This window comes from Schistocerca americana, chromosome 2, assembly GCF_021461395.2.
Source record: "Schistocerca americana isolate TAMUIC-IGC-003095 chromosome 2, iqSchAmer2.1, whole genome shotgun sequence".
Lineage (NCBI taxonomy): Eukaryota > Metazoa > Arthropoda > Insecta > Orthoptera > Acrididae > Schistocerca > Schistocerca americana.
The window spans coordinates 204,559,639-204,818,039 of NC_060120.1; the positions used below are offsets into that span (position 1 = coordinate 204,559,639).

Below are 258,401 nucleotides of genomic sequence, written 5' to 3' on the forward strand. Positions count from 1 at the left end.
TAAGTGTAGATAGAATTGTATTCATGTATTTCTTCTTTGCTGGCACACAGGAAGAACGTCACATTGTTGAATTGGGTTGTGTTAAGTTGTGACTCAACTCCAGTAACCAAAAGGCTATGTAGAAGACGAGGAAACGGGTTCAGATATTGAATATAGGACTATGGATGATATTTTGGGGTAGAATCAAGTCTTATGATCAGATGTTAATGCGTTGTCAGGCTCGGAAAATTTGCGACAGCAACGCGTAGTGGAATGCTCAGAAATGACAGAAAATAATCGATTAAGACAAAGAGAAGTCATGGCAGATCTTGATAAGATCGAGATGGACACGCAACAGGTAGATCAGCGTGAACAACACGAGATAGAACAAGTAGAATTAACGAATGAGACCGAAAATGCAACACATGATGTTCACCATGGTCCAAAGAATGGACATGAGAACGGCGTGGTTAATGAATCAGACATTGAGTCTGTAGATAGTGATTTTCAGTATATTGAACCAAACGTAAGCATACTGAATCAGTCGGGCTAGAAATTACATGAAATAATGCGTGTTAGTGCTAGTACAATATGTGAATGAAAGAGTTCACAAAAAACGAGATAGGGAATGGTTGCATCGGATGGCAACTGGCGAGAATGGTGTAGATGAAAACGCCAACATATTTGGAACGTTGCAGCGTTTATTACAACAATCTCAGGAATCGGAAAAGTGTATAGAGGGGCGCATAACACATCAAACAGTACAGTTTCAAGAATCAGAAAAGTGTATAGAAGAACGCATAACACTGGGGCTGAAAGACATTAACAAGGAAATACAAAAAACGCACGGTAATTCAAGGCCACTTAGATCAAATGCGAATTGAAGTTAAGGAAGCGCAAATCACGCTTCAAATGCTCGTTACAAGCCACAGACAATTGAGAACAGACATTGACACTGTCCAAAGAGACATGGTTACACTGCGTGAAGATACGCCACAAATTGTCAAAAAGGTTAAACAACAGGTCAAAGCTTTTGCCATCAAAGCAACGACGAAGGCGAAACATGTTATTGCTGAGACGACGTCTCACAAAAGAACGACAAAAGCAACATCAAAGAAATTCGATGCTCGTATTTTAAAAATACTGGAGAAAACCGAGCACCAGTTTCAACGGCTGAGATCGGAAGTTTAACGTCCGATGCAAAATCAGCAGTTGCCGATAATACGACAGAAAGGGTACGTGAAATTACGTGTGACCTACGACTGAAAGACACATGTGGATGTCAGTCCGAAACCGCAAACCGCGAACAGGAAATTAGTCCAAACCAGCGTATGCCAGAACATCACGGTAACCGTAGGGAACAGTTTGGACTGACCACTTGTTCAAGAAAGAATAACAGGTCAATCTGGAATATAAAAGCGTGTTTTGCAGCAAGGTTCAGTACGTCAAGCACGAAGCGTAACATACGCTGATCAAACCATAGTGACGCATTACGCAACGCCACAACCTGTAGGACGAATACCCACGGGTTACAGTACGGTTTCTAACGAGCCAGAACTGCTTACATGTCAAGATACAGAGCCGGCAGCGGGCGTTATGCACACATATTGCGCAGTGAGACCTGCAATTGATTCTACTGCGCAAATGTCACAGAATGGACCTAGTTACACACGTTTGCGTAGATTTGACGCAAACCAAGGACAGAATTCCTGTCTTCAAAACCCAGCAGGTACCTCACAGAGAGAAGTGAGAGGCTTTCATGATAACCACTTTCTTACTGTGCGGAAATAAATGTTAATTTAAAAAGGAAAGTACTTCTCCCCAAACTCTCGATGAAGACCATCAAATGTTAATAGAAAATGACGCAACTATGGATGTCCATAAACATCCAGTTGTGACAGAACAGACACTCATACATCGGTCAAATTACGAAGTAATTGAGGACATATTAATGGAGGAAGACGAAGACGAGAGTACTTCAGAGATAAGTCAGATACTTTGTGTAACAGTCAAGGATATTGTCGTTAACGCAATAGCCGATAGTAGGAGTGAGTTAACGCCGATATCAGAGCCGTTATTCAATCGTTGCAAGTGTGAAAATGACTTATTAGTGTTAAAAACACGAAAGGTCAAAGTACACGGACCAATTATGGGATGTTCGTCGAACTGAACAAGGCAGACAAGACTTGCAATTGACTGCCAGGGTCATGTAATAGAAACGAATTTTGTGATAGTACCAAAGATGTCAGTCGATATGATTATCGGAGCTGACTTCCTCACTCAACACAAAGATGTGTTGGATATGGGCAGAGAAAGTGTCACTTTAGGAGAAATCACCTTGAAATTCGAGGAAAACCTGAGACATGAAGACATGTGTGGAAATTATACACAGCTACAAATGCAAGTAGATGGAGATATTGCTTGTCAGAATAATCCGCGATATCTATGGACGAATGAATTAGTGCCTATGAATATGGGAATACTTGAAGGCATTTAGACAGAGATCGAAAAAAATACGAAGCCTAGAGGGGTTAACAGATCAGCAAAGGTTGGAATGAGACGGAATAATACGCTAGAATGCGATTGTATTTGAAACGAAACCTGGAGCAATTAAAGATCTACAATACAGATTCGAGGTTAAGGACCACAAGCCTTTTAGAGTAGCTTCATATAACTTCCCATTGACTTACCGACGCGCTGTATTCTTGGAGTTAAATAAGATGGAACGAGATTGAGTCACTGAACAGATGCCATCAACTTATAACAGCCCGGTGCCCGTTACGTGTTGTGGAAAAAAAGGATGTAACGATACGTTTGGTGTTAGATTCCAGACAAATTAACACAATCCTAGTTCCAGAAACAGATCAAACTATATATATATATATATATATATATATATATATATATAATCAAACATGTATATATATATATATATATATATATATATAATGATAAAACGACATCATTTAGCATAAGACAGACAAGTAACTGGACAATGATTAAATTACTTGAAACCATAATTTTACACTACAGTGAGCATAGCCTCAACCATTGATCACGGCAGCACAAAATTAATTCAGGAAGGACGGCATGTGAAGGCATCCAGATTTTGACGGACTTCACATGAACTTTATCCGTAATGACAGTATGATACAGTATGAGATCCTCAGAAGATAATAATTACTTTATATCAACAAAAGGTAATTGCAGTTACTCTCATATACCCAAAAATTAACAAAACAATCTCTACCAATATATGGACAGTGGCATGAAATGAACAAGTTAATGCAAAACGTATTTGGGAGACGAACCGAGTATGTATCTAATGATACCATAAAACTCCCATTAGCAAGAGAAAGGTGAGCGTCAGTGCGGAAAGGTATAAAGCTATAACAATACATTGTTCCTTTTAGCGTAAAAAAAGGCTGGGATCAAGGGTAAGTGGCTGCACATCATCAACAGCGCTAGGCCGCAACCCAGGAAGAAAAATAAAAATGTTTATTCCCCTCTAGTGAGGCAGTTATTGGCTGAAGCCATACTTCGCGATGCAGATGTGACACTGTGGGGAGATCCTCATTATACGAGTATAAAAGCATTTTAAGACCCAAAATGCGTCTCTCTCTCTCATCTCATAGTGGACCACACAAGTGTGTGGAAATAAGCGAAGGTGTTGAGAATTTGCTTTCTGCGAAGTGAGGACGATATGCTTCACGTATCGTGGCGACAGATAGCAAAGCGGTAGTTAAATATTCCTGAGGAAATTTATGTGGGCAAAGATATTGTGCACATCGCTCCAACCCATAGCGAGTGTGCAAAAGCCATTGTTTGAGCTAGGGAAAGATTAACGTTCTACGGAACGCAGGAAAGTTGCGACTGAGTGAATTCAGGCAAGGACAGAGTAAGGAATTAGCATTTCAGATCCAGCATGGAGACAATGCCGTTGCAGATGCCACTTGGTAAAGTTCCATTGTGTCTTAGGCCACAGTAAATGTTGAGTCTAGATATTCCTCACTCCAACTTGCATACACTTTGAGCATTGAATATCAAATGCTAGGATACTAACCTACCCTCACATTGAATACACAAGAGTTTTTCATTGGTTCAAAAAATAAATTTATTCTCCACCAACTCAGTGCATTGATCAGCTATGATAATGCAGATTTAAATGAGCTGATGAGGATTTTTAATATTCATTCTTTCTTGATATAAAATATTTTCATGTGTAGAGATAATGATTTTAATAAGCATCATTTCAATACATGCAAAATTCGTTATTGATTATCAAATGTAATTGAACATGATTGTTGTTTATCACCTGACCCCAGAAACAAACAGTTCATAAATTATATGTAGAATAAAAAATTGAATAGCTGTTTTGTCTTTGTAGAATAGACCCCAAACTTTCACTTTTATTAATTCATGCATTCTAGGCACTTGCCAGAAATATTGACCCTTAGACCATGTGTCTAATAGTATATTTTAAATATGTCAGTCTGCTATCTTGGGCACTGTATAACGTTAAAACACTTGACAATGGCAACTTAAAGCCAAAATCATGATCATGTAAATGTAACACTGCAAATAAAAAACAATCTAATGGCAGTACTGATTTTAAAAAGAGCATTTATTGTTTTCGGAGGCCACAGATTTTTGGTCTCCAGAAATGTCATAATACATGAGCATGGAACATGTTCCAAAATCCTACAACAGGGATGTAGGCCAATAGCTTTAGGCATCTGTATTCACTTACAATTTTTTTGTCATCCGCTTTTTCCAGCAACTTTTTTTTTTCTTTTGAGTCGTGAGTCTCCTGACTGGTTTGATGCGACCCTCCATGAATTCCTCTCCTGTGCCAACCTCTTCATCTCAGTGTGGCACTTACAACCTACGTCCTCCATTATTGACTAGAGATATTCCAATCTCTGCCTTTCTCTGCAGTTTCTGCCCTCTACAGCTCCGTCTGTTACCCTGGAAGTAATTCCATGATGTCTTAACAGATGTCCTGTCATCCAGTCCCTTCACCTTGTCACTGTTTTCTATTTTCCTTTCCTCTCAGATCCTGTGTAGAACCTCCTCTTTCCTTACCTTATCAGTCCACCTAATTTTCAACATTCGTCTGTAGCACCAACATCTTAAATGCTTCGATTCCTTTCTGTTCCGGTTTTCCCACAGTCGATTTTTTACTGGCGTACAAAGCTGTGGTCTAAACAGACATACTCAGAAATTTCTTCCTCAAATTAAGGCCAATGTTTGATACTAGTAGACTTCTCTTGGCTAGAAATGCCTTTTTTGCCAATGCTAGTGTGATTTTGATGTCCTCCTTGCTCCGTCCATCATCAGTTATTTTGCTGCGTAGGTAGCAGAATTCCTTAACTCCATTTACTTCGTGATCATCAGTCCTGATGATAAGTTTCTCACTGTTCTCAATTCTGCTACTTCTCGTTACTTTCGTCTTTCTTCTATTCACTCTCAATCCATATTCTGTACTCATGAAACTGTTCATCCCATTCAGGGGATCATGTAATTCTTCCTCACTTTCACTCAGGATAGCAATGTCATCAGCGAATCATATCATTGATATCCTTGCACCTGAATTTTAATACCACTCCTGAACTTTTCTTTTATTTCGATCATTACTTCTTCGATGTACAGATTGAACACTAGGGGCGAAAGACTACATCGCTGCCTTACACCCTTTTTAATCCGGGCACTTCGTCCTTTTTCGTCGACTCTTATTATTCCCTCTTGGCTTTTGTACGTACTGTATATTACACATCTCTCCCTATAGCTTACCCCTACGTTTCTCAAAATTTCGAAGATCTTGCACCATTTGACATTGTCGAACGCTTTTACCAGGTCGACAAATCCTATGAACATGTCTCTATTTTTATTTAGTCTTGCTTTCATTATCAACCGCAACGTCAGAATTGCCTCTCTGGTACCTTTACTTTTCCTAAAACCAAACTGATCGTTATCTAACACATCCTCAGTTTTCTTTTCCATTCTTCTGTATATTATTCTTGTAAGTGAGATAATTCTCGCACTTGTCAGCTATTGCAGTCTTCGGAATTGTGTAGATATTTTCCGTAAGTCAGACGGTATGTCGCCACACTAATACATTCTAGACACCACCGTGAATAGTCGTTTTGTTACGACTTTTAGAATTTCTGATGGAATGTTATGTATCCCTTCTACTTTATATGATCTTAAGTCCTCCAAAGTTCTCTTAAATTCTGATTCTAATACTGGATCCCCTGTCTCTTTTATATCGACTGCTGTTTCTTCTTCTGTCACACCAGACACATCTTCCCCCTCACAGTCCTTCATTGTATTCTTTCCATCTAGCCGCTCTGCATTTAACACTGGCATTCCCGTTTCACTCTTAATGTTTGCTTTTAATTTCACCAAAGGTTGTTTTGACATTCCTATATGCTGAGTCAGTCCTTCAGACAATAATTTCTTTTTCCACTTCTTCCCATTTTTCATGTAGCCATTTCGTCTTAGCTTCCCTGCACTTCCTATTTATTTCATTCCTCAGCGACTTGTATTTCTGTATTCCTGCATTTCCCTGAACATCTTCAACTTTTGTAGTTCTGTCGTCCTCAGTTACCTGCAGTATTACGATGTGTTGATAATTTTTATTTTTGGACCGTCTAACAACAACTGAATGAAACAACTTTTATACCATACGCGTTTTGGCTTTATTCTGTGCAAAGCATCTTCAGTGGCCTGGTATGTGTACATATTTTTTACTATTTAGTTTACTTTTTGGGACCATGTGAATATAACTTATAAACAGTTCTAGTGGTTGACTTTTCTATGGCGTAGTAATATTTTAAATTCTAATTACAGTTTCCATCGATGAAGTTGTACATATTTTGTGTGTTTTTTTGTTTGACGTTGTTCTTCATCTTATAATTGCCATTTGGGTTTTTGTTTTCCAAACTTCGCAGCACTAGAAACTGAACTATTGTTTTGATGCTATGTTTTGATTTGCGTTGCTGACTGTCGGATGTTATTGCCAACTTTCGATTGCATGTTTTGGGATATCTGTGATCTGTATATATATATATAGGGTGAGTCACCTAACGTTACCGCTGGATATATTTCGTAAACCACATCAAATACTGACGAACCGATTCCACAGACCGAACGTGAGGAGAGGGGCTACTGTAATTGTTTAATATAAACCATACAAAAATGCACGGAATTACGAAATTTAACACAAACCTACGTTTTTTTAAATGGAACCACGTTAGTTTTGTTAGCACATCTGAACATATAAACAAATACGTAATCAGTGCCGTTTGTTGCATTGTAAAATGTTAATTACATCCGGAGATATTGTAACCTAAAGTTGACGCTTGAAACCTCCGACGTTCAGTTGGGTGTTGTAACAAACACGGGCCACGGTCGGCGAGCAGCATCTGCAGGAACATGTTTACGATGACGACCGTGTTTACGAGTGTAAAGCTTGCTGCTATTGTTATTCTGCATTCGTCTCCGCACGCAGACCAACTGTAGTACATCGTGTTACCAGACGTCTGTGATAGTGTAGTGTTGTAGGAACTGTGACCATGGTGTATTTGAACTCTGAAAAGGCGGAGATGATACTCATCTATGGCGAGTGTTGACGAAATGCAGCTGAAGCCTGCAGGGCGTATGCAGAACGGTACCCGGCCAGAGAGCATCCAACGTGCCGCACATTGCAAAAATCTACCGCCAACTGTATGCAACAGGTATGGTCGTAGCACGCAAACGGGTCCGTAACTGGCCCGTCACAGGAGAAGCGGGTGCATTTGGTATGTTAGCTGCTGTTGCCATGAACCCACACATGAGTACACGGACATTGCGAGAGCCGGTGGACTGAGTCAAAGTAGTGTCATGCGCATACTGCATCGTCACCGCTTTCACCCGTTTCATGTGTCGCTACATCAGCAATTACATGGTGATGACTTTAATCATCGAGTGCAATTCTGTCAATGGGCATTAAGAGAGAATGCGTTGCAGTTCTACCTGTTTACCGATGAAGCGGGTTTCACAAACCACGGGGCAGTGAATCTACGGAACATGCATTACTGGTCCGTGGACAATCCTCGCTGGCTCAGACAGGTAGAGCGACAGCGACCGTGGACTGCAAATGTATGGTGCGGAATCATTGGCGACCACCTCATTGGTCCTCACTTCATTGCAGGGGCCCAAACAGCTGCAACATACATCGCGTTTCTACAGAATGATCTGCCAACGTTGCTCGAAAATGTCCCACTGGAAACGCGTCGACGTATGTGGTATCAGCATGATGGTGCACCTGCACATTCCGCAATTAACACTAGGCTGACCCTTGAGAGGATGTTCGACGGGCGTTTCATAGGCCGTGGAGGACGCATAAATTGGCCAGCCCGTTCTCCTGATCTTACACCTCTGGACTTCTTTCTGTGTGGGGTACGTTAAAGGAGAATGTGTACCGTGATGTGCCTACAACCCCAGAGGATATCAAACAACGTATTGCGGCAGCCTGCGGCGACATTACACCAGATGTACTGCGGCGTGTACGACATTCATTACGCCAGAGATTGCAATTGTGTGCAGCAAATGATGGCCATCACATTGAACATCTATTGGCCTGACATGTCGGGACACACTCTATTCCACTCTGTAATTGAAAACGGAAACCACGTGTGTACGTGTACCTCACCCCTCATGGTAATGTACATGTGCGTCAGTGAAAAAGACCAATAAAAAGGTGTTAGCATGTGGACGTAATGTGCTGTTCCAGTCTCTTCTGTACCTAAGGTCCATCACCGTTCCCTTTGGATCCCTACGTAATTCGGTGCTCTCCGATACACACGATCGAACAGCGGAGGAGTGGTACTCAAGCGTCAACTTTAAGTTACAATATCTCCGGATGTAATTAACATTTTACAATGCAACAAACGGCACTGATTACGTATTTGTTTATATGTTCAGATGTGCTAACAAAACTAACGGGGTTCCATTTAAAAAAAACGTAGGTTTGTGTTAAAAACATACTTCCGTGCATTTTTTTATGGTTTGTATTAATCAATTACACTAGCCCCTCTCCTCACGTTCGGTCTGTGGAATCGATTCGTCAGTACTTGATGTGGTTTACGAAATATATCCAGCGGTAATGTTAGGTGACTCACCCTGTATATATATGTGTGTGTGTGTGTGTGTGTGTGTGTGTGTGTGTGTGTGTGTGTCTGTGTGATCAGAGCGCAGGAAGAGAGAGAGAGAGAGAGAGAGAGAGAGAGAGAGAGAGAGAGGAAGATAGGTATTTGTTTTAATCTCGCTGCATGGGGATGAGGGATGATTTTTTTATCACTTCTTTTATTAAGTGTCATAGGGTCCTCTACTGACTTGTGTTTGATTATTTCTCATATGTTTGCTTTCAGCAATGGCTTTCTGGATGTGAAAGTTTTCTTGCATTTCTATAAGGTATTTGTCATGGAGGTTATTCTGATTACCTTCATATCTTGTTCCATGTTTGTGGGATGGTAGTTAGGGTGTTGTAACGCTCTGCAAATGTGGAATGTTTCGTTTCCTGCTTCCAACACCTAACGTGTTCTTTGTACCGCGTTTTAAAATTCCTACATGTCATGCCTGTGAATATTGCATCACAACTTTGACATTCAGGTTTTACACTATTGGCTATTAAAATTGCTACACCACGAAGATGACGTGCTACACACGCGAAATTTAGCCCACTGTGATATGCAAATGATTAGCTTTTCAGAGCATTCACACAAGGTTGGCGCCGGTGGCGACTCCTACAACGTCCTGACATGAGGGATGATTCCAACCGATTTCTCATACATAAACAGCAGTTGACCAGCGTAGCCTGGCGAAACGTTGTTGTGATGCCTCGAGTAAGGAGGAGAAAATGGTACCGTCAGGTTTCCGACTTTGATAAAGGTTTTGGTACTAAAAAGGTTCGCGAGGGCGACATTCTGTTCTGCGGAGACTATGGTCCTCATTTTTCTTCACAGCCCTCTTCAACAACCCTCTTCAACAACCAGTCAACAAATACACTACTGGCCATTAAAATTGCTGCACCAAGAAGAAATGAAGATGATAAACGGGTATTCATTGGACAAATATATTATACTAGAACTGACATGTGATTACATTTTCACACAATTTGGGTGCATAGATCCTGAGAAACCAGTACCCAGAATAACCACCTCTGGCCCTAACAACTGCCTTGATACGCCTGGGCAATGAGTCAAACTGAGCTTGGATGGCGTGCACAGGTACAGCTGCCCATGCAGCTTCAACACGATACCACAGTTCATCAAGAGTAGTGACTGGCGTATTGTGACGAGCCAGTTGCTCAGCCACCATTGACCAGACGTTTTCAATTAGTGACAGATCTGGAGAATGTGCTGGCCAGAGCAGCAATCGAACATTTTCTGTATCCAGAGAGGCCTGTACAGGACCTGCAACATGCGGTCGTGCATTATCCTGCTGAAATGTAGGGTTTCGCAGGGATCGAATGAAGGGTAGAGCCACGGGTGGTAACACATCTGAAATGTAACGTGCACTGTTCAAAGTGCCGTCAATGCGAACAAGAGGTGACCGAGACGTGTAATCAATGGCACCCCATACCATCACGCCAGGTGATACGCCAGTATGGCGATGACGAATACACGCTTCCAATGTTCGTTCACCGCGATGTCGCCAAACACGGATACGACCATCATGATGCTGGATTCATCCGAAAAAATGACGTTCTGCCATTCGTGCACCCAGGTTCGTTGTTGAGTACACCATCGCAGGCGCTCCTGTCTGTGACACAGCGTCAAGGGTAACCACAGCCATGGTCTCCGAGCTGATGGTCCGTGGTGCTGCAAACGTCGTCGAACTGTTCGTGCAGATGGTTGTTATCTTGCAAACGTCCCCATCTGTTGACTCAGGGATCGAGACGTGGCTGTACGATCCGTTGCAACCATGCGGATAGCATCTCGACTGCTAGTGATACGAGGCCTTTGGGACACAGCAAGGCGTTCAGTATTACCCTCCTGAACCTACCGATTCCATATTCTGCTAACAGTCATTGGATCTCGACCAACGCGAGCAGGAATGTCGCGATACTATAAAGCGCAATAGGCTACAATCCGACCTTTATCACAGTCGTGATGGTACGCATTTCTCCTCCTTACACGAGGCATAACAACGTTTCACCAGGCAACGCCGGTCAATTGCTATTTGTCTATGAGAAATCGGTTGGAAACTTTCCGGATGTCAGCACGTTGTAGGTGTCGCCACCGTCGCCAACCTTGTGTGAATGTTCTGAAAAGCTGATCATTTGCATATCACAGCATCTTCTTCCTGTCGGTTGAATTTCACGTCTGTAGCATGTGATCTTCGTGGTGTAGCAATTTTAATGGCCAGTAGCGTACGTACTGAGAGGCCAATGTCAAAATACCCAGACTCGTGAACAGAGGTCGACAAGAGGTTCGTGAACTCACACCACTTATTGCCCGAACCGCCCGTTTCTGAGCCAGATATATCCTTTTAGAATGGGAAGAGTTATCCCAAAATATAACACCATACGACATAAGCGAATGAAAATAAGCAAAGTAGACTAAATTTCTTGTCGAACGATCACTCACTTCTGATACCGTTCGAATAGTAGAAATGGCAGTATTTAGTCTTTGAAAAGATCCTGAACGTGGGCTTTCCGCGACAGCTTACTATCTATCTGAACGCCTAGGAATGTGAACTGTTTAGTTTCGCTAATCATACGCCCGTTCTGTGAAACTAAAACGTCAGGTTTTGTTGAATTGTATGTTAAAAACTGAGTCTTACTGTGGCTTAGCGTTAGTTTATTTTCTACAAGCCATGAACTCAGGTCATGTACTGCACTATTTGAAACCTAGCTAATGCTGCACACATCCTTTACTACCAAGCTGGTGTCATCAGCCAAGAGAAATAATTTAGAGTTACCCTTAATACTGGAGGGCATATCATTTATATAAGTAAGGAAGGCGTCAAAGAAGTCGGGATACCGGAGAGTGACTCACTAAACTTCCATAAACTGTTTCTTCTCATCCCCGGCTCTCACAGCTTCCGACTTCCATCTGCTTGGGCCAGTCAAGGATGCACTCCACAGGAAACTGTACGTGGATGATGGGGAGGTTACTGATGCAGCAGGACGTTGTTAGCTCCGGCGCCAACCAGTGGAGTGGTACCATGGTTGCATACAGGCACCCGCATCAAAGTGACGTAAGGCTGTCTCATCTAACGGAAATTATGATGAAAAAAGTGGGAGTAATTTGTTGTATTGGAATCCTGAAGAAAACCAACCTGCTTTCGGAAAAAAGGTGTTGCATTACTTACTGGACGTCCCTAGTGTGTTGCATTTTTGGTTGTTCCGTATTCTTGTCCACCTCCTGTATATTGAGTGAACTATAACCAAAAAAAGTGCAGGGACGGGTTCCCGACTGGAAATGGAGGAGAAAAGGTCCTATGAACACTGTGCGGAAGTGCATCGTGGCCACGGAAAACAGCGCTGACGAGAGGACAGTTCGTCTGAGCACGTGCCGTGTGTTCCTTGTGTGTTGCAAGCTGTGTGATTGGCGCAGCAGAATGATCCGGAATTCATGTAGGGAACAAGCCGAAATCGTGTTTGTGTCCAGCCAAGCAGATGGAAACGGTAAAGAAGCTCTATCAAAAAAATGGCCCTGAGCACTATGGGACTTAACTTCTGAGGTCATCAGTTCCCTAGAACTTAGAACTACTTAAACCTAACTAACCTAAGGGCATCACACACATCCATGCCCGAGGCAGGATTCGAACCTGCGACCGTAGCGGTCGCGCGGTTCCGGACTGTAGCGCCTAGAACCGCTCGGCCACACTGGCCGGCGCTCTACCAAAGCAAGTACTCTTGAGACACCAACCACATCACACAACATTTCAAGCCCTTTTTCGGTGTTTGTGAGATCATGGGCCCTTTCAGACAAAACAACGTGCAGGGAGGCTGCAGACCGTGCGCGCACCATATCTGGAGAACCGGGTGCTACAGGATATTGAGACAACCCTAGTACAAGAACCAGGCAAGTGCCCCGCCAGCATGGTGTAAGCCAAAGTATGATCATGTGTATTCTGCATGACAAACGCTACTACTCCTGTCACTTGCAATCCGATGGAGGTCACTTTAAACATCTGTTGTCACGTGGATGCGATGCAGCTCAGCACTGTGCTCTGGGACTGTTTGTTCTCGTTGCATGCACTCCGTTCATTTCTGGACACATACTCATAGGACCTTCTTTCCCTAGTTCCAGTTAGAAATCCCTCCCTGCAGTTTATCTGTTTTATTAATGTTCATCCTGCATATTACGGAAGAGAAAATCCGGCAGCAATAACGGCATTTCTAGAATCGGTACTGGTGTGTTTACGTTATCAACAAGAAGCAGTATTGGGAAATGAGTTTACGAAATCAGTATCAGGATAAGAAGACAATAGAAGCTTTTAAAATGTGGTGCTACAGAAGATTGCTGAGAATTAGATAGGAAGAACACGTAAGTAATGAGGAGGTACTGAACGGAATTGGGGAGAAGAGGGATTTGTGACACGACTAAAAGAAGTGATCGGTCGGTAGGACAAGTTTTGAGGTATCAAGGGATCACCAATTTAGTACTGGAGGGAAGCGTGGGGGGGTAAAAATCGTACAGGGACACCAAGAGATGAATACAGTAAGCATATCCAGAAGGGTGTAGGTTGTAATAGTTAGTCGGAGATGAAGAGGCTTGCACAGGATAGGGAAGGATGGAGAGGTCCATCATACCAGTCTTTGAACTGAAGACAACAAGCCGGCCGCTGTGGCCGAGCGGTTGTAGGCGCTTCAGTCCGGAACCGCGCTGCTGCTACGGATGTCCCGAGGTTAGTTAGGTTTAAGTAGTTCTAAGTCTACGGGAGTGACAGATGTTAAGACCCATAGTGCTCAGAGCCATTTGAACCATTTTTGAAGACAGCAACAAAACAACATCGGAAGCCCTACGTAAAGCCAGTGTGTGTCACAATTGCACAGTGCGAGGAAACCTCGGGACGTGGCAGCGAGCCGCACCGGAGGTCGGGACACGTGGTGAAGCGTGGGGCAGCGGTGAGTCGCGGCGTTCTCCGTAAAGCCGGCAGCGTGCGCGTGACGCAACAACAGGCAAGCGCTGAGTCAACGCAGCGAGACCCAGCGTGGCACAACCGCCGCTATCGGGAAGCCGGCGTCGACGGAGGGAGTGCCCCGACCACAACGCGCCGGTGCAGACGCACTGAGCTGGGGGGCGGCGCCTGCCGGGGCAGAAGGCGGCCAGCCGGTGCGTGCGCACCCAGGAAAGCCGCCGAGGACGCGTCCTTGCCGTCACGCGTGTGGTGAGGAGGGCGCGCCACGCCGTTGCGGGACTGCCAGATAAGCTGCAAGAAAACGAGTCATTCAGCGTCCAAGACGAAAGGGTCCGTGGTACCATCTACTCGTCGTGGCACTAACTCTAGCACCCACTAATAATGTAAAACGAGCACGTAAACACTACTCACAGATTAGACCCTACGCCTCTTCAGACGGAGCTACTGCTGCCTACAAGGCAGTACGAGTTGTGATCTACGACAGTGATGTTGAAAGTGGCTTATTTGTTTTTGTTGTATGGTAATCTGTAGGTATATTTACTGGTATTTTGTCTGTGTGGTAATGTTAAGTTGAACTCATGATTAGACGAACAGTTAAGTTCGTATTTAAGTCCGCAAGTAATCTCGCAATTAACGAGTTTGTTTGCGTGGCCATCCTCCACAGCAAGCACAGAAATATTTGTTTTGTAAATAAAAAAATCGACGGATGCGTCCTCTCTCTCTCTCTCTCTCTCTCTCTCTCTCTCCCTCTCACACACACACACACATACACACACACACACACACACACACACACACACACATACACAGATACATTGAAGAGCAAAAGAAACTGGTACACCTAGCTAATATCTTGTAGGGCTCCCGCGAGCACGCAGAAGTGCCGCAAAATGATGTGGCATGGACTCAGCTAATATATGAAGGAGTGGTGGAACGAACTGACACCATGAATCCTGCTCATAAATCCGTAAGAGTAGGGAGAGAGAGAGAGAGAGAGAGAGAGAGAGAGAGAGAGAGAGACAGAGACAGATGTTCTGAACAGCACGTTCCAAGGCATTCCAGATATACTCAATAATGTTCACGTCTTGGGAATTTGGTGGTCAGTGTGTTCCTGTGGGTTGTCGCGTTGTCCAGCTGGAATTGACCAAGTCCGGCGGAATGCACAGTGGATCTGAATGGATCCAGGTGATCAGACATGATAGTTACGTACGTGTCACCTGTCAAAATCGTTTCTACACGTATCGGGGGCCCCATATCATCCAAATGCACACGCTTCACACCATTATAGAGCTTCAAAATGGTTCAAATGGCTCTGAGTACTACGGGACTTAACATCTGAGGTCATTAGTCCCCTAGAACTTAGAACTACTTAAACCTAAGTAACCTAAGGACGTCACACACATCGATGCCCGAGGCAGGATTCGAACCTGCGACCGTAGCAGTCACGCGGTTCCGGACTGAAGTTCCTAGAACCGCTCGGTCACAGCGGCCGGCCCATTATAAAGCCTCCACTAGCTAGAACAGTCTCCTGCCGACATGCAGGGTCCATGGATTCATGAGGTTGTCTCCATACCCATACACTTCCATCCGCTTAATACAATCTGAAACGAGACTAATCCGATCAGGCAATATGTTTCCAGTCATCGACAATCCAATGTCGGTGTTGACGGCCCCAGGCGAGGCATAAAGCTTTGTGTCGTGCACTCATTAAGGGTACATGAGTGGGCCTTCGGCTCCGAAAGCCCATATCAATGATGTTTCGTTGAATGGTTCGCACACTGACACTTGTCGATGGCCCAGCATTGCAATCTGCAGTAATTTGCGGAAGGGTTGCACTTCTGTCACTTTGAACGATTCTCTTCAGTCGTCGTTAGTCTTGTTCTTGTAGGACTTTTTCCGGCCGCAACGATGTCAGAGATTTAATGGTTCACCAGATTGCTGATATGCACGGTACACTCGTGAAATGGTCGTACGGTAAAATCTTCACTTCATTGCTACCTCGGAGATGCCGTGTCCCATCGCTCGTGCGCCGACTATAACACCACATGCCGGCCGGATTGACCGTGCGGTTCTAGGTGCTTCAGTCTGGAACCGCGTGGCCGCTACGGTCGCAGGTTCGAATCCTGCCTCGGGCATGGATGTGTGTGATGTCTTTAGGTTAGTTAGGTTTAAGTAGTTCTAAGTTCTAGGGGACTGATGACCACAGAAGTTCAGTCCCATAGTGCTCTGAGCCATTTTTTTATAACACCACATTCATACTCACTTAAATCCTGATGAACTGCCATTGTAGCAGCACTAACCGATCTAACAACTGCGCCAGAAACTTGTTGTCTTAGATAGGCGTTGCCGATCGCAGCGCCGTATTCTGCCTCTTTACATATCTCTGTATTACAATACGCATGCGTATACCAGTTTCTTTGGCGCTTCAGTGTGTAAACATAACAGAAGTGAATAGATGTTAGCTTTCAGCAATACTTCGTTAGGTTGGCAACATGTATGTATATGTAAACAAGGTGAGATACTCGAAGTAGGTATGTCGATATTAGTATTATGTCTATAGCAGTGAACAGTTTCTCTGACCACTGTCGTGTGTCGCTTATGTGTTACAAGCTGTGTGATTGACGCAGCGTGCGTACCGTAAGCAGCAGAATGAGCCGACATTCATGTTGGGAACAAGCCGAGATGGTGTCTGTGTACGGCCATGCACATGTCAAACAAAATGAAAAGAGGGAAGAAAAAAGTTCGAAATAGAAAAACATGGCTATGCTTCGTAAATACAGCGGTAGTGCGACCTCCATGTGACCAGATGAGAGGGAACACCGATGCCAACTAAAAACATCAAGATCTGTAAGTAATCACTTATTTACATAAAACGCGAGAAGTGAACTATTTTGCAATCCACAAATAATACATATTAGAACAAAAGTGTATCATAACTGTATCATTATAGAGCCCACTGATGATGCCTTAAAGTGAAAAAAAGCGAAAAGAGTCTGAGAAAAATAAAACACTTTGCAGCAAGAGAGGGCGTTTTTAATTTACATAACAAATAAATTTCATAAGTCTTGAAGAGTGATCAGCAATGCAAAAGTTAATCAGAAATGCAACATTAAACTGTGTACTGCAACGCTCTTGGTAAGAGTACAGTCTGTTCTGTTAAATTTAAGAAAACTGTCCTGTTAGCAATGATATAAGCAGTCTGACTGCGAAAAAATGTGAATTATAAATCATCAAAAATGTCCTGCCTGAAAAGTACATCACTGTTCAAATGTTAATTGTATCCCACATAATTTATAAATGGCCTACCTGTTTGCACAATGAATAAATGCTGTAATGCTGCCGTTTCTGAACTACTGCGGCTGCTGCTCCACGCTAGTTATGTGTGTGAAATCTTACGGGACTTAACTGCGAAGGTCATCGGTCCCTAAGCTTACACACAACTTAACCTAAATTATCCTAAGGACAAACACACACACCCATGCCCGAGGGAGGACTCGAACCTCCGCAGGGACCAGCCGCACAGTCCATGACTGCAGCGCCTAGACCGCTCGGCTAATCCCGCACGGCATGCTGGTTAAAAAATAAAATTTCAAACTACTAGCAACGTGATGTACAATGCGCGCTTTAAACTGCAGAGACATCTAAAAACACTTTTGTGTCAATAAATCTCGTAACTGTTAGTCTGAACATTGTCAATAGAAGTTCTATTACCGACAAACACGGGAAAGCAAAATTATATATGTGAAATTTGAAATATAGAGACAAATGATGATTGACAGGAAAACAATAAAGTAAGTGTATTAACAAAACTTTACACCACTAACATAAAATATTTTAACACTTCAAATATTAAAAATTCACTTTACATTAATACTGGGAAAACCTGAACAAATTCTCTATACTTTCTTACAAACACGTATGCTATCCATCTCTGAAGATAAATCAGTAGATCACACATTGTTGTCATAAAAATCTCCAATTCTATCCCTGACCAAATTAATTACTACACTTGAATGTCTCGGAAAATGTGCTATTACAGTACGTTTTGAAGTCTTCTGAATGAATTAAAAAAATATCTAAGCCATAAATGAAAAATAATGTAAGAAAATTATTGCCAGCATATAGCACAGCCTAAATACATCTTTCTCCATTACAAGATGCAACTCGACACCTCTCTCCAAGACTCATTCTACCCCCAAACAAAGATTCCAACAGTGTCTCCCAGCAACCTCTTTTGTATAAAACAAAACCCTTACAATGTGACCAACACGTCACCAACCTCTCCCGCCATCAGAACGAATATCAACTCCACAGCTCCTGAGGATATACTTATCTTTCACACGTAAGTTTGATGTGTAGCTTTGTAAATAATAAATAGAAACATCGAGTAAATTCTGCGTGTTATTGTTCTGTTCATAAGTGGACTTACCCCATGTTGCCTGCACCGAAACCGAGTTTATTGTGTGATGTCCGTCTTTGTCATTCTAGGAAAGAGAATCGGTGCACTTAAAGATTAGTGCCAGTTCCTTTACTAGATCTCTTTCTTTCTTTCACTGGTTCCTTCTCCCGCAGTTGCGCAGGGTTGGCACGGTTAGGAACGGATTTGGCAAGGTTAGTGATAAGGGGTGGCCGGACCGCTACGGTCGCAGGTTCGAATCCTGCCTCGGGCATGGATGTGTGTGATGTCCTTAGGTTAGTTAGGTTTAAGTAGTTCTAAGTTCTAGGGGACTGATGAACTCAGATGTTAAGTGCCACAGTGCTCAGAGCCATTTTGAAGTACTCCAAAAGAGGACGGACAAGAGTAGTGTAGGTGGTCTCTTTAGTAGATCTGTTGCAGTTCCTCTGTGTTCTACCTGTAAAACAGAGTGTTTGGTTTGTTTTTTTCTCATCTTCTGTTTTAGTTCCAATTTTACTTGTTCGTAATTGTACTTCGTAGGTATTTTTTTCAATTTAGAGCCTTTATATTTGATTGATTTGGCGTGTAATCAAAGTTTAATGTATTCCTGTTAGCTCTCACGTGGATGACCTCACATTTTAAATAAAAACATAGAAAGGAGAACTGATCCATCAGATTGGAAGCAGATGTTCAGGAAATGTAGGTGGAACAGTGGAAACCTTATATTTCTGCGGCTGGTAAAGACAAGTTTAAATAAATTGCATCACAAGCGGTACGTGCAAGAACGTTGTATATCATTATAACGCAAAAAATCGTACCCTAGAATAATTTGTTTGGTCTGGCGGTTGGTTTTGGCATAACAACAACGGGACAATGATACTCTTTTACAACAGTACAGCGTAAGTTTATTATTTCGGGGCCTTGAGACCATATTTTTGCGTCAATCGGGAATAAAAGAAGAGTAATGGCTGCCATGGTTACCTATGAATGGAAGTGTGTAATGTCTGAAGTCTCCATTATAAAGGAAGTGAGGTAGAATGAGATTGTTGCTGTCAGTGTTCTTGAAAGAGTTGTGAAGCCTGACAAACTCAAACATTCCTCGTTGCATATCGGAACATCAGCGCAGATGATACAAACAGACTACATCTTAACTTAGTCATGATGTCAGTCAACCCTGGGTACGTCATTCCCTACTAAAAACTGAAAATAAAAGAGAAACGTTCCTATACCTGTTTTAAGGTTTCCTTGGTTGTACAAACAGCTTCTTCCTCTATCGGCAGAGAAAATGAGAAACTTGTTGGATATGTATAAATATCTTGCTGTACAATACGTGTGAGTGAAAAGGTCGCTTTATTTTTCCTCTGTTTAATTTTTCTTCCCTATCTTTTTTGTCCAATATAGAATTACTTGTTTTGAGTTTGGAGGTTAATTAAATACATTTTTCTCAGATAATATGCACTGTGGATAACTCCTACTATTTTTGCCATTTTAACAGAAACTAATTCTTGGCCGCACAAGCAGTCTTGTTCAAGAAACTGGTTGCGAGGGGCTACCCCCTAACTCCGAGTGCAGCTGCTTTAGTTCAATGTTTCGATAGACGTAAGTGTTATTTGCTCGCGAACTATTTAAAATATGCCGCTCTCCACCATTGACTTATAGGTTGTGTAGATCTTGTCTTCCCATGGCATCAGACCGGTTCGAAAACTGGGACGTTTATTTGTGTTTTACTTTGTATTAAGAACTTATCTTCGTAAGCGACGCCGTTGTAGTTAGAAGTTCGGTAGAAGAGATGAGTTTCACAGTATCGAAGATGCTCTGAAGGTATGAGTTTTAATGTTCATTTTTGCTATACGTATTTTCTTGTTTTGATCCATATTATCACCTATGACAGTTGCCTGCCTTAGCATCTTAGCAACAACAGTACCAGTACATGTGTTCCGCTGTCAGAGATATCACAACGATTTTCGGTTATAACTTTCGACTCGGTCGTTTCCGCATCGCGGTCTCTGCTCTCAGATTGATACTTTTACTCTCCTCCATCATCCCTGAAAGTTTGTAAAGTCGTCACGGAACAATCCTGTATACTGCTAATTTTACTGTCCCCTGGTACACTTTTTACGAATGGGTAAAGCTGGTGTCAGATGACCTATCACATGAATTTATTGCCTTTATAGTTAAATACTTCGATAGTCAGAAAATGTTAGAAAACCAGCCGTCCAGCTGCCCCAACCAGGGTGACTCGGGTGTGTCTCAGAAGAGTTCAATCTCGTGCAATTACCTCCCCGTATCACATAGGCAGCACTTACTGTTATCTTGCTCTAAGCCCATCGTGTGCAGATATTCCCTGAAGCTCCCATGGCCAGTCATTACATCTACCTTAAGTTTAATCTGTCTCCAGTTCAAGTCCAGGATAGCCAAACTTCTCTTAAAATATGGCTTCGGTACAACGAGCGTGGCAACAACATGAGATCGTTATACTGAACTGCAGACGTATCTTACTGTGTCAGTTACTGCCTCAGTGTTAGCAACTTCACCCTATGCAAATACAGTACCTACGCACGTATGTCGTGATCTAAAACGCCTATCAAGAATCTCACCCAAACAGCCGTCTCAGAAGTGCCGCTGCAAAACAGACACCCCTTCAGCCGAGGCTGCTGGTTTTCTTCCACTGGCTAGTGACGTCATTCCCATGATCTGAATTACGACGTGTCTTACGACACAAATGAAGAATCATGAAAATTTTAGATTACGTTTCCAGAATGATAATGATGATGGCTACTAATACACATAGCCCAGTGCATCCAAAAGTGACTGGGAATCCATCACAAATTGGCGCTTCTGGTTACATGCAAATTGAGATCACAATGTTTTGATTCAACCGGGCTCGAAATCGTCATTGAGGACTACGATCATACAAAAACTGAAATCACTAAAAAATGAGAAAATACAAATGTAACAGAATGTTGTCGTGATGCACATCAAACGAATCTGTTTTATCACAGTATTACAAAACTGTAATTAGAATTACAAAAGTTCTGATATGTCTTTACCAATGCCTCAGTAACTAAACATCGTCTTTTAAGTGATGCTAGTTGCCAAAAGCGAGGTATTTTGGCCTCCTGCCTCGATTAAAATACGTAAGTTGATGGAAATGGCTTTTCTAAAGAAATGTCAAAATTACGATGAGCAGTGCTCTCATATTAGGCTATGCAGGATTAGTTGATAGAAGATCGCCCACAAAATGCATCACGACGCTGCGAGTAAAAGACGGTTCTGACTTCTAAAACAAGTTACCCCACGTCGGCGGACAATTAGGGATAACTCTTTGTTGTACATTGCTTTAAAATAAAATAAAATTTAAATACGGTTCTCGGGCGAGTAGATGTCTGTCAATTGCGTCGACGAAATATTGTGGAGTGTTCATAACGACATCAGACGTCTCACCCGAGAACCGTATCTACAACTAGTTCGTCGGGAAAGCCTCAAGCTACACATAAAATAAAATGCATCATAACAAAAGATTGAATTCTGAAATTTCGTGTTTTTACTTTAATTGTGCATGTTTAGTCATTTGATAGTGCATGAATGCATGCGTATTTTAAGATTTAATTGTGCATGGAATTGATTCAGCTATTATAGTATTACAAGAGCATAAACAGATTTTGGACGGAATGAGGAGGGAGACACGCAGGGTGCCATCGGTCCGAACGAATTCAAGCAACCTACTGAAAAAATCTTTTAGAAAAGAACGAATTATAGAATATGCTGTCATCACATATCCCTTCCGCTATCCACAAACCCCTCGTCCCTATCGTTTCGTATCAGAAATACTTCTTATAATTGACTATCGCCCGTGTGAGCAGACTGGTTGATGTTTTGCCATATGGACTACTAATGATAGAATCGTGAGCAAATTTTTTACAGAAATGCAACCACCGCCATTTGGGCGATTTTTTGTTAATCAACGCTATTTTTGGGCGACACAAAGAAATTCATGTATATTTTAATGCACTGATTTTAATTTCATCTTATTTGTTATAATATTTACCGCTCTGCTGCCTCGTGAAATACTGAAATATTGCAACCCCAAAGTTCTACCAGCCGCCAAATAACAACTCCAGTGCTAACTTTCAGCTGCTACAGACAGGTAATCAGGCTATTATAGTAATGTGTACATATGTTTAACTTACCATAACGCTAGCGGACGAATGAAAAACGGATTTCCTCTTCTTTCTTGTAACAAACTTTTCCATAATTACGAACTATCACAGCAAAAAGCAGCACAAAAACAATAAACTGTAGCAGTTCCGTTAAATTCAATTGAAAGTATGAACTAAACTGATTTCCGAAACAACAAATGAGCTCAAGCAAAGCCGTCCACAGGGGTGTTGCCTAAAACAGGGGTGGGCAATATCCGATATTGCTGTGGATGTATAGATAGTTTAAATTTATAGTTGGCCTTGCTGACTCTCGATAGTGCATATGAAGACATGCGCGGAGAAACGTGGTAACCCTCAAAAGTAAAAGCTTAGAGATACGTGTTGCCATCTGCAGCTGGGTACGGGAACTATAAAAATTAACATTGGTCTTACCCCTAAGTGGTATTTAGAGGTGAGACCCTTTTTCGTCCTGTCACTGAAAATCAAAAATATTTCAGTTACAGCCTGGGAACTAGGCTGTGTGTAATTTTAGATGATAGGTGGGGTCCGGACAACTAAACACACACAGCGTTTTGTGGTATTTGAATTCTTATTCGTTATAGGCCCTACAGCAATCATAGCTGGTCTTACAGAACGCATATGCAGTTATGCAATACAGACACAAGAATCAGACAACAATAATATACTCTCACTGATAGTGTATCTGGCCGCTGTTACTCATTGTGGTATGTGACGTCAGAGTGTGTCAATTTTTGTTCACCCTGGGTATTTCTACATGACAAAGTTCTGTCGCTTCTCGTTCAGCTATGCCCGTTGACCTAAAATTTTATTAGAGGAAGCAGCAAAGGACACAAATGAAAAATTTGGAAAGGGAAATAAAGTTCAGAGCGAAGGAATAAAAATTTTGATATTAGCCGCTCACATTGTAATTATGACAGATATAACAAATGACTTGAAAGATTAATTCAACAGAATGAGGTGTCTTGGAAAGAGATTATAAGATGATTACCAAAAAGTTACACGGATAATGCAATCAAATCAGGCGTTGCTAAGAGAATTAGATTAAGAAATGAGACGGAGAAAGGTATAAATTGGTTGTTCTCGCAGGAAAATTGCTGACGATGGACGAAGTTGAGAGGATCTAAAATCCAGTGTGGCTGTAGCAAGAAAGTGCTTCCACGAAAGACAAATCTGCTAACACTGAACGTAAATATCAAGCGTAAGGAAATCAATTCTGAAGGTATTTCTCTGGAGTGTTTCCTTCCACTGAAATGAAATATTTCACACAAAAAGGGAATAGAAGCTATCGAAACACGGTCCTAGAGAAGAATACTGTATAGTAGGTAAGTGTTATGAACAGCTAATAAAATACAGAATCAAACTGTGAAGAAAAGAAATTTATGGCTCAACTTGGCTGAAGGAAAGTATTGGTTGATAGCACACATGCTGAACCATCCAGTGCTATTCACTCAGCTAGTGAAGGGAAGTGTAGGAACGAAAATTGCAGAGGCAGATCAAACTTGACTGTACTAAGCAGGTTGAGATAGAAGTAGGTTGCAGTTTTCAAGTACCCATGCAGAGATGAAGAGCTTCCACGTTATATAATAGCGTGGAGAGTAGCATCAAATCAGTCTTCGGAATGAAGACGATAACAACCACATAAAAATGGTGAAATATGGTCTGCTTGCGACTAATCCGAAGTGTCCTTTAGAAGTCATCACCTGCAAGCCGCAAATTCGGACTGGTCAAGCACTGCCTCGCAAACATGCTTGTCGTACATCTCTCTCTCTATGACTGAACTGCTTGACTTAGAAGTCTCGCTTTGCTCAGTGTGTCTTAGTCATGTTTTGATCGTAAGGCAGTGGTATTTGTCCTGTCCATTCATTTCGTCACTAGTTCAGTGTGACATACCTTTTTCACCTTTTCGATATCTGATGAATTATCCTGCTAGTTTAGCAGCAAGAATTTCACTTGACCTGAACCTTCGACTGAACTTCACTGCTTCTGTACGTGGCCTCAGTTCCGAGTACATCAGTACCCGGGTGCAAACACACCGCAGTGTGTACAGGGCTGACTGTTGAACTGAAGCAAGGCGCCTTATCTGCAACTGCGAACGCTGATAAGGCACTCACCCGGAAACGTTGGGCGCTCTAGGGCATCCTACTTTCCGCTGCTGTATCCTTGACCCCAGACTGATGGTGGAATACAATTGGCCAGCTAACAGGTAAACTTTAACACATTCGCCCATTAGCAACAGAAATGTAAACTGGTATAAAATTAGAAGTACTAATGTTAATCCTGAAAGCCAATTTTTATTTGGATATGTATTACGTTTAATTATAGAGGAAGCTATATTTTATTTACGTTTTAGTAGCAGGCTTCAGCAGTAAGCCAGGTTGTGAATTGAGTATTTACGGTCCGCTGTAAGTAGTTGAGTGGATTAGATTCTTGAGCAAGTCGAATATTATACCCATTGTAATGGAACTGTTGATAGTGGACTGGTATGGAATAATGATATATTTGGTTGTACTTACAACAGTTTACTTAAAGAAGATTCCACTACGTTGAGTAGTATCTAAACGTATTTTGTATGGTTTTTACTACTTGTTACTTTCATTCCTTATAAAATTTTACGTTTCCCTAGTGACCGCTTGTAAATACAAGATGCGTGTTGTTTCAGTAGCGTTTGAAAAAGATTTAGGAACAATGTAAAAAGATATTTAAAAATTCGTATCAGCAGAAATCGACAGGGTGACGTATAATCCTTGTAAAAATGTTAGTGCCAACTTTGGAACTGGATTTATGCGTAAGCTATCAGTACGAAAAAGGCATTGGCAAATTAACAAATCTTTATGAAATACATTTCGATATTTACAAAAGTTGTGCTTTCGAACATTAAGATTGTAATTAGGTCACGTAAAAGCACTGTGCAAAATTTGTAACACTAGATTCAGTTGTATTTTCATGTGTTAACAAAGCTGTATGGTTTCATACTATTAGAAGCTTTATACATAGCCCACACGCATGTAATGTTGGCGGAGTGCTTTGTCGGTATCAGCGCAGTGTTCCTTTGTGTAGTTCAGTGGCTGCTGCTATGAAGACCAGTTGTAATAAAAGTTTGAAATCGTAAGAAGCAGAAACGTTTTCGTTTGCATCTTTTTTCATGCACCAATATCGCAAGACGGAACAATCATCCACTAACTGAGCTGAGGTAAGGACACAGCAGTTGCTTTGTGTTTATAATATGCCACTCTGCAAATAATTGTACAGAACTGCTCTAGCAGTAAAACGTGCTGAGATTTTAAAATTATTATTCTACAATATGTGCTTAGGGCAACATTATACCTTGCAGCCGCAAACGTTCCTTTTTTTCTTTTAACATCACTTTATTAGGTCAATTCCTAGCGTGTCTGTCTATCTGTTCAGTACAATATTAAATGTAGCTCAGAACTGGATGAAAATGCAATATTAGCTTGTTTCCTTGTCGTTCTATTTGGTGGGGTGGTGGTAGTGGTGGTGGTGGTGGTGGTGGTGGTGGTGGTGGGGTGGCGGGGGGGGGGGGGGGGGTGGCAGTGAAAGATGTTGGTAATGCCTGACATCCCAGCTGGCCTGGAGGACTGGAATGTTGTGTGGGTAGTATTCAGTTGCATTCTAAGTGGTATGCCAGTGGATGGGTACAGCTGAGCAGATAGAGGTGGGAAGAGAAGATGGACAGGGAGAGCGGAAGGAAGAAATGTGTGGAATATATGTGACATATGCATACATGAGCGAATCTCAGGTAAAAAGCCAATATATATACAAATAATTACTAAAAAAAAAATAATCTTATGAAAATTTTTAAAATCCATTGAGAAATTTCACAGACGCAGGACTAAAAAGCAGAAAGTAATTATTTAAATAAAAATAAATTATTAATTTATCACATTTGCAGCAAGATTAAAAACCATTAAATACTTACATATTACTAACCCCATACAGGTAGTTCCGAAAATTTGTGCTTTTCAATAGTTAAGACAATGCTCATAAGATCTACAAAAAAAGACGTGGGGCTCATGCAACAGAAAATAGTTAAGAGGTGAACTATTCATGCATCAATTATATATTGCATCTGCTCCACGTTTCTCGTTATAAATATTACAGTATTGTCGCTACAACATACAGCAGCCTTAAGAAGGAAGCAATGGATCGCAGAAAATGGAGAGGCAAAGGACCTGCTAATATAGCAGATAACTGATGGTGATGATGATTGTCATAGATCTCAAAAATTCGTGAACACAAGTTTTCAGGACTATCTGCATGCCGTGAGGAATCTGTATGGGTCGAAAAGAAATTATTCAATACTTTTCACCGACTGAAAAACTCGTTTTATTAAAAAATTATTTGCATTTAAATAACTATATATAATTCAGGGCGTATCGCAATTTTCGGTGTAAGTGAACATTGTCTAATTGATTTCACTCACACTGGTGACGTTTATGACAGTTCAAAGAACACGAGGATGCATGTGGGGGCCACCGTTTCCACTGTCGAACCTATTTTCTTAAATTACTTCATCACTCTGTTTACGGCGGTTTACTGATTAAAACAGTTGGACCAGTTTGAAACTGCCTTTCTGTTACAGTGCCCTTATTTATTCAATACAGTCATACCAATCAGTTGTATAGAGCTCCACGATCACTAACACTATGTACAAGACCCTGGTTCACGAATAGGTGTGTTTTAAGAATTACTCACATGAAGGTTAACCATGGTTGTTCGGGACACGTACAGAACTGATAGAAAAGACAACCCCTGTTGTGAATGCGAAGACGTGGAGGTCATTAATCATGACACTATGTCTTTTGTTCGTTTGAAACTCTTCAATACAGTAACGCAGTTGCTCTGATATTCCATACGCTCCAATTTTTTCATTAAGCCTCGGTTCGGAACTATATCGAATGCCTTTCGGAAGTCAAGAAACACGGTATCTATCCGGGCGCCTGTATGTACTCCAGTCAACTTGTGTTCAAAACCTGTTCCATCGTGAAGTGCGTACTATTTTTACCAGTGTTCGTTTGGATGTTGGTGTCCCAGGGTACTACGAAGTCCAGATGAAGGGTCTTGAGCTATGGGAGGTCCAGGCAAAGCGTCAGTAACTGTGAATGTCTTCTGTGGACAGTGAATTGTTGCTGTTCTTCAACTGAAAAAATTGTAATTGAATGATTAATTTTACGATAGAGAAAAAATTATTAGTAAAGATGCACAATGCTGAAAAATATTATTTGAATAATACCTTTTGTCGCTTATGGCGCTTCAGAGGTGGTACTGCACAGGGCCTGTCCAGGCGATCTTCAAATGGCTCTGAGCACTATGGGACTTAACTTCTGAGGTCATCAGTCCCCTAGAACTTAGAACTACTTAAACCTAACTAAAGACATCACACACATCCATGTCCGAGGCAGGATTCGAACCTGCGACCGTAGCAGTCGCGCGGTCCCGGACTGAAGCGCCTAGACCCGCTCGGACACCGTGGCCGGCAAGCGATCTTCGTTTTCTGTATCAAACTGTGACGTTGGATGATAAAAGTGCGACAGCAGTGTTCGATGGGTACTCGCACTGGCAGAAGACTGCGAAGTCCAAGGAGTGCTTGAAAAGGCAGACCAAACACAGTCCATAGACTTACAATTTAGCAGCAGCAACATAACGCTAACAGTTTCATAAGCAAATTTCCTATCTGATGCGAAAATGGTAAAACGAAATGAAAGTGGAATCGCCGCCTAGTAGGCAGCTGATGATGCAGACACACTGATAGTGCGGATGACAGAATCTCAAAGTTTCCCTCACAAGTTTGTCGCAAATGTGCGGGAATATGCTGTTGTTCTGGTTATAATGATTGCTCTCCAAAATCCCTCTTATGTATATTTTCTCAAGCCAGGCATAGGTACAGCCCCTCATCTCCTCTACCATCCGCAAAGGTCAGTGTAGAAGAGTTCTGCCAACCACTTGCTCTTCGTCCACGCAAGGAGTGGTTGGACTCTACGTCGGCGTCATTCAACCAACGTAAGGTTAAATTTCTCAACACCCTCTCCAAAAATCACTGATTCTTAAGCCCATACAAAGGAAATAACACCTGCTGGTGAGGAATTACTGATTGACCTTTATGTTGGTAACCATCCAACCATGAGATATAAGCTGTACTTTACATCAGAACAAGGCTTTAGCAAACACAGCTTCCATACCTCTTATAAGCTGCAGCGCCACAATACACCTGCACAGTTTTCCATCAGATGCAGCAGGGGATCGGAAACTATTTTTATCCAGAGCAGTGGAGGTGGAAGTTGACAAAAAATGGTTTGTCTCCCATTACTTCATTGAAACCCCTCGCTTCAATAGGATTCTTTAACTTATTCCTTGGAAAACCAAGACAGATTGCCAAAGTCGGTGTGGATACGAATGAGCAGCACTGTTCTGCACGAAACTGTGCCAGAAATGTCAAGGGCCGCGCACCAACATCGATGACAATTTCGATATAGAAGACGAAGACGACCGTACAAGCCCCATCCAATACCACTTACGACACAGCTGAAGTGATAGACGATATTATTCATGCCAAATTTTGCAGCATTATGCATCTTTATAATCAATTTTTCTCTACCATAACACTAATCATTCAACTGAATTTTTTTCAGTTGAAGAATAGCAATAAGTCACTGGTCACAGTATATATTTCACAGCCACTGATCCTTTGCCTGGACCTTCCATAGCCCAAGACCCTTCACATGGACCTTCTAGTGCCCAAGAAACATTTCCCAGGCCTCCATTATCCAACATGACATTGGTACAGGTTCTGCTTGATACATTTATAGTTCGCTAAACGAATTATCTGTCAATGTATCCATATTATATTACTAAATGCCTTCTTTATTTTCCAGATGGAGAATCACTTCGCAGTGATGACCCAGTCCTGGGCTCGACATTGACTCATTTCATTGTACGTGTACATTACTACATATAGATTTCATATTCATCTTTCTGTTCAGAGCTGAACTGTATATGTTGTGAACAAGATTTTTTAATATTTTAATCAAACATGCTTTCCCACCAATTGTTTCAAAACTACATGTTATATATCTTATAAGCGTAATACACCGAATGTATGGCGTGGATGGGAGATAGACAGCAGGGGGGGGGGGAGGTAATCGTTTTGCTGTAGGGCATAGAAGGCAATTTTCGTAATTTTCGTTCTGCTTATAGGAGAATTGAATGTTACACTCGTATCTTTTAGGAAACGTAATATATTGTCAGGAAGTGTTGGAGTCTTGTTGATAACACATATATTTTGAGTTGTAGCAGGAGGGGGTGAGTGTTTTTTTACGTTTCTGCAAAACTGACAAAAAATCGCTGCATTTCAGCATGCTCTAACACCGATACTGCTCGTCAGAAAATAAAAACTGCCAGGCGATTTTTGTGGAAAATTTTTCTCTATTTTAATTTTGTATAGAGTGGTTATCTTCGGAAACCGCATAGTTTTCGCGGTATGACCGAATAGTTTTCGAGGTATAAGCGAAAAGCTGAAAAAAGTGTGAAAATTTAGAATTTCTTTGCGTGTTTTCATTGTGTAGCCGACCTCCTACAAGGCAGCACACTTGAAATTTGGAGTCAACATGCCAAAAACCATATCAAACCGTTGAGAAAAGACTTCCACAATTTAGTTGCGGGATAACCACTGATGGGGTTAATGGACGAACAGACGAGCTGGGTTTCACACGGTCGTTGTTTTCGGAACCTATTTTGGTTCCTACAGACGAGATTTTCGGTCTCCAGAAATGTCATCCTGCCGTATTGAAAATATCTGTTTTATACACGTAAACGACTTCTCACTGCAGAATAATACCATGTTATTCTCCGCTCTTATTCACAGGTGAAGTGTGGGAAGCGAAACTGCCTGTAACTTGGGGCATGAATATTCATTATTGTAACCCTATTGATCGCTGGATCTATCGGTGAGAGAAATTCAGCCAGGATGGGATGTTCGTATATTTCTAATTGGCAACTTCCTCTATAAATTTCGAAAAGACAAACTACAGAATTTCCCCATGTAGTTACAGTGTGCAGAATCAGTTTAATGGCGGGTCGCCACACAGCGTCTTCAGCTGGCAGAGACCGCAGTCAGATGCTGCTGTGCGAATGGACATTACTTGTAAGTGGAGGACAAAGTGCGCCTGGTTGCGGCAACTCTGCGCCTGCTTCTGAAAGGTCCGACCTTGAGTGCCGCTCTGGCTATTGAAGAACTGAGACACTGGCGTGGAACGCTACGCGTTACCTCCAAGGAAGTGTGTAAGTGAAACTCCCATTTAAAACGTTATGGGCGATCGTAACTCCAGTTTCTCAAACCTGAGCAAGAAAACATCTCATAGAATGTCCGCACTCTTACTCGCACGCCTCTTCCCGCGAACGACGGGACCAGTAACATTATTTCTCTTTTATGCTCCAGTATCAAGTGCACTAGGCGAAAAACGTATGTCTTCCTACTCACCTGTCTTTCACACCGCTACTTCTAGACTTTAAGTGGAGAACTGTTGTAAACAACTGTAGTGCTTCACAGCCTAACTCGACTGGACTTATCTGAAAGTACGACAGTCATTTTTCTCGCGAAGAATATCGTCCTACTTTCAGCTTATTGCATAGTAGGCCCTGATTACATATAATTTGTTGGCAGACTCGCAGTTTGGCCTCAAGAAAGGATTATCCGTAGAAAATGCTTTTTATTATTTTACACAAGGCACTAGCAGGGTTAAACAGTAGGCTGACGACAGTAGACATTTTCTTTGACTTAACAAAAGCAGTTTGTTGTGTGGATCGTACAATACTTTTATTTAAGCTGGAATACTATGGGATAAAAACCTCAGCTGCGGTACATTTCATATCCGGAAACTAGAAAGCAGGATGTTGTCCTCAAGCATCAATAAACAGCGAAGTGGTTTGAGTCTGATTGGGGGTTATGTATAGTGAGGATGTGCCACAAGCTTCGGTTCTGGGTCCACTGCTGTTCTCGATGTATGCCAATGAGCTGCCACCAAACACTACAGATGTTTCAAAATTTTTCCCTTTGCAGATGAAACAAGTGTTACTGTGAAAGACGTGGAACGTAATATAAATGATGTAGCTAATAGGCTTGTCTGTGACATCAGCACGTCGATTTCAGAGAACAGATTAATGCTCAATGCATGCAGTATCTGACACAGAACTCTTGGTAAAACGAAATTTTGCTGTCCTTAGGTGATCAAACAGCCAGGGGAAAGATAGATGCTGCCTATAGGGAAAATAAAGAGGCATTTGGAGAAAAAAGAGAAGCAGTTGTAGCAAAGAGAGGAAACCCTAAAGATGGAAGGAATGTGTAGGAAACGGTTACAGAAACGCAAGAGGAAGTAAATGAAGATGATACGGGACATACGATACTGCATACGAATCAGACTGAGCACTGAAAGACCTACGTCGAATCAGCGCCCTTGCAGTAGACTACAGGCCCCCAGAATTATCTACACTCGTGCTCATAAATTAGGGATAATGCTGATACACGGTGAAACAACACTCTGGTGGGCGGTTTGCGGGTTTAAATCACATCGGGGTATGACCATGCGGTGCATTTGACCTGCGGTCGTCGCACGGTGGCGCTGGCAGCAGTCCACGCAGAGGTGTGTTGGTGCATGTCAGAGTACAGTGCAGCGAGTAAGTGTGCAGACGTTTTCAGACGTGCTGATGGTCATTGCGTGTTGAAAATGCCTCAAAGAACACATATTGATGATGTTATGAGGGGTAGAATACTAGGGCGACTGGAGGCTGGTCAAACACAGCATATCGTAGCACGGGCCCTCCGTGGTCCACAAAGTGTGATCTCAAGATTATGGCAACGATTACAGCAGATAGGAAACGTGTCCAGGCGCTACAGTGCGGGACGTCCACAGTGCACAACATCACAAGAAGACCGATATCTCACCATCAGTGCCCGCAGACGGCCACGGAATACTGCAGGTAGCCTTTCTCGGGACCTTACCGCAGCCACTGGAACAGTTGCCTCCAGACACACAGTCTACAGACGACTGAACAGATATGGTTTATTCGCCCGAAGACCTGCAAAGTGCATTCCACTGACCCTTGGTCACAGGAGAGCCCGTAAAGCCTGGTGTCAATAACACAGTACATGGTCATTGGAACAGTGGTCTCAGGTTATGTTCACGGACGAGTCCAGGTACAGTCTGAACAGTGATTCTCGCCAGGTTTTCATCTGGCGTGAACCAGGAACCAGGTACCGAACCCTTAATGTCCTTGAAAGGGACCTGTATGGAGGTCGTGGATTGAGGGTGTGGGATGGGATTATGATTAGTGCACTTACACCCTTACATGTCTTTGACAGAGGAACTGTAGCAGGTCAGGTGTGCCGGGACGTCATTTTGTACTAGTATTTCCACCTTTTCAGGGGTTCAGTGGGTCCCACCTTTCTCCTGATGGATGATAACGCACGGCCCCACCGAGCTGCCATCGTGGAGGAATACCTTGAAACAGAAGATATCAGGCGAATGGAGTGACCTGCCTGTTCTCCAGACCTAAACCCCATCGAGCAAGTCTGGGATGCTCTCGGTCGACGTATCGCTGCACGTCTTCAAACCCCTAGGACACTTCAGGAGCTCCGACAGGCACTGGTGCAACAATGGGAGGCTATACCCCAGCACCTGCTCGACCATCTGATCCAGAGTATGCCAACCCGTTGTGCGGCCTAAGTACGTGTGAATTGTGATCATATCCCATATTGATGTCGGGGTAAATGCGCAGGAAACAGTGGCGTTTTGTAGCACATGCGTTTGAGGACGGTTTTCTAAACTTATCACCGATACCGTGGACTTAAAGATCTGTGTCGTGTGTGTTCCCTATGTACCTATGCTATTAGCGCAGTTTTGTGTAGTGCCACGTTGTGTTTAAGAAATTATTGTTGTCGCTGTCTACGGCATATTTTCTGTGCTTTTTCTGTTGCCTTTTTTCTCGGCATACATCATGTCATCTGAAACTGTGTGAGCGGCTGTTAGTAAACATGTACTAAAACGTCAACCTACGTACGTCAGCGTTATACAATTGGGATTGTGATAGTGTTATGGATACAGTTTTCGTGTGTACTATGCTATTACTTAGTTTGCCGTGTACTCACGTTCGCTGGACAGCTTGCAGCTAATTTTATACACAGAAAAGCAAAACTTTCGTACTTTGTTTAAGATCCAAAACATTACGCCAGGTTCACGTTTTAGTATTTGTTTACTAACAGCCGCTCAAACAGTTTCAGATGACATGTTGTATGCCGAGAAAAACGGCAACAGAAAAAGCACAGAAAATATGTCGCAAACAGCGACAACAATTCTTAGAAATATGCTATAGCTTACAATAAATAAGGTAGTATGAAAGTATCCACAGAAAACTATATTCAAACAGCAAACAGCACAAATGTAATAAATTGTTACAGTGTTTGTATAACTATGCTATTTTCTGCTTGTTTTTGAAGATTTGAAGAACCCACTGATGACTGCGATATTTGTCGCTGAAACTAGTGTCGGGAATATGTAAAGGCATAAATAACAAAAAGTGTTCTGAATTGAGGCGGACTCACAATTCCCATATTGTTGTTTCTCTATGCAAACACGGACCAAATGGAAGAGTTCGAAGATAAAGTTACAAATTTAAATAGTTGTTGGATTGCCATTTCCCACCAGTGATTTTAGAAATTCCAAGTGAATGTTATCAACGCTTTTAGTCTGATCTGATCGCGAGTGTTTCAGAGCTGTGTTAAACTCTAACACTAATACTGGACGCCCAATTTCTTCCTCATCGACTCACATTTCTTCTTCCGCTACGTCATCAGACCATTTCCTCCCCTCGAAGACGTCTCTGTGTATTGTTTTCACACATCCGCTCCGACATGTGCATTTTACAGTGGGATTGCCATCGCACTTCTAACGTTGACCCCTTTGCTTTTTCGTCGAAGGTTGCGTAGACTTTCTTATATACTGACTCAGTCCAGCCGACGACCATTTCTTTTTCCATTTCCTTGCATTTACCCCCCCAGCCATATCGCCTTGACTTCAATGTATTTCCTTTTGATATTTTTCCTAAGTGATTGATATTGCTGTTTTCCTGTTTTTCTCTGAATATTGTTGTGCTTCCCTCTTTCGTCGATCGATTGAAGTATTGCTGTTAGCCAAGGTTTCTTCACAGCTACCTTTGTTTTATCTATGTTTGTTCAGCTCGTATCATTCCCCTTTTTACATATGTGCATTCGACATCAACGTATGTGGTATTAATCATCGCAGTATCTACAGCGATAGAGATGTTCAAACGCACCTAATCTTCCTTAGTGCTTCAGTATCCCATTTCTTTCCACATTGATTCTACTGGGCGTTTCTCTTGAGCTACAGTCTGCTCTTCATCATTACCCAGTTGTAATCGGGGTCTATATCTGATTTTGAGTACGCCTGACAGTCCCATATCTGATGTTCCTAGTAGTTCGAGAGTATTTTACTCGAACAAAAATTATTCCAAAACGCCACCCTTCATATCCTATGCCTTGTTATCGTACGTGATTTGTATGTGCACACATTTCCCAACTCGTGATGACTGGGTGTTGTGTAATGTCCTTAGGTTAGTTAGGTTTAAGTAGTTCTAAGTTCTAAGGGACTGATGACCATAGATGTTAAGTCCCATAGTGCTCAGAGCCATTTGAACCATTTGAACATTTCCCAACTAATCTGTCATCATTCATGCAAAGATGTACCCAAGAGAGGGCAGATGCCCTCCCTCTAGAAACGCCATCCCGACTTAGTGCGTACTGGTATCCATCCGCCCGTGCAGATAGGAATACGTAGTTAACGATTTTTGTGCTTTCGCTGTAATCGTGTCTGTTTTAAGAATAGAAATGCGTTTATTTTTAGAATGATTAATATACAGGATGTCCCGGGAGGAGTGCTCAATATTCAGGGATATGATAGGGAATATCATTCGAAGCAAAAAGTCTAGTGACATGAGCTCTAAAATGCGTAGCTTATGAGCTATGAGCACTTCCCCATCTTCGATACTGTGAAGCAAGCCTCTTTTCTACTTCAAGCTCTCTGTTTTCCGTGTTTTGAGAGATAGTGGCATGGATCAAAACAAGTAAAAGATGTTCAGTTAACATCGACTCTCAAGTGCATAACTTCAGTGTTAGTACCATTTGCTCCTTACAGTAAAACACATGTCTTCTGCTGAACAGATGTTCATGGCTCTTAAGGCAACCATTTAAGAGAACATCTTCACCAGACAATTTTTTCTTGTTTTGAACCACACTGCCTCCTCATAAAAGCTGGAAAGCAAAGAACTTGCAGTAGAAGAGTTTTGTTTCACAATATTAAAGGTGAAGGAGATATACACTACTGGCCATTAAAATTGCTACACCAAGAAGAAATGCAGATGATAAACGGGTATTCATTGGACAAATATATTGTACTAGAACTGACATGTGATTACATTTTTACGCAATTTGGGTGCATAGATCCTAAGAAATCAGTACCCAGAACAACCACCTCTGGCCGTAATAACGGCCCTGATACGCCTGGGCGTTGAGTCAAACAGAGCTTGGATGGCGTGTACAGGTACAGCTGCCCATGCAGCTTCAACACGATACCACAGTTCATCAAGAGTAGTGACTGGCGTATTTTGACGAGCCAGTTGCTCGTCCACCATTGACCAGACGTTTTCAATTCGTGAGAGATCTGGAGAATGTGCTGGCCAGGGCAGCAGTCGAACATTTTCTGTATCCAGAAAGGCCTGCACAGGACCTGCAACATGCGGTCTTGCATTATCCTGCTGAAATGTAGGGTTTCGCGGGGATCGAATTAAGGATAGAGCCACGGGTCGTAACACATCTTAAATGTAACGTCCACTGTTCAAAGTGCCGTCAATGCGAACAAGAGGTGACCGAGACGTGTAACCAATGGCACCCCATATCATCACGCTGGGTGATACGCCAGTACGGCGATGACGAATACACGCTTCCAATGTGCGCGCGATGTCGCCAAACACGGATGCGACCATCATGATGCTGTAAACAGAACCTGGATTCATCCAAAAAAATGACGTTTTGCCATTCGTGCACCCAGGTTCGTCGTCGAGTACACCATCGCAGGCGCTCCTGTCTCTGATGCAGCGTCAAAGGTAACCGCAGCGATGGTCTCCGAGCTGACAGTCCATGCTGCTGCAAACGTCGAACTGTTCGTGCAGATGGTTGTTGTCTTGCAAACGTCCCCATCTGTTGACTCAGGGATCGAGACGTGGCTGCACGATCCGTTACAGCCATGCGGATAAGATGCCTGTCATCTCGACTGCTAGTGATACGAGGCCGTTGGGATGCAGCACGGCGTTCCTTATTACCCTCCTGAACCCACCGATTCCATATTCTGCTGACAGTCATTGGATCTCGACGACCTTTATCAAAGTCGGAAACGTGATTTTAAGCATTTCTCCTCCTTACATGAGGCATCAAAACAACGTTTCACCGGGCAACGCCGGTCAACTGCTGTTTGTGTATGAGAAATCGGTTGGAAACTTTCCTAATGTCAGGACGCTGTAGGTGTCGCCACCGGCGCCAACCTTGTGTGAATGCTCTGGAAATCTATTCATTTGCATATCACAGCATCTGCTTCCTGTCGGTTAAATTTCGCGTCTGTAGCACGTCATCTTCGTGGTGTAGCAATTTTAATGGCCAGTAGTGTAGGTGTTCGTTCTTTTCGCGCCCTATACGAGATTGGAATAATAGAGAATCGTGAACGTGGTTCGATGACCCATCTGCCAGGCACTTAAATGTGATATGCAGAGCATCCATGTAGATGAAGATGTAGATGTAGAAGTTACTAGACTTTTTGTTTCAAATCATCGTCCCTGCCATGTCCCTGAATACTGTCCATTCCTCCTGGGACATTCTGTATGACAGATTGTTGTAGATGGATAAATTACAATAAAAGCTTAAGAAGATGGCGGCATTTTATACTTAACTGTGTACTTTTACCCGAAGTAAATATTTAATATATTAATGTAATTACATTCTCTAAAGTTATTCTGTTCATATGCCAACAATGTTAAGCTGACTCTAGGTATTAAGACTCTGAAACTGGAGAAAAAATGAGAAATTTGTGTTGACTATAAAAAAAAAGGAAATATCTGGCAGAGTTACTGTTGATCAACATTCCTCAGAGTGGAGACACATGAAATAAAGAAAAATTTCGTTTGGACAACTGTCACAATTTTGACATACAACACATTTTGTGTATACCCTTCAAATTTAATGTTGGGGTCACGAAACTTCTTCAGAACCACTGATACATTAACAATAATGATGGGAGTCTTAGAAACTTGCCGCCTCTTGAATAAATTTCTGCAGACATTCTTTCTGAGTCATAGCTCGTTCGATGTTTACCTCCGCCAGCAGCGAGTGGAAGTCACAATATTGCACCACTTCCTCGCAAAGAGGAACGGAAGTTCGAAGAGACGGCGACGTCAGCTACCGCCGGTGCAGTTCGTCACAATCACGGGAGCCGCCACCGCTGGCGTTCGTGTGACATATTATTGGGTGGCGCGAAGCGGCGACGCGTCACGAGCTACCTCGCAGCGGCGCGAGAGGCGCTGTCGGCGGTGATAAGCGGTGTGGCAGAGGTCGCGCCGGCGGGTCGGACGGGCTTCATTGACCAGTCGGCTCGCAGATAGGGCCAGGGACGCTACGTCAAGGGGGAGTGCGCGCAGCGGAGCTCTACTGTCCAGTGTTGGCGTGTAGCCGCGAGTGACTGGTCCAGCCGGTAGCTGACCATGGAGGCTGAAGCGTCTCAGACCAGTGTTAGGGAAGTGACCGGCGATACCGTGTCAACGCCTCCAGGTAAGTCTGAAACACCGCTCCATCAACTGTCAATTATTTCCATCCCCACTGCACCCCCTTTCAGTATTATTGTCATCCACATTGGCGTTACTTCTACCTTGTAAACTCGGTGTGTGTAGCTGGCAAGAAGTAAACAGCTGACGTCTGATTGTTGCTCTGCTTTGCATAAGAACTGTTTGCCAATACAGCACTGGTATTCCTCTGATTGTCGCTGTTATGTGTTGCATCTTCTACATTCTATTTTTTCGTCCATATCTATTACTAACATTCCATTTGATGTTACTTCCAGATTCTAATCTCTTTTCGTCGCTCTCTTTACTGTCATTGAGAAACAACAACGATTTGGAAGTGTGGAACTTAATAAATAATAAATGTGGAACTTAATAAATAATAAATGTGGAACTTAATAAATAATAAATGTGGAACTTAATAAATAACCACGTTCAGTCAGCTTTGATCATCCTGCCATTTCCGATTTTGGCACAGAACTATCAGTTTGTATAGTTTTGGATCCGTTCACTAACAACTACAACGTACTCCGCAAGCCACCTAATGATGTGTGGCGGAGGGTACTTTCGGTACTATTATCTGATCCCTCCAACCCTGTTGTACTCGCGCATGGTGCGTGGGAAGAATGCTTGTCGGTAAGCCCCTGTATTGGCTCTAATGTCTCGAATTTTCTCGTCATGGTCAGTACGCTGGATGTATGTCAGGGGGAGGGGGGGAAGTAATATGTTGTCCGACTTCTCCTGAAAAGGGCTGTCCCGAAATTTCAATAGTAAAACTCTTCGTGATGCACAACGCCTATCTTGTAACGTCTGCCAGGGGAGTTTGTTTACCATATTCGTAACGCTAAACGTGACGAAACGCGCCGCTCTTCGTTGGATCTTCCCTATCTCCTCTGTTAGTCCTACCTGATAGGGATTCCAGATAGATTAACAGTACTCGAGAATCGGGCGAACAAGCGCCGGATAAGCTATTTCTTTCGTGGATAAGTTACATTTCCTTAAGATTCTTCCGATGAATCTGAGTCTGGTATCTGCTTTTCCCACTATCTGTTTTATGTGGTCATTCCGCTTAACGTCGCTCTGGATAGTTACGCCTGGATATTTTACGGCAGACGCTGTCTCCAGTTGTTTGTCATCAATAGTGCAGCTGTACAGTAGTAGATATCTTTTTCTATACATGCGCAATATGTTACATTTATTTACGTTCAGGGTCAGCTGCCAGAGAATGCACCATTCATCAATTCTCTGCAGGTCGTTCTGCAAATTCTTACTATTTTCTGTCATTGCTACTTTGGTATAGACAACTGCCTCATCTGGGAATAGCCTTAAAGAGCATCCGACGCTTTCTACTAGATCATTTATGTGTATTGTAAAGAGCAACGGTCCTATCACAGTTTCCTGTGGTACTCCGGATATTGCCTTTACATCTGTCGAATTTGTCCCGTTAAGAGCGATGTGTTGAGTTCTGTCTGAAGGAGAGTCTTGAATGCAATCGCAAATCTGCTACGATACTCCGTAAGCTGACGGTGTCAAATGCGCTACTGAAATCAAGGAACACACCATCAACATGAGTGCGTCTATGGCCCTTAAGTTCTGAGTAGACATTCTGTCGCCAAACTCGTGTGGTAAGAAAGATGTATAATGTCTACGATCATCTTACAGGGTCTGGACGAAAATATGGAAACACCGCAAGAAACGCACGCTTTAACCTAAATGCAGATACCAGCAGGTTCTGCTGTTGTATTTGACCACGAACGGCACCTGTGCAGTGTGCCCAATGCGTTGCAACTGTCAGTCGCGGTCAGAACAGTGTTCCGTGTAGTTGCGAGTCCGCTATGTGGGAGCTAAGTGAATGCGAACCTGGGGAAGTCTTTGGCGTTCCTGTGGTGGGTGCTGCCGTAACCAAGATAGCGGAAGTGTTTGGTGTTTTAAGAGGCACCGTATCGAAAATTTACACTGCATACAGGAAAAGTGGAGCAACAGCTTCCGTTAACTCACAGCTCAGACTAAAGTGTGTGTGTTCACTGATCGTGACAGTCTGTCGTCTAAGAGGATAGTGACGAAAAATAATTGGATAAAGGCTGCAAAAGTTACTGCGCGACTGGATGTCACCCTCCCGAACCACATCAGCACGAAAACAGTACGAAGGGAGCTCCATAAGAAGTGTATTGCAGGGTGAGCTGGACTTCTAAAACCACTCAACAGTGATGCAAATGCAGATAATGGAAAAGAGTGGCGCCGAAGCCATAAAACTCGGACAACGGAGCACTGTAAAAAAAAACCAAAAAAAAGTCGGATGAGTGTTGTTGCACACTGTTTCCAACTTGTGGCCGAGTTTACGGCCCAAGAGTGATACATGGAGGGGGTTCGGTGATTTGGGGAGCTCCATTGGTATCCCATCGGCCCCATGACCACTTTGCAAGATCGCGTAACTGCCAAGTATTACTTGAAAAAAGAGACAGCATTGGTCGTATATTTTTTACTATTGCAAAATCAATTTTCTGTCACTGAGTGACCATCTTCAGTGCTATATTGTATAACTTAAATTGGGATGCACTTTTGTCACTAAGCTTACGGCAATCTGTGCACAAGACAACATGGAGTCGCCAATCAATGCCAAGTATTACTTAATCATTTTGGCTGATCGACCATTCAGTGGTACAATGTTTCTTCCCGAGTGGTGATACGGTGTTCTAAAACGACAGGGCCCCTATTGACACAGATCACAACGCCCAGTACTGTTTTTTTTAATTTGTTGTAATAGGCCTTCAGCAGTATAACACTATTTGCCTATGGACAGGTGCAAGAACTATGATACAAGTCTATCTTCTGCACAGCAATTTAGTCAACACACACTTTCGAAAATACGCTTCACTTGTAATCAGTTCTACAGGAGAAATGGTAATAACACTGTTTTTATATATTGTCGGTCAAATTTTCATTCGATTCCTTAAAAATGAATCTTGCGAGACATCGAAACATCACACGGTTTGCTTTTTAGTAGGCTAACAATACATACAACAAAAAAAGTTTTACATCACCTCGGTTCCGAGAGTTCCGGAACCTGTACAAAAAATTGGAACAGAGATCAAAATAAACATCACTTCGCCCCTTTTTATTGCTCATGAAAACCACACATTGCATGTTGCACCACCATACAGCGAGACCTTCAGAGGTAGTGGTCCAGATTGCTTTACACACCGGTACATCTAATACCCAGTAGCACGTCCTGTTGCATTGATCCGTGCCTGTATTCGTCGCAGCATACTATCCACAGGTTCGTGAAGCCAATGTTGGTCCAGATTGTCCCAGTCCTCAATGGCGATTCGGCGTAGATCCCTCAGAGTGGTTCCATGTCTGGAGAACATGCTGGTCACTGTGGTCGAGCGATGTCGTTATCCTGAAGGAAGACATTCACAAGATGTGCACGATTGGGGCGCGAATTGTCGTCCATGAAGACGAATGTCTCGGCAATATGCTGCCGATATGGTTAAAATATCGATCGGAGGAAAGCACTCACGTATCGTACAGTCGTTACGGCGCCATCCATGACCACCAGCGCCGTACATCGGCCCCACATAATGCCATCCCAAAACAGCTGCACTCGCTGGACAGTGTGTCTAAGGCGTTAAGCCTGACCAGGTTGCCTCCAATCACGTGTCCGGCGGTTGTCTGGTTGAAGGCATACGCGACACTCATCGGTGAAGAGAACGTGATGCCAATCCTGAGCGGTCCATTCGGCATGTTGTTGGGCCCATCTGCACCGTGCTGCATGGTGTCGTGGTTGCAAACACGGACCTTGACATGGACGTCGGGATTGAAGTTTCGCATCATACAGCCCATTGCGCACAGTTTTAGTCCTAACAGGACGTCCTGTGGCTGTGCGAAAAGCATTATTCAACATGATGGCGTTGCTGTCAGGGTTCCTCCGAGCCATAATCCGTAGGTAGCGGTCATCCACAGCGGTAGTAGCCCTTGGGCGGCCTGAGCGAGGGATGTCACCGACAGTTCCTGTCTCTCTGTATCTCCTCCATGTCCGAAAACATCGCTTTGGTTCACTCAGAGACGTTCGGACACTTCCCTTGTTGAAAGACCTTCCTGGCACGAAGTAACAGTGCGGACGCTCTCGAACCGCAGTATTGACCGTCTAGGCATGGTTGAGCGACAGACGACACGAGCCGTGTAAGTGTTTCCTGGTGGAATGACTGGAACTGATCGGGTGTCGGACCCCGTCCGTCTAATAGGCGCTGCTCATGCATAGTTGTTTACATCTTTGGGCGGGTTTAGTGACATCTCTGAACAGTCAGAGGAACTGTGTCTGTGATACAATATCCACAGACATCTATCTTCAGGAGTTCTGGGAACCGGGCTGATGAAAAAATTCTTTTGATGTGTGTATTTAAAGGGAGTGGAATCCCAAAATGCCCCAGCTACAGAGAGGAATGTTTCTCTATGTTGGTCATCAGATGATTAACGTCCCCATATCTGAGTCCTTGTCCGAAGTCGTAAGACGAAGGCGAAATAAATGAGCAGGAAAGCTTCCATGATTGAATCTCATTCTTGTAATTGTAGAGATGGCTCTTCTGTGTACAGGCATATTGTGAACCCAAGGTAATCTTGGTAAGTGTGGTTGTTTCCATTTATAATATTTGCCTTCATGTGCAGGTGCTTGCCATTCCCCTTCACACTCGATTAAGATCCACATTTTTATGTGATGCAGTAGGTCTGAACAAGGTAGCTGAATAATTAAGAAGGTTCCAGAGATTTCAGCTTCCTTGGCCAGCTGTTCCACAGATTCACTGTATAAAATACCTTTACGAGCTTTCATCTGCAGGAGAAAAATATACTAGTTACGTCGAGAGCATACCGTTATTTCTCGGGCTATGTCTATGACCAGTTTACTTCTGTGCTTGTCCCAATTTTCCGCTCTCTGTGGCACCAAGAATGCTCTTTGCGTCCGAGATAATTAGCCCCCTTTTGCAATTCTGGGTTACCGGAACTTAATGGCCTCCTTGATTACTACCGCTTCCGCTGTATAAGAAACTGACGGGGAAGCTTGTCAGGACTGGTTTCCTGAGCACGAGGTTGAATTATCGCATCTCCCCTGGTCACCACAGTCGGCAGATCTGAATATTATTGAGTATTTGTGGTCTAATTTCGAGAGAATGGTGCGTGATCTAGTTCAACCATCTTCATCGTTACCTGAACTTGCCACTGTCTTGCAGGAAGAGTGGTGTAGGTTTCCCTTCAAAACCATACAAGACCAGTATTTCTGTTCCGAGACGACTGCAAATTGTCTCGAAGTCCAACGGTTTCCTACACCGTATTAGGCATGATAATGTGTTGTGGTTTTGACGGTTCCATATTTTGTTCGCCCCCCCCCCCCCCTGACAACTTACTTCGTGCCCGATAACGTACGCGTATGTGGTGCCGCTCAACTTGGGGGGTAAGTGGGTTCGAATCCTAATGGGTTAGAATTTTTCCCACCAGTATTTGGCCGACAAGGGGAAGAGAGTTGATGGCGTAAAGGTCATGACCATCAGTCTTTGCTCGATTGTCCTTCATTAAACTCCAAACCTCTGAGCAGTGTAGCATGAAGTGAGAGCATGTGATGCACTTCTCCACGGGATGGAGAAGTTAAGCCCGTCTGCCCCCTTGGTGCTATTCGCGAGGAGTATACTGTGTGTTGGCACCGGATTTCACCCTCTCCCTTCTCTCTCATTCACAACATAAACCCAACACTACAATGTACAAGCACTCACTAGTCATCCAAAGGACACACACACCTGGCGCTTCAGAACAGGTCTCAAGATAAAAAAGCTCAGAAATGTTTAGACTGTAATCAAATGCACAAATTAATTTTCGGTGTGGATGTAAAATAACGCGTGCAACATCATTACGATCTATCGTGCAAAATTATACATGGAACATAAAACTAACCAACCACCTGCCCTAGGAGCTTGCCTAGAACGATGATGTAGCATCCTGCATCTGTACTCCTATGCTTATTCCCTTAGGATGGGACTACTTTGACTTTGAAAATCATCTTAAAAGTGCTTTTTAAACAGTAGACAAACTATCTGCACCTTCGTAACACACTTATTGTCCCGAAATTATCTTACGAGTAACAAATCCAACTTTAAAAATATAGTAATGTCCATAAATTCAATCTTAGCTGTCATGAACGCAATCGTTAGCTATTAAAGATATTTGAAACCAGTTTTTGCAACTACTAAAAACAATTCGTAGGTTATGTATTATACTATAAACATTGTGCTCTGTTCGTTTAAAATATCGTCAGTTTTAGCATATTTGAATGATTTCAGCTTCCATCCAGAAGTGTCTTCTTGCGCACTTTTCAGGTTTTCCTGAGTTTGGTGTTGATGTTTTTATCCTGCTTTCACGTGTGTGCATGGGACTAGATATTTCTTGACGTAAAATTCTAGTGGTGAAATATTTTTGCGTTTTTTACCTCAAGTGATGTGAAATTAGGATAAAAATATTAGTGCTAAGCTCAGGAAAATCTAGAAAATGGGCAAGCAGACGACACTTCCCCATGTAAGCGGAAAATGGACGAAAATTGATAAGATTCGAAGATCCGAATGACCAGTTTCGGAGATTATTGCTCCATTATCAGGAAGGATCTACATATAATACGATTTTCCTTTGTCTGACAGTTCCGGCACATCTTAATGTCACATATACGAGAGCTGTGCGTAATGCCCGTCTCACGCCAATGGCTTTATGACGTGAGGCACCCGATGATGGAGCACTAGTCTTCGAAACCAGTCGAGCTAATAAAATATCATTTACAACTGAAGGTGATTTCTAGATCTTATCTATGTGATCCTTAGTTGCTTCTGAACACCAAATAAGACTTCGTGGCTCAGATAAAAATGTTAACTCTGACAATGTTTTAAATGGATAAAACGAAACATTTATGGCAAAATAAACACGCATATGGTAAACTACTTACGTATGTGTAGTAACTGCAAATAAGTGTAAAGTAACTACTGGCACAGTGGCCACATAAACTGCCGCCAGTCTTCACGAAAACTAACTTAAGGTTCAAAACGCTCTTTTTTCTTTTTTTTTTTTTTCTTTTGCACGGTCGCTCTTGGTCGCTTACCCATGAAATAGTGGTACTAACTTGCTGCAAGGATATCATCCTTTTATTTACTAACTTAAAAGCAGTCGTAGGTTGCAGAACGTTCCTTAGTGACTTAAGAATGACGCATTTCGCCCGGATAGGGCATCGTCAGGTCATGTTAAAAATGTTAAAATATCAGAAATTTTCTGCCAAAAAACATCCGTCAAGTAGGCGTGATATCGCATTAAACGTACTAAAAGGCAACCTCACGGAGGCGGCGGCAGGCGTACCAGCACAGAACAGGACCACGCGCGAAAAGTGTGAACAAAAGTCACAATTCGTGCTAATAGACGGAAAGTCATAGAGTAAAACGGATGTGATTTCTGGCTTTCCCGAAGGTAATGTTATAAGCCCTTTGCTGTTCCTTATGCATGTGAACGATTTAGGGCACAAACTGAGCAGCAGTCTTAGGTTGTTAGCAGATGATACTGTCGTTTATCGTCTAGTAAAGTCAACAGAAGATAAAGATATCTCTATGGTGCAAAAATTGTCAATTGACCATGAATAACGAAAACTGGAGGTCATCCACATCAGTATTAAAAAGAACCCGTTAAACGTCGGTTACACGATAAAGGCATCAAATGTAATGGCCGTAAATTCTACTAAACACCTAGGAATTACAATTACCAACAACTTAAACTGGAAGGAACACATAAAATATGTTGTGGGGAAGGCTAACGAAACACTGCGTTTTATTACCACCACACTTAGAAAATGTAACAGATCTACTAAAGAGACCGCCTACACTACCCCTGTCAATCCTCTTCTAGAATACTACTGCGCGGTGGAGGTTCCTTATCAGATAGGATTGACGGAATACATTGAGAAAGTTAAAAGAAGGGCAGCACATTTTGTATTATCACGAAATAGGGGAGAGTGTGACACTGAAATGATACAGGACATCATTAAAACAAAGCCGTTTTTTGTTGCGACAGAATCTTCTCCTGAAATTTCGATCACGAACTTCCTACGAATGCGAAAATATTTTGTTGTCACAAACTTACATGGGAAGAAACGAACATCATAATAAAATAAGGGAATTCAGAGCTCGTACGGAAATATATAGGCGTTCGTTTTTCCACGCGCTGTTCGAGATTGGAATAATCTACATCTACATCTACGTGATTACTCTGCCATTCACAATAAAGTGTCTGGCAGAGACCACCTTCAAGCTGTCTCTCTACCGTTCCACTCTCGAACGGCGGGCATGAAAAACGAGCCCTGATTTCTCTTATTTTGTCGTGATGATCATTTCTCACTATGTAGGTGGGTGCCAACAGAATGTTTTCGCAATCGGAGAAGAAAACTGGTGATTGAAACTTCATGAGAAGATCCCGTCGCAACGAAAAACGCCTTTGTTTTAATTATTGCCACTCCTATTCACGTACTATATCTGTGGCACTATCTACTCTACTTCGCGATAATACAAAACGAGCCGCCCTTCTGTGTACTTTTTCGATGTCATCTGTCAGTCCCATCTGATGCGGGAGTCCACACCGCACAGCAATACTCCAGAATAGGGCGGACAAGCGTGGTGTAAGCAGTCTCTTTAGTAGACCTGTTGCACTCTAAGTGTTCTGCCAGTGAATCGCAGTCTTTGGCTGGCTCTACACACAACATTATCTATGTGATCGTTCCAATTTAGTATATTTGTAATTGTAATCCCTAAGTATTTAGTCGAATTTACAGCCTTCAGATTTGTGTGACTTATCGCGTAATCGAAATTTAGCAGATTTCTTTTAGTACTCCTGTAAATAACTTCACACTTTTCTTTATTCAGGGTCAATTGCCACTTCTCACACCATACAGATATCTTATCTAAATCATTTTGCAGTTCGTTTTCGTCATCTGATGACTTAACAAGACGGTAAATGACAGCAACATGTGCAAACAATCTAAGACGGTTACTGATTTTGTCTCCTATGTCGTTATTACAGATAAGGAACGACAGAGAGCCTATAACATTTCTTTGGGGAACGCCGGATATTATTCCTGTTTTAGTCGATGACTTTCCGTCTATTACTACGAACTGTGACCTTTCTGACAGGAAATCACGAATCCAGCCGCACAACTGAGGCGATACTCCGTAGGCACGCAGTTTGGTTAGAAGACGCTTGTGAGGAACGGTGTCTAAAGCCTTCTGGAAATCTAAAAATACGGAATCAATTTGACATCCCCTGTCGATAGCAGTCATTACTTCGTGAGTATAAAGAGCTAGTTGTGTTCCGGAAACACGATATTTGCTGAATCCGTGTCAATAAATCGTCTTCTTCGAGGTACTTCATAATGTTCGAATACAGTATATGTTCCAAAATCCTACTGCAAATCGACGTGAGTGATATGGGCCTCCTACTTCCCTTTTTGGGTTTTGGTGTGACTTGAGCGATTTTCCGGTCTTTAGGTACGGATCTTTCTGTGAGCGAGCGGTTGTATATAATTGCTAAATATGGAGCTATTTTATCAGCATACTCTGAGACGAACCTGGCTGGTATACAATCTGGACCGGAAGCCTTGCCTTTATTAAGTGATTTAAGCTGCTTTGCGACACCGAGGATATCTTCTTCTATGTTTCTCAAATTTTATATGGTTCAAATGGCCCTGAGCACTATGGGACTTAACTTCTGAGGTCATCAGTCCCCTAGAACTTAGAACTACTTAAACGTAACTAACCTAAGAACATCACACACATCCATGCCCGAAGCAGGATTCGAACCTGCGACCGTAGCGGTCGCGCGGTTCGAGACTGAAGCGCCTAGAACCGCTCGGCCACTCCGGCCGGCTATGTTTCTCATCTTGGCAGTTGTTCTTGAATGGAATTCAGGAATATTTGCTTCGTCTTCTTTGGTGAAGGAGTTTCGGAAAATCGTGTTTAACAACTCTGTTTTAGTGGCACTTTCATCAATGATTTCACCGTTGTTATCGCACAGTGAAGGTATTGATTGCGTCTTGCCACTGGTGTGCTTTATGTATAACCAGAATATCTTAGGTTTTTCTGCCATATTTCAAGACGGAGTTTCCTTGTGGAAATTATTGAATGCGTCTCGCATTGAAGTACGTGCTATATTTCGAATTTCTGCAAAACATTGCCAGTCTAGGGGATTTTGCGTTCTTTTAAATTTGGCATGCTTTTTCCGCTGCTTCTGCAACAGCGATCTGACCCGTTTTTGTGTACCACGGGGGATCAGTACCATCACTTATTAATTTATGTGGTATATATCTCTCAACTGCTGTCGAGACTATTTCTTTGAAATCATTTCACAACTTTTCTACGCTTACATGATCAGATCGGAAGGAGTGCTGAATGTTTCTTAAAAAGGCGTTAAGAGCATTTTTATCAGCTTTTTTTTTTTTTAAATAGATATACTTTGCGTTTCTTTTTGATGGTTGTAGGAGTTATGGTATTCAGCCTATCAGCTACTGCCTTGTGGTCGCTAATCCCTGTATTCGTCACGATACTGACTATTTGTCCAGGATTATTTGTTGCTAAGAGGTCAGCCATTTACGCTTTGAGTAGGCTCATGAACTAATTGTTCAAAATAATTTTCTGAAAAAGCATTCAGTACTATTTCGGATGACGATTTATGCCTGCCGCCGGCTTTAAACGTATAATTATTCCAACACATCGAGGTTAGATTGAAGTCACGACTTACTATAATTGTATGAGCGAGGTACGTCTTTGAAGTGAGACTCAAGTTTTCTTTGAACTGTTCAGCAGCTATGTCTTCTGAGTCGGGGTCGGTAAAACGATCCAATTAATAGTTTAGTCTGATTGTCAAGTATAACCTCTACAAATACTATTTCGCAGGAACTACCTACTTCAATTTCACTACAAGGCAAACTACTACTGACATCAATAAATACTCTACCACCAGTTATATTTAATCTGTCAATTCTGAACACTGTTAGACCGTTAGAAAATATTTCTGCTGAGCTAATTTCCAGCTTTAGCCAGCTTTCTGTACCTATATCTATTTGAGCTTCAGTGCTTTCTATTAGGGATTGGAGGTCTGGTTCTTTCCCAGCACAGCTACGACAATTTACAACTACAATACCGATCGTTTCTACAACTAACTTACTGTGTTTTACTTGCCCCGTTTTAGACGGACGCCCTTTCTGTGGTTCCCTGAGGCCGTCTAACCTAAAAAGAATTACTGTGAAGGTGGTTCGATGAGCACTCTGCCAGACACTTAAAAGTGATTTGCAGAGTATCCCTGTAGATTTAGATGAAGCCGTACTCTACAAAGGTCCCAGAGGCCCGTCCGTATTCATATAAGAGGATACGTATGAATCAAATGTATTGTTTGAATGTCTGCCTGTTCGTGATGGTTTTCCTTTCTTTTCCAGATGAGAAGAAAAAGCCGCGACCTAATGTGCTCGAACTGAAGGAGCGAATACAGGTAAGGCACTGCTTATTTTCATTTTCCTCTTACACTACTACTTTCAACGTCTTTTAGCTGGCGTGTTAGCTATAGGAACAACGTTATTTACCCCATAAAGGGCTGTTGTAACCTTAAATTATCAGTTTCTTTATAAACGATCACATCGTGTGTGACAAATAATCTGAACAGTTGTTTCTCACATTTAGATACATGCGATGTGTTTCGAATAACATAGACGTCGCTGTCAGAAATTCTCTGGTGATAGTTTACGAATAACTATCGTTAGTGATGGTGTGCTGTACACTACTTAGGATAAATGACAGAAATGAACATCTTACAAACTTAGCAAGAGGTACTTTGTTTAGAAAGTAGTTGGTGACTGTAAAGGTGGATGCTACTTAACAGTTCCATGTGTACTGCCGCCTGCTTAACACTTGCATGAGTAAATTGATAACTGACAGACAAGTTCTTTACCTAATGTAAAGATGGAAGTTATTAATAAGGAACATAGTTACATGTAATGTTAAAATTGGAGATCTCCAGTAACTGAATAGGAATACTTAGGTACTTCATGGAAAACGTGGGTAATAATTGATGCTTCGTAGTGAATTTTAATTAGCTTAATTTGTCTGTAGGCGCTTTAAAAGGATTTTTTTTACTGAAAAGTGGAGCTCCACCCTGAATGCTAAACAAGGATACTAAACCTAATCTGAAATTCTTTCTGTACTGGAATGCATTTCACCTACAGCCGAATTTTGTTGTTAGCAACAAATGCCGCGAGAGAGTAAGTACAGAGCGAAATACAAAAAAAATCGTGGGTCATTACGGAGACACACGAAGGATTACATACCTTATTTTATGCAGTACTCACATCATAAACATTTTCAAGATAAATGTTCATTGATTTAGGATGTATTACAGCAACAGGTAATACCATAAGGCGCATTTACGTGTAAGTGTGTAGTATTTCTGCCAGTTTACAACAAAATGTCTCTGGCCCCGATCACCTCCCGACGTGATTATGGTTGCCAAGTTTACGGCTAAGCAGCACGATCAGCTCTGAAACTGTTAGAACCAGTCCATCACTGTGAAGTAAGACTAGATACTACACCTTACAGACAAGTCCTATAGACAGTCTCCTCCACCATCCGAGAATTTCCTAATTGTTCAAGTTAACAAATTACTTCTGCAGGGGAGATCGACTCCCTGATACTTGCCCTCGGTTGGGACTACCAGTTGTAATTGCCTGAAGACCCATCTTGTGTCCCGGCAGAGGTCCTGTCACCGGCTTAGAACAAAGGTGTGACCTGGACAGCGCAATCATGACGTAAACGACGATGTGGACTGAGGTCTGCCAAGTTACCTTTAACGGTGTGTGAGGGACAAAGTTTTCCAGGATGTTTACCACAGGTGATTCTGGAATGGATAGGAGAAATTATTAGCTTCGTGCGAAGCGAATAAGATTGTAAGAACTTCAGGATTCAATTTAGGAGCAATGTATGTACTTCCTGATAGTTCAAATTTATTCGAAAAGGTGCCTTAAAGTGGCTTGATATCTTTGCACATCAACGATTGCACCCTATCATTCTATATGTTAGCCCTTTCCAGCAACTTCCGATTCCGGTATTCTACCTTTTGTTTCGAAGACAAGTGCAAACTCATTACGATAGTACAAAGTCAGATATTTTAAAGAAGATTGGAGACAAGCTCGGGACAGTACTTGTTCCTTCCTACATTCTGACACCCAGAAAGTATAGAATTACTTGTCGCGACTATAAGCAATCACTCACGATGGGAAACAAGTGCAAGACAATGGTGTAAATGTGAAAGCCTGCGTGGCTCCTTCCTCAGCAACCCACATTCTTCACCCTACTAGCAGCCGCTGTGCGAAGTGACGTCAAACTGACGTGTCAGTCGATGCGACATACGCCACATTGACTTCATCTCGTTTTGCTATTTTGTATTATCACTTGCTGTATGCCGATTCAAGGCAACGGTCCATTGAAGATTTATCACAAACATGGCACCCTCTGTGCGAAATATTATAATTAAATGTCAATTAATGACCCATTTGGGGTAAAAGTTTCAAGAGATCGTAAGATCAATAATGAGTCGGTTATTGCGTGGATTCATCTTGGCCGAGTGGTTAGAACCCGAAGGAAGTATGTTTAAATCCAGCTGTATGCTACAATTTTTTTGTTTTTCCTCTTCGCCTTTTGTAACAGATTCTTGGATAAACAATTACATTTCAATTCGTCCAGTGTGAAGCTAACATGCCGTATATGTTTGTTTCCGTATTTACACCAGCTTATTACGAAAATACGCAGTTTTAGTGATACACTGCAGTAAAGATCTCTCCAAACTGCATCATTTTTACTGACGTTTGTTCTGCTAAAGTGTCCAGAAATGTATGTAAATCTGAAACGTGTGGAGTTAGAGCACTTAGCACTAAATTGCAGTTCCAGCTTAGCACTGATCATACGTAGGTTGACATTATTTGCTGGTTGTCATTGCAACTGAGGAGGAAATTTAAAACCAGAACATGAATTAGTGACGACCAACATATCCTGAAGAACGACTAGCACTAACACTCTTATTAATTATTAGTTTAACTGGAGACTTTTCCATTCGTGATGATTTTGGATTTCATTAGTTACTATATATACAAGGCAATCCCTGATGTCTGCCATAACATATGTGAAGCACTTCAAGGATTTCATTAAAATACATGTAAGGAAGATGTCAATAAAATATGATTAACCTTCAGGGTTTCACTTCAAAATGACACATATGATACCTGTACAATGTTTGGTTCTTATTGCACAAGAACCAAACAATCTACAGATATCATACATACGTCATTTTGAAGAGGAATACTGAAAGTTTTTTTTTTCATGTATACCGACACAGCATAGTTTGTTAACTTGCGAATAGTCAGCGCTAGTAGCAAATATGGCGAGTTCAGCTGCGGAGCGAGCTTTCTGTGTGTTAGAGTTCGACAAACACAAGTGTGCTATAGCTGTTCAACGGGTGTTTAGAGCCAAGTACGGTAAGAAGCCACCAACAAGGAAGGCCACTTACCACTGGCACAACAAATTCGTTACGATGGGTTGCTTGTGACTGGCAAAGAGAAGCACACGTCCCAGTGTGAATGAAGTGAATGTGGAGCGCGTACGAAAGACATTCATAAAGGAGTCCAAAGAAATCGGTGCGTCGTGCATCCCATAACTCGAAATGGCTGCAGTGACAGTGTGGAAAGTCCTGCGACAGAAGCTGACCGAGGGAGGTGGCGCAGTGGTTAGCACACTGGACTCGCATTCGGGAGGACGACGGTTCAATCCCGCGTCCGGCCATCCTGATTTAGGTTTTCCGTGATTTCCCTAAATCGCTCCAGGCAAATGCCGGGATGGTTCCTTTGAAAGGGCACGGCCGACTTCCTTCCCCGTCCTTCCCTAATCCGATGAGACCGATGACCTCGCTGTTTGGTCTCTTCCCCCAAACAACCCAACCCCAACAGAAGCTGTGTACGAAACCATTCAAATTGGAGCTAGTGCAAAAGCTCAATGACGACGACAAAATATGCGTTTTGAGTTTTGTTGCAACAATTGAATGAGGAGTAATTTTTAGTGACGAGGCCACTTTTTACACTTATGGGAAAGCAAACAGGCATAATTGTCCAATCTGGCGTACAAAGCATCCACAGTAATGCACTGAATTTGATCGTGATTCCCCAAAGATAAATGTTTTTTTGTGCCTTGTCACGTCGAAAATTGTACGGGCCATTCTTCTTCGCCGGGAGCATTGTCACTGGATATTCCTACTTGGACATGCTGCAGCAATGGCTGATGCCTCAAATGAAATCACTCTCCGTTCATGTCTCAGCAGGATGGGGCTCCACCCCATTTTCATCGTGACATTCATGGGTACCTGAACACGGAGCTGCCACATAGATGGATCGGCCGTGCTACAGAAGGGGACAGCTGTTTCATGAAAAGGCCTCCCCGATCACCAGATCTCACTCCGTGTGACTTTTTTCTGTGGGGATACATTAAAGATCTGGTGTATGCACCGCCTCTACCACATGATGTAACAGAGCTCCGGGAGAGAATACGGAAAGCAATTGCCACAGTCGACGATGCCATGCTGGGACAGGTATGGCAAGAATTCGATTCCTGTACTAACGTCTTCTGGGTCACTCATAGTTCGCATATCGAATATCTGAAAAAAATAACACCTTTAAGAGTTTCTCTTTGAAATGCAATATGTATGACATCTGTACAATCTTTAGTCCTTCTGCAATGAATAATTGAAATTGTTTCCGGAGTGTATGTACACCCTGTATATACACAACCTGTCACACATATCACTTGATAAAATCTGCTATATACTTTATTAGAGGGCAGATAGTGTGATCCTAGGAAGCCCATTTTTATTTATCATTAAAAATCTCTAACATCAGCGATGTAATTACGGATTGCACGAACATAAGCATCGAGAATGATAGGGGCTTTCGTATAATTTTAATCATCAGCGTAATAGGTATATAATCGTACTTGTTTACATTCTCAGAAACTTATCGTGCAGGGGACTGATGACCTCAGATGTTAAGTCCCATAATGCTCAGAGCCACTTATCGTGCATTTCAAATGGTTCAAATGGCTCTGAGCACTATGGGACTTAACATCTGAGGTCATAAGTCCCCTAGAACGTAGAACTACTTAAACCTAGCTAACCTAAGGACATCACACATATCCATGCCCGAGGCAGGATTCGAGCCTGCGACCATAGTGGTCGCGCGGTTTCAGACTGAAGCGCCTAGAACGGCTCGGCCACTCCGGCAGGCTTTATCGTGCATTTCCTGTGTCATGTAAGCATGTACATTTATACTCCGTTTCCACGGTGCAAGATTCTATAACGAAATTTATCGTCTTTCTCACGTCCCCAATTGGACCAAATTTCTGCGAGTGAAATACAGGGTTATTACAAACGATTGAAGCGATTTCACAGCTCTACAATAACTTTATTATTTGAGATATTTTCACAATGCTTTGCACACACATACATAAACTCAAAAAGTTTTTTTAGGCATTCACAAATGTTCGATATGCGCCCCTTTAGTGATTCGGCAGACATCAAGCCGATAATCAAGTTCCTCCCACACTCGGCGCAGCATGTCCCCATCAATGAGTTCGAAAGCATCGTTGATGCGAGCTCGCAGTTCTGGCACGTTTCTTGGTAGAAGAGGTTTAAACACTGAATCTTTCACATAATCCCACAGAAAGAAATCGCATGGGGTTAAGTCGGGAGAGCGTGGAGGCCATGACATGAATTGCTGATCATGATCTCCACCGCGCCGAAAATTCAAAGCGTTTGACTTTGTCATCGGGTGTCAGGGCTTGTAGCAATTGTAAACGGTAAGGCTTCTGCTTTAGCCTTTTCCGCAAGATTTTCCAAACCGTCGGCTGTGGTACGTTTAGCTCCCTGCTTGCTTTATTCGTCGACTTCCGCGGGCTACGCGTGAAACTTGCCCGCACGCGTTCAACCGTTTCTTCGCTCACTGCAGGCCGACCCGTTGATTTCCCCTTACAGAGGCATCCAGAAGCTTTAAACTGCGCATACCATCGCCGAATGGAGTTAGCAGTTGGTGGATCTTTGTTGAACTTCGTCCTGAAGTGTCGTTGCACTGTTATGACTGACTGATGTGAGTGCATTTCAAGCACGACATACGCTTTCTCGGCTCCTGTCGCCATTTTGTCTCACTGCGCTCTCGAGCGCTCTGGCAGCAGAAACCTGAAGTGCGGCTTCAGCCGAACAAAACTTTATGAGTTTTTCTACGTATCTGTAGTGCGTCGTGACCATATGCCAATGAATGGAGCTACAGTGAATTTATGAAATCGCTTCAATCATTTGTAATAGCCCTGTAGTTAGTCCTCAGTTTCAGGGGTACCTCTCACCCACGGGGCATAGTGGTGTCAGTATCACGCTCAGTTTACTCGAAATGTACTGCTGGACACGCACACGTCATTTTGACGTAAGATCCGAGTCTACTCTCCAGAACTGCGCGGGCTTTAAGCTCATGTAGACGATGTTTGTTCCCCTTTGTATTACAAACACACAGAAAATGCTAACTATTAACCGTTGCTAGTGCTAGGACAGACTCTACAGAGCTTGTTCCGCATTAACAAGCAGGAAAGAGCTGTCGCTTGACACTTACCGAAAATTCAATTGTCCTTCAGATTTGCGAAGATCCAGCAGCATCAAACTTCTCCCAGCTGCTTCCTGGTAATCACTATTTCAGCACCTGCACTGGCCGTTTATACACAGGTTTTTTAGGGACTTCCGTGCAAGTTTTTCCCATAGTGGTGTTTTTCAAACGAAGGTTTTCCTAAAGATGCTTCAAGAACCTTTCTGAAGGTTGTCGAACATGCTGGCCGTATACCAGCGTCTGCTGGTCCCGTTAGTGCCAGAGGGTGTTGTCCTCGCCTAGGCATTACAGCACCGCCGCTTCCTCAGCAGGTTTTTAACATATCTGACTTCTTCATACGGAACGCTGGCCCACATTCTGATGTCCGCCCGTGACACCAAGCTTTGTGCATCGTTTACGCTGAAGTGATAGTCAAGGGACAGCGATATGCACGAATACAGGCACCAGCAGTATTCATGTACACAAGGTATAAAATGGCAGTACATTGCCGGAGCTGTCATTTGTACTCAGGTGAGTCATGTGACAAGATTTCTGATTATAGCCGCATGATGGGGATTAAGACTTTGAATGCGGAATGGTAGTTGGAGCTAGATGCATGGGACATTCCATTTCGGAACTTGTTACGGAATTCAATATTCCGAGAGCCATAATGTCAAGAGTGTGCCGAGAATGCCAAACTTCAGACATTACCTCTCACAACGGACAACGCAGTAGCCGACGGCCTTCACTAAACGGCAGAGAGCAGTGGTGGTTGCGTAGAGTTGCCAGTGCTAACAGACAAGCAACATTGCGTAAAGTAACGGCAGAAATCAATGTGGGACGTACGACGAACGTATCCATTAGGACAGTGCTGCGAATTTAGCATTAATGGGCTATGGCACCGGGCGAGTGCCTTTGCTAAGGTCACAAAGTTGCCTGCAACGCCTCTCCTGGGCATGTGGCCATATTGTTTGGAACATAGACGACTGAAAATCCGTGGCCCGGTCAGACGAGTCCAGATTTCAGTTGGTAAGAGCTGATGGTAGGGTTAGTGTGGTGCAGGCCCCAAGAAGCCATGGACCCAATCTGCCAACAAGGCATTGTTCAAGCTCGTGGTGGCTCCACAGTGGTGTGGGCTGTGTTTACAAGTAATGAATTGGGTCTTCTCATCCAACTGAACCGATCTTTGACTGAAAATGGTTACGTTCGGCTACTCTGAAACCGTTTGCAGCCATTCATGAACTTTGTTTTCAAACAGTGATGGAATTTTTGTGCATGACAGTGTGCCATGTCAGCGGGCCACAGTTGTTAGTGAATGGTTTGAAGAACGCTCTGGACAACTCGAGCGAATGGTTTGGCCTTCCAGGTCGAACATCGAACATTTATGGGAGATAATCGAGAGGTCAGTTCGCTCACAAAATCCTGCAACGGCAACACTTTCGCAATTATGGATGGCTGTAGAGATAGCGCAGTTCAGTGTTTCTGCATGGGACTCCCAACGACTTTGAGTGCATGCCACGTAAGGCTGCTGCACTACACCGGCAAAAAGTTGGTCCGACACGATATTACGAGGTATCCCACGACTTTTGTCACCTCAGTGTAATGTATTACTCTTTATATAGTTTCTCATCTCCTGGCAGTTATGCCACTTTCTACACCTAAGGTTTCAGACACACCCATGAGTTTTCGGCGACTGTTCCTATCGGTACTTCAGGAGTCTGTGCGCTGACATCATATTAATTGATGGTACTAAAATCATGGATACGACCGGATATGTAACTCTGCAAGATTTTGGTGGCCGATGTCCTTCAAGGTAAAATCGTCTAGTTTAAGCCGCAACTGTTTCAGCTTCTACACGATCGGCGTTTCAACCCCTTAACTGGTATCGTCTTCAGGATCTACTGCAGAGCGTCAGGAGCAGCGTGCGTATCACTCATAAAAAGGAGGTTTTCCCCTTATGAGGATAAGTGCGGTTATTGGGTAACATTCCTCGCTGAACGATCGGCGTTTCACCCCTCGACTGGTATCGTCTTCAGGATCTACTGCAGAGTGTCAAGGACCAGTGCGCGTCTCACTCATAAAAAGGAGGTTTTCCCCTTATGCCGAATAAGTGGGATTATCGGGTAAAATTCCTCGCGGCTGCTATAGGTGCGCCACCGTGATTTGATACAAACCTAAGCAGGCAGAGCAGGAGACGGGAGAAGTTTGTCAAAATAATAGGTAGGTGCATAAGTTTGTGACGTTTTTGTTTTGCATGTTGGTATACCGGTTTCCGTAGGTTTATTTATTGACTGTCTTTTTTTATTTGTAGTTCACTGTTGCTGTTTGAGTTTACATAATATCATATTGTCATTTTGTCATTTGGAGATGGTGAGTGGAGCTGTGGACGCTAGAAAACGGAATGCCAAGTGGAGAAATCGGAACGTTTCCGACTTACTTTTCTATTTGAGTTCAATAGAAGGGTTGCAGCAGCAGAAGCAGCCAGAAAGATTTGCGCCCTGTATAGGTATAATGCCATTGGATAGAGAACGGAAAAAAAAAATCTCGTTTTAAGGAGGATCGTTATGACATTACTGACTCTCCGCGTATAGGAAGAAATTCGGGGTTTGATGGAGACCGTTTAAATACATTAACCCACCGTGATCCACGACAGTGTACCCGAGAACTTCGTTTAGTCCACCATCGTGCGACGCTTGCACGCAATGGGGAAGGTTCAAAAATCGGGTGTATGGGTATTGTATGTTCCAAGTCTAAATCAGCGGGTGGAATCTCTCAACTGATGACGAGAAACGGTTTCTTCATGCTAACGTAGAACAGCTACTCCCTGTACAAAGACCTGCAGGCATTCACAAAAGATAATGTTATGCATCTGGTGGGACAGCGACGGTGTGGTGTACTACGAATTGCTTGCCGTAGGGGTAGCCATCACTGCTGACATTATTGTCAATAACTGAAAAGTGCTGCATAGGCAGTGCAAGAACGACGACCATCAAGACTGCGTGAAGCGATGCTATTCCACGATAACGCCCGCACGCGTACTGCTAGACTGACAGAAGACTGTACTGGAGTTGGTTTGGGGAGTCATTCAACCCACCTTATTCACCTGATCGAGCGCCCTCAGATTTTCACCTTTTCCATTCTCTGTCGAAAAGCCTTTGGGGAACTTTCTTTCCGGATGACAACGCACTCCGAACATGGCTTGACGACTTCTTCGCCTCAAAACCGCGTGATTTCTACAGTCGCAGAATCGAAGAGTTACCCTGGCGTTGGCAGATTGTTGTAAATAATGAAGCAGAATATATGGATGCTGACAAAGTCTCTGTTATGGGTATCTGTCTAGTTTAATAAACTCACGGAAAAACGCTACGAACTTTGGCATCAACGCAATACTGTGTGTCGTGGTCGTTGTTCGTATTCCTCCAGCACAGTAGGTGCCTATTTACTTCCTTGAAGGCGGGGAAGCCACGAAGATCGCAGTCTATAATAGTATTATCTATTGAAGTTAAGTTTGTTCTTGGAAATATCAATCACTTCCCTGACTTTCCTACTGTATATATTGGTTTCCTTGGCCAGCACACGTGCGTTGTTGAAATCACTGTTTGCTGCAGTTCTTCTGATGTTCCGCTACGGCAGATTTCATGCTTTGTTTTAATCGCGTGTGACTTTTTTACCATCCTTCGCACTCCGCCTATTCACGCTGTCACCGCCACACGTCACTTCATAGACTTCCGCAGTGTGGAAGTAATCAGGTGCGATCGTTTTGCGTCTGTAATGGTCTTTTAGTTTGTTCTGATTGGAAAATGTGGTTTGTATACCATTTCTACGTAGAATTCTGACACTGTCAGTAACTCAAGAAACTAATGGTGATCTAACAGAGTGAGAAGGCAGTTCCTCTTCCCTGTCATTAGGATAATCATTACTATTTCGTTTGAACGCCATGGTCATGGCCTTCATTGTCTTCTTTAAGAAACCCAACTCAGATTTCCAGCTGTTATTGCCATTTGTGCGGAAGGCACGTGAAGACAATGTTGAGCACTACTTGCTTTCGGTGTGGGTGGTGGTCCGAGGTGACACCTAAGTACCTTCACATGACGAGCAAGTCATGGACTTTATGCATCGTGTTTGACTGGTACAAGCACAAACGAAACGGACGACTAGAGGGGAATGAAAGAAGCAAATAATCCTATCAGGAAGCTAATGATTTTCCTGATACAACTTATTACACGAACACCTTACAACATTTTCTGAGGATCCACACTGCAGAAACACACTTGAGGACACACACATTACAAAAAAATGCTCCCTATGGGCACCGTTCGCGTGAACGCAGGCTCCAGCACGTCTCCTCATTGAGGGTCGTACACGGTCGAAAATCCCAGGCGTTTTCCGAATGCATTGGAAACCATCCACAATGGGTTCCCAGAGTTAGACACTATCGACAGGGTTGGAATGTAGTAACGCTTTTAAATATCCACACACAAAAAATTCGAACTGGTTGAAGTCGGGGACCTGGGAGGCATGATGCTGGCGAACAACCGATAGAGTTGTTGTCGATGAGTGGTGCTACAACTACATGAAAGTCTACCAGTGCACTATCACGCATGTACCACATACGCATTCTTTCACCATAATGAAATCTCATCCGGAACGTAGTGTGACATTAACATGTTGTAACACTCTCATGATTGCTCTTACGTATACATCGCGTCAGTCGTTGGAGGCGACCTGAAAGTTATATTATTCTTGAAGAATCAGGTGTGCCAAGATCGCTGCTAGTAATTTCTTTTAGTACTTTTATCGGTTTCGACAGATCTATGCTGTCATTATAGGATATTGAAACATTATTACGTGTATATGCTTTTTACAACACTAAAAGTCGCATAGCGATGTGTCACATTGTAATAAAATGTGGCGAGGGGCATCAGCATGTCACAACTAAAATACCATACAATTAAAATATAAAACTTGTTGAGCTGCTGTCCCAGCATACACTAATCACTAAGTAAAACTATTACGGAAACTGAATCTGTAATAACAATAAGCAAGACTCAAGGTCAGAGGGAGGGGGAAGAAGAGATGGACAGAAGGAGGGGGCAGGAGGAGATGAACAGACGGAAGGGGGATGGGATTCCGATGTACATCGTATACATATTTAGCAATTGAAAATCATTGCCGGTTTTGCTAGTAATATATATTTTGCATCTTCTGCAGAGTTTCCTTCTATTTTCCTAAAAAGTCATAACTTTTGCATCATTTACCACGTCGAGTGCTTTTGCAAGGTCGACAAATCCTATGTGCATGTTTTGGTTTTTCTTGTCCTGCTTCCATTATCAATCGCAACGTTAGAACTGTCTCTCTGACGCCCTTAACTTTTCCGAAAAGTTCCCAGTTTTCTTTTCTACCTTCTGTATAGTGGAAATACTTCACACATCGCTTCAAGAGCTCTGCAGCAACCCAGCTTTCCTCGACTACAACCAACCGTGATTTACACTTGTTTGGGGGAGGGGTGTGTGAGCATCGCAGAATCACAGTCAATTTAGTCGACATGCTAGCTCTACAAAGTAAAGCGTTGCACGAAAGACCGATACCTCTTACCTGTATACGGGGTTAATCAAAATGATCTAAACACTTTCAATATGATTACATGCATGGAAACAGCAACTCAAGGGTTTTTGTGCGATGTTCAGTGTGTGCTCAGCGTGTGAATCGTTAGTCACACGGTACACGTACAGTCTGTGGTCAAATTCGGCAAACACTCGTCCTAAAGTGCCCGCGCCGATCTCAGCCACAACTACCCTGATTTGTACTCGTAAGTCCGCGATGTTGTGAGGAGGTGGTGTGAAAAAGTGCTTTAATATAACTCGGTGTCAGATCTGGAGAAAATAACGGGCAAGTGGAGAGGGGGGAGGGAGGGAAGGCTGGAGATTTCCAGTTGATGGACAACCGATCCATCGTCGTAGCAGCTCAGGATCCAGAGCTCGCGAACGTCGTTGCGGAAGTGTAGCGGAGCACCAATCTGTTGACACTATCCTCTTGCAATCGTAACACGAACTACAGAATGCCTTCTCCGTGGATCTGGCAGTCATTTAGCTGGCTACCAGAGTATCAGAAGAAAACTTCTTGAGGAAACAATACATAGAGTGCGAGTCAAGAAGGGCTTTACAACTTTGGAATTATAAAAATATTTGAGATAAGTTCAGAATCGGTAGATATAGCAAACAACCTTGTCCAAGTCAAATAGTGCACTAGTACCCCATTCTGACACCAGGAGCGTCAGCGTAGTGCAAAGACAAAATGGCTGCTTTCACTGGTACAGAGAGTGCGTGTTGTGTTTTGGTTTCATGAAACGAACTCTGCAACAACTGTTCGTATGTTCCTCCCCTGCCAAACAATTTAACCGTCCTGAAAAATAGAATCTTTGCTGCCGTTACACAAGCTGCGCCTGATTTGCTGCAACGAGCGTGGGAAGAAATTGATTACCAGTGGGATGTTTGCCGCATCACAAATGGTAGTCACATCGAAGACACTTGACACTTTTATGTGCACCTTGGGGTTGGTTGCTACGAAATGACACACATACAAATTCCGTAAGTTATCTCAATAAATTTCTATAGCATTCCAAAGTTGAAAAGTCCTTTTTGATTCATCCTATATAATCATATAATACCTTACAACGAAACAAACATGTTTTATAACCACTTGAAAGTGTATAGATCATTCTGAATAACTCTGTTATTATGATAGTATTTTCGTTCTGGCTTGGGTAGACCATGACATACTTTTTATACGAACATCAACATGTACACATTATAAGCCTCCGTACGGTTCGTGGCGGAGGGTGCTTGCTACCAATCTTGGCGAATTTCCGGCCAAAATGATTCGCGTGTTGAGCGAGGGAAAAATGGCTCTCTATAATCCATAGTACAGGCCATATCTCTCTCTTTTTACTCTCACTATCTCTACTGCACTTACACAAGACACAACTGGGCCATTTGTCCATCGAATGCTGGTTCTCTAAATTTACCCAACAGGGTTTCTCGAATTCAAATCTTTTTTCTTCAAAAAATTGCCTCTTAAACTCCCTGAGCATATGTTACACTTCCGTATCGGCTATATCGTCCTGCTCATACTGCCAACGGGTCTCAGAGTTCGATCGACGTCCGCTGTCACGTTTGCTTGATAAGGGCTGCAAACCCTGGAGCAGTACTCACACTGGCGTATTCTGTTAGATTTACTTCGCAGATGCATAGCACTTTCCCAGGGCCCTTCCAGCAAGTCCACAAGTTCTATTCAAACTCCTTACGACACACTGTGCGTGTTGGATCTCATGTGGTTTCCTAGTGTTACTGCGAAGAAACTTTCGATAACTGAAGAAATACTTTATTTCATCGACGAAAGTACTAGTACAAAACTGTTCCCGGAGGAGTAAAGGAATATTTCACTTAGAAATGCAATAAATAGGAACTGGAGGGAAGCTAAGGTGAAATGGCCACAGGAAAAATGCGAAGAAATCGAAAAAGAAATGGTCGTCTGAAGTGCTGACTTAGCGCTCAGAAAAGTCGAAGCAACTGTTAGGTAAATTTAAAGTAGGGGCGTCAGCATTGAGTGCAACTGGAATTCTACTGTAAAGGGCAGAGGAAAGAGCTGACACGTGGAAAGAGTACATCGAAGGCCTCTACGAGATGGAGGACTTCTCTGGTGACCTGAAAATGGTAGTCGGTATAGAAGATGTAGGGGATTCAGTAACAGAGTTTAATAGAGCTTTGGAAGATTTGTGGTCGAATAAGGCAGAGCCGATAGATAGTATTACTTCATAATTTCTGATATTATTGGGGAACGTGGCAACGAACCTACTATTAAAGTTGATGGGTAGGATCTGTGTATCTCGAAACGTACAATTAGATTTTCGATTGTCATCCACGTAATTCTGAAGATAACGCCAAGTAATTGTGAGAGCTATCGCACAATCAGCTTAACAGCTTCCTGTACGTCCAAACTGCTCAGAAGAATAATAGACAGAACAATGGATATGAAATTTGACCATCTCCTAGATGACAATCAGTTCGGCTTTCAGCAAGATAAAGGCATCAGGGAGGCATTTCTGACTTGCAAGACGCAAGAAAATTATTATTAATCGTGTGGCAGTTAGACATAACTTTAAACAAACTAGTTCATTGATCCCTAGACAGACGTGATGTCGTAGCACAACACATCAATATGGCTCGCTCGCGTGTGTGCGAGTGCGTGCATGTGTGTTTAGGGCATTAAATAGGTTTCCAATTCATGAAGCATACACCCAGTTAGTTGCTGATTTTTATTAATTTTTTAAATTTGAGCCAGATTTCAGTGCAGCTAAGAACATATTCTTCTGAAGAACGAGGAGTTACCTCCAAGAACCTTGCTCCAAATTATCGATTTAAAATTATTTCAATTTCTAAATGGAAAATAAAACTAAACTCCTGGAAATGGAAAAAAGAACGCATTGACACCGGTGTGTCAGACCCACCATACTTGCTCCGGACACTGCGAGAGGGCTGTACAAGCAATGATCACACGCACGGCACAGCGGACACACCAGGAACCGCGGTGTTGGCCGTCGAATGGCGCTAGCTGCGCAGCATTTGTGCACCGCCGCCGTCAGTGTCAGCCAGTTTGCCGTGGCATACGGAGCTCCATCGCAGTCTTTAACACTGGTAGCGTGCCGCGACAGCGTGGACGTGAACCGTATGTGCAGTTGACGGACTTTGAGCGAGGGCGTATAGTGGGCATGCGGGAGGCCGGGTGGACGTACCGCCGAATTGCTCAACACGTGGGGCGTGAGGTCTCCACAGTACATCGATGTTGTCGCCAGTGGTCGGCGGAAGGTGCACGTGCCCGTCGACCTGGGACCGGACCGCAGCGACGCACGGATGCACGCCAAGACCGTAGGATCCTACGCAGTGCCGTAGGGGACCGCACCGCCACTTCCCAGCAAATTTGGGACACTGTCGCTCCTGGGGTATCGGCGAGGACCATTCGCAACCGTCTCCATGAAGCTGGGCTACGGTCCCGCACACCGTTAGGCCGTCTTCCGCTCACGCCCCAACATCGTGCAGCCCGCCTCCAGTGATGTCGCGACAGGCGTGAATGGAGGGACGAATGGAGACGTGTCGTCTTCAGCGATGAGAGTCGCTTCTGCCTTGGTGCCAATGATGGTCGTATGCGTGTTTGGCGCCGTGCAGGTGAGCGCCACAATCAGGACTGCATACGACCGAGGCACACAGGGCCAACACCCGGCATCATGGTGTGGGGAGCGATCTCCCACACTGGCCGTACACCACTGGTGATCGTCGAGGGGACACTGAATAGTGCACGGTACATCCAAACCGGCATCGAACCCATCGTTCTACCATTCCTAGATCGGCAAGGGAACTTGCTGTTCCAACAGGACAATGCACGTCCGCATGTATCCCGTGCCACCCAACGTGCTCTAGAAGGTGTAAGTCAACTACCCTGGCCAGCAAGATCTCCGGATCTGTCCCCCATTGAGCATGTTTGGGACTGGATGAAGCGTCGTCTCACGCGGTCTGCACGTCCAGCACGAACGCTGGTCCAACTGAGGCGCCAGGTGGAAATGGCATGGCAAGCCGTTCCACAGGACTACATCCAGCATCTCTACGATCGTCTCCATGGGAGAATAGCAGCCTGCATTGCTGCGAAAGGTGGATATACACTGTACTAGTGCCGACATTGTGCATGCTCTGTTGCCTGTGTCTATGTGCCTGTGGTTCTGTCAGTGTGATCATGTGATGGATCTGACCCCAGGAATGTGTCAATAAAGTTTCCCCTTCCTGGGACAATGAATTCACGGTGTTCTTATTTCAATTTCCAGGAGTGTATTATTTGTATTACGTTGTGTAAAACATGTTACATCGATCACGAGCTTTGGTGTTAGTCTCATACAGACATGATGGAAATCCATTAAATCTAAGATTAATAACAGGTACGGCTATCGATCAGACGAACGCCAAACTAAGCACGTAGCGACTGGCTGCAGCGCTTATGTAGTCTAGCATAGAGCGCACCACATGTACCGGCTGATGCTGTAATTTACACTCAGCGACATACCACCGTAACATACAAATTAGTAATCTAAATTGCTACCAAAATCAGTGCAACAATGGAATGAAATCAGATAAAAGTAACAAAATCCATAATCTCAAATTGGACAATCTCCCGCACATTTTCACAGTATAAAACAAGAAGGAAAAACTGTATAACATGAAGGCACAAGTAGCCTATTTCTCTAGTGAAAAATATACAAATTTTTAAGCTTTCAAAATGGCGTTGCAGAAAGTAATTCCCTGTCCACTTGTGATAAAGTAGCTCATCAAAGACGCAAGGCCATCTCGTGAAAATAAAAGAAAGTAATAAGAGACGTACGTGAGGAAAACAGTTCCGAAGAGAAAATGATGTTCATAAACAAAGTACCTCGACAAAATGTTATATGGTCGAGAGCAGCGGCTTGAGACAGTTAAGAAAAGCATCTATTTCTCGATTGCAGCCGTTCAAGAGGATGCCATCATCCTTACCGCGTGTCTAAAAATCTCTCATTGTTAGAATATATCCAGCTATCACCCTTCCTTCGTGTGGAATCTCGATTTCCTCTAGTCCTTACCGCGTGTCTAAAAATCTCTCATTCTTAGAATATATCCAGCTATCACCCTTCCTTCGTGTAGAATCTCGATTTCCTCTAGTCCTTGCGGATTATGACCTCACGTTAACGAGTGTTCGGTGAACGTAGAATTCTGGATATTGATGCATTTTGTACCCAACAGGTGTTCTTCATATCTAACACTGAAAGCCCTCCCCGTTTGTCGGATATGAAGTATTGAACATACTTCTCATGTAATTAGTAGACAACTGAACTTCATAAGGAACCGTTCGTGGTTTTAATATCATGGATTAAGTTTATCTGTAGACTGTCGTTAGTAGAGAATGCTACTTTGCAGGCATATTTTTAACCAGCAAACGTCTAATTCTGTATGACATATCGTCTATGAACGGTACTAAAATATACCTTTCAATTTCTTCCGTTTTTACAGTAGCCTAAAGTAATAAATTTATTTCTTGATTTCTTCTCAAAGATTTTTTGTTCTGCAGATGGCCGTATCCATTATTGCAAGTCGCAGTTTTAAATATATTTATCTCCTTAATTTTTTTCCGGAAATAAAGATATCTCGACTTCAGGCTCAGTGAAAGACGTCTTGTGGTATAATTTGATCCGTACTAAATGGTTTGTGAAAAATATCGAAACCAATTCTGTCACCAGTAAGCGCGGATGAGATCTAAAAAATTTAGTTCGCGATTTTCATTTTGCAACTCACAAGCGAATTTAATTTTTTCATGAAGGTACTGAACATTCCAAAGAGCTGATCAGTTTCATCTTCCGCCCCAATATATGCCATTAAAATACAATCACCATAGCTCGAATAACCCTTGATCTCCCAGTAAGTTACGAAACAGCACACACACTGCTGCGGAGTGCAAGATTCGTTCCGGACAAGGTTATTTTGCTAAATGGGGACAAACAGGAGGAAACTATGCCTGACAGGACAAGGAGCTCAAATGGTTCAAATGGCTGTGAGCACTATGGGACTTAACATCTGAGGTCATCAGTCCCCTGGAACTCAGAACCACTTAAACCTAACTAACCTAAGGACATCACACACATCCATGCCCGAGGCAGGATTCGAACCTGCGACCGTAGCGGTCGCGCGGTTCCAGACTGAAGCGCTCAGAACCGCTCGGCCACACTGGCCGGCGAACAAGGAGCAAAACAGGTCGTATAGACATATGCCGGAAGTGCATGATGTCTGTGCTATAGGATATTTAAATCGTTCAAGTCCCCCACCCCCCAGGCCCCCCCTCCAATCCCACCACGCCCTGCAGTTTACGCTATTGTGAGAGATCGGTCGAACTCTTCTTCAGTACTTCTGAACTGTCACCAATCCCTTTCCCACCGTTTTGGTATTTAGCTAGTTGTTATGATTCTCTCTGCTGTAAAATTCTGTAACATCCTTATACGAAAGGTAAGTGGGGAACATTCAGTGAGATACGAAGTATGAGTGGGATAATGTGATCGGGTACGTGGATTTTCAAGACGGATGGAGGGAGGCGGGGAGGGAGGGAGGGACGGACGGACTGATCGATTTAAACGCTCGTCGATGACGAGATCATTAGAGACGGAGTGCATCTTTGATTGGTGAAAGAAATCAGCCGTGCCATTTCAAAGAAATCATACCTGTAATGTCCACAGTAGTTTAAGGGAAATGACAGAAAATTCAGATGGCCGGATGTGGATTTGAACCGCACTTCGCTTGAATGAAAGTCTAGTGCCTTACAACTACACCACGTTGCTCGGTAGCAACAGTGGACACATAGCCGCGAACATCAGCATTATGATGCACGTGTACTTAATTGGTGTTCGTGCGACAGCATGTGTACCTAATATGTTCCAAAATGTCGGGCATAATAACGAGATTTTCTGGTTCTATTGACGATAAAATGGTAGGGTCAAGTGTTTTGGATAGCCCTTGGGCTAGACCATATGTGTAACCAACAGCAGTTTCATCTTAGTGTCACTATCCTAAAGTACACGGTCAAAGTATGTTACACTCTTTCTCCTGCTTAGGCAAATGGAGAAAATCGATTGATCGTTCTCCATTTGTCGTGGTCTACAATGAGCTTGATGAAACTTATGGAGGCATAATTAGTTCGTAGAAAGTTCATCGGAAATTACAAAGAAAGGGTTTTTTTACTGTATTTTTACTGTCATCAGCGGACCACACCAGCCGAGGATTTAGACGGCTATGCACAGCAAATGGCTGAAATTTTTACGACGTATTTCTAAGATCACATTCACGATCAGCTTTGAAAATTATCTTCATATCATTATCCGTTTCCGAGATACAGAGGTTCACGTAAAATACGCACGTAATATCTGGTGGAGGGTGGAAACGTAGTTAATGAAGTGACATAGCACGGATAAATGTGCTGTAAAGTGTATCTGTCATCATATGGGAACCCCATGTCGTAGCACTGAAACACATTCAAAACGTTTTTGGTCATAAAATCCGGCCTGAAGTGTAAACTTAGTTTTGCGTTATTTCAATTTCACGTAAGTATCTAGACTGTACTGGCCAATACATTTCTTTTCATGTGACTTACATGTTATGACACAGCAGGGAAACCAAGGGAACCAGTGGAAAAAATGCAGATATTTTGATATTTATTCAAAAGGCCATGAAAAGTGGGATACCAGCTGCCACTGTTCCAGCTTCTCAGCACCTTTAAGAATTTGCCAAAAATTTACGCATGCGAATATATATTCTCTTTTTTATGCTGAGACTGGATAATACAATGGCAGTGGCAAAGAGACAGAAAGTAGTGCGTACTGGCAGTGTTTGTGTTGTAGAAAGAGCAAGGGAGACAATGGCAGTGCGAGGGAGAGGGACACAGTGGAACATAGTTGACAGTGACGGAACAGTGCTAGGAAAAGAGTGAAGGAGTCAGTGCCAGGGGAGGGGATAAAGAGAAAGTGGAAGTGGGTGACAGCCAGCAATAACGAGACAGAGTATACCCAATGACAACAAAGGACACGGAGATAGTGTCAGTTAGAAGAGACAGTAGCAGCGACAGCAGCAGCAGCAGCAGCAATAGGAAGGAAGGAAGGAAGGAAGAAAGGAAAGAAGGAATGAGATTACCAGTAAGAGAGAGTGACAGGACACTGTAGTAGTGGGACAGAACGAAGGTGACTGTGGCAGTCACACAGGAGACACTGACAGAGAATCACAAAAAGATGACAATGAGTTGGACTGAAGGAGTGAGTGAGAAAAGAGCAACTGGAAGTGGAAGTAGTGGAACAAAGCAGGAGCAGCCCCACTCTCTATTGTTGCCAACTTTATTCAAGATGGCGGCGATGACATCATCCAAGATGGCGACATGTAGACTTGGCAACTGTGCATGGCGTCCTTCAAGATGGCGGCCGTGACGTTAGCTGATGACGCAAGTACCATTATCCAAGATGACGAGTTTTGGCGGGAAAGTGCCGCCCCCCTGGCAGGAAGTTTGAATTTTGTCGGGAAATTGAACCATGTGCTTCTATGGGTCATCCGGCAGTCCCCACCCCCCTTTCTGACTTTTTGCATGATGGCACGTCATTCTCTTGGAAAATGGGTGGGAAAATTTGAATTTTGGAAGGAATTTTGCTCTAAGATCTTACTCCTGCAGCTGAGGGAAGTTATTATGGTGTTGCCCCCACTAGAGACTGCTCATGAAGTCATTCAGTTCGAATATAATTTGTTTAAATTTGTATACATTTGTTTTGTATTTGTATAAATTTGTTTAAATTTGTTATCTACCTACAGCAGTAGCAGCTTTGAGTGGTGTTACCAACATGAGAGGCTGAGATATCAGTGCTTGGTGAGCTGTTGGTGTGGAAGGAGCATGTATTCAATTAGCGAGATGTTGGTGCCAGGAGGACTTTTAATAGTAATATTACATGCACTCATTCAGCTGAGGAGTGCATCCACAGCTCACTACATGAAGAATGGAAGCGAACATTAATGCCTGAACATATGAAGAGGAAGAATACCGACCTGCAAATAAATGCTTTGCATCGAGATGCATTAAAGATGCATTACACAATGCATAGAAGCATCTGTCTGCTGGAACTGTGTTTCGTTTCTAAAATCTACATATAAGTTCCCACTCCACAAGAGACAACTGCCTCCGATCCAGCAGGCCAAAGAACTGAGATAGTTCGTCATTCCACCACCGGAGGGCGCCGCGATAGGTCGCGTGATCGTGCAGTTCAGTCAATAGGAGGGGAGCATAGCATCATGATGGCAACAAGGGTTTTTCTCAGCTGCATGTGTGCCCCAGCCTCCTCATCTCCCCCAGGGGTCTGTAGGGGAAAAATGGCGGGAAAAGGACTCAGCCTCTTCTGTGCTGTTGGAGAGAGGAAGGAGTGTACTTTATTTATTTTTGGAACATTTTATTTAGGGACAGATTTCTTGTAGTTTATTTATTACACTGATACAAAACACTCACCCTGACATGCTTGGGGTGACAAAATACAGTTTACAGACCTGTAAACTACTCTTAAATAATGCAGTATACTGATGTGCAGAAACGCAAACAACTCGTAAATTACGGAAATAATCCAGTACACAGCATACAGACGTGCAAACTACTCGTAGATCACCGAAATAATGCATGTGTAACACTATCCAAACACACTCACAACGCTTAAACACCCGAAAATAATGCAGAGCACAAACACTCGGTGCATGTAAAAAACGCAATGTATCAGCGCCTCAAAGCCTGATTCTACTGGATGGAAAGCCTGAGTGCACCCCCTAACCAATGGATGGTTCAAATGGCTCTGAGTACTATGGGACTTAACAGCCATGGTCATCAGTCCCCTAGAACTTAGAACTACTTAAACCTAACTAACCTAAGGACAGCACACAACACCCAGTAACCAATGGAAACTGTCCAGATGTGGGAGAGGAAGGTTGGGTTAGTGTACTTTATTCATTTTGGCCCGGAAACCGACGCAAATATCGATCCTAATTACTTAATTAATCACAAAGATCGGCCTAATTACACAACTATATGCATAGCGCTGCACAAGGAAGGCACAAAATCGCAATATAGTGCAAAAACTGACGATACCATACAACTGGTGTAATCCTGCTGGGAAAAAATGCGTGCGTTCACCTCCATGTACAATCACAAACTGCCGAAAATCGAGGGCCTCTCTCCACCTACGGGATGGAAGGACTGAGGGAGCTATTCCACCAGCAGCCTCGCGAAATGTGCTGGCCACTGTCCGTCTTGATATACTGGTCCTTCGCCAACACAGAAGCAAGTATAGTTAACTGTACAATAGGAGATAAAAGGACGGCTTTCCCAAATGCATCTTGGTCGTCCAAAGTATGGTGATGCAGCCGTTCCTAATGGTTAGGGGGCGCAGCTGTGGCGACGAGCTGTCACAGACTAGACAGGTTCTCAACGCCTCCAATAGGCCTCTCGTTCTGGGATGGAAAACACTTTCGATTAATGTCACATAGGACGCTCCAGCTGGGACCCGCGGTCTCGTAGAGAAGTCCCCCACCGTTCTGCGCCGGATTATTTAACATCAATTCGACTCCTATAATAAAGCAACTATTAAAAGAAACGAAAAAAACATTTGCGACGATAGTAAATGTCCTATTTCCACGAAAATAGACCAAGTCTATTTTCATTTAGTTTTATGAGCAAAATCGGTATAGCTTTTAATGTTCGACTGCACATTTTATGAGCAAAATCGGTATAGCTTTTTATGTTCGACTGCACTCGCATCTCGTTATTTTGTGGCGTCCAGCGAAGTGTACCACCACCGATCACAAATGATCAGCAAAGACATACCCACCCTGCGTAAAATCAGGAAAAAAACCATCGACTATTTTGATGCGAAAACTACCGATCACCACAGAATGTCCTCGTTATTTCGAAATTAAATTGATCAAGAGAGTCATTTTGCATGGCGAGTAACCTTTGTTTATTCTGTAGTCGGATTACATTGACCAGGTGGGTCAAATGGGAATCCATGGAGGGAACTCGATGTTCCTTTCGGCGAATACTATTGAGAAATGACATCTAAAGCTGACCACAGAGGGATTCTACAGCCCACAAGATACATTTTGCTCAAGGACCATGCTACTAAAAACACGATCGTCGCAACTACATTACCGTCATAATGCATAAAAAGTGGTCATGAGTCTACAGGTACACACATGAACCGCTGATAGTGTTACACTTACTGGTAGAAAGAATTTGGAATCAAGTCTATCCATTCAACCGCTTACTTGCATTGGACCCTCTAGACACATCTTTTAATGATTACAGCCACTGGTGAATCATATTCGTGGCACACTTATACTAAAAATGAGTCACATGTTTTGAACCTATCTCCTAAGGATCGCATACGACAGAAACTTCGGCGCTGTTTTTTTAGACAGCCCCTCTGCATCTTGTAACTGCTCCTAGTCTCTGCCCACGACCGCAGGTCAAATGCACCACATGGTCATACCCCGAGGTGATTTAAACCCGCAAACCGCCCACCAGAGCGTTGTTTCACCATGTATCTGCATTATCCTTGATTCACGAGCTTGAGTGTATATTAACGGCATAGAAGACAATCTGAGTAGCACTCTTAGATTATTTGCAGATGATGATTTCATTTACCATCTTCTAAAGTCATCAGATAACCAAAACAAATTGGATTTAGATAAGACATCTGTGTGGTGCGAAAAGTGGCAATTGACCCTTAATAAAGAAAAGTGTGAAGTTATTCACATGAGTACAAAAGAAATCCGCTGAATTTCGATTACGCGATAAGTCACACAAATCTGAACGCTGTAAATTCAACTCAATACTAAGGGATTACAATTACAAATAACCTAAATTGGAACGATCACATAATTAATGTTGTGTGTAGAGAAAACCAAAGACTGCGATTCATTGGCAGAACACTTAGAAAGTGCAACAGATCTACTAAAGAGACTGCTTACACTACACTTGTCCGCCATATTCTGGAGTATTGCTGTGCGGTGTGGGATCCGCATCAGGTGGGACTGACGGATGATATTGAAAAAGTTCAAAGGAGGGTGCTCGTTTTGTACTATCACGAAGTAGGGCAGATAGTGCCACAGACATGATACGTGAAGTGAAGTGGCAATCATTAAAACAAAGGCGTTTTTCGTTGCGACGGAACCTTCTCATGAAATTTCAATCACCAGTTTTCTCCTCCGATTGTGAAAACATTCTGTTGGCACCCACCTACATAGGGAGAAATGATCATCACGATAAAAAAAGCAGTTTAGGGCGGGTCATGGCCATCGAACATAGGCCAGTGTGAGGTGGAGCGTACACTATTAAGTAGTGGTTTTGACTTTGTACATATGTACTGTTTGTGTTTTCCTTTTTCGTTTATAAATGTATAACTATGGTGTTCTTTTAATCATTGACCAAAGGTCTTCTTAGGCACTTGTGGGTTTTATTCTTCTGAAGAAGGTGTAGTTATCTACGCCGAAACCTGGGTTAACGCTAAGTGCTTTTTTCGCAATCGAGGCGGGTTTTTAGTTTTTTAATATATTAACCAACGATTGCTGACGCGCTGCGATGTTGAAGGTTCTCAACGAGTAGTCACTGAATTCTTGACGGCAGGAGGTGTCACCCCAAAGGAGATTCATCAGAGAATGAAAGCAGTTTATGGTGATTGTGTTGATGTGGGTACTGTGCGTCTCGTAACGCGAGAGGAGTTCCTGGCAAATTTCAAGTCTGTGCGCTTTCATTTCAGTAGTCAGCATTCAGGGTACCCATGGTACACAGATCTTCTGATAGCCAAGCAAAGCATTAATGTGACCCACACGTTCTTGTGAAATGCCAATTGTGCTTGCAATTTCTCTCTGTGATACGACGATCGCCCTGAATCAGTCAACATTTTGCTTGTGAAACTCGGTGGTTGCTGTCACAGGACGTCCAACCCTTTGTTTGTCACACAGCTCAGATGTTTCCACCTCAACATCTTTAAACTTAATCGCCCAACGACGCACAGTACTCACATCAACACAATCACCATAAACTGCTTTCATTCTTGGATGAATCTCCTTTGGGGTGACACATTCTGCTGTCAAGAATTCAGTGACTGCACGTTGTTTAAATTGCGTTGACCGACCGTCTGCGTAGGGTTCCATACTAAACAAAGGTGAAATCACGAGTGGGCGAAATATGTTGGACGCCCAGGCGCTATGAGAAAAATATAATTACATAAGGCAACAAAATAAAAACTATATGAGATATAGTGAAGACAGAGACAGGTGGGGACAAAAAGGAAGAGGAACAGATAGCTCAAAATTAAATGAGGCTTTGGTAATAAGTGCATGTAGTGTTGCAAACCTCTGAAACAAGTACTTCATTTCTGTTACTCACAGCTTGGGGTTATCAGGTTTAGTGAACTGTGCAATGGAGTATCTGAGACCAGTCTTTAAAAATAACTTTAGTAAAATGGAAATGACAGTCACATCTCCCAAAGAAGTAGCACCCATTATAAAATCCTTAAAATCTAAGTATTCTACTGGGTATGATAACATATCAACGAAGTTAATCAAAGAGTGCTCATGCGAGGTGAGTTCTATCTTAAGTTATTTATGTAATCAATCTCTAATCAGCGGAACATTTCCAGATTGGCTAAATGTTAATCAAAGAGTGCTCATGCGAGTTGAGTTCTATCTTAAGTTATTTTGTAATCAATCTCTTATCAGCGGAACATTTCCAGACTGGTTAAAATGTGCTGAAGTTAAGCCTCTTTACAAGAAGAGGGATAAAGAGAAACCATCAAACTATCGAGCAATTTCACTTTTGCCAGCTTTCTCAAAAATATTTGAAAAGATTGTGTTCAAGCGTCTCCTTAAGCTTCTGACGGCAAATAATATATTGTCCAAGTCACAATTTGGATTTCTTAATGGTTCTGATACAGAGGAAGCTATTTACACTTACAGTGAGAATGTACTTAATTCATTAGATAATAAACTAGAGGCTACTGGCATTTTCTGTGACCTGTCAAAAGCCTTTGACTGTGTGAACCACAGCATTCTCTAAAGTAAATTAGAATATTATGGCGTCACTGGCAATGCTGCGAAATGGTGTGAGTCTTATCTAACAGGAAGCAAAGGGTGTCGTTGCGAAATACCTGTGCAGTAAGCAGTCAGTCTTCATCTGACTGGGAATTAATTACAAGTGGTGTTCCTTACGGTTCTATCTTGCGTCCATTGTTTTTTCTTGTGTACATTAATGACCTCTCATCTGTTACATTGCCAGATGTCAAGTTTGTTTTGTTTGCCAATGATACAAACATTGCAATAAGCAGTAAGTCAAGTACAGATTTAGAAATAGCTGCTACTTAAGTTTTCACTGACATTAATAAGTGGTTTAAAGCTAATTCGCTGTCATTAAACGCCGGCTGCTGTGACCGAGCGCTTCTAGGCGCTTCAGTCGGGAACCGTGCTGCTGCTACGGTCGCAGGTTCGAATCCTGCATCGGGCATGGCTGTGTGTGATGTCCTTAGGTTAGTTAGGTTTAAGTAGTTCTAGGTCTAGGGGTCTGATGACCTCAGATGTTGAGTCCCATAGTGCTTAGAGCCATTTGGACAATTTTTTTGTCATTAAACTTTGAGAAGACCCACTATAAGCGGTTCAGAAACTGTAAGAGATTTCCTTCCAGCATGTGCATAACATATGAAGACTTGCAGATCGAAGAGGTTGACAGTGTTAAATTTTTTGTTGTTGTGGTCTTCAGTCCTGAGACTGGTTTGATGCAGCTCTCCATGCTGCATGGGATTACAATTCGATAGTAAATTCAGTTGGGAAGGGCATACCACAGAATTGCTTAAGTGCCTAAACAAGTCTGTATTTGCAGTGAGAATGTCAGATGTAGAAGATATAAATATAAAAAAAACTTGCATACTTTGCTTACTTTCATTTTGTCATATGGGATTATATTCTGGGGCATCTCATCAAACCGAGCAAAAGTTTTTATGGTGCAAAAGCGTGTGATAAGAATCATTTGTGGTGTAAATTCAAGAACATCAAGCAGAAACCTGTTCAAGGAACTTTGTATTCTAACCACTGCTTCTCAGTATATTTATTCCTTAATGAAATCTGTTGCAAGTAATACCTCTCTAATTTCAACCAATAGCTCAATACACAGTATCAATACTAGGAATAAGAATGATCTACATAAAGACCTAAAATCACTTACCTTGGTCCAGAAAGGGGTCCAATATATTCAGGAACACATATTTTCAACAAATTGCCAGCAAGCATTAAATACTTGGTTTCAGATCAAACACAGTTTCAACAGAGTTTGAAAGACTTTTTGATAGGCAACTCCTTCTACTCTACAGATGAATATCTTAACAGAGACTGTTAAGCCAGCTTAAGTGAAAATGTCTGTTAGATTTCAGTTTTGTCAGCACTTGGTCACAACAGTAAAGATTAGGTATTTTGTGTATGATAATTAATTACAAGTGCATGACAATGTTTCATCCTAACAGCGCGTTAATTCTGTAAATATTAGCTGTTCCAATTTACCGCGTTGTACTCACCTATTTCACCAATCTCCTGAAAAATGATCAGGGGAGTAAGTATTATATTCAAATGTTTCTTGTTACTTAAGGTCGATGGCCGTTTCCAGATACAGTGTCGTCTAGGCGAACGGCTGCTCATAATATGACCCACGCCACGGACACCAACCGGTAGAGGCAGTTTTATGCTATAGGGGTTATTCACATGGTCTTCCATGGCACCTGTGATGATCAAATTAGATTGGGAACACACATCGTGCCCCCTCCCGCCGGAGTTTCGAGTCCTCCCTCGGGCATGGGTGTGAGTATTGTCCTTAGCGTTAAGTTAGTTTAAGTAGCGTGTAAGTCTACGGACCGATGACCTCAGCAGTTTGGTCCCTTAGGAATTCACACAAATTTGAACATTTGCACACATCGTGCCTGATGTCTTCCCCGACGCCGATGACATCTTCCAGCAGGATAACTGGCGTGTAAAAATGGTTCAAATGGCTCTGAGCACTATGGGACTCAACTTCTGAGGTCATCAGACCCCTAGAACTTAGAACTACTTAAACCTAACTAACCTAGGGACATCACATACATCCATGCCCGAGGCAGGATTCGAACCTGCGACCGCAGCGGTCTCGCGGTTCCAGACTGTAGCGCCTAGAACCGCTCGGCCACTCCGGCCGGCGCAACTGGCGTGTAGACATGTGGTGCCACATACCTGAGAAACCCAGCAAGGACTTCTCGAAACCCTGTCACGCGAAACTACTGTCGTATTGTGTTCCTGAAGTGGATCAACAAACGACTAAGCAGGCCGTCGTAACGTTTTGTTTCGTCAGTTTATAGCCGAGGACGTTCCATGGGTAACCACCTGTCGCCAGACGTTCACAATTCACATTGTCATCTCTAGTAATTACTTCAGCTGGACTCCTCGACATCATTTTTTTTCCTTACTTCAACCCAACTTTCTCCTTTTAAGATACACTACTGGCCATCAAAATTGCTACAACCCGAAGATGACGTGCTACAGACGCGAAATTCAAGCGAAAGGAAGACGATGCTGTGCTAGGCGTTTCCAACCGATTTCTCATACACAAACAGCAGCTGACCGGCGTTGCCTGGTGAAACGTTGTTGTGATGTCTCGTGTAAGGAGGACAAATGCGTACCGTCACGTTTCCCACTTTGATAAAGGTCGGATTATAGCCTATCGCGATTGCGGTTTATCGTATCGCGACATTGCTCCTCGCGTTGGTCGAGAGCCAATAACTGTTAGCAGAATATGGAATCGGTGGGTTCAGGAAGGTAATACGGAACGCCGTGCTCGATCCCAACGGTCTCGTATCACTAGTAGTCGAGATGACAGGCATCTTATCGGCATGGCTGTAACGGATCGTGCAACGACGTCTCGATCCCTGAGTCAACAGATGGGGACGTTTTCAAGACAACAACCATCTGCACGAACAGTTCGACGAAGTTTCCAGCAGCATGGGCTATCAAAAGATCATGGCTGACGTTACCCTTGACGCTGCATCACAGACTGGAGCGCCTGCGATGATGTGCTCAACGACGAACCTGGGTGCACGAATGGCAAAACGTCATTTTTTCGGATGAATCCAGGTTCTGTTTACAGCATCATGATGATCGCATCCGTGTTTGGCGACATCGCGGTGAACGCACATTGGAAAAGTGTATTCGTCATCGCATACTGGCGTATCACCTGGCGTGATGGTATGGGGTGCCATTGGTTACACGTCTCGGTCACCTCTTGTTCGCGTTGACGGCACTTTGAACAGTGGACGTTACTTTTCAGATGAGTTACGATCCGTGGCTCTACCCTTCATTCGATCCCTGCGAAACCCTACATTTCAGTAGGATAATGCACGACCGCATGTTGCAGATCCTGTACAGGCCTTTCTGGATACAGAAAATGTTCGACTGCTGCCCTGGCCAGCACATTCTCCACATCTCTCACCAATTGAAGACGTATGGTCAATGGTGGCCGAGCAACCGGCTCGTCACAATACGCCAGTCACTACTCTCGATGAACTGTGGTACCGTGTTGAAGCTGGATGGGCAGCTGTACCCGTACACGCCATCCAAGCTCTGTTTGACTCAATGCCCAGGCGTATCAAGGCCGTTATTACGGCCAGAGGTGGATGTTCTGGGTACTGATTTCTCAGGATCTATGCACCCAAACTGCGTGAAAATGTAATCACAAGTCAGTTCTAGTATAATATATTTGTCCAATGAATACCCGTTTATCTTCTGCATTTCTTCTTGGTGTAGCAATTTTAATGGTCAGTAGAGTATTACAGTACAGTAGAGAGGTGTTATGTGAAATCGCACAGAATATTGTCTCGGCCGCACACACATGAATAATTAGGATTTTAACTTCCGCTTATGTCCATATAGAAGCAATTGATAATTTCTCATAATTTCCTAAGTCCATGTTATATTCCTTGATAACAGCTGGCGTCGTGGTTGCGTATTATTAGTAAACAGCCACGTCAAGAAACGTCATCTCATTTTTAAAAGCGTTGACAAAAGTTCATGGTCAGTACAGATTTTCCTTCACCTTTGACCATGACGTTCCGTTATCAGCCAGACAAGGCGTGCTTAACTGCATCGACCGTGGGACATTGACGTAATCAAAACAGTTGCTCCCGCTGTAAAGAAGTCTTCTTTTTCTTCTGATGCGGCCAGATGCATCTGCGAAACGTTTCCGTCTAGAGGCGAAGTTAAACGTTACAATAAGAAATTCTGAAATTTGTCGTCTAACGCTGGATTGAAAGGGAAATGAACAGGACGTCAAACAGAAGCGTTTTTGTGTTCGTAGTAGATCATACTAGATAGATCGTAAACACGTAACTTTTGTTACACCAGTACCATACAGAGAAAGTAAGGTTGTGAGATGCCATCCGTTATGAAAAAAGCCGGAATATGTTTTCGAAATCTCCCCCTGCGATTTCGGGGGTTAGAATAGATACGTAAGCCCTTCCCTGCCTGTCGTGAGGCGACTAATAGGAGTCTCCTAATTGGGTCAACCTTTTTTACCTTTGCCTTGACTGTTAACGGCGGGATGGATAAGTCTCTCACTATCCATTAAACAATCATTCCACCTACCTGGATAAGCTTCAGGTTGTCTGCCACTTCACCCTGCGATGGTAGATAGCTGACAACAGCAACGTTGACAAAAATTCGACTAAATACCTACCACACAAGGCCACAAAACGCCAGTCCAGGGGCAGTAGCTGAATGCTAGTTAAACTATCGAGTGTTCGGGATTCTAGCACCATTCGTCTGATAAAACTGTCAAAAATTTCCTTTAAGTTGGTTTATTGTCTTTAAAACAAGGAAGACGGCTATAAATCACAAATCCCCGTATTACAGAACTACTTTCTCACACTTACATTTACATACTTTTAATAAAATATCACATTCTAGTTTTACGCATGTCCCCCATTCACACTCTCTTTCCAAAACACTCACACAAACAAAACATAGTGAAATAATAATTTTCCAATATACTATTAATTACGTCAGAAATCTGTGGGAATGAAACTAATGAAAAATCCAGAAAATTAGATTTTATGAACCTATCGTCTTGGTTCTAGTTTATATTGATACTAGAGAGGAATACTGTACAGTCCCAAATTCGATTACACAATGCCAGCACGGTTATTGCGTGTTTTAGGAAAAAATTCGTATCTCCGAAAGTAGTGAAGTTGCTGATTTGAAATTTCAGCAGTGTGGTGGTGGTATGCATAGAATTTGGTACTCTAAGTATGAAAAAGATCGATTAACACTTAACAGTACCTCTTCAGATTCATACAGAGTATGTTGCAATGTATTGCATGCAGCGTTAAGCAAGTACAAATGCTCGCTCGGCACAGCACCCGGAATCAGTTGTGCGAGCGTGAGAACCAAAATCCACTCTGCTCCCGGCTCCGCAGCAAGCTAAGTTCTCAATGAAAGGGGACAACTCCTAATAATTTGCTACGTTACATGTTCTTCGGACTTTTGAAGGTTTTCGCTCTTTTCACTTTTTAACGTATTTTGGCCTCCCAATTCTAGTCCCCTTTTCGGGTTTGACCTCCACTTTCCAAATTTTACCGAACTGCGGGCCGTTAGGGGAAGGGCGCCTTACTGTCGTGCACTACCTCTCCACAGTGCAGTGTTACTTTCGCATCTTCCAATCAAGTGGATCTACCTCTGCACCCGAAGTCCAGTGCGGTAGCCAGCCTGTCATGATGGGGTTGTCATGTACCCTCTCTTTGGTAGCACCCTGACAGTAGAGATCCCACTGCCGATGCCTGAGCTATAACTTCCCCATGTCAGCTAAGGAGTAGGTGCCTGTCCACTTCGGGGTAACGGGACTCCGGGCAACGGCTACTGTGCCAGGTGGGCTTTGCCTTGGTGGGGTGGCGGTCATGGGGAGAGCCTCTGATCGGAGAGGCATCGGGACTGATGATCCGCAGCGAAAAGGATCAAAATTAATGGTGGTTGTCTCACCAGTCAGGAACTGTGGTATTAATCCTACGGAATTTCCATCATTGACCGTGCCTCAAGGCGAGAGCCAGGCAAGAAGAAATGGAAGTGGACAGTTTGCCGAGTTCTTGGTTTGTTCCTGCATTGGCGGCTGCCCTTTCGCTACAACGAAGCCAATGTTTTTCGTTGAAAATGTTGCTCGATTTGGGAAGGTTGCGCCGATAGAGGAGATATGAAATGGATCTTTGCCGATCAAAACATTGCACGCCAGCCAAACACAGGCACTTCAGATCTGTGTAAAGATACAAGATATACCAGCCACCATTTCTCCTAGTAACAAGCTCAACAGAATTCAAGGTGTTACCTTCCATCATGACCTAAAGCTACAAACTGATGAGGAGCTGCGTACTTATCTGGCGTGGCGTGGAGTCCATTTTGTTTGCCATGTCCAGAAGCGACCCAAGGATAACAGTGGACACTGGAGCTTTTATCCTAGCCTTCGACAGCAACATTTTGCCTGAGAAGAACCGAGCGAGGTGGCGCAGTGGTTAGCACACTGGACTCGCGTTTGGGAGGACGATTGTTCACACCATGTCCGACCTCGCTGTTTGGTCCTCTCCCCCAAATCAACAAACAAACAAACAAACAAACCAGCCAACCAACCAACCAATCAACCAACCTAAGAAGGTTGAGATCATGGCTTACAGGTGCAATGCCAGGCCTTACTTTACTCCTCCGATAAGATGTTTCAAGTGCCAAAGGTTTGGACGCATATCCTCCTGCTGTTCTAATGTGGCTTCTGCAGAAGATGCGGACAGGCTTCCAGCGATAGCAGCCCTCATGACCAGCCCCCCCCCCCCCCACCAAATATGTCAAATGTCTGGATCCGCACCCTCCTCGTTCACAGCAATGCTCAGCGTTCAAAAGGGAGAAGAAAATTCAACAGTATAAGACGCTTGATCGCCTGTCTTATCAAGATGCAAGGAAAAAAGTTTCAAAGACTTCATTGGACTAACATGATCTCCAATTTAGCGACTGTCATGCCACAGTCCTCACCTCATACAATGACAGTCTTGCACAACGGCCTGTCCTTCATTAGGGGGGCGTGGGGGAGAGCGTCAACTTCTTTATCCCCTACGCCTATAGCACCGGTGGTCCCACACCATCGGTACAGCCAGAGATCCCTAGTCATCCTCTGGCATCAGGGATGAGGACACTTGTCAAGCCCACCCACCATCCCCCCACCACTCCCTCTCAAGATGAGGACCAGCAGCCAATGGCTGTGGGCTGAAGAAAAGTATGGGCCTCTTTGCTCCCAGAAAATAGGGAAATCTTAACAAAAATCTAAGCCTCAAAAGGATAAGGATAAGCAGAAAAGTAAACTGCTTTCTGAGGCTTCGGACTTTCTGCTCCCCGGCCCTGCAGCAGTCGAGCCTATGCACACTGACAATGATCACGCAATCAGGTAGACCACGACCTCCAATGTGGCCCAAAGACCGCTTTTCGCTGTTGATCCCGCAGTTTTCAGCCCGAGCATCTTACCCTGATTTAGTGGCGCGTCCATAGCGAACTTTGTGACGGCGGCCATTTTCCTGTTGTTTCTCCCTCTCCAGTGACAGACATCTAGTACATGCTCCATGTTGGTCGCTTCAGAAAGCTGATTGGCAGGTTTTCTCCTCTACATCCGCTATTGCGGCCAGTCGTGTGACATATCGACAAACTGGTATAGGATACTATTGATGCTGTTACTCATGGTGCAGCAACGACGATACTCTACTCCGCCGGCTCATTCGATGACCGCCGGTGCCATGGTGATCTGAAGATACAGCCACAGCAATCGGGGAGCGCTGCAGGGCACTTCAACGGTACAAGCTCCATTCCTCTGTGCATAATTTAGTAGCATTCAAGAGATTCCGGGTGAAAGCGCAGGTCTTAATAACAAAAGGAAACAGGAGTATTGGGAGTAATATGTCTCAACTGTGCGATCCTACACCCCATCGTCCCGAGTATGGAGTAAATTCCACCTCATTCGCCGCCATCCACTATCCACCGCGTCTCCTGACATACTTGTTATTGCTAACATCTGCACTGATCTCGTGGTACCTGCCGACTGTTTTGCGGCACACGTCGCTGAAGTGTCCGCTTGCAGTAATTCTCATTTCCTGACCCGGAAACACCTTACTGAGCGCCGCCCGCTATCTTTCCATAGACGGCTATCACAGAATGTCCCATTTAATGAATGGGACCTTCGCAGCGTGTCGAGATACGGCTCCTGGACCTGACAAAATCCACAAACAAATGCTCAAACATATTCGTCTCGGCAGCATAAAATACACTTCTGGAAATGGAAAAAAGAACACATTGACACCGGTGTGTCAGACCCACCGTACTTGCTCCGGACACTGCGAGAGGGCTGTACAAGCAATGATCACACGCACGGCACAGCGGACACACCAGGAACCGCGGTGTTGGCCGTCGAATGGCGCTAGCTGCGCAGCATTTGTGCACCGCCGCCGTCAGTGTCAGCCAGTTTTCCGTGGCATACGGAGCTCCATCGCAGTCTTTAGCACTGGTAGCATGCCGCGACAGCGTGGACGTGAACCGTATGTGCAGTTGACGGACTTTGAGCGAGGGCGTATAGTGGGCATGCGGGAGGCCGGGTGGACGTACCGCCGAATTGCTCAACACGTGGGGCGTGAGGTCTCCACAGTACATCGATGTTGTCGCCAGTGGTCGGCGGAAGGTGCACGTGCCCGTCGACCTGGGACCGGACCGCAGCGACGCACGGATGCACGCCAAGACCGTAGGATCCTACGCAGTGCCGTAGGGGACCGCACCGCCACTTCCCAGCAAATTAGGGACACTGTTGCTCCTGGGGTATCGGCGAGGACCATTCGCAACCGTCTCCATGAAGCTGGGCTACGGTCCCGCACACCGTTAGGCCGTCTTCCGCTCACGCCCCAACATCGTGCAGCCCGCCTCCAGTGGAGTCGCGACAGGCGTGAATGGAGGGACGAATGGAGACGTGTCGTCTTCAGCGATGAGAGTCGCTTCTGCCTTGGTGCCAATGATGGTCGTATGCGTGTTTGGCGCCGTGCAGGCGAGCGCCACAATCAGGACTGCATACGACCGAGGCACACAGGGCCAACACCCGGCATCATGGTGTGGGGAGCGATCTCCTACACTGGTCGTACACCACTGGTGATCATCGAGGGGACACTGAATAGTGCACGGTACATCCAAACCGTCATCGAACCCATCGTTCTACCATTCCTAGACCGGCAAGGGAACTTGCTGTTCCAACAGGACAATGCACGTCCGCATGTATCCCGTGCCACCCAACGTGCTCTAGAAGGTGTAAGTCAACTACCCTGGCCAGCAAGATCTCCGGATCTGTCCCCCATTGAGCATGTTTGGGACTGGATGAAGCGTCGTCTCACGCGGTCTGCACGTCCAGCACGAACGCTGGTCCAACTGAGGCGCCAGGTGGAAATGGCATGGCAAGCCGTTCCACAGGACTACATCCAGCATCTCTACGATCGTCTCCATGGGAGAATAGCAGCCTGCATTGCTGCGAAAGGTGGATATACACTGTACTAGTGCCGACATTGTGCATGCTCTGTTGCCTGTGTCTATGTGCCTGTGGTTCTGTCAGTGTGATCATGTGATGTATCTGACCCCAGGAATGCGTCAATAGAGTTTCCCCTTCCTGGGACAATGAATTCTTGGTGTTCTTATTTCAATTTCCAGGAGTGTATATCCTCGGGCTTTTTAATCACATTTGGCGGGAGGGAGTATTTTCCTCCCAGTGGCGGGAAGGTGGTATTATTCCTATCCTGAAACTGGGACAGGACCCACATATTTTAACTAACTACCTGCCAACCTGTCTGACGAATGGGCTGTGTAAGCTAGTCGAACGAATGGTCGAGCACCACCTTTCTTAGTGCCTTGAAGCAGGAGGGCATATATCACGATTTCATAGCTGCTTTCAGGCTTTCCAGTCCACCATAGATCGCCAGCATCCATTTGCTGTGATCTTTGACCTACAGAAGGCGTACGACACCACCTGGCGACATCACATCCTATTTATACTGCATGAGTCGGGTTTCCGGAGCAGTTTCCCCTTTTTTATCCAGGATTTCCTATCTCTCGGACTTTTCGCGTCTGGATAGGCTCGACTCTCAGCAACCGGTATGTACAGGAAACTGGAGCACTTCGGGGATCGGATGAGAGCGTAACGCTGTTTGCTATGACCATCAATGGTATCGTAAATGTAGTGGATCCCACAGTGTTAGCGTATGTGGACGATCCTTGCCTGTACTGTGCCTCTGCAATACTGCACACCGCTGTGCACCAGCTTCAGAAGGCTGTCTGAAGAGTCCATGACTGGGCTCTGAACCACAACTATCAATTTCCCCCTGCAAAATCACGGGTTGTGTATTTTTATCGACTCCGGCCTGTGAACCCACACCCAGAAATTTGTCTTCGTGGTTAATTATTTAATGTCGTTCAAACTTTTCAATTCTTAGGTATTTTGACAACAAGCTGCTGCATGTCTGCCAGTTCAAGGCATCTTGCATGAAGAAGCTGAATGCTCTCCGTTTTCTTAGTCACATCTCGTGGGGTGTGGATCACACAGTTCTCAGATTTTACAAAGTGCTGATTTTATCCCACATGGACTGTGGAAGTTTTGCCTATGGGTCGGCAACACCGTCCGTACTGTGCTTGCTGGACCCTGTTCACCACACTGGCGTGTGGTTGGCAACAGGGGACTACCGTACGAGCATGTTGACTGCTTCCAGTGGAAGATGGTGTGCCACAGACGACAGCAGCTTCTGGCGCGTTACGCAGTCACAGTCTGTCAGATACCTACCCACCTATGTCACACAACTCTGTTCCCAACGAGCAGGTCAGGCTGATTCCGCATTTCACAAATCTGGGAAGACTAGATGGGAAGGACCTCCAACAGCCTCTGTTAGTCTGTGTTCCTAGAGCTCCCCCTAGACATCCCCCATGCTCTGTGGCCTGTCCTGTGGTATGGATGGACTTCTTTCTTGGCCCCAAGGAGGATACTGATCCTACACTCCTGTTTCGTTAGGTCCTCCACGATTGTTCTAGCTCGGTATGCATCTACAGAGACGGATGGAAAGTCAATGATAGGGTCGGTTACTTTGCTGCACGTGCAAGGGGACACGAGAAACACACACTGCCGAGTGCTTGCAGTGTATACACTGTAGAGTTGGTTGCCATATCTCAGTCTCTGCAGTACATCAAATCCCAGGCCATGGAAAACTTTCATCTGTAGCTATTCCATGAATTGTTTAATAGACATCGCCCTGTGCTATCCCCTTGCTTTTGGTCGGCAACATCCAGGACCTATTAGTTGACCTCTACAGCTCTGGAAAGACAGTGATCTCATCTGGACTACGAGCCACATAGTCATTCCAGGAAATGCGCTCGCCCTTCTGTCTAGCTGAAGACGCGAATACAGGAGATCAACTTGACGCCAGGTCCAGACTTAAGATTACAACTTTGACACATTATTTTGAGCCTCTTGGAATTGGAATGGCAGAGCGATTGAAGGGTCCATTAAAGAGTAGAATACATCTTTCTAGGCCTCTCGAAAATATGCCAATGTGTTGTGCCGACTACACATCGGCCGCACGAGACTCACCAACGAACTCCTTCTGCGTCTGTTGGATCCCCCTCACTGCAGTTGCGGCAGTCTACTGATGATAGCGCATGTTCCTGTTGAGTGCGCCCTGCTGGCCGATCTGCAGAACGCTCTCAGCTTGCCTGCCTCACTACTTCTGGTGCTTGCAGATGACGCGACAGCCACTACCGAAGTGTTGGATTTCCCGAGGGAGAGCGGATTTTACGGTTAAGTATAATACTCCTCCACTTCCAGTGTAAGGGATGGTTGTGGGAGGGGGGGGGCAAGGGGAGGGAGGTGGGCTGGGCGGCAGGGCCTTCCTCTGCAGCGAGTACCTCCCTATGTGACCGCAGGTTACTTTCTTTCCCGCTCATCTTGTTGTGCGCTTAGACCCTCTTGTGCAAGCTGGTGCCTGGGTTCTCTATTTTCTTTTGCCTAACGTGTTAAAACTACTGTCACGTCTTTTTAAACTGACTCATACAGTTCGGCCAGCCAAGTCTTCTTTTTTCGCTTTTTACCTTTTTACGTGTTTCTCTCATAAGGAGAGACTGATGACCCAGTAGTTTAGTTTTCAGAATTAAGGAACTAGCTGTTATACAAAGTGACTCGGTTGCCCCTACCATTGTGATTTTATGCAACCCACATTTTTATACCTCGCCTTCAAAATCCATGACAGAGATTCTCGCTCGCTACATGCAGTCTATTAGTCCTACAGAAATACTGAACAGGACCTTTTTGTAGGGAATGTAATTTAGTTAAATGTTTTGCTGGAGGACGCGGTTCGGGCTATTCAAGAAAAACGTACAAAAGCAGCCTTCAAATGCATATCCACCCCCACACTCATTCCTCACCAGTCATGATATCTAGAATGTTGCTCTTGGCACACTGTTCTACTGTACAAAAATTTCCGATTACACAAACCATTCCTAATACTCGCTCTCTATACATTGGGTTGTTACGCCACTAGAACAACTGGTTATGTCGTTAAAATAATTAAGTGCCAATTAGGGTAATGAAAAAACAGCATTTCGTAAATATTACACTAAAACTTACTACGTTGACAGTTCGACCCAAATTGAACCCTTACAAACATACTTCTGTAGATTTAATTGTTTATTTGATGCTGTTAAAATTCTCAAAATTGTTAGGTGAAATGCACACAAACGTCAATTTTACAGTTTATAACTGGTTGACTGAACTGGTGGCATAATAAGATCAGTCAATGAATACCAAAAAAGGCGAATATGGGGAGTAATTCGTGCAGTCGTAAAGTCTTTACAGTATTAGGAAGGAGTGCCACAAACATACTAGAAATTGAGAAGTGGGGGCTGGGTGTGGGAGTGCGTTTGAAGGACGCTTTTGTACGTTTTCCTTGAACAACTTGAAAACTGCGGCCCCCTGCGAATACGTATCCCAGTACAAAATGTAACTAAATTAAATTTCAAGCGAAAAAGCCTTGTTAATTTTTTTTCTGTAGGACCATCAGTTTGCGCGCAGCTTGCGGGACAATACGAAAAATCTAGCGCATGGTTTTTGAAGGCCAGAGACAACATTGCGGGTTGCACAAAACGACTTCGGTAGGGCAGCTGAATCGCCCTGTAGAATCTATCACTGGTGAAATTAAAATTCCTTACGATTGCTCTTGACTAAATTCTGTGATTGGTTAGTTCTATGTTCTACAGATCATTTGTACAGTTAATAAAATGTAAATGTCTTGTGGATTATTTGCTGGGAAACTCTACAGGGTGGCTTTTAGAGGCATGTCGGAAAGGGCGTACTTCCTGTGCATACAGTGGCCCCTCCGTTGCGGGTATGCGAGAGTTCTCGTATGTGCTCCTGTAGAGTGTAGTTGACTGCAATGGGTGCGTGTACAGTGTGGTGCTATGTTTGTCTTGTACATGATGAGAAAAGGGAGAATGTAGAGTTCAGTTCCGTAACGTAACCTACTCCTCTCTCATAGCACAAAGGGAGTCGTCGAACTCAACATTCCCATCCGAAGGACAGACAGTGTCACACGCCCTTACTTCATGACAGTGCGAAATTTAATCCCGGACATTGGCGCAGAGGTTGGTCATCAGGAGCCTTAGACCACCACCTTCCCTCCTCTTGTAGGCCAAAGTACTGGCAATGAAAATTTCATCCACCACCAGGATTCGCACCGGCTTACCTCCGAGGCGAGCACCACCGCACAGAAGTGCGTTAGCGACCTCAGCTATAGAGGGGACGGAGCTACATGCTAGGTGGGACAGAAAAGTAACGAGACTGATTTTTCATCTAACAAAGATTTCATTTTTTTCAAATATTGTTGTCCCTTCAAAGTAGTTGGCTTCGGCAGCTATACGCCGGCGGAGTCGTCTTCCGTCTTGTCAGCAGCGATGAAAGGCTTCAACTATTAGGTCCTTTAACATGTCGGCGACATCCTTTTGAATGCTCTTTAGAGTATCGGGAAAAGAAAAAGCTCACAAGGACTCAGCTCAGGTGAATACGGGACCTATGGAACAAAAGAATGCCTTGTGAGGTCAAAAATTCCTTGACGGAAGTGACCATCTGATGGGGCGCTGTCATGACGCAGCCTACACTTGTCTTCAATGTTCGGTCTGCTCAATTCACCTTCTCCCTGAGCCTTTCAAGGACACCTTTGTAAAACACATGATTGACAGTCCTGGAAGAGCGAGTTCTTTATCCAGGCATGCATTCGATATTTTCTTTGGTCTTTGAAGATCTCCCTGAGTGGGGTTCATCTTCAACATGTTCTCGACCTTCCAAAACTGATTTGTGCTATCAAAAAAGTTGTGTTCTTGGTAAGGAATGTCCCCCGTAGGCCTTATGAACTTTCTGATGGTCACACTCACGGATTAACACACAACTTGATTGCTGTATATTTCGCTGTTCCATTTTATTGACAAATACCTACAAAAACACAACATCACTGATGGCGCTCTCAAAAGTCACATGATGGCTGTACGGAGCTGAAACTTGGACTGAACATCTGGGAGGGAAGAACACACCGGTCTACCCAAGTAGAGCAACAAAGTGTTTCCAGATCGTTCGCAGGGTTGTCAGTCTCATCATTTTTCTCACACACCTCGTAAATAGAAATTCTTTTATGAATACAGCGAGGTGCCAAGCAGAAATATTCTCAGTTGTTTTCAAATTTAACTTTGCTGTGGTATTTTATACCATCTGGTAAGTAATTAAATATTTTGGTGGCATCATTGTGTACACGTTTTTGTGCTAAAGTGTAATGAAACAGGGAGATGGTGGGGCTGGACTGAGCTGTGAGTGAATATTGTTCTTAGAAGTATTTCATTCCACACACATATTCCATTTATCAAAAAAGGAACAGCAATGATTTTATGATTTTGTACTGAACTTTTATACGCGAAAAATCTTTTAAACTATGATTTAATGTGTATATCCACACCAATTTAAGTAAACATTTCTAATCCCAAGTCATAGTTGACTGATATTTAATACAACAGGATAACGCTGTATTAATTTGACAAATCAGTGAGAACATGACTTGGAGTCAACAACAATGAAAATTACAGTTGTACAATAATGTAATCAATAAAGTTGTTACTCACTTACTCAAATAAGACTCCACCAGCCACAGTTTTAACACACAAATTAAAATATCATTGGAGAGGCAAGTTAAAACGTTGCCAAAACTACAAATTTCGAATGACAAAAATCGTAATCGAATAAAGTAATTGCATGCAACGATCTTTGGGTTAACCAACAGAGTTCATTTTTATTGGGTCGTTTATGAAAAACACAGACCATATAAGGCCTGCGGATAATAGTGTAATCCGAAGAAACAAGTGATCAGCCCCATTTAGGCCATCGTCATGTGTGTCCTTTGAACTATCGTCCTCATACAGGTGCAGCTTGACAATCCATCCAACAACTAGGCGCGGATCCAAAGAGCTCGTTTCCAGAGCACAACCCCCAGAGGCGCCGCCATGCGATGAAACTTAGCGACGTACTTTACTGTTGCCGGCTGCACGTCGAATTGGCATGGCAGCCCTTGCAGCACCGCTTCTCTTTCTGTACTGCTTGTCTCCTCTTCTCCTGTCCTTTTCCCCTCTCTTAGGGATATGTCTCTTGCCTCCATGGGCTCTTGAAGCTCATTTGCGTTGATTTGCTTGTAGGAATGATCGCTCTTGTACTGCCCTCTCCTTGTACTGCTTTTTCCCTGTACTGCTCTTTCCTCGATCTGCTCTTTCCTCGTTCTGCTCTTTCCTCGTTCTGCTCTTTCCTTGTTCTGCTCTTTCCTTGTTGTGCTCTCTTTTTCCTCTGCTGTGGCATTTGAGGCCATTCTTTCTATCTTCCTTTCATTTTTATTTTTTCTTCTCCTCCCTGTGTGTGCCTAACGGCCACCCACGCGTTTGACACGTAGGAGTCTGGGTAACAGGAAATTCCCAGCCCCGGGTTGGCATGTAGGGCCTGCACGTACCCCCTGGTACAGGCCAGGCCCAGGAAGGGGTGATTACCTGATCTGTTACCTTCCTCCTCTGCCGATTGGTCCCTCCATCTGTCGTTCGGGAGGTGTTGACCTAAGGTGAGGACAATCACCGAATGTGGGGGGGGGGGGGGGGGGCTCCCCTTTGGAAGGCGCCTGGCTGGAAGGAGCACGCCATCGGAGACACTGGCAATCATGGGGGACTTCGTCTCAATGACTGATTTTCCCTCTATTTCTCCGAGTGTTTCACATAAAAGAAAGTGGAATGAGGCTCCTGCCTCAATGTCTTTTCCTGATGCGCCTCGATATGTAGTAGTCTCACGCTTAGACGACAACCAGACTTTTGATACTGTTGACCCCTTTGTTATACAGAAAGGTATGGATGGCATTGCCGGCCCCATGAAGTCATGCTCTCGTCTCCGCGATGGAACTCTGCTTTTGGGAATTGATAGTGCTCTCCAGGCCCAGAAACTACTCAAGGCCCAAATCTTCCACGAATATCCTATAAAAGTGGAGGCTCACAGGACACTTAATTCACCCCACGGTGTTATCTACACCCGGTTGTTGGATGGTTTGATGGAGGGCGAAATAACTAATTATCTATCGGATCAGGGCTTTACTGCTGTTCATGGAGTTATGAAGGAGGAGGCTGCCAATTTGGTGCCCACTTGCACGTTGCCCCTGACCTTCGATCGGTTAACGCTTCCTACCAAGATAAAAGTAGGCTATGAAGTCATGTCCATGTGCCCTAACATTCCCAATCCGTTGAGGTGTTATAAATGCCACCAGCTCAGTCATACCAGCACGTCATGTATAAACGCAGCCAAATGTGTCACCTCCTTCTCCCCTCTGCGTCAATTGTAATGTAGAACATGCTGCTTCTTCTCGTTCTTGTTCCGTCTATCAGGACGAGCGGGCTGTTCAGGAGATAAGGTTGAAGGAAAAGGTACCTTTTCCTGTTGCCCGGAAACTGTTGGCGAGCTGTAAACCAAATGTCCCTTCATCTGGAAGCTACAGCACCATGTTAGCCTCTCCCCATCCCACAAAAACATGGCTACAAGAACTTGTGACTTACAGTTCAGTTCGATGGTGGCAAAGTCGCCTCACCTAAAGCTGACACTCCGTCTCCCGCTCCCCAGGCTGTAGATTCTGCTACCTGCTCTTCGCCCTCACCAGCGAAGACGGTTGCAACGCAGCCAGTGAACCGTCAATTCAAAAAGGATTATTCCCGGGAAGCTTTCTTGCATACCTCGAGTTTGCAGCTGTCTGGCTGGCTCTCTGACTCGTCGACCCTCTTCGACTCGTCGGTCCTTTTCAACTGACCAACACCGGGGAAGCTCCGTTGATGGACGAAGATCCTCCACCTGTGGATTACAGTCGCCATCCCCCCTCGACAGCTCGCCCTACGCGGCTGTCGACGTGAGTGTTTCTTCTACGTTCTCCAGTGTTCCTAAATGTTATGGCCCTTAAACAATGGAATATCCATGGCCTTTGGTCTAACAGGGTGGACCTCCAGCTGCTCCTGCGATCGCAATGTCTCTTGTAGTCTGTCTCCAAGAAACCAAGCTACGTCCTCAAGACCATTTTGCTCTTTCTCATTTTACTTCGCTATGTATGGACCTTCCCCTTACGGTGGGGATTCCTGCTCATGGTGGGGTCATGCTGCTTCTATGAGATGATGATTGTCATCGTCCTATCCCCTTGCACACCCACCTGAAAGCAGTTGATGCCCATGTTTTCCTTCCCGAATTTACCTTTTCCATATGCACCATTTATATCAGTTCATCTTTTGCTGTCACCTGATGCAGCTTGTTGCTCAGCTTCCTCCACCCTTTCTGCTCCTCTGTGTCACCAATGCCCATCTTCCTCTTTGGGGCTCGCCTATCGCCTGCCTGAGAGGTTCTCTTTTGGTGGATCTTCTGAATCACCTTAATCTTGTGTGCGTTAACACCAGCGAAGACACGTTTCCCTCTGATTCCACACACACTTATTCCCACATAGACCTCTCGATCTGCTCTGCCCAGCTCGCTCGACGTCTCGAGTGGAGTGCTCTTTCCGATACTTACCTGAGTGACCACTTCCCTTATGTGACACGCCTGTACAGTCATACCCCGCCCCGCAGCCCACTCATTGGAAATTCTCTCTTACTGACTGGAGACTCTATTGCTCCTTGGTAGTCTTTGACGAATGGCCGTTTCCCAGCTGTGATGATCAGGTCGAGCACCTCGTGGACGTTATTCTCTCGGCTGCCGAATCCTCTATCCCTCGTACTACTACTTCTCCCCGTCGGGTCCCGGTCCCTTGGTGGACTATCGAGTGCGGCAAGGCAATTCGTGCCCGACGACATGCGCTTTGTGTCTTTCATTGTCATCCTACATTAACGAACTGCATCCACTACAAGCAACTACGTGTGCAATGCCGTCGCGCTATCAAGGAAAGCAAGAAATCATGCTGGGTTTCCTTCACCAGTCGTTCAACAGTTTTACTCCGTGGGGTGGCCTGCGCCAGCTTTCCGGGACTACCGCCCACTCCCCGATCCCTGGTCTGACTATGGCGGGAAACGTCATAGTCGATCCTGTAGATGTTTCCAACGCTTTGGGCCGGTACCTTGCGGAGGTTTCAAGCTTCACCCACTACCATCCTGCCTTCCTTCCTCGGAAACAGGCAGAGGAGGCTCGTGCAATCTCTTCCTGATACAAACCACGGCCTCATGCTGCAGAATCTTCCTCCTGCGGGAAAACGCTTTCTCCTCGATACCTACAACCGTACTTGGACTGACGGTGTATTTCACACGCTTTGGCGTGAAGCCACTGTTGTTCCCCTACCTAAGCCTGGTAAAGATAAATTTCTTCCTTCCAGCTATCGCCAAATTTCCCTTACCAGCAGCGTTTGTGAGGTGATGGAATGCATGATCAGTGGGCGATTAGTGTGGTGGTTGGAGTCACACCATCTTCTCACTAATGCTCAGTGTGGGTTCCGAAATCGCCGCTCAGCAGTTGATTATTTCGTCACCGTGTCACGTTCATCATGAATAACTTTCTGCAGAAGTGTCAAACAGTGACCGTTTTCTTTGATTTGGAGAAAGCCTATGATACCTGTTGGTGGACAGACATTCTACGTACTATGCACACATGGGGCCTTCGCGGTCGTCTTCCCACTTTGATCCAGGAATTTTTAACAGACCGACTTTTCCAGGTACGTGTGGGTTCCTCCTTATCCCACACCTTTTCACAGGAGAATGGGGTGCCTCAGGGCTCCGTACTGAGTGTCATCCTCTTCGCCATAACCATCAACCCAATTATGGACTGCCTTCCAGCTGGCACTTCCAGCTCTCTTTTCGTTGACGACTTCGCTATTTATTGCAGCTCCCAGCGGACGTGTCTCCCGTAATGCTGTCTTCAACGTTGTCTGGACCGTCTCTATTCGTGGAGTGTCACAAATGGTTTCCGCTTTTCTGCTACCAAATCCATTTGCGTCAACTTTTGGCAGTACAAGGCGTTTCTTCCGCCGTTCTTACGACTGAACCAAAATGCTCTCCCGTTCGTGGATACAACGAAGTTCTTAGGGCTTACGTTCGATAGTAAACTCAATTGGTCTCCCCACGTGTCCCACCTGGCTGCACGCTGCACCCGGTTCCTCACCGTCCTTCGTGTATTGAGTGGTACCTCTTGGGGAGCTGACCAGACTGTCCTCCTCTACCTCTATCGATCTCTTGCGTGCGCCAAGTTGGATTATGGATGCTTTGTCTACTCCTCTGCACGGCCGTCTATCTTATGCCATCTAAATACAGTACACAATTTGGGGATCCGTCTAACTACTGGTGCCTTCCGTACTCCCCAGTTGAGAGTCTGTACGCGGAAGCTGGTGAACTACCACTGTCATACCGGCGCGACATCCTACTCAGTAGGTATGCGTGTCGGCTTTCTTCCATGCCAGGCCACCAACCTTTGACCCTTTTTTATGACATTCTTGACCGCCAATACGAGATGTACGTTTCTTCTCTGCGGTCTCCTAGCGTCTGCCTTCACCACCTTGGCTTCAGGCACAGGTTTGTGTTCATTTTGACCTCAGCTCGCTCCCAAAGGATTCAACTCCAGAGCTGACCAATCACTGCAAATTTCTCGAACTTTGCTCACAACTTGCCGATAGCATATTTTTGTTCACCGATGGTTCCAAGTCAGTCCACGGTGTTGGCTGTGCTTTTGTCGTCGGAGATGATAAGTTTCAATACCGCCTTCTCGACCAGTGAAGATGTAATGTTAGCTCTTTTGCAAATAGGGCACTGCCTCTATAGTCACCGCCACTTGTTGAGTGGCGACCCTGCACCCTGCTGTCCTTTATGTAGCCAGCCATTAACAGTCCGACATTTCCTGATCCTCTGCCCCAATTTTCGCCACTTACGTCTCAGGGTCGGGCTGCCGCCCGCGTTGCCGGACATTTTAGCGGATGACGTGCGAACTGTGGCTCGCGTTTTAAGTTTTTTAAAAAGCAGTAATATGACAAAAGGGATTTGATTTCTACCTGATGACTCCGCTGTCTTGTTGACGTCTTTTAGATACTCTTCCGTAACGTCTTGACGTTCTAGGTTTGTTTTTTTCTTCCTTTCTGTATTCCGGTGTCTTGTCGACATCTTTTAGATACTCTTCCGTAAAGTCTTGACGTTTCAGGTTTTTTTTTTTCCTTTCTGTACTGGACCTCGAAACGATTTTTACCCTCGCGGTCCTAGCATTCTATGGTTCTATACTGGGCGCTTATGACCTTAGATGTTTTGCGCCCTAACTCTAACCTACGTTGAACTAAATCCTTGATGCTGAACTGCTTCAGGAGAAAGAGCTTATACCTTGCCTGCTCCAATTTCTCGTGATTGCTGTGGACAGCCACTTGTCCAATTGTTAATGGTTGTCTCCTAAATGCTTATGTCAGCTTTGCTAAAACTAAGTAGTGATCAGACCCACCGTTGGCTCCCGGCATGACTCTACATTCTTGAACTACCATTTTTGGCCGTTTCTTGGTAATAATGTAATCAATTATTTCTGCCGTAATGATGGTCCCTCCCATATACATCTGTGGATATCTTTATGTGAATAGCGTGTGTTCGGATTTTTCAAGTCATACTGGTTACAGAATTCTATAAGATTTTTTCTAGAACTATTGAAGAAATTTTCTCCGTATCTTCCTACTACTGCATCATTTATTTGTGAGCCAAACCTCGCATTAAAATCTCCTGCTACTATTACTTTTGGTGCTTTTTGACTTAGTTGAGTAGAGGGTCTATTTTCCGGTAGAAATGGCCTTTGGTTTGTTGTGCCGCATCGTCGTTTGGTGGATACACCCCTATGATAACTGTTTCAGTGTCATATAACTTGATGGTAATAGTGACAATTCTTTTCCATATAAATGCATAGTCTTGATGTAAGAGTTCAGAGCTTTGTTAATTAGAATGGAAAGGCCTGCTTCTGCTCGTTTATGTTTATCAACTCCAGACCAAAAATGGATGAAATTACCAAATTTCTCATTCCCTTGTCCCTTCCTTTTTGTTTCTAACAGAATAATTATGTCCACCTTCAGTCGACTAATTTCATTCTTTATTTCGGTGTGTTTATTTGTCATGCTTTGAACGTTCCATGTACCAACTCGGAATGTCCTTTTTCTTGCCAATAATTGTCGTAAAGATTTTACAGCCGATTTCCGAGGCTCCTCTCTCGATTCTCGAGCTTGTAGAAGTTTTAGGGTTTACTCCCCTGGGAGGGTTGGCTTCACCACGCCTATAGAGACTCCCCTTCCCTAGGTGGGACACATTTCGTCTGGCTCCTCCGTTGAGGCTACCGCGGGCATAACCTTCAACTTCGCTGGAGCACGCAAACCCTCCCGCCCGGCACTGAAGGTACCTTCGATAAGGCAGTGTCCCCTGGGAGGGATTCAAATATTAATGGTAATATTAAAATAGTGATACGTATCACACAAAATATTCGTTTTGCTTAAACGAAAATTCCCTTCAAAACATTATTATCCAGGTCATGCTATTTACTGTTCCGACTGTACTGTAATAATTAGTTTCACTAGAAATGCAGTAATTCAAAAGTTAATGTGATTATAAAATTTTGTACAGCCAGCTATCCATAAAAACACTGTGAGCTAGTGTGTTAACTCTAAACCTCTATTAACTATAGAAATTAATTTATCGTGATTTCAGTGCTGTAATTATATTTTCCAAAACTTATTTTATCAGAAAAGTTAAAGATTTCAACTAGCCCAAACTTTCGGAACGGATTATGACCGAAGTACTGTAATATTCCAGCATTTAGTCACATACTTCCGTTAACCTGAAGTTTCTGCATCCAGTGATACCCGTATTATGTCAGAACCTTCACTAATAAAGAATTACGTAACTTTCGATAGCTAAATTTCATCATTCAGTATGGATAGCACACTTATACATAATTCAGTGAATGCCAATGCCAATGCGTATGCGTAATTTGGTTCTGTACATTTTAATAGCTACTGCTCATACCCCGCATCAGTTAAATCGAATTTGATAGTAGTTTCAACTACCAGTTAGGACGAACATTTTAACGTGAGGGATTTTCAGATTATAACATAATAACAAAAGCTACTCAATATTCTAGCGCGAGTGTTTATAAAGTGGACGATCGCGCCATTTCAGTTATTCTACGTTCAGTCTTAGCTCTGACTTCACTTCGATGAGTATGTGTTGAGACTCAGCTATGCTATCACAATTCTTAGCATTGCATCGATCGGGTCATTGGATTATGTTTGTTATTCTTTCGGCAATGTATCTCGTACTTGTGTTTACGTCTGCCTCGGAAAGCTTTGTATTGCAATATAATGTTGCATAAACAGTTCCGTGCGAACTCGTCTGCATGTTGTGAGCAGTATCAGTTAGAATGCGAATAGAGGTCTTTGAATATATGTACAGTTATTGCTTCTGTATGTTATGAGGAGATTATTAACATTTCGTGTATCTATAATACAATTAAGAACTACTTAGATCATTATTAATGAACCGCTATTGCCACTATTAGTAAGGATTTTTGATAGTTAATTGCGTAAAGACTAGCAGAGAACATGACATTCAACGTTATTTTGCGTGATTCGAAAATGTTCGTTTCCCTTACGTGTTAGAAACATATATCTTGTGGAAGATCTGGTCATCATCTATAGGATCAGTAACATAATTACAAACAGGAAAAGTTTTCTGTGTGGAACTATATAGCAACTGTTTGACTTTTCATTTAGTTCGACATAGAATTCTATCAGATGTTTTCAGATGGTGAACGAGCGTGCGTGCCCAGCTACCGATTGGAGACACTTCTACTGGTTCATGACAAAACGAGATAGCGAGACTGTAACTAAGCAGAAACATCGTTAACGAGTCAGTTCTCAGTCCTCGGGTAACCGTCGTAATTGTCGTTCTTCTTAATTACAGTGAAGACAATTTTGTGCTGGTATAGCAACCACGGCTTATTACACATGGTCGTGTAAACATTATACGACTGACGGTTCTAAATTCATCCAGTGGAAAGTTCAACTGCATATCCAATAATACACGAATTTTTTTCTTTCTTTGAAGCTGGTTGCTACGGCAGGAATATAATAAATCATAAATTTGTACAGATGGAGGCAAACTCGCATTTCTTCAAGTACCTGACGGATGTATCGAGTCACTTCACTGCACTGCGTTACCAGAGAGCACAGGTCACTTACATCAAAACACTCAGTATTCCTGAATGACCTCGACAATTTTTTCAGTGGAGTTTCGGTTCCATCATGTATACGTGCCAGAAAGAGGCAAAATGTGGTCAACTCAGCGGAAAAATTGATGATCAGTGAAGCCTTGGCAACGGTGAAAGCAATAGCGTATCACTGATGGCCTTACCTATCACTGTTCATCAAAAAGAAAAATGCACTACGCTGCAGCGAGTGTGTCGTTGTCGAACTTTCTGACAAATTAAAACTGTGCGCCACAGCAAGAGTCTAGCTCGGACTTGGACCCTTGAGGAGTGCCAAGAAAAGAGCGTTTGGTGGCTAGAAAATTTCTCTCGATTGTTTTCCAGTTCTAATCGCATAAGGTTGTAATCTAAAAGGACGTTCTTTTAGTTTTCCAAAAACACGAGTAGTTCATAAAATGACAGCTGAATGCGAGACTTCTTTAGGCTTTTCTGAACTATGAGCAACTAAATACTTAAGTCGTTATTGAGAGAATTTTCTCTTTTCTCAGTCAATCCACCACAGTCCAATTACCGAATTCATAAAAGCAGACGAAACTTCGATTATTTCAGGAGTATCGCGAGGAATTACGTCCGAAAGAGCAGCTTCATTAATAGATGGGCCCACATCCTTCAAGTAAAATTTTATTTATTGCAACAGCAATTTTGAGCATTACTGCTCATTTTTCAGGCAGATGTCTCAAATACAAGCATCCACACAGGGATAAATACAGCCGGCAGTCCAAATAGCGAGTTCGAATATTATAAAGCCTTAGACACACGAAAAATCACAAAACCCAATAAATACTATTAGTCACACTTGTCTTATCTTTGTACATGCCAGGCTGACAGTTCGTTAACAAATGTGTCGGTAAATTAGGCACGACAAGACAACGAACGAATTTAGAGGGACGCTACTAGGATCGTTAATGATCGGCATAGTCCACAATAAGGAGTAATAAATTTGGTAAGGGAACTTGAATGGGGTTCTTGGATGGGGGACTTGGAAAATGGTTCAAATGGTTCTGAGCACTACGGGACTTAACATCTGAGGTCATCAGTCCCCTAGAACTTAGAACTACTTAAACCTAACTAACCTAAGGACATCACACACATCTATGCCCGGGGCAGAATTCGAACCTGCGACCGTAGCGGTTGCGCAGTTCCAGACTGAAGCGCCTAGAACCGCTCGGCCACACCGGCGATGTATTCGGTTCAGGTCACCACTCTGGGCACACCAGTCCATTTCAGGAATGTTATTCTCCACAAAGCATTGCCTCACAGCGTATGGTTTATGAAAGGGTGCGTTTTCATGCTGATGCAAGCAACCATCATCACAGAACTGTTCCTCTACTGCACGCAGTACACAATACTGTGAAATTTGTTCATAACCCTCTGCATTTAGCGGTTTCTTAGGCACAACAAGGGGACCACACTCTAACCACGAAAAACGCCCCAATACTCTGATACCACGTCCTCCGTTCTTCACTATTGTCACTAGATACGACGGCAGAGAACTTTCTCCAGGCATTCGCCAAACATAAACCCTTTTCTCGGATACCATAGGGTATGCCATGATACATCACTCCAAATCGCTCTTTTCCAGTCATCCACTGTCCAGTGCTGTTTACGCCATCTCAAGCATCGCTTAGCATTGACTGCAGAAATGTGCGGCTAATGAGGAGATGCTCGACCTTGTACCCAATTCCGTTTAACCCCGTGCACACATTTATTGTGTTAGCTCGAAGGATGGTAGCACTCTGGAACTCAAGAGTCATTCCTCCCGCTAATTTCACGCTATTATTCTACAGCCACCCTCTGAAATGCTGGATGGTCGTTGTCCGTCAGTACGTGAGGTATGCCTGGTCTTCCTTTAGCTGTATTTGTTCCTTTAAGTTCGATTCAAAGTATCAACACCAACAGTCGACTTGGGCAGCCTTAAAAAGAGTTGAAATGTCCCTGGTATAATGACTAGTCCAGGTTCTAAGTCAGAGGTCTCCTGAACAACCCATTATGCTCTTACTGCTTCTCTACTGACAATACCTTCCGCCTCCTTCTACATTGATGTGTTGCAGTACTCCCGTTACGGAAGGTGACTACACAATACCTTTCTTGTATTCTCATATGTTTGTCCAATTTCTGTTGGTGGCCTTTTAAGAGACGTCGAAACCTCTTCATCTGAACTGCTGAGTGTGGCATTCACTATCGCAGTTGTCCCGTGTTCGATTCCCGCCGGTTGGGGGGTTTTTCTGTCCGGGGACTGCGTGTTTGTGTTTTCCTCATCGTTTCATCATTCGTGATAGTCGCTAGATTCGACTGTGTAAAAAATTGGAGTGACAAAATTGGGACTTCATACGGGCGCTGATGAGCGTGCAGTTGACCGCCCCACAAACCAATCCTCATCGTCATCACTATCGCAGTCCTTCATCATTTCTCATTACTTCACCGTCGCCGGCCGCGGTGGCCAGCGGTTCTAGGCGCTTCAGTCCGGAACCGCGCGACTGTTACGGTCGCAGGTTCGAATCCTGCCTCGGGTATGGCTGTGTGTGATGTCCTTAGGTTAGTTATGTTGCAGTAGTTCTAAGTTCTAGGGGACTGATGACCTCAGAAGTTAAGTCCCATAGTGCTCAGAGCCATTTGAACCATTTGAACTTCACCGGCCCCCTTCTTTCCACTTTGATTCTTCCCGGCGGTTCTCTTAAACTTCAGAGGACTCTTATTGCTATATTACGATCAGTGTATATTGGCTTCACAATTTGTCTTACTATACAATACCTGATCTCGGAATCTCTGTCGAACAGCGAAGTAATTCTGTAGATATCTCATCGTCTCTTCAGGCTTTTTCCAAGTGTACCTCTATCTCTCATGACATCTAGCGGTCAATTATGCATTCGAACAGCGTATTCACAAGTACTACTTGAAATTCATTATGGAGCTCATTTGGTCTTTCTCTGCTATCATTCCTTCTACAAAGCACATATTACACTACTGGCCATTAAAATTGGTACACCACGAAGATGACGTGCTACTGACAAAATTTAACCGACAGGAAGAACATGCTGTGATATGCAAATGATTAGCTTTTCAGAGCATTCACACAAGGTTGGCGCCGGTGGTGACATCTATAACGTGCTGACATCAGGAAAGTTTCCAACCAATTTCTCACATAAACAGCAGTTGACCGCCGTTGCCTGGTGAAACGTTGTTGTGATGCATCGTGTAAGGAGGAGAAATGCGTACCATCACGGTTCCGACTTTGATAAAGGTCGGATTGTAGCCGATGGTGATTGCGGTTTATCGTATCGTGACATTGCTGCTCGCGTTGGTCGAGACCCAATCACTGTTAGCAGAATATGAGATCGGTGGGTTCAGGAGGGTAATACGGAAGGCCGTGCTGGATCCCAACGGCCTCGTATCACTAGCAGTCGAGATGACAGGCATCTTATACGCATGGCTGTAACGGATCGTGCAGCCACGTCTCCCTGAGTCAACAGATGGGGACGTTTGCAAGACAACAACCATCTGCACGAACAGTTCGACGACGTTTGCAGCAGCATGGACTATCAGCTCGGAGACCATGGCAGCGGTTACCCTTGACGCTGCATCACAGACAGGAGCGCCTGCGATGGTGTACTCAACGACGAACCCTGGGTGCAGGAATGGCAAAACGTCATTTTTTCGGATGAATCCAGGTTCTGTTTATATCATCATCAACGGTCGCATCCGCGTTTGGCGACATCGCGGTGAACGCACATTGGAAGCGTGTATTCGTCATCGCCATACTGGCGTATCACCGGGAGTGATGGTATGGGATGCCATTGGTTACACGTCTCGGTCACCTCTTGTTAGCGTTGACGGCACTTTGGACAGTGAACGTTACATTTCAGATGTGTTACGGCCCGTGGCTCTACCCTTCATTCGATAACGGCGAAACCCCCTCATTTCAGCAGGATAATGCACGACCGTATGTTGCAGGTCCTGTACGGGCCTTTCTGGATACAGAAAATGTTCGACTGCTGCCCTGCCCAGCACATTCTCCAGATCTCTCACCAATTGAAAACGTCTGGTCAATGGTGGCCGAGCAACTGGCTCGTCACAATACGCCAGTCACTACTCTTGATGAACTGTGGTATCGTGTTGAAGCTGCATGGACAGCTGCACCTGTACACGCCATCCAAGCTCTGTTTGACTCAATGCCCAGGCGTATCAAGGCGGTTATTACGCCCAGAAGTGGTTGTTCTGGGTACTGATTTCTCAAGAACTATGCACCCAAATTGCTTGAAAATGTAATCACATGTCAGTTCTAGTATAATATATTTGTCCAATGAATACCCGTTTATCATCTGCATTTCTTCTTGGTGTAGCAATTTTAATGGCCAGTAGTGTAGTATTTACTGTAGTTTGTGTTGTAGTTTTGTAGTTGAGAGAGTAAGCCTTTGCTCGTGTTTGTGTTCTGGGAAGCGCAGCAGCTGCAGACGGAGGCGGTGGAGCAGCTGGAGCAGAAGCTGCAGCAGCTGGTGGAGGAGGCGCTGCGAGTGGCAGAGGCGCCGGCCACGCCGCCCTCGCCGTCCCACCACCTGCTCTACGACGACGCCAAGTATCGCAACAGGACGTGAGTGCAGACGGCTGCGCCGCTGCCCCCGCTCCTCTTCATTTATGGATTGCTCTAAGTAAAGCTATCCGCAACCTCAAAGTTGCTCTGAACACGAGAGTGTTTTACTGAGAATGGTTATTTGCTTGTGGTATGCCTTGACTCCCTCCGACCTTCGAATAAACGTGCCAAGTCGGCTGTAGGGAGAAATTGAGATATATCTGGCCTTCCTTTCTGGCCCTATCAGTTGTTTGTCAAACCCTCAACTCCCATGAATATAATTACAGGAGTTGGATAAAAATATGACACCGCGAGAAATGCATGCCTGACATAAAATGCAGTCTCTAGCCAAGCTTGCAGGTTGCGGTTCTGTATTTAACCATGAACGACCACCTATGGAATGTCCGCAATACGTTTAAAGTGTCAGTGGTGATTAGAACACTGTTCTGCCTTGTTGCCACTGCGTATGTCGGGGATAAGTAAATTCTAACGTAGGAAAATTGATGGTGCCCGTATGGTGGGAGCTTCCGTAGCAAAGAGAGCCGAATTGTCTAGTGTTTCTCAATGGGCACCATATCGAAGATTTACTCCGCATACAGGGAAAGCGGATAAACGTCGTCCACCGTGGCACAATAGGAACGAAAGTGTGTGTTTAGCGAGAGTTAAAACGGTAATCGAGGAGGACTGAGAGAAAAATAAGACGACGACAAGTGCAAGAGACGCTGCAGAGCTGAATGTCGCACTCTGGTAACCTGTCTGGACCAAACCAACACGAAGGGTGCTCCATAAACAGGGAACTGGAGGGCCAGCTGAAATTGCAAAATCGGCACATCAGTGATGCAAATGCGGTTAACAAGAGAACGTGCTGCCGAAGTCATAAAATCTGGACATGGAGCATAGGAAGACACTCATATGATCGGATAAGTCTTGTTCCACACCGTTTCCACCTTCCGCTTCAGTCCGCATGCCAAGAGTGAAACACGGCGGGGGTTCGGTGATGTTCAAGGAAGTCAAATCATGGTATTCCATGGTTACTCTGCCAGGTCTCATTATTGTCAAGGATTATGTTTGTAATTTGGCTGATCATATCCATCACATGCTACTACGTATGTTTGTTCAAAATGGTTCAAATGGCTCTGAGCACTATGGGACTTAACTTCTGAGGTCATCAGTCACCTAGAACTTAGAACTACTTAAACCTAACTAACCTAAGGACATTACACACATCCATGCCCGAGGCATAATTTGAACCTGCGACCGTAGCGGTCGCACGGTTCCAGACTGTAGCGCCTAGAACCGCTCGGCCACTCCGGCCGGCTACTATGTTTGTTCCCCAATGGCGATCATGTGTATAAACACGACACGACGTCCGTCCCCGGTAGCTGAATGTCAGCGAGAGGGATTGCCAATTCTCTGGGCCCGGGTTCGATCTCCGGCTGGGTCGAGGAATTATCCCCGCCCATGGACTGGGTGTTGTGCTGTCATCATCATTCTATCATCCTCATCGATTGCAGGTCGCCGAAGTGGCGTCAAATTGAAAGACCAGCACCCGGTGAACGGTCTGCCCGACGGGAAGCCCTACCCATGCGATAAATAAAATAAACACGACACGGCCCTCTTTTACACAGCTCGCATCGCCACGATTGGTGTTGTGAGCGTGAGGATGAAGTGCCGTATCTCCCATGGCACCACCACCAGTCACCACATATCAGTAACATTGAGCCTTAGTGATCTGGTTTGGAGAGAAGGGTGCGTGACCCCTATACACTTCCACCTTCGTTACCTAAACGTGCCAGTACTTGGCGGGAAAGGTAGTATAAGAGACCCTTGAAAACCATATAGAATCTGTATTTATCCATTCCGAGATGACTGGAACTGTTTTGAATGCTAACCTTTTTCCTGCCCCTATTAGGCATGGTAAAGAGTTGTTTTTGATGTTTACATATTTTTGACGATTACTGTATGTTAGTGTCGTAGTTTTGTCCAGTGTTTTAGGTCAGAGCCCTCATCACGTGATGGCCAGAAAGGATTAAAAATAAGAGAATGGTAAGCATGTTGTGCTGATAGATGTGCAGCAGACCCAGTTTTCGAAACCCATTAGTATATACATACTGATGGTATCCCACTGTTCAGGTTAGTCCTTGCTCTATATATGATATCAAAGTTAGTGGACTCGTAGGTCAGAGCGGAAGGGAGGCGACAACGGTAGCGGCAGTGATTCACCTGTGGAAGCCCACCCCAATGTAAGGCAGGTGAAGACTACACAGAACCGCATACTTCACATAACTTGTATGGTACAGCTAGCAAGTCTGCAAATCGTCGCATCAACAGATTTTGTGAGAAGCAATAATTCGACAAATATAGACTTTCATAGTTTCACACTAGTGTAGCCTACTGAAAACAAATTGTCGTGTAAACAAAGGATCAAGAAAGCCGAGAGAGTCCCAACCACGTGCTGCCAGAAGAAAATCACATAAAACAAAAATGGTGTAAATATAGCGTAGCAGACAAGGTCTCTTACTGTGATGCTGACAATGTAAAACACATATCGCGTGAAAATTGTGTGTTAGTCACTAGATAATCTGTTCAGCAATCCCAAATTTTTTTTTCTCCTTCCCCAGGCATATGTTGAAGTAGTGAGGCTTCGAGAAGTAGTGGTAGCTACTTATTTCATCTCTTCGTTTACTACTCGTATTGTGCGATAAGAAAAAACGGAGGAGTTCCTACAAAACCCTCAAGCAGACATTTTATCGAGATTTTTGCTTCGTTGGCCTCTGCCGACATAAATTTAATGTCACTGCACGCGATCACAGACTGCACTTAGACTGCATTGTACTGCTTTGGAGTAAAGGCGTAGCAATAGATTGCAAAGAGGGAGCTGTGATTGCTAAGGTGCCACACCACAAAAAAGTATTTCATCTAGAAAAGATAAACCGATTTTAGTCACAGTTGTGCAAACTGTTGTAACTATTTTTTTTTACGCAAATCCAAGAAAACAGCGATAAACATTTGGTACTTCAAATTTGAGCAATGTTAATTAGTGTGTCCGAATTATGGCCCTATGTAGAGCTTGAACTCAGGTGTTCCGTCTCAAAATAAATTCAGTAAAGTACATTGCGAATTCAGGTGCTAATAGAACACAGACAAAAATTTCAACTAACGAAAGTTCTAAAATATTTGACTGGTAGTGTTTTCAGTTAGGAATGGTACTTGGCACCCAGTGAGTTTTAATTTGTTAAGACATGGTAAAAGCATTTGAGATGTCTCTGGCTATAATTATACTCAATAAACGTGTGGGAGCAAATACAAATTTTTGTATAAACTGTCGCTGGTACGGACAATAACCCACCGTTCTCATCATTTTTGAATAAATAACAATAAAAGGAGAAATGATTGAATATTAACGTTCTTATTTATGAAAACCTTTATCGTGAACTGTGAAATTTAGAGGTTGAAATGCCAATAGTTAGTGCACTTTAATATATTGTCAGAATGGAATGTTACAAACAGTAAACTAGTCAGTAATTACTACTGTTTCTACAATTGAATGTTATATCTCTCATACTTAGTCGTTTTCAAGCTTGGTAGGCCTACTAGCTTTTAGATTACGCAAGCACTGATGCCTACCAAATGTAGGATATTACAAAAAGTATGAACAGGCTATCTTCTTGCTCCAGCTTTCACTGAGAACTCTTTCGTCACCTGAACATCATCTGCTCCATACCTATTTTCATTGTAACATGTCACAATGTCAAGCTTTGACTTGTGTCATTTCCAATTTGCGAGGAACTGTGAATTATTACGTTCTTTCTACGCTTTACTTGACACTCTGAGGATCGTATCGCCATTTTTGAAAACTTAAGTCTTGTATTGGTCGTCGCGAGCTTCCTTCATGCAGTTAGGCACTTCCTTTCTAATTTTGTTTTTTTGTAGCAAGCAAGCTTGTTCGGTTTGTTTTCAAATGCCGTGCTAGTGAAAGTGAGGTGAAGAATCTGTCACACGTAACATTCCTTCCGTTATCTAGGTCTAACCTACAACTTTTTTCACTACAAAGTCACTAACCCGTTCACATCTAGGATGAGTTTATATTTTTAGAATCTTTATCGACAGCCATTAATTATTTCTGCCCATATTTGTCAGATTTAGAAGCCACGAATTAACTGAACCGACAGCTAGCACTAGACAGGCTCAACTACTCATCGACACAAATATATGGACCAAGAATATAAATTATTTGACAGTTTGCTATGAATCCATCCCATGCGTCAGACAAGAGAGCAAACTTGCCATCTTCTTAGTCGCTCCGATAGTGTCGAATTTTCAACTGAACAAATTCATGGTTTACTCTTTACGTGATATCCATAGCTGTTAAATTGTTTCATGATGAATCCATCAGTTGTAGTTGACAAAATCTTTATTTGGATAAAATTGTACACACAACTTAGGTTTTGATTATGTAAATCCCGTCTTCAGGCGCTAAAAAAAAAAGAGAGCGAGAGGAAAACTAAGAGATTCATTATAAAATTAATAAACGTTAAAAGGGCCCATACAAATGTAGACATGAGGTCATCCATTGATTGTGTACGAGAAAGTCGTACCAGTCTTCTAAAAAATTCAGCAAATTTATCTAATTGCACGCGAGATGCTGTGCAGGTGAGACGTGAAAAGTTTCTGAGTCAACCAGTACCACACCAGGTAAAAGGGACCTAACCAAAAAATCTTGACTGTAACAGCAAATAAGCACACATTGTACCTAAATGCGAACGAGCAGTCATGTGGCATGGGCTTAATAAATTAAAATGAAGGCATGAAAGCGATAAAATGCCAATTTGTGAACCTGAAAAGTTGCTTATCATGTAAGTCACCAGCCCACTGCACGTACCGGTACGTCAGTGTGTGGCCGCCACCGAAGCTATTACGTGGAGCGGCAGCGCAACCGAAGGAATCATAGCGAACAAGACGTTTCCTCCCAAATATCAGCCGTCACTAATAGCACTAAAAAGTCCTTATTTATGCGTGGAATTAGTTACACTGTCCGTCCCCGGTAGCTGAGTGTTCAGCGCGACAGAATGTCAATCCTAAGGGCCCAGGTTCGATTCCTGGCTGGGTCGGAGATTTTCTCCGCTCAGGGACTGGGTTTTGTGTTGTCCTTATCATCATCATTACATCCCCATCAACGCGCAAGTCGCCGAAGTGGCGTCAAATTGAAAGACTTGCACCCGCTGAACGATCTACCCGACGGGAGGCCCTAGTCACACGACATTTTTATTAGCTACGATAAGCCTGCTGTATAGCAAACAACAAAAGCAAGCCATGCAACACACAACGCAATTGTCAAGAAATAAAATTAGTAAAACCATAGCACAAATATAAAATAAATAAAACCACAACATAGAATGTAAAAGGGGCCAAACCGACAGACCACAAATTAAATACAATAGTGGAAGATACTTTAATATACAGAGTACGTCATATTAAGAATGCAAGGCTAAGAATGCAGATAGCGCAATACAACGTATAGGGTAACCTAAATAACAATGGTGCGTAAAATCTTCAGTAACGGAGAAGCCAGCGTGACTAGTAAACTACAAAAAATACTAAAGGTTCTAACTTGAGGAACAATATACACTACTGGCCATTAAAATTGCTACACCACGAAGATGACGTGCTACAGACGCGAAATGCAAATGATAAGCTTTTCAGAGCATTCACACAAGATTGGCGCCAGTGGTGACACCTACAACGTGCTGACATGAGGAAAGTTTCCAACCGATCAACCGATTTCCCATACACAAACAGCAGTTTACCGGCGTTGCCTGGTGAAACGTTGTTGTGATGCCTCGTGTAAGGAGGAGAAATGCGTACCATCACGTTTCCGAATTTGATAAAGGTCGGATTGTAGCCTATCGCGACATTGCTGCTCGCGTTCGTCGAGATCCAATGACTGTTAGCAGCATATGGAGACGGTGGGTTCAGGAGGGTAATACGGAACGCCGTGCTCGATCCCAACGGCCTCGTATCACTAGCAGTCGAGATGACAGGCATCTTATCTGCATGGCTGTAACGGATCGTGCAGCCATCCCTGAGTCAACAGATGGGGACCTTTGCAAGACAACAACCATCTACCAACTGAAAACGTCTGGTCAATGGTGGTCGAGCAACTGGCTAGTCAGAATACGCCAGTCACTACTCTTGATGAAATGTCGTATCGTGTTGAAGCTGCATGGGCAGCTGTACCTGTACACGCCATCCAAGCTCTGTTTGACTCAATGCCCGGCGTATCAAGGCCGTTATTACGGCCACAGGTGGTTGTTCTGGGTACTGATTTCTCAGGATCTATGCACCCAAACTGTGTGAAAATGTAATCACATGCCACTTCTAGTATAATATATTTGTCCAATGAATACCCGTTTATCATCTGCATTTCTTCTTGGTGTAGCAATTTTAATGGCCAGTAGTGTATTACGTAAACCCAGTAAAAGTAAAACTTAACTAGTTATGAAAAGATTATACGGCACCTCACAGTTGACATGACACGCAGCCTCTAAGATCATGGGACGAGACGTTATAGACACAACTTACGCGAAGATAAGCAAATACGACAACCTGTTGTAATGGAGACCGCTGTAGACACTACAAACATTGCAAATAGTTGCTGAGCATCCCTTTATGTTTCAGGAGTTTGAGATCTGTGCGTGCTATCGGCGCCCTTGTACTTATCGTCCGTACAGTAAAGATGGTATTTACGGTGTGAAATGCCCACAGTGTGATTGTACATGTATCGGGCAGACGCGGAGAAGTTTTCAAACTAGGCTTAGAGAACATGCTGCCACTGGTAATCGCAAGTCAGGTTTAGCGTGGTATTAAGCATGCAATATTTACAGCTTGCATCAACGATCTGGTCCGTAACATTTTGGAACAGTTATAAGTCATGAAGTATACCGGGTGCAAGTCTTTAGACTTGACGCCTCTTCGGCGACTTGTGCGTCTATGGTGATGAAATGATGATGATTAGGACAACAGCCAGTCCCTGAGCGGAGAACATCTCCGACCCGGGAATCGAACTCCTACCCTTAGGATTGACATCCTGTCACGCTGACCACCTAGCTACCGGAGGCGGACAGGGCCACGTTTGCGTAGTGGGAGAGTGATTGACTCAGAGACCCTTTTCGTGCCTTAACTGCACGACATCTCGCATGCTGTTTGATAAATTTGCTGGATTTTTTACCGACTTGGTACTACTTACTCATATGCAATCAAGGTATCATCTGATTTTCACATTTGTACGGACCCTTTGAATGTTAATTTTATGAAGGATCTCTCTTAGTTTCCCTTGTTTCTTGTAACGCCTGAAGATCTCATTTACATCCTGAAGCCCAGGTTGTGTGTACTATTTGTACTTTACGTGTTTGTTGGCAAGCTAATCGGCCACATAGAACTGGCACAAGAGGAGCTGAATTTGTTGCATGGCTGAACGCTAGCATGCTCAGGTCTCAGGGCTACTAATAGGTTGTAGTTTCCCCTCGCTTTCAGTCGTTGGCAGTAGTACCAGAGCAAGGCCATGTTGCCCCATATTACAAAGCTACAAAGTCATCCAGACTGTCGCCCCAGCAACTACTGAAAGGCCTGCTGACTCTTTCCAGGAACCAAACGTTTGTCTGGCTTCACAACTGACATCCCTCCGTTGTCGCTGGCCTACGGAACGGCTATCTGTATCGTCGCGGAACGCAAGCATCCCCACCAACGGCAAAGTCCATGGTTCATGGTGGGGTAGTAAGGCCTTCTAATATCATAGTGCTGGTTATCTAGTAGTTCTTATTGTTGCAGTACATGCAATCGTAGTCGTAATTGTAATAGCGCTAATAATTAATACAAGGTGATAGAGATAATAGTCAAATAATAAGAGACTGAACAGAACGTAAAACCTGTGAGAGGAAAAAAAAAACCCGATTTAGGGTGAAAAGACATTCCAGAGGAAAACTGCATGGTACAGGGTGACAATTACTGAACTATATGAAAAAATATAAATTAGTTTTAAACTATGGGGTGTACACTTTTGTTCGCCATGTAAACGACACTACAGATATTCGGATTTAGGTTATGACAAGTTCGATGTATCTGCCATCATTGGCGGTGATCTGACGCAGACGAATAGTGAAATTCTGCATGACCCGCTGAAGTGTCGGAATATCGATGCTGTTGACGACCTCCTGAATGGCTTTTTTTCAGCTGAGCGATGGTTTTGAATTACTGCTGTATACCTTGTCTTTAATGTAGCCTTACAAAAAGGAGTCGCATGTGCTCAGGTCCGGAGAACATGGCGGCCAATCGAGGCCCATGGCAGTGGCCTCTGGATACCCCAGAGCCAGAATGCGGTCCCCAAAGTGCTCCTCCAGGACATCAAACACGCTCCTGCTTCTATGGGGTAGAGCCCCGTCTTTCATGAACATGTTCTTGACGAAATCAGGGTCATTTTGAACAACAGGGATGGAATCATGAAATCATGTACCGTTAAATAGTCACCGTGACATCAAGGACTATTGCATGACTGGACACTGCACACCACACACTCACCCGTTGGGGATGAAGGAGAATTCTCGATCGTGAAATGCAGAGTCCCAGTCGCCCAAATGCGCCAGTTTTGCTTATTGACGAACCCATCCAAATGAAAGTGGGCCTCGTCGCTAAACTAAGCCATACACCGTACGCTAATTCCCATCATGTCCCACGGCCAACCGTGGAGTTTGGACGTCCTAACGCAAACCGTCAGAAGTTGTGACGATTTTATTTCATGTAGTTCAATAATTGTCACCCTGTAGATTGACCTACAGGTAGTGATAATAATAGCAGAAATAAAGTCGCAAAGAAATCGTAATATGATACTGTTAACTTAGTTCAAGATTTAGTACAGTGAAAGAAAGAATCTGCAGCGGTTATCATGGTTTTTATATAAAAGTATCCAAAATGTTCACCCTGTAGCAGAGTCCACACTGAATTGAAACTTGCTGGCAGTTTAAAACCGTGTACCATTTCGGGACTCGAACCCCGGACCTTTGCCTTTAGCAGGCAAGTGCTCCACTGACTGAGCTTTCCAAGTGCGACTCACAGGTCTACGAGGTTTGTTCAGAAAGTAAGTTCCGATTGGTCTCGAAATGGAAACCACAGCGGAAATCACAAATGTTTCTTCAGCTGCTTCTCTGCACGGACGCTGTCCGACCTAGACCTCTGTCGTATCGTTGTACTAATTCTCCAATACCCTCGTCATACAAGGCAACCACATGAGTTTTTTGCCAATTCTAAGCTGGTCTGCAGCTCATTGTTTGTGTCAAAATGTCGTCTTCATAGCCAGCGGTTCATGTGGGCAGACATAAAAAATCAGAGGGAGCAAAATGGCTCTGAGCACTATAGGACTTAACATCTGAGGTCATCAGTCCCCTAGAACTTAGAACTACTTAAACCTAACTAACCTAAGGACATCACACGCATCCATGCCCGAGGCAGGATTCGAACCTGCGACCGTAGCAGTCGCACGGTTCCGGACTGTAGCGCCTAGAACCGCTCGGCCACCGCGGCCGGTTCAGAGGGAGCCAAGTCCAGGCTATATGGTGGATGATCAATCACTTCCCATCGGAAACTCTGCAGTAGCGTCTTCATTGCCCCAGCATTATGCTGCCACGTATTGCCATGAATAAGTAAATGCATGGCAGGTACGTTATGTGGGGTTGCGGGAAACAGTTTTCTAGGCATCTTTACGTACTCACTGTACGCTCACAATTGCAAAGAGCAACGTGACGCGAGAGACACTGTCCAACGCATCTGTGCAAAGCTTCATCGGATTTTCACTGTGATTTCCATTTCGCGATAGATTGGAAATTATTTTCTGCATACCCCTCGTGTTTCTCTCTCCTCCCTTTCAAACTAGTGGAAGTGAAGCTGTGAGGGCCAGGGAAGGGGAGAAATTAGTCGCCCATGGATAGCTCAGAAAGTAAGAGCATTGCCCGCGAAACAAAAGGTCGCGGGTTCGCGTACCGGCCCGGTATTCATCTACTTGCAGATTTTATATTACATAATTTGACCTCTATGGTTCATTGCAGTTATCATGATAGTGGATTAGGATGAATGAATCAGTGAGTCCTTGGACAGGGTTTTGAAGTGCTGAATTTGTCCGCAGGCACCAGCCCAGCTCGGGAGCCCTGCCGGAGAAGCAGTTCCTGGCGAGGGAGTCGCTGTTGACGGACCTGATGAAGATCAAGCACTTCCACACCGTCTACAACATCTTCGTGGCCATGTTGCTCATCCTGTTCCTGCACACCGCCGTCTACGACCTAGTCGCTGACGGGCAGTAAGTTCCGTATTGTTACTGCATCAGTAATAACAATGATAGCATGACGACGACGAATCGAATTAAAAACAGTAAATGCTGTAGTTCTCGATACACAACAAAATATATTCTTCTGAATATGTCATTAACATCAGATATAACTGCACGCAAGTAGTTCGCTGCTATACACATATGTTCTTTTTTTTTTCGAAAAGCTCGTTATTCCCCATGTGAAAAGGATTTTGAGAGACAGGGGAGTGAGACAGGGTTGTAGCCTATCCCCAATGTTATTCAATCTGTATATTGAGCAAGCAGTAAAGCACACAAAAGAAAACTTAGGAGGAGGAATTAAAATTCATGGTGAAGAAATAAAAACTTTGAGGTTTGTCGATGACGTAATTCTTTCAGAGACAGCAAGGGACCTGGAAGAGCAGTTGAGCGGATTGAGCAGTGTCTTGAAGGGAGGATATAATATGAACACCAACAAAAGCAAAACGAGGTTAATGGGATGTAGTCGAATTAAGTCGGGTGATGCTGAGGGAATTAGATAAGGAAATGAGACAGTAGTAGTTTTGCTGTTTGGGGAACAAAATAACTGATAATGGTCGAAGTAGAGAGGATGTCAAATGTGGACTGGCAATGGCAAGGAAAGCGTTTCTGAAGAAGATAAATTTGTTAACATAGAGTATAGATCTTTCTTACTATTCCACTACCAATGTACAGTTTTGTTACATCACCGAGAGTGTTGTTGCTAAACTCCATGTTTTACTTGGCTCACATTTAAGTAGCTTACATTATTGACCAATTTCACTCGTCACTTTATAGCGGTGGGTCTCTGGCAGATTTAACGTTTCCTTTTTACTCTGTGGATGTACAATCTTCGTAGTTTAGAGTGTTACGTGAAATGTCATTCACATAAATCAGAAACAGAAGAGGGCCCAATACCGAATCCCGTGGCACACCGTATTTAGTATTCGTAATTTTATGCTTGTGAACACCAATCGCAGTTCTAAGCAGTACATACTGCTTTCGGTTCCTCAGGTAGAAATTCAATAGCTCGTAAGCAATACCTCTTATGGTAATGTTACATGTACTGTACTATGTCATAGGTGAGTGACAATCAATGTGGACACTGCTTCACTGTTGAAAACAGAAATACCTAAATAAAATTTCCGAAAAGGATTTCTACTGAAACGGAATATTATTTTTCTATATGGTTATCACTAGCAACCATTCTCCACCGTGAGACTGAAGTAACCCCTCTAGGCTACAACTGAACAAAGCTCCGGGGCCCGATGAAATCCCCCATCAGATTATATACCTAATTTGCTGTTGCGTTATCATCTCTTTTAAACTTAATCAACCGTAGATACCTCAAGCAAAAAAACTATGCTAAATAGTTGGAAGGAATCACAGGCCACACTCATCTACAAGAAGGGTGGTAGAAGTGATCATCAGAACTCCATCCAGTATCCTACACTTCCATTTGTTATTGAGTCTTAGTACACCTTTTGAGTTCAAGGGTAATGAGGTATCTCGAAAATAACGACTCAATTCCAGTCAGTATGGATTCCGAAAAAATCGATCATGTGAAACACATGTCGTATTTTCCTCATATGACAGCCTGAGAACCATGAATCAAGGCAATCAAGTACTTGATTCAGTACCACACCTATCTCTCCTATCAAAAGTAGGTACGGTCGTATAGGGTATCAGCGGAATTAGTTAATGGGTTGAGGGTTACTTGGTAGGGAGGACGAAGCAATGTTATTTTGGATGGAGAGTCGCTGACGTAATTAATTCCAAGTGTACTCTAGGCAAGTGTTAATCACCTTGCAGACAATATTAATAGTAATCTTAGAATTTTCGTAGATGATGTAGCGATGTATTATAAAGTACCATCTGAAAACAGCTAAACAGATATTCAGTCGGATCTTCATAAGATTTGGAAATGATATAAAGATTGGCAACTTGATTTAAGTATTCAGAAATGTAAAGTTGTGCACTTCACAGAACGAGGAAACATAGTATCCTAAGATGACAGTATCAGTGAGTCACAACTGGGTTCTTCCAACTCATACAAATACCTCGGAGTAAGACTTCGTAACGACGTAAAATGAAACGACCACATAGGGTCAGTCGTAGATGAAGCAGGTGGCGGACTGCATTACATTGATACAACAGTTAGGAAATACAATGAGTATACAAAGGTGATTGCTTACAAATTAGCTGTGCAATCCATCGTAGAATATTGCTCAAGTGAGTGAGATATGGACTAAATTGTACTAACAATGGATATTGAACGTATACAGAGACGGGCAGCAGAAATGGTCACAGGTTTGACCCGTGAGAGAATAGCGGTGTTGCTAAAGCAACTGAACTAGCACACTCTTGAAGATAGTTTGCGTTTCTCTCTAGAAAGCCTGCTTACGAAGTTTCAAGAACCATCTGTAAAAGGCGAATATAGGAGTATACTAAATGTGCTTATGTATCGCTCCCTTAAAATAGTGAGGGCAATATTAGATTCATTACTGCGCAGGAGGAGGTATTTAATCCATCTCTCTTCACGCTCTCCAAATGTGAATGGAAAGGGAAGAAGTCTTGTAATTTGTACAATGGGACATACCTTCTTCCGTGCAATTCAGTGGTTGGAAATGGATGAAGACGTAGACGTAGATTTCTGAAGGGAAAGACATACTTCATTTATAAACATTTTAGTTGAGTATCTCTTACAGGTTAGGATTATTTCTTTCAGTAATACGTCCATCTGCAGCAACGGTATTTTGTTAACCTGTATTAGTCCAACTCAAAACAAGGCTGCAGCTCGGAAACAGGTTAATAAAATGTTGTGATTGACAATGGTGTATAACCAACAAAAATATTCCGAAGGTGTACTTTCTTTTAACGGCATTAAAGTGCTCTTGAAAGATAAGAACAACAGAATAAAGCTTGTATGGGTTTGTAGTTAAATCTCCCACACAAGTACACTAAATATGAGACCTAAGCCTGCCGACAGACAACATTTACAACACAGCTGAGTGAAGTTTGCATCGCGATGAAAGTGGAAATGCACTTTGGTATTTTTTTTTAACTTTAAGTACATCGCTCGGTCAAATCTTTCTTCCAGACATAAGACTTTACATATACATACTTACATACGTACTCTCCCTTTTATATTTAAGGCCGTTAAAAAAGTTAGTTTTGCTGGTAAATTGAACAGAAGTTTGCTGCCTGCATGGGAGCGTAAACGGCAGTTTTGGTTACGTCAACTTGTCGGCTGAGTGGGTTGAACTTTAATGGTTCTTGTAGACATTTCAGAGCATGTTTACGGAGGGGATACCGATGAGAGTTCAGTAATATCTTTCGGAGGCTGATTGTACAGACCATCTCTAACAGATGTCTGAGAATCGATTGCATTGTAAACTGAACAATACAAAAAAAAGAATTTTTATGAAACAATATATACTGCAATAGTCCCTTGTCACTAATATTTTAACCACACAACGCGTTTCGGCAGCATGCTGCCATAATCAGGTGCATTTACAATTACTTTGACTGTGTAATTAGTACGAAGTGACGTTTGTTTCCTATGATTTGTGTGCAAGTGAGGTTGTGTGTCGAAGAAGACGCCTGTTATACTGTGTTAATTCAGTGATAGGTATGATTAACTCATTTTGTTAATACTTTTACTTAAATTTTTGTTGATTATTTCGTTGTCTGGCACACACAGACAGTAAAAAGTACACCACAACTTAACACATTCACAATCATTTGTTTACATCAATCCAAAGAGTCGTAAAAGCTAAGATAAACTCGTTTATATTGCTAAAACTTTAATATACTGTGAAGAGCAAACATTTACACCTAGATGTATTTACGTCATGGAAAATATTAGGTGAGGGGTTTGTAAAAACAATTTTTTCAATGAAATAGGCATTCGACGTTTGAGAAGTTTTTTAAAGAACTTAATATTTATTTTCAAGTTTATAATTCAGTAACATGTCTCCATGTACTATGCCATTAATGAATAATTCCAATTCTTCCTATAAGTCCTTTTGGTGGCCCTTCTCCATTTCACTAATACAGCCTTCACAGCACACAACAGCAACAGACACTAGGACACAATGTTAACACACATACAGATAAACACTCACAGTAAGGCATTTATAAAATAGTATGTAGTACCTGCAAAGCCCTCTATGTATGCCAAACTGGGCGAGACTTGAAAAAAGATAGAATGAACATAGAAATGCCTACTACACTAACAACTACAAAAAACCAGCAATAGTCTCCCACATACAAAGTACAGACCATTTATTCCATGAGTTTGGACATAATTTTCAAAATGGCTCTGAGCACTATGGGACTTAACATCTGTGGTCATTAGTCCCCTAGAACTTAGAACTACTTAAACCTAACTAACCTAAGGACGTCACACACATCCATGCCCGAGGCAGGATTCGAACCTGCGGCCGGAGCGGTCACGCGGTTCCAGACTGGAGCGCCTAGAGCGCACGGCCACACCGGCCGGCCATGATTTTCATTCGACATGAAACGGACAAGGGACGCCAAGTAACACGAGCAATTGGAAATCTCACTCATGGCGCAGTAAATGGAGATGTTACTAAACGATAAAGTTGAAAGTAATATTTCTAAGTTCTTTAAAAACTTCTCCAATGTTGAATTCTTATTTCATTGAAAAAATTGTGTTTACAAACAGTAACCTAATATTTGCCATGAGATAAATACATCTAGATATAAATGTTTGCTCTTCACAGTATATTACACTTTTAGCAACAGGAACTAGAGTATCTCAGCTTCTAAGACTCTTTGGATTGATGTAAGGAAATTATTATGAAAGTGTTAAATTGCGGCTCACTTGAATGAAATTTTTCACTCTACAGCGGAGTGTGCGCTGATATGAAACTTCTTGGCAGATTAAAACTGTGTCCCGGACCGAGACTCGAACTCAGGACCTTTGCCTTTCGCGGTCAAGTGCTCTCCAACTGAGCTACCCAAGCACGACTCACGCCCCGTCCTCACAGCTTTAATTCCGCCAATACCTCGTTTGCTACCTTCCAAACTTCACATAAGCTCTCCTGCGAACCTTGCAGAACTAGCACTCCTGGAAGAAAGGATATTGCGCAGACATGGCTTAGCCACAGCCTGGGGGATGTTTCTAGAATGAAATTTTTCACTCTACAGAGGAGTGTGCGCTGATATGAAGCTAGAAACATCCCCAGGCTGTGGCTAAGCCATGTCTCCGCAATATCCTTTCTTCCAGGAGTGTTAGTTCTGCAATGTTCGCAGGAGAGCTTCTGCGAAGTTTGGAAGATAGGAGACGAGGTAATGGCGGAATTAAAGCTGTGAGGACGGGGTGCGAGTCGTGTTTGGGTAGCTCAGTTGGTAGAGCACTTGCCCGCGAAAGGCAAAGGTCCCGAGTTCGAGTCTCGGTCCGGCACACAGGTTTAATCTGCCAGGAAGTTTCATGTGGCTTGCTTGTTACTGTGCTCAGTATGCCAGACAACGATATTACCAACAAAGATGTAAGAAATACACTAACGAAATGATCTAACCATGCATTTCACTTAATGGACACACTATAACATATGTCTCTCTGAACAGGCGTCGTTTTGGACACAACCTCGCTGGCACAAAAAGCAAAGGAATTTAACGTCACTTCAAGTTAAATACAATGTAAAAGTAACTATAAAAACACCAGACGATGGCAGCATGCAGTCAAACGCGTCTTGCTAATAAAATATTAGTGACTGTTACACTATGTATTACTTCATAAAAGTGTCACAATATAGTCGCAGCCCTCAAATACCAGTCATAAAAAGTGGATAAATTTAATAACAAAGAATATAGCTGAAAGAAAAGTCTAATTGAAACAGGAAGATCAGCTTCAGCTGGTAAGATCCTAGCGTTGCAGACAGAAAAGTAAAGGTCCAAAGGACCGTTGATGCTGATCGACCGCCGTGTCATCCTTTGCCAGACGGCGTCATCTGGATGCGTTATAGAAAATGCTCAGTGTCATGTATTTTAGAAATGGTTCAAGATATTAAAGGTGATTTGCTGCAATATATAGGGCGAACCAGAACTCCACCACCATTCCTTTCAGCTGCAATAGTAAGAACCAAAACAAGAAAAAAGTCTAACTTTGTCTCTAAAATACGTAAGGAATTACGAGCAATTCAGATACTCACAGGTACTTGTAGAATTTCTACAGAGACCTGGCAGTGAACAAAAGCACGGTGAGTCGTTGGGCGAGGTGTCTGTCATCGCAACAAGGTCGCGCAATCCTGTCCGACCTTTCTCCACGTCACTATTTTCAGCTGTCTTCTCTTCCGTCGATTGGGACTGACTTGTAGTCGTTTTTAACTCCCCTCTTTGTCTTCGTATTTTACAGTTTTGACATCGGCTCGTACGACAGTAGTTGTTTTTGCGACCTAAAACAAAAAACAACAAATAAAATCATATTATATCTCCCGCATGCCAGCCGACCGCACACGGCTGTGACTGATCCGACAATCTTTTGTCTGACATCGCTACGGGCAATGAAACTCGGACTCATCATTTCGAACAAGACAGAAAACAGCAATCCATGGACTGCGTCACACTATCTCTCCTGCGAAGAAAAAGTTCACAGCTGTACAGTCAGCCGGTAAAGTCATGGCGACGTCCTCCTTCATGGTGGAACAATCTACTCTGAAGCGTATTCTGCTACCCTAAGGAAATTGAAGAAACAATTTCAGCGTGTTCGTCACAAAAAACAAAAAAAATGCAAACGAACTTCTCCATGAGGACGCAAGGCCTCACACGAGTCTGCCGATCAAAGAGGACCTCACAAAACTTCGTTGGAATCTTCCTCATCCACACGGCAGCCCGGATCTCGCACTCTCCTCAGTTTGGCCCAATGAAACACGCATTGCGCGAGAAGCAGTACATGGATGATGGGGAGGCGACTGGCGCAGCAAAACCTGGTCTCCGACAGTGGAGTGGTACATGCGGGCATATAGACCAGTAATCTGATTTAAGTTCGTCGCACGAAAAGGAGGTTCTGTTGAGAAATTGCTTTGTATCCAATCGAATGGAGAATAATATGGTGTGCTGGAATCATGAATAAAACCAATCTGCCTTCAGGAAAAAATGTGTTGCATTACTTACTGAACGCCCTACATTCATTCATGTAGAAGAGGTACTCTTGTAAAACCAGATGACTGTCTACGCAACACATCTTATTATGGGTATTTAGCGTAGAGAGGGAACTCATAAAAGTGCACTGGTAGACATAACTTACGGCAATGAAAAAACTACTCCATGATGTGTCACTGACAATTAAAATATGATCCATGAAACTTGGACCATATATAGAAAGGACTCCTACAGTGTAAAACGAGAGGTATGTGAATGAGATACCCACCCTGAGACAGAAATGACACTTCCATTCGAAGACAATAAGTACACCAAAGTCATTTATGATGGTCCCCTGGACATTACAAAAAGCATGTTAGAGTCCAGCGTGCTCCATTCCTGGCCACAAGGCTGATAAAGAGTTCTTGTGGAAGGTGGGTGACAAATGCTGTACGGTCGTTGGTGGTTGCAGACGTGCTGCAATACGTCATCCCTACGTATCTCACACGTGTTCGGTGGGATTTAAGTCAGGGGAACGGGCAGGGCAGTTTATTCACCGTATGTCTTCTCGCTTCAAGAGTGCTGTACGATACGGTTGCCCATTTCCGTACATAGGAGTGAAGTCAGGGTTGAATACACCCCTGAAAAGACGCACATGGGGAAGGTGTACAGTGCCACCATAGCATTGAGCGGTGAGAGTACAGTGTGCAAAGATTTGGGGGTCAGTACTCCCATGAAAGATCAAGCCCCTCACACCATAACACCTGCATCACCAAAACGATGACGTTGGACAGTGTTCCTCAGCGCAGTACCGGTTCCAATCTCTCGACATATGACGATACATAAGGCATCCCTGGAACATTTTAGAACATGGTGATCCAGGTGTTGCTGTGTCAGGCATAATTTTGCATGGGCGTACTCACTTTCAAATCTTTGAACACTTTACACTCACCGCTCAACGCTACTGTGACAATGTACTGCCGGCCGCGGTGGTCTAGCGGTTCTGGCGCTGCAGTCCGGAACCGCGGGACTGCTAGGGTCGCAGGTTCGAATCCTGCCTCGGGCATGGGTGTGTGTGCTGTCCTTAGGTTAGTTAGGTTTAAGTAGTTCTAAGTTCTAGGGGACTTATGACCTAAGATGTTGAGTCCCATAGTGCTCAGAGCCATTTGAGCCATTTGACAATGTACTTCTTCACCATGTGCATCTTTTCAGGGCTGAATACAGCCCTGACTTCATTTTTATGGATGAGTATGGGCGACTGCATCAAATAGCACTGTTGGAGAAGCTCTTGGAACGAGAGGATAATCGGCGAATGGACGGATCTGTCCGTTACTCCAACTGAAATCCTATCCAAGACGTGCGGGTTGCGTTGGAGAGACGTATTACAGCATGTTCAACTGCACCAATGACCATCCAGCAGTTGCAAACTCGTTGACAGAGGAATGCAATTCGCTATCCCTAGAACTCCTTACTCAAATTGCGGCCAGCATGGAACCACCCTGCAGAGCATGCACTGCCGTCTGTGGGGATAACACAATCTATTTAGAAGCATGTCGCGCCATTTGTAATATCTAGGAGACCATCGTGAATCGCGGAGACTTCATGTTTTTATGGCCATTGGAACAAAAGTATCTTTTTTGTTCGTTTCACAGCGTATTTATTAAGTTACCTTCTATGCTACATTGCACCAGTTCTTTCTGTGTATGGTCAGTTTCAGCTACGTTACTTGGCAGTGACTAATCATGTGAAAGTTACTTCCAACATTGTATTTTGCACACCAGTGTATGTCGCGCACCAGTGTACACTCCTGGAAATGGAAAAAAGAACACATTGACACCGGTGTGTCAGACCCATCATACTTGCTCCGGACACTGCGAGAGGGCTGTACAAGCAATGATCACACGCACGGCACAGCGGACACACCAGGAACCGCAGTGTTGGCCGTCGAATGGCGCTAGCTGCGCAGCATTTGTGCACCGCCGCCGTCAGTGTCAGCCAGTTTGCCGTGGCATACGGAGCTCCATCGCAGTCTTTAACACTGGTAGCATGCCGCGACAGCGTGGACGTGAACCGTATGTGCAGTTGACGGACTTTGAGCGAGGGCGTATAGTGGGCATGCGGGAGGCCGGGTGGACGTACCGCCGAATTGCTCAACACGTGGGGCGTGAGGTCTCCACAGTACATCGATGTTGTCGCCAGTGGTCGGCGGAAGGTGCACGTGCCCGTCGACCTGGGACCGGACCGCAGCGACGCACGGATGCACGCCAAGACCGTAGGATCCTATGCAGTGCCGTAGGGGACCGCACCGCCACTTCCCAGCAAATTAGGGACACTGTTGCTCCTGGGGTATCGGCGAGGACCATTCGCAACCGTCTCCATGAAGCTGGGCTACGGTCCCGCACACGTTAGGCCGTCTTCCGCTCACGCCCCAACATCGTGCAGCCCGCCTCCAGTGGTGTAGCGACAGGCGTGAATGGAGGGACGAATGGAGACGTGTCGTCTTCAGCGATGAGAGTCGCTTCTGCCTTGGTGCCAATGATGGTCGTATGCGTGTTTGGCGCCGTGCAGGTGAGCGCCACAATCAGGACTGCATACGACCGAGGCACACAGGGCCAACACCCGGCATCATGGTGTGGGGAGCGATCTCCTACACTGGCCGTACACCACTGGTGATCGTCGAAGGGACACTGAATAGTGCACAGTACATCCAAACCGTCATCGAACCCATCGTTCTACCATTCCTAGACCGGCAAGGGAACTTGCTGTTCCAACAGGACAATGCACGTCCGCATGTATCCCGTGCCACCCAACGTGCTCTAGAAGGTGTAACTCAACTACCCTGGCTAGCAAGATCTCCGGATCTGTCCCCCATTGAGCATGTTTGGGACTGGATGAAGCGTCGTCTCACGCGGTCTGCACGTCCAGCACGAACGCTGGTCCAACTGAGGCGCCAGGTGGAAATGGCATGGCAAGCCGTTCCACAGGACTACATCCAGCATCTCTACGATCGTCTCCATGGGAGAATAGCAGCCTGCATTGCTGCGAAAGGTGGATATACACTGTACTAGTGCCGACACTGTGCATGCTCTGTTGCCTGTGTCTATGTGCCTGTGGTTCTGTCAGTGTGATCATGTGATGTATCTGACCCCAGGAATGTGTCAATAAAGTTTCCCCTTCCTGGGACAATGAATTCACGGTGTTCTTATTTCAATTTCCAGGAGTGTATGTCGCGCACCAGCGTATGTCGCGCACCAGCGTACACCAGCGTATGTCTCGCACACCAGCGTATGTCTCGCACACCAGTGTATCTTCCACAGCAGTGTATCTTCCACACCAGTGTATTTTGCACAGTCTGTGGAACACAATACCAAAATAAGAGATAAATTAACATATTATTTTAAAAAACTACAGAAAACAAAGATTTTTGTGCTATCAGAAGATCCATTCCGACTTTTACTACTCAATGAAACTGTATTTTTTCTGGAATCGCTCCATCGCCCCAGAACTGGAACGGCTGTATCATCTTTGCAGCGCTTCGTTATTTATGTTTATTGTACTGTCTCGACATCAAGTGGGTAGATGGCATGCTGGAGCGTTTGCTTTTAACATTACTTGCTTAAAATTTCAGCTCATCATCTAAGGCAGTAGTAAAACCTCGTTTATCCAGAATAGGTTGGACCTGGTGGCCATTCGAACTATCGAAAACCCGGAAAAAATCAGCAATTCCAAGAACAGTTAATACTTTGAGTCAAATACAATAATCACACATTGAAAATTTATTTTCTCATATACCTTGAATTATGTACAATATTCACGTAATTTTTGACGAGATACTAGAAAGAAAACGCAGTGATTTTTGTGCTGTGAAATAATAAATATGTTTCTTTTGAGCAGATTGGTACGCCGTTTAGTGCATCACTCAACATTAGTTCAGCCATAGTGGTTTCTGTCTAGCATTCCAAATATTAAGGGATTTCGGTAAATAATAATTTTTTTCTGAAAGCAGTCTGGGTTTATTCAAGATTCCAATACACTGTTATTCCCCATTCGTTGAACTACGAAAGCCTTTTTTAAACAACCTTCGCTCAATGTGATGGCCTTACGCCCCCTCACTATGAAGGCTTGTATGCCCGCTTGGTACCACTGCATTGTCCACGTCGGAGACAGTCTTGCTGCCTCAACAACCTCCTCATCATCCGCGCAATGCTTCGCGAGGAGTGCATCCTTCCATGGAGCAAGTAGATGTAAGCCGGAAGGTGCGACATCCGGGCCGTGGGATGCTTGAGGAAGAACAGTCCAATGAAGTTTTGTGAGCTGCTCTCTGGTGCGCAGACTTACTTGTGGCCTTGCGTTGTAATGAAGTGCGTTTGCATTTTTGTTGTGACGAAAACATTGAAATTGTTTCTTCAGTTTCGTGAGGATAGCACAATGCAGTTGAGTTCACCGTTACACCATGAAGGATGGCATCAAACAGAACAACAGCTTCAGCGTCCCAGAAGACCCTCGCCATGGCCTTAGCAGCTGAGGTTGCGGCTTTGAACTTTTTCTTCGGAGGAACGGTGGTGTGGCTCCACTCCATGGATTGCCGTTTTGTTTCCGGTTTGAAGTGATGAACCCGTGTTTTATCGCTAGTGATGATGAAAAAATTGTTACGATCAATCTCCTAACGCGCAAGCAACTCCGCACAGGTGGCCCGTGATTGCTCTTTATGGTATTCTGTTAGGTGGCGAGGAACCCGGTGGTTCAAAATGGTTCAAATGGCTCTGAGCACTATGGGACTTAACATCTGAGGTCATCGGGCCCCTAGAACTTAGAACTACTTAAACCTAACTAACCTAAGGACATCACACACATCCATGCCCGAGGCAGGATTCGAACCTGCGACCGTAGCAGTCGCGCGGTTCCGGACTGAAGCGCCGAGAACCGCTCGGCCACCGCGGCGGGTGAACCTGGTGGTCACACACCTTTTGAGTACCAAAACTGGTACAAAAGTGTGTCAACACTACGAACAGAGACGTTCAGTTGTGCAACGAGGTGTTTGTTTGTGAACCGTCGATCACGTTGAGTGAGTGTCCTCAAGTTCCAACATTGCAGGAGTCAGAGCTTTGTGCGGCCGGCCGGCATATGAAAGACTGGACAGGTTTGCCAGACCTTGTTGCGACGTGACAAATGCTCCGCCCAACGACTGACCGTGCTTTCGTTCACTGCTAGCTCTCCGTAGAGATTCTGCAAACACCTATAAATATCTTCAATGCTCTGGTTTTCAGCCAAAAGGATCTCAATGACGGGTCTCTGCTTTCAAGTCATCTCCGCTAGAGCTGCCATTTTGAAGGATACGTATAATGCCGCCACCAAACGGAACCTCAAGAAACTGTAGGGGCTGAAGCGGGACTATTCCTCGATGTCTCACAACAAAATCCGCATTTTTGTCTTTATTTTTTGTCATCAGTCTTCTTACTGGTTTGATGCGGCCCTCTACGAATTCCTTTCCTGTGCTGACATCTTCATCTCAGAATAGCACTTGCGACTTACGTCCTCAATTATTTGCTGGATGTATTCCAATCTCTGTCTTCCTCTACAGTTTTTGCCCTCTGCAGCTCCCTCTAGTACCATGTACGTCATTCCCTCATGTCTTAACAGATGTTCTATCATCCTGTCCCTCCTCCTTATCAATGTTTTGGACATATTCCTTTCCTCTCCGATTCTTCGCAGAACCTCCTCATGCCTTACCTTATCAGTCCACCTAATTTTCAACATGTAAATGCTTCGATTCTCTTCTGTTCCGGTTTTCCCACAGTCCATGTTTCACAACCATACAATGCTGTGCTCCAAACGTATATTCTCAGAAATGTCTTCCTCAAATTAAGACCTGTGTTTGCTACTAGTAGACTTCTCCTGGCCAGGAATGCCCTTCTTACCATTGCTAGTCTGCTTTTGATGTCCTCCTTGCTCCGTCCGTCATTGGGTATTTTATTATCTAGATAGCAGAATGCCTTAACCTCATCTACTTCGTGACCACCAATCCTGATGTTAAGTTTCGCTCTGTTCTCATTTCTACTGCTTCTCATTACCTTCGTCTTTCTTCGATTTTATCAACCGAAATTGGCCGAGAAAAATGTGTTGCACTACTTATCAAACGCCCCCAGTAAATCATTTTCTCCAGCTGGATTATTGCCACTGTATGTGTTATAGTGCCTTCAGATTGAGTGCCAACTTCATCAGGTAATCGATCGCTAACATCATTGTCCGTAGGAGAAGAAACGGTGATAATTTCGTCACCTGGTGTCACGATTTTTGAAGCAAAACTCCTCCTTGGTTTTTCTTCCGCTATGATCCGTACGAGTCCCGAAGCATTTATTTTTCCAGCAATTCTCGTTTATTTATTCTATGTACTGTATCTAACTTCTTGCCTATAAACATACCACATTCTTTCTATTTGATGTTATTTTCCAATCGCAATAAACCGGGGAATACAATACTGTAAAACTCAATCTTAATTTGTCAAATGACACTGCCAAGAGCTATGTATGACGATTGGCTGATTTAAATTTAATGATAGTCGTCGTAGACTGTTACCGCTATTACTTCCGGAGTGTCATCTGCTGTACAGTTACTGCACGTGAAAAGGAGATCCATAATAATGAGGGACGGATACGGAAAGTTCCACTGCACAGTCAAACTGAAAAGCCGGGTCAGTAAACTATCACTCACCGGTATCCGAGGGTATTACCGAATTCGCGTTGCGAGAAGGTACATTAAACAGATTTGTGAAAGAGATTTTGCTCCCGAATGTGTCATCCGCCTGCACTGTAAATTCTGAAGGTCGTTCTGCAGACACTGACTTATCAACTCGATATTTCACAGGAAAGAGGGGGAACCAATCAAGGACTGCATTTGTAACGAGTTGCCGACGTTCTGTGCAAGATGCACTAGCGTTCAGTATGAATAACGTTGATGCAGTGTTCGAGCAAACGGGTGTGCCACAACTCACAGCGTCTAGTGTCATTGTGAAGGCCGTAAGCTGCTAGTCACAAAGTAACATATCGCACGCCACTGCTGTGTTCCAGAATGCGGTTTAACTTCCGAATGGGAAGCGCTAGAGGAATATAGACGAGGTGGTCTAGTAGCGGGCACTGGCAGACGCTCAATACCTGTTGCTGACAGGTATGCATCTCAACTGCAGCGAACTCGGCAGGCACAAGCATGGTACAGTAGGCCGCTGTACAATTCTCGCATCGTGTACGTAGACCCACAATATACACTACTAGCCATTAAAATTGCTACACCACGAAAATGACGTGCTACAGACGCGAAATTTAACCGACAGGAAGAAGATGCTGTGATATGCAAATGATTAGCTTTTCAGAGCATTCGCACAAGGTTGGCGCCGGTGGCGACACCTACAACGTGCTGACATGAGGAAAGTTTCCAACCGATTTCTCATACACAAACAGCAGTTGACCGGCGTTGCCTGGTGAAACGTTGTTGTGATACCTCGTGTAAGGAGAAAAAATGCATACCATCACGTTTCCGACGTTGATAAAGGTCGGATTGCGGTTGCGATTGCGGTTTATCGTATCGCGACATTGCAGCTCGCGTTGGTTGAGATCCAATGACTGTTTGCAGAATATGGGTTCAGGAGGGTAACACGGAATGCCGTGCTGGATCCCAACGGCCTCGTATCACTAGCAGTCGAGATGACAGGCATCTTATCCGCACGGCTGTAACGGATCGTGCAGCCACGTCTCGATCCCTGAGTCAACAGATGGGGACGTTTGCAAGACAACAACCATCTGCACGACCAGTTCGACGACGTTTGCAGCAGCATGGACTATCAGCTCGGAGACCGTGACTGCGGTTAGCCTTCACGCTGCATCACAGACAGGAGCGCTTGCGAAGGTGACTCAACGACGAACCTGAGTGCACGAATGGCAAAACGTCATTTTTTCGGATGAATCCAGGTTCTGTTGACAGCATCATGATGGTCGCATGCATGTTTGGCAACATGGCGGTGAACGCACATTGGAAGCGTGTATTAGTCATCGCCATACTGGCGTATCATCCGGCGTGATGGTATGGGGTGCCGTTGGTTACACTTCTCGATCACCTCTTGTTTGCATTGACGGCACTTTGAGCAGTGGACGTTACATTTCCGATGTGTTATGACCTGTATGGCTCTATCCTTCATTCGATCCCTGCGAAAGCCTACATTTCAGTAGGGTAATACACGACTGAATGTTGCAGGTCCTGTACGTGCCTTTCTGGACACAGAAAATGTTAGACTGCTGCCCTGGTCATCACATTCTCCAGATCTCTCACCAACTGAAAACGTCTGGTCAATGGTGGCCGAGCAACGAGCTCGTCAGAATACGCCAGTCACTACTCTTGATGAACTGTGGTATCGTGTTGAAGCTGCATGGGTAGCTGTACCTGTACACGCCATCCAAGCTCTGTTAGACTCGATGCCCAGGCGTATCAAGGCCGTTATTACGGCCAGAGGTGGTTGTTCTGGGTACTGATTTCTCAGGATCTATGCACCCAAATTGCGTGAAAATGTAATAACGTGTCAGTTCTAGTATAATATGTTTGTCCAATGAATACCAGTTTATCATCTGCATTTCTTCTTGGTGTAACAATTTTAATGGCCAGTAGTGTACTACAACTTTTTCTCGGTCAATTTCGGTTGAAAAAAAAAAAAAAAGGAATTTGTTGTGGGATATCGTAGAATGTTCCCGCTTCAGCCTCTAGTTTTAGGAAGTTCCGATAGATAACGGCGCTACACTTACCCTTCAAAATGCGTATGTAATGCAGATGCGTTCCAATTAGAGAGCGGTCGTCGAGTTTCTTTCGGAGGAAAACCAGATCATCCCAGATACCCATTGGCACTTGCAGAATGGCTGCGGTGACCTAGCAGCGAACAAAAACACGATGAGTCGTTGGGCGAGACGTCTATCATCATCACAACAAGGTCGCACTTACCTGTCCGACCTCCCGCACACAGCTCTCTCCTGCAATGTTGGAACGTGCGGACACTCTCATTCGAGGCGATCGACGAAACACACCCACACACCTCGCGGCACAGCTGGACGACTAAGTTGGCAGCTCTCGTCCAGCAGTTGGAGTACTCAAAGGTTTGTACCCGTTGGGTTCCTCGCCTCCTAACAGACGAACGTAAAGAGCAACGAAGAGCTGTCTGTGTGGCATTGCTTGCGAGTTACGATGTTGTTCGTGACGACTTTTCGTCGAACATCGTCGCAGACGATGAAACACGGGTTCATCACTTCGAACTGGAAAGAAAAAGGCAATCGATGGAATGGAGCTATATCACCTCTCCTGTGAAGAAAGCGTTCAAAGCCGCACGCGCAGCCAGTAAGGTCATGCAAGGGTCTTCGGGGACTCTAAAGTGGTTATGTCGTTTGATGTCCTCTCTTGGGGCAACGATCAGCTCTGAAATATATTGCGCTACCCTCAGGAAACTGAAGAAACGACTTCAGCCTGTTGGTCGCCACAACAAAGCAAACGAACTTCTCCATGACAACGCAAGACTTACACGAGTCCCCGCACTCCCGAGAAGGTAAGAAAACTTCGTTGAACTGTTCTTCCTGATCCACCCTACAGCCCGGATCTCACATCTCACATCTCACAACTTCCACCTGTTTGACCCAATGAAGGGTGCGCTCCGAGGGAAGCAGTATGTGTATGACGGAGGTTATTTGTACAGCAAATCGTTGGTTCTAACGTAGACCAGTAGAGTGGTACTATGGGGGCATATAAGCCATCCCAGTAAGGCGGTGTAATGTCGTCGCATTGAAGATCATGTCGAAAAATAGCATTCTGTAGCCAAAAATGGGAAATACAATGGTGTATTTGAATCCTGAATAATAATACATTTGTTTCAGAAAAAGTATTGCATTGCTTATTGAACGCCCCTCGTACTTTGTTGACCATCCTGACCCACGACTTAATGTGAGTCGTCTTTCTTCCCTGTTTTTAATTTCTATTGCCTTTCTAGTCATTTTCGTATTGTGGTCATGCGTACATCCAAACAAGATAGCTTCTCTCTGACGTTATGTCACGTCGAGCCGTCCTACTGAGCTGATTCCATACAAGCGATTGGCACATACACACCACGCCACTTCACTGCCATGACTTGGACCAGGGCGGCTGAGGGTCACATGACTGCCTCTTGTATCATTTATAGCGGTCCGAAGCGGCCAGAGTGACCTATTAAGGTGGCGAATTATACTTTGTCCGGCGAGCTTATCTGCACAACGAGATCACGTGCTGACAGCCCGAATAAAATTACTTGATAGTTGACACATCACGCACCGGAGCTGGTTTCCTCCAACTAGAGTGCTCAAAGTTACGCTCCAGCCGTTCTCCGTTGCAAAACTGCTTCAACAATTGGTCAGTTCACTTACAATTCCCTGCCTGGCATTCTTTCTTCATGTGTTCGGGTCCTGAACCATGAGTCTGGCGCACGTACACACACACACACACACACACACACACACACACACACACACACACACACAAACTATGCTAATAAAATACGCACGTTTCATACACAGGACTTACCAAAACGCCTGACAAGCTTGAAGAGTCACACTACTCGATACTTCTGCACAAGACGCGATTCAGCGTCACGTGTACAGTTACTATCAACAGTGATAGGCTTACATTAGATCAGCTTCTTCGATGTTGCGTGAAGCCGAATATTCCAAGACTGCAATACATCATCCCGACTGGGTCACCAAAATCATAAATATAATTACCTAACACAGTGTTGTGGCGTAGCGCAATACTTACCGAACAGATGCGGTGTGTAAAAGTTCGTGGGTTTGAATCTTGTCAAGTTTAGAGATTTATTTCTAAACATAATCTAGAGTGTATTATTTTTAACCAGTTAATTGGATTAAATGTAATTATTTTATTTCTTATTTTTTGCCACGTCGTTTTCGTCATTGTATTGACTTTATTTGCTCTTATTTTTTCTCCCTGTTATTCTTGTTTCGTTCGTAATTGGCCTGTGTCACCTGTAATCGGACCTAGAAACGACGGAGAGGCTTCGTCCCGCCATAGCCCTCACTGTTTCACAACCCCACAACAGGCCACAGCAGTCCACCCACCCCACCGTCGACCCACACCGAACCCAGGGTTATTGTGCGGTTCGGCCCTCAGTGGACACCCCCCACCCCCGCGAACGTCTCATGCCAGACGAGTGTAACTCCAAATGTTTGCGTACGTGGAGACAGTGTTTGTGCAGCAATCGCCGACACATTGTAACTGAGGTGGAATAAGGGGAACCAGTCCACATTCGCCGAGGTAGATGGAAAACCGGCTTAAAAACCATCCACAGGCTGGCCGGCACACCGGATTTCGACGTTAATCCGCCGGGCGGATTCGTGCCGGGAACCGGCGCGCCTTCCCGCTCGGGAAGCAGCGCATTGGACAGCGCGACTAGCCGGGAGGGCAATTGCAGTTTGCTTTCAGTGCTGAAAGCGAATTTTTTCTGTCTCGAGTTTCTCGTAATGGTTAGTTTTAATCGCCGTGAATAAAGCGATCGTGATGTTAGTTCTGCCGCAGACTTTTGACCGCCGTTTTCTAGGATAAATTGCACATCATGTGGTTGTGGCTAGCTTAGGACAGGAATTTAATTTCAGGGCTACAACGCGTGTCGTCTGCCGCAGTTCGGTCCTTAGTTACTTAAAATCAGCTCTAGACAGAGCATCTAGCATTTCCGACACACCTCGTGGCGGCCACTTCCAACAATGCACCGCGTTGCACATTAACAGCTTCTGTGTTAAGTGTACCGCAGTGTTTATCACCTATAATCGAGTCGGTAGCTAGGAGCGGCAAGTGAGACGTCTACTATAAAATAATTTTAGTCGGACTACAGTGCGTGTGCGTGGTTGGATACCTATTTATGTGTTTAACAGAGTAAAACTGATGACTTGCTTGGGTAATTAGCGTACTCTACATACTTTTACTCGGAACTTCGTCCTACGTCATGATCTTCAGCGGTAATGCCACTACAGTCAAGAATATTTCTTTGATCGAAATGTTAAGTCGATAAGCAGACATATTGCAGAAAACTTTTCAGAGCCTTGCGTTTAATAACAAGAGTGAACAAAAATAAACAGCAATGGCGGCCGAAGACCGCCGACGTAAGAAGTCATCCTCATTCTGCTAACAGTCTTGTCAGAGGGCGGAGGAGTGGACGGAGGGTCAGGACACTTTCTAGCCCTTGGGGTGGAAATTGCCTCTAAAAGACGGAAGCATCACCAATGATCAATGAGGATGCAAAAGGCAATGGAAACCACTGCATTAAAGCCACATGATGATGACAATGATGATGTGGATGGTATTTTGTTCGTGGGGCGCTCAACTGTGATGTAATCAGTGCTCGTATAATTTCCCAGTCTTGCCATTTTCCCGAATGATCGTGAAATGATGAGGGCAATACAAACTCGCAGTCCCCGGGCAGAGGAAATCGCCGACCCTGCCGGGACTCGAACACGGGGCCCCGTGCTCCATCCCAACGCTACCCACGTATCCACATGACGTTTGGCCTGTAATTGAAAAAAAGTGTCAGGATGGTGTCTCCATTGACAAAAGATTCCGGTGTAGTCTCTCATTCTGATCTCCGGAAGGGGATTCACAACGGACAGGTGACAACGAGAAAAAGATTGAATAACCAGAATCAGACTGCGGGATCTCGGAAGTTTGAACTTGATAGGGAAGCTAGAAAATCTGAAAACGGAAATTCTAAGGCTTCATCTAGATATAGCGGGTGTCAGTGAAGTGAAATGGAAAAAAGACACCGATTTCTGGTTATACGAGTGTAGGGTAATATCAATAGCAGCTGAAAAAACGGGAGAAGAAGTTGTTATGAATAGAAAGATATGACAGAATGAGAGTAACTGTTATCAATTCAGTGATAGGGTTGCTCTCATCAGAATCGACAGTAGACAAACACCGACAACGATAGCCAAAGTATACATGCCGATGTCGTAAGTGGAAGACGAAGAGCTAAAGTATATGAGGATACTGAACGGGTAATTCAGCATGTAAAAGGAGATGGAAATACTAATAGTACTGGGAGACGTGCATGCGTTTATAGAGGAAGGGATAGAACAAAAGGTTATGGGAAATATGAGCATGATACGAGAGACGAGAAAGACTAATTGAGTTCTGCAATGAATTCCAACTAGAAACAGCGAATACTCTGCTCAAGAATCACAAGAAGAGGTGGCATATTTGTAAAACGCCTGGAATACTGTTAAATTACGTAATGGTCAAGAAATACGCAAACCAGATGCGGGATTGTAAGACGTACCTAGGAGCAGACACAGACTAAGTTTACGACCTAATGCTAATGAAGAGTAGGCTGAAGTTTGAGACTGGTCAGGAAGAATCAGTTCGTGAGGAAGTCGGGTACTGAAGTACTAAGGAATGAAGAAATAAGCTTGAAGCTCTCTCGAAGCTATAGATAATGTGCTAAGGAATAGCTCAGAGGTAGTTCAATTGAAGAGGAATGGACAACTCTAAAGAGGGCAGACACAGAAGATCAAAAGAAAAACACAGGACCAAAGAAGGTAACAATGGCGAAGCCCTGGGTAACAGAAGAAATACTTCAGTTCATCCATGAAAGAAGGAAGTACAAAGATGCTTAGGGAAACTCATGAATATAGATATAAGCCACTTAGGAATGAAATAAATAGGAAATGCAGAGAAGATAGGGTGAAACGGTTGCAGGAAAAATGAGAAGAAATAGAAAAAGAAATGATTGTCCGGAGGATTAACTCAGTACATAGAAAAGTCAAAGCAGTCTACGGTGAAATTAAAAGCAAGGACGGTAACATCAGGAGTGCAGTGGGAATTCCAATGTTAAATGCGGATGAGAGAGCGGATGGGTGGAAAGATTACATTGAAGGCCGCTAAGAGGGAGATGACTTGCCTGATGACGTGGAAGACGAAGAAATAGGTGTCGGTAGGGAAGGGATAGGGGATTGATAGGGAAGAGATACGGAATCGAGTATTAGAATCAGAATGTAAAAGAGCTTTGGTGGACTTAAGAACGGATGAGGCAGAAGATATAGATAACATTCCATCGGAATTTCTGAAGTCATTGAAAGAAATGGAAACAAAATGACTACTGACGTTGGTGTGTTGAATGTATGAGACTGGCGATATATATCAGCCTTTCGGAAAACTATCATCCACACAATTTCGAAGATTGCAAGAACCGACAAGTGCAATAATTTCCACACAGTCAGTTAAACAGCTCACGCATCAAAGTTGCTGACAAGAATAATATACAGAAGAATGGAAAGAAAATCGAGGATCTGTTAGACGACGATCAGTTTCGCTTTAGGGAAGGTAAAGGCACCTGAGGGATTGTTTCGGCGTTGCGGTTGATAATGGAAGCAAGACTAAAGAAAAGGGACCGATGGCCTTTGTCGTCTGGTCCCTTCAACCCCCACAAACCAACCAACCAAAGAAAAATCAATACACGTTCATAGGATTTGTCGAACTGGCATAAGCGTTCGACAACGTGAAACGGCGCAAGATGTCCAAAATGTTCAGAACATTAGGGCTGAGGTATAGGGAAAGACGTGTAGTAAACAGTATGAACAAGACCCTAGAGGGAACAATGAGTGGAAGAACAAGAACGAAGTGCAAGGATTAAAAAGAGGATAAGACAGGGATATAGTCTTTCGCACCTACTTTTCAATCTATACGTCGAAGAAGCAATGACGGAAATTAGAGAAGAACTGAAGAGAGGGGCTAAAATTCAGAATGAAAGAATATCAGCGATAAGATTCGCTGAAGACATTGCTATCCTCAGTGAAAGCGCAGAAGAATTACCGGATCTGTTGAAAGGAATGAACAGTCGAGTGGGTACAGGACATGGATTGAGAGTAAAATGAAGAAAGACGAAAGTAATGAGAAGTAGTAGAAATGAGAACAGCGAGAAACTTAACATCAGGATTGATGGTCACGAAGTCAATGAAGTTAAGGAATTCTGCTACCTAGGCAGCAAAGTAATCTATGACGAACGGAGCAAGGACGACATGCAAAGCACACTAGCACTGGCAAAAAGGGCATTTCTGGCGAAGAGAAGTCGACTAATACCAAACCTAGGTCTTAATTTGAGGAAGAAATTTCTGAGAATCTATGTTTGGATCACAGCATTGTATGGTAGTGACACACTGGCTGTGGGCAAACCGGAACAGAAGAGAATCGAAGCATTTGAGATGTGGTGCTACAGACTAATGTTGAAAATTAGAAGGATTGATAAGGAATGTAGAGGTTCTCCAAAGAATCTGGGAGGAAAGGAATATGTGGGGAAACACTGACAAGGAGAAGGGGCAATATAATACGACATGTTAAGAGATCAGGGAATAACTTCCATGGTATCAGAGGAAGCTTTAGAAATAATTCCCATATAGATGATTCGCCAGTGGGATTTTATGTTCCGGTGCAAAAGAGTCATACAGGTAGTCAGCAAATTGGGAAGCACCAGATATTAAAAAATAAAGACTATAGTATTAGCTACTCCTCTCGCTATATGAACATTTGGACACAGTGTGCAAATGCCGTTACTGTTTCGAGTGGTCTTCTTAGGACAAAAAGCACATGCCGCAAGTAGTTTCCGTTGCATTATCAACAATCAACTGCCTGATCGAAAATTGGAACGGCACTGTGAAATGCGCATGTGGTTAGCGAACAAATATAAAAAGAAAAGAAAATATACACATGAGAGCACTCTCTTGAAATCAATAAAGTAACCTAAATGCTTTAACATACCAAACCGTGATCCAGAATCTTAACCTCTTCTTGCGACGGACTGGATGTTAATAGCTCTCCGGAAATTTGCGGCAACTAAAAATCCTCGATAAAATTCAAGTAATATCGTAATGCTACTTGAATAAAAGCAACTGCGTTAGTTAACATAATTCACTAAGATGAGTTTTTTTGCCTTCTCTCTTGGACTGCGCAATAAATGAATCATTTTTACAATTCGATTCTACAATCTTGTTTTCTACACTGCCATGTATCTTTCGCTTCTACGTACATGCTCTTTCACAGCCAGAACATAGTTAAATCGTTTCTTGAAACTTCCAGGCAGATTAAAACTGTGTGCCGGACCGAGATTCGAACTCGGGACCTTTGTCTTTCGCGGGCAAGTACTCAACCATCTGAGCTACCCAAGCGCGACTCACAGCTGCCAGTACCTCGTTTCCTACTTTCCAAACTTTACAGAACCTCTCCTGCGAACCTTGCAGAACTAGCACTCCTGAAAGAAAGGATATTGCGGAGACATGTCTTAGCCACAGCCTAGGACCCTAGGGGATGTTTCCAGAATGAGATTTTCACTCTGCAGCGGAGTGTGCGCTGATATGAAACTTCTTGGCAGATTAAAACTGTGCCGGACCGAGACTCAAACTCTGGACCTTTGCCTTTCGGGGGCTAGTTTGGAAGGTAGGAGACGAGGTACTGGCAGAAGTGAAGCTGTGAGGACGGGGCGTGAGTCGGGCTTGGGTAGCTCAGATGGTTGAGTACTTGACCGCGAAAGGCAAAGGTCTCGAGTTCGAGTCTCGGTCCGGCACACAGTTTTAATCTGCCAGGAAGTTTCATATCAGCGCACGCTACGCTGCAGAGTGAAAATCTCATTCTGAAATCGTTTCTTGTTTGTCAATTTTTTCCTGACAGAAAATAATTCATGATCTCTGAAACGAGGCGACTATACGGATAAAATTCAATATATCTGCCTAACCGATCGAAACAGCGCGAACAGCAGAAAAGTGCGGTTGTATTACAGCCTAACGCGAATCTTAACTCATGGCCCTAATGTCCCAACCTTCTCCTCCCACCTCCACCCCACCCTCATCCCCCACACCCGACCACCTTCCCGATCGTGGTATCACAATGCTTAGGTTGACGTAAAAACGTAAATTCCGTTCACAAGACATTTCGAGCCCATCATTACCGACCGATCGCTGCGTCACCCTCTGCCAGTGACCTTATTGGACGCGGTATGGAGGGGCAGAGATTAGTACACCTCTCCCACGGACGTTGTCAGTTTTCGTGATTTGGACACGGTCAAGGTGGTTAGCCGCACAGGCGCACTTAGAATGAAGCAGCAGATTAATTTTTCAGAGTAACGGCCTCTCTACTAAGACAATATCCCAAGTTATAATGTATTAAAAGTAGATTGAGAAGTAATTCCCGTGATGTAACAATGCGATTAGAGTACCACTACTTGTAAATGGTTGTTAGTAAAGTTTACAGAAGCACGTTGCATCGGCTTCTGCTGCTTGTCAGTGCATTACTTGAACTATTAGACACCCTCGAAGATTGTCCTTTACAGGGATTTATAAATGAATGCATCCCACATTTCGCACCCTGCCAAGAAAAATGATAAAACTCAGAAGTGCAGTACTTGAGAAAACTTGAAGAATTAATTCTATAAAACTAACACTGAAATAGTACAGTATAAGCTTCTTTTAAATTTCAAGTAGGTATTGTTGGCAGTGAATTCCGTTACATTTTTCCTGCACGCCGGGGCACCTATTTTTCCGAGACGTGAACTAGGACTGCCATTTTTCGACTTGTCACTTTTCTTCCCGGTGTGCGGTATGATGATCCGTTGAACTGCTCATGTGAGCGCCTCTGTCCATGTTAAACGCCAGAGGTCTTTCCTGTGACTGCCCGTCTATTTTCGTTGATTGGTGCTTGATTGACTGCTGAACGACGAATATTGATGCACTTCGTAACGTTGGCCTGACGTGGATGTGCTCTCATTTTTCCAACTGTTGAGTCGTCGTGGCATACTCGTATTCAGTCGTTTAGGCTGGATTCATTGGTCAAATCGTCGTGCACAGCTAATCAATAGCACTGCAAAGAACTAATATGTTGTCTGTAACAGTGATATACAAGTTGCAGTTCTTATATGCTGACCTTGTTTATAAATTGTTATTCTTCACCCATCGTTTTCTTTCCTCTTATTAATTTCTAATTTATTTTTATGGCATAGCACTCCACAGCCTCGCTCGCTGTTTTTCAGGCTCCTCAGTTGAGGTTCTACTTCTACACACATGTATTCCGAATAACTTCGATATCTTCTTAAAACAGCAGCAAATGCAAGCAGTCTTTTTTTCTTTTTACGTTGGCCGATTGTCTAGATCAGTGGTTCCCAACAGGTGGTCCGCGGACCCCCAGGGGCCCGCGAGCTATGCCAAAGGGGTCCGCAAGATGCTATTAGAATAAAAAATATATTAAATACATTTCGTATGATAACAGATTTTTTGTTTTGGCCGCTTCCTGCATGAGCAGAGCTTTAGCGAACGCTAACTTCTGCGTCTAGCGTCCCCCTAGAGCCAACTGACACTAGCACACTCCAGCGCAAAACTAGAATCAGATAGAGGCAAATAGTTCAGCTGTATGACGTTAGACTGCGCGCGCTGCCTCTTTGCAGCTGAAAACTGACTGTCACTTTACACAGAAACTCGCAATTCAGATGACAATCGGCCATTGTTAATTAATTACCAGTTTACATTTTCAATATTCTGTATTAAAACAGTAGTGTTTGTTAAGTGTTGTTTTTCGCGGAAGCGACAGTTCGCGTGGTTAATAATGGACCATTGGTTAAAAAGTGGTTCGTTAAAACGAGAAAAGCCTACAGAAATAATGGACTCAAAGGTCAGATTGAACTCGTCTCATTAAGAACTGAAAATTAAAACTAACTGTATACTGATGGAGTACTCTGTTGTAACTGTATTTTTTCAAATAAATAATACCTTGTATGAAATTAGCGTTTTCTTATTTTTCACACGTCTACTCAACGCAATCTCAAGTGTAGTACACTTGGAAGACCAATACACTCAGTTTTAATTTTTTCCTGTTATTTTCAGTTCATACTAAATTTTTAATTTTTTAAGGGGATTGTTATACTAAACACCCAGATTTGAAGACAAAGATTTTGAGCAATAATCAAAAATTTAACAATAACAATGATGGCTAATTTGAAAAAGTTTTAAGCTCAATATTTTTTCAGTAACGAATATGTCAATTTTTTTCTAAGTACCAAAAATAGAAAACGTATAAAAAGACTCTTAATGTGGCTTTTTTAGGTACTTGATACTGTGATATAACAAAGTACCAATCATGCTCGATGAGGGGGTCCTCGAGAAAATTTTGTTGTAAACCTCTGGTCTAGATGTACTTGCCTTGCTTTCGCCGTCTTTTGTCGTCCAAGCTGGCGCAGTAGGATTGCAATCCTCCTCCGTTCCTCATGATTTACACATATGTGACATAAGTCATAAGATACTTCCTAACATCGTGTCGGACGTACTTTTGCCCGACGTAGTACAGTAACCCGACGCGGAATGGACTAAACAAGTCTGTGGGAGTCCCCTGTAGAAATATCGACTCATAACTGCGAAAGCGTTCCCAGTGCAGGATTTTGTGCACGAACTGACCTCGATTATGTCCCAGGAATGGCAGATGGGATTCATGTCGGGTTATCGCTGTAACCAAATAATTCCCTCAAATCGTGAAGAATATTTTTCAAGCCAATCGTGAACGATTGTGGCCTGGTACCATGGTGCATTCTCATCCAAAAAAAAGAAGAAAAAATCCATCGTTTTTTAGGAACATGTAAGTCCATTAATTTCAGCAGATGGTCGAGCATAACCATTTCCAGACGATAATCAGTTCCGTTTGACCAGAGGACGCAGTCCATTCGATGCAAACACAGCTTACACCATTATGGAGCCACTGCCAGCTTGCACAGTGCCTTGTTGACAACCTGGTTCCATAGTTTCGTGAGGTCGGCGCGGCACTCGAAACCTATCATCCGCTCTTACCAACTGGAATCGGACTCATCTGACGAGGCCATGGTTTTCCAGTCGTCTAGGGTTCAATCGATACAGTACGAGCCCAGGGGAGACGCTGCAGGCGATGTTAGCAAAAGCACTGGCTTCGATCGTGTACTGCCATAGCCTATTAACCTCAAAGTTCGCAGCACTGTGCAAGCGGATACGTTCGTCGTATGTCCTACATTGATTTCTGCGTTATTTCACACTTGTTGGTTGTCTTCTAGCACTCCACGCAAATGCTGCTGCTCTGAGTTGTTCAACACCCATGAGAATCATCGCATTTTTGGGTCTATGGCATGAAAACTAAATCTAATCTCCGAGGTTAAGTAAAGGTCGTCGGCCACTGCCGTTGTCCGTGATGAGAGATAATGCCTGAAATTTGGTATTCTCGGCACATTCTTCACATTATGGAATTCGGAATATTGAATTCTCAGCCGGCCGCGGTGGCCGTGCGGTTCTGGCGCTGCAGTCCGGAACCGCGGGACTGCTACGGTCGCAGGTTCGAATCCTGCCTCGGGCATGGGTGTGTGTGATGTCCTTGGGTTAGTTTTAATATGTTATTTTACACGAAACCGTTGAAAATGAAAATAAAAAAGTTGTTTTACGGTCTAAAAATTGAAGCGAACGTGTCATATATTATAAATTAATACGTAGTTTTACAGAGATGCTTCCAAAATGATAATTAAATCGTTGTTTTACGATCTAATAACTTGAATGTGTAGCAGAAAAAAAAAATCACGTTCGGTATTAATACGTGAATCTATAGGAAAGCGTAAGAAATGAAAATGAAATATAGATTTTAGTGCACGAACTAATAACTAAATACGGCCGAACAAACAAAGAACTGGATTTGCTATTACAGGCTAGTGTGGAAAAATCAAATTTGTTTTATAATCTAATAGTTAACGTGTAAAGCATTAGGGTCTGTGTAGCTAGAGGCAGCATAAGTGTACACAATACCTTTAATCAATCTGAACAGTTTTGTACTGCAGCTACCGCTCTCACCATAGCTCTTTCTAACGGTATTAGCAAAGCTTTTACGTATTTATCAACAGAACTGAACTACGTTATTTATTAACACTTTTTCATCTGAGTGTACTCTCCAATAACGTATATTTCTGCGGTAACTATACATTTCAGCAGACGCCCAAGAATACGCATCAGTTGTAATATACTACAGTATCAGTATGACTTGACTGTACAGCGCCGAGCGGCCTGGGTCATTTAGGTATTGTTTAGTATTGCCGGGTGCCTTCGGTCACGTCTGCATGTAAACGACGTTTAGTTCCGCGTCCTGCCATCGGCAATTGTAAAATAAACAGGTAATACGTAGTTCTTAAATCCAATGAATGTGCTCTAAGCTAAAATAAAAATCACATTATAATCTTCAATTTTTAAAACTAATATGAATAAACAAACTTACCAGTCAGCAAAGATTGCGCCTGGCTTTGACGGCAGAAAACTCGTTGATCATATCTTCATAGTTCAGACGGTTATCAGTTATGAGGTCGGCTTCGATGTGAAGAATGGACAAAATGGAAAAGGCGTACAATCTCTCCTCAGACAGCATAGAACGTACGTACGATTTCAGTTTTTTAAGAGCCGAAAACGAGCGTTCTGCTGAACAATTTGTCATACATAGAAATATTCTAAAAGCAATGTCAACATTCGGAAACACGGACTGTAACCTCTCTTTTCGTAAAAATCTACTCATTTCGACTGGTATATCACTAATCGCACAAGATTTCAAAAGTTCCGCGAAATGTACGCATTCACTAGGGAAGGAAGGCTCTAAATCTGTAATATGACGCTTGGAGTTTTGCCCTATGTTCAGCAGTACCGTCACGTGAGCTGTTCTCAAGGTTACTGAAAACTGTGGAGGAGTCAAACAGTGTTCTATAGCTTTCCTTCATCCTCACTAATCGGGCGTACAAGTTGTTGAGTACTGGGAGAAATGTTTCGACTCTAAATTGTTCCCTTCCAGTCAGAAAAACTTCTTCAGAGTCCGCTTCTTCGTCATCATGAAGTTTGCGTTTTCGTGATCTTTTATAGGTGCGTTCATAGTCTATATCAGTCACAAATCCTACAAGTGATTCATATGATTCATGCACTGTTTTAGTATCAATATTTACACTTTGCAATTTCAGATTTACGCTATTAAATCTATGGAGTATGTCCTTCCAAAATGTCATCATGAATACTGTTTCTAGTCTGCTGAGTTGATTCAATAAAGCTGAAGCCTCATTCGCGCAAGTGGTGTTTCAACAATATTATTGCCAATATGTGTGAAGGCGTTGATAACGCCCTTCCAGTTTTCACATAGACTTCATACACTTTCTCTCTTGCTGACCGACTTATTTCGAAAAACTTTTTACCATTTTGATTCCTGGTTTCCTGAAAGAAAGAAGTTTATCCCAGTGTTGTGTAGAAGCAGAGAAAAAATTATATAAGGTTTTGCACTACACTGAAAAATGAACATGCTTTCCGACAACAGCCTGCAGCACTAGTGCCGACTATATTCAAAGAATGTGCTGCGCAAGGCACGTAGTGCGCTTTCAGATTTCGTTCTTTAATGCGTGCCTGCAAATCAGTATAGGTTCTTGACATATTGCTTGTCATATGACTGGCCTCTACAATGTAATATCAATGGAATTTGTAGACAAGACTTTTAGCCTCAGCTAAGTTTTCAGACTTGTGTCTCAGGGTCGGTAAAAACAGAAGGAAACTTTCAACAGGTTCACCATTCTCGTTCACGTAGCTTAATATGAAAGATAATTGATCAATATGTGAAATTTCCGCAGTAAAATTTACTATTATAGAGAAATATTTGGCTTGTTTTATTTCACTTATGATAATTCTTTTTATTCTTTCAGAAAGAAGCTGTATTATTTCATCACAGAATGTTAAAGAAAGATAACTTGTATGTCCCTGCACTGGATTTCCATATCGTTCAATGTGCTCTGCGAGAAAAGAATCAAACGTGGCTAAAAGTCAAAAGACATCATAAATTGACCATTATGTAATGAGTGGAATCTTTCAACGTGTCCACGTAGGTGATGTCCACGACTTGTTAGCTTCTTGACTACTGCAAACACCCTTTTTAACACACTGCGCCAGTACATCTTTTCTGTCTCAACATATGATTCGAAATGGCTGTGTATTGTTCCAAGTGACTTGTTTCTTGTTAAGAATGATAACTCAGAATTTTTATGTTCAAGTGAATTCTCATGATGAGAGAAAACATTAGAAATATTTTTCCAGTCTGCATTAGTAGCAATCTCTGCCTTACCTCCGAACAATTTACATGGTGCACAAAAAACAGCACCGGTGCTACAGGAGTATACTAGAAAATCGTGCAAAGTTGATTCACCATTTAAAAGTTTACAGTAAAATACATTTTTGTTCAAATACAGGGCGTTTCAAAAAGAAAGAGCAGATTTCAAACATTTATTTCTCAAAAACTACAAATGATAGAAACACAATTCAAACGTTTCTTGTCAGAGAAAGGTTCAAAGTTTTTCAATGGTCCGCGCAGAAGTTCCATGCAAATCCGCAGTGGCGCTGGCGTTTGTTTGTAGGAAAATGGCGACGACACCACAGGAACGATCATTTTGTGTGCTGCAATTTGCAAAGTTAGAGTCCATTGTTGGTGTGCAACGTGCATTCCGCCGTCAATTCAACAAACAGCCGCCTCGTCATAAGCAAATTTATGAGTGGCATCACAGATTCGTAGAAGATGGTTGCATCTGCAAGCGAAAAAGCACGGGTCGTCCACGCACATCGGATGAAAATGTCGAGCGTGTCCGTGCAGCTTACGAAAGGAGCCCTAGAAAATCCACGACACGGGCAAGTCACGAACTAAACATGTCTAAAACAACGGTATGGCGCGTTCTGAGTAAGCGTCTGCACATGAAGCCGTACAAACTGCAGTTATTGCAAGCATTGCGTCCTGACGACCACAACAAAAGGTTCGAATTTTCAACTGCAATTCTACAGGACATGGAAGAGGACAATTTTGCCGAACGATTAATTTTTTCAGATGAATCAACGTTTCACATTTCTGGTAAAGTTAATCGGCATAACGTACGAATTTGGGCGAGTGAAACTCCGAGGGACGTTATTCAACATGAAAGAGACTCACCAAAGGTTAACGTCTTTTGTGCAATTTCGGTAAACAAAGTTTATGGACCTTTCTTTTTCATGGAGAAAACTATCACAGGAACCATTTACCTGGACATGTTAGAAAACTGGCTATTTCCTCAACTTCAGGAAGATTCAAATCACTTCATCTTCATGCAAGATGGCGCCCCACCACACTTCTCTGAACCTGTACGACGGTACCTAAATAACACCATTCCAGGACGGTGGATTGGAAGAGCAGGAGCACAAGATCAATGTCATCGTCTGTGGCCTCCCAGGTCACCAGACCTTACTCCCTGCGATTTTTATTTGTGGGGGTACATAAAGGACTGTGTTTATGTCCCACCTATGCCCGCTACTCTTCAAGAGGTACGACATCGAATTGTTGCGGCCGTGAATTCGGTAACTAAAGACCAGTTGCGTCGTGTGTGGCAAGAAATGAGATACCGGTTTGATATTTGTCGTGTAACAAATGGTGCTCATATTGAGGTACAGTTTTGATATTTGTTGTGTAACATTTGGTACTCATATTGAGTGAAGGACCGTTGGAATTGTGTTTCTATCATTTGTAGTTTTTGAGAAATAAATGTTTGAAATCTGCTCTTTCTTTTTGAAACGCCCTGTATTTGGTTTTATCGCTTATTGATCTTCTTGAATTAGAAAAATCACCGCTACAATTTTGATTAATGTCACGTTGTAAGAGAATGTCGATTGTTGATTCACTGACACCATTCTGCAGGATCATCACTAACGAAGTTATTTCTTTTTGTAATGTCTAACTCGACACTTACATTTTCGTGAAACTCGAAATCAAGAACAATTTGCTTTTCTTCATGTTTAACTTTTATTTCGTCTGTATTTACTTCTTTTACAACAGCTGCAGTGCCAGAAATGTCCGTACTACTTGAACTCGAAGTCGAACCAGCAACATTTTTTGCGAAAAATTTATCTACTCCGCCAAGCGGTTTTAGAACATTGGCTTCTCGTTCTCACCTTTCCTTAGATAATTTCCGATATGCCTCCATTAATTTTGCACGTTTGATTTTTTCACTGTTATTCATGTTAAGGAACTTACAAAATTGCCAACCAACAGTCAAAACAAAAGAAAAGAATTTGTAAAAGGAAAGAAAGAACGACTGCATCCAGTTCCAATCGTACTACACCGCACACGAGCACAAAGCTTTTTACTTTAAGCACGGCACACGAGAACAAAGCTTTTTCCTTTAAACGCGGAGCGATGAAGTGACCAACTCGGATTACTTGACGTAACTGTGCTATGAAAGAACGACAATGCAGAAAAATTTAATTTCATTGTCCCCTGTTTCTCTGTTGCCAGTGAACAGTAGAAGCACACCTACCGGCCGGAATTCGTCTTGTAACGGGACAGTTCTCTTTTTGGCTTCTATTTCCCGCGTCGCCGGAATTTTAGCTAGGACGCAAATATGTTCTGAATATTCTTGACACTGTGTTTCTAATTTAAAAAGCAAATAATCTTTACAATTTCTTGCAGTGAGGTATACTGGATCGACTCTTATCCCACTAAATCTTATAACATTTTAGCCGTTTCTGTGGGCAGAGAAGGTAGACTACAAAGTTTAAGTAGTCTTGGCAGTTGATGTGGTGCGTTGTCATTTGTGTGAACATTGCTGTTATGTCTACACGCAAATGCACCTTTTGCTCCAACACAAAATAAAATTAACCTTTCCTCGAAGAAAAAAAGCTTAGTTAAGAAGTTTAATATAAATTTTGCAATGTCACGTACTCTTCTATTGCACAGAGTGGGAACTCTGATATCGTGCAGGCTGCAGCACAATAAATCAGACGAACGAAAGTTGGTTTCTTCTTCTTTTTTCGCCAAAAAAAGTAACTAAGTAAATAAATAAATAAAATTTTTAAACTGTTGTGAAGTGTATTTCACACATTATTAGATATTTTGCTTATGTCCTTTTCTTATAAACATGAAGTAGAGTCGGGTTTTACGTACTGAGGCCCACACATGTTATTGTATTTAAGAAACTGCTGATTAGTTTATCACAGCTTTTCAGGGTTCCCGGTATTTTCGCGGGGATAATATGGTATGGTCAAGTAGAAGCCGACAACATTCTCAGAATAATAACGTTTCAAACATTGTATTGTAGATTGCCTTCCTGACAGCTTACGTCAAAATATTTCGAACAATCATGAAGATGATACCAGACTGAAACCCAGTGCTAAATTTCTATTCAGCTACCAAGTAAACTATGTATATTTCCAAGCTTGTATTGTCAAATTTCGTTAAGGCTTATTTAAACTAGCCAGTTGTTTAACAATATTAAAATTTTTTGTCGTTTTTAAGCGCAGTTATTTTAAAACTTAAAAGGTTGAAGTGGAGTACACAGCAAAAAATGCCGCCCCCTTAAGCTATCGCCCCTAGCCCATGCCTACTGGTCCTACATATAAATCCGCCACTGAATTACAGCCAACTTGCAAGGTCAACAATCAAGGAATTTGCTCCCACGTAACAACACATTTCCTCTAAATTGACAGTTGCAGTGATCGACGCGATACGAAAGTGGATTTGTATGTGAATTAGAATGCAGTAAAAACACTTCTGTGTAAAAGTAAAAATATCTTTTTTAGACGTCTGTACGTCGGTCGGTAAAACGGAACTCTTACAACATCGTTGTGTTGTCGTGTCTGCCTGTCCGATTGTTAAAAACCGTTTTTCTCGCGAACGGGTGGACGTATCAAGTTTAGATCAACGTCTCGTACCGAGGCCTACGCTTCCTTGGCGGTGTACAAAGTTCAAACTCCTAAGTCAATGCACTCAAAAGGTACGGCCATTTATGTAACATTTTGATACTCGCAAACTCATTCATCAAAAGCCATATAGAGTACTTCCTGTAAACCTGATGTCATGAAATTTGGCAAGGGGGGAGACTTCAGAGTATAAGTAAAGGGGGAAAAAAGTCAGAAAATTGTTAACTTGTAGCTAAATTTGCCACGTACATCCGACGTCCAACTCGACATTAAAACAATTGGTAGTTCTGCATTCAGGCTGACGGTTTTCATGGTAAAAGTCAAGCATCGGGCAAGGAATGACTTTACTGCTCATATAATTACCTCAAGTTACTGTTTTAAAAATGAGATTGTTCCATGGATGTTAGAATGCGTAACAAGCTCTCTACCACATCATGTATATGATTTTGTTAGGTGGCCACACATTTCATGTGTGTGCACTGTTTATTTTCCACTTTCACCAAATTTGTCACTAAAGATCTGTATTTAGGATTCTTTTTGTTTCGTTTTAGTACTGCTTGGTGAGTTACCCGAAAAAATGAGAATTGTGCACTGTTGAGCATAATATTCACCTGTTCAAAATGTAAAGAATTTATGGTGCTCACAATCTATGTATAATGTCATTCTCTTCATATCACTGAACTGAGTAAGGTAGTTCAGTGGTAAAGGCACTTACCTTTTACTGCAGATGTGTTCAAATTTTTGTCTGGCCATTTTCATGTAGGTTTTCCATTTTTACCCTAAATAAAGTAAGAAGAATTCTTCCGTCCTTCGAAAAGGATGCAGTTAATTTCCTTACTTATCCTTCTCCTAAATAAGCTTGCAATCCATCTCTAACAACATTATTATGGATGGGATCTATACTTTAATCTTCCTTCTTTTGTATCTGCTATAAACCTGTACATCATACTGTGAGCGTGGTGCACTTAATTTAAATACTATGCCATCAGCATCTGCAAGGGTCAGCCTCCAGATGCCACCTGCGACTTGTGCATAATTTTGCCATCTACCGAGCTCTTCCCAACTCTCATCTCTCCCATAAGTGCTGATGTAGTTTTTCTTGTCAGAGAGCCATAGCTACAAAAGAGATCTAAGCTCGCAGAGCACAACTGTGAGATCTAGTCCCATTTTTGGACATCACCAGTGAGCTGACTCTCGACACTGTTTACACAAGATGTTTCTGGGTGCACGGAGAAAGAAAGCAGGCTACCTGCACAGGGGGACACAGTGCAAAGCGGCTTGATCCAGTGTGGAAAATTTTCCCTTGTTCTCTACTGAGACAGAACACAGTGGCAGCTAGGCTGTGGTGCCGACTGGTGCAGGCCTGCACCTACCAGAGAGCCAGAATAATGAGACATTCTTTGCCTGCTTTAGGTGCCCCAGTTGGTGACATGCTGTGCAGCTAGAATAGAGGGGTATGCCCTCCAAGCTTTCCCAAACGATTTCATAGAAACTCGTCAAAAAAAATTTTGACATTGCTTATAGCTTTCTGTCAGCTTTCATGGTAAAGTGCCCAAAATTTCGGATTAGTCTTAGTTGGTTAGTCGATTTGGGGGAAGGGACTAAACATTGATGAGGTCATCGGTCCCATCTGACTAGGGAAGGATGGGGAAGGAAGTCAGCTGTACCTTTTTAATGGAACCATCCACGCATTTGCGTGAAGCATTTAGGGAAACCACAGAAAACCTAAATCAGGATTGCCAGACATGGGCTTGAACTGTTGTCCTCCCAAATGTGAGTCCAATGTGCTAACCTTACAGCCACCTCGCTCGTATATAGTCTTAGTTAATGTGATATTTGCATTGAAGTATGAGACTCCATGAAATTTGAAAAGTTTGCAATGAAAAGTGGAGGTTGCTACAATTTTGCGTTTGGTGCATATTACGTCGTACGTTGCTGTGAATGAAATTTAGCTAACATATGGAAGTTTTCTTCAGACTTACGAGTGGGTCTGTCTCGAATCTCAAGAAAATGGAATTTATGTAGCACATTTGCTTCAGTCCACAGGCACACCAGAATGATAGATTTGTAACCTCCCTCATACACCCTAAACCATTAGAGATATCAGTATGAGAGTATGGCAACTGATAGCACACAGTGATGAGAATATTTCGTTCTGTGGTTAACAATACAGAACTTCCTTATCTACAGCTATATTTAGCAAAAGGTCTGGTTTTTATTGTATGTTTTCCATCCAGTGTTGTAAATTAAGAGCCTTTGACAGCTATTGAAAAGAGAATTTGTTAGTATGAAAATTAACAAGACATTTCTTCTCTTATTTTACTGCAGACATAAACAGTGAGGTTTTTCTTAAGCTATTGACGTCTGTGCTTGTCAATTGCTTGTTTAATATGACACTGTTTCAGAATTATTTTGCAATAGTTACTGCAAGGCTAATTTGCCCAAATTATACTGCTTGGTAAAAGAAGCAAAATTAAACCTGTCAACAACAGAAATATAAGTGTTACTTGCAACTAGTGCTTCTTCAAATGAAAAATATTAAGACTTCAGACTCAAATAATTTGCCAATTCTGTTGCAGTTTTGGTGTAATCACGTAACCCATCATTTTTTAATAGTGAAACTTGCCAAAGGATTTTCTCCCTGTTCATTTCAGAAATATGAAAATAATTTAAGTAAATAGTGTTCTAGGAGTTTGTTCTTATCACCATTCAGAGTGAATTGGTGATCTTCTTCGGCTTAATTGTCTTTTGATGTGTTAACCTTAATGAGTAATCTCAACTGGTTCATAGAGTAGGCTGATGATTGTCATATTTTTGTAACCATGTTATCCACAGATTAATAGGCACCAAATTTATTTATAATAGAATAATGCTGCATTTTTGCCACAGAGCAGAAATGATATATCAAAACTCCGAAGCTGTCAACACACTGACAACTTGCAGAAACTTGCCAACTACTCATCAAAGTCAATATCACTGATGAATTAAAAGAGTTGTTGCAAGAAGATTCACTCTCTCACTCTGTAGAGGGATAAAACAGAATGATGGTGCACTGTTTGTTGTACTTCCTCAAAACTCAAAATAACTGTGGTGTTGAAAGAAAATTCAGTCCCAGATGTTCATGATTAAAGGTACAGTGGGCTACAGGAATTCCGTGGAATTACAACATAATTGACGTTTATTTTCATTGGTTTGTTAAATTTTTTTTGTTCAGAGAAGTGCCATCAGTGACAAGTTTTGAGTAATGCATGCATTTACCTAACTGACACATTAATTTTTTCCTTTCTGCCAAAATGCAGTATAAATTGCACAAACTCATCTTTCAGTAGCTATTACAACAGATTTTTGAAACAGGGTGTGTTATTAAAAAAGCAAGAGACGACCAGAGAGATCCATACCTTACAAAAAACCTCAGTATGTCGATTTGCTATAATTTAAGAGAAGAAATTTGTTTATTCTCATACTAAAAAATTCTCTTTGCACTAGCTATCAATGAATTTTAAAAATTACAATACCAGGTTGAGAAAAAAGTTAAATAAAAACTGATGCGTTGGTAAATGTGCCAACACCTTGTAGATAGAGGCGGCCGAAATGCACACTATCTAACGCAGACGGGCGTGAATTCTGGAACAGGATAAGTAGAGAATGGTAGCAAGAAAAGTACGTAGCTGCTATACTTAACTTTTATATCTTCATTGGTTTACAACGTTCTTGTAGAGACATGCTTTATACGGTAAGTATCAAACTATATAAGGCTAATGGCGCCTTGCTAGGTCGTAGCCATGGACTTAGCTGAAGGCTATTCTAACTGTCTCTCGGCAAATGAGAGAAAGGCTCGTCAGTGTAGTCGCTAGCAAAGTCGTCGTACAACTGGGGCGAGTGCTATTCCGTATCTCGAGACCTGCCTTGTGGTGGCGCTCGGTCTGCGGTCACACAGTGGCGACATGTACTAAATGGACCGCGGCCGATTTAAGCTACCACCTAGCAAGTGTGGTGTCTGGCGGTGACACCACATTCCTCCCCCGCAAATCGGCGAACGGTCGTGTTATAAGGCTTCCGCCCGCCGTGGGGAGGACCCCATGTTGACGTATGCGATGAGGTGGGGAGCCTAACAACAGGCGAGGCTGTGCCACCCGCACCCGGCCATTCGGTCCGAGGGGAGCTAGGAAACGCCTGCAAACCTAGTCCAGGGTGCACGTCAACATGCGGTGTATGCGCCCGCAAAGAGACAGGAGGGGCCGAAGGGTCGACCTCCATTGCGTCGGGGTACCCGACGCGCGAAGACGCCATGTGGTCCGGAGCGGGCAAGAGTTCCATGGCGGAGGACAGCTGGTCACGGGAAGCGATCGGCGGCGCGTGACCCAGGGAGGCGCTTGGCGGCTGCAGCGAAGCGTCGAATGCGGGCGGCGCCGGCGGGAGAACAGGCGGCGGCGGCGGCGGCTGCGGCGGCGCGTCGCCATGGGGCAAAATGGAAGGCATCGTCGGTAACACCTGGGGATGAGGCGAGCCAATAGATGGGTCCCCAGGGCGCTGACCGGACGGCACCGTCGCTGAAAGCATACGGGGAGCGGCAGAACCCGTGCGACGACAGAGGCGCAGCTGATTGAGATGCCGACGCACCTCACCAGAGGCCCCCAAAACCAAATACATCGCGCGGCCGAGGCAGCCAAGAATGCGCCCTGCGAGCCAACGCCGTGAACCTCGATAGTTGCGATAGAATACAACGTCGCGTGGAGCAAAAGCAGAAGTCCGCCGCTGCACAGGAACCTGATGCGGCGGGTGCAGCAAAGACATCAAGGTTCGATGAGGATGACCGTGGAGCAACTCAGCCGGCGAGCGACTATCTCGAGGCTGAGAGCGATACGAAGACAAAAAGAGCAACAACGTGTCCTCCCGAGAATGCGACTCTTTCAACTTCAACATCTGTCACTTGAAAGCCCGGACCAATCGTTCAGCAGCACCGTTTGACTGAGGCGAAAACGGCGCGGATGTCAGATGTTTAATACCATTGGCCTGGCAGAATGACTGAAATTCTGCCGACATGAATTGTGGGCCATTGTCGGAAACAATAGTCTGCGGAAGACCTTCAATGCAAAAGATAGCAGACAACGCTTGGATGGTGGCGGAGGACGTCGTGGAAGACATCCAGACAACAAAAGGAAAATTACTGAAGGCATCTACCAGAACCAACCATCGAGCATTCCAGAATGGACCAGCAAAATCGATGTGCAAGCGCTGCCAAGGGGAAGTGGCTTTTGGCCATGCAAAGACTTTCCGCGGCGGTGCGGATTGTTGTTCGGCACACGCCATGCAAGAAGAACACATATTCGTAATCGCAGCATCGATTCCGAACCAAGTACAGTGCTGACGAGCAAGTTGTTTCGTTCGCACTATACCCCAATGTCCTTGGTGAAGAAGCCGTAAGACAGAGGACTGTAACGAACGTGGGACCACGACTCTGGACTGATCATTATCAGAACGCAACAACAAAACACCACGTCGAACAAAAAGTCTCTCCTTGTGAGCAAAAAATCGGCGAACCAACGGATCCTCGATCCGAGACTTTGACAAAGGCCATTGCGTAGCAACAAAACACAAAACGGTAGCAAGGACAGGGTCAGCAGCTGTGGCTGTAGCTACACGACGAAAATCAATCGGAAACGATTCGACCACGTCATCGGTTTCCGAATCAATGAACATACAAGCAAGTTCGGAAGAATCGAATGCTTTATCCTCAGCAACAGGCAAACGGGACAACGCATCGGCGTTTCCGTGCTTAGCAGGGGACCGATACAAGATATCGTAGCGGTACTGCGAGAGGAAAATAGACCAGCGAATGAATTTCTGCGCTGTACGCGGAGGTACAGGCTTGTTCGGATGAAAAAGCGACGTCAAAGGTTTGTGGTCTGTGATGATGGTAAAGTGACGACCATACAAGAAATCATGGAACTTAGTAACACCAAACACGAGAGCCAAAGCGTCTTTCTCTATCTGTGAATAATTTCTTTGCGCAGATGAGAGCAATTTGGACGCAAAGGCAATAGGGCGATCATGCGAGCCAACTTTGTGCGCAAGCACAGCACCGATCCCGAAATCCGATGCATCTACCATCAACAAAAGGGGTTTCTGGGGATCGAATGGCGTAAGGCAAGTATTAGAAAGCAACGCCGATTGCAACTGGCGAAAGGCGCGTTCGCATTCCGTCGTCCAGAGAAACGGAACACTCGTACGGCGTAAGTGATGAAGCGGAGCTGAAAGGGAAGAGGCATTGCGCACATTCACACACACCTTGTGATGCTAAATCGTGTAATGTTCTTGCGACCTCATCACGCAATGCGTGGGGAACATTGCGCGCTCGGAAAAATTTCGGTTGCGCGTTTACTTTCAGTTCCAAATGTGCTTCATAGTTTTTAGTACAACCTAAGCCCGGTGCAAAAATGTCTGCAAATTCTTCACACAGACGAGAAACACTGTCTGAAGGCACAGTCTGGTTCACTGATAGGACCTGATTTACTATAGACATGTTAAACAATTGAAATAAATCTAAACCAAACAAGTTCACTGCATAAGAAGAACGAAGAATGTAAAATGACACAAGTTTTGTTTGTCCCTTGTATGTTGCAAGAAGAGTGCACTGTCCTAACACAGGGATCTGCTGTCCTGAATAACTTTTTAACTGAACATTTGCGGCACGCAACGGAGGTTTGCCCAGTTGTTTGTCCGTGTCGTGATTGAGCAATGAAACTGCAGCTCCGGTATCGAGCTGGAATGGTATGACCTTGCCATTAAAGTCCAAATCTACAAAAAGTTTATTGTCCTGCTGACGACAAGAGCGACTGTCTCGTGCAATTTGAACAGATACAGGCACAGCATCACTTGCTAATTGACGCGATTTCCGGCGACGTCGACGCACACAGTCACTGTTAGAGAAAGTGGCACTGGACAAAGTGGAATGAACTACATGAATGTCCATAGGCGAAGGTCCACGAGCCTGAGTGTCCTTGGTTCGATTCCGGCGCGATGCAAAAGGCCTGGAATGATTAAGAGTGTCTGATCTGAGCTTTTTCTGGCAAACACTTTGAACATGTCCTTTCTTATTACAGAAAAAGCAAATAGCTTGGCGTGACGGGCAATGGTCACGCGAATGTCTAGTTGCACACCATGGGCATGATTTCACTGCATTTGTGTGCTGGCGTGGCACACCTGGTTTAGAGCATGGCGGCAGCTGCGTTGGTGTGCGCGATGGCAGTTGACCGGGCCGCGCAGCGCGCCCGGCAGGCCGGTTAATGTTACACATGGCTGGCGAAGTTGCAAATGAGTCCTGAGCACAGTCAAGTGTGTCTTGCCTATCCAATATGTCTATCACTTGTTGAAGGGAGGGATTAACTAGTTTCAAAATTTGCTCCCGTATGCGAACATCAGAAACGTTCTGTGCTATTGCATCACGCACCATAGTATCTGAATAAGGAAGGCTACAGTCACATTCAAACGCACAATCCCTAGTAAGGCCTTGCAAAGTTGCAACCCACTCCCGATTAGTTTGACCGGCCGTACGTTTTGTACGAAAGAACGTATACCTTTTTGCAACGACATTTACTGTTTCCTTGAAATAGGCGTCCAATGCCGACAAAATTTCTTCGTAGGACAGAGTTGCTACGTTGCGTCGGGGAAACAATTTCACTATTACACGGTAGGTGGACACACCTACGCACGAAAGCAAAAACGGCTGCCGCTCATTACCTTGAATTCTGTAGGCGGCGAGATGAATTCCAAACTGACGTGACCATTCAGTCCAGGTCTCGTGCTGTGCATCAAAATTGCGAAACTGCGGTGCAACTGCATGTTGTGGCTGCAGGAGCGGTGAAGCGGCGGCTGCCGCATCGGTTTGAATGGCACGTTGACCCTGGACGAGCTGTCCAAGGGCATCCAATAACGCCTGCGTCTGCTGAGTCTGCAAGCGATAAAATTCGGACAGTACATCTGGAGATTGTGGCGAAGCCATGACACAAGTAAATGTAAGCAATTAGAAAGAACAACACCCTTTCCGTTGCCTCGTCGCCAATGATGTGTTGGTAAATGTGCCAACACCTTGTAGATAGAGGCGGCCGAAATGCACACTATCTAACGCAGACGGGCGTGAATTCTGGAACAGGATAAGTAGAGAATGGTAGCAAGAAAAGTACGTAGCTGCTATACTTAACTTTTATATCTTCATTGGTTTACAACGTTCTTGTAGAGACATGCTTTGCGGTAAGTATCAAACTATATAAGGCTAATGGCGCCTTGCTAGGTCGTAGCCATGTACTTAGCTGAAAGCTATTCTAACTGTCTCTCGGCAGATGAGAGAAAGGCTCGTCAGTGTAATCGCTAGCAAAGTCGTCGTACAACTGGGGCGAGTGCTATTCCGTATCTCGAGACCTGCCTTGTGGTGGCGCTCGGTCTGCGGTCACACAGTGGCGACACGCGGGTCCGACATGTACTAAATGGACCGCGGCCGATTTAAGCTACCACCTAGCACGTGTGGTGTCTGGCGGTGACACCACAAAAACTGTAGCTTCGGCCATTACGAGGCAGATAAAAAAGTTCCCATGTTAAATGTGTCCTCATTGTCTGCTATCTTTTGCCAAAATTTTATACTGACATGTTGAACGTTTAGAAGATGTGAGGTATGTTACGAATATTTCACTCTCGTGCGTGTGATGTTGGAATTGAATGTGCTACGTAAATTAAATTTTCTTGAGATTGGAGACAGACCTACCTCCTCCCAAGTCTAAAGAAAAATTGAATAACGTGACTAAATTTCAGTTGCCACAACATGTGGTGCAATATTCACCAAACTCAAAATTATAATAACCTCTGTTTTCCATCGCAAAGTTTTTGAATTTCGCACAGTGTCTTACTTGAAAGCAAATATCGTGTAAAGTATCACTATTATTGAAATTTTGGGGCTTCACGATGAAGCTGACATACAAAACTATACGTAATGTAAAAATCAGATATTTTGATGAATAGTTTCTGCAAAATTGTGACAGATAGGCTTCAGAGCCAACAGAATATGTGTGGTGCTCTACCCATAATGGCCCTGCAGCAAGGCTAACACATTCTGTATGCACCTGTAAGTGCATATAGCTGAGCTGGAGAGTGCAGAGAGACTTCTGCCTTTCCTTCTGTTCTTACACTTACTTACAGAAGCTCTGTGAGAGTGAAAAACTCTCACGTGTATACCTAGGCGTGGCTGGCACTCGTCCTCAGATGTGTTCTACCATTGATTATACCGTTTCTATGCTTATGTATACTTAAATGTGAATATGTATTAATACTCTTGTTCTTTGTTGCCACACTGTTAGTTGTCTTACATTAAGACACAGTTGATGACAAGTGTGGTGTTCACTTCCATATGCTCCATTTCTTTTGTTGTTCCCTTGGTTCTCATGTCTTTGTAGGCAGTGCTCATGTCTCTCCTTGAGTGAGCAGAAGCAACCTCTTACAGATCCTATTACAAATTTATCAACCACACTAACTATGCAAGCTTCTATGCCATTGGTGTACCTGCCGCCCTTCCTCCCCTCTTACTGTGATTTGCCCTCAGAAGCAGCTTTGGCAACACTTTCTCACTTTTTGTGTCACTGATGTTAAAATATGTAAGGCTTTCTTTCTTGCATCTCCCCTCGGATTTACCAACCATTGTGCCATTTAGCCCTGCTCAGTGGACCAGTGTCGCCTTCATTCAACAAAATGTGTAAGCTATTGTCATTATCACCTTAAATGCACGCATGTTATTGCAGCGCATGTTGAGTTCTATCATTGTCATAAACAGCCCCAGCAGTCCTACTGGGGTGTGGTGGCTGAACTCCACGGCCTTAGTAGCATTTGTAAATTCATTACCATTGTCCATCGGATTCGTATGCTGAATCTATGATCCGTGACACAATCACTCGGTTGGTCGCTGAGTCGACATGCTCTCCAGTGCTAAAATTCTTCTTTGGCTGTAGTGTTTATCTCCCAAACTTTCGAGGTGTCTCATGCTGCTGGCAGTCAGATTGAGGCTAGGTGTGAAGTAGCCCCACTGGCTCCTGTTCCTGGTCATCAGGTGTCAATTCTAGGGGGAAGGATGAAGTGACGGTTGAACAAATGCTGCCTCCATGCCATGCTGGACAGTAATGTGGGGTTGAACCAGCGACCTAGATGCACTTGAATGAATCTTGTTAGAAACCCGCACCTATTTATACACGACAGTGCGTCTCTGTTTTGCCATATGCGCTGCTTTGCGTCACGTATTCATAACATGCTAGGTTGGCCAGTGGGCCCCTTCTGCCCGTGATTTGCAGCATGCAAACCTGGTACTCTTTCAGCAATTTGATGGCCCTGTGGCCTCTATTCTACTTCGTAACTGTTGGTATGCGTAACTCACTGTAGTCTGGCCTGCACATGGCTGTAACTTGTGCTCAGAATATTGCACGAAACTAACTTTCCCTATCCTAAACGGTGGTGCTGCTACATTATTCCCCTCTTCGGAAACACCCGGTCCCCGGGGCGACCCTTAACTAGCTCTTAACGTGTTTGGGTCGACACGTATGGCATATTTCCTTACTATTATAAGACTTAAATGTGGTCTAGTGCCCATTAAAACCATGACATGAGACAAAACGTAAAAATTCCTTACTGGACAACGACTGCTCGATGAACCCCTTACCTACTCATCTCACGCCCTCGGTATCCAATCCACTGAGACTTGGACTACCCTTGGTTCCTTCTTGGAATTAGCTCTCCTCCTGATCAGAAAGATAACAACACATAACAAAGTTAAGGCTACGATGACACTTGACACAGAGGTGCTCAAAATGATCGTTATTTGATATTTTCTTTCCCTATACTGAGCGACATGTTGCACAAGCTGTTCGGCTGATATGCGCCCTCTTGCTCTAAAATGAGATGGTTTACGGATCTCAACAGACCTGGCTCCAGAGATAGATTTAACAAGGTCAGATCCTGCCTTGGCAAAAACTCTAAAATGGCTTCTCACCAATACATCTGTGGCTGCGTAACATTCAATTTCATGCCTCCTGAAATTGACGCTGGCAGGTGGAAGGGTGGTCCTGCTATGTTACACTTAGTTCCATTGATTAAAATTCCGCTCCCCTCGAGCTCTATACGTTTCGCTTCTGCAAATACTCCCCGATCAAAACAACTTACTACTACCAACAAATTTTCTTAGGTGGAGAAGATCCAATGCATCCCGACTCGTTGCAAGCTCAATTTTGGCTCAACGATGTCCCCTTGGACAGTCTATTCCTTTCCCCCTGGCTAACAATAACTGCACCATGCATGTATCCGGATTGGTACTTACCACCTTGGCAGCTTCGTAATTCCTCCCTTGTCATCTCCGCGTACCGGTTTCTAGTTGCCAAGATCAGGAATACCTCTTTAGTTTTCACTTCCACATACTTGCTCCATGCTCCCCACTTCACTGGCCTGAGCGCAGGGATCACCTATCACCCTTCCTCTCTCTTCAAAAGGACTGCTGTCAGCAGCAGGCTATATCGAAAATACATACAACATATGAAAATACAATGTCTAATTACTCTACGCAAATCCAATTATAAATGACGTGAAAACAAAAAAACTACAAATACTTTACTACTTCCTGCCTCGCAAAGCATAGGGTACTGCATGCTGTACTCTATCTTCCTTGTTTTTTCTGTGCTTAGCATCTCTCTTCACTCTCTCTTTCTTCCTCTTTCCTTCCTGTGACACGCCTGGAATCACACCCGGGCAACCTTTAAATTGCTGTAACCACACAATGTGTACTATCATTGTTCTAGTTGGCAGCTGAAGCTTAACATTAATGGGGGAAATGGTTTCAACAACTTGGTATGGCCCTTGATACCTCTTGAGGAACTTCTTCGTTTTCCCTTTTTGCATATAGGGCTGGGCCGCATTACCCATTGCCCCACTCTATACTGCAATAAACTTCCTTTCTGCTTTACTGCGTCTTCCTGCCTTTCCAAAGCCTTCGTATTCGCCTTTTACCCATCTCAAAACATCCCGAATTGTTCTCGCAAATTGACTTCCTTTCTGTAGCTTCACCAAATGAAACGGTGACGGCATTTTTCGCCCGTACACTACCTCATTTGAAGGCAAACCGGTATTGGTATGGACTTTTGCCTTGTACGCGCGTACAATATGCTTCAAATGCTCGTCCCACTGACGGTGTGAGAATCCAAATAAAAACTCAGCATCTTGCCGATTGTTCTGTGTACCTGTTCTGTCCTTCCGTTGGCCTGTGGTTGCAATGCGCTCATCCTCAACTTCCTTACGTTGAACAGTTTACACAGTTCCTTCATTAAATCCGACTTGAAGTTGGTCCCTTGGTCAGTAATTATTGTCTCTGGTACAACAAACTTCAAAATCCAGTTGTTTACTAATGCTTGTGCGACCATTGCTGCCTGTTGAATTGGCATAGCCACCATCTCCACATACCTCTAAAATTGACCAAATATTGTCAGAACGAATCTGTTCCCCGATGGTGTTCGCCTGAAAGGTCCTAAGACATCAACCCCCAACAAAGAAAATGGACATGTCGCTTCCGGTAATCGTTGTAGCTGTATCTGTCTCTGACTCAAATCTTTCTCTGCGCACATGGTATACAATTCTTGACATACTGATCCACATCTCCTTTCCTACCTCTCCACCATTACCTCTGCGCCACTCTCCTATTCGTCGATCTACACGCTCCATGACCAGATAACACGTGATCATGTGCTTTCTTTAAAGCCTCATACCTCAACTTCGCTGGCACTACTATCCTTGACCCTAACTTCGTTTCCCTGCACAGAAGTCCATCGTACATATTACATTGTGGCTGTGTCCGATACAATTTACAATCGTTGTCCGCGTCCTGTAATTCTTGCCATACTACTCGGTCATAACCTATGGCTTCTACTTTTGCCACCTTCCTACTTAACTGCATCCGCACTAACGTGCTTCTTCCCAGGCTTGTGCAGCACCTTGTTGTCGAATTCACTAAGCCTCACAGCCCACATAGCAAGTCTAGTGGACGGATCCTTCAACCCCAACAACCACTTCAACGCAGCATGATCTGTCACTACCCGAAATCTTCTCCCATATAAATAACATTTAAAATATGTGATTCCATATATTACGCTAAGCATCTCCCTCTCAGTTGTTGAGTAATTCCTCTCTGCTGCATTCAACTGCCTAGACACATAGGCTAGTGGATGTTCTTTCCCATCAATTTTGTGACTAAGAACACTCCCTTATGCTTGATTCGATGCATCGTATGCTAGTATAAACTCCTTTTCGAAATCTGGAAACACAAGAACAAGACTTGATGTTAACACTTCTTTCAGTTTGTCAAACGCTTTCTGACACTCTTCTGTCCACTCAAATTTGACACCCTTTTATAACAATCGCGTCAACGGCTGTGCTAAATCTCCAAAACCCTTCATGAACTTTCGATAGAAATTCCAAATTCCGATGAATGACTGCACTTCCTTAACTGTTTTCTGTTCCCCTTACAGCCTGTACCAGCCTCGGATCTGTTCACACTCCGTCCTTACTGATAATATGTCCCAAATATTTTACTTCTTCTAACACAAAATGACACTTCTCCAGGCTCAACGACAAACGATCTGCTCTTAACCTCACAAAGACTCCCCTTAACCGCTGTCTATGTTGCTCCATACTACTTGAAAATCCTATAATGTCATCCAAATAGACCAGACATTGCTGTGGTTTCAAACCACTCAAGACACTGTCTAGCAACCTTTGAAACGTTGCCGGAGCGTTTTTCAAACCGAACGGCATTCTAATGTACTGGTAATGGCCTCCAGGAGTAGAGAAAGCAGTTTTTGGACGACCCTCTGGAGCCACCTCTAACTGATGATAACCACTTGTCAAATCCATCGCAGAACAGTACTGGCACTGTCCTAAGTGGTCCAAAGTCTCCCATATATTTGGAATGGGGTATGCATCCATTACTGTCTTATTATTGAGGTATCAGTAGTTACAACGAACCTGTATTTCTTAGTTCCATCCATAGATTTTTTAGGCACAATGAAAATGCCCGCATCCCAGCAACTATTAATATGCTCTATAATACCGTCCGCAAGCTGCTGATCAATGAAATCCTCCACAATCGGCTGCAAATACCTCGGTATTCTGTATGGTTTATGTATGTTGAACTAATGGAGTTGCTGGTAATGGCCCTTGTGGAAAAAACAAATCCTTAAATTCCCACAGTAATTCTTCCATATGCTCTCTTTCTCCGCCTTTCAAATGCTTAATTTTGTCACCCAATGCAGTTCTATCGGCAGTTGTTGGTTGATCGCTTCACCTACCTCTCGAACACCAGTTTTCATCATCTGGCACATCCAAATTTGCTACTAAAACTCCTTTCCTCAAATTCGCGTCTGCAGCTCTAAAATTATCCGTGTTCCCCTCCTGTACGTGTACAACACTACGTTTCACAAAACAACCCAATGGACCCAAAACTTCATTATCCTCCAATGGATCAATAACACATCCTGTACCCACAGGTAGATTTGACTCCACACTTACCCAAAGTGACTTTCCAGTGCCACTAGACACACACTCATGCGAATTAAGCCTTAATGCTAATGTACACTGTTCAATTGGTTTGTTCACTACTTTGAACGCCCCTCACGACACCTCTGGCATTGACAACAGTTTCCCCTAGCTGAATGGCTGAATATAAATCTCTTGGAGTCCCTTCACGCACTTTCCGTGACATATGTGCCAGTAACCCTCTCAAAAATACAAGTTACCTTTGTTCGGCCTCTTGCAACAGAACAATATTCACTTCGTCGCTCTGACCCAATTCGTAAGTATACTCATTAATTTCACTTATCCTGTCCACAAAGTTCTTCATCATCTCCCCTTGTCTCTTTGACATTGTACTTAAACTCTTTTTAAAGTGCCGCACACTATTGTTTTTTGTACCTTTGTAAAAGCCCTTCCTTTAACTGCTTAAACTGTCCTGCCTTCCTTAAGGCCTCAGAACACCTTACATATGTTTTCACTTCACCTGTTAATCTAATCTTGGCCAAATGTAACAACTGCTCATCAGACAAACCATTCATCACTGCTGAAGTCTCCAAGTCCTCCACAAATGAACGCACATCCTCAGATACCTTCCCAGAAAATTGAATAATCAAACTTGTGGCAGCTGGATCAATCTCCTGCACCCTAGGCAACAACAACTGATCAGGTGCAGTTTCCTGTTCACCTACAGATGTTAAGTCATTTCTCAACTGCATATTGTCTGCTGTCAGTTATGCTACTTTTTCCAACAATATCCGTAACACTTCTGGTTCCACACACCTCGCGTCCCTGACTCTGCCATTGTGTTGCTTTCGTTCCCAGTTAGTCCTGAAACAAAACATTAAAGTACAAGAACAACCCGACTCCCTACACCTCAGTATCATCATACTCGGTAACATCATACACAAACCAATACAAAAGTAATTAAATGCCATGAAAGAAAATAATAAATCTTACTGCCACAAATACACTAACACTTATTCTGACAAAAAAATAATATGCCTATGCAAAACATGTAAAATGGCCTGCCATGAGTCATACTCAAAAACACAAAAAGGCAAGAAAACATTCAATACTCAAAAGAAAACTGGTCAAAACCCACCAAATCTTGTGAAAGAAATGCGGGTGGTGGGCTCAAACATCATACTGGAGAGACGACGTCCACTATTCTGACACCAAATGTATCAGGATGACCAAATATAGCGGGAAGAGGTAGAAGGCACCGTATTAAGACTCATCCAAGCTTTCCAAGTGATTTATTGTTTCCAACTACAGTGCCGTTTTCCCCTCGGTCTGCTTCACTGGGTCCCGCAATGCTGAGGACACCACTATGCTGTCTGCAAAACAACTTGGCACAGAATGGCTTCCTCAGCAACCCATGCACACACCATGTGTCGGCCTTGTATGCCAACGGAGTTGCGTCATCATCAGAATGCTGGCAGTCAACTCAGCGGACTGGGTCCCTGCTGACTCAGTGATGCTTGGTGTGAGCTGCAGGTGGCCAGCTACCTGCTTCTTGCTGGCATGTTTGAGATCGAGGTGACAACAAGCACCCGTGATCCAGAAACTGAATATGCGGCCCTAGCCTCAGGATGCCTCCGGCATGTGTTGGAAGCCAGGATGCCTGCCCGTGGTAGCGAGCCATGGAGTGGTCCACAGCTGGCTGGCTATGGACCCTGCGTCTTTCTCAGAGAGGCAAACCAGCGACCCGCCATGGACTGGAACACTGGCGCCCCATCTGCTACTGTGTGTATCTGGTGGTATGACACACCCTGCCATCCAGGAGAACTGCCACACTTGAATGAATCTCTTTAGAAACCCGCACCTATTTATTTGCGGTTGTGCACTTCTGTTTTGCCATATGTGCCACTTCACGTCACATACTCATAATACGCCAGTGGGCCCCTTCTGCCTGTGATTTGTGACATGCAAAACTGCTATGTATACTCTTTCAGGAATTTGAGGGCCCTGTGGCCTCTATTCTACTTCACAACTGTTGGTATGCGTAACTCACTGCAATCCAGCCTGTATCTGGCTGTAACATGTGCTAAGAATATTGCACAAAACTAGCTTTCCGTATTCTAAACAGTGGTGCTGCTAAAATGCTATGTTGGATGACTCAAGACACTATCTACAAGCAAGTTAATTCTTGCAAGTTTGACAGCGCTCTACATCCTCAGTCAGCAAGACCTTCCTAACTTAAGGAATCGTATAGAACCAGAAAGCATTTTCTTGGTCCAAATTCCTAGTAATAACTTAATGTATTCACATTCAGACAACATTTATGTTCATATTGCAAATACTAGCATTCATGTGGACCTATGTATATTTAACAGTTACTGGATAAAAATAAATCTGAACAGTGTAATAGAAAAAAGGAAATCTCTTCTATTTATAAGAACAGATACATAACAGCAAGAACGTATGGCCACTGCGACAAGTCCAAGTATTAATCCACACTCGGAATGAGTGTATATGTTTTAATCATCTAACTCACTGTCATTAAATCATACTCCATAGTGGTAATGCAGCTTTAACATCAGTTGTATGTATGCACAGGTAAAATTAAAGTTGATCAAGTAGGTGTTGAAGACCTAATCTATAACTAGGATTGCTATGTTACTGTATCAGTTCCTCAAAAAATTGAAAGGTATAATGATTAAAAATGTTAAATTCTTATACAGGTTGAAGCTGGGCTTCTCAACTATATTTTGGAATTTTGATGGGCTGCACATTGTAATGGCAACCTGGGTCTCCATGCAACTTGCAGTATTTGTGCTGTTCATTGCATTCTGTCACTGGGCATCATTTCGTGTTTCATTGTCTATTTCTGGTAAGTTGTCAAAATTTAAAATGAAACCAAAGATAAAATGAAATTCTTAAAAATAATATATTTCTAGACTTGCAAGAAGTTACTGTATTTACATTCACTACATGTTCATTTACAAACAAAATAAGCCTATGAGACACAGTAGATAAGTTAGGAGATGCTGCCAAATAATGCAATTCAATATTTGTGGCCAACCAGCTTGTAAATTATTTTCTGTTTTAAATATTGGTTTCTTAGAATATTAAAGAAAAAAAATATTCAGTGGGCAAGAAATCTGCTGCATTTTCTTATAAGCTCGCTAACATTATTCTAAATATAAAACTGTCTGAATTTTCAATCAGTGATCTTCATTAGCTAATATTCCTTTCTTCTGTACCCATTCTAATTCTTGTTACTCATTTCTCCCACTACAACACTGATTTTTAATACTCTCTCATCCTCTGATTGTGAAGATAGGAGGAAAAAACCTTAACAGTGTAGTAAAAAATGCTTCTCCTATAGCAAACACAAATGAATTGCAGATTTGAAATTTAAATATTTCTCTCTACTCTTTTCTGAAAAAATGTTAGTATTTCTTGCACATTTTGTGATAACTTAACCTATGTCATAAATATCACTTTTTGGATCATCATACCTACTTACCCTGAGACTCACAGAATAATTCAGCTCTGCAGCTGTTTGGTGAGTTTACTCCTCTCTTTATTTGTATCCACTATGAATTCCCTTTACAATACTCACATAACTTGCATAAGAAGGGTAGTGCCTCATGCTTCCTGCAGCCATTGTTCCTGACTTAGTTTGAGTATTATTTATAGTTAAAACAATATCCTTCTGTCAATTACAGGGCTGTTTACTACTCATTTAATAAAACATGTATCAAATAATACAGTTTTTATTCCAAGGATGAAATAACATTCTATCTTTAATGACTATCTATCGATATTTAAAGTACTAACAAAAAGTAGTGATAAAGTACACAAAGGAATTTTACTAATAGAGAAAAACCTCAGAAATTTTAATTATACCAGAAAAAGGATACAGGGTTCATGTATACTGTTCTATGATCATAACTATATAACAAATCAAAGGGGAAAACAAAACCACATCTGTAGCTATGTTCCAAATAGTTTCAATTGATCACAATAGCAAAAGGAAACATGGCCAGCTTGTTTCAATGTACATGAAAATCATCATATGCATGGGAATATAAATGATAATTGTAACAGTTAAGACCAGTAGAGGGTGATGGAAGCTTTTGCCAATGATTGCAGGTTGAACTTCAGAACAATTTATTCATGGCACAAGTTCACAAAAAGTTGGTTTGGCTAGCAACTGAAAGGTTGCTCAAGATCACTTAAAAGTAACAGGAGAGAAGTCCACTGGTATAATAGCAATTCTGTTGGGAAGCCTCTTCCCTAGTGCCTGTAGGAACAGTGTATGGCATACCATGATGCAGTGTGGAGATGGTGTGGTGAAGAATGGAGTGTCTGGGCTGGTCTCAGCATGTTCAGATTGATGGGTTACGAACTGCAGCTGGCCTGGAAATGAGTGAGCAATTGCATGCTGTTGCTGGAGGTTGCACTCCATCTTAAATATCTAGCAGGTGGGAGCACATCCATGATAGTAATAAGCAGACAAAATGTGTTTTCTTGATAGCAGTGACATAGATTTCCTGAAGCATGCATTGCTTGTAAGTGTGGCTCATGGTGTCTGTGACAATAGCAGTATCAACAGAGTCTTTGTAAATGGTATCATGTACACAACAGGCCAAATGATATCTGTAAAAAGTCTGGTGGAGAGAGACCTGTGGGCCAAGGGTAAGCAAACCGGCAGGATGAAGACACTGTGCCAGAAGTGTAATATAATTAGTCTAGAGCTGATATTCGACAGTAACAGTATTGATTCCTCTAGTATACATCTTGAGGTATTACGTACCAGAAATTTATATCTATCGCATTCTGTAAGTGTAAGTTTGAGTCTTAATCCTCATTTTTCAATCCACAATCTCTCTTTCTGTGGTGTCATAAACATTATTAGATGTGAATTACAAAATAAAACTACATGGAGAATGTTATGTATAGGAACTTTGCTACTGATATAATAGAAAGTTGAATTCTATGCATGTGCTTATTCATCAGTTTCCTTACAGGATATCAGAGAAAACTTCTGGACAACAGTGCTCTGATTGTTCTAATTGCCTACAAAATTGGTTTTCTGGTGCTGCCAGTATGTGTTATACAATACAATCAGTTACCTCCTATCTCAGCCATGATAATTCTTTGTGAGCAAGTAAGTACTGCAGTCTGTGAATTTGTGACATTTCTGTATGTAGTGCATACATAATTATTAATGAAGTAGTAGTAACGTTCAAATCATACTTCGTGTGAACTTCTTCAGATGAGATTACAGATTAAATGAGATGTATTTCTCATTCCAATAGATCCATAGTGAGAAGATCCTCCAGGGTCAATCACTTCCAAAGATACATGTAACCTTATCTTCATAAAAGGAAACACAATGTTACACAAACAATATTGTCAACAGGGATTTAAGAAAAAGTAAGCTTATAGTGAAAGAATTACAGATAAAGCACAATTCAAGGCTTAGTACATAGTACTTATCTGATTGTGATCTTCCAAAGACTTTTAAAGATCATTTTTTAATTGCTGTTTGGCAGTGACAGCAGCATGTTGGTTAAGATCTCGAAGCAAGCTGTACAAGTAATCTAAAAGTTAGAAAGTGTCATAAAATGTTTGTAGCACAGTTTCATTCTCAACCTGAGAGTAGGCCCTCTATTCAGTTTCAAACCAGTAACAACAGGCTACATATTTCAGAAATAGACATTAAAAATCACACTAACTGAAACTCTGTGTAATTGTTTTGGGACCAGATGGAAAACAAATGGCAGGGGAATGACTTTACTCACAAGTTAGCCAAAAAAACTGGATGCAGATGAATTTTTGCACTTGAAAGAATCTCTTTTGCCGGCTGCTGTGGCCAAGTGGTTCTAGGCGCTTCAGTCTGGAACTGCACGACCGCTACGGTTGCAGGTTCAAATCCTGCCTCGGGCATGGATGTGTGTGATGTTAGGTTGGTTAGATTTAAGTAGTTCTAAGTTCCAGGGGACTGATGACCTCAGATATTAAGTCCCATAGTGCTCAGACCCATCTGAACCATTTTTGAATCTCTCTTGCTGTGAACAGGAAACAAGTACAATAAGGTATTAGGTCTGCAAAACAGTAGGTGCAAATTACTGTGCAAAGTAGGTTATGCAACACCTACCAGACACTGGTAATCATTTAGAAAGGAGAAAGATTAAGGTTTAATGGCATGATGAGATAATTAAAGACAGTGCGCAAGCTCAGATTAAGTAAGGATTTTGGGGGGGGGGACAGTAATGCCCTTTCAGAGGAGCCATTCTTGCATTTAACTTAAGCATTTTAAGAAATCACAGGAAAACTAAATCTGGATTGCCAAACATCAATTTCAACTATTGCACTGCTGAATTCCCACTCATAATCTTGGATTCTGTCACTTGCACACCACTATACATACTCGTTAATGCTTAAAATGAAAGTATACTTTACATGAAGTGTGATGTACAGAACTAATACACAACAGAAATTTCATGCAGGCCAAAAGCAACAAAGGAATTTCCTTTCATTACTTGGCACTACCCAAGCCTGTAACAACTGAGCCATGTTATCCACCATGGGTTTGATAGCTCCTTGCCCTGCCCTCAAATGAAGAACATTTTCCCCAATTCTTAGCACAGTGGTACCCGCCTACCTAACTAACTTCTACAAAATCCTCTTCCTATCCTGTGCATACTCTTCTGGTCCCCTTTACTTGCCCTAGAGGTCTTCTCTCTATGAAAGATACAGTTGGATGATCTGCACGTAGCAACTCCTTCTCCAGGCCTATTACTGGCTTTGCTTACCTCATCTGGGACAGGGCACACACAAAAAATTCCATATCATCTACCAAATTTACTTCAGCACCCATTTTATTTGGGTATGGTCATGAACAAACCACCCACTTGGATAATATAACATTCCTCTTGTCATGAAAATGAATTAAATAAAAAATTACAATTTTAGTTTGATGTGCCTCAGGTACTGACTGAGGTGTATTGAAAATCATACAATTCTTAGAACAGGAATTTATACATTTGAGGTCCACACTTAGCTAATAGAATTGGTTATTGAAATACATTGTTGCCCATATACGTACACTTCATAAAATTACATTCAGTAACAGTAATTTAGGAAATTTATGGTACCTAATTTGTAATGGCAGAGGGTAACTTCTTGAAATAAAAAGTCCAAAACAAAGTAACAGACAGTTTGTTCATTTATTCAACTCACTTTCTGAACTATACTTTAACAGGACTTGAACTAATTCACACACTGCCTTGAACTCCATTTCATAATGTTTATAACTGCTGCTGTCCATTCTGTAACATTAACTACTGCCAACTTCTACTGCCATACAGCCACAGCTGCCATTTTTTAAATAAGATTTAGATGACGCTTGGTGCTCACAGTATTGTTACAATCAATAATTTGTATAATTTACAGTAGAGAAAAAACTGTAAAAAACCATTTAAGTGTGATATTTGCTCTACATAAATCATAAATGTGTTCTTCATAATTAGTTTCATAAAATATGGAGGCTTAGTGTGTTGGATATTACATAATGGGTATTTATGACAGTATGAAAACATACAGATTTTCAAAAGAATTAAATTAATAATTTGCCTGCCTACAATAATGGGAATTCCATTCATCTATCCTAATTTTTCTATGCAAAATACACTATCCCATGCTGTATTTAAGACCAGTAATTAATGCATGTTTACTTCATAAGCAGTTGTCGTTTTATAAGGCTTCAACAAAAATTTTATTGAGGCATTTTCTATATTGTCTCAAATGGTATTAAATAATAATTCGTGTAAGTTGAAACTCAAGATGTGACTATTAATATGCAACCATGTAATAAAATTAGTGTATTGTTATGTTTTGTAATTGGATGTATCATATAATTCAGTGGTTGAATCTCTGTTCATAACATCACAATGGACACAGCCAGTCTCAGGCCATGTGATAACTGGATTACACAGTTTGAAGCATGTGAAATTGCAGCAATAGTCATTGGCACCAACCATGGTATTATTCAACTATATAAATTAAACTAATCATCACAACATCCACATTAACTGACTTCTATACACACACAAATCAAACTTGCTCTTTCCATCTGTTCAGTTGTGTGGTGGATCTTTTCATGTGCTTGTACACTAGTCATACGTTCTTTACATAGTATGGCTTTCTCTTAGTAATACTTATGTTCAATCTAGAATTTTTCATTATACATTATTTTGCATTTATTTAATATTTGTTAATCTTACATTTTGTATTGCAGGTGCGAATGATTATGAAGAGCTATGCATTTTTAAGAAGTAAAGTGCCAAAAGTTAAAATGTTCAAGCCTCATACTGAAGCCACAGATGTGCTACTTCCAGACTTCAATCATTTTGTGTATTTCATGTTCGTTCCAACCCTTGTTTATAGAGACACATATCCAAGGTAAGTTCAACATTTGTTTTTCTTTTCCTTTCTTTATAGCAATTTTTCTCCTATAGAGCTGAAAACATAGAAATGAGTATGTCAAAGTACCTTTGAAAATGTTTAAGAGTATTTTTTTCTTTACAATGCCATTACATAAGATAATCACAACAAATTTCTTGATAAAATCAGTGACTTTGTACCTTGCCTAATGTCTTTGACTACAGTGAATTAACTCTTCATGAGGAAGTTTTGATTTGCTATTCATACATATTTTATATAGTGTCCCCAGGAGTTCTAAATTATGTCAGAAAGAATAATAATAATAATAATAATAATATCTGATTATGACAATTGTGTGCACTGTGTTTACACTTTGTAGTAACTAGCTAAACCCCAAAAACTAAACAACACTTGTTGCAGTTTACTAAAAAACATATTTCAGAGTTAAGAATAATTAGTCCACCTGTTATTATAGGTTATCTGTCTTGAGCTGACTGCAATGTAATTAAAAAGAATTACACCAGACACGTTTCGATTTTATTTATAAGCATCTTCTGTGGCATTCTGTAAATTGGATACATACATTTGTACATTTATTTTTTGATTCTTTTAGGTTAAAAACAGCCTTTTCTTTATGAAGTTAGTCTGTAAGCTACTTACGATGTTTCTTTACATAGTCTGCACCTTCTCCTCTTGCTATCATGGTTGATGTGGTCAGGCTTCGTTTCACATCTGTAGTTTTTGGCATTTTGCGTTATTTCCTGTGCTGCACTATTTATAATTGACTTTCTTAACTGTTTTTCATTCATCACTGCTACAGTGTTTATGCCTATTCATTTGTTTTCGTTCATGTTGTGACATGATGTACTCACAAAGGACTACGTTGTTATGAATGAAGCCTCATGAAAATGTGTGTGTGGGCAGCATAGGGGTGTGGATGTTCACAATATGTGAATGAACCCACTTGGCTGACATGGGTAGATCCTCCTGTGAAGGGAGAGTAGTGTCTTCAGTGAACTCAGCTAGTAAGAAAAGTGGCTCACTGTACAGGATTTCAACCAGTGAAGCATACATATCATTTTTGTGTGGACCATGCAAACATTGAGTGGAACCCAAGGTAAAGCTTTTGATGATTATTCATTAGGGTGGCTTTAATGGTCCAATTCCATTGTTAAATGAATCCGTTACTCAGATTCCATACAACCACATGTCACCCACTGTCTGTGTTGCATAATGTTCACAACTTGGAGTGACTGGAACTGTCACCCCTGGTCTTTAGCAAGGGGATGAGTTTCTAAAGTTATGCATCACTCTAAGGAGTATTTTTTGTAGAATACAGGCTATTTCAAGGCATATAGCATCCTTTAAGGCTCCAAGGGTCCTTGGTTGGTATTTATAAACTTCAGCTTTGAGATAACCTCAAAGAAAGAAGACACACAGACTTAAATCAGGTCAGTGTACAGGACATGGAATGTCGCCATATCATGAGATCAGATGACTGGAAAAGATTTCGCTCAAAATATTCATCAAATTTTGAGCATTGTGGGCTGTCATACTATCCTGCTGAAACTAAATGAGTCTCATGTACATTTGTTGAAGTTCTGGATCATGTTCACATACCATCCACTATTGATGGTAACAGCATGGTGGTTCTCAAAAAAATAAAGCCCAGTGACTTCCTCAGCACTGATTGCACCTCAAACTGTGACCTTATCACTGTGGAGAAGTGTCTCATGAATTTCCCCAGGATTCAGGTAACTCATATTCTGTTTTTTAATACATCCAGAAATTTGGAAGTGTGCATCCCATCACTGAATAAAATGTGCGCGTCTTGAAAAATGTTTTCAATCAACTCTTCACAGGCTTGTCTTCAATTTTGCCAGTCCTGTTGTGACAGTTCTTGAGTGATCACTATTTTATATGGATCAAACTGAAAGTCTTTATTGAGAATCCAACATATAGTATGGCTAGACAGTGCAAGTGACGATGAATGCTTACGCACTCAATATTTTGAGGTGTTCTATTGGTCCTCTGTGCTCCAACTATCTTTTCCATAACACTGCCACATCGACAAAAGTTCTCTACCTGCAACAAAATCAATTTATGGTTGGGAACACTGTTTGGAGGGAGGATTTGATACTGAATAGGCATAACATGCTGTACTGCAACTATAGACTGATTATCAGAACAATAGGTTTCAACAGCAAAAGCATGTGCTCATTTGATGACACTATGTTCACAACTAACAATTGTACCAACATAAACATCCACTGCCACTGTGACTTGGAGCCCACTCCCACTCTTCCATCTTTGTCCCCCCCCCCCCCCCCCCCCCCATTTCTTTGCAGTACCATCTTGAAATGGGGATAATTTCCTGCTCCACCCTGTCTTCTTACAATTGAGGTCACTGAACACTTGGTCTCTGTTAAGTAGTTGGGTGAAGTCCTGGATGTGTGGAATAGGGTAATTGTCAATAATAGGGTGGGTGTTAAGCTGGCAATAGTCCCCACACAAATCGAATGAACTGTCCTTGAGTGTGAGATGGATAGGTGACAACCAGTGTCTGAGGGTCATACAATCACAAAGGATAGCAGTTCATGGACAATCACCTTTCCATGGTATAACTTATGCAGCTTGAGGTGGCAAGCTTTGTGAAGCATGGGAGGGCCCCTATTTTGGTAATCTGGTGACAAGTATGGTTTGCGATCACCCTTAATGCGCATCAGAGACATGCGTGGTAGAAACACAGCTGTTATTGCATGGAACTGCAGGGCAGTCAGACGAGACAATGAGACAAGGACTGTCACTAACCATCATGCTGAGGTTCTGCAGAGGTTGTGTTGGCTTCTGTAGGTGTGATGGAGTTGTGCATTGGAAGTGTACTGCTGAGGTTGCAGAGAGTGTGATGAGCACTTGATAGGTTCTCCAATGCAGTGCAATGTTGAGCTCATTGTTGTGATCATGTAGGATGTTGATCTTGAAGCACTTGACTGTGAACTTAAGTAGGGAAGCCAAATTAGAATTCAATGAAGAGCAGTTGGATAGAGTAGAAAAAACTGGGAGGACAAAATGACAGTTTCACTGGGAGTGTGTACGGGGAGACATGGTTGGTTGGGATGACGCTGGAATCTGCCCTGATGTTGATGATAAAATAAAGATGAGATGTGAGGTCCTTCATGAACAGTCACCCACTGGATGATGTGGATGTGCTCTTCTGGCACCACTGTAAGGAGTCATCGCAAGCCATGTTCCATAGACAATCTCACATGGAGTGTTTGGGTAGGTGCCAGATGAATGACAATTTCATACTGTCTTTGAATGTGACACAAAACTGGCATAGTGGGTAGGTCAGGTGGAGAGAGCGGAGTGTAGTGGCTGTGCTGTGCATCTCCCTTTGCCTGAAGGTAGTAGCGGATTCAGAAGTTGGCTTGTGCAGAGTCAGCGTAAGTCAGGATTCTGGTGTGGGAAACACAACCTGTCGACCACCAGATAGCAGCACATTGTTCTGTTATGCAGCTGACCACTTGCAGCCCCTGCCACTGGAGTGAGATGATGGTATGGGAGCTTGTGCACTGTTACCAATTCAGTTTCTGCATCTGGAGTAACAGCTGGTAGTAGCTGCCTGTGGCAGATGATTCTGTGAGCATGGTTGGCCAGGTGAAGTTTGGTCTCCATAGGGACTGATGCACTGGGATGTAGATGTAGATGTAGGTGTAGGTGTAGGTGTAGGTGTAGGTGTAGGTCATGGAGGAGTTTGAGCCAAAGGATTCCCAGGGTGATGTCAGGCATAACTTCCACATCCCTGATAGTTCGTAGGTGGCCCAAGAGCTCATAAGGGTTCCTGGACCCCAGATTCCCATCATGGAAGGCTTTGGCTGGAGGGCACAATAGGCACTCAATAATAATCAGATTCACCATATTGTACTTGTGGTGTAATGGTGATGATGTCACCAATGAGATCTATGAAGTTGTATAAGTGGCTGACCTCTTACATAAAATGAGCATTACTATCCAGGATGCTGAAGATGGTCAGTTAGTTGTTGACAAAGGCAAAAGCATATTTTTGGCTTGTACTTTTGTAATGAAGGTTAGAGCCACAGAAGAAACATGATGGTTGACATAACCTTGTATGTGAGCCAATGCTGGTGTTAGCATTTCCCATCATGGCAGTATCGTAGAGGTTCGACAGGCCAATGGGGGCTCAGATCTAGTTGAAAATGTGATACTATTTCTGTCCATTTGATGTGTTGATACCGTTGCTTCACAGTTGTACCCAGCATAAAACTAGGTAACACTGGTGCCGTATCACTCCACTAATGGCAAGTTGTTGTCTTCAGGAACCATCGTGGAGGAACATATGAAACAAATAGCAAGGGCCGGCCACTGTAGTCGAGCGGTTCTAGGTGCTTCAGTCCGGAACCGCACTGCTACTGTGGTCGCAGGTTCGAATCCTTCCTAGGGGAATGGATGTGTGTGATGTCCTTAGGTTAGTTAGGTTTAAGTAGTTCTAAGTCTAGGGGACTGATGATGTCAGATGTTAAGTCCCATAGTGCTTAGAGCCATTTGAACAATATGAATAGCAAGGAAAACAAAACAACTCAGGGTCACCAATGTGGGCAGACATTACTGCAATCGATCATGGTAGAACAGTAAACTCAACTTTCATATGAAGATAAGTTATGCACAGTGGAACAAAAATGCTCATCAACAACAGGCTAGAACTGATCTGTCAAAGTTCTCTGATCTCCGAGATATTGTTACTGTTTTTGCTTCAAAAGTCAATTTGCTGTTGATAGCCACCACAAACTTTTTATGTTGGAGATCAAAATGTACAGAACAGCTTCTAACACTTTCTGTTTTTTCTAAATTATTTGAATTCCCTTGCTGTTGTGGACTGTCACTTTCTTTCTGAAAATGCTGTATTATTATTTATTTTTGCATATATCTGTTTATCCTTTTGCAATTATATTTTTAGACACTGTAGTTTTTAATATGTATTCTGGCTTGGTCTACGTACTGTAATGTACAGGGTCTGGCTGAGCAACTGTATTTGGAGAGGTTTCTGTCTGAGCTGTTGTGGGGATGGTAATATGGAGGGAGTATCGATCAATAGTGGTATACCTGGCATTTTCAGTAGATCCAGTGGCTTGAGTAGGTCTCCATCATGCATTTGTTGTGGAGCAGTATATTTGTAATGGTGGTTCTGTGATTACTACTCGGCAAGCGTTTCATATTCACTTTCAACTTGACTGACATGATTCTGTTTCTGACAGAAAAAAAAATTTGAGTTTGATACCCAAAATTCAGAACATCAGCTTCTCCACTGGAAAGAAAATTCACTAGTCAACATCAGACTGTAATGACAGAAAACATGGCATGTATGAGAGTGTCCATCCAGTGATCTTCATTTGAAGCATTCAGCTGTCCTGTGATGGTGTGTTAGGAGTGTAAGAAGAATCCTGCATAGAGAGCTTCACATGCCACCATACAAAATGATGGTTACCCAAGCATTAAGTGAGAGGGATTTTGAAACTCAAAGAGCTGTGTATGTGGAATTTGTTCAAAACATTCCCCCCTAGCTCTATTTTGATTGCTAATGATGAGGACCATTTCCACTTGTCAGGTACCACAAACAAACAATTTCCGCTACTGAGCAGCTGAAAACACCAATTAATACTTTGTTATGTGACAGTTTGGTGTGCTGTAACAAAGTTTGGTGTTTTGGTCCATATTTTTTCAAAGAATAAGCCATAATGGGAATGGTTAATTCAAATGACTACTGTTACATGGTAGACACCTTCCTTCAGCCTAAGTCAAACCAGTTAGTAGAGGACCATGAATAAGGAGAAGACAGCTTTCGACAAGATGGAGACACAGCTCACACTACTCGATATTCTCTGGAAATGTTGAGAAGGTTATTTCCTAGATGTCTCCTACCTTCATGAGGAGACGTCACCTGGTTCCCAAAGTCACCTGATTTGTCAGCTTGCAATTTTTTTCTTGGATGGTTAAAGGCTCAAATATACAAACATCGTCTCACAGTCCTGCAGGCACTTAAGGAGACAATAACTCCAAAAGTGGCTGCAACCTGTGAGCAAGGATTCATCAGTGTGTCAGTAATGGAGGATGATAGTTATTGAACATAATTTTTAAAACCAGTTCATGTGAAATGGCATACTGTTTGTTGGTCCCAAATAAAAGTATTTTCTCTGTATCTTTGTTTGCTTGTACCTACTCTTAGAAACATGGAATTTGTTTTTGCCAGTCCCTATACTATTCTTTTATACTTGAAATGAACTAATAGAGCATATTTATGTAAGAGCAAGTGTTTCATATTATTGTTAAATGCTGTTTTATACTGACTTTCAGGACTAAGGAAATCCGCTGGAAGGTGGTGGTGTGGCATCTGACAGAGGTGTTTGGAGTAATATTCTTCATTAGCTTTGTGTTTGAACGGAGCTTGGTACCTATGTTCAGAAACTTTGGGAAGCAACAGCTGTCTCCTAAGGCAATGGTTGTTGCCATTTTTGGTAGCATGGTTCCTTCAATTACTGTGTTTCTTTGTGGTTTCTATTGCATTCTTCATGCTTGGATGAATGCATTTGCTGAAATAACAAGGTTTGCAGACCGCATGTTCTACAAGGTATGATCTCCACAGTTTTTAAACTAACTGATTAAACAATTTATTAATTCCATTAGATTGCTGTATGATCTTATAAAAGAAAAACCTTACTTTTTAAGCATGTTGTGTGCATATTTTTATTGATCCAGGCAAGATTCATATTCATAAATGAGGATGTTTATTAGAAATTACTGGTACTTTGTAAATGAACATGCTTAACAGTTATAAATAAAACAAGAATGATATTGTAAAGGCAAAACTTCCACGTGATTTAATAATGATAACGGGAAGTCATGGGTGGAATACAAATAATGGACAAAGTAAACATAGCCACATATTACAGAGGGTGTACCAAAAAGGTATAGCCAGACTTTCAGGAAATATTCCTTGCACATTGTAGAAGAAAATACACTCCTGGAAATTGAAATAAGAACACCGTGAATTCATTGTCCCAGGAAGGGGAAACTTTATTGACACATTCCTGGGGTCAGATACATCACATGATCACACTGACAGAACCACAGGCACATAGACACAGGCAACAGAGCATGCACAATGTCGGCACTAGTACAGTGTATATCCACCTTTCGCAGCATTGCAGGCTGCTATTCTCCCATGGAGACGATCGTAGAGATGCTGGATGTAGTCCTGTGGAACGGCTTGCCATGCCATTTCCACCTGCCACCTCAGTTGGACCAGCGTTCGTGCTGGACGTGCAGACCGCGTGAGACGACGCTTCATCCAGTCCCAAACATGCTCAATGGGGGACAGATCCAGAGATCTTGCTGGCCAGGGTAGTTGACTTACACCTTCTAGAGCACGTTGGGTGGCATGGGATACATGCGGACGTGCATTGTCCTGTTGGAACAGCAAGTTCCCTTGCCGGTCTAGGAATGGTAGAACGATGGGTTCGATGACGGTTTGGATGTACCGTGCACTATTCAGTGTCCCCTCGACGATCACCAGTGGTGTACGGCCAGTGTAGGAGATCGCTCCCCACACCATGATGCCGGGTGTTGGCCCTGTGTGCCTCGGTCGTATGCAGTCCTGATTGTGGCGCTCACCTGCACGGCGCCAAACACGCATACGACCATCATTGGCACCAAGGCAGAAGCGACTCTCATCGCTGAAGACGACACGTCTCCATTCGTCCCTCCATTCACGCCTGTCGCGACACCACTGGAGGCAGGCTGCACGATGTTGGGGCGTGAGCGGAAGATGGCCTAACGGTGTGCGGGACCGTAGCCCAGCTTCATGGAGACGGTTGCGAATGGTCCTCGCCGATACCCCAGGAGCAACAGTGTCCCTAATTTGCTGGGAAGTGGCGGTGCGGTCCCCTACGGCACTGCGTAGGATCCTACGGTCTTGGCGTGCATCCGTGCGTCGCTGCGGTCCGGTCCCAGGTCGACGGGCACGTGCACCTTCCGCCAACCACTGGCGACAACATCGATGTACTGTGGAGACCTCACGCCCCACGTGTTGAGCAATTCGGCGGTACGTCCACCCGGCCTCCCGCATGCCCACTATACGCCCTCGCTCAAAGTCCGTCAACTGCACATACGGTTCACGTCCACGCTGTCGCGGCATGCTACCAGTGTTAAAGACTGCGATGGAGCTCCGTATGCCACGGCAAACTGGCTGACACTGACGGCGGCGGTGCACAAATGCTGCGCAGCTAGCGCCATTCGACGGCCAACACCGCGGTTCCTGGTGTGTCCGCTGTGCCGTGCGTGTGATCATTGCTTGTACAGCCCTCTCGCAGTGTCCGGAGCAAGTATGGTGGGTCTGACACACCGGTGTCAATGTGTTCTTTTTTCCATTTCCAGGAGTGTATGTTACATGGGTGTGGGTCTGGAAATGTTTTATTTCCATGTCAGAGTTCAGTTTCTACACCACAACACATTCATAATCTACTTTGACATTAACCTTCATCCATTAACAGCACATTTGCAGTAAAGTGTGGGTTGGCACATTCTTGAATTTACAGAAGTGTAACCATGCAGAAAAATCATCTACTGACAGTGTCTGCACATGCTGTAAATGATATGGACACTGCAGTTTCTCATGTAATACACTTCAGACATTCCAGGAGGGGGCCAAAAAGATACATGTGCATGTGCTGAAATAGAGCACGTGGTATGTTAAAGCTGCTGATTGGAGGTGGCACATGGCAATTTAACCTTGCTGTCTTCATACGCTAGGTAAGCCTGCAACCTGGTGTGCCAATCTCATTTGACATTCGACCAAATGAATCATTCAGCTACAAGCCTGACCTTAGGTTGGACACCTGGGTGAGCCAGGCTGTGGAGGTGATTTAGGATTGTGCAACACATCATTTGGTGGATGAGCAGTCATATTATGTTCTGAGAGACGTTGCAGAGAATGTGAGCATTGGTACCATGAATCATTAGTAATTTGATGCACAAACTGGAGGTGGCACTGTGTAGAAAGTTGGTGGTGGATGGATCGCAGTCTTGTTCATCTGCTAGCTTGGTATAGTCAAAGTGGAGTGAAATTCTGTTCATATGTGAGAGGTAGTTACAAACTGCATTGCTGGCAATGTGTAAGTGATGTCCATTTTGTATTACGTGATGAGTTAAAGGTGACAAAAGTGGTGAGGGTTTACATCATATGACAGGTGCTGTATCATATCGGCCAGTGGTTGGTAATCCGTATAGATGTAGAAGGTCCATGAGCACTGGAGATCAGTGTTGAGATGTACGACATGACAAACTGTTCCATGCACAGAAACTTGGTAATTGTTGGCAGTCGTATCAGTGAGTTGTGCAAACATCGATTTCAGAATGTGCTCACATTTGTATGAACTTGTATTTCAGAATTGTGATGTCTTATCCTGTATCTAAGAGGAAATTTGCACATAAATTGAGGTCAAGCACATAGTTTTATGTCTCTCAAGTTGGCTGATGTGAAAGATGTGCAAAGCTGACTTCAGATCTTAGCATGGACTGAAGTGCTTATGTCGGCCCACATCTGAAGTTCGGAACACAGGAGAATGACAGTTGTGCATGGCATTGTGAAACTGGGCATGGTACCAGCAGGTCTGTACTGTTGAAGCAGCAGGGCACCCAGCACAGTGTTGTTGGCTGTGGGAGTAGTGCCATGTGCAATATAGTGGTCGGTGGCCAGGCTGGAGGCAGCCCAGACATGAAGCAAGCAGCAGAGATCTAATGTTCAGCTAGGGAGTAGTTCTGTTTCAGGTGCAGGCTCTTGAAGCAATGTACAGTGTGAATGTGGTGGTACTACAGACATACAAAACACTGAAATGGAAAAGTGTCATGAAGCACTTGAAACACTGCTGTAGATCCCACATCATCATCTGAGGAGTGCAGAGTCTGGTAGCGTGCATCATGCATACGACACATGTCAAACAGAGGTTGAAGTGTGGTTGACGCGTGTGTTCCAGTTGCCACAGGGTCATACGTAATGTGTGAGAGCCAGGCACAGGGATCCAAAATCAAAGTAGATGCATCTGGATCTTACAGCACATCCAGTAGTAGGTTAGTGAATGGTAGCCATTGTTATGGCATGTCCAGAGATTGTGTTATGTGAACAGGTATGCGTAATAGTACATGGTGCAGATTTTAGCACTGTTTGTTGGTTAAGGCACATGTAACTCTGATGATGCACATCACTTGATGGAATCCATAAGGTGCAACTGCATGGGACACTTGCTGCAACAGGCATAGTGTAAGAAGGCTGCATTATAAGTGCATACTAACCTGGAACAGAACAAAAAGTTCTGTCAGTGCCGTAATCACAGGTAACCAGTGTGACAGGTTTCGCCAATTAATGTAGGAAGAAGTACAAAGAATGTAGATGAGGTGAAAACACTTCATGTCGACAAAGTGCAATACAGAACATACTTATCATATGAGTTCCAAGACCAAAGACAGAACTGTCTTTGCCATGCCTCTCGCAGACACTCCACTCTGCCATGGAGTGTCTCTGGTCGGCACTGTCGCTTATGCTGATATCCCCACGTACTTCATGTTCTGAAAATTAGCTGGGTCAGATTTTGCTATTTTGTATGGACTCTAAGACTTTACTAATATCTGGTTTATGAAAGTGGTTAGTTAATTATAAAAATGTACTGGACGTTATAATGCTCCCATTGTACGAAATCCCATACTTACGAGTATGGCAGCCATCTTGAAAATCATCTTTCATTATTGTAAATGATTCAAACTCTTGATCAGTGTCTCATTAAGTGAGAGGCACCATCTGATTCAGAATAAATAACAACAACAAAAGGACAGTGTTAATGTTAAGAATCTTGTAAATATTAAGGCAAAACAAGTAATTGAAATTATGAGGTTCTGAGCTTTCAATGTCCGTTATCTCTTGAGTTAGTTTAAAGTAATTTACAGTATGTTGTCAGAAAGAGCAAAACATCAGATTTCAAATAAATGGTAACAGTACTTCGTGTTCTGTTAGCTCAAACTGTTCCTCCATTACTTACTACAGTCAAAATTTCAGTTGGCCATAACTTTCAATAAACTAAGCATTTAGTGAAACTGCTTGTATCATTGTGATCAGGAAGATAAATGTAACCAGCTAAACTATAAATTTAAACACAGCTTTGCCTAAATAATATCCTGGACAATTCATATATAAATTACAAATTGTGTGTGCAGCTGTGCTAAAAACACAAGGAAAAGAATTAAATACTCCAGGTTGGAATGTCAACACTGTGAGAAAAGATAATTACTGCTTACCATAAAAATGACATCTTAAATTGCGGACAGGCACATTGAGATAAATACACAGTAGCTTTTGGCCAGAGCCTTAGTCAGAAATAGAAAAAGGAACAGAAAGAGATATACTCACACCATTCATTCACACAAGCAAGCACACCTCATGCACACATGACTGCCAACTCCAGCAGCTCAGTCCAGAATGCCTGGCCTGAGCTGCAAGAGTTGGCAGTCATGTATAAGAAAGGCGTGCTTTCTTGTGTGAATGAATGGCGTGTCTCTCTCTGTTCCTCTTTCTTTTTCTGACGATGGCTGTGACTGAAAGCTAAAATGTAAGTGTCTTTTAATTTTGTCTGTCAGCAACTTGACATGTCATCTTTACAGTAAGTGGTAATATGTCTTTCCTTACGTTAAGGAATAAAATTAATTATCCATGTGAGTAGGAAATGAACCAGATAGTTTCCTATTCCTATGATCCAGTGTAAATTGAGTTAGGAACTTTAATTTAGGAGAAATGGTTCTGTTATTCAGTGAATGGTCTTTCCTCCTCTTAAATTACTTATATTCTGCTAAAACTTTCCTTACTAGATTTGAGAACTTGTGCATTCAGGATTTTAACTGGAATGAATAAATTAGCTTGGTACTCAGTTTCATTCATATCCCTTGTGAAACACTTGCTGATTCTGATAAATATTTAAATATTGTAATGTATGTTTTTTCCCTCCTTAGTTTTAAAGTAACTGCACAAGTGTAGTCTTGCTTCATGGGCCCCTTGAAATACACACAGTGTGATAATACCTCAGCATATCAAAGCCCATCTTATTGACCATATAGTTACAGCAGTAATGAATAACAAGGTTCAGTGTGTTCTGTCTGTTGATGCACCATCTATTTTCTGTTACTTACTTTATCCACTTAACCTGTCTGGATTACTGTGTAATTGCAGTTTTTTTTATAGCAATGATGACAATGAAGCAGTATAGTAGCTGGTAAAACAAATACATGTTACTGGTTTAGAGATAAAATCCAACCGCTTCGATATTTTGAGAATAGGCTACATTTCTTGCTGTTGAGTACAGTATCACTGTTTATAATTAGAGTAAGGTTTTATAGTTATTTAGATATTATAAGAGTACATCATTCTGAATTCTCACTAGTACTAATTTATGCTGTAATTATCTTACGTTGACAGAAATACTGAAGGGAGACCTCTCACCCAAAAGCAGTAGCATTGAGTTGCTGACAAGCACACAAAAAAGGAAAAAAAAGTTAGCTTTCAGAATGAAACCTTTCCCAAAATAGAGAACACAAGAATTTGTCCCAAAAGCTAGCAAGTTTTCTTTCTTTCTTTTTTTGTGTCTGCCTGTCAATGGCTCATTGCTTCTCCTTTTTCAGTGGGTGGCTTCTTTCCAGTTCTTGCTAAATGGAGAAACAGTTACTTTCTAAAGTTCCCTAACATATCAGATTCAAAACTCAATGTCTTTAAAGATTCCAAATCTCCATCATAAGATATTAAACATCTGTGTAACAATGTCACATTAAATAAACAAACCTATAATGCAGTACACCCTTGGTAGTGGTGATACTGCAATGAATGACAAAAACCATACAACAAATATTGTTTTTGGAAGTATGAAACCTTGTTACAAATGCTTTTGTACTTCAGACTAAATGATAGGAATCACTTATGTTAATTAGGCTAAAAACTGTGTTAGACATTCATCCATTAGCCAGCACCAACAGTCTTCACATCAACTATGTGGTCAATATAACTGAAATGATTTCCCTACAGGACAGGCATCACTGACAATATTGTGCTCATGGTCCTTCATTGCTCTTCATGGTCTTCTGTTAGGCTATGAGGAACCCAACAGGCACACACCTTTGAATACGCCAACAGTGGACAAGTGTGTCAGCACTACGAACCGTTATGTCCAGTTGGGCAGCAAGGCATTTGACCATGACTCACTTTGATAGTGAGTGTCCGTATGTTCCAACATTTCAGCCAGTGGCTGGCTGGCTTGTGTAAGATTGAACAGGTTTGCACAACCTGGCTGTTATGACAGACCTCTGGCTCAACAACTAACTGTGCTTCTCTTCACTGCTATGTCTATTCACTGCCATGACATTGCACACTTGCCTATGAATATCTGTGTTGTTCTGGTTTTCTGCCACAAGAAACTTGATAACAGCTCCCTGCTTGAAGTGCACCTCCTTTACAGATGGCATTTTGAAGGTTAAAGTGCCATCATCTATCTGAACTTAATGATACTATAGAGGCTGAAGTGGGAATGTTTCACAAATCCCACAACAAATTCCACATGTTTTCAACCGAAACTGGCTGAGAAAAGAAAGGTGCTGCATTACTTAGTGAACATCCCTTTTTTTCACTCCAGGTTGCCTTATGGAATTTTCTTCTAGGGCAGTGCTTTTGATGTAAATAAAATGTTTATTGAGTATCAGTAAACAGGATGAATACTGGGGATAACAGTTTTCACACATTTTGCAGAGGTCTTACGAAGGATCTTGCAGTTCTTATATACATCTGTAAAGGCTTTTCCATTGAAAAAGTAACATCTAATCTCAAAAACTCAGTTGTGGCAGAACTAAACAAGAAAAATTACATGTTGGCATTTTCTGTGGTCCTTCAAAGAGCCTCTGATTGTGGAGATAATAAAAAAAAACTACTAGGGAAACAGAAATGGCATAGCTTTATAGGCTTCATCCTGGGATGGATGGGGGTGACTTAGCCTAATGATGGAAAACAGATGGTCACATTAAAAAATGATATGGCAGCAATCAGATCAAATTAAAAGGTTAACATAAAAATGAGAACCTTCAAGGCTCATTGCTTGGGCTGACACTGTTCTTGGCCACATAAGCAATTCATCTGGGGTGCTGAAAGACTCTTCAAAAATTGTAATGGCACTTGATGACGCAAGTATATTGACAAAAGGCCCCAAACATGTCTTCACTAGATGCAGCTAGAACAGTAATGGAATAGGTTTGCAACTGGTTCAGAGGCAATAGCTTTATCTTAAATCCTACAAATACTCAAGACATTCCAAATAAGTCAAAATGACTTAAAAGTATAACTAGAGATCAATCAGCACACACTTCCCGAGACTTTATGTGTAAAGTTCCTTAGCATCCAGATGAATAATAAACCAAGGTAGCAACAACATGTGAATAAATTAATAAAAAACACAGCTCACCGTATTTTGCACTTACAAACCTTTCTCGCATTTTTATCTGCATAGTTCATAGACTTTTCTTCAATACTTAACTACACCATGATTTTCTGGAGCAGATCAGCTAAGTCAAAAAGTATTTTTTCTATGTAAGCTTACAATAAACAATATTATGTAAATTGCATAACTGAACATCTTGCAATAGCCTTTTCATGGCTGTGGTAATTCTTAACTTGCAAGATGACACATTCATTCCCTTATAGTATTTGTGGTTAATAATTTAATGTTAACTTAGGATGAATTCTGCAATTAAGTAACTAAATACTAAAAGTACAAACAAATTTCCATATCCATTTCCATATCAAACTATCCAGAATAGAGTTTCACAACTCAGGTGTGAAAATCTAATACAGGACATCAATAGACATCCCCAGATATTCAAAACAAAGTGACAAGAGATACGTGTGGGTTTTAATGGCAGTGATAAGTAACTGAAGGGGCAGAAAAGGAACAAGAATTAGAATGCCAATTATATTATGACCTTACGTGTGCTTTAAAAGAAATAAGCAAATAATTGTGCTACATTGAGTAAAAAAAAAAAAATCTTGTATTTCTTTTCAGGACTGGTGGAATGCTAATTCCTATGCAGCCTACTATCGGAATTGGAATGTTGTTGTCCATGACTGGCTGTATACGTATGTGTACAAAGATCTGAGTGAGCTGCTAGGTGCCAAAAGACGTACTCTTCCTATACTTGCAGTCTTCTTCCTGTCTGCAATTGTCCACGAGTACATGCTTACATTCATTGTTGGTTTCTGTTACCCAATGCTCTTCATGGCATTTGGAGTATTTTCAGGTGACTAACCTCTCTGTGATTATACATTATCAGCAAGGTCTGATTGACAGTTTACTTTGTGAAAAGTTTAAACAAAAAATGCATCCTTACTTATATACTGGTTAGCAAAGCTTAAGGATAAAAGCAACTTTCACATGATGTGTCACTCCCATGTAATAGAACTCAGTAAAACTTGCTCCACATATAGACAGAACTGCTACAGTATACTAAAGCAACTAACAGAAAGAAATATGCAATAAGACAAACAAAAATGACACTTTTATTCAAAGACATTATTTACACTGAAGTTACCACAGTCTGACAGTCTCTTGGACATTACAAAATGCAAGTCTCTTGGAGATTACAAAATGCAGGACACAGTGTATTATAGGATGTGTGATTGCCACGGGCAGTAATGCATGCTCTGCAGTGTGACCCCACACTGGCCACAAGGTTGGTAAGGAGTGCTTATGGTAGGGCATTCCATTCCTCCACCAGCACAGTTGACAACAGGTGGATTGTTGTTGGTGCATGTGGACGTGCTGCAATACGTCTCCCCAATGCATCCTATACGTGTTTGATGGGATTTAAGTCATGGAATGGGCAGGTCAGTTCATCACTGAATATCCTTTTGTTCCAAGAGCTGCTCCACCTGTGCTATTTGATGCAGTCACACATTGTATCCATAAAAATGAAGTCTGGACCAAATGCATTTCAGAAAAAAATGCACATTGGGAAGGAGACAGTGTCACAATAACTGGTGAGTGTACCATGTTCAAAGGTTAGCAGATCAGTAAGCCCATGCAACATTATGCTTCCCCACAGTATAACACCCGGATCACAAAAACAGTCATGTTCAACAATGCTGGATGTTCCCCCACATGGTCAGAGTTGGGAACATGTAATATGCCAAGGGAGAGTGTTGAATGTGGTCGTTTTGGTGATCCACTTGTTACTGTGTGGGGAGGCACATACATCTGTATGGACATACTGTCCTCCAAATCATCGAATATGGTATACTCCCTGGTCAGTGTTGTTGTGATCCTATTTCTTCCATGTGTGAAAGTTTTCAGGGCTACATTCAACCCAGACACCATATTTACATATGAAAACGGGTGACTGCATCAAACAGCACAAGAGGAGGAGCTCTTGGAACGAGAGGATATTTGACAAAGGGACTAGCCAGTCTGTTCCCTGACTTAAATCCCTTTAAACACATGGGGATGCATTGGGGAGATGCATTGCAGCATGTCACCATCCAGCAGTTGTCAGCCATACTGGTGGAGAAATGGAATACGCTACCAACCTTGTGGCCAGCATGGGAGCACATTACAGAATGTATAGTGCTGCCCATGGTAATTACACGCTCCATCAAGAACTGTCTCTCACCTTCTGTAATGTCCAGGGGACCATCACACATCGTGATGACTTCCATGTAAAAGTGTCATTTCTGTTCATCTCACTGTGTATTTCTTTGAGTTACCTTCTATACTTCGCTGTAACAGTTCTTTCTGCAAATGATCGAACTTCCTTAGAGCTGTGTTACTTGACAGTGACTCCTTATGCAAAATTTACTTCCATCCTTAAGTTTAGCACTCCAGTGGTTGAAAGTCAAATTTAATTAGTATAACTTTCTGTGTACAGAAAAAGTACCTTATGATATGGAAGTTAGCATTTTTAATATGTGTTTCTCTGTTTTATAAAAGATTATCTTTCCTTATCACTAATTTTGCTCCACTACCATTAAAGCAAGGCCTCTCTATTGCATTGTGAAGTGATAACAGTGAGACCAGAAATGTTACTATTTCATTACAGAACTTCCTTTGCATGCTGCACGTTTGTCAGAAATAGTTTCTCTTGATGATTTTGGTGTGTATCTGCAGTCTTATCCTATTCTTCAAAATAATATGTTGCAACTGATCCCCAAATTAAATTAGTAGCTATCACATATTGTAACAAAAAAAAAATTTGTGAAATGACTGTTAAAATTTGTAGTATCATTCACTAAAATATACAGAAAACTAATTTTTCAAGAGCTGAGGCAAATCGTCAGTTGGCTCAAATTTAAAGTAATCTGTTTCAGATGTGATTTATGCAGCATGCAGATAAGAGTGCCAAAACTTAAAAACTTGCAGATTTTACTGGATTCAATATTTTTCCATAGTTTGCTATATCTACAATATATGAGCATTTCTGATCTTATGCCTTATCAGTACTTACCTCAGCTCAGTACAGCCAATAGATACACAGAAAACAGAACTGAAAATTTACATTCCTAGCTTTTGGAACTTTGTTCCTTCATCAACGAGGAGAGAGGGGAAAAAAGGGAAGAAGGGAAAGTGGATTCAGTTACTCACAACCCAGGTTATGAAGCAACAGGGAAAGGTAAACAGGGAGGGTAGCAAGGATGGACAACCATGCCTCCATCCTTGCTACCCTCCCTGTTTACCTTTCCCTGTTGCTTCATAACCTGGGTTGTGAGTAACTGAATCCACTTTCCCTTCTTCCCTTTTTTCCCCTCTCTCCTCCCTGATGAAGGAACAAAGTTCCGAAAGCTAGGAATGTAAATTTTCAGTTCTGTTTTCTGTGTATCTATCGGCTGTACTGAGCTGAGGTAAGTACTGGCCAGCCCCTCTATCTCTTTGTTAGTATTTGTTTCACATCTTATATGAGATTTTCCGTTAATCACTTATGCCTTATCATATTGATAAGAATGATTCAGTCTTTTGCAACTCAGTTTTATTTGCACATATATATACTGGTATGCACAAATAAAACTTTCAGTTGAAAGCGATGGAATTTTTCTTATCTAATGATAAAGCATAATTTAAATAGAAATTGAGGCAAAAGGCTGCAAATATTAAACTATTCTTCTGATCACTTGTACATGACTTTTCTCTAATTACAAATTACTTCATGTCTGATTACTATGGTTCACATATGCTGAACAGTGTTTATAAGCAAAGACACAGTAAAGTTAATAGGTTATAAATTTCCACATTGCATTTTATCTTGAACTATTGTACATCTATTTGTAAACACAGCAAAAGACAACCAGTGCAACACAATATTATTATTATTATTATTATTATTATTATTTTACATGGGCATTTGCTTTCAGTGGAGCAGAAACCATCAGAAATTAAAACTGTAGAGCAGATACAAGTTGAATGTCACTTTTTCTTTAGTTTAACATGTTTCACATGGTCAATGCGAGCATCTTAATTACTGTGGGTATATATTGCATTACAGCTTACAATGTGTTAACTTACGTTAAGTAGCAAAGGGTCACACATTAAAAATTTTGGGCTGCATAGTGCCACCACCCTACCTAAAATTGAGTAAATTGGTTGTGTATAGTTAACATAAACTCTCTGGTCATGTACAGTCTAAGATCAAATGGCAAGACATATCATTTCTTGTTGAGCATGCCAAACCCCATCAATATATGTGTCAGCTGAAACCACCTCATGGAGCCAAGTGTGAAACACCATAATAGGAAAAACATTAATACAACTTAACTATGACAAACATCCACCACTTTTTTTTATTTTCACACATAAGTCTAAAATACCATACCTGCTTGTTAAAATAATTTTGAAAAGACGTAGCAAAATTACAAATTAAAATTATAATTTAAATTTCTACAGGCATTAATACATATCATGTATATATGGTATATATGTAACATTAATGCCATTAAAATTAACCTATAGTAGTGTAGATTAAATGTACCCTTCAGACACAGTGATAAGATTCCTCCTAAATCTGCAGCTGTTAGAGTGCAGTATATGGAGAGAATGGTATTTACAACATACATACCCCTACACCTACAGCACATTTACATCTGCATGGATACTCTGCAAATCACACTCAGGTGTCTGACAGAGGGTTCATTGAACCATCTTCACGAAAATTCTCTATTGTTCCACTCTTGAACAGCGTGTAGAAAAAATGAACAGCTATCTCTTTCTGTGCAAGCTCAGATTTCCCATATTTTATTATGGTGATCATTTCTCCCTATGTCAGAGACAACAGAATATCTTCCCATTTGGAGGAGAAAGTTGGTGATTGAAATTTTGTGAGATCATCTTGGTTGAAAGAGAAACGCTTTTGTTTTAATAATGTCCACCCCAAATCCTGTATAATGTCTGTTTGTCTCTCTCTCTCTCTCTCTCTCTCTCTCTCTCTCTCTCTCTCTCTCCTATTTCTCAATAATACAAAATGTGCTGCTCTTCTTAGAACTTTCTTGATGTACTCCATTAATCCTATCTGGTAAGTACCACACAATACACAGCAGTACTCCAAAGGACGGACGGATGGACAATGGTAGTGTAGGCAATCTCTTCAGTAGAACTGTGGCATCTTCTAGGTACTCTGCCAATAAATTGCGGTCTTTGGTTCACCTTCCCCACAATATTTTCTGTGTGTTCTTTCCAATTTAAGTTGTTCTTAACTGTAATTTCTACATGTTTAGTTGAATTTACTGCCTTTACATTTGATCGATTCATCATGTAACCTAAGTTTAACAGATTCGTTTTAAAACTCATGTTGATGATGTCACACTTTTCGTTATTTAGGATCAATTGACAATTTTCACACCATACAGATCTCTTTTCTAAATCATTTTGCAATTGGTTTAGATCCTCTGATGGCTTTACTAGACGATAAATGACAGCATCATCTGCAAACAAGCTAAGACGGCTGCTCAGATTGTCTCTTAAATTATTTATATAGATAAGGAACAGCAGGGGGCCTCTAACACTACCTTCTGGAATGCCAGAAATCACTTCTGTTTCACTCAATGACTTTCCATCAATTACTAAGTACTGTGACCTTGGACAAGAAATTGTGAATGCAGTCACATAACTGAGATGGTATTCCATAAACACGCAGTTTGATTACAAGCCACTTGTGAGCTGCAGTGTCAAAAGCCTTCTGGAAATCCAGAAACACAGAAATACAGAATCAGTTGGAAATCCCTTGTCAGTAGCACTCAACACTTCATGTGAGTAAAGTGCTGATTGTGTTTCACAACAAAGATGTTTTCTTTATCTGTGTTGACTCTGTGACAATAGACCATTCTCATCTAGGTGATTCATATTGTTTGAAGGAAATATGTTCCAAAATCCTGCTGCATATTGATGTTAATGATGTGGGCCAGTAATTTAGTGGAATACTCCTGTTGCCTTTCTTGAATATTGGTATGGCCTGTGCAACTTTTTGGTCTTTGGGTATTGATCTTTCATAGAGCGACCAGTTGGTTAAGTATGGGGCTATTGCATCACCATACTCTGAAAGGAACCTAATTGGTATAAAGTCTGGACTGGAAGACTTGATTTTATTAAGTGATTTATGTTGCTTCACTACACTGAGGATAAGTACATCTAATTTACTCAAGTTGGCAGCTGTTCTTGATTCAAATTCTGGTATATTTACTTCGTCTTCTTTGGTGAAGGAATTTTGGAAGGCTGTGTTTAATAACTCTGTTTTAGCAGCACCCCCATTAATAGTATTTCCATTGATATTGTACAGAGAAGATATTGTGTCTTGCTGCTAGAATACATTATATGCGACCAGAATCTGTTTGGATTTTCTGCAGGTTTTGAGGCAAGTTTTCTCATGGGAACTATTATAAGCATCTTGCATTTAAGACTGTGCAAAATTTCGAGCTTCTGTAAAAGGTTGCCAGCCTTGGAGCTTTTGTGTTCATTTTAATTTCACATGCTTTTTTGTTGTTTTTGCAACAGTGTTCTAACATGTTTTGTGTGCTAAGGGGGATCAGCTGTGTTGTATATTAATTTATTTGGTGTAAATCTCTCACTTACTGTCAATAATATTTCTTTGAATTCATGTCACATCTGGTCTACACTTGCATTGTTAATGTGGAAGAAGTGGAGATTGTCTCTCAGGAAGGCATCAAGAGAATTTTTATCTGGTTTTTGAGTAGGTATATTTTTCCCTTATTTTGGGAGAATTTCGTAGTTACAGTATTCAGTCTCACTACAGCCAGCCAGTGCTCACTTACCCCTTTATCCATATTAATGCTTGTTATTAGCTCAGGATTATTTGTTGCTACGAGGTCAAGTGTGTTCTCACAACATGTTACTATTAGAGTGGGCTCAAGAACTAACTGCTCAAAATAATTTTCAGAGAAGACATTTAGCATACTTTTGGATGATTATTTATGCATATCTCCAGATTTAAATATGTATTTTCACCAACATGTAGAAGGTAAATTGTAATCACCACCAGTAGGCTAAAGTTTTCTTTTAAACTTCCAGCAGTTGTATCATCTGACTTGGGAGGTTGGTAAAAGGATCCGATTATTATTTTATCACGGTTGTCAAGAATGACCTCTACCCATACTAACTCATGGAACTACCTACACTCCTGGAAATGGAAAAAAGAACACATTGACACCGGTGTGTCAGACCCACCATACTTGCTCCGGACACTGCGAGAGGGCTGTACAAGCAATGATCACACGCACGGCACAGCGGACACACCAGGAATCGCGGTGTTGGCCGTCAAATGGCGCTAGCTGTGCAGCATTTGTGCACCGCCGCCATCAGTGTCAGCCAGTTTGCCGTGGCATACGGAGCTCCATCGCAGTCTTTAACACTGGTAGCATGCCGCGACAGCGTGGACGTGAACCGTATGTGCAGTTGACGGACTTTGAGCGAGGGCGTATAGTGGGCATGCGGGAGGCTGGGTGGACGTACCACCGAATTGCTCAACACGTGGGGCGTGAGGTCTCCACAGTACATCATTGTTGTCGCCAGTGGTCGGCGGAAGGTGCACATGCCCGTCGACCTGGGACCGGACTGCAGCGACGCACGGATGCACGCCAAGACCGTAGGATCCTACGCAGTGCCGTAGGGGACCGCACCGCCACTTCCCAGCAAATTAGGGACACTGTTGCTCCTGGGGTATCGGCGAGGACCATTCGCAACCGTCTCCATGAAGCTGGGCTACGGTCCCGCACACCGTTAGGCCGTCTTCCGCTCACGCCCCAACATCGTGCAGCCCGCCTCCAGTGGTGTCGCGACAGGCGTGAATGGAGGGACGAATGGAGACGTGTCGTCTTCAGCGATGAGAGTCGCTTCTGCCTTGGTGCCAATGATGGTCGTATGCGTGTTTGGCGCCGTGCAGGTGAGCGCCACAATCAGGACTGCATACGACTGAGGCACACAGGGCCAACACCCGGCATCATGGTGTGGGGAGCAATCTCCTACACTGGCCGTACAGCACTGGTGATCGTCGAGGGGACACTGAATAGTGCACGGTACATCCAAACCGTCATCGAACCCATCGTTCTACCATTCCTAGACCGGCAAGGGAACTTGCTGTTCCAACAGGACAATGCACGTCCGCATGTATCCCGTGCCACCCAACGTGCTCTAGAAGGTGTAAGTCAACTACCCTGGCCAGCAAGATCTCCGGATCTGTCCCCCATTGAGCATGTTTGGGACTGGATGAAGCGTCGTCTCACACGGTCTGCACGTCCAGCACGAACGCTGGTCCAACTGAGGCGCCAGGTGGAAATGGCATGGCAAGCCGTTCCACAGGACTACATCCAGCATCTCTATGATCGTCTCCATGGGAGAATAGCAGCCTGCATTGCTGCGAAAGGTGGATATACACTGTACTAGTGCCGACATTGTGCATGCTCTGTTGCCTGTGTCTATGTGCCTGTGGTTCTGTCAGTGTGATCATGTGATGTATCTGACCCCAGGAATGTGTCAATAAAGTTTCCCCTTCCTGGGACAATGAATTCACGGTGTTCTTATTTCAGTTTCCAGGAGTGTATTTCAATTATGCAAAGAGATAAACTACTTCCAACAACAAACATGCCACCACCAATTGTGTCCTTTCTGAACACTGTTAGGTTCTTCACAAAAATTTCAGCTAAACTTATCTCAGGCTTTAGCCAGCTTTCAGTGCCCATAATGATTTGAGCATCAGCACTTTCTTCTAACACTTGTAGCTCTGGTACTTCCCCAACACAGCTATGACAATTTACAACTATTATACCAATGGTTTCTATATCTATGTTCTTCCTGTATTTGACTTGCACCCTCTCAGAGGAAAACCCTTTTTGTGTTTCCCCAATGCTCTCTAACCAAAACAACTGCCCAGTCCATGCCACAAAGCCCCAGCTACCCATGTAACCAACTCCTGTATGTAATGGACTCCTGACACATTTAGAGGAATTGGCAGCCTACACGGTCACAGAACCATCTGAGCCTCTGATTTAGACCCTCCTCTGTGTCAGAGGTCCAATATCAGTCCAGTCAACTATGCTGCAAACAGTAAGCCCTGTTTTCATTTTACAAGCAAGACTGGCAGCCTTTACGACTTCTGATAGCTGCTCAAAACCAGAGAGAATCTCTTCCAAACCAAAGTGACATATGTCATTGGTACCACCTGCAGTTAGCTGCATCCTGTGATCTAAGTGGCATCTGGAAGGACCCATTCTGCATCTGAAATGACTCCACTTGATATGCACAAAGACTCCACATTGGCTTTCTTCATCTCCTTGGCAGCCATGTGGCCAAGGGGCTCCACTGGGCAGCCATGTCGCCAAGGGGCTCCACTGGAGCTCCCAACTACCAATAATCCCATCCTCTGTGCTTGCCCGAATCTTTCAGGCTGAAATGTTTCCTCTGAAACAGGACAAGCAATTGCATCTGGCAGAAGCACAGTGTCAGCCAAAGACAGCACCTGGAGCCTGTTTTCCAGCCTTACTTTTGGCCTCCGAGGCAACGTCCCACTTGACCACAGTTGTGCGGTCAGCCTCAGTACAAGCAATAACTGGGCTGGCCACAAGTGCAGACTGATCAGCGGACTCAAGGGTCATGTGGATCTCTACTGGACCCCCACAACTGGCCCAAAACAGGGATGCCCATCCACTACAGCCCCATGCTGTGTAACCAAAGTCATCACAGCCTGGAGCTGAGAGTAAATTATCACCAACTTGGCGTGCATCTACACATAGCAATCACAGCCCCTAGGCATACAAATGACCATGGAAAACTACACTACTCTACACAGACAAACAAAGGATATCAAATTGTGCTATGGGACTCTACTACTGTAGACACTGATGAAGACACCAGAAATGTGTCTAATAAATTGGATTAATGCTCAAGGATGGAAAAACTAAACTGTCAAAGCACTCAAGTGAGACTAAATAATGCTCTCCTGATCAGGAACTTCTAATATGTCACAAAATCGTTTTACTTTCTGACACAAATATGAGAACTGTGTCATAAATATTAAATTAAAATCCAGAAATTCAAGAAATTAAGATATCGAAGCACACAAATGAAGCTACATAATTTGCTCCCAGTTAGGTGCAAATATGTATTTGTGTGTACTCATGATAAGAAATTATAAACTGCATGGAACTTGCATATTAAACGCGGATGGCCATTAGAAAGGCTATTCATGTTTGGTCTGCTGATATCATAAAGATGAGAGATGCTGCTTTATGTTTGCTTATTTATTTATTCATTCTGCAATACACACACTAAACTGCATATGCTTCCTAATAATTTTAGTGAGCTTCTACAAATAAAATGTACATAAATTAGTGTCTGAAGAAAAAAAGCCAGTTCTAATTTTTTATCCTAAATAAGTAAATAAAAATAAAAATTTAAAACTTATTTACAACCAACTGTGAATCTTAGAAATGTGTTAATTTCCATAAATGTGGCAAATCATAATTATTTTCATATCAGCAGAGCCAATGTGGATGGCCTTCCTAATTGCCATTTGGTGTAAATACAAAGCACTCACTCCGTCTCCGGCCACAAGTGGCCCATCGGGACCATCCGACCACCGTGTCATCCTCGGTTGAGGATGCGGATAGGAGGGGCATGTGGTCAGCACACCACTCTCCCGGTCGTTATGATGGTTTTCTTTGACCGGAGCCGCTACTATTCGGTCGAGTAGCTCCTCATTTGGCATCACGAGGCTGAGTGCACCCCGAGAAATGGCAACAGCGCATGGCGGCTGAATGGTCACCCATCCAACTGCCGGCCATGCCTGACAGCGCTTAACTTCGGTGATCTCACGGGAACCGGTGTATCCAATGCGGCACGGCCGTTGCCCGTAAATACAAAAGTTCTATGCAATTGAAATTTGTCATATTCATGAGTATATGCAAATATATATATGTAACAAATATGTACCTTGTAAACAAATATGTGTGTTTTAAATGTCTTCTACTCCATATACTGTGTTTTAACCTTTAGACATAAGAGGAATCAAGTCACCATGTCTCAATGGTACGTTTAATCTGTGCCAATATATGTTACTTTTGATGGCATTAATAACATGTTACATACATGAGGTATATGTGTTAATGACCATAAAAGTGGCAGTTATAATTTTAATTTGTAATTTTACTTGGTCTTTTAAAAATTATTTTAATAACCAGGTGTGGTGTTTTAGACTTCTATGTGCGACACTGTGGCCCTTCGCTACTTCATGTAAGTTAGCATGTTGTACATCAAATTTGTGATGTTACCTTATTGTATGGTTGTGTAACACAAAAAGGAGAAATTACATCCAGGTTGTGGCTGCTGTAAAATTTTAATTTTAACAGTATTACTTGCTTATTATTATTATTATTACTATTATTATTATTATTATTTACAGTGGGCCTAGTGTTTGTAACACATGATCGGCTGCCAGGTGGCAACCTATTAATGTGGTTGCTCGTCACAACAGGAACAGGTCTCCTTACCAGTCTCTACATGATGGAGTGGTTTGCTCGACGCCACTGCCCTCGGTTTATTGTGAGTATGGTGCACCCAGCTACAGGTTTAAACTAAAATTGTAAACTAATGAATTTATTTTAGTTAAATACTAGAGTTCACTATCTCTGTACTCTCCTTCTTAGGACATTTATGAGGAGCATAAACACCTTGCTAGAATGTCCTGTACCATAACATTCTGCTCAAAAAATTAGAAAGACAGGGAGGAAGAAGTGTAGGACATAGGTAGACAAGTCTGAACCTAAAAAATGCCACAGGCAGAAGGTATCACTTCAGTATGAATTCATAACTAAGAATGAAACAGGATACAACAACTTCCTTTCTTGTGAATTACCAATAAAATATGGTGTACTGCAATCCTAGGTCCTCTATTCTTCTTGATTCATGTGAACAACTTCCTGAATATATGAGTCCCCAAAAAACTATTCTATTTTTCAATGACACTAGCATATTGTTTATTGGATCCAACCTAGAAACCTTGCTGTCAACAGTAGAAAGTTGTATGAAAAGACTTCCTGAGTGGTATACCAGAAACAAACTCATTACAAGTACTGAGAAAAAATGTGTGTCAACTTTCATTTGTTTCCTCCATCTAATCAAACATCTGTTCGAACATGATTAAAAAATTATCCTCTAGAAAATGTCAAAAAATTTTTGGGTATGTGGATTTAGCAAGATTTAAAGTGGGACACACACAAATAATTTGTCTAGGAAAATCTCATCCATGTGCTGTGGTCTAAGAATATTAAAGTCAACAACAAGAAAAACAACAGTACCGCAGGCATACTATATGCAGTTCCACTCACTGCTTCGATATTTTATCATTTTATGGGGACACTCAACTCACAATGTAAAAGTTTTTAGAATTCAAGCAAGAGCTCTAAGCATAATTTGTGGCCTTGGAAAGATAGTCCTGTAAATCTCATTTCATTTTACTGAACTTTGTGTTATGAATGTTTCAGTTTATTCATTTGTGAAACTATCGTCTTCGATAGATTACCTTTTACAAGCAGGCAGACTACTACAAACAAAACTCTACATGACTATTGTACCAGAGGGAAATCAAACATACGTCAAAAATGTCACAGAACAATATTTAAAATTAAACTAAAGTCATTTATAATGAAGCACTGTTTCTATTCCATAAAAGAATTTCTGTATATGTAAAAATTATTTAATTGGATACATAAAAAGTCTACTCACCAAGCAGTCGCAGGACACACATAAAAGAGGTTGTAATTGGCAAGTTTTCTGAGCCAGTGGCTCCTTCTTCAGGCAGAAGGGTTGAAGGGGAATGAAGAGGGGTGAAGAAAAGGACTGGAGAGGTCTAGAAAAAGGGGTAGATTTTGGAAAAGTCACCCAGAACTGCAGGTCAGGGGAGACTTACCAAATGGGGTGAGAAGGAAAGATGGATGTCGGGGACTGCATCAGATGAGATTTGAAAACCTGAAAGCTTGAAGGTGGAAGACAGGGTAATACACAGACAGAGATTACTGCTTCAACATCATGTATCAGTTAATAAGAATGAAAAGCTAAGTGCATTGTAAGAAACAGAGGTGGCAGGCGGCAGTGAAAAACAGACTGGGAAAGACAATGAAAGATGTAGAAAACTAAAACAGAGTGAAGCAAAGAGTAGGTACAGTGAAGAAATGCTTAGATGGAGCAAATTAATATAAATTAAGGCCAGGTGGGTGGTGAGAACCAGTGACATGTTGTAGTGCTAGATCCCACCTGCGGAGTTATGAGAAACCGGTGCCTTGGGGAAGAATCCAGATGGCACGTGTGGTGAAACAGGTGCTGAGGTCATGAATGTCACATCGTAGAGCATGTTCTGCAAAAGGATATTGTGAGTTGCCAGTATACACCCTCTGCCAATGCCCATTCATCACAATTGATAATTTGTTGATAGTCATGCCGATGTAGAAGGCCAAACAGTGTTTACATAACAGCTGGTATATGATGTGTTGTTTCGCAGGTGGCTGTCCCTTTGATAAAATACATTTTGCCAGTTACAGGGCTGTTATAGGTGGCGGTAGGAGGGTGCAGATGGCAAGTTTTGCACTGGGGTTGGTCACAGGGGTAGGAGCCATAGGGTAGGAAGATGGGTGCAGAAGGAGCATAGTGTCTGACAAGAATATTGCGGAGATTGGGAGGGTATGGAAAGCTATTCTAGGTGAGGTGGGCAAAATTTCAGACAGAATGGATTTTAGGAAGTAATGGCCCTGTCGAAGTAGCTGATTAACACTTTACAGACCAGGATAATACTTAATCACCAATGATGAGCTTCAAAGTTGTTTTTTGGAGGGATCAGTAGTACCGGCATTGGATGTGATAGCCCAGGAAATATTTTTAATCAGGCTGGTGGGATAATTAAGTGGAGTGAAGGCTGAGGTGAGAATGGTGGCATATTGCTGTAAAGAGTCTGCAACCGAACAAATACTTCCGTCAACATTAAATCTACCAACAAACAGCGGTACTTACATTTTGACAGTTGCCATCCTTTCCATGTCAAACATTCCCTCCCATTCAGCCTTTGCATCCGAGGCAAACATATTTGTTCAGATGCAGACTTTTTATAGCAATATAATTAAACAAACCTTTCATTCTTAACACAACCAAAACTGTTTTTGGAGAAGGTAGTCAGTGAAAAATTGTCAGGAGACCTCTTTCAAACAACAGTGTGTAATTTAGGATGAAAGAAATGTCTCTGCATGTAAAAGAACAGCTAGTTAAGACTGAAAATGTCTCCATTTTTGTCTTATAGTATAGAGATTCTACTGATACAGCTCAGCATCGTCACTTAACAGTATATGATTGTTTTGTGGATGAGGCAGAGATGAAACAATTGCTGTTTTCTAAAAACATCATCAAATTTTTCTGATGTATTTCCTGCTGGAAAAAAATACTAATCTTATTGGCTCTCACTGTAGGATTTACAGACAGTTGCTCTCTTCTAAGGCCAAAACACCTAGAAACTGATCATTGCACTGAAAGTGGCTATCAGTGCAAGTAATAAAATTAAGTGCTATGAATCTTTTTCTTTGTTCTATGTAATGACCTTAATGCTGAACACCAGTCTTTAATCTTTCATCTACAAGTCTGATGACTTTCAAAGGACAATATGCTTAGCAGGGTGCACAAATTGAAATCAGATATAGAACTATTTATATTCAGTCAAAGGAAAGCTGAGCATCATTAAATCACTGATGACAGCTTCACATTTTCAGTAATATACCTTGCAGACTTTTTTGAAATCCTGAATAATCTGCATTTGCATCTACGAGGTAGAAATACCACAATAATGGATTCCAGTGATGCCATAAGGGCATTCTTGGAAAAGAGAGAACTATGGAAGTGTCACCTGTATGCTCCCATTGCTAACTTTTTGCCATTCCCTCGATTCAGTGATCTTTCAGATAGGCAAGAGTGCAATGTCCATGAGTGGAGGGTCACCATCAGTAAATCCTCGGAATGGCTTTGAGAAGAGTTCATACTTTATTTTCCTTGTCTGTCTTCAGAAGACTGGCAGTGCAAATTAGCAAGATTACCCTTCACAACTGACATGCAAGCCCTTCCTGATGCAATACACAAGGATCCAATTAAACTGAAATGAAATGTGATTAGAGTGCTGAAGAACAATTTCAATAAACTAGGTTGTAAGAATTTTTGATCAATTTCCCTGCATCCAGAGGTGGCAAAGGAAGCCTTGAAAGTCCTCATACAGTCTTCAGTTATCATATACATATCTATTAGAAACTGGAATCTCGCCTCTAGCCATTGTGAAAAAAAAAAAAAAAAAAAATTGCCTGAACATGGATAAGGACCTTAGATGTGCTTTAACTAGTTTGAAACCGCACATTCAGGAACTGGTTAATGAAAGCAATTTCAACTGTTTCGCTGATGTTCCGAATTTCTCTCTCTCTCTCTCTCTTTTTTTAAGTTACATGTGAAAATCACTGCCCAAGCAAGAAAAATATCATTAGATATTTAAGTAAGACAGATGTTTCTACTTTGGCTACCAGGTTCTTTGAAACATAAGTATTGTATTACTAAGAGAATACAGATTAATGCCAAATAAAGTTTTTTGGAAGAATAAAACAAAAGTTAATAAAATAAACAAACATAGGGGCATCAGATATTCAGCAGTTGCAAAGGTGGCAACAGGTATAACAGGTTTAGAACCACTGGACTAAACAGTGTTGATACCATCAAACTTCTGTGCAGAATTTCAGCTTTCTATGTATCTGGTAGGATTGCTACACCACAGCTTACATGTTTTTTTGTGCCATATTTATCATAGATGACCTTTGTTGAAAAACTTAACATTCCAGTGCTCCCCACAGATAGAATTTAGGATGATTTAGGTTTGTAAAACGCAATAGGTATTCAATAATACCTCTCCACCCTACCCATCAATCAATTAGAGGGTCATATAAGTATGCCTTAACATCTCAGTGGCAGTGAGATAAAGTGTAATCTTGTTGTAGGTAATAATCTGTCATCTTCATAGACCTCTTCTATATCAGGGAGTTATGGAAGTTTGAAATATATCAGAAACACCTGTCGAGTTAAAATACTTTAAAGGAAGAATAGACTATCCCAACCACATGATGACTAACCTCACATCAGTTCTTCACAGATCCACCTCTGGCTTGAAAAAATGGATTCACAGAAGCTACAAACAACTGAGACTAAGGCAGCTTTTTAGTTTTATTGCACTTCATATGACCAGAGAAACTCCTTATTCTTGAAACAGGCCTATATGCTTTCAAACAACTCACTACTGAAGCCTTTTGTTTATGTTATACTCACTCATAGCATCTGGTTACCTTGAAATAAATATTTCCATTTTGCGGCCTTCAGAGCCTCCTATAGACTTAATTTACTTACCTCACTTTAATGTGTATCACTGACTCCCAAATATTTTCAATGTTCTTGTGAAGTTTTACATCACCATAGAACAGGGCTATCAATTTTTACTGTATATGGTTACCAAGATCTTTACAATGTGCAAAAATGAACAGTACCATGTATTCAAAGTACCACAAATATGAGAAGTTTTAAAATTTTTCTGTCATTTCTCTTGCATTTCTTTAATATAAAAACACTTGCAGTATAACTTCAATATAGTTTTGCATCAACTGAAGGGAAACCTCATCTCAGCCATCCTTGTTTTTGTTGCACTGTGTAGTGGAAAATAAAATAGAAAAAGAGAAGAAAAGAAAAGGAAAGATTGGAAATGTGGGAAGAAATGGTGAATAAAAAGGGGGTTTTAAAATCGTAAATGACCGTGAAAAAAGGAAAAAATGAAACACAAATCGGACTTTTTGTTACAGAAAAGCTATCGGACTTCGTGATTTGGAAAAGCTATTGTTGGGGTGGTCCTTGTGGCGTTTTTGAGCAAAAGTTAAACCAATTTCCACTACAAAACTTAATGAAAAGAAACAGAGAATAACAAAACGTAACTGACAGGGGTAAGTGGCGTAGATAAATCATCCTTTACCTGGTTAACTTGTCTTCTTTCGTGCGGCGTCCAGGTCTTCAAAAATCTCCTTCATTTCTGTGTGAAAAGTCGACTCCGAAATCTTGCAATAAGTTTCATTGTCCAGGAATTTCTAATGTACACAAAAACCGTCTTGATATTAAATGCAATTTATTTTAGTTGCTTCTCTCCATCCTCCGAATTTCATAACATCTTCCACAATGTCTACACATTAATAAGTTTTTTCGTCTTAATCAGATCACATCTGCCTTAAGCTTCGGCTATCAAGAGACAATTGAAACGGATAGAAAACAAAAAAAAGCTGCGACGGGATATTTTTTATCTGAGGGAATGAGTGTAGCGCGGCGAAATTCAAAGTCTCGCTACAACTGTCTTCTGTTTGTATCATGCATACTGATTATGTGTTCTTGGCATTAGCTGGGACAATAATACACTAAACTGCTGCATACAAATCTTAAATATGTTTAATTTTATTCCAAGTTATAGACTATATAAGAGTGAGTATGTTTGTTTGGATTCTCTCATCTAATACTTGAGTTGGGACAGCTGTCACTGTTGTAAGATGGAATGTAACAATATTACAAAAAGAATACTTGTTGCTCATCATATAGCAGAGACACTGAGTCACAGTTAGACACAACAAAAACTGTCAGAAAGTGAGCTTTTGGCCAACAAGGCCTTTATTGGAAACACACACACACTCTCACTGTCACTCTCACTCACTCTCACTCATACTCATACTTGTACTCATAGTCAAACTTATAAGACCACAGTCTCTGGCTGCAGAGACCTCAGCAGCCTGAGACTGTAGTCATGTGCATGGGAGTTGCATTTGCTTGAGTGTATTTGTATATGTCGTCTATTTACAACAAAGGGCTTGTTGACTGAAGGCTCGCTTTCTGACAGTCTTCTTTTTGTGCCTATCTGTGACTCACCATCTCTGCTATATGGTGAATAGCAACTATCCTTCTCATAATATCATTACATGCATGATGACAAACATCATTAGCAGGAGATCTCAGCATCATGCACGCCCAGAATCATTCTCTTACACAGTATTTCAGTTTACAGAAATGGTCACCTAGTGCTAACCACAAAACTATAGCAGCCAAACTTACATTGTTTTAATGGATTTTGTTTTTCCAGGATTCTACATGGGACTTCTTTGTGCCAAGATCATGGTTCTGTTCTCCACTCACATCTGAGTAACAATAGTTCGTGTACCGTAAGTTAAGCAGGACTTCATTTTGAAGATAGCTTTCAAAAGTGCATCAGTCCTTTCTTGTAATTGTGAATACTCAAAAGAACATAACTTTTAACATGAGATTATATCAGTGGACTGGAATAAAGTATTTTTGTAGTGTATATATACAGATATTTTAATTGAATTGTAGTAAGTCCATTTTGTTACAATGTTCGTAGTTTGCTGCAATGTGAACTCCGTGATAAATGTGACTGTGAAAGTTGTACATATTGTATGTGATGTACTTTTGCACTTTAGTGGTGTGAAATGTTTTTATGTGTCTGACATTTGTAATGTTCTTATTTTGGTATTTTTACTTATTAGTGATGTAGTATCAATTAGCATGACTTTCTGTGCTGTCCTTGTACTATACTTTACCATTTTCTCCCTAAGCCCTTTGCATTGATTTTAATGTACAAAGACTGAACGTACTGTGTAATTATAAGACAAATACTGATGACCATGACAGTACAGAAAATTCTGTTAATACATTTATGTACATAAGTAAATGATAGAATTTTGTCTATAGTTATAAATGTGCGAATTTGTTTGACATTTAGAGAAGTGAGTAAATATAACACAGATATATATTTGCTACCAAATGTACATTATCATAGGTCATAAACGACTCCACACCACATTATAGCTTCCTTTTTAAAAAATGTAGGAACTGCTATCACCTAACTGTTGCATTACATGGCTGTATTACAGGAGGACATCTGAATTAGCATCTTGTTGATGTTCTCTTAAAAGCTAACAGCCAAGGCATAGGGGACACAATCATGGTACTTCATTCTTAATCAAGACTTCTATATCAGTTGATTCATTTAACTTAAGATCAACAAAGCTGTCACATCCTGTGGATTTTTGTTTGATGGCCTGGTGTCTAGCTCCTGCCTACATAGTTTTGGCAAAAGGAGCTGCCTTCTCCTGCCTGAGCATTTGGTGGTCCTCATGCCAGAGTAAGACTCATGGTTAGTGCCACACAGTCACACCACCACCTACATACTTCCACAGCCAACATCATTTCCACCATCAGAGCGCAGCTGGCTCCAAAGTTCCTTTGCTTTGAGGTTTCTGCACTCCTATCCTCTTTCTTAACAAATGTAGCCCCTCAGCAACTTGGATCCATGAAGCTCTGTGTAATACGCATTTCCCAGATACAATATTACCCAACTGCTTCTTGTATGCTACAAGTGAGATGCACTGCAGAGGGATCAAAGACAATCCGACAGCTGACACAAGGCCACTCAGGTCCATGGCCATTTTGACTTATCAACTACTGTCATTCATGTTGAACAGAATTATTTTGGACAGTTGTTTCACTTTGTCTAATCTGTGGGCACATAATGTCAACCAGTCACTTTGAAGGCTCCATATACTTGACTTTATCACAGAAGAAAATTTTGTTAGTTCTTCACATTCCCAGTGGAAAAGACTTTCAGATAAACAGATAATATTGTCATGGTGTAGCATTTCAATCCCAGTAACATCAGTATCATTTAGTTTAGTTGGCAATCCCTTAGTAAACACTTGATGTGATACTATTTGTACTGAAGTTTTGTTTTGTCATAACTGAATGTCACAGTTGTGTTAAAGTTTTGAGTACTGTAATACTTCCAAGTAAACTGACAAAAGCTTGAAGTGTTATGATTAAGCAACATTTGAGATCCTACCTGTCTTGCATGACATTTTATAAAATGAAATTTTAACCAAATGGTGGGGCATAGGAAGTTTTTTATTTTTTATTTAATGAACATTATTTCATATCAGGGCTTCATAACTTCTCATCTTTCACTCAATGTAAGAAGAAACAGGATCAAAAATTGATAGTATTGTTTTATGCAGGCAACTGAATGCACATAATCCAGATCAAGATTTGTCTTAATCAGTCATTACATGCATTTTTTCTGCACTTTAAGAGCTGATTTTGTTTCTTATTTAAGAAAGTTTTCCAAATCCAATCATGATTGTAAGTTAGTATCCGCTTGACAGTGGTGTTGCACTACAGAGTCTGCAAAGTTTTTTCAACCCAAGAAAACTGTTCCACTGTTAGAGTCAAACATATTTTTCACTTTGGGCCAAATCAGTTTACGTTATTATAATAAAGACAGCTCAGGTTACATATATAAGCAGATAACATGACAGTTTCTTTGAGTTTAACAATCTAGCCCTTCAGACAATTCACTAATAGTAGTACCTACTTCTGTTGGCCAAGATCTGATTTGACTATCGAAGCATACTTGACTGTGAGACCTGAGTTTCTCCTGGCATATGTAATGTTCAAATAAATTAAGAGTGCTTGTTGATGATTTCATCCAGTTGCATCCTCGTAAGTTATTTGAACATCTTGGCTGTCACTAACAATTGGACCTAACTATTAATATATCCTGCAGTGTCTCTATTGTTCTTTCCCCCCTTATTCATTCCTTTAATCTTTTTCTATGTCTTTTTTATACCTTTCTGCACTTCATTTTAATTCTGTTTGCCTGTTGCTCTAGTTACTTGTCTATCTACTTCATTTTGTCTAAATAAATTTTGTTTCTCCCTTTTCTTTCTTCTCTTGTTTTCTTGTTCAGCTTCAAACATTACTTTTCATTAAACAATTTTTCATACATGCCCAATATTTTCCTGCTTCTGCTGTAATTCAGTTCACAGCTAGTAATTTTGTATTTGCTGTTAGTCCCTGCAGCTGCTGATTCTTAAAATAAAGTTACGTGGTTCCCTTCTTCTGATACTATGACAGAATTTTCGTACCATATTTGTGACTCATATTCAGGAGTCTTTGCATATTTTATGGCTTTCAGATTTCATACTGATATCACAACTGGCAAGAGCTGTTCAAATCCTTTTTTGGTACATTCATTCAAATTTTCCATTGTTCCACTGAATTGTTATAGATAGTTATAAATTTGTTTGCATATGGATCCACTGCCTCAACATATTTTTCAAAAGAAAACATTGTCTGTTATGGGATGCACAATTTTCAGATTATTTGCCACTGGTCAGTTTTGACTTTGTCATTACTAAGCAACATTTAGATAACCTCTGTGCAATATGTTACAGTGGATGTAATATACTAATAAACCCACCAGCCCACATGTGGAACTACTAATAAACATTAATATGACATGTACCAAACAGAAACAGAATGTTTGTGATACATGTGGGAGAACTATGTATAATATGATTTAAGAACATATTTAAGATAAAACCACTGGGAATAGCAATCATTTTACACTTTAACATCAGCTTATTCTCTTGAAATGCCCAAATGTAGGGTTCATATACTGATGGCATGATTCCTTTTATGAGACCACATCAGTCTCAACGTAAATCAGTTCTGAATCTGTCTTGCTCTTACAATGACAAAATGCAGAGAAACAACTTTATTTAGTTCTGATAACTGACCTGCAATTTCTAATTTTTGTACGGGATTATTCAAGTTAGTGACTCTTTTTCAGTTAATTAAAAAATAGTAATAGCAAAGTAGAAAATTCCATCCATTTGCAGTAAATTATTCCTGTAATTGTCATGTGCTCATATAACTAAACTGCAAAACTAGATTTTTAAGAAAACTGGATAGTACGGCCCAGTAGCTCACACAGTTCAGAACGTCACCATTTGAAGCAACTGAAATTAAGTCTCCCTCAGAGTGTTTCCCTGTGTGTGTGTGTGTGTGTGTGTGTGTGTGTGTGTGGTCCTGGCAGAGGTTCGAGTCCTCCCTCGGGCATGGGTGTGTGTGTTTGTCCTTAGGATAATTTAGGTTAAGTAGTGTGTAAGCTTAGGGACTGATGACCTTAGCAGTTAAGTCCCATAAGATTTCACACACATTTGAACATTTTGTGTGTGTGTGTGTGTGTGTGTGTGTGTGTGTGTGTGTGTGTGTGTGTGTGTGTTTCCTTAGTAGATGTTATACCTCATATATTCATTCATTGTGTCATTTCTAGATTTTTTCACAACATAATGAAGAGATGTTGATTACCAACATTATTTCCTCCACCCCGACCACTACCAAAAAAATACTACAAAATTCCATGTTCCCTTGAACTTAAACTGGAAAATATTTTAGTTAAAATGTTAGTAAGGTCTCTGCCAAAATGAATTTTCTTTTCATGTTTGGCAAAATCAATTTTATACACACAAATAATTTTCCAAGGTACTATGTTAATTGTGTGTGACAAATAAATATTTTATGGTTACATTCTTGTTGCTGGTGTAGTCTTGTTGGAACCATTAACGGATTGAATGAAAAACAGTTACAACATATTTTAAAGAGATCAGCCACATAGAAGAGCATTTAAACTTGTTATATTTTAGTGATGGGTTCCACTTAAACATGTGAATTTTCTTTTCATGTTTGGCAAAATCAATTTTATACACACAAATAATTTTCTAAGGTACTATGTTAATTGTGTGTGACAAATAAATATTTTATGGTTACATTATTGTTGCTGGTGTAGTCTTGTTGGAACCATTAACGGATTGAATGAAAAACAGTTACAACATATTTTAAAGAGATCAGCCACATAGAAGAGCATTTAAACTTGTTATATTTTAGTGATGGGTTCCACTTAAACATGTGAAGAGTGATGTTATTGACAACTATAACCATCCAGCTGAAACAACCATTAATGAAATGTAAATTTTATATACTCTACTGGCAAGTTTTGTAACACTATGCAATAAAATTTCTCTGCAGATTTAGTACATAATACATCCAACAAGGTATGGAAACTTAGTTTTTGACAATGGTATCAAATACTGTAAATATTTTAGATAGCAATCCTGATCTTGTTGTTTTTATAGAAAACCCTTCATATTTTATAACAAACCTTGAAGATGTACAAAAGAATTATAAAATATACTGTGTGTTACGCTGGTGTTTTTATGACATAAACATTACACTGTGATATGATTTGTAGAGTGAATTTTGTAATTTAATAAATGCTGAAATACTACACACTATTTTCAATTTGTTTCTCATAAGAAAACACATTTTTAGCTGTTTACCCGGTTCACATTTACTCTGTTTAGTAAACCCTCCTTTTTAGTAAAAAATATATTGAAGAGAATAATGCAATAAGTTGATATTGTATGGAGTGGATATTGTGACTTCCTCAACAAAGAATTTTATTACACTTTTAACATAATATTTTTATAAAACTCTGCAATGTGAAAGCAATATTTGCTGAGAGGAGTACAAGGAGGTTTTGGGCACAAACCAGCCTTTCAGAAGAAGCAAGAATAGAAGACATTGTGAAAACGCGGCACCTGCAACTGAAAAGTTCTACAGACTAAAGTATCTCTCATTGAAATAAAAAATCAGAAATCTTGTGGTGTTGAAAAAGGTCCCAGAAAAAATACATAAAATGCTTTTCTTGCACATCTATAAGGCACAATCAAAAAGTTTCTGTTTGAAGGCCATACTGTACAGAATTAGTATGCCAGTAGAGCAAAATCACCATGAGCATTGAGGCAATCAATGCACAGGGTTGAAGATATTCATTTGGTAAAAGACCATGGCCTGCTGTATGAAGTATTCCACAACTGCATGCTGTACATCCTCATCCAGCAGGAACTGTTGGCCCTTCAAGGGTTTTAAGAGACCAAGGGCATGATAATCTAATGTGTTGGTGGCTGGTAGTAGAATTATTCTGCAGTCAGTCACAAATGCTGGTTCTCTAAACTTTCTCAATTGTGTTTAATTGAAAGAACTACTTCCCACCAGTGATTCTGAGCACATTACTTGGCACAACATTACACAATGGTGATTTTAGACAGATATACAGCCCCATACACATGTTACTCTACAGTTGATGTGTACCAGTGTTTTTCCTTTGACAGCCAAGAAACAAATAACAGCATGTATGTCATATTTGGATGCATCTGATTATATCATCATAGTCAAAATTTCCAGGTTAAATGCATACATGTCAGAAAGGCATGAATGACACACTAATCCCTTGCCTATATGTTCGTGCTTACATGCCCACATTGGAGTCACACTATGGTGCACATATGCTGCAGTAAGGCCATCAACAGAAACTGTTTGATTGCCCCCTACAGTATATCAGCAACTTGGTGCAATGCACTGCAAAAACTCAAACAAGAGCTCAGGAATCTCAGAAAGGATGACTAGAAATATTCATAACCTCTGTTACTGGCACCCATGGCTTAGTTCATATTCTGTAAGTTTTGAGATGATTACTGCTTAAGTCACCTTCCCCACATATTGATATGATGTGTGTACCTAGTCCTGCATGTTGTGGAAGAAGCCTTGGTAGCTCAGCAGTTTTGATGGACCACCTGAAAGTGCTGCTGCAGGACTTATCCTTAAAATAAAGAGTCAGATGTTTCTATTTTAAGTTCAAAATCAGAAGTTTACCGATCTTTAATCATGTCTTTAAGGTCCACTCAGTGATGACCAAATCTCTCAGTCTGTAATGTTTACAAACAGATAGTCAGTACAGACATATGCAAAGCTTAATAGTTCTGATCTGGACAGAAAGTAAGAGCATACTGAACAGATGAACAGTTCAAAAGTTGCTTCACACAATTCAGTAAATGCAGCACACAATGGTTATTGCAACCACCAACATACCTCAGCTAAATCAAAACCGCACATTATATTGGATACAGCTCTTGTCTATAAAGTATATCCACTAAGTCTTGATTTAAAACAATCAAAATTTTAGCACTAACATGCGCTGAGCCTAAACTGAAAAAGACAGGCAAGATTAGAACTGTATGCAGCTGGTAACAAACCTGAGAAAAAAATGAAAGTAAGACTGATTAAAATGGCGTGAGCTTCAACCTTAGAAAGACTTGCTCCATGATATTACCTAACTTCATTAATTTTTAATAGTTTACAAATTCTGTAGGTCAGAAATTTCATCTTTTATTGGCTAATGAAATTTTTGTCCTATTTTGTGGAATAACATTTATCATGAGCAGAATTTATTGAAATATGCATTACTAATTTATTCTTACAGTGCTTGGAATCACTGGTTTCTGGCCATGTGGTCAATATTTTCATTGAAAATTTATTATTTTTTAATTAAGGAAAACTGCCGTTAATGTGGGTATCAATAAATTCAGAAAAATCACGCTATCAAAAGCGTACCAACAGACCCAGGAAATTTACAGTAGTTTGGTTATAACTGTCACTGAAAATTTTCACCAGGTGAAATCTAATTAAAAATCTCTAAATCAATCAATGGAAAATCCAGGATGGAATGTAACAGTACCAGAGAAGGAAAGTCGCTACTCACCATATAGCGGTGATGCTGAGTTGCGATAGACACAACAAAAAGATTTGCACAATTATAGCTTTCGGCCATTAAGGCCTTTGTCACCAGTACACACACACACACACACACACACACACACACACACACACACTCATGGAAATGCAACTTGCACACATGTCTGCAGTCTCAGTTCCTAAATAATTCATGATTCTCAGCAAGAACTTACTGTATAAGAAATAGTATGATACAGAGTGTCAAAAGCTTGACTCATATCCAGGAAAGTGTCTGTTACCATATCTTATTTATCCAACTTGTTTAATGTATAAAAGATGCTTCTGTAGTTTTTGAAATCTTGCTGTAAATTGTTGAACAGATTATGTTTGATGACATATGCCTCAATTTTATCTTACTTTTTCTAGCAATTTGCCAAGTTCTGAAGTTAATGATATTGGCCTGTAGTTTTTTTTTATGTCAGTTTTTATTTCCTTCTTACACACTGGTGGGATTTCAGTGATTTTCAACAGGTCAGGGATTTCTCCAACACAGAGAGAGAGATTTGTCAGGTGTGCCAGAGGCTTCACTAACTCTCATCTGCATTCCTTTAGCTGCTTTGGTGAAATATCAGCTGCAAAACATTTTAGATTAAAATTTTGTAACAACTGCTAGGAGGTCCATTTTAGTAATACCATGGGTGAGATAAGATTGGCGGGTGTTTCTAACATTAAAATTGGGTGCCCAGTACTGTACTTCATTTCTGCAAATTGTACTGAGCTTTTGTATGAATTCCTCACACATTTCTTTTGGATCATTTGTTGTTATTTATTTTCTATTTGCATTCTTTTGTTGTATTCATGATACTGATGTTCATAAAAGTCTTTGTACTTTATTTTCGACAATTAGTTCTCCTTTGGAGGCATTACCTACAGATAAACATGGACTATGGCTATGGGTGCCAGAATGGCACCATCCTATACCAACCTATTCATGAGTCATCTAGAGGAATACTTCCTAAACACCCAGTATCCCAAACCCCACACCTGGTTCAGATTCAATGTGATGACATCTTTGTGATCTGGATTGAGAGTAATGGCAACCTATTCACATGTCTCCAGATTCTCAACACCTTCTTCCCCATTTGCTTCACCTGGTCCTACTCAACCCAACAAGCCACCTTCCTCGATGTTGACCTTCACCTCAAAGATGGCTACATCAGATCCTCTGTCCATGTCAAACCTACCAACCACCAGAAATACTTCCTCTTCGACAGCTGCCACCCATTCCATACCAATAAGTCCCTTCCATATAGCCTAATATCTGCAGTGATGAACAGTCCCTCTCACAATATACCGAGGGTCTCACTGAGGCCTTCACAGACCGTACTTACCCTTCCAACCTTGTACAAAAACAGAGCTCCCAAGCCTTATCTCTCCAGTCACCAATCACCTCCCAGAGTCTGACTATTCCCCTCATCACTCATCCAGAACTGCAGCTACTGAATCTGAGGAATGATCTACCCACTATCCTTCCCAACCTCCATGCCCCCCCCCCCCCCCCCACTTCCCATCATGCTAATCCCACCCCATGCCACATGGCTCATATCCCTGTAATAGACCAAGATGCAAGACCTATCTCATACATCCTCCCACAATCACCTACTACAGTCTGGTCACAAGCATTACCTATCCCACCAAAGGCAATTCCACCTGTGAAACTACTCACATGATCAACAAGCTAAGCTGAAACCACTACGCCTCATTCAACATGGGCTTGACAACCAACAGGCTGTCTGTCTGCATGAATGGTAACTGTTAAACTGTGGCCAGGAAACAGCTGGACCAACCTGTTGCTGAGCATGCTGCCCAACATGGTGTTCTTCAATTCAGGGACTGTGCCATCTGGTTTCTTCTCACCAACACCAACTTTTCTGGACTCTGCATTCCCATAAACCTCGTGGCTCCAAACTTCATTAGTAATTGTCCTTATCCATCTATCCCCATCACTGTTTCCATTACAGCACTGCACAACCCTCTATCCCACCAACAAACCCACAATCTTTTTATTTATTTCCTTTTCCACATGCCCCCCACCCTCCCCCTACCCTCCATCTAACATTCTAACTACACCCAGCTGCCCTACCCTCTCTCCACCTTGCCCTGTATGATCCCACAAGAAGCACTTTACAGTCTCCCACCCCTATCCCGCTATCCCTCCCCCTACCACCCCAGCCTCCTTACCCCCACCGCCCAGCTGCTTCTCCCATTACGTGCTGCTGCTCGCTGTCTGGCTTCAGTAGCCAGAGACTGTGGTCATTGGTATGAGTTGCATTTGTGTCAGTGTGTGTGTGTGAATGTTGTCTATTTCTGATGAAGACCTTGCTGGCTGAAAGCTCACTTTCTGACAGTCTTCTTGTTGTGGCTATCTGCGACTCAGTATCTACACTAAAGGGTGAGTAGCAACTATCCTTTTCATAGTATTGTTACATTCCATCCTGGATTTTCCATTGTTTTATTTTCTGGGCTGTTTTACTGACAAAACAATTGAGGAAATCTACCTCTTGATGCAACAGCCAACAACCTTACAGAAGCTGAAGAGCAAAAGAACCCAATGGGAGGGCCATGTTGCCCATATGCCAGGAGAAATACAAGTGAAGAAGGCGGTTGAGGGCAAAGCAGATGCAAGATGCCCCACAGGATGGCTCCTATGTCTACTCCAGTAAGTCCTCTGCACAAAATATTCTTCAATGCAGCTACCCCGTGATCTGAGCAGATCTGTAGTTCGGGATTACAGTTCGGTAGGTGGACCAGTGGGGGGTAGTGTCAGGTAGGGTGGACAGAGGGAGAGAGACACAGGAGGCAAGAATAGGGGTTGGGGGTGGGTAGCTAGTGGCTCAGAGGGAGGCAGCTGGCTAGCTGGCTAGAAATGTGGGAGGAAGGGGTTGCAAGTGCACAGGCTAATCTAGTGATGACAGGTGTCCAAGCCAGCAGGGAGCAGCACACAATGAAGATGATGTGGAGAAATGAATGCAAAGGGGGTGATAGGACAGAGGAAGTAGACACTGTTGGGTGAATGTTGAGGAGTTAGGCATCAATGGAGACTGTGGCCAGGAGGGTTACAGGAGCAAAAGTTGTGTTGGAAGGATAACTCCCGTCCACATAGTTTTGGAGAGTTAGTGTTGGAGGAAAATATCCAAATGGGCTGGATTGTGAAGCAGCCATTGAAATCAAGAATGTTGGGCTTGACTGCATTTTGTGCCACTGGATGGTCATCTTTGTCCTTGGCCACAGAATGATGGTGGCCATTCATTCTGGTGGACAGCTAGTTGGTTGCAATACCAACATAAAGAGCTGTGCAGTGATTACAGAGTTGGTATATGATATGCCTGCTTTCATAGGTGGCCCTGGCTCTGCTGGGGTGTGAAAAGCCTGTGACAGGACTGGAGTAGTAAGTACTCGGTGGGTGGACTGGGCTGGTCTTGCACCTAAGTCTTCCACAGTGATATGATCCCTGTGACAAAGGGTGGGGAGTGGCACACAGAAGGGTTAGGATGTTGTGTAGGTTGGATGAGTGATAGAATACCATTTTATAAGGGGTGAGAGGGGTCTTGGATTGGGTGCTCCATTGCAGCGCATGATGATAGGTAATCAAAGCCCTGATGAAGGATAAAGTTCCGTCGTTCTAGTCCAGGGTGGTACTGGATGAGAAGAGGAGGCAGGGCTCCTTTGTAGGCAATTACTGGGGGAGCTGGTAGGATTACGAGTGTGTGCGCTTATGAGGATATGGCACAGGAAATCTGTTTGTGGACCAGGTTTGATAATCTGGGATCCCCTGTGAGACCTCTACTGGACAGGGAAGTTCTTGTAACTGCAAATATGCCATCCATGGGTGGCCAACCTGTATGAGAGAGATTTTATGGTGTGGAAGGGATAACAGCTGTTGAAATGCGGATACTGTTTGCTGGCAATGGTTTTAACATGGACAGAGATGTGCATTGAGCGATCAGAGAGGTGGAGGATATGGTTCAGTTGTTCAAGTCCAAGGCGATACTAGGTGATGTGTACAAGAATATGACATAGGAAAACATCAAACCACCTGTCTGGCCAATACCGAGGAAGATAGGCAATTCAGTTGAGGAGGACCAGGTGAAGTAGATGTAAGAGAAGGCATTGAGGTTGTGGAGGAATGAGGATAAGGTGTCTTGGCCCTGAGTCCAGATCATAAGATATCATCAGCATACCTGAACCAGACAAGTGGTTTGTGTTTTCCTATGCCATATTCTTGTACACTCTTAACCCTCCCACCATCCCTAAGAAAAAGCTACAAAGGAGAACCCCCTCATCACTAGAGCACCCCTCTATCACCTAGTATCACCTTGGACTTGAACAACTGAACCATATCCTTTGCCAGGGATTTGAATATCCACCATCATGTCCTGAAATGAGGTACATCTTAGCCAAGACCTTTCCCACCCTTCCTAAAGTAGTATTCCATCACACACCCAACCTCCATAACATCCTAGCCGTTCCCTGTGCAATTCCCAATCCCTTGCCACAGGGATCATATCCCTGTGGAAGACCCAGGTAAAAACCTACTTGGTCCACCCATCCAGCACTTCCTACACCAGACCTCTCACAGGTTTAAGCTACTCCACCAGAAACAGGACCATCTGCGAAAGCAGACATGTCATATACCAACTCTGCGGCAGTCACTGCACAACTTCCTTTGATGTTGATATTACAACCAAGCAGCTGTCCACCAGAATGAATTGCCACCACCAAATTGTGCTAAGTCAAAGTTGACCAACCAATGGCACAACATGCAGCTGAGCACAGCATGCTCAAAAAGTTTTAATAGATGATCACATCCTGAACCATCTGGATCATTCTCTCCACCACCACCTTTTCTGAACTGCACATATGGGAGTTATCCTTGCAATGCATCTTTCGTTCCTATCATCCTCCTGGCCTGAAGCTCCATTAACCCACTGTGCCCACAGCCTCCTCCATGTCACATTCATTGTGTGCTCCTCTCCACCAGCTCCAGCTACCATGCATCATATGTTAGCCCATGCACCTGTAACCCCTCCCTCCTGCAGCTAACCAGCTGCCTCACTCCAACCCACTAGCTACCCACCCCCAACCCATCTTTCTGCCTCCTGTCTCATTCCTCTATCCACCATATCCTAATCCAATTGCCACACTGCAGTTCCATCATTGTGCTTCCAACACTGTGCAGGAGCAGAGCACTGTGCAGGAGCAGAGGTGTGTGTGAAATTTCTAATTTAAAATGTTACATGTTTCTCTGTGTGTTTTATGGCTCTCAGGGAATTAAAATAGAGAGCAGAAATTTGGCAAGAACATAACATAAACTGGCATAAAAAACTTTCTTTGGTTTATTCTTCTTTGTCTATATCGTAGAATGAGTTATTCCAGAAAAAATGCAGACTTTTTGTAAGATTTATACGGACTAAGTATCTTTCGGTGTGCACTTACAATTTTGTTAAGTTAATAGCACAGAAGCACTCACATTGCATGTTTAATAATACTTTTAGTTTTGTCTTGCTCTTGCAAGATAGGTTGATTTAGTTACAGGGATTCGCCCAGGAGAAGATATCCTTTTGATAGCAAGTTCTTTGTTACTACAAAACTCCAAATGGATGGGTAATGATGAGTTTTAATGCTTAAGAGGGATATGATCCCTCTTGAGGAGAAACTCCCTTAAAGTAGTGCTGTCCATGCAGGTGAGAGGGCTTGTGCTGTGGCAGCCTTGAACAGCAGCACAGCAATTGCAGATGACCTAGTCAATGGGCTGACATTCTTCCACATGTGCCCTCGTGCAAAAATACCCATTTGGCCAAAGCACAGCAATGATGCAGGACTGATGGGTGCACAAGACACAAAGAGAGACACCAATGTGACATAGCCACTGTTACATGAAGCACATTTGCATCGTCCTGTGATATCGCCAGTTGCAGTCCACATAGGTTGAGCACAAGATACACTCCCTACCATTCCGTACATAAATCGTATAGCTGCCAATCGTTCAATACGTTTCTCATGCCTGCAAATTAAAGAGCATCCACAAGACAACACCACTTTCACACACTTGGGCGGACACGCATCCATTGTCTTCTGCAGCAGCCAAGAGTCTGCACTGTGCACTCAATCACTGAGGAGTGTATACCCTTCAGGATCAATGATCTAGCTCTTCACCATGGCCAGACGGTCACCAACATGGACAGTTACATTGTAATTATTATAACTTTTCAGTGTATATTGTTGTGAATAAATGTGTTGAGCATAACCATGTGTATTTAATTGCCATCGCCCATGCCTACAGCTTGGAATTAGTGTGTGGGCATGGCAGTAAGCTGACCCATAGTATGACAGGTCTGAAAGCAGCAAAGGTCAACATGTTGCCTGCTTCAGTGTGTTTCAGTGAAACAGAGGGCCATACCAGCAGTAATGTGGCTACTGCCAGGGTCTCCCATATTAGACATCTCTCTTGCAGAGAAATGAGACAAAGAGTGACAACATCCCAACTTTTCCCCTATCTGATCCTGAGCTTTAATTTCTTGACACTATAGCATAGGGTGGAGTGGGGGGAACTCAGCCATAGCGAAAGGAGCCTCTGTGGAGAAGTCAATCCTGAAAAAGAATCCCAGTCCTACAGTTTGCTATGTTCCTCAAACAAAACAAAAAAGCAGAATGGATCTAAAGGCATCAACCCTGGTTATGAACAAGGACTCTGATTTGTGGAACATGAAGTGAAGTGTACAGTGGTTAGCTGAAAAAACAGAAAGTATAATTAAAAAAATCAAAGTACTGAAAGTGGATATCCAAGTAATGATAGTAATGAAAGAGAAAGGATATGAACAAGAAGTAATCTGAGACTATATTCTTTTTTGGAGTGGGGTGTAAAAAACTGAAATAGCAAACTCCAGAGGAGAAGCTCTTGTCAGAAGAAAACTGAAACAAGGAATAATTAATTGGAAGGAAGAGAATGCAAGGATAATCAATGTAACAATGGAAATTCAAGGAATAAAACTGGATTTAATTGGCATGTACAGCCCCTATTAAAGATGCACCTGACAAGAAGGGGAGCTTCTCTGATGACTTACAGAAAGGAGTTGATGAATGTCTAGAGGGACATGAATTATTAATAATGCAGGACGTAAATGTACATATTGGAAAAAGATTAAATGATGATGTTGTAGGACCATACGGAGAGGATGCAGAAAATGATAATGGAAGGATTTTGATTAACTTCTATAAAATTCAGAACTGTACTGTTATGAATGGCTAATATACTGGCTGAAAAATGGGGGGGGGGGGGGGGGGGAGTTCAACACTGACTACTGTAGATGATGTAGCCAACTATTGCACAGTTGCGTTTCACAATTCTCTCTTTTTTTATGAAAACACAGATTACACTCAAGTAAGTTGATGGTAATTAGTTAAAATGAAAAAATGAATTTAAGGAGGCAGATGGTAAAATACGAGAGGAAGTAACACAAGATCCCAGCTTGCTTCATCACAAGTCCATCAAGGAACCTAAAATCAGTTATAGACTACGTAATAGTGTGTAGGTAGTGGGGAATTAAGGAGCAAAATGTAAGGATAAAAGGACGAACAGAGTGTGTCTGCGACCATTCTATAGTTACTTCAAAAATTGCTTTTCTGATCAAGACCAAGATAAAACTGGTAGAGAAGAGGAGGATGCTGGAAGTAGAACTACATAGGATCCAAGATTAAATCTATGACTGGATGCAGTAGAGGAGGACTGGGGTGCAAATGAGCTATATGGTTTCCTGAAACAGGCAATTAAGGAAGCAGTGGAGGAGGCTTTACGAAGGGAAAGGGAGAGAGGAGTAAGAACTGAATGGATGATCACAGAGTTGTTAGAAGTGGTTGAGGAAAAGAAGAAACTATATCACATGCACATAAGCTCTGGGTGTGAAGAGGACTGGAAAAGGTACAAGGTACTTAAAAAGAGGACTAAGAAATTAATCAGAAAGCACAAGGAAGAAGCATGGAAAAGAGTATGTTGGGGAACAGAACATGCACTTGGATGTAGGAGATCAGCGGAACTATGGAGGATAATAAGAAAGATGAAAATAACCAGAAAACCCTGCACCCACTGTACCACTTATTGTATATCCATTGGACAGTAGAAAAAGCAGTTTGAAGAACTATTGGTAGAAAAAAAGAACAGGTCAATTGATAGAAATCTACAATAAAAACAGTACATTATGTAATACAGAAACTAGACTAGAGGAAGAAGTGAAAGAGATACTGAAAATGGTAAGAAATGGAAAGGCTAATGAACTGGGAGGAGTTGTGATGGAACAGTGGAAATTTGGGCCCCTCTTAAATGGAGGGACTTATATGTCACATTGTGAAGGGAGAGGAAATACCAAGAGAGTAATGTGTATCATATGTATCTGTGGTCTGTATAGAAGGAAACAAGAAGCACCCAAATAATTATAGGGGCAGTAGTGCTGTGGAATCAATCAGCAGACTTTTTAGTGCTATGCCAAAAATAAGTTGGAGAATGAGATTGAGGGAAAGATTTGAGACAACCAGACAGGTTTTATGGTTGGACAATCTCGTATGGATCATATTTTTAGCCTTAGACACATGAGTTAGAAGTTCACTCAATGTTTCTGTATTGGGAAAAGCATATGATTCTATACCCATCAATGCACTATGGGAAACAATGGAATACATAGGTACAGAAGCATAATAAATATCCTTAATTCAGAGAATACATGATCAATCATACACAATAGTTCAAGCAGGGTGAAAGTTGAGTGATACATTGCAAACATCGAAAGGATTTCGATATGCCTACAGTATGTTGGTGATACTGTTTAAAATATATCTACAGTGTGTATTGGAATGGTATAATCAGTCATGTAGAGGTGTGGGCATTCTTTTCCAGCGTGGTACTATATACTCATTATTATTAGCCGATGATGAAGTATTGAAAGCACACAGTAGAGAGGATGTCGAATTCACGATAAAGAACTTAAGTTCGCTTGATAGTGAATCTGCTTCATGAATTCGAATTTTTTTCCCTCTTAAATCAATATTTAGAGTTTTGTGAACAAAATGGTAGTTAAATGAATCGATCTGGAGATCAGGACCATCTTTAAAAACAAGAGATTAGATTAGTACTTGTTCCATAGATCATGAATACAACACTTCGTAATGATGTGGAACGTGTCAGGTTAATAAAAGGTGTCTATACAAGCTATTACATTGGACAAAATATTACATGACACTCAATATTTTTAATTTTAATTTTAATTTTTTTATTTTTATTTCTTTTTTTTTTTTGTGGGGTTGGGAAATTACCCACTTACTATATCCAAAAATTCATCTAATGAGTAGAAGGAATTGCCATTAAGAAATTCTTTTAATTTCCTTGATGCTATTAGGTAAGTGACCAAAGACTTTTGTGGCAGCATAATTTACCCCCTTCTGAGCCAAAGTTAGATTTAACCTTGAGTAGTGAAGATCATCCTTTCTCCTAGTGTTGTAGCCATGTACACTGCTATTACTTTTGAATTCGTTCGGATTGTTAATAACAAATTTCATAAGTGAATATATATATTGTGAGGCTACAGTGAAGATTTCTAGCTCTTTAAATAAGTGTCTGCAGGATGATCTTGGGTGAGCTCCAGCAAGTATTCTGATTCCACGCTTTTGTGCAATGAACACTTTTACTCAATGATGAGTTACCCCATAATATGATGCCATACGATAGCAGAGAATGAAAATAGGTGTGGTAAGCTAATTTCCCTAGATGTATATCGCCAAAATTTGCAATGACCCTAATAGCATAAGTATCTGAACTCAAATGTTTCAGCAGATCCTCAGTGTGTTTTTTCGAGTTCAACCCCTCATCAATGCATAAACCTAGAAATTTTGAATATTCTACCTTAGCTATCGATTTCTGATCAAAGTCTATATTTATTAATGGGGTCATTCCATTTACTGTGTGGAACTGTATATACTGTGTTTTGACAAAGTTTAATGAGAGCCCATCTGCAGAGAACCACTTAAAGATTTTCTGAAAAACATTGTTTACAATTTCACCAGTTAATTCTTGTCTGTTGGGTGTGACAGCTATACCTGTATCATCGGCAAAAAGTACCAGCTTCGCATCTTCATAAATATAGAATGGCAAGTCATTAATATACACTCCTGGAAATGGAAAAAAGAACACATTGACACCGGTGTGTCAGACCCACCATACTTGCTCCGGACACTGCGAGAGGGCTGTACAAGCAATGATCACACGCACGGCACAGCGGACACACCAGGAACCGCGGTGTTGGCCGTCGAATGGCGCTAGCTGCGCAGCATTTGTGCACCGCCGCCGTCAGTGTCAGCCAGTTTGCCGTGGCATACGTAGCTCCATCGCAGTCTTTAACACTGGTAGCATGCCGCGACAGCGTGGCCGTGAACCGTATGTTCAGCTGACGGACTTTGAGCGAGGACGTATAGTGGGCATGCGGGAGGCCGGGTGGACGTACCGCCGAATTGCTCAACACGTGGGGCGTGAGGTCTCCACAGTACATCGATGTTGTCGCCAGTGGTCGGCGGAAGGTGCACGTGCCCGTCGACCTGGGACCGGACCGCAGCGACGCACGGATGCACGCCAAGACCGTAGGATCCTACGCAGTGCCGTAGGGGACCGCACCGCCACTTCCCAGCAAATTAGGGACACTGTTGCTCCTGGGGTATCGGCGAGGACCATTCGCAACCGTCTCCATGAAGCTGGGCTACGGTCCCGCACACCGTTAGGCCGTCTTCCGCTCACGCCCCAACATCGTGCAGCCCGCCTCCAGTGGTGTCGCGACAGGCGTGAATGGAGGGACGAATGGAGACGTGTCGTCTTCAGCGATGAGAGTCGCTTCTGCCTTGGTGCCAATGATGGTCGTATGCGTGTTTGGCGCCGTGCAGGTGAGCGCCACAATCAGGACTGCATACGACCGAGGCACACAGGGCCACTACCCGGCATCATGGTGTGGGGAGCGATCTCCTACACTGCCCGTACACCACTGGTGATCGTCGAGGGGACACTGAATAGTGCACGGTACATCCAAACCGTCATCGAACCCATCGTTCTACCATTCCTAGACCGGCAAGGGAACTTGCTGTTCCAACAGGACAATGCACGTCCGCATGTATCCCGTGCCACCCAACGTGCTCTAGAAGGTGTAAGTCAACTACCCTGGCCAGCAAGATCTCCGGATCTGTCCCTCATTGAGCATGTTTGGGACTGGATGAAGCGTCGTCTCACGCGGTCTGCACGTCCAGCACGAACGCTGGTCCAACTGAGGCGCCAGGTGGAAATGGCATGGCAAGCCGTTCCACAGGACTACATCCAGCATCTCTACGATCGTCTCCATGGGAGAATAGCAGCCTGCATTGCTGTGAAAGGTGGATATACACTGTACTAGTGCCGACATTGTGCATGCTCTGTTGCCTGTGTCTATGTGCCTGTGGTTCTGTCAGTGTGATCATGTGATGTATCTGATCCCAGGAATGTGTCAATAAAGTTTCCCCTTCCTGGGACAATGAATTCACGGTGTTCTTATTTCAATTTCCAGGAGTGTATATTAAGAACAGCAGAGGACCCAAGACCGAACCTTGCAGCACCCCATTCTTGATTGTTCCCCAGTTTGAGAAATCACCAGTTTTTTGCATATTATGTGAACTGTTTATTTCAACTTTCTGCAATCTTCCAGTTAGGTATCATTTAAAACATTTGAGCACTGCCCCATTCATACCACAGCACTTGAGCTTATCTAGAAGAAATTTAAATATATGTTGGTATGCGGCAACGACCATGTTTCCACTGCGGTCAGATGTCAAATGGTGTCATTATTATTTTTGCCACTTCGAAAAGATACATTGTGTAACCGTTTTTTGAGTTGGCAGCCCTGTTAGCACACACACTTTCTGATGATGTTTTGTTTTCTTTTGTATATTTACAGTTTTAGAGAGTTGTTTGTCTTCAAACTTCTGTACGTTGTTGAGTTGTTGGTGCTGTGTCATTCACGGAAGTAGTTATGCCTCCAAAAGAGTGTTTTGGAATGGGAAAACGTAAGTTTTATGGTAATCAGTTTACTTCATCGGAAAGGAGAGATTGTGTAATTGCATCCACAAACCAACTGGACATTATGTCGACTCTGCCAAGTGCCTCAAGACAGAAGCTAAAATATTTGAGTACCCAGAGTGATATTTCTATAAAATATGATCAAAACACTGTAACAGAATGTGTTTCCATAATTGCTGAATTGAGTGCTTTATGTTCACTTCTAAAGAATGCTGCTGTGTGTGTGCTTTGTGGAAAAGGTGGTATTAAAATCGTTGAAGGCAGGAAAGGTGTTTTCTGATTTCTGCGGGGTAACTAAAACTGGGTGTTCTTCTGGATTGTACAAAGGAAGAGTTTATACCACAAATACCAGACTTTCATATGGAATGGGATGTATTGGGATGGGTAGAAAGGCAGCTCAAACATTTTGTGCTGTCATGAATTTGCCCCCACCTACAAGATTTAAGAAATACACACAGTTACTTCTTAGAAGTCTTGGTCAAGTGAGTGCTGTGTCAATGAAGAAAACAGCAGAAGAAACTGTGTTATGCAATGAAGGTGACACTGATATAGCTGCAGCCTTTGATGGGGCATGGCAGAAGTGCGGTCACCTATCATTGAACAGTGTTGTCACTGCAACATCCCTAGAAAATGGAAAGGTGGCTTGGCTGACACAGAATGTATGACAAAGCACTGCCATGGTTGCAAAGGAAATAACAAGAATCATGTTTGTGTTCAGAATTTTTTTGGGTCCAGTGGTGGAATGGAATTAGAGGGAATTCTCAGAATATTTAAAAGTCAGAAGAGAATTATGGTGTACAGTATGCGAAGTACCTTGGAGATGGAGACTCCAAAGGGTTTCCAAATGTGTTAGAAAAATGCCTTATGGAAGAACTGTAAAAATTGAAAAGCTAGAGTGTGTTGATCATGTCCAAAAGAGGATAGGCACATGGTTACATAAGCTAATAAAAGATATGAAGGGGAAATAGCTCAGTGATGGCAAAACAACTGGTGGTTGGCGTCGTTCTACGAAGGAAGAGATGGACAAACTGCAGCTCTATTATGGTTCAGCCATAAGAAGGAATCGAGACAATATTGAGGCCATGAAGAAAGCAGTACTGGCTACCTTTTTCCATAAAGCTTCCACGGATGACCATCCACAGCATGCTCTCTGTGACATTGGTGTAGACACATGGTGCGGATACAAAAAAGCTGTGAGCACATGTGGAACACAGGATCCAGCAGGCAAGAGGAGCAATAAAAATGCTAAATGGAGTTCTTTGGAGCCAGGCAATAATGAAACAAAGAAGACGATTCTGCAAACAGTAATGAAAAGTGCACAAACATATGATGCAGGAGGATGGACCCTGGGGGAGTGGCACAGAAGTAGAACACAGGCAGTAGAAATCAATGTAATAAGGAGGGCAGCCAGGATATCCAGAACAGAGAGGAGGAGAAATGAGGAAATTAGGGAGGTAATTGATATAGTACAACCACTCATGCAAAGAACTGAGAACAGGATTATTCAGTGGTATGGCCATGTATGGAGAATGGAGCAAGGACGATGGCCGGAGGCAGTCCTGGAACGATCACTGCTGGGAAGGAGGATACATGGATGGTCAAGAGCAACATGAAGAGTGAGAGTAATTGGAGTGATGAGGAAGAGAGATCTGAAATAGGAAGACTGTTGTGATCCCGAAAGATGCCAAATATATCTAGATGGCAACTGATGAACAGTGGAGAAGTCCTTAAAAGTAACATTAATAAGAGGGATATGATTACTACATGCAGCCGCAGTCAAAAGTGTGAACCATATGTGGTGCTATGTAGAGTGGGAAGCAGATGTTAGGTCATATCTGGACAATTAGAAAGCTGCAAACCTCACTAAGTGGGAGTTAGGTAAAATAACATTTTGTTCATTATCATTATCTTTGAATTCAGTTTCCATTTAATTCTTACAATTTCCATCCTGTGTCCTGATAGCATCACCACACTATGCACAGGACATTCCCCACAGCTACACATACCAGCTGATGGTCATTCGCTAACAGTTCTCACACAGCACTACATACACTGAAGTGATAAAAATCATGGGATACCTTATAATATCAAGTCAGGCCCCCTTTGTCTGGCATAGAGCAGCAACTTGACATGGCTTGAACTCAACAAGTTGTTGGAAGCCCTTGCAGAAATACTGAGCCATGTTGCCTCCATAGCGATCCATATTTGTGAGAGTGTTGCCAGTGCAGGATTTTGTGCATGAACTGACCTCTTGATTATGTCCCATAAATGTTCCATGGGATTCATGTCAGGCAGTCTGTGCAGCCAAATCATTCGCTTGAATCATTCCGAGCATTCTTCAAACCAATCCTGAACAACTGTAGCCTTGTGAAATGGCACACAGTCATCCACAAAAATTCCATCATTGTTCAGGAACAAGTGGCCGAAGACAACCATTATCAGTCAAGGACCATATGACCCAGTCCATTCCATGTAAACATAGCCCACACCATTATGGAGCCACCACCAGCTTTCATAGCGCTTTATTAACAGCTTTGATCCATGGCTTTGTGGAGTCTGCACCACATTTGAACCCTACCATCAGCTCTTATGAACTGAAATCTGGGCTCATCTGACCAGGCCACAGTTTTCCAGTCATCTAGAGTCCAACCAATATGATCACGAGCCCAGGAGAGGCACTGCAGATGATGTGCTGTTACCAAAGACACTTGCGTTGGTAGTCTGCTCCCACAGCCCATTAACATCAAATTTTGCACTTTACCTGAAATTTGGTTTCCTCAACACATTCTTGATACTGCGGATTTTGTAATACTGAATTCCCTAATGTTTTCTGAAATTGAATGTCCCATACATCTGGCAGCAACTACCATTCTACTTTCAATGTCTGTTAATTTTTGTTTTCAGCAATAATAATCTGGGAAACCCTTTCACATGAACTACCCCAAGTACAAATGACAGCCCCGCCAATGTGCTGCTCTATTATACTTTGTGTACATGACACTAGAGCCATCTGTATATGCACAGATTGCTATCTCCTAACTTTTGTCACCTCACTGTAATGAAAAAACAGGAAAAACTGCTATTCCCCATGAAAGAGTCATCCTACACCCTGTAACATCACTAACACTTGCAGTTGAGAGTATACGAGGATGATCCCAAAAGTAGGGTCTCCTATTTTTTATAAGTACGTAGACCTGTTTATTTCTACAGTGGCTTACATCAGTTTACAGCTTGAACAACCATCTGCACTAACAGTTCAACGATGTTTGCAACAGCCTGGACATCAGCTCGGAGACCATGGCTGCAGTTACCCTTGATGCTGCATCACAGACAGGAGTGCCTGCGATGGTGTACTCAATGACAAACCTGGGTGCACGAATGGCAAAACGTCATTTTTTCGGATGAATCCAGGTTCTGTTCACAGCATCATGATGGTCGCATCCGTGTTTGGCGACATCGCGGTGAATGCACATTGGAAGCGTGTATTCATCATCACCGTACTGGTGTATCACCCGGCGTGATGGTATGGGGTACCATTGGTTACATGTCTCAGTCACCTCTTGTTAGCATTGACTGCACTTGGAACAGTGGACGTTACATTTCAGATGTGTTACAACCCATGGCTCTACCCTTCATTCGATCCCTGCAAAACCCTACATTTCAGCAGGATAATGCACAACCGCATTTTGCAGGTCCTCCATGGGCCTTTCTGGATACAGACAATGTTCGACTGCTGCCCTGGCCAGCACATTCTCCAGATCTCTCTCCAATTGAAAACGTCTGGTCAATGGTGGCCAAGCAACTGGCTCGTCACAATACACCAGTCACTACTCTTGATGAACTGTGGTATCGTGTTGAAGCTGCGTGGTGAGCTGTATCTGTACATGCCATCCAAGCTCTGTTTGACTCAGTGCCCAGGTGTATCAAGGCCGTTATTACGGCCAGAGGTAGTTGTTCTGGGTGCTGATTTCTCAGGATCTATGCACCCAAATTGCATGAAAATGTAATCACATGTCAGTTCTAGTGTAATATATATGTTCAATGAATACCCGTTTATCATCTGCATTTGTTCTTGGTGTAGCAATTTTAATGTCGTAGTGTACTTCTCAGTTACATTTTTCTAGTATTGTATTGCTTTTATTAATAAACTGTTGTCCTGCATTTGTCTGTAGATGGAAATTACAGCAGTTTTGAATTTTATAAGGCAGTTCTGTTTGTGTCACATTTTTTTTCTTTTTCAGAGTGGTCTTAATGGCCTTTTTTGCAATACGAAAATTCTTTTTTTGTTTCTCCTGTAGGAGTTTTCCTACCCAGTTGTTCCATACTGTGAGTATGGTTCAAAGAGACTGTGGTTCACTGTACACAGAAAATGTTTGTTGGCATAATGTGCAAGTTGTTTCATAGTAAATATTACAGTGCTTAATTTATACCAGGCACTGTCTTTATTTGGTGTCCATTGGAGCAGACTGTTCAACACAATTCCAAAAAAAAATTTGCACTGGTCCAACCTTGTTTCATCTATAAATACATCTATGTCATCTTCCATTTTTTATTAGTAAACACCATGAACATTTCTATTTACTGGGTGATCAAAAAGTCAGTATAAATTTGAAAACTGAATAAATCACAGATTAATGTAGATAGAGAGGTACAAATTGAGACACATGCTTGGAATGACATGGGGTTCTATTGGAACCAAAAAAATACAAATGTTAAAAAAATGTCCTTCAGATGTCGCATCATCTGATCACAATAGCAATAATTAGCATAACAAAGTAAGACAAAGCAAAGATGATGTTCTTTACAGGAAATTCTCAATATGTCCACCATCATTCCTCAACAATAGCTGTAGTTGAGGAATAATGTTGTGAACAGCACTGTAAAGCACATCCGGAGTTACGGTGAGGTATTGGCGTCGGATGTTGTCTTTCAGCATCCCTAGAGATGTCGGTCAATCACGATACACTTGTGACTTCAGGTAGCCCCAAAGCCAATAATCGCATGGACTGAGTTCTGGGGATGTGGGAGGCCAAGCGTGACGAAAGTGGTGGCTGAGCACACAATCATCACCAAACAACGCACATACACTCCTGGAAATTGAAATAAGAACACCGTGAATTCATTGTCCCAGGAAGGGGAAACTTTATTGACACATTCCTGGGGTCAGATACATCACATGATCACACTGACAGAACCACAGGCACATAGACAAAGGCAACAGAGCATGCACAATGTCGGCACTAGTACAGTGTATATCCACCTTTCGCAGCAATGCAGGCTGCTATTCTCCCATGGAGACGATCGTAGAGATGCTGGATGTAGTCCTGTGGAACGGCTTGCCATGCCATTTCCACCTGGCGCCTCAGTTGGACCAGCGTTCGTGCTGGACGTGCAGACCGCGTGAGACGACGCTTCATCCAGTCCCAAACATGCTCAATGGGGGACAGATCCGGAGATCTTGCTGGCCAGGGTAGTTGACATACACCTTCTAGAGCACGTTGGGTGGCACGGGATACATGCGGACGTGCATTGTCCTGTTGGAACAGCAAGTTCCCTTGCCGGTCTAGGAATGGTAGAACGATGGGTTCGATGACGGTTTGGATGTAGCGTGCACTATTCAGTGTCCCCTCGACGATCACCAGTGGTGTACGGCCGGTGTAGGAGATCGCTCCCCACACCATGATGCCGGGTGTTGGCCCTGTGTGCCTCGGTCGTATGCAGTCCTGATTGTGGCGCTCACCTGCACGGCGCCAAACACGCATACGACCATCATTGGCACCAAGGCAGAAGCGACTCTCATCGCTGAAGACGACACGTCTCCATTCGTCCCTCCATTCACGCCTGTCGCGACACCACTGGAGGCGGGCTGCACGATGTTGGGGCGTGAGCGGAAGACGGCCTAACGGTGTGCGGGACCGTAGCCCAGCTTCATGGAGACGGTTGCGAATGGTCCTCGCCGATACCCCAGGAGCAACAGTGTCCCTAATTTGCTGGGAAGTGGCGGTGCGGTCCCCTACGGCACTGCGTAGGATCCTACGGTCTTGGCGTGCATCTGTGCGTCGCTGCGGTCCGGTCCCAGGTCGACGGGCACGTGCACCTTCCGCCGACCACTGGCGACAACATCGATGTACTGTGGAGACCTCACGCCCCACGTGTTGAGCAATTCGGCGGTACGTCCACCCGGCCTCCCGGTTGCCCACTATACGCCCTCGTTCAAAGTCCGTCAACTGCACATACGGTTCACGTCCAAGCTGTCGCGGCATGCTACCAGTGTTAAAGACTGCGATGGAGCTCCGTATGCCACGGCAAACTGGCTGACACTGACGGCGGCGGTGCACAAATGCTGCGCAGCTAGCGCCATTCGACGGCCAACACCGCGGTTCCTGGTGTGTCCGCTGTGCCGTGCGTGTGATCATTGCTTGTACAGCCCTCTCGCAGTGTCCGGAGCAAGTATGGTGGGTCTGACACACTGGTGTCAATGTGTTCTTTTTTCCATTTCCAGGAGTGTATGTCGGACATTTTGTGAACTTTGTTTTTTCTTTGTTCTAATAAAACCCCATGCCATTTCAAGCATGTGTGCCAATTTTTATCTCTCTATCTACATTATTCCATGGTTTATTAAGTTTTCAAATTTATACTGACTTTTTGATCACCCGGTATATTCATAATTTGTAATTCTGTATGAGCCACTGCACTGCATTATTTGCTGAAATAAATAATTACACTTCTTTCAAGTAATTCCATGTTTTTCCTACATTTACTGATGTTCTCCCATCACCGCACAGTATTTTTCTGCCCTCCTCAATAGATTAGATATACTTTTCATCCCATAGATCCAGAGTGCGGATATCCTTGAGGATGATAATGTGCTATACTACCATCCACAGATCCCAGGTGCAGTGTTCCTCATGGGTCTGAAATAAGTCAAAGAATCTTAAATAAATTTTTATTTAAAATGTACTAACAAACTTATCACAAAAGATGTAAATGTACAATACACTGCGATGCATACGATAATTGCACTGATGATGCAGAGAAGTCAGCTTCTGTTGATAATACCTGACATCTAGAGTACCCTGCACCACTGGCATGCTGTGTGGGTGTAAAATAGCCAACCTGATTTTTGTTGTCTCTTCTTCTTTGTCTCTTTGATAGCATATCATACTGTAGCCATGAAAGAGAAATCCTTAATGAACAGTAGGTGTTGTTTATTTAATAATGTATGTCAAACCACAGTCTTGAATTCCATTTTCACCCACTTTTAAATCTGATGTCATTGTTGAGACAATGGCCTGTTTCTTAGCTTTGCAACACAAGCAGCACATAAATCAGGTCAGGACATCTAGCAATAGTCCAGAGAGAGATTCATCAGTTAATTATAATACTGTTGAAGTGCAGATTTTAGAAAGACTGTCCAGTTATCAAATGGTTGCTGTACAAGTCACAAAACACAAAATTATTGAGTTTGGTTCAGAAGGCAGCTCACATTTACATCAACTTCATAGAATATACTGTGAATTGCGTGACAAACAATACTTTTACTGGACTGTTCACTGAAGTCCATTTCTGTTCCACAGGTGATTGGAGCGTGGATAGAGTGATTACTTCCACCCCTCTGTGCATCTGCTTGATCTCTATGGACTTGTGGCAGTGATATGTTTCATGTCTGGTGCAAAGTGATATCAAAAGTGCGCGAGAGTTTTTTTTGGTCATGTGTTGTTTTCTATCTTTGCCGTAAGACTATAGAATCTCCTAGTTTTTGTTACTTCTCTGTTGTTTTCTTTTTAGTTTCTTCTCACTGTGAGTTTTCACGAATAAATATTTTTTCGTTAACTCATTATACCGGACGGCTACGCAATTATTTGTTGTAGGCAAGTCGCCTACATAATTGCTAACCCCGACGTAGACTGAAAGTAGAATTAATTTCTCGGTGTGTGAAGTCAGTCGACATCAGAGTCAAACAAGTACAGTACCAAGAGAAACGGGGAGATTGGACCCCGTCAGAATACTGGCGTCATTTACGCCACGTATGGCAACAACAGCTACCAACGCAAGTAAGAACTACACTAGCTATATACGACGAAAGATCAGTTGACAAACTGCTGCTCGCTGCAGACAGAATCTACGAGACGCACGAGCCTACTGCAACAGTCGCAATGACGTCGACAGATGCCACGTACGGTAACTACCATTACCAGCAAGAACAAACTGACGATATAACAGTAAACTGTGCCGCGGTCTCAACGCGACGAACAACAAAAAGTTCAAACGAAATTAGAGATTTAAAAACTGCAATAGAGGATTTGCGAGCGCAACTATGCACGCTACAGCGACCGCAAGTTATCTTTAAGTGCAAGAGAGACCGGGCTGGGCGTGAAACACGGTGTCAACAAGAGGACGACCGTAAGGTGTTTGTACACAAAGACTTGTACAATTGTTCTCACGTAATGTTGCGAACAGACTCAGTCAAATCGCCTTTACAACCACCATATACGGGCCCATTTCAGGTGCTGACAAGGGAACCTCCCCGCACCCCTCTCAGATTTAGTTATAAGTTGGCACAGTGGATAGGCCTTGAAAAACGGAACACGGATCAATCGAGAAAACGGGAAGAAGTTGTGTGAAACTATGAAAAAAATAAGCAAAATATACAAACTGAGTAGTTCAAGATAGGCAATATCAAGGACATCTGAGCTCCGGAGCGCCGTGGTCCCGTGGTTAGCGTGAACAGCTGCGGATTGAGAGGTCCTTGGTTCAAGACTACCTTGGAGTGAAGATTTTAATTTTTTGTTTTCAGACATTTATTACCTGTCCGTCCGTCCGTCTGATGTGAGGTAACTGCGCCGTAGTGTGAGGACGCAACACCTAAAACGAAAAATTTGAAAACGTTAAAAACATATGTTTTGACAGAGCACAGGGAAAACTGTGCGACTGTGAAACTGTTGCATTCATTTGTTGCAGTTTACGTGACAAACTCTTATGTTTTCATCACTTTTTTGGGAGTGATTATCACATCCACAAGAAAACCTAAATCGGGCAAGGTAGAAGAATCTTTTTACCCATTCGCCAAGTGAACAAGTTAGGTGGGTCGACAACATATTACTGTCGTGTGACGCACATGCCGTCAGCAGTGTCGTATAGGATATATCAGACGTGTTTTCCTGTGGAGGAATCGGTTGACCTATGACCTTGCGATCAAATGTTTTCGGTTCCCATTGGAGAGGCACGTCCTTTCGTCTACCAATCGCACGGTTTTGCGGTGCGGTCGCAAAACACAGACACTAAACTTATTACAGTGAACAGAGACGTCAGTGAACGAACGGACAGATCATAACTTTGCGAAAATAAAAAAGTAAACTTTTTACTCGAGGGAAGACTTGAACCAAGGACTTCTCGTTCGGCAGTTGCGCACGCTAACCTCGAGACCACGTCGCTCCTGAGTTCGCATCATCCATGATGTTGCTTATCTTGCGCATGGGCTACTCAGTTTGTATATTTTGCTTATTTTTTCCATAGTTCCACACAACTTCTTCCTGTTTTCTCGATTGATCTGTGTTCAGTTTTTCAAGGCCTATCCACTGTGCCAACTTAAAACTAAATCTGAGGGGGGTGCGATGGGGAGGTTCCCTTATGAGTAGAAATAAGCATACCGTGGACATAATGTACAATGGTGTTCCGACAAAGGTATCGATTGCACGTGTCAAGCCAGCATGGGTTTTACCCTCTCCGACCTCTGACACCACGCCTGTGCATCAACACATGATGGACGCAGAGCATACCGAAACACCGCTCAGTACATCGTCCGAGACAGGTGAATCACCACCACAAACAACAACGTCACCGCCTCCGAGACACCCGACGCACACCAGAGCTGGACGTCGAATAAAATGCAAGTATCAAGATATCCCTGGGGCTCCGCACTTTAAGGAGGGGGGGGGGGGGGCTGTGTGGCAGTGATATTTTTCATGTCTGGTGCAAAGTGATATCAAAAGTGTGCGAGAGTTTTTTTTTTGGTCATGTGTTGTTTTTTATCTTTGCCGTAAGACTATAGAATCTCCTAGTTTTTGTTACTTCTCTGCTTTTCTTTTTTTTTTTTAGTTTCTTCTCATTGTGAGTTTTCACGAATAAATATTTTTTCGTTAACTTATTATACCGGACGGCTATGCAATTATTTGTTGTAGGCAAGTCGCCTACAGACTGTTACTTGGCAGTCTGAAGAACGTTCTTGGTTTCTGTACTAGAAGATGGGTCTTGGAGTTCTCCAAGCACAGACAGTGTCTCGCTTCGAGTTCTGTCAGCTTAAGATGTTTCAACATTTCTGTCAGAGTTTCTCACCAGTCAAACAAGCCTGTGACCACCCATATCCTATGTTAGTACTGCCAAACCAGATAGCCACCACTGACACGTTTTAAGAATATTTTTGGCTTGTAAAAGGAATGCTCGGATTTTGCAAAAGCCGTACTTGTAGCTAGTGCCAGGGTAGCTCGACATCAGCTGCATTAAGTCTTGTACACCAGGTAGTCTTTCTATTAATAGTTAAAACATAGTTCTTATAGCTATTTTGTGTGGTGGAAAGAAAAGAGTACCGTCATGAGAAAATGCCATTGGTCTTCTCGATTGATCTGTGTTCAGTTTTTCAAGGCCTATCCACTGTGCCAACTTAAAACTAAATCTGAGGGGGGTGCGATGGGGAGGTTCCCTTGTGAGTAGAAATAAGCATACCGTGGACATAATGTACAATGGTGTTGCGACAAAGGTATCGATTGAACGTGTCAAGCCAGCATGGGTTTTACCCTCTCCGACCTCTGACACCACGCCTTTGCATCAACACATGATGGACGCAGAGCATACCGAAACACCGCTCAGTACATCTTCCGAGACAGGTGAATCACCACCACAAACAACAACGTCACCGCCCCCGAGGCACCCGACGCACACCAGAGCTGGACATTTTTAATATGTTCTTCACAGTTGGTGGATGTGAAAAAAGGTTGTATGTGTTTATAACATACATCATTCTTCAAAATCAGGTATTTAGTTGCGAATAAATGTTGTCAGTTGTAGGATAGAAAGTGTTATAATGAGTTCAGTCGCGGGCTCTGTCAGCATCTCGTCCTCACAAAGTTCTTCCTTTGCTACTTCAGTTCCTTGGTTCGGCAATTTACACTCCATGGTTCGGCAATTTACACTCGATTCTCCATTTTTCACTAGTGTTGAAATGTTGGTTAACTAGTTTGTTGCATGCTCCATGGTTGCTACTTATTTTTGACAGCAACTGATAGAGTTGGTGTAGTGATAAGACACTGGACTTCCATTCAAGGAAAATGTCGGAGTCGTTTGTCTGATAAAGATACACACACATTAATTACCCATCCCTCCCCTGCCCAAGTCTGCGTTCCATCTATGCTGACCTCGTCGTAGATGGAAAATTAAACTCTAATCTTCCATTGTTAACAGTGCCATTCTCAAAAAGCCACGTGCATCTGCAGTGTCTGCACACACTAACTGTGAAGAATTGCTTATTATCTCTTTCTTTTCTTTTGTATCTCCTCAATCAATTAATGACGTAATAATGCATAAAACCGCTGATAAAATGTTTATTTCTAAGGAAACGAGTGAAAGTACACAATTGTTAAACATGCAAAGAATCTATCTCAGACGTCGATACTTAGAGAACTTTGTAGGTGAGGTATGTTAAGCCACTGCGAAAAGGTTGGTAGAGGAAAGATCTTTTGTCACCTTCCTGTTCAATTATTTCTTGTTCTTAGCAGATCAAGCTGAACAGATGTAAGTTCTGTAGTTCTTAAATGTTTGATGGATAAATGCTATTTAAGTCTATCTGTTGCGTCGACTCCATCATTGATTCACGCCACCACCTTGGCTCCTAATCAGTTATTACATTTACGTTGTGATTTATATACACTGAAGCGGCAAAGCAATTGGTACAGGCAGAGATATGTAAACAGGAAGAATACGGCGCCGCAGTCCGCAACGCCTATATAGGCCTAAGACAACAAGGGTCTGGTGCAGTTGTTAGATTAGTTTCTGCTGCTACAATTGCAGGTTATCAAGATTTAAGTCTGTTTAAACTTGATGTTATAGTCGGTGCATGAGCAGTGGGACACAGCATCTTCGAGGTAGCGATGAAGTGGGGATTATCCCGGACGACCATTTCACGAGTGTACCTTTAACATGAGGAATCCGGTAAAACATCAAGTCTCCGACATCACTGATGCCGGAAATAGACCCTGCAAAAACGGGACCATTGTCGACTGAAGAGAATCGTTCAATGTGACAGAAGTCCAACCCTTCCGCAAATTGCTGCAGATTTCAATGCTGGGCTATCAACAAGTGTCAGTAGGTGAACCATTCAACGAAATATCATCGATATGGGCTTTCGGAGCTGTAGGCCCACTCGTGTACCCTTGATGACTGCACGACACAAAGATTTACACCTCATCTGGGCCCGTCAACACCAACATTGGACTGTTGATGACTGGAAACACGTTGCCTGGTCGGACGAGTCTCGTTTCAAATTGTTTCGAGTGGGTGGACGTGTACAGGTATGGAGATAACATCATGAAGCCATGGACCCTCCATGTCAGCAGGGAACTGTTCAAGCTGTTGGAGGGAGCGTGTGCAGTTGGAGTGATATGGGACCCCTGATACTTCTAGATACGACTGTGACAGGTGACACGTACGTAAGCATCCTGTCTGATATCCGGAATCCGTTCATGTCCACTGTGCGTTCCGATGGACTTGAGAAATTCCAGCAGGACAATGCGACACTCCACAGGTCCAGAATTGCTACAGACTGCCGCCTGGAAATTCTTCTGATTTTAAACACTTCCGCTGGACATCAGAGTCCCCAGACATGAACATTACTGAACATATCTGGGATACCTTGCAACGTGCTGTTCAGAAGAGATCTCCCACCGTCGTATTCTTACGGATTTATTAACAGCCCTGCAGGATTCGTGGCGTCAGTTCCATCCAGCACTACCTCAGACATTAGTCGAGTCAATGGCACGTCGTATTGCGGCACTTCTGCTTGCTCGCTGGGGCCCTACACGATACCAGGCAGGTGTACTAGTTTGGCTCTTCAGTGTATGTTTCAGGGAAACATGAACGATCGGATACTATTCTGTCCTTTCATTAATTGATTTCTATTAAATGACAGAACCCCCTGAAATATTTAATCCGATCATTTTCCTGCTGTCTGCAATATTTTATAGAGAGTATTAGGCGAGTCTGATGAGTTACTGTTTCCGAATAATGACGGCTGACACCCTGGTCACTGATTTGATATAACAAAAATTACAGAGAAAAGAAATAACAGAACGGGCTACAATAAGGTAATCTGGCGCGAACTCACAATCCTCAGTGAGGGTTGCCTCCAAGTCACCACTATCACACTATACCTAATTGTTCCATTTACAGATTGTTAAATTAATTTCACACCTTTGAGAAACGTGTGCTATAATCATTTCATTACTGAGACAGGAGGTGATGCCACACCTGTAAAACCTTAAATGGTATATTAATTCTTTCTAGTTGGTTGTACTGAATCTGAAAATGATAAGTTTACTTTTTAAGACCTGTTGCTAAACTTCGTTCGTTTCATTTCTTACTTTTGCGAATTACATTTATCATGACTGCCTCTTTATGTGTATAGATAGTTTCTTATGTGCCAGCCTAATACGTTGGATTTGGTGTCTACCGTTACCTTATAGGAACTTGGGAAGAAGTTTTTAAATCCTACGACAATCCAGCAATCAAAACTTTGTAGATGAGCTGAACTACTTATTAATATGTGGCTGTCTCCTAATTAGCCTCTTAGCGCCTTTAAGAATTAAATTTAAAGTGAGGTGGTATTCTGTTTGCACATCACTGTATACGCCATTCGTGACGGATGTTTATTCAAGGCCTAGGCCGAAGCACTTACTGACTACTAACCCTTTTCGTTCCATCTATTCAGTTAAGTAGTGCTCTTTGTGTCCTAACGCAGATTCATAGTTGACCTGGATAAGGGACGTAAATGATTCTAATATCTTTATGTCAGAAAGGTTTCCAAACCAGGATTTCATTATTTTAATGTAGCAAAACACTCCTCTTAGTGACCGACTTTACTAAATTTTTCACTTTTACCTCCCTCCGTGCCTCAGTGTCTAAAAACTGAACCTTTGTTGTCCGTCTGTCTGTATGCCTTCCGACTGTTAAGAAGCCTTTGGAGCGACAGGTTTAGTCGCGTTAGAGAAGTGAAGTGTCGCGTGTGTTATCGGCATTGAATATTTTACAGCCGCCACAGAGCGGAGGGTAGCAAATACGAAAAATTTAGTAAAGCCGAAATTTAAGGGAGTCTCTTGCTACAATAAAATAATGAAATCCTGATTTGGAAATCTTTCTGACATAAGAATCATTTCTGACATAAGAATCATTTACCTCCCTTATCCAGGCACTTTGATAAATAATCGTTCTGTTGTCATTTTCTAGTCAATTATTTTTCTTTCGTAATTCCGCCTAGTAAAAGTAACGTTCTTCCTGGTGATCCGATCTGTATTCACTAATTATTGTGTCCCGCCTCATTCCTTCGGCGTGCACAAATAAAACTTTTTTCTGCAAGGTCCCAGCGATAATTTCTTGGGCCTTCAGGCTAACAGCAAACCGGTCGCCATTGGTACGGCAGTTAACAGCCACAGTGGTGACCCCTGCGTACTGGATACGACAAGACACAATCTGGCGCTTTGGTTTGCGCAAGTCGAAGCCAGCTTCCTCTGCCGCGGTATTACTACGAACTCCTCAAAATTTGCTCTGGTCGTCAGTCAATTAGACCATCGTTACACCGCGGAAGTACAAGATGTAATCACCGCACCGCCGCTAGTCAACACACATCAAATGAATTCGCAATTCGAATAACGACTACCATCATCTGTACAATGGAATGATGACGGGCGAGGACTCGAACCCGGATTCCCACTAAACGCGAGCAGCCACCTTACCATTTAGCTATCCATGAACGACTCACGGCCAGACCCAGACTTCCATATGCATCTACGACCTGAACTCGTACATTCCTTATGTACACTCATGTTCATAAACTAAGGATAATTGCAGCCGGCTGGTGTGGCCGAGCGGTTATACGCACTTCAGTCCGGAACCGCGCGACCGCTACGGTCGCAGGTTCGAATCCTGCTTCGGGCATGGATGTGTGTTATGTCCTTAGGTTAGTTAGGTTTAAGTAGTTCTAAGTTCTAGGGGACTGAAGACCTCAGATGTTAAGTCCCATAGTGCTCAGAGCCGTTTGAACCATTTGATAATTGCAGAATGTGTTGCCACACAACGTGGCACTACACAAAACTGGCGCTAATAGCATAGGCACATAGGGAACACACACGACACAGATCTGTAAGTCCACAGTATTGGTGATAAGTTCTGAAAACCGTCCCGAAACACATGTGCCACTGTTTCCTGCGCATGTACCCCGACATCAATATGGGATATGATAACCATGCACACATACACAACGGGTTGGCATACACTGGATCAGGTGGTCGAGCAGCTGCTGGGGTACAGCCTCCCATTCTTGCACCAGTGCCTGCCGGAAATGTCGTAGGGGTTTGAAGACGTGCAGCGATACGTTGACCGAGAGCATCCCAGACGTGCTCGATGAGGTTTAGGTCTGGAGAACAGGCAGGCAATTCTATTCGCCTGATATCTTCAGTTTCGAGGTACTCCTCCACGATGGCAGCTCGGTGGGGCCGTGCGTTATCATCCATCAGGAGGAAGGTGGGACCCACTGCACCCCTGAAAAGGCAGACATACTGGTGCAAAATGATGTCCCAATACACCTGACCTGTTACAGTTCCTCTGTCAAAGACATGCAGGGGTGTACGTGCACCAATCATAATCCCACCCCACACGATCAAACCATGACCTCCATACAGGTTCCTTTCAAGGACATTAAGGGGTTGGTATCTGTTTCCTGGTTCACGCCAGATGAAAACCCGGTGAGAATTACTGTTGAGACTATAATTGGACTCGTCCGTGATCGTAACCTGGGACCACTGTTCCAATGACCAAGTACTGTGTTCTTGACACCAAACTTTACGGGCTGTCCTGTGACCAGGGGTCAGTGGAATGCACGTTGCAGGTCTCCGGGTGAATAAACCATGTCTGTTAAGTCGTCTGTAGACCGTGTGTCTGGAGACAGCTGTTCCAGTGGCTGTGGTAAAGTCAACGCTACCTGCAGTACTCCGTGGCCGTCTGCGAGCACTGATGGTGAGATATCAGTCTTCTTGTGGTGTTTTACACTGTGGACGTCGCGTAGCGTAGCGCCTGGACACGTTTCCTGTCTGCTGGAATCGTTGCCATAATCTTGAGGTCACACTTTGTGGCACACAGAGGACCCATGCTACGACCTGCTGTGTTTGACCAGTCTCCAGTCGCCCTAGTATTCTGCCCCTCTCAACGTCATCAATATGTGTTCTTTGAGCCATTATCAACGCACAGTCACCATTAGCACGTCTGGAAACGTCTGCACACTTACCTGCTGCACATGCACTAACACACCTCTGCGTATGTGGACTGCTGCCAGTGCCACTGTGCGACGACCACAGGTCAAATGCACCACATGGTCATACCCAGAGGTGATTTAAACCCACAAACCGCCCACCAGAGCGTTGTTTCGCCATGTATCAGCATTATCCTTAATTTCTGAGCGTGAGTGTATATTCAAGTACGGGTCAGGCATTGTGCTTAAAGTCGCTTGCACAGTATCGGTGGATAAATACGCTATTGCAGTGCCTGTGTTATTCCGGTTACGACGCAAAGTTCCTGTGAACATGCATGCATGAAAGTTTGGGTCTGCCTGTGGGTCGTGCACGGATAACCAAATTGTAAGGCGACCACTCGTGACAAGTGGGAATCATGGTTCGAGTCCCGGTCTGTCATCATTCCATTCTACAGCTAATGGTAGTCCTTATTCGCAACTGCTAATTCATTTGATGTGTTTCATATTGGCTGCGGTCCCGCAGTGCCTGTTCCTTTGGACATGCATGCATGAGCAGGTGTGAACTCAAGAAGACACGGGAGACTGCAAACCATCGCAGTTTTTACGCCACTTGCGTAGTATGGTAGACATTGGTGCTGTGCCTGATAGCCAGATGTGTGCATTGTGAAGTCGACGTCTGCTGCCACACATACGAGGCGTCATAGCATTCCACACCGGCAGGCCCTTGGACGCAGTGACCCACTTGCCGGTCCGTATAGTGGATGCTACAGGCGAGGCTGCATTTACTACGTCGGTAGCAGCACGCAACGGTGCGCTGGCGGTGTCTAACAGCCTAACACAATCCATGCTACACGCAGGGCTCTGACTATAGTTGGAGTCACGAACGATGGCGGTCGAGTTTAGGCGTGTTCTGCGCATCTACGTCGCGCATACTCCGACAGCCAACGAGTATTCATTAGTGTTCTGAGCGCTCTGCTCTGAATGCCGTAGCTAGTGCGAGCATTAAACGTGATCTTAGCGAGTTGTTCAGTGAATTTTTATTTTATTTGTTGCGAGTTGTTATCGCTGATGGTGGTGGTAAGTGCTAAAATACTGCATAAGAAAGCGAGGGACATAATTTCCAGGATATACGCTTTCTTCAAGCCGAAAGCACGCGCATGTGCATACCGCAACTGTCACTTGGAATCGTCAACAGTGCCATTCCCGACCGTGAATCAAGAATCAAGAATTGTATTCACCATAGATCATTTTACAATGATATTGGCTTTGTGAGACAGAATGTACTAGTACATACAGAATAAAAATAAAAAGAAGTGTCAGTACATTATAAAATACACTTCAAGCATGGCAGTGTACCAAATTACACCAGGATAGCTTCTAAAAGTTAATTCAATAAGCTATACTGTAATCTAATATAATATGCTATTGTATTGTTTATTGTATACACTATGTAACTGTTATATCCTAGCCAGTAACGCCACCCGAGCCCGCTGCCAAAAGGTTGGCAGCATCAAAGTCCGGACGCCGTCCGCATAAGCAGCGCCAGCGAGACAGGTAATCGCCGCAAGTCTGCGCGCGCCACCGCTGGCTTCTGGTTTCTTAAGCGCTGGAGTCGCGAGCGCTAGGACAGTTCTGTATTCGCCGCTCAGTTGTATACTCGCCACCGAATTGTGTACTTGCTAGTCAGTTGTGTGTTCATCGCAGCAGAGTTGTTGTTTGTCGTCAGCCGACGCTGACCTAGCCGCTCCGACTCGAACTAGACAGATTTCTGTAGACACGGAGTTCACTACTGTGTTTCTGTATCTTCGTTAATAAAGATAAGTACCGACTTTTATTTAATCAGAGTGTTTGGGTTTTCATCTTTCTGTTCACTGTTCCAGCGGACCGGTCGGCCCGCTATTAAAAGTGTGGCGGTGACTTCGTAAGCCGTTTCTACAGCGAATTGCTTGTCGCTACGACCGCCGCCACAAAAGTAACCACACACGATTAATCACAGTACACAATAATATGTTTAACTACAGACAACTTTTAAATGCTAATATCCTCCTCAGGTATCCCAAAGAATTCTTTAATGTCATAGAAGGGATGATCTCACAGCCAGCTGTACCATTTAATTAAAAAAAAAATTATATCCATAGACTGAACATGAATTGGCAATTTATTGAACATTTTGAGTGGGTTAACTTTGTGGGAATTTCCTGTTCTTGCTAGTCTGTGGCGTGGTTTGTCTAAATTACCCTTAGCCCTGCTGTTGTTAAAAAAATGGCTCTGAGCACAATGGGACTTAACTTCTAAGGTCATCAGTTCCCTAGAACTTAGAACTAATTAAACCTAACTAACCTAAGGACATCACACACATCCATGCCCGAGGCAGGATTCGAACCTGCGACTGTAGTGGTCGCGCGGTTCCAGACTGTAGCGCCTAGAACCGCTCGGCCACCCCGGCCGGTACCCTGGTGTTGCGTTCATGTATTTCCCCTCTGGCAATAAATTCTGAAATATTAATTTTAATATAGAGTACAGAGACATAGATGTATAAATTTATAATTGTGAGTATTCTGAGTCTGGAAAAAAGAGGATGACAGTGCTCCCTATGACCTCTTTTACATGTTATGCGTAAGACTTTCTTTTTTTGTAATTTCAAGATGTTCTTGATGTGAGGGGAATGCCCCCTTATAATCAGACCATATGAAATATGTGACTGGAATAGCCCAAAGTATGTCAACCTAAGATACTCTAAGCTCACTACCTTTCCTAGTTTCAAGATAAGGTATGCCACCCTAGTTTCTTACGATTGTGAGTTCATTCTTTAACTTTTCGCACACATACGTTTTTAACAGATCTGTTTTGATTTCGTCCATATCGTCACATTCAGTACGAAAACAATCACTACATTTCCAGCTTTTCACTCTATTCGTTGCATTTACACACGAGTAATGAAATTTCCTCTTACACTTTGCACAACTCACGCCTTTTCTTGATGTTTTGTTGCAGGAACACGGTTTATTCCACACTTCCTCATTTATTTCGTAAATAGTATTCAAATTTTACGAATTGGTCGCGGCTATTGTGCACGAGTTAGTAACAAAACACAATATGTCACTGTTCTTTCAACAGACAGCCGTATTTTTAGTTACTCGCAGAGAACAATTGCTAATCCACATGTACACACCATAATATGTTTAGCTTAAGATCGTTAAACCATCAAAGTAACTTATTTTACGCACAACATTATCAGTACACAGCCATTCCAAAGACTTTGCTCGCTCCTTCTATTATTCGCGAACCGCCATCGCTCGTGGATCGGACTTTTGGATCGGACTTTAGTACACTGGCAGCAACACATCTGAACCTACCAGTGGTAAAAGCTACGTGTGCGGATCATGATAATCTAGCAGCGAAATTCGACCACCTCACCAAACGAATCGATGAGTTAGTCTCTCGACGAGACAACAGCAGCGACACACCGCTGCTGCAGGAGGTCCACAAGCCGTTTCTCAACTACTTCTGCCTCCACAAGACAAGAACAACCCTCCATCTATTGGTACCATAAGAAATTTGGAAATCAGGCACATAAGTGTACATCTCCTTGTACGTACACCAACTCCAACGGACGTCACACGTGGGACGCTGTCTCCGACTGTGAAACGTCATCCCAATGCCCCTTTGTCACCGACAGGAAAACAGTCAACAAATATCTGGTAGATACCAGCTTGGATTCATGTATTCCTCCCCAGGGACTACTACATTGTTTTAGACCCGCAACGTTGTTACATCTGTCTGCTGCCAACAATTCATCGATCAAAACCTATGTCACCCAGTGCATGGAACTGGACCTAGGACTATGCCGAGCATTCACGTGGGACTTTACCGTCACAGACATCATCGAGCCTGTCATCGGCGCTGCTCTGTTGGCGTACTACAACTTGCTACCCGACGTCAGGAACCCAGTTGGTCGACGGCAACACCGGGCTGTCGACTTCTGGATTTCGCCACCATGCAGCAGAGCACTGTGCCCAAGTCATACAAGTAGACGCTGGGGAGATCGCCCATCTACTCAAACAGTTTCTGGCCGTGTCGCGGCCCCAAGGAGATACAAAGAGGTACGTCATGACAGCTTACATTGTCTCGCGACCACACGGATGGTCCACCAGTCCCTTGCCGCCCTCAGTGTCTAGCGTGCGACCGGTTAGCTATCACAAAAGCAGAATTCAATGTTAAAATAAACTTTTGTTCTGCGAGTCCACAGTGATAATTTCTTGCGCCTTCAAGCTGTTAACAAACCAATCATCACTGATACGTCAGTAAGGGCCAAACATTTCTCTTAGGAACGAGGAGATGGTCCATGGGCCCTTGGTGGTATAAAATTTTATTTACACTACTGGCTTGCTACACCAAGAAGAAATGCAGATGATAAACGGGTATTCATTGGACAAATATAAAATACTAGGACTGACATGTGATTACATTTTCACGCAATTTGGGTGCGTAGATCCTGAGAAATCAGTACCCAGAACAACTACCTCTGGCCGTAATAACGGCCTTGATACACCTGGGCACTGAGTCAAACAGAGCTTGGATGGCATGTACAGATACAGCTCACCATGCAGCTTCAACACGATACCACAGTTCATCAAGAGTAGTGACTGGCGTATTGTGACGAGCCAGTTGCTTGGCCACCATTGACCAGACGTTTTCAATTGGAGAGAGATCTGGAGAATGTGCTGGCCAGGGCAGCAGTCGAACATTGTCTGTATCCAGAAAGGCCCATGTAGGACCTGCAAAATGCGGTTGTGCATTATCCTGCTGAAATGTAGGGTTTTGCAGGGATCGAATGAAGGGTAGAGCACGTCCGCAGCTCGTAGTCGTGCAGTAGCGTTCTCGCTTCCTGCGCCCGGGTTCCCGGGTTCGATTCCCGGCGGGGTCAGGGATTTTCTCTGCCTCGTGACGACTGGGTGTTGTGTGATGTCATTAGGTAGTTCTAAGTTCTAGGGGACTGATGACCACAGATGTTAAGTCCCACAGTGCTCGGAGCCATTTTTTTGAAGGGTAGAGCCAGGGGTCGTAACACATCTGAAATGTAACGTCCACTGTTCAAAGTGCTGTCAATGCGAACAAGAGATGACCGAGACGTGTAACCAGTGGCACCCCATACCATCACGCCGGGTGATACGCCAATATGGCGATGACGAATACACGCTTCCAATGTGCGTTCACCGCAATATCGCCAAAGACGGATGCAACCATCATGATGCTGTAAACAGAATCTGGATTCATCGGAAAAAGTGACGTTTTGCCTTTCGTGCACCCAGGTTCGTCGTTGAGTACACCATCGCAGGCGCTCCTGTCTGTGATGCAGCGTCAAGGGTAACCGCAGCCATGGTCTCCGAGCTGACAGTCCGTGCTGCTGCAAACGTCGTCGAACTGTTCGTGCTGATGGTTGTTGTCTTGAAAACGTCCCCATCTGTTGACTCAGGGATCGAGACGTGGCTGTACGATCCGTTACAGCCATGCGGATAAATGCCTGACATCTCGGCTGCTAGTGATACGAGGCCGTTGGGATCCAGCACGGCGTTCCGTATTACCCTCCTGAACCCGGCGATTCCATATTCTGCTAACAGTCATTGGATCTCGACCAACGCGAGCAGCAATGTCGCGATACGATAAACCGCAATCGCGATAGTCTACAACCCGACCTTTATCAAAGTCGGAAACGTGATTGTACGCATTTCTCCTCCTTAAACGGGCATCACAACAACGTTTCACCAGGCAACGCCGGTCAACTGCTGTTTGTGTATGAGAAATTGGTTGGAAACTTTCCTCACGTCAGCAAGCTGTGGGTGTCGCCACCGGCGCCAATTTGTGTGAATGCTCTGGAAAGCTAATCATTTGCATATCACAGCATCTTCTTCCTGTCGGTTGAATTTCGCGTCTGTAGCACGTCATCTTTGTGGTGCAGCAATGTTAATGGCCAATAGTGCAGCATGTTGTACGCCTTTGGAATGCGATATAACATCGATGTTGCAAGACATGGGTTCGACAAGTCCTCGGTAGTCTTGTGGCAGATGTCTGCGGGCAGGCTGTACTACTCCCGTAAATTACGGGCTGGTGCTTTGTGGATGTGAAGCTGGCGCAGGATATCGTCCCAGGCGTGTGAAGGATGAAGGGATGCAGGTGGTCCGCAATAATCTTCGCGTGGTCCAAAACCGTCATGGTGAATTTGATTATTATCGCAGGTCCCATGGAGCCTCAGGCAAGTGTCCCTCATAGCATAATACTGTCGCCACCGGCCTGTGTTAGTAGCACGGTGCATGTTTCGAGCAACCGTTTGCCTGGATGGTGGCGCATCCGCTCGTGACCATCGATCTAGTGTAACAATAAACGTGATTCATTCGACTTTTCTCAAAGTCGCTCATGTCAATGGATTTCTCCACCTGTGGCCAGTACGTCATACAACTATTCGCTATCGTCTCTGCTCCGTTCACATACTTTCCTTACAGCATCACGTGCCCGCAACGCCACTAGGCGAATTTCAATTTCGTGGTGGGCAGTAGTTATAGTGGTGTGGCTCATCAGTGTACTTTGACACTCGAAAACTCACTCATCAAAACCTGTTGACCTAGAACTATGAAATTTGGCAAGAAGCAAGATTTCACAGTACAAGTAACGGAAATATCAGATAATTGTTACTTTGTAATTATATAACACGAAAAAAAGTATCTCAATAATTTTTACTGTCTCATCATACATTTCTCAAACTCAGATTATTCAGCCAGTTAAATTAGACAAAGATTTAATTGTAATGGGGGACTGGAATTCGATAGTAGGAAAATAAAGATAAGGAAAAATAGTAGGTGAATGTGGAGTGAGGGACATGAATGAAAGAGGAAGTCGCCTGGTAAATTTTGCGCAAAGTATAGTTTAATGATCGCTAATACTTGGTTCAAGAATCATAAATGATGGCCGTATACGTGGAAGAGATCAGCAGACACTGGAAGGTTTAAAAGTGGAACCAGATTTTAAATTGTAAGACATTTACAGGGCCAGATGCGGACTGTGACCGCAATTTATTAGTTTTGCATTGTAGATTAAAACTCAAGAAATTGAGAAAGGGTGGGAAATTAAGGAGATTGTACCTGGATAAGTTGAAAGAACGCGAGGTTGTTGAGAGTTTCAGAGAGAGCATTAGGCAACAGTTGACTACAACAGGGGAAAGAAATACAGTGGAAGATGAATGGGTAGTTTTAAGAGATGAAATAGTGAAGACAGTAGAGGATCAAATAGATAAAAAGACAAGGCCTAACAGAAATCCTTAGATAATGTAAGAGATATTGAATATAACAGATGAAAGGTGAAAATTTCAAAATGTTGCAAATGAAGCGGGCGAAACGAAATACAAACGTTTAAAAAAAAAGGAAATTGACAAGAAGTGCAAAATTGCTAAGCAGGAATGGCTAGAGGACAATGGTAATGATTTAGAAGCATATTTCACTAGGGGAAAGTTACCGCCTATAAGAAAATTAGAGGGGCCTTTGGGGAATAGAGTTGTAGCTGTATGAATATCAAGAGCTCAAATGGTAAACCCCTTCTGAGCATAGAAGGTAAAGTTGAAAGCTGGAAGCAGTATATAGAGGGTCTATATAATGGAATGAACTTGAAAGTGGTCCAAATGGCTCTGAGTACTATGGGTCTTAACATCTGAGGTCATCAGTCCCGTAGAACTTAGAACTACTTAAACCTAACTAACCTAAGGACATCACACACATCCATGCCCGAGGCAGGATTCGAACCTGCGACCGTAGCGCCTAGAACCGCTCGGCCACACCGGCTGAACTTGAGAGTGGACGTAGATGAAGATGAGATGGGAGATATGATATTGCGGGAAGAATTTGACAAAGGCCCCAGAAGTAGATGATATTCCGCCTCAGAACTACTGATAACCTTGGGAGAGCCAGCCAGGACAAAACTCTTCCACCTCGTGTACAAGATGTATGAGACAAGCTAAATACCGCCAGATTTCAAGAAGAAAGTAGTAATTCCAATTCCAAAGAAAGCAGTTGCTGACAGGTGTAAAAATTACCGAACTATCAGTTTAATAAGTCGTGTTTGCAAAATACTAATACGAATTCTGTACAAAAGAATGGAAAAACTGGTAGAAGCAGACCTCGGGGAAGGTCAGTTTGGATTCCGGAGAAATGCAGGAACACACGAGGCAATACTGGCCTTATGACTTTTCATCATCATCACCATCATCATCGTCATTTAAGACTGATTATGCCTTTCAGCGTTGAGTCTGGAGCATAGCCCCCTTATAAAATTCCTCCATGATCCCCTATTCAGTGCTAACATTGGTGCCTCTTCTGATGTTAAACCTATTACTTCAAAATCATTCTTAACCGAATCCAGGTACCTTCTCCTTGGTCTGCCCCGACTCCTCCTACCCTCTACTGCTGAACCCACGAGTCTCTTGGGTAACCTTGCTTCTCCCATGCGTGTAACATGACCCCACCATCTAAGCCTGTTCGCCCTGCCTGCTACATCTATAGAGTTCATTCCCAGTTTTTCTTTGATTTCCTCATTGTAGACACCCTCCTGCCATTGTTCCCATCTACAAGTACCTGCAATCATCCTAGCTACTTTCATATCCGTAACCTCAACCTTGTTGATAAGGTAAGCTGAATCCACCCAGCTTTCGCTCCCATACAACAAAGTTGGTCGAAAGATAGCTTAGTCTTGGTACTGACTTCCTTCTTGCAGAAGAGAGTAGATCGAAGCTGAGCGCTCACTGCATTAGCTTTGCTACACCTCGCTTCCAGTTCTTTCGCTATGTTGCCATCCTGTGAGAATATGCATCCTAAGTACTTGAAACCGTCCACCTGTTCTAACTTTGTTCCTCCTATTTGGCACTCAATCCGTTTATATTTCTTTCCCACTGACATTACTTTCGTTTTGGAGATGCTAATCTTCATACTATAGTCCTGACATTTCTGATCTAGCTCTGAAATATTACTTTGCAAACTTTCAATCGAATCTGCCATCACAACTAAGTCATCCGCATATGCAAGACTGCTTATTTTGTGTTCACATATCTTAATCTCACCCAGACAGTCTATTGTTTTCAACATATGATCCATAAATAATATGAACAACAGTGGAGACAGGTTGCAGCCTTGTCTTACCCCTGAAACTACTCTGAACCATGAACTCAATTTACCGTCAACTCTAACTGCTGCCTGACTATCCATGTAAAGAACTTTAATTGCTTGCAAAAGTTTGCCTCCTATTCCATAATCTCGTAGAACAGACAATAACTTCCTCCTAGGAACCCGGTCATATGCCTTTTCTAGATCTATAAAGCATAGATACAATTCCCTGTTCCACTCATAACACTTCTCCATTATTTGCCGTAAGCTAAAGATCTGGTCCTGACAACCTCTAAGAGGCCTAAACCCACACTGATTTTCATGCAACTGGTCTTCAAGTAATACTCGCACTTTCCTTTCAACAATACCTGAGAATATTTTACCCACAACGCTGATTAAAGAGATACCTCTGTAGTTGTTACAATCTTTTCTGTTTCCATGTTTAAAGATTGGTGTGATTACTGCTTTTGTCCAGTCTGATGGAACCTGTCCCGACTCTCAGGCCATTTCAATTATCCTGTGTAGCCATTTAAGACCTGACATTCCACTGTATTTGATGAGTTCCGACTTAATTTCATCCACCCCAGCTGCTTTATTGCACTGCAATCTATTGACCATTTTCTTCACTTCCTCAAATGTGATTCTATTTCCATCATCATTCATATCCCATTCTACCTAGAAATCTGAAACATTACTGATCGTATTTTCACCTACATTGAGCAACTCTTCAAAATATTCCCTCCATCTGCCCAAGGCATCCACAGGATTCATCAGCAGCTTTCCTGACCTGACCGAAATACTTGTCATTTCCTTCTTACCTCCCTTTCGAAGATTGCTAATTACACTCCAGAATGGTTTTCCAGCAGCTTGACCCATAGTCTCCAACCTGTTTCCAAAGTCTTACCAAGATTTCTTCTTGGATGCTGCAATTATCTGTTTGGCTTTGTTTCTTTCTTCAACATAACTTTCTCTGTCTACCTGAGTTCTAGTATGTAGCCATTTTTGATACGCCTTCTTTTTCCTTTTACAGGCTGCCTTGACTGTGTCAGTCCACCAAGCTGTTTGCTTCATCCTACTTTTACACACTACTGTTCCAAGACATTCTTTAGCCACTTCTAGTACTGTGTCCCTGTACCTTGTCCATTCCTTTTCCAATGACTGTAATTGACTACATTCAACTAACTGGTACCTTTTCTTAGAGGATAAATTAGGGAAAGACAAAATTTTTGAACCCATCCAATTTGAACCCCGAGAAAATCTTGGGATTAGAAGACAATCAAAAAGATTTGAACCCTGAGAAAACATCGCCATTAAGAGACAATGAAAATGTTTTGAAACTATCCAATTTGGATGTGTTAAGAGGCAATGAAAAAAGGTGAACGTAAGAAAATAAATAAAATGATTTATGGTGAACATAAAAAGTAAATAAATAAATAAATTCATTATCAAAAGCCGAAAAACCTTTTGCGTCATATGAAGGAAACCCCCAGAGGGAATTTTTCAACTTCTCTCTTTTCTCATTTTTGCATCCTCCGGGTTTTTTTCCAAGTCCTTTTAATTTTTTCTTCTTTGGGTTTGGCAGCTATCACCCACCATCTTTAATTGACTGGCAGAGCTTCTTCAGCAGTGCCTCAATGTCCAATGATCCACACTGCTTGGATGCCAAGCCCACTCGCGGCCTGGGGCAACCAGGAGCATAGGCAGTCATTTGCAGTTGGTATACAGGTTGCCCCATTTATCTTTACCACCCTAAACAACTGTTTGTCCAGATGCAAATTACAAAATATTTCAAGCAAATGTTTTTTAGCCGTCAGGGGGACATCAATCAGCATGATTTCCTTCGTTGTAGCTTTGGTTTTTACTAAGATGTAAACAGCGGGATGACTTTTTTAAGTGGCATCCTGTATTTTTTATTTGGTAATTCATTTCCTCTTTGGTTTGAGTACATTCTAGAAGTATCCACAAATGGCTGAAATCATTGTACTGGAATGTTCTCTTGCTGTATATATACCGTATGTGTTCTGGCCAGAGGCAGTTCGCTCCGCGCTCTTGTATGTGCAAGTGCTGAATAAACCTTCGTTAAGTGAAGTTAGTGTTCATCATTCATCTACTTACACCTTCAGTCCGGAACCGCGCGACCGCTACGGTCGCAGGTTCGAATCCTGCCTCGGGCATGGATGTGTGTGATGTCCTTAGGTTAGTTAGGTTTAAGTAGCTCTAAGTTCTAGGGGACTGATGACCACAGATGTTAAGTCCCATAGTGCTCAGAGCCATTTGAACCAAGTTCGGGACTGAGGAGAGCAAGTCAACAACAGTCTCTACCCAATAGACCCAACATTTCAGACAGACCGAGCAACCGACATCAGTTGTGACTAGGAGGATTACCAAATAGAAACTCTAGCACTACCATAAATATAATTAAGTTGAGCACTTAAATACCACGGGAACCAAACTCCTTAACACAAGAATATGTACACAATAACAGTGACTAAAGTTTAATATGCCTACGTACTAAAACACAACAGATATTAGCGAACATTAACATACTTTCGCAATTCAGACACCTATAAAATTAATTGGCTACAGTTCACTCTATCTCTCCGCCAGACAGTACAAGGTTATTTACACATTTTATAATGCAAACAGTGACCTACGCCGTCCATGGGAAAACAACGGCTTGCAGAAGGTCCACAGTCTTTTTTTTTTTTTTTTTTTACGACACGCGCCTTAAGTAAGTCAGCATGGCGTTCAAATGCAGTATCGTGCAAGCGGGCAGTAACACACAAGCAAGGCAATTTCCGATCGCAAACTCAAAGCAGACAAACGTTGTCACACAGTTATTAATAGCTCCCGCAACACCGGGAGACTGGCCCGCCAGACGACGACCGTTGCACTAATTAGATGAAAAATCTAACTTTCAGTGACGACACCACCTTCTGGAGGTTATTGTCAGCCGCAGATGGACTACATAGCTTCCACAGCCCCTGAACGGAAACCAAACGTTGTCCACAGAATTACAGCATCCTATGCCCTCACGCCCCGGGTTTTTGGGCCCATACAGACTTCGCATAGAGGGACCGAGAGTCCCGCTCCAGAACGGTCGTCCAGGGCCGAACACACGTAGTAACTGCCACGTCTGCCCTCAGCACGGCACACACCGACTCTTTCCACCAGGTGCGCTAGCAGCGCGCTCGCGGAGGCTCCGCAACGCCCTCTAGGAAAGCGCGGAAACTCCAAACAGAACTAAACCTTGGGAAAAACACGAACGATGGCGAACGACACGGTTCACTGTGCTGAGGGAAGAAACTGACTGCACAACTTTCCTTCATCTGATGGTTAGAGAGGAAGTTAAGAAGGCACTTGGATTGCACAGCAAGCAGAAAACCGATACGCTTCAAGAGGTCATAAGGTAGGAAGTGGAACAGACATTGAACCCAATCTCTCGTCCTTCATTTCCCTTTAAAACGCTAAAAAAGTCGAGACCCAGACCAAGTTACGTTCCTACAATGCCGCATGAGGAACCTGTTTGGGCACCAAGGAAGACTGATGTCTGGAGGACCCAGGATAACCAACCAGTATGTTTCCACTGCGGACGACCGGGACATGTGATGCGCTATTGTTAAGAAAGGCGGCGGATATTTGTTGATGACGTTCGCGCCAGAAGACAGCAGACCGATCTTAGCTGACGCCAATTATGGGACGACGAAGATGAACAAGAAGATGTGGGTGCAGGACGACGTAGGTCAACATCGCCGCAAGCTAGCCGCTGGAGAGGACGCTCCCCAACACAGAAATCAAAGTCTACATCGCTGTTTAAAACCTCTAGACGATCACCTAGCCACCGCAACCTGGAAAACTAAAGGGTGCAATCTTCCTTAGAGGTGAGGGCACCGAAGAGAAAAATCCTCCGCCGTCGATCACTACAAAAATGATAGCAAACTACGTCGATATCCTCATGGGTGGCCGACCAGCCCAAGCGCTTGTGGACTCTATAGCATCATATTCAGTCATGTCGGAGAAGTACCGTCGCCAGTTGCAGAAAACCGTATTCGTCGACACCAAAACATCTCTGCTGAAGGTGGGTAATGGGAAATATGTAAAACCTACAGGAATGTGTGTCATTCGTGTGGGTATAAGTGGCCAAACACGGCCCTTAGAATTAATCGTCTTACAAAAGTGTAGTCATGACGTCATTGTCCGCCTCCGGTAGCTGAGTGGTCAGCGCGACAGACTGTCAATCCTAAGGGCCCGGGTTCGATTTTCGGCTGGGTTGGAGATTTTCTCCGCTGAGGGACTGGGTGTTGTGTTGTCCTAATCATCATCATTTCATCCCCATCAAGTTACCGAAGTGGTGACAAATCTAAAGACTTGCACCAGGCGAGCGGTCTACCCGACGGGAGGCCCTCGTCACACGACATTATTATGACGTCATTCTCGGATGGGACTTTTTGAAAGCTTCTCAAGCCATTATAGATTGTGGTCGCCGAGGATAATGCTAGATGAGATGAGATACTGTGGACAGGAAGATGTGCATCCGAGTGTGTGGAGACCATGTGTGCTGGATGAAGTGATAATTCCTGCAGTCAGCAGTAGAACGGTAGTTGTCATGTGTCGTGCCACGCAGCAACCCATGGATCTTATAGTGGTATGTAAGAGAAGCATATCACTGAAGAATAAATTGGTCATCCCAGCCTCTGTCGTCTCTTTTAAGAATGTATTCGGTGAATTGCGGTTAGTTAATTGTCGCCGAGAACCGCAGATCCTTCCAAGACGCATGTGCATAGGAAACGCTCAGCCATTAATTGTAGAACAGCTGAGCGTCATAGAAACCTCCCGTACCGAATCGGTGGCGAAATTAGCGCTACCACTACGAGACAAGATCTTCTAGCTCGACTATCACCAGATCTCACTAAGGAACAACAGAAGAAGCTACTTGCCATTCATCAAGAGTTCTCTGAATGCTTCAATCCACAGGTGAAGAGCAAATTAGACAAATCGACGGTGAAGCACCGAATTAGCACTGGAGACCATCAACCAATAAGCCAGAGAGCATACTCTGTGTCAGCAACGGAACGTCGAATAATTCGAGACGAGGTAGAGAAAATGATGAAGAATGACATCATTCAGCCTTCGCAGAGCCCATGACCGTCACCAGTGGTTCTCGCCAGGAAGAAGGATGGCAGTTGGCGCTTTTGTGTTGATTACAAGAAGCTTAATAAGATAGCTAAAAAGGACGTTTACCCTCTTCCACGAATTGACGGTAAACTAGATTGTCTGAAGGGGGCTAAGTTTTTCTCAACTATGGACATGTACTCGGGATACTGGCAAATCGAAGTAGATGAGGCTTCTCGTGAGAAAACTGCATTCATCACCCCTGAGGGCCTGTATGAGTTTAAGGTAATGCCGTTTGGCTTGTGTAATGCACCAGCAACTTTTGAACGGATGATGGATAATCTTCTAAGTTACCTGAAGTGTTCGCGAGACATGAGTGTATGAGGCGTAGGAGTCCATCGGGGAAACTGGATCGCTTCGTTTGCGTATAAGGCGGTTGTGCCAGAGACAGTAGAAAGCTTTTGTGACGTCCAGGAACACGGCCCTAGTGGCTTTGTTCGTGTTGTAGCTGTGTGTTATATGTTCGACTACGCTGAGGAGTAGTTGTGTTGTTGAGTGGTGATTCCTAAAGCCGAATTTCTCTGGTCTTACGGTGTCAAAATGTTCAAATGGCTCTAAGCACTGTGGGACTTAACATCTGACGTCATCAGTCCCCTAGACTTAGAACTACTTAAACCTAAGTAACCTAAGGACCTCACACACATCCATGGCCGAGGCAGGATTCGAACCTGCGGCCGTAGCAGCAGCGCGGTTCTGGACTGAAGCGCCTAGAACCGCTCTGCCACAGCGGCCGGCTTACGGTGTCACTGGCGATGTGGTGTCTAGTGATGCCTCCTAGTATTCCCTTCTCTACAGACTTGTTGAGCGAACACGGCAGACTGATGGGTCGGCAATTTTGTGGGAGGGAGTGATCTTTCCCTGGTTTCCTGAAAATCAGGACTTGGCCGCCTTCCAAAAGTCAGGGAAGTGTTGATGTTTTAAGATGGCATTCGTTATGTGTGCAAGGTACTCTACGGCTTTATCCTTGACCTCCTGGAGGACACAGTTTTAAATGCCATGGGGTCCAGGGGCTTTCCTAATATTGCTGAGATGGTCTCCTAAATCGTTTATCTAACAAGGAACAATAGAGGGCCTATAACACTCCAGATGTTACTTCTGTTTTACTCGATGACTTATTACGAACTGTAATCTTTCTGACTGGACGCCACGAATCCAGTACCACAACTGAGATGACAGTGCATAGGCCCTCCATCTGTTTAGAAGTCGCTTGTGAGGAACGGTGTCAAAAGCCTTCTGGAATTCTAAAGGTATGGAATCAGTTTGATACTCTCTGCCGATAGCACCCATTACTTCGTGAGAATAAAACCTTAGTTGTGTTTCAGAAGGCAATATTTTCTGGATCCGTTTTGGCTGTTTGTCAATAAATCGTTTTCTTCGAGGTAGTTGATAATTTTCGGTCACAATATTGGCAATGAAGTGGTGTGTACACGTCCTGATCAAAAGTACCCAGGAACCCCTATGTAATGGGGAACTGATCACAAGATATCACACCAGTATAACAAGAAGGTCCGAGTATCGAAACGTATCTGAGTAACAGATCCATTAGAGACATTTCAACCCTTCTAAACCTCCCCAAGACGACTGTTGGTGATGTGAATACTCACATGAAAAAAGCGGAGGAAATCACTTGTGAATTCCAAAGTGCTACCATCACAAAGACTGTGCGTAGTGAGTTAAAAGGAATGGAGTGCAACGATCGATCAGCTTCTCATAAGCCACACATTTATATAATCGATGCTAAGCGACATTTGAGATGGAGTAAAGGTTTCGCCATTATAGCAGTGACTAATTGGAAACGAGTGTTTTCGAATGATAAGTCACGATATACCCTATGTAAATACGATACAAGGGCCTGAGTTTGGCGAAAGCCTGGATAATGTTATCGGCCACCATGAGTAGCACCAACAATGAAATACAGAGGACGCAGTATTACGGTACTTTTTTTTTTTTTTTTCAAGTGTAGGGAGTGGCCCCCTCAGTGTGCTTAAGGGTAGTAGGACGTCAAACGGGCCGACTTGGAACGGGAGAGACATCACAGGACATTTTAATTTCCACTGTCTATACTTTTACAAATATATTCATAAAACTTTGTCAGCATGACCAGGAAGGATTCAGGATTCACAGTCATAGCAGTGGAAGTTCAAAAACATAACAAAATAAATTTTTTTACATGTGAAATTTCATCATTTTTTCACTTCATATTAGCAGCATTTGTTGCTACAGGTACACTTTTTTTCATAAGTAAGAGAGATTCTTCGATGAATTTTACACAGCACAAAAAACAATATTTACAAGTCGGTTGTGAGCTCTGCAAGATCCATGAACTAGTTTGTATTTACGTGACGCCGGCCGGAGTGGCCGTGCAGTTCTAGGCGCTACAGTCTGGACCCGAGCGACCGCTACGGTCGCAGGTTCGAATCCTGCCTCGGGCATGGCTGTGTGTGATGTCCTTAGGTTAATTAGGTTTAATTAGTTCTAAGTTCTAGGCGACTGATGACCTAAGATGTTAAGTCGCATAGTGCTCAGAGCCATTTACGTGACAAACCCTAATTCTAGGGCTATCTTTCATTTTTGACAAATGGATCTATGCCAACAATTGTAAAAATGGCGATGGTAGATTAGTCCTTACTAATGTAAAATTGGTACCTTCTGAAGAAGAGAAATTGATATTTGTCGAAACCTAGGTAAAGAATTTCTTTATCCAGTGCAACCTGTCGGCTGGTTATAATTTTATTAAGTGGAACCGTTACTGTTGTGCAGCTATGTTTAAGATATTGATATTTATAAGTGTATGAAACTCTAGAATTTATTTAATTTATGAAAAAATGAATGAACTGTTGCACTTTAAACTTCATGTTTAGAAAAAACTGAAATTTTGTAGTTAATTATCTCAATTTTGCGATAATTTTTAACAGATTTGGAAAATTCTAGAGTTTTGCATTAAAGAGTTTGTTTTTAATAATCGTACCAAGTAAGAAAGTAATGGGATATTTATTGTGAATGTTACATGTACCTAACTACAGAAATTTGCGTTTTGTGTAAAATGGCAGTTAAAGTTTCTGCTTGTGTTTGGGATTCGTTTAGAACCAAAAGCAGGTTCTTTTTCATTTTCTAAACTAGTTTTATTCCTTTTTTTCACATTCCTATGATGCACTCTTCTTGATTTTATCACTTCCTAAAATGATTTATCTGCTTTCACTACGGGCTCTCTGTCTATAGCATACAAAGCTTTGATGCAATTCACTCCGGGCTTAATTCCCATTTTCTCTAAAACATATTTCCTACTTTGCACACCGTCATTACCACATGAAACCGCATCATAAACATCAATAGCAAGTAAATTTCTTACCACAAAATCGGTTTTTGGCAATCTTTCCCATACACATTGGTTAAAACTTTCATTTAGGTTTTGGGTACCGCAATGAAGTCATTTCTTGAATAATTTTTCATTTGTAGGGTCCCTGAATATAGGTTTACATAAAAATAAATATAAACAATCGAATTCTACAGAGCGAAATATACTTACGTATGACAGAAGAATGCTGTGCAAAGGCGTGTGGCGCTACATCTTGGTACACTAAAGACCAAATAACGTGCCTTATAATCTCTCAAATATATATGTTTTATAGATCAAACTATTCAGGAGGACGTACGCTACAAAATAGGCTTATTTTTGAAAAATCGCCTATGCAGACGACA

At 42.8% G+C, this 258,401-nt stretch overlaps 1 protein-coding gene across 1 annotated transcript; it reads left to right on the plus strand.

Moving 5' to 3' along the window:
• Positions 1–38,421: 38,421 nt before the first annotated feature.
• On the plus strand, positions 38,422–208,276 carry LOC124595120 (sterol O-acyltransferase 2-like). The gene is made up of 11 exons (XM_047133716.1): positions 38,422–38,590; positions 50,093–50,145; positions 104,269–104,414; positions 114,565–114,735; positions 165,884–166,032; positions 168,179–168,318; positions 171,454–171,617; positions 177,969–178,242; positions 186,749–186,983; positions 197,631–197,770; positions 204,399–208,276. Exons 1-11 carry the CDS (start codon positions 38,524–38,526, stop codon positions 204,459–204,461), a joined length of 1,602 nt encoding a protein of 533 aa, XP_046989672.1. The 5' UTR covers positions 38,422–38,523; the 3' UTR covers positions 204,462–208,276.
• The last annotated feature ends 50,125 nt before the right edge of the window (positions 208,277–258,401 follow it).

What these genes read in the sequence shown, in the direction of transcription:
- LOC124595120 (XM_047133716.1), top strand. Translation starts at nt 38,524, where the DNA reads ATGGAGGCTGAAGCGTCTCAGACCAGTGTTAGGGAAGTGACCGGCGAT. An exon ending in AACTGAAGGAGCGAATACAG is followed by an intron (nt 50,146 to 104,268) that starts GTAAGGCACTGC and finishes TGGGAAGCGCAG; the next exon opens with CAGCTGCAGACGGAGGCGGT. An exon ending in TGATAATTCTTTGTGAGCAA is followed by an intron (nt 168,319 to 171,453) that starts GTAAGTACTGCA and finishes TTTGTATTGCAG; the next exon opens with GTGCGAATGATTATGAAGAG.